General features: G+C 42.3%; 1 protein-coding gene and 3 long non-coding RNA genes across 6 annotated transcripts; 2 read left to right on the top strand and 2 right to left on the bottom strand.

The window, feature by feature from the left end:
- Positions 1-62,897: 62,897 nt before the first annotated feature.
- LOC110341186 lies at positions 62,898-65,786 on the bottom strand. The gene is made up of 2 exons (XR_002383049.2): positions 65,658-65,786; positions 62,898-63,569 (listed from the first exon to the last, which is right to left on the bottom strand). It is a non-coding gene; the product is annotated as an uncharacterized LOC110341186 (long non-coding RNA).
- Positions 65,787-65,803: 17 nt separating this feature from the next.
- On the top strand, positions 65,804-202,257 carry Prkcq (protein kinase C theta). Of its 3 annotated transcripts, none has more exons than XM_005071722.4 (18): positions 65,804-65,974; positions 117,872-117,998; positions 122,313-122,512; positions 124,827-124,887; positions 131,981-132,143; positions 133,616-133,647; positions 133,739-133,824; positions 134,955-135,084; positions 139,422-139,531; positions 140,555-140,672; positions 142,268-142,428; positions 146,379-146,552; positions 172,973-173,064; positions 178,285-178,347; positions 184,056-184,194; positions 192,605-192,793; positions 200,412-200,540; positions 201,061-202,257. In XM_005071722.4, the coding sequence occupies exons 2-18, from the start codon at positions 117,881-117,883 to the stop codon at positions 201,217-201,219; spliced, it is 2,124 nt and encodes a 707-aa protein (XP_005071779.1). In that variant the 5' UTR covers positions 65,804-65,974; positions 117,872-117,880; the 3' UTR covers positions 201,220-202,257. The 3 variants fall into 3 exon arrangements, with proteins under 3 accessions (XP_005071779.1, XP_040611470.1, XP_012970071.1); XM_040755536.1 differs by lacking the exon at positions 65,804-65,974 and adding an exon at positions 91,925-91,943; XM_013114617.3 differs by lacking the exons at positions 65,804-65,974; positions 117,872-117,998 and having other exon boundaries at positions 122,339-122,512; positions 124,831-124,887.
- Positions 202,258-241,019: 38,762 nt separating this feature from the next.
- Positions 241,020-242,478, bottom strand: LOC121143778. The gene is made up of 2 exons (XR_005881102.1): positions 242,031-242,478; positions 241,020-241,265 (listed from the first exon to the last, which is right to left on the bottom strand). It is a non-coding gene; the product is annotated as an uncharacterized LOC121143778 (long non-coding RNA).
- A 23,378-nt stretch (positions 242,479-265,856) lies between these two features.
- On the top strand, positions 265,857-270,611 carry LOC121143439. The gene is made up of 3 exons (XR_005880624.1): positions 265,857-265,981; positions 267,090-267,216; positions 269,942-270,611. It is a non-coding gene; the product is annotated as an uncharacterized LOC121143439 (long non-coding RNA).
- Positions 270,612-288,358: the final 17,747 nt, after the last annotated feature.

Here is a 288,358-nt window from a genome sequence, read left to right on the forward strand (position 1 = left end):
TTCAGGCAATGAAAGAAAGAGTAAATAAATTACACTTCACCAAAACTGAGATAGTTGTGTTTTAAAGGACTGCCTCAAGAAAGAATAAAAATAATCCACAGAACAAGAATAAATATTGGCAAGTCATAGATTGACGAGGAACTTGTCTCTAGAATATGTGAAGAATTCCCAAATACCAACAACAGAAAGACAAGCAGACCATTTTAACAGCCAAAGTTTAAACACATTCTTCTGTTTCTACAGAGAAGCGCAAATGCATATGGTATATTAGTTACTTTTTAGAGCTGTGATAAAATAGATGGCCAGAAACAATTTATGGAAGAAAGGGTTTAGTTCGGTTTATGGTTTCAGAGAGAAATGAGCCCATCACAGCAGATTCATAGCGGCAAGCAGCAGGCCTGTCAGCACAAACAGGAAGCTGAGTGGTCATCTTTCTAATACACACAAAGAAACAGAGTGAGAGACTGCTGGTGTGATGAGGCTATACACTCTCAAAGCTTGTCCCGTATACAGCTCCACCTTCTAAAGGTTCTATAACCTCCCTAAACAGCATACCAGCTGAGGACCCAGTGCTCAAATAACTGAGCCTCTAAGGGGACTCTTCTCGTTCAAATCACCACCCATACTGAAGCCAAAAACACCTGAGCTACAGAGTGAGGACCTGTTTAGGAAGGGAGTGGGGGAGGGAGGGGCAAGATGGAGGGAGAAGGGAAGAGGGGATAAAGGGAGGGAGGGAAAGAGGGGGAGGAGGGAAGAAGGGATGGAAAGAGGGAAGGAGGTAAGGAGGGAGGGAGGGAGGGAGGGAGGGAAGGAGGGAGGAAGGGAGGAAGGGGAGGGAGGGAGGGAGGGAGGAAGGGGGAGAAAGGGAAGGGAGGGAGGGAGGAAGGGAGAGAGGGAGAGTATAGAGAGGGAGGGAGGGGGGAAGAAGGGATGGAGGAAGGGAGAGAGGAAGAGTATAGAGAGGGAGGGAGGGAGGGAGGGAGGAAGGGAGGGAGGGAGGGTATTGAGAGGGAGGGAGGGAGGGAGGGAGGAAGGGAGGGAGGGAGGGAGGGAGGGAGGGAGGGAGGGAGGGAGGGAGGGAGGGAGGGAGGGAGGGAGAGGTTTGCTAATGTTTTGGAATTTCCTTGGGATTGACAAGCCAGTTGTGGAATCGTGCAGTGGTGATAGAGCACACTTGCAAGTGTACTGCGAATCATCAAATGGCATAGTGGATGACATATGAAGTTAACAGTTATTACTATCTTTATTTTACAGATGAAAAAAAGAAGGCACTAAAGATTAAGCAATTATCCCGTCACACAATTAGAATGTGGTAAAATGGGGATTTAAATGCAGCCCCTCCTGCTCCTGAATCCAAGTGATGCATCCTGTGGAATCCCTGTAAGTTCTCCTTGCTGCTAAGAGTTCAGCTAATAAACTAAACAGGTGCCCTTCTGTTTCTGCCCAGCTGGGGACAGTGATACAAACGGGGATATCTGTGCCATTCTTATAAATGGTGTAGTAAATCCAGATATCCTGTTAGAGTGCAATGACATGTAATGAAAGCTGGAAATACCTTTACAGAAATTGCCTCTTAGTGGGTCATTTTCAAACCCTTTCCACCGTTACACATAGAGAAACCTCTCCCATAATGACAGAGGAACAAGACTTTTGCCTGTAGAAATGTCATTATTGCAGATGTGTCATTCTCTGTTTTATAATGGTGCCCAACCCATCAGTTTCGGTTTCTTTGTAACAGAGAAGCAGTATCCTGCACCTTTAAAGGCTGTGTACTTCAAAATGAAGTCAGTCTCATGAAAACGGGTCATGTGTAAATTTTAACTGTCAAAGTAGTAAATGTTGTGTCCTCGATGATCCCATAAACTAATCATCACTTTCCCCATAATTCTTTTTAAAATAATCAACAGCAAAAAAATCACATTTAAATGAAAGTGCAGCCAACACTCACAGACTTACACAACTGAAACATAAGCTCTAATGGCTCACGGGCATGCGGAGGGGGCATTAAATCAGGAACCAGCAAAATGAAGTCCGGAGACTGGAGCACAGGCTAAACTGGCAGATGTTTTTCTCAAGTAAGAGAAATGGGAAATGGTTATTATAACATTATTCACAGCAGCTAAGTCTCGAAGCCAATTTAGGTGTCTATTGATAAAGGGATAAAGGAACTGTGGTTTACATTGTATGTGGAATTTCTTCAGCCATGAATAAGAATGAAGTTATGAAGGAAACTGGATGCAACTGAAGATAACCACAGCTCATCAGGTTAGACACTATCAGAAAGACAATGGTATTGTCTCTCATCTAGACATTATAGACACATATTATGTATGTACTGGTGACATCAAAGTAGAAACAAAATTGTCAAGGGAATGAAAGGAACTAATTAGAGTGGGAGGGGAGGCAGGGAGGAGCATGTTTGGAGAGGATAATCTGAAAGCACATTATACACTGACCTGTGTAACCTTATAAAATTAAAAAAAATCATTTCCTGTATTCTTCCAAAAAAAGAAAAGAGAGCAACATCAGAAAGGAGAGAAACTAGAAACAGTGGAAATTTCAGAGTAGCATGGTTAGGCAGAAAAAGTCACTTCCTCCGTAAGATCCACAAACTCAAACACCCACACACATGCACACACCCTCACACATACCCATGAACAAAGCCCCCAAACACACACACACACACACACACACACACACACACACACACACACACACACACATCGGAATGTTTGGATCTGGCAACAGAAACGAAGTCTGTCTCATTTCCCTCCCTCTCCTACCTTCGCTGAGACTCCTGCTTGTCTCCCCTGAGAAGCTTGAGAGCTTGCTCTTTTCCAAAGAAGCAGACTGAAGATGCTGCTTGGGGAACCTGCAAGAGTGGAGCATCAGTCACGTGGACCCTCCACCTTCACTAGCTCTGCAGAACAGTCACCTTCTAGTTCACCTTTAAACACATCTCCTCTCAAGTGGTGGAATTGTGATTTTTGTCCCTCCTTTTTCCTTCCTTTTTTAATTAAATGCATAAAAATTACTGAAAAAGTAGGTCAAATCTAAAACCCACATCTAAATCCCTTAAAAGCTGGCCATTAACTTGGGAAGATCTTAGGGACAATGATTCAATATATACACTCTGTACAATTAAAATACTCCCAGTACTAAAAAATTCAGTGTAGAAGATCTGGTCGATGCCATGACTTTGGATTCTTCTTCTCCCTCATTTTTGCATACAATTTGAGGATTTGGATTATTGCATGTCCTCCAATATTTCCCATATATTTATCTCCTGTTTTGTTGTTGCTGTATTTGTTTTGTTTGTTTGGTTTTGGTCATGTTCCTTGCTTATTTGGTTTAGAGTCTCTTCTTAATCTTTGAGCCGTGATATTATCTTCTCCTTGATTGATTCTTCTTGTAAAGCTTTCCACTGAGTTTTCTAGCTGGGCAGTTGAATTTCTCCATTCCATTTCATTCAGCTTGGGTCCTCTTCAATGTTTCTATCTCATTGCTGAATTCCACTCTCAAATCCTGACTTCTCTTCTTCACTTCCATCAGCCTTATGTTTGTGTTTGGCCATCACTCCGGCGTTTACTCTCCTTAAGTTCTTTCTCCTTGAGCCCTTTGTATTTTTTATGTACAACTTAAAATCAACTCTCTTTTTTTTAAGAAAAAAATTTATTACATTTTTCTAGAAAAGAGCTTGCTTCACATGTCAATCCCAGCTCCCTCTCCCTCCCCAGCCTCCCACCCCATTCCCACCACCCTCCACACTGGGGATTTCCAGAGTCTGTCACCTCGCTCAGGGCAGGGTCCAGGCACTCCCCCAAGAGTCCAGGCTGAGAGAGCATCCCTCCCCGTGCCATGGACACACGAAGTCCATCTGTATGCCAGGGACAAACACTGATCATTCTTTGATTAAGTTAATGACTGTTCTTTTAAATTCTGTATCCTGGGGATCATCTATGTCATTCTCACTGGCAACCATTTCTACGGGATTGATAGGTTTTAGAGAGAATATATTGGTTTGATCTTTTGTATTCGAATTTTTGTGATGACTTCTGGGCATGTTAACTTATTTTGTATGATATGGATAGAGCAAGCTGAGGTAGAAGACAGGATGTAGATTGGACCTAGGAGTGAAATAAAGACAAAAGAGACTGAGATGCTGTATTGGATGTGACTGCTGGTTCAAGCCTGGACTGTGGGGGTATATTTGGCTGGGTTACAGATCACAGTAATAAAAGCAATATGGTGCTGGCACAAAAACAGACAAGCAGACCAGTGGAACAAAATCAAAGACTCAAACATGAGCATATATAACTTTGGCTATTTAATATTTGACAAAGATGCCAAAAATATCAGCTGAAAAAAGAGCACATTCAACAAATGGTGCTAATAATAAAAACAGACTTGTATCTGTCACATTGCACAAAAAGGAATCGCAAATGGATCAATGGCCTAACACTGAAACTGCTAGAGTAAAACATTAGGCAGTACCCTACATGATTCAGGTATACAAAAAGCCCTTCTAAATAGGACTCAATTTACTCAAGAATTAAGACCAGTATTGGTCAAGTTGGATCTCATAAAACTATAAAGTTTCTACATACCTTACGAAACAGTCAGCCAGGTAAAGGAAAAGCCATAGACTGAAAGCTATACATCTAACAGAGGGTTAATATCCAGAATATATATTTTAAAAACTGAAAAAAAACCTCGAATAAATGAGACCAGGTATCTGAATAATGAGTTCTCAAAAGAAAAAAATTAATGACTAAAAAATATCCAAAAATGTTCATCAACCCTAGAAATTATGGAAGCGCAGGTTAAAACAACTTTGAGGTTTCATCTCACCCCAGTCAGAATATAAATATCAGCAAACAGCAAATGCTAGAAAGTTTAAGAAAATGGAACCCTTATTCATTCACTGTTAGTGGAATACTAATTGACCCTGCCACTATGGAAATCAGTGTGAAGAATTCTCAAAAAAAAAAAACCTAAAAATAAGTCTACCATATTACCCTGCTATATCACTCCTTAGCATATGCCCAAAGGACTCAATAGCTTACTGCACTGACCCTTGTTCAGCCATGCTATTCAATTCACAATATCTCAGAAATGAGAAAAAAAGAAATCTAAATGTCCTTCAGTTGACAAACGGATAATGAAAATATGGTACATATATACAATACTATTCGGTTGTTGGGAAAAAATAAAATCATGAAATTTGTAGGTAAATGGGTGATACTAGAAAAGATCACATTGAATGAAATTTTCCAGACTCCAGAAATATTAACATTACATTTCTTTTATTGGAGGCTCCTCACTCCAAATCTTCAAATGTGAATACATATCCTGGAGTAACCTCATGTATCAGAAAAATAAAAAAGGACATTGCCAATGTAGGGAAATGGAGGAGAATAGAGAGAGGAATAACAAGGTACAAATGACCTGATGGGAAAATAAAGAAGGAGGACTCTAGTTAGGGAAGAGAAGAGAGGGAGATACAGAAGGAGAGAGAAAGGTAAAATAATAGACTGTCTGAAAAAGTCAAAAAGAATCATTCTATTAACCACCTACCTAAAAAAAAAACTACAATACACACAAGTCCGTGTATAAATATACATGCATAGTTTTAATGAACTTCTCTTATCAAGGCTGAGAATGCTACCCCCAACGCAGAACCAAAGACTATGTAAGAAAAACCACACTCCAAGCATTAGAAGCACTCTTTTGAGTTGTTGGTTAAGGTTTTCAACTCCCAAAACATTATAGCCTATTGCTATTGCTGTTGGTTGACCCCCAGATGATAAGGCAAATCCTTACTGCTAAAGATGCCATGAACTCCCGATGCCCCTGGAATGGAGCTGACCTGAATGCCTGCTTTTGAGGACTAGCTTCCATGGTACCAGAAGGTGTTATGCAAGCTTCCAAAGGAGGGAAGTAACCAACAGTCCTACCCAGCTATGGCACATGATCCACAACAGTGACCAAGATGACATAACCCTAGGGGTGCAGTAGAGCCATGTATCCTTGGCAATAACAAACAACTCTCTAACTGAACTTAACACCCATTTAGTAAAAGGAAAAATGTGCCTACTACTGGGAACCTAGGCAACTACCCAAAGCTAGTGAAGTCATGCATCTTGGAGGAGAACCTACAGCTATTTTACTAAACCAATGCAATCCCTCACTAAGTTCTAAATGTTTGTCCTTATACCCAGAGATAAGTGTAGTAGTCATCCCTCCTCAAGAAAACTTCTTTTTGCAATAGTCAGAAACCATAATAGAAAAAACTACAACCAATCAAAATGCAGAGTTGTGGAGCCTAGTCCTAATGGACACATCTCCAAAACACCCTTGCACCTAAAGCTCAGGGAGCATTGCAGAAGAGGGGGCAGAAAGATTGTAAGAGGATCAGGAACATGGCTGTGAGATTGTGTCTCCTAGTAAAGTCAGAAGCTATGCTATAAAGTTTCAAAATCATGACTATCATAGACATGCCAAAGTGGACAAGGAAAGGCCATAAAGAGTCAACACAAAGAGTCAACATCTAAAGAATGCTGAGAAATAGTCTTCCCCAGGGAAGAATACACCAATTAGTTATCAAATGCCTAGTGCTCAGACTTGAAGATGTAAATACAAGTAATATCCTACAACCCTACAACCAAGCAGGGTACATTTAGGAATAAATATGCATGTTAATGAAAGATGAGGCCATGAATTTGAAAGAGGGCATGAAGAGATATGAGGAGGGAGGAAAGGGGAAAATGATGTAGTTATAATCTCAAAAACAAATAATAAAAAGAAATTCAGTGCAGAGATGACTCAGCAGTTAAGAGTACTGGCTGTTCTTCCAGAGGACCTGGGTTTAGTTCCCATTACCCACAAAGTGGCTAACTCCAGTTCCAGGGGATCAAACACCCTCTTCTGGCCTTCTTGGACTCAGCACCCATATGGTGAACAAATATGCTTGCAGACAAATCATTCAAACACACAAAGTAATTTGAAAAACACTTTTAAAAGTTCAGTGGAACAAACAAATTCTGCGGTTCACAGGTTGTGCTTAAAGTATGACCCAACTTTCTCTTCCTGAGATCTAGAATTTAAATGTATAGAAAGGGTTTTTTATTGTCACTTGGTCTACATTCTAAGTTTAATAGAAGTATGCAACTATCTACTCCAATACTTTGCTTGAAATAGAATTTGTATTACTTTGCAAGCTGTAAGGAAGATAAGCAATGCTCTACAGATGAAAACTTACATATACAAGTCTATAACGAATAAAATACAAGAAAGGTTATTTATGCTCCATCAACTTTCTCCAGCTAAGGGATTAGTCTTGTCACTTAAAATACAGAATTATTTTATTTATTTCACTTGCTTAGTAAGCATAAATATTGCAGCTCCACATCTGCATATAGATATGTGAGTGTGTATGTGTATAAGTGTGTGTGACTCTGTGTGTGTATATATTCATATCTAAAGAAAGATTATCATGAGACATTGCCACAGTGATTCAACACAATCTTCTATATTTCTGAGCCATTTCTTACAGTCAGTTGAAGAACATTCTAGTTTGCATATGATATATTGGTCATGGATGTCCATGGATCTTTAAGATGAAGCCAATAACAGTGAGTTTCTGAGAAACTATTTCTGCGAAGAGTGTTTCTGAATATCTTCAGAGCTCTTTGTTACAGATGATTTTCAAATGTCATTTTGGACTCAACAGCCTTTGGTGATAAACACTGTACCTCCCTTCTGAGACAAAGGTGGGCTACTTCCAAAGATCCAGTCCCCTAAAATCAGGATTCCTCCCCCCAGAACAACCCATTTCATGAGGAACAACCCATGAAATACTTGTTAACTGAAGTGCTACCATATGTGATGATTAGTTCTAATTGTCAATTTGACACAACCTAGAATCTGCTGGGAAGAGAGTCTCAGTGCAGGGTTGTCTACAGCAATTTGGCTTGTGAGTATGTCTGTAGTACACTGTCTTGATTGACTTAACTGATGTGAAAAGACCCAGACTGAAAGTTGGCAGTGACACGCCATGCTTTGGGGTCCTGGGCTCTATGAGAGTAGAGTAAGCTAGCTGAGCATTAAGCATTCACTCAGTCCTTTCCCTTGCTCTTAAATGGGGAAGTGACGTCACTAGCTGTGTTAAATCCCTGCCACTTTGACTTCCCTGCTATGATGGACTGTGACCTTGAATGAGCTAAAATAAACCCTTTCTCCCTTAAGTGTCTTTTCTTTGGGATATTATGTTACCACACCAACAGAAACAAGGCTAAGACACCATACATAATAGCACAATTCTTAGACTTTCCTGTTACCTGACACATATACTGAAACTTTAGTGTGCAACAGTTAAAGCATTGATAAGTTATTAAAGCTCAATTCTTGTATGTCATAAAAGGCTCTATCTGATCCTAACCCTGCTACCACCCCATTGTTTCACCATGCCATTGTCCCTCTCCTTCACGATCATGATTCCCTACATACATACATTGATTCACTACATACATACATTGATCACTACTTAACTGACGTCATTTCCTTGAGGAAACCATATCACTCTGTTATTTATTCTTAACCACTACCTCAATGGGGCTCAATCACTTCATCTATAGCATCAATGTTTGAAAAAACCCAACCCTCTGACCACATCTAAGTAGATGAATTTTCCATTCCAGACCTCATAGTCCCTACATTTGTCTCTTTTTTTTTCAAAGGCACACTCTTCCTCATTCTCAATTACTCTCTTTGTCAATAGACCACAGGAATGAGAAAATCAGAGCTTCTTCTGCTACTGATTGTAAGCGTAGGTTATGATTATGTGCCACATGATGTAGTGTTTTGTGCATGCCCAAGCATGAAATGAGACATAGATAGGTTTAATTTCATATTAATATGTAGTAGGAATATAAATTTGTGTGTGCTCCTTCACTGTCTTGATCAGCAAATAACATTTTACTACAGCCATCTAATCCCTCCAACTCTTACTATCTTTCTGCTTCCTCTGCCATGATGACCTTTGAGCCGTTGGAGGAGGAGTGTGATATGGACACCCCTTTAGGGCTAAGCACTCCACAGCTCTGATCTTGTGCATGCTAGCCAGTTGTGGATATCTGTATTAATCACCACCTACTGAAGAAAAAAGAAGCTTCTTTTACAGGAGCAGAGAGATTCACTAAACTATGGGTATTCTGAATCTTTAGATATCTGTGTTCAAATGAGTAATTTGATATCATATACACAAATCCACAGTCATACTTTGTTGCTAAAGCAGATCCAATAGAGTTGACTTAATGTAATTTTGCTTTAAACGGTACATCTTCTATTCCTTTGTATTTCTACTAGTCATCAACATAGTGCAGCTTTTGGATTTATATTTAAATAAAATAGAGTGAGTAATATATTGGTTTTTACAGGAATTTTATTTGCAAATAGCACTTAAACTAGTCAGGTGAATTAATATTATGATGTGTAAGGATATTTTTCCTGCAGACACAGCACTAGAAGAAATAAAGTGTTTATCCAAGATACAGGATCAATTTCACTTAATAGAAAGTCCCACGTTTTCAAAAGAAGGAAGTAGAGCTTGGGTTTAATGAGGAAAAGTCAAAGACTATGGACAGGAAGTCTGTTATCCTATGTTGGTCTGCAAAACGTCCGTGGAGATAATCAAATGAAATGGGAGAGCTGTTTCCTTGACTTGTTTTTTTCTCTCATTTTAGTAAGGACCTAAAACATTTGCTTTGTGGGGGTTGGGTTCAGAGAAAGAATTGATGAATACACTTTTGCTCTCCTTTTCCTCTTGAAGGCCTAACACAGGGGACTCTGATTCTGCAACAGGAATTCCCAGGAAGAAGAGGGACAATCAGAGTGAAGAAATGGCTGAAGAATAGAAATCCTGCCTTCCAAAATGCCTCGACATAACACAGGATAATACAGCAGAAAAAAAAAAGAGGAGGGTAAGAGGGTCTCCAAGCAGAAGCTTTATGTTTGAGTAGAAGAGTTTAAGATAATTAAAATGTTAGCTAAGGGCCAGAAACATGCTTGTCATGCAATGATGGTGACCTGAGTCCAATCCCCAGTATCTATGTAAAAGCAGGAGAGAACCCACCCCACTAAGCTGTTCTCCGATCTCCACATGTGCACAGTGGCATGTGCATGTACACAAATGTATCATACAATTGCACATGCAATCACGAGTATTTTCTTAATGAATGATAAACTAAATAGGAAGGCCCCAGTGAGAAATTTTAAATGAAAAGGCAATGTGTCTTGATCTCATTTGATTACATTTGCAGGATTTTAGCTAACTAAAATTAACTAAGGTTATCTATTTGTTTATACATTTGAGGCTATTAAATTCCTGTTTATAAGCCTGAATTCCTCAAATATGAACATGAACAGTTCTCAAAGGATTCTAAAAGAAATGATATAGAAGAAGTGTTCTTCCACATGGGGGAGGGCTTAGGCCCTACCCTGAATGAAATGACAGAATCTGGAGATCCCCCATGGAGGGCTTCACCCTCCCTGGGGAGCAGAGTGGGGATTGGTGGGAGGCTGGGGAGGTTATGGGGGGGCGGGGGAGGAGAGGGAGAGGGAGCTGGGATTGACATGTGAAGCAAGCTTGTGTCTAATTTAAATTTTTAAAAAGATTAAAAAACTGAAAAAATGGTTCTTCAACTGATACACATGGTAAAGGAGCTAGCATCTTACACTTAGATTCTACTCGTAAATGTCTTTGTCAAGGCATACTTTCCAAACACAGAGCTAATCCTAGGACATTGTCTCTAGAATTGTTGCTGAAGTTGAGCAGAGTCACACTACACATCAGTTCTTATTCTGTTTCCAAATGCTTCCCCCCCCATCCAAAAGCCCAAGAATCAAGTCTATGGAACCCCTTAAAGCTTATCACTATTGAAGACCTTTATCAATAAACCCTAGCAACTGTGCTAAGTAAAATCCCCAAAGATGACCTGCATAAAATGTAGGTTTGAAGTAGATGGGCTTAATTAAATGTCTGCAATTACATTTCTGGACATGCCATCAAGGGTTCTAATCTACCCCAACCCAGTTCCTGACTATAGTGTTTTACATGGTAACAAGTTTCTGCGAAAATATTGATAGATATACTTTGTAGATCATCAGCTTGAGGTGTTTTCTGTTCATTTTATTACATTACATTATCACTGTCTTCACAGGATATTTATACCTCTACTACCTGGTGAAAGCATGGCACAATGGAGGGCAATTGTACATTTCTTTCTAACTCTGTTTCAGTGACCTCATGTTGATAAACTGGATAAGGCTTTAGGAGAGGGTTTCCACCAAGGAAGTCATCAAATACTATAAGTCTGGGCTTGATTAGCTATTTTAATAGAGCAACTGATCAAATTTTAATGATGTAGGCTATACTTCAGTGAGTTGCATTTATGTAACCATGATTTTTGTAAATAGCATATATGTTAGGTAACATCCTTCTAGAATTGGGAACTGTCACTGAGTGCAGCAAAGGGATTATTCATGTTTCTCATGGGTAAGTGAGGCTCCAACTGTGTGTGTTTGCAGTTTATGTTTTGTTTTGTTATTGTGAATAAAAACATCAAACAACAGTTGTATCAGAACTACATCCATTCTTCATCTGAAATGGTAGTAGCTGTAACAATTCACCAAAATCAAGGACTAAATGGGATTGGCAGTAAAGAGTTCCATGGGTGTTTTATTATTTGTTCATTGTGTCTTGTATTTCCTTTCAATTAACAAAAGTTGTAGATGAATCTCTGTACAAATAACTTTGGAGGGTTGGGGGGATAGCTCTATTGGTGAAGTCTTTGTCTTGCAAGCATAATCATCTGAGTTCCATCCACAGTATCCACATAAAAATTTCAGGCATGGTATATGTATGTAAAACCAGAACTGAGGAGATGAAAACAGACATGCCTGTTGAACTCTCTGGCCAGCTAGTATAGCTTATTTGGTGAGTTCCAGGCCAGTGAAAGAACGTGTGTGTGTGTGTGTGTGTGTGTGTGTGTGTGTGTGTGTGTGTACATATATATGTATATATGTACATATATATACAAGGTTAACAACATGTAAGAAATAATACCCAATGCTGTACTATAGTTTCACACACAAACACATGCACACACACTTAAAAAAGCAGGTAATTAATTTCCTGATACATGTATACTTACATGCACATAATGAACCAAGAATTAGAGTTGATTGTTAAGGTCTTGCTTACACAATGTGGTTCATTATCTAGTATGAAAGAGAAAACTGGAAAATAACCAATAACAAAGGAAATAATGAAAGAATCAAAGTCTTAACACATATACAAACAATGTGTTCATCACTCTGTGAAGGAGGCATGAAAAAGCAAATGAAAGCTAAGACAGATGGAAAGAAATGCTCAGTTCACTTGGCTAGCTAGAAAAATCAATCAGAAGCCACGCGAAGTAACTAGTCTCCGCTGCCTGCCCAAATGACAGACTCCTTTCCTCACTCTGCTTTGCTTTGACTGCTGACCATTAGTGTAGACAAGGTTCTCTTAGTGTGGGGATAGCTAAAAGACTCTTAGTGGTCTTCTTAATGAGCCATGAACCAAGAAGAGACTTCTGTCCAGATTACTTCCCAGTGCGTTCCCATGCATCTCACAGTCTTCCCAGTGTGAATTATTTCACCACTGCAGACCTGAGGAATAAAGGCAAGACTTGAACTCAGGTTCAGCATGTGTGAAGAGGCATCCTAAAGATACACAGGAGACACCAGCCAGAAGACCAGGTAAGTCACCTGCCTGTCCACAGACCTCTCCCATTCTGTTCAGTTCCCAAAGACCCGATCTGATGCTACCTCTATCCACACCCATTGCAGTACCCTGCCAAGCTCATTGCAATGCCCTGTCACCCCCAATTCAGATGACATTCCCTGAACAGGTGCCAGCCAAAAGAACAGGTAGGCAAACTCAGACAGACTCACTGCTGAACCAGAGGCCAGACCAGCCACCAGAACTCCAGATAGGCTGCTGGCCCTCAAACCTCCTCCACTCTCCTGATGTCCCCATTTATCCCCAATTCCCCCTTACCTCCTTATTACGATGTCCCAGCCTCCAGCTTGAGCAGAGGTTGGGAAGGCTGCCAAAACTCCAGGTCAGAAAGACCAGAAGACCAAAGAAGAAACAGAAACCAAGAAACAAAACACTATCCAACAAAGATAAACTCAGAAATCAGCACCGAGATCTATAATAGTCACAAACCCAGATGCCTGCATGCAGTGTAAGAACACAATCAAAATAGTCAAGGCAGTATGTCACCACCAGTACCCAGCTATCCTAGTACAGCGAGCCCTGACTATCACAAAACAGCTGAAGCACAAGAAGACAATCTTAAAACTTATGAAGATGGGAGTGAGATGGTGTCTCAGAGTTGTTTTGATTTCATTTCCCTGATGACTAAGGATGTTGAGCACTTACTCAAGTGTCTCTGCCATTTTAGACTCCTCTATTGAGAATTCTCTATTAGGTCCTGTACCCCACTTTTTAATTGAATCCTTTGGTGTTTTGGAGGCTTGCTTCTTGAGTTCATTGTAAATTTTGGAGATCAGGCCTCTATCAGATGTGGGGTTGGTGAATATCTTTTCCCATTCTGTGGTCTGTCGTTTTGTCTTATTGACTATGTCCTTTGTCCTGCAGAAGCTTCTCATTTTCAGGAGGTCCCATTTATTAATTGCTGATCTCAGTGTATGTGCTACTAGTGTTATGTTCAGGAAGTGGTCTCCTGTACCAATTCGTTCAAGGGTACTTCCCACTTTCTCTTCTAAGAGGTTCAGTGTGGCTGGATTTATGTTGAGGTCTTTGATTCATGTGGACTTAAGTTTTATGCATGGTGATAGATATGGATCTTTTACATGCCAGCATCCAGTTACTCCAGTACCATTTGTTGAAGATACTTTCTTTTTTCCATTGTACAGTTTTAGCTTATTTGTCAAAGATCAGGTGTTCAAATGTGTATGGGTTGATATCAGGGTCTTTGATTCAATTCAGTTGGTCTACCTGTCTGTTTTTGTGCCAATACCAAGCTGTTTTCAGGACTATAGCTCAAAATGGTCAAAATAAAAAACACTAATGACAGTTTATGCTGGAAAGGATGCAGAGAAAGGGGAACACTCCTCCACTGCTGGTGGGAATGCCAATTTGTGCAGCCACTTTGGAGATCAGTATGGAGATTCCTCAGGAAAATGGAAATCAGCCTACCACAAGATCCAGCAATGCCACTCTTAGGCATATACCCAAAAGATGTACACTCATACAATAAGGACATCTGCTCAACTATGTTCAGAGCAGCATTATTTGTAATAGCCAGAACCTGGAAGTAACCTAGATACCCCTCAACTGAAGAGTGGATAGAGAAAATGTGGTACACAATGAAGTACTATTCAGCAGAAAAAAAATGGAATCTTGAAATTTGCAGGCAATTGGATGGCACTAGAAGAAACCATCCTGAGTGAGGTAACCCAGTCACAAAATGACAAACATGGTATGTACTCACTCATATATGGATTTTAGACATGGAGCAGGGCATTGCCAGCCTACAATCCCACTGCCAGAGGGTATGGGAAACAGGGAGGACCCTAAGAGAGATATGCATGGTAACCCAGAGAAGTGTTAAGGGAGGAGATTTCCTAATTGGATTAGGAGCAGGGGGGAGGGGAGGGGAGGGGGAGATGGGAGAAAGAGAGGGGGAGAGGAGAACATGGGGGAGCAGGGCAAGAATAGAGGAGAAAAGGATGAGAGATACCATAATAAAGGGAGCCATTAAAAGTTGGAAGAAAGATCTGGCACTGGTGAGATCTTCACAGATCTACAAAAATGACACAAACTGACATTAAGGCTACCTTAAATGTCCTCCCCTGATAATGATATTGATGACTACCCTATATGCCATCTTAGAACCATCATCCAGTGACTGACAGAAGCAGAGGCAGACACCCACAGCTGAAAACCAAACTGAACTCCTGGAACCCAGTTGCAAAGAGGAATGATGTGCAAAGGAATCAAGACCAGGCTGGCAAACCCATAGAGGCAGCTGACCTAAACAAGGGGGAACACATAGACCCCAGACAGATGACTGAGAGACCAGCATGGGACTGATCCAGACACCCCCCTCCCTCCGCAACCTGGGTGTCAGAGAAGAGGCCTTGGCAATTTATGGGACCTTGGAGAGTAGATCAGTATTTATTCCTGGCATACAAATGGACTCTGGGAGCCCATTCCATATGGAGGGATGCTCTCTCAGCCTGGACACATGGGGGAGGAACTAGGCCCTGCCAGGAATTATATGACAGACTCTAAAAATCCCTCATGGAAAGTCTTACCCTCCCTGGGGAGCAGAGGAGAGATGGAGTGAGATAGGGGGTTGGGAGGAATGGGAGGCCTGGGGAGGAGAGGAGGGAGAAGGAACTGAGAGCAACATGTTTAAAAAGTTAAATTAAAAAATACAACAAGGAAAAAAAACTTAGGAAGATGATGGAGGTTCTTAAAAAAGGAAATGAATAAATTCCTTAACGAAAGCCAACAAACCCAAGGAAAAAACAAACAGTTGAAGGAAATTAATAAAATTGTTCAATACCTGAAAATAGAAATAGAAGCAATAAAGAAAACACAAACTGGGGGAATTCTCGAAATGGAAAATCTAGGTAAGTCAACAGGAACTATAGATTCAAGCATCACCAACAGAATACAAGAGATGTAAGAGAGAATAGAAGAAATAGATACATCAGTCAAAGAAAATGTTAAACCTAAAAATTTCCCGACACAAAGCATTCAGGAAATCTGGGTTACTTGGAAAAGACCAAATCTAAGAATAAAAGGAATGGAAGAAATAGAAGAATCCCAGGTCAAAGGCCCAGAAAATATTTTTGATGAAATAATAGAAGATTTTCCTAACCTAAAGAAGAAAATATCTATAATTGTGCAAGAGGAATACAGACAACCAAATAGACTGGACCAGAAAATTCCCCCTCAACACATAATAATCAAAACACTAAACATGAAGAACAAAGAAATAATATTAAAGGCTGCAAGGGAAAAGATCAAGTAACATATAAAGGTCATTAAAACACATAAAGACCTACACCCATGAAAACACAGGAAATAAACAATCTCACACCAGCAAAACCCAAAGAAGGGAAACATACATACATACATACATATACACACACACACACACACACACACACACACACACACACACACACACACACTGAATCCAAGAACACATCAGAAAGTAATCATGACCAAGTAGGTTTCATCCCAGAGATGCAGAGATGGTTCAAAATACAAAAATCACTCAATGTAATACACCATACAAACAAACTGAAAGAAAAAAATAACCACATGATCATCTCACTAGATGCCAAAAAAGCCTTTGACAAAACCCAGCACCCTTTCATGATAAAAATCTTGGAATGATCAGGGATTCAAGGAACATACTTAAACAGAATAAAGGCAATTTACAGCAAACCTATAGCCAACATCAAATTAAATAGAGAGAAACTCAAAGCAATTTCACTAAAATCAGGAAAAAGACGAGGCTGTCCACTCTCTCCATATCTATTCAATATAGTTGAGTATACATATATAGAACTTCAATATAGAACTTGAAGTTCTAACTAGAGCAATAAGACAATTGAGAGTGATCAAGAGGATGTAAATTGGAAAAGAAGACAAGGCATCACTATTTGCAGGTTATATGATAGTATACATAAATAACCCCAAAAAACTCTATCAGGAAACTCCTACAGTTGATAAACAACTTTAGTGAAGTAGCGGGATACAAGATTAACTCAAAAAATCAGTAGTCCTCCTACATAAAAATGACAAACAGGCTGGGAAAGAAATCAGGGAAACAAAATTCTTCACAATAGCAATAAATAATATGAAATATCTTGGGGTAACCTTAACCAAGGAAGTGAAAAACTTGTATGATAAAACCTCAAGTCTTTGAGTAAAGAAATTGAAGAAGATATCAGAAGATGAAAAGATACCCCATGCTCATTGATTGGTAGGATTAACATAGTAAAATGGTTTTCTTACCAAAAGCAATCTACAAATTCAATACAATCCTCATCAAAATTCCAACACAATTATTTACAGATCTTGAAAGGACAATACTTAACTTCATACAGGAAAGCAAAAAACCCAGGATAGCTGAAACAATTCTGTATAATAAAAGAACTTCTGGAGGTATCACCATCCCTGATTCATAATAGTAATAAAAATCACGTGTGTTAGTCTAAACACAGACAGGTTAATTAATGGTATTGAATCAAAGACACAGATGTAAATCCAAAAACCTATAGATGTCTTTTTTTGACAAAGAAGCAGAAATACACAGTGGAAAAAAGAAAGCATCTTCAATAAATGGTGCTGGTCTAACTGGATGTCTTTATGTACAAGAATACAAATAGATTCATATCTATCACCCTTAACAAAACTCTAGTCCAGTTAGATCAAAGACTTCAACATAAATCCATATAAACTGAACCTGGTAGATGAGAAAGTAGGGAATAGCCTTAAATGCATTGGCAGAGGAGACAACTTTTTGAACAGAACAACAGAGCAAGTACTAGGATCAACAATTAGTATACGGGACCTCATGAAACTGAAAAGCTTCTGCAAGGCAAAGGATACCATCAATAGGATAAAACAGCAGCCTACAGAACGTGAAATAGTTTTCCCCAATTCCACACCTGACAGAGGACTAATACCACAAACATATAAAGAACTCAAGAAACTAAACATCAACAAACCAAATTAAAAATGGTTACAGATCTAAACAAAGAGTTGATGCGGGGTGCCCCTCTGTATGCCGTGAATGTTTTATTACCAGTGGTTAATAAAAAAGCTGATTCAGTCAATGGCCAGGCAAACTATAGCTAGGCAGGAAATCCAAGCAGAGAGAAAGAAGGTGAACTCAAGGAGACACCATGTAGCTACTGGAAGAGTAAGATGTCAGAACATTACTGAACAATGACCACATGTGATACACAGATTAGTAGATTAATTGGGAGAGTCCATCAATAATATGCCTGAGTCATTGGCTAAACAACTATCATTAATACTAAGCCTCAGAGTGATTATTTTATAAGCAACTGCAGGACTGGATGGAACATATAAAAGCTTCAAACTACAGAGAATTCTCAAAGGAGGAATTTCAAATGACTGAGAAACACTTAAAGAAATGTTCAGCATCCATGGCCATCAGGAAAATGCAAATCAAAACTGCTTTGAGATTCCATACACCTGTCAGAATGGCTAAGATATACAACACAAGTGACAGCTCATGCAGGCAAGGACTTGGAGCAAGAGGAACACTCTCCATTGCTGGTGGGAGTGCAAACATGTAAAGACACTATGGAAATCAATACGGCAGTTCCTCATAAAACTGGGAATCTCAAGACCCAGCTACAGCACTCTTGGGTATATATCCAAAGGACACTCTATCCTACCACAGGTACACTTGCTCAACTATGTTCATAGCAGCTTTATTCATAATAGACCGAAACTGAAAACAACCTAGATATCCCTCAACCAAAGAATAGATAAAGGAAATGTGGTATATTCAGACAATGGAGTATTACTCAGATGTTAGAAAAATGACAACATGAAATTTTCAGGTAAATGGATGGAACTAGAAAAGATCATCCTGAGTGAGGTAACCCAGGACCAGAAATACAAACATAGTATGTAATCACTTATAAATGAATATTAGCTAAGGTTGCCCTCTAGGCTCTACAATGCATACAGGGGCACACTTACTTGTGCCCAAACACACACATGTATATCCACACACAAACATAAACACACAACACAGATACAGACATACATAGCACACAAGCCTAATTTGAGCCTAATTAATGCAGATGGTAGCATATTTGCCGCATCCTTAACCCTTCTCTGCTGAAATGGAATCTGTAACTTGGATGAAATGGGGATAATCATAAAACAAAAGACTATTTGGAAATTACCTCTAACAAAGTCTCTTCTGTTCTCTGAAAGAGCCATGATCCATAGGTAGAGTGGAAAAGTAACTGGGGAATTGGTTAATCCTGCCTTTACGAGCCAAAAGACATGGGCCTTCATTTCTTTCACCTATAAAATCATGGCATCGAATAGAATAGTCTTCACATTCCTTCTCAGTGCTACCATTATTTGACCAGCAGTAACAGCACAACAGAGATCTCTCTATAGAGACATTTGACCGACGAGAGTCAACGCCCTGAATGCCTGTTTCTACAATTCAAACTCACTCAGTCATGGCTGGTGATTTGGGACTAGCTAAAAATCAGAAAAGGCAAAGCAATGTGTGCAGCCTTCACCACACGCTGTGCTTTGTCCTTCCCTATAACCAGCAGCCAGCAGCTTCATGCAGACTCCAGCCCTGCTGAAAGCAGCCGGACACGAAAGAATCCTGCCACGCTGCAGACATTAAGGACTCGAATGCACCTCAAGGCATCTCTCTCAGAGAGAACATACCAGAAGTGCAGAGTTCCAGGCCCAACTGACTCAGAAGCCTCATCAAAACACCCCTGAGCTCCTTGTTTGCACTTTGGGGTCTAAGCTTTGGTGTCCTCATGATCCATTCACCACACTCATCTCAATGTTCCAACTGAGTCTTCCTGAGCTTCTTTTGCTAAGCCATCTGTGGTGTTTCTTTTGCTTTGATTTCAAGCTTTTGCTTGAAGCTGTGCTTTTAACTGTGCTGCTATTCTTACAAGGATTGTTGGTATTTTTAGGAGCAATCAACTTTGTACAGGCTAGGAGTCAACCACCGACCCCAACATTGGTTTCACTTAGACTTGCTGTGTGTCGGTACCTGATTTTGCAGACTAAAGATTTTTAATGAAGTATCCATCACTTTACAATAGAAATGTGGAAGGAGGATCGGGGACATGGCTCAGTGGGTAAGTGCATTGGTTGCAGGCCTGACAATCTGAGGTCAACCCTGAACCCACACTGGAAGGTGGAAGGAGAGAAGCAACTTAGACCTCCACAGACACACTGTAGAGCATGCCCACCCACACTCACATCATACAAATACACATGCAACATTAACATTATTTAAAGAAAGCAATGCCAATATATTGCTTCAGTTTTGTTTGGTTTTATGTTCATTTGTTCAGTGTGAGACAGGATCTCACTATGCAGCCTGGACTCTTCAGCCTCTGGCCACAATTCCTGAATGCTGGCATGTGCTACCGTAGTCAGCTTCAGTTCTGTATTTACTAAAAATAAGTTGCTGGAAACCAAATGTGTCCCTTTACAAAAGCTAGTATGTACTCTTCATGTAAAAAGAAAAGTCGTGTTTTCCTTTATTCTTCATAAGTCCAACCTCATGAGATTGGCATTCCTGGCATTTGTCCCCCAAATACAGAGGGGGTGCAGGGAGAGAGGAGGAGAGATAGGGAGGAGAAAGAGGGGAGAAGACAGAAGGGCTGAAACAAAATCTTTATGCAAAGGAGACAAGGCTCTTGTATGGCAACCAATGAATAAAAATTACTGACGATGAAAATATTTTGATCTGATATTGAAAACTCTATGATGCCCTCACTCCTGAAGACCTTTGTACATTTGTAAAAAATATGTGCCTGGCTAGTTTTATATCAACGTGACACAGCCGGAGCCCTCTGAAAGGAGGGAACCTCAACTGAGAAAATGGCTCTATAAGACCCAACTGCAGGGAATTTTCTTAATTAGTGATTGATATGGGAGAACCTGGCCCATTTTGGGTGGTGCCATCCCCGTTCTGGTGGCCCTGGGTTCTGTAAGAAGGAAAGCCACGATGATGAGCAAGTCGGTAAGCAGCAGCCCTCCATGGCATCAGCTCCCGCCTCCAGGTCCTTGTCCTGCTTGAGTTCCCACCCTCGCTGCTTTTCGTGATGAACTGTTATGTGGAACTGTGAGTGAAATAAGCCCTTTCCTTCCCAAGTTGCCCTCTGCAAAAGTGTTTCACCACAGCAATAGTAAGCCTAACTAAGACAATGTATTATATTCTTTTGCCTAAGACTGTTTCTTTTTGAGTTTTGGATGTAGTTCCATATCTTACCACCGGGGGGCACTGTGCCAAACCCACAGAACAGGGTGTCTATTAGCTATAGCCTTGCCTTCCTGCCTTTGGAGGAGTCTCTGGGCCAGTAAAAAAAGACAGTAAAAAGCTCCCGTTGGGTTTTCTAACAAGAAAAAGGTAAAGGAACCATGTTTTCTTCTTCAGATCCAGAAAGAACGCACTGATGGGACTCTCACCAGATCCTGTGCTAGAAGTTATGGTCCAGTTCAGCTGGCACTGCTGTGAGACCGGCCAGCGAAACGGCGCCCAGCCACCAGCCGCCCCTTGGGAGTCTCTGAAAACTCTCCAGTACAGATGGGCTATCTTTTGATCTGAGTGACTGTTCTCCACTCCCAAACCACCCTCTCTCAAAATTAGGTTAGCCCAATGGCAAAGGAAATACCGAGGGGCAGGAGGAGAAAAAGGAAGAACTTCTTTATTAATTGATACAAGTAAACACGCTCACTGAAAAATTACTGAACATTTTTGTAGCAAACTTCAGATGACTGCTTCAAGGAAATACTGGGGGCCCTTCTTATAGCATTGCCAATGCCTGGTGCAGGCCTGGGCACTACAAAGATCAGTCAGTCTCTGGGGGTTCTCAATGATCAGTAATTGGGAGCTAGTTGACGGGACCCAGGAAAGTAGTGCTGACACTCCTGCCTCAAGTTTCCATGCTGTTTTTTCCAAAAATGTCCTGGTCAGACTGAAAAACGGTCTGAGAGTCACCCACACAGGTAGTTAGAAGTGTTGACTCCAGGCCCCCTTACTCCAGAGTGAGATAGTGTGAGTTTGTGTTGGATTCTGCATTTTTCAAAACAACTGTTAATTACCATTTTGTTTGTAGAGTCTCTCTAGCCCAAGCTAGCTTCCAATTCACTGTGTTGTGGTGATATATTGTTTATGATTTATTAAAGCCACTGGAGATCAAAATAGCAAAGCAACCATACTAGTTATCCACAGAAGCCAGGCAGTGGTGGAACACACCTTTAATCCCAGGACTCAGGAGACAAAGACAGATGGATCTCTCTGAGTTCAAGGCCACCCAGGGCTACACAAGATTGATCAGTCTAAAAGAGTGGCAAAGCTTATGCCTTTAACACTTGGGCTCATGATAGGTGTTTAAGACAGATACAGGGTCTCCAACCACATTAAAGATAGGCAGGCATTCATTCTCCAGCCACACTAAGGAGAGGCAGCAGTCTGGGGCTTGGTGGGAGAGCTCGTGGAGACAGGATCAGCCCTTTCAGCCTGAGGTAGAGGTAAGAGCTAGTGGCTTGGCTTTTCTGATCTTCAGCTTGAAGTCTGAACCTCAATATGGGTCTCTGGGTCTTTCAGTGTTACACTGTGTAGCTGAGGATCACCTTGAACTCTGACCTCCTGCGTCCACCTTCTAAAATCTGGGTTTACATAGCTGCACCAGAATGCCCGGTTTATGTGACTTGGGATCAAACTCAACTCAGGGCCTGGTCATGCTAGCCCTGAGCATTAAAGCCAAATATGACTTTAATACATGCAAGCTCTGAAGCCCATGAGACAGATATTAGCCCATGTTGAAATAATTATGCTGATAAATCAACATGTGTAGGCAGACTAATATGAACGAATATAGTATTTAGCAACATTTTCCACCAACACTATTAAAACGTTTTGCTATCTATATTATGTCAGAAACCCTTTAAATTCATCTTATTAAATTACTAGCACATTGGCCTTATTAGGCATAAAAATGAATCTATGCTGTTACATTTCATTTTATGTAAGAATAAAAAGGAAATCTTACATGATTCTATTAGTCATTGGCTCAGCATTAAGACTCATGATTATAGATAATGGATGTGCTATTATAGACAATCAGAGAATAATGAAGTTTGTAAGGGCTTGTATCTGTTCCCATTTAACCAGGAAATTGAATGTGTGTGTGTGTGTGTGTGTGTGTGTGTGTGTGTCCTGTATGCCTGTGTGTGCACGAGTATGTCTGTGTGTGTGCTTTTAGATGCATGCTTGTAGATGTGCATGTGTATGTAAATCTGAGAACAACCTCAATGGCTATTCCTTCAGTATTGTCATCTTGTTTTCTGAGACACGTCTCTTCCTGTCCTGGAACTCACCAAGTAGGGTAGCTACCTGGTCAGTGAGCCTGAGGGAACCACCTTCTCCACCTCCCCAGCACTGGGAGTACAAGGCACACCACCTTGCCTGGCTTTACTGTATGTGCATGTGTGTGCGTGCTCGTGTGTGTGTGTGTGTGTGTGTGTGTGTGTGTGTGTGTGTGTGTGTGTGAATTCATGGGTGGGGAGCAGTAAATCATCAGTGCTTATTGACTGTTCAGCTTCAATGAGCCTCGGGTTTAGTGAAGAGACCTGGTCTCAAAAAGTGAGGTGGAAAGTGACTGATAACCAGTGTTGACCTCTGATGGGGTGAGGAGCAGAAAATACTCCACATTAAAAAAATAAATAAATAAATAAAAATAAAAAAAGAAAAAATGAGTCTAATTAATTAAAAAAAAAGGAGTGTGGTCCAACACACAAGATTAAGCACCCCAAAGATGCACCAAAGGGCCGCCTCAGAAGAATTAGCCCCCAAGACTGAAATTTAACACACAATTTAAAGCCCTGTTTTCTGGAGCTGGAGAGACAGGACGGCTGCTAAGAACACTGTTGCTCTTCCAGAGGACAGGGCTTTGATTCCCAGCACCCACGTGGCAGCTCACAAGTCACTGTAACTCCAGTTCCAGAGGGCCCAACGCCCTCTTCTGAGCTCCACAAGCAGCAGGCACCCACACGTTGTACACACACACACACACACACACACACACACACACACACACACACAGGCAAAGCACACAAAACAAAAATAAATCTTAAAATACAAATCCATTTCTCAGCTGAACTACAGCACTGAGGTCTGTTAAGAGGCCAATTTTACCTGTCTTCTCCCATATTTAAAAAGCATGTCTACAATAGTTAATCTATGTCTGCCCTGCCATTGCACGCTGGCAGGAAGTGGTTTGTAGTTTTAGTTTCATATATCCCCAATGAAAAGACATTGCGCCACAGCAGCTCTATCAGTGGATTTCACCTGGCAGCTATATGACCACCTGGTGTGGATGTATGTTTTGAACTTACAAATTTTGATGAGATTTTTTTTGAGCCTTAAAAAACTTGGACAAAGTAACCATAGTCTGCGTGTGACAAGGACATAAATCCTTGATAGCCAAAAGCTAGAATTTTCCATGGAAATTGAATGTGATTTGTATTTCCCACGGAGATGTGGTAATAATCAATATGGTAAATAGTTTTGATGGGCCGCTTGGTTGAAAGCACAGACATTCCCTCACTCTGAGGCAATGCATATTCCTAAGCTCTCAAACTTCAGGGTATAACCGGGGTTGTGAATGTGGGGATGACAAAAGAGAACAATATGAAAAATTTCCCCAAATACATTCTCGGGCAGCGTTTTTAGGGGAAAAGACTTCATGAATGCCAAATTCAGAGTCTGGAAAGTGACTTTTAATCCTGTTTTACATGTGCTGCCAAAGCCTGCTAAAAGCTCAGCACACTCACTCCATTCTGTGAACTTTAAATCGAGACATCCCTGGATAAGCTATCTAGCTGCAAAAACACCAAAAGTAGGATGCTCCAGTTTCCTTTCTGTTGCTGTGATAAGACACTCTGACCAAAAGTGACTTAAGGGCAGGAGGAATTTATTTGGCTCAGACTTCCAGGACACAGTCCATCATTAAGGGAAGTCAACGCAGGAAGAGAAACAGAAGCCATGGAGGACCGCTGCTTATACTTCAACCAAGCTCACATTTAGTCAATTTGACCTGGAAAATTCTTCAACTCAGGTCTCCTCTCAGGTGACTCGGTGTAAACTTGAGATTGGAGCTGACTAACCTGTGGGCCTAGGACAGAACAAGTCTCCTTCAGTTGTCTTGGCTTGAAAGAGACATTTTAAATGGATGAACTTGGAATTGACTACCTCCAACCTTAATTCAAAACACCCAAGCTCTTTACTTTCATCTTGGCCGTGCTCCAGAAAACCGAGTGTTTGGTGTGTCTGGTGGGTGTGTCTGTATGTGTTCAGTGTGTGTCTGTGTGTGTATTCCTTCTGAATGTAGAAGGAATCTGCCGCTTGAGTTGAACTGGTAACACACTTTTGAATATTTTTACATTAAATAAGTTTTGTCCAATATGGTAGCTACATTGGTGCATATGGATCAAAAGACAAAATCTTCAAGATGGTACTTGCTCAAAATGCCCCATTGTCCCATAGGGACAATGTCGGCATGAGACTTAACATTGTTGTTAACCAAAATACAGTCATTCCAAAGAGCAAACTGAGGAGTTGACTTCTGTTTTGGTAAGATTTTTTTAAGTAACAACGCCTTTGTCACCTTCATTGTTCTCTCACGCCTATAGCATGATGAAAACCACATTGTAGTCGATGGCAGTAGGAAAGTACCATTTCCAGGACCTAGGGTGGTACCATCGTCTCCTCTTGGCTGTGATGTAGATGGAGAGAAGTATTGCAGAGTGTCATTGCACACCAACTGGGTGAGCAGTTCATTATTCATCAAGCAGCTGCTGTTTATTGCATTTAAAGACAAAGAAAATCATGACCTAATGCATTTTGTGGACAGCTAAAGTAATGAAGACAGGTCAATAAATGTTTTCTAGATTCTACACATAAAATTTCAGTTCTTCAATAGAAGTAGAGTAAAATTCATCCCAGAATAACCTTTATGCCTTATTATATATCTTCCCTGCTTTTCAGCTTGCACCAAGGCAACCTAGTTTCTGATCAGTAATTTATGGGTCTGTGTAATTTAGAAAGAGTCTTGGCCAAGAATTCTCGGAGAAAATTTCACAAGTCATATTGAGGACTGGAATCTAACCCTGGATTTGGAAGGTGTTTATCGGCAGGGTTTTCTTAGAGTCCATTTCTATCCACAAGCAGCTACCATGTACCGGCTGTATACTTCACATTACAGCAGCAATAACATCTTCCCCATCTAGCTGTTTCTTCTGCAGTGAGAATTTGGTTTAATGTGAATAGCTCTATGCCATTCACACACTAACACTGAGACAGTGACCAGTTTTGTAGCCTCATTTTATATACAGAAAGATGAGAAGGAAGACTGGGTTATAAAAAGTTCCCAAAGCATATAACTTTTTTTAAAAGTTGATTTTAATTTATGTGTGAGTGTGTGTACCTGTGTAAGTGTGTTGCACCATCTGCATACAGGTGCCCATTATCTGATCCCATGGAACTGGAGTTACAGACAGTTGTGAGGCAGCGGATGTGGATGCTGGAAACCAAACACAGGTCCTCTGAAAGAGCAATAAGTGCTTTTAGCTGCTGGAACCATCTCTCCATCTGCCCACTCCTCATATGCATGGTTCTGGGCCCTGTTAGCTTCACATTGAAAACAATTCCATTTTCAATAAAGTACATTTTAATGTTGGGTGTCATAGTAATGCTCCTAATGTCATTAATTTTAGTTCTCATTTAAAATAATTTCTGTGTTCAGATGCTATGTGTGTGCAGGAATGGGTGCAAATGCGTGTGGAGGACAGAGAACATCTAATGTATTCTTCATTTGCTCTCTGCCTTATAATTTTGAGACAGTGCCTCTCGAATGAACCCAGGCCTCGCCAACTTGTCTAGACCATCAAACCTTGGGGGTCCTCCTGTCTCAGTCTCCAGTGTTCTGTGATTACAGACACATGTGACCAGACCCAGTCTTTTGTATGGGTGCTGGGATTCAAACTTGGTCATCATACTTGTGTAGCAAGCACTTTATTGACTGAGGCATCTCCTCAAAACTTTATTTACAAAACTTAAGTTTCATGTTTAGGAATTATAAAGACTAGGACTTTTATCTTATTTATAGTTAAATATGATTAAATAACTTAAGAAATTAATATAAGTCAGTAATAAGGCCTGTACAGCGTGCTGTATTTTCTTCTAAGGGATATTCATATACTCAATTTATGAGGCATTGAAGAATGTTTTCATGTTGAAATTGAATTGACTTGGGCTCAGACTGTAGCTTTAATGCAACAATATTTGTCAATCATGCATGAGATCCTGGCTTTTATTCCCAGCACTGCACCAAAGAAAGAGGTGTGGAACTTTAAAAAATGTTTGGGCTGTAAGGGTTCATGTCATTGTGAAATAGTGTTCGGGAATAGGAAGATAATTCAGTATGTCAAGTGCTAGAAATACAATTAGTAGACAAATAAGAGCATGCACACACACACACACACACACACACACACACACACACAATCAGTGGATACAAGCACAAAGACCTGCATTCAGGTCCCCGGAATCTGCATAAAAACCTGGACACAACAGTCCTGAGTACCTGTAATCCCAGCACTGGAGAGGTAGAGACATGGGGATCTTTAAGACTTGCTGGTTAGCCAGAATAGCCCACTGTTCCAGGTTCTGTCTAAAAAAATAATAATAATGTGGAGATCAATAAATGAAGACACACTAGGTTGAACACACTGGTGTTCACACTTGTACATGCATGAGCATACATAGACAATACAACAGCACACACAAGGCAGAGGTGAAATCAGCTCTTCTTATGTCTTTCTTTCCTGTCTTCTTCTGTCATGTTATAATGCAGCAGCAAAGGTCTCACCAGACACTGGCACCTTGATTTCCTACTTCCTACCTTCCCAAAAAAAGATACCTTGGTAGATTTCTTTTCGTTGAAAATTATGTAGTCACTGGCAAAGCAGCATCATATGGACTAAGACAATTTGGTAGCTACAAGAAGATGAAAGCCAGGTGGTGCTAAGCCTGAAGGAGAGAACACCGAAATTGTAGGTAAAGGGATAATGAAACATAACTTCAGAGCTTTCCTCTGTTCAGAATGTTAATGCCAACTTGAAGCATTTAACTTCATTGCCCCCAAGTGCTAGCATCACAATTAGTGAGGAAAAAACCTGTGTATACACTTAAACACATATACACACAATCTGAATGTAACAAGTTGCAAATAGATGCTCTGGGTGAAAACTGAATTTTTTCTCTATTGTGGGCATTCAATACAAAATCGCACAACCATTTTTGGGTTTTGGGTGACCTTCAGAGCAGTAAATCAAGGCTCGTTCAAACATACTCCATACTAAGATCCTCTGACTCCCAAGAGAAGGGTCTAGAAGCTAGAGAAACAAAAGACTGACTTCAAAATATACTGTCTCTTCTACCAAAACTGTTTAGTTTATGTTGAAATCTGAAAAACAGGCAGTAGTTTGGAGATGCAGAGGCACCAACCAGGAAAAAGTAAGCTTGTGTTGTTATCCTCAAGAAAACCTAACAACCAACTTGAATCACGCTGATGACATATCAATGGACAAGTAGCTGTCTCCCTCCCAACTTGCAGAAAATCTCCCAAGTTCACTCCCCTAGACTTTCTTTCCATAGCCCACCCCATTCCTGTCAAAAAATGAAAATGAAAAAAGATAATCGGTTCATTCATTCCTCACTTCAGAAAAGTCTTAACAGAAAAAAAAAAAGAAGACTCTCTGTTGGCCAAATAAAACCAATGAATGTACAAAAGGAAAGAGCGCATCGCTGCCTAACAAGAACTAGGAATAGACACAGGAAGTCACTGAGAGGTGAATAAGCCCAGGCCATGAGTGCTACAGAGACTGAGACAGTCTGACAGTGGCGGAGTCCAGTATCTGTGCTTGAAAAGACAAAGTGACATTAACAACCCCAACCTCACGTTTCCCTGGCTTAATAGATTGCCAAAGAAAGAAGAGAACAAAATGTCACCTGAATGGTCATGTAGCTCCTTCACCTTTTTGTGAAGGTCACCGTCTTCCCATGAGGTCACCGTCTTCCCGTGCTTGCAGCACCCTCTATCACTGAGAATGATACTATCAATAGTCCGTCTCTCACACAGGTGGTTCCCTTTACCTCTGTCTGCTTTTTCTTTTTTTCCATTATTGCCTTCACACACAAATGGATATGTGTGAGAGAGAGAGGTCATGTATGTTTGGATGCACATGCATATGTATGCACAGAGGTCAACCTCAGAGTCATTCCTTGGGTGCTATTCACTTGGTTTTTTGAGGCAGAGTCTCCCATGAGGGCCTTGAGCTCACTGATCAGGCTGGCTGGACAGGCCAGGTCCCAGAAGCCGCTTGTGTCTGCCTCTCTAGCACCAGGATTATAACAACACACCACCATGTGTGGCTTTTTAACAGGGGTTCTGGGGTTCAAATTCAGGGCCCCATGCTTACACCTCAAGCACTTTGCTGACTAAGCCATCTCTCCCGTCCCCGTGTTTTTTATTTTGTTTACTGTTTATCGTCTGTCCCTTTGATGAAATAAAGATATATTAGGTATATATTTACTAATCAGTCTCACATTCATAGCAAAGCCCGGCCCTTATCAGGACCCTCTCTGTGTTTGTTGGCTGAATAAATGCCATTTGTCTCTTTCTTATTTGTCCTATACAATAGTAGATTCTTTAAGCATAAGAATCACTTTTGGTGTGTATTCATATCCTAGCACACGATGACTATTTCATAAAGTAGGATGAATTGAGAATGGAGAAAAGACCACAGTCCTTGGCTTTCAGAAGTTGGCCTGGAATCTCAGCTAGGATTCGCTAGTTCTTTTGTTAGACATAAACTGTCTTAGAGTAGACAAGCCTCAGAGACAATTACTCTGAAGCCTTTGTGAAGTGACACAAAGCAGGCCCACTTTCTAATGTCATCTAAGCATAGGCAAAAATAATAATAAAGTCACTGAGTTGCCCACAAATATCAAACACCCCTTCTCAGCCCAAGTGAGTGACAGTTGCTCCTTTACAGGACACAGTGATTTCTACCAGCCTCCTTTCCCTCTACACTCTTACTGGTTTCACAGCCTTCATTTATCAAGAACAAATTTGCATCCTTACACTCTTTTCCAATTACAACTCAAAGCCCATGTCCTTTTATTGGAGCCTTTTAAACTCTCTGACCATGCCTTCATACTTTCTCCATAGTGTGTATTTTCCCTCACTGCAATAACTAATTACCCTGTCCTTTCTAACGACAGGAGTATTTTGAGTGGCCTCTGGCTGAAGACCACTGACAGAACACATAATTTAATTAATGTGAGTATTTCATGAATTAGCGGCCTAAGGATCCCTAGAGTCTCTTGGATGTTTTAACTCCCCAAAGTCATTAGAAAAGAGATTCATATTCTCATTGTTTCTCCATCTGAAGAGACAGATCCTCCTACCTCCAGGAAATTCTCAGGAGACTGATCTCAATGTGATTTAGTCACCTAAAATAAACTCATACATCAGGGACAAGGAAGGAGAAGACTTTACTGGTAACTTTAACTTATCAAGCCAGTTATGGTATACATATGTATGTATATTCAGTCATGACCACGAAGTCAAGCTTGTAGGAAACAAATTTAAGTTATATCTCTGATTTGGAAGCATTGTGGGGTCAATGTGAAAACCTAGTGCAGTGGAAACTCCCTAGAACCTATGAGGGAGACCTTAATGAGGATTCCTAGTAATGAAGGATATGGGGCCTGAATTGGCCACCCTTTGTAGCTGGGACTTCAACCAAGTCTCAAAACCTTTAACCTGTAATCTGTCCTGCCTGTAAGATGTGGTGGGGCAATGGAGGCACAGAGCTTGTAGGAGTGGTCAACCAATGACTGGTCTAATTTGAGGTCCACACCACAAGAGGGAGCCCAAGCCTGACACTCCCTGGATGACCAGGAAACAGAGGACTGGATAGCTCAGAGACCTGGAATAGGAAAAAAATTTCAATAAAATTATTCCTAATGATATCATGTTATATTCATAGATTCATGCCTAACCCAAATCATCATGAGAGAGGCTTCTTCCGACAGCTGATGGGAGCAGATGCAGAGACCTACAGCCAAACATTAGACAGAGAGAGAACCCAAGTTGGAGTTCTCTACTGGGTACCTCCCCTTGGAACTGTTGGAACTCCACAGAAGACAGGGAGAAAGAAGAATTGTAGGAGTCATAGTGAAAAGGACACCAGAAGAACATGGCCCAAAGACATAATCAAATAAGCAGAGCTCATAGGAGCTCTACAGAAGCTGAAGAGCAATCATGGAGCCTATATGGGTCTGTACTAGGTCCCCTGCATGTATGTTATGGTTGTTAGGTTGGTGTTTTGTGTAACTGCTAATAGTGAGAGTGGACTCTGACTCTTTTGCCTGTTCTTGGGACCCTTTTCTTCCCACTGGGTTGCCTCACCCTGCCTTGATATGAAAGTTTGTGCCTAGTCTTTTTGTATCTTGTTATGCCATGTTTAGTTGATGTCCCTGGGAGGCCTGCTTTTTCTGAAGGGAAATGGAGGAGAGGTGGATCTGGGGTAGAGGGGAGGTGGGGGACTGAGAGAAGTAGAGGGGGGGGGAAACTATGATCAGGATGTACTGAAAACAAAACAAAAATGTTTAATTAAAAATTAAATAAAAAATGAATGAACTTTCCTGTTACTTTGCAGTGAAAAGCATCCAAGCTTAAACATGACATTTATTTATTCGTTTCTTTGTTTATCTATTTATGCAGTGTGCATGACATGGCAAGCTTGTGACAACCAGAGAAGAACAACTTTTGACAGTTGGTTCTCACCTTCCATTTTGTTGAGGCAGTATCTCTCTTATCTCTGTGCACTGAGTACTGCAAGCTTGCTGGCCCACAGGAGTCCAGGCAGTTCTCCTATCTCCAGCCGCTCTTTCATCTTAGGAGTGCTAGGACTACAGATTGCGCTTCAGCTTTTGCATATGGGTTTTGGGTGTGGAATTTAGGTCATGAGGCATTGGGAAGCACATTTGCTGACCCAGCAATGTAAGTTTTAATATGGTCTTCTTGGGGAGAAGTAACTAGTACAGACACAATCAAAAGAACTGCAATTAGAAATGATCAAATGGGGTTGTTTTGCTTAATGCAAAAGATGCTTAATGCTTAAAAGATGAAATATCTTTCTAAACATATGACCCCATAGAAAGATGGTGGGTAAGTGAAGACCTAGGCAGTATTATAAAACATCATCTTTGTATCCATCCAGTGAATTTCTTCATCTGGGTACCTTTTATAATTGCCAGCAGTACTGTTTACTCCTCAGTATGTGCTAAAATAAAATAGTTAGTGAATAATGACCCCTTGTAAATTCATATGCCAAAATGATGTCAATTATTTGAATAGTTAGCTTAGAAAGCATTGTACCATGCTGGGTATAAACACACTGACATGGCAGTGTCTTTTCTAACCTCTGTCCTCTACACACACATCCATTTTCTCCTAGTTAGAAAACAAAGGGTCTTTGGAAATGCCCCAGTTAGACATCATTACCAAGCATTTTTGCCAGCATCACTAGATTAATGTGAAATTAATACAGCCTTCAACAATGAGTGGGGACTGGTCCACAAATTCCTTTGTAAATTGCTTTAAGTCAAAGCCAGTTCAACCCTCAGTGATAGACTGTTACTTTACATTAGATTTACATGAGAGCAGTTGTCTTTTCTTCTTGGCCCCTGAGGGCTCTAAAAGGAGAAGATGACTCACAATTCCTGGGAATTGAGTTTCTGAGGCAGCATAAGATCCATTTTCAGCATCAGAGTCATGAACACTGAGGCTGACACAGGATACACATGGTACAGATAAGAAGGGGGGTAGGAATCTGAAGAAAAAATAAGTTCCTGAAGCACAATAAGCACGGTGGGGAACCACACTCGCCAAAAGAAAAGAGAGCAAAATGATCTGAGTGTGTGGGCACAAAGTGCATACACGCATGTCTGAGGACAGACTTGGCTTATCAGTGCTTGCCTTCTAGACCTTGCTTGTGAAAACATCTCTTTTGCTGTTGCCACTGATATCTGGTACAATAGCTTTTGGCGGTTTTCCTGCCTCTGTCTCCCATATCACCTCAGGCACATGGGATTACAGGCATAGGTTCAGGACCCAGTTTTATAAAGGTCCTGGGCATTCAAACTCAGCTTCCCATATCTGTGCAGCAAGCACTTTACCCACTTTACCTCCCTAGCCCTATGCCATCTTTTCAAAACTCATTTTCCCAGTCTATGAAACAGAAACGGGAACATAACTCATGAATACTCACTGCCAACAAAAGTACTCAGCCCAATGCACACAAATGCTCAACGACTGTTAGCATATGGTTTTGTGAAAAGGATTATGGCAATCTGTTAGAAAAATGAAACTAATGTAAATAAGCTTATTCTTTCATTTATCCTTACTACAGCCTTAGTACTGTTAAAAAGGCAAAATTATAACAAATTTAGTTAAAGATCTGATTGGTTTTTATTTGAGATTCCTGAATTAGAGCAGAATGGAAGCTCCACCGGCATCGGTTGGGTATCCTGAGAACTATGCAACAGGAAACACTAATTGGTTAGCATCCACTATGGTTTTTGATAAGGGTTAAGGGAGAAGAGACTTTTATGATGATGACTCTAATAAACCCACATTTGTGGATCTACCCACTTCTGTAAATTTATGTGACATTAGCATGAGTGACTCCATTTTGTTTGTATGGTCTGCTGGGCCATAGTGAAGGAGTTAAGTCAGAAAACAATTACACTCACCCCCTGCCTTTTCTTTAATTGCACTATCTCAAAGTAAAGGTTCAGGATACTTCTGGGTTAAATTCTGGCTTAAAGTCCTCTGTCTGTCTGTCTGTCTGTCTGTCTGTCTGTCTGACTCTCTCTCTCTCTCTCTCTCTCTCTCTCTCTCTCTCTCTCTCTCTCTCTGTGGAAGGGTGCATACAGGTAAGTTTGGGTGTGCAAGTATGCAAGTTTATGGAGGCCAGAGATCAACTTTGGGCATCTTTCCTAAGTAGCCATCTATCTTGTCTTTTGAGAATACGTGTCTCACTGACCTGGAACTCACCAGTTTAGACTAGACTAGCTGGGCAGTGGACCTCAGGTATCCTCCTGTCTCCACCTCCGAAACACTAGGATTACAACCATGTGCCACCATGCCCAGTTTCTTTATGTGGGCTCTGGACCTCTAACTCAGATCCTCACGCTTGTATGATAAATTCTTTCCCAGTTGAGCTGTTTCCCTAGCTCTAAGGTAGGTCTTTTAGTATGAGAGTTTAATTAGGAATGAATGAAGGTAAAGACAAAATAATCTAGGGTTAGTAGATTCAGCAACACAAACATTTCCAGGCTAGGAGTCAAAATAGTCTTAGGATGTGAATGACTATTTGCTGTTTCCAGATGGGCCCTTCAAGTCTTGAAATGAGAAAAAGGGTTATTTGAAAATCCAAAGGTTTTATTTCCCATGCAAGAGGTTCCCAGAATAGCAAAATCACATTAATGAGCACATGAAACAATGAAGTTACATTGATGTGTACATTTCTGGTCTCGGTGCAGAGCAGAGGTTCACCCAAAAGGCAGCTCTGCAGAGAACTTGCTAGGACTAATTTCAACAGCAAACCTCTATTGCAAATGCTATTTTGTAGTAAGTACTATGAGATTTTATATTCATTGAGTACTTTCCATCCAATCATACAAGAAAATGAACCATGAAGAACAAAATGGAGGCTTACATTAAAACTTCTCTTCAGAGAATCCATGTTTTCAAAATCAAGAAGCAAGTCACTACCATGAATAATAAAGAATTATGCCATGAAGTTGTCATTTATTTGGGTTGACTTTCTGGTTTAATTTAGGGCACACTGCTAAAACGCTTTTTTAGAGGAGACTAGGAAAAATACTAAAGAGAGCACAGTGATGATTTTTTTTATCAACCACTGGATTCCACTGTGCTTTCTCAGCGTTGAACTATCACATAGATTTGCAACCCTCCAAATTCAGATCATATCTGCAGATGTGCAACCTCCCCCATTGCCAGTACTTCAAATCACTTACCTCTTTCTGCCTACGTGCTCCTTACATTGCAAGATGTCATCCACAGATGAACCCATCTGTGGAGAACAGGAGGCCTTGCTACCTTGAACCTTCTTACCTTACTACCTTTGACCACACAGAATCCTTAGTTATTTTTGACAGATAACCATAATACAGAAAGTATGAAGTGGGTAACAGTTCACTTCCTTCCCACAGGACAACCATGTTTATCATAATAAAACCAAGCCACAGAACAAATGTTGTCACACTTGTAGACCTTTGTAGGTCACCAGTGAACAGATGTGGAAGGTTCTGAAAGATTGAGATCTGGTGACATCTGGCCTGAGACATCCATCGAAGGGACACATAGAATTTCAAAAACAAGATTCACTTACCAGAACACTTGCCAATGGGCCACCAGAAAGTCTCAGACTTATGTCTAGACACAAGCTATATAGGGATATACTTTGCTCTCATAAATGAAAGTAAAGTCTACATAATTTTTTAGGCCACCCAAATACCTTGACTATTATTGACTTCACTACTAAAGCCCAAGTCCAATAATCATGTCAAATTATGAGCCTCTAATTTTATAAGTTAAAATACATCCTTAACATTTTTATGTGCTAATTAGTTAAAAAGTCTGGGCTTGATCAGGTTAAAGGGAGTCAAACTTCTTGTGACAAATACCCATGGAGTATGGCCAACCTGACTCTCCTGAAGGTTGGCAAATGGTTGTTCCTGAGTCCAGGCTTCCTCAGTCCTTCCAATCTAAAGGAACCCTTTGAATGATTCTCAGGATACAAAATTTAAAGCTGTATGGATAAAACAACATTGTGGTACATACCTGTGATCCCAGGACTTGGAAGATAAAGTCAAAAGGAGCATGATTCAAGGCCAGCCTTGGCCTCACAGTGAGTTCAAGAAAAACTTGTTCTATATTATACCTTATTCAAAAGTAAAGTACAGTAATGCTGTATAATCCATGTATCACTATCACATGGTACACCTAAGTAGATCTTTATCTTATATAACATAGATAGTAAATCTTTACTTGGTCAATAATAAACAAAAATGTTACAATGACAAGTAAGTTTAATTTCTCAAATCAGGTGCTTGCTTTCATTTTCAAAAAAAGATTTAAGCATAAAACAAACAATGAATTTGTATTTTTTAATGACTTGATAAGCGGAGAATCTGGCTCTGTAGTACAGAACCTACCTAGCATGCACAAAGCCCTGAGCTGGATCCCCAGCTTTTCATAAGGCACAGTGGTGACCATCTGTAATCCTATCTATTGGTTGATGCTTACCTTTGGAGAGATCCCTGGTCCAGTTTAGACAGAACAATTCAACTATAGTTAAAGTTGTTCCCCATCCTTCCAGATAGTTCCCAAGAGGACCCAGTTTCAGAGAAACGCTCCAGCTCTTGCTCATGCGTCTAAAAAGGAAGAAAGTACAATTTGGTTTAATTATGTAACTTTTTCAATAAAAAGAGCAAGACTTTGGGGCTGAGTTGGTTCTGTCAATAAAGTACTGGTCTTTCTTGTGTGTGGACCCAAGTTTGATCCTAAGAGCCTATTAAACAGAAAACAAAAACACAGTCATGACGGTACATGCTTGGTGAGCTCCTGTTAGCAAAAAGAAAAAGTGTCTAGGACTCTATTTCACACAGTACCCCCCATCCTCTGGTTCTCATAAATAGCCCCACCTCCTCTTCCACAGTGTCCCCTGAGGCTGGGTAGTAGAGGAAAGGTGGGAGAAAGGGGAAGTGATACAGATGTCTCATTTAGGGCTGAGTACTCTAGAGTCACTTAGTCTCTGTGTTTGGCCATTTGTGACTCTCTGTATTCTATGCTCTACTGGCTGCTTTTGTGTTTCAACTTGATACAAACTAAAGTCATCAGATGAAGGAGTCTCAGTTGAAGAACTGCCTTCCTGAGATCCAGCTGTAAGGCATTTTGCCATTTAGTGGTCAATGGGGGAAGGCCCAGCCCATGGGGGATGTTGCCATCCCTGGGCTACTGGTCCTAGGATCTATAAAAAGGTGGGCTTAGCAAGCTGTGGGAAGCAAGACAGTAATCAACACCCCTTCATAGACTCTGCATCAGCTCCTGTCTCCCAAGATCCTGCCCTGTTTGAGTTCTTGTCCTGAATTCCTTCAGTGATGAACAACAATGCTGAAGTGTAAGCAAATAAGCCCTTTCCTCTTCAACTTGCTTTTTGGTCATAGTGTTTCCCTGAAACAATAGAAGCCTTAACCAAGATACATGGGTACAGAAACACATATTTGGAGGAAAATTTACCATTTAGTAAACGAGTTATAGTAGGTTCCCTGTGAACCAAAGGTTTTTGGCCAGATGTTCAGTAACAAGAGTGAGTTTCTTCTTGGGGAGCAGGCCTTAGGTCCAATCAGAAAGAAACTGGTTACCACAAAAAAACTTCACACCACTATCGCACCTGTGGCCATGTCTTGCCAAGCCAGTTATTACTGTATCTCACAAGGTTTATATCTGACAAGGCTGCTAATGACTTCTGTCCCCTTACAGACTGTGTAGCACCTCCCAGTGCTGCAAAAGCTGTCCAGCAAAAGGAGTTTCCAGGCTAGTACCTGCTTCATTCCTCCTAGCCCTGTGACTGAAGTGTGTTCCATCTTCAAGAATAGAGTCTTCCCATCACGTTCTGGACTGGCAATCAAGAAAGAACAAATAGCTCTTGAGTTTTATCACAATAACCTTACTGCATTTGTCACTCTTCTTGTTGCTGTAACAAAACACCTAACAAAAGTGACATGGAAAAAGGAGTGTATTTTGGGTAGTTTAAGGATGCAGTCCATCACAGTGTGGAATGTGTGGTAGGTCACATGCCAGCTGCAGTCACGATGCAGAGGGAGATACAAACTTCTTTTCAGCAGGGGTCCTCCTTTATATTCAATGGGGACCTCACCCCATAAGATGATGTCACTCACATTTAGGATGGGTCTTCCCCATTCAGTTAACTCAGTCTAGAAACTCGCTCACAGATGCACCCAGAGACTTATCTCCTAGATAATTCTAGATCCTATCAAGTTGAGAGTTAATATTAATCATCACCTTTACAAATGACATAAAGTTTGTTAAGCTAGATGAGGAAGCAACCAAATCAGTTTATTACAGCATCAATATGTTAACATATACTACTTGAGAGTGGAACATTTAATAACTTTTTGTGTGACTTCTCTTCAGAGCTGGTGAGTTTTACTACTAGATGTTAACCAGATTCAAGAAACAGTTCTCTAAAAAAGACTCTTTGTAGCAAATGCTTTGTACTACTTTTAGAGCCCAATAATAGTTGAAATTAGCACATTGATTTGTCTTATTTTGAGGCACAGTGCCTTTTCCACTTTCAAAAACTATTGCTGCACCCGTAAGTACTTTTCAAGGGAGGATACAAAATGGAGTAACCCACCCTCGATAACCCATGCAATCCATTGGTGAGCAGTTTCCATTGTAAATGTGAGCACACAGATTTCTTTCTTGTGAGCCCTTTGTTGTACTGATACAATGGAATGACTCACATGATTCTAATTGCTCATCATGTCACTAATTTATCAGAAATGCCTATGGTCTAGACACTGGGGTTTCCTCTTCCTTCTCACATCTTATTGTTAAAAGTCACCACTTGAACCCCCAAACACGTTTGCAAATGTAAATTTTAATAAATTAAAATACAGAATGCAAAATGAACAACAGAACAGAAATTGTAAAACTATATGAAAATGTCAGCATGAAATCTGGCATCCTGTCAGCCACCATGTAGAACTCTAACTTTTGCCTAGGTTACCCAATGCTTCATCTGATCCCATGGAACTCTGAGACAACACAAAGATAAAGCAATCAGTAAAACGTAAGAGAACTCAGCCAGCTATCTGCCTTCAAGGAAAGACAGGAACCCCAAGCTAGGGCTCCACACCATGAGCTAGCCCCGCCTCCCCATCTGAGACTCAGATCCAGGTCAAGCTTTTCTTTGACCCTCATGCACCATAGCCACTTGAAATAATGTCCATCTACAGTGCACCCCCACTTCTTCATGCCCAGAGGACGTCCATCCCTCTGCCTCATTGGATCTGGCTCTTCTCAAAGGGACTGCTCTCATGTGACTATCCTAATTAATGTCATCCCTTCATGATAGCATATAAATCCCAGCATGCCTGTCTTTCATTATTTTTTGAAAGAATATTTACTTTGAATTGTAACTAATTTGTTGAAATGTAGTATTTATCCTGAGATTAATTCATTTGAAAGTACAATTTAACAATTTTCCACATGTTCTGTTTTATGCAATCATCACCCTATTAATTTTAGAATATTTATCACTCCCAAATAAGCCATGTCTCCATTCCCTTCTAAGTACCCCCAGCCCTCCTTCCATTTTCTTAGACAATCAATAATCTACTTTTTTATGGGTATAACTATTGCAGACATTTTGTGTCAATGGAGTGGCGCAGTAAGGATCATCAGTATCATTATTGATTCTACCTTTATTCATAAAGACTCACACCGAAACCCCCAAGGTTTTCTATTCAAAGAATTTGCTTATTCTTCAAGTATTTACACATAGCTAGTACTATTTGATCAGCACCACAGGACTAAGGGAAGCAGGCCAGCTTCAGAATCCCATGCAGTGACAGCACCGAGGGAAGATCATGGGAGACAGTCACATCAAAGTCAAACCTTGTCTAGACGGCTTCCTTTGCTGTAAAATGAAGCTTTACAGAGATTATCACCGTGTTGTAAAATTCCAGGTACACTTTCTAGCCTGTCGTAGATATTCCACAAGTGGGAGCTTCTGTTGCTGCAACTGATGTGCTATACCAAGGAAACAAGACAGACATGATCCTAATTAAAGTCTTGTCAACCCACTACTGTCACTGCAAGACACACCTGTCCCCCCAGCAGTTCCCACAATGCATTGTGTTCTCTCAAAGCCCTTTGATCTTCCACCCATCATCATTGATTCTGTCCCTTTTTCATCTGGTAGACTTCCACTTATCCTTTAGACTGACCGTCTGTGGAGAGGATCAGAAGGAGTAAGGAGACAAGACAGAGTAATGGGGGTGAATATGAACAAAGGGCATTATATACATATCGCAACAAACCCATTGTTGTGCATAATTAATATATTAATTAAAACATCATGAAGCGGGGCATTCGTGGTGCACGCCTTTAATCCCAGCACTCGTGGGGCAGAGGCAGGTGGATCTCTATGAGTTCGAGGCTAGCCTGGTCTACAGAGCGAGTTCCAGGACAGCCTCCAAAACAATACAGAGAAACCCTGTCTTGAAAAGCAAAAAATAAAATAAAATAAAATAACCATTATGAAAATACTTACCTTCTGTGATTGTAGGCTCCAAAGGACGCTGTAACGATAAGCGACACACAATTACTAAAAGTAAAACTAAGTATTTATTGTAGAAATTACTCACAAGATAACAAACAAGTAACCCAGATGAGCCAAGCAGTCCCCCCCCCCCTCCCATTCTACATCAAGAGACCCTTCCTTAGGCTCCATCTCCTTCTTATTGGTCCAATGCTATGCTATATCCTAGTATCTCTCCTCTTTTTCCTGCTCTTACCCTTAGAGCATGATGTGCAGCATTAGTCTCTTCTTTTTCAGTCTCCAATTAGATGCTCAACAAATATTTGCTTCTTAAAAGAATGAATACATGACTGAATAAAAGAAAGCAGTCTCAGCCTTCAGGAGGCAGAGCAGTAATCTCTGTGAGTTTCAGGCCAACCTTGTCTGCCTTGAGAGTTCCAGGCTATCCAGTGCTACACGGTGACCTTCTCAAAGAGAAAGAATGAGGGAGGAAGATGAAGGGGGGGGGGGGGATTGACTATGTTGATCTTTTGTATTTTTGACAGCAAAGCTGAGATGCAGCCCAGTCTATCTGAAAACTCCCAGCAGTAAACCAGCACTCCCTTTGGGAGCTGAAAGTGGAGTGACAATAATTCTCCAAAGAAAAGGGATCCTGAGTTTCCATTAGTCTGGCCAGAGGATACAGGTATAAGAATAGCAGTATGCTTGGTCTGGATTGGGGGAAGGAACAGATTGGGGAAAAGACCAGTTTTGTTGGCACCAGTCAAAGAAGAGGAGAAGAGGATAGAGACATCTGCAGGCCCCAATGACATCACTTTGCCCTGCCTTTCACAATGGGGGTGGAGGACATCAGGGCAAATCTCCAGTTTATCTAGACATAGCTGGGCCAAGGCCAAGTTTCTCCACACATCTCCCCACTGTCACTGAGTTCTTATAATCTCCTGAGTTCTTTTCACCCTTATTCTACCTCCGGTCAAGACCCCTGGCTTCTCCTAGCCCTTTTATGTGGGCTGCTGCTTCCCAGAATCCAAGTTCTAGGTGATACTCTGGGTAAGGGTTCAAAACCATTCTCTGTCCAGCTAGCACACCAGATTCTGGGATCTCAGGGGAGGGCTAGCGACTTTCGATGTCCCTTTCTTCCTGGTCTCAGACCTGCAGAACCCACTAGCACCCAAAGTTCCCTTGCCTCTACTGGTGCCCTGGTAAGATTTTGCCATCCATTAGCTTGCAAGCATTTTACTCTCAGGTTGGACTTTCTGTATTCCCACTGAAACCTGTTGGGATATGCCTCCACACTGAAACCTGTTGGGGTATGCCTCCACACTGAAACCTGTTGGGGTATGCCTCCACACTGAAACCTGTTGGGGTATGCCTCCACTGTTTCCTAGAATAGCACAGTCGTGTATCTGGAGGCAATGAGAGAATGGTTGTCTGAGAAGATTTGTGATGCAGTGAGTGACCACCCATGAGAGACCTTTACACGCAGCTGCTTCCATTCACTGGTAGGGAAGCTCCTGGGACAGGCATCTGCCTGTGCTGGCCTTCTTCATTCAATCGTCTCCTCCCAAGAACTATCCCATTTCTGATGATAATCTAGACGTCAGTTCAGTAACACCCAGCACATCTGTGTCTAATTCATTTATGCCAGCCCTGTGGCTAGGACCTGGTTTTGTTTTTATTTTGTGTTTATAAGGGCATCTGCAGAAATGTCTGGCCCTCGGATTGTTTCTTTTGTATATGTGTGTATGTGGGGATGTGCTTCCACGTGGTTTTTGCATGTATGTGCTGTCTGTGTGTGTAAAGATGCGTTCATCTATGAACATGCACAAAGTTTGAGTCCAGATGTCGTCCTCTAACCACATCACTCTCCACTTTAGGCTCCGAGACAAGGCCTTTCACTGAAGCTAGAACTTCTGTTTTCACTGCAAAGGGCAACCAGTGACCCCAAGGGATTCCCATGTCCCTGAACCCCTGCACTGGGGTCTAAAGTGTGTGCTGTCATACCTGGTTTTTAACATAGGCACAGAGGATCCAAACTGAGTGTTCTCAAACTTCCACAGCAAGCACTTCAGTCACCAGGCCATGTCCCTAACCCTTCTGATTGTTTCTTAATAAGAAACATTGAATTCTGAGTTTATTAGGTTTGATGTTGGATTATTTCTGTTGTTATTTTTAGTATGAAGCTTTCTGACACAATTGAAAATTGCAAGTTTTATTTTGAAGGTAAAACATCCATGTGGCTTCCAAGTGCAATCACACAGGGGTTTATTCATGAACCCCCCTCTTTGTTTAGAATTTGTGGAACAGTTAGTATTGAGAAACAGTTCACAGGGAGATGAGTATGCTTTCGATCAGGTAGTCCTTTGGCTTTCATTACAGGCAATCAAACACTGAGTTTTAGACTCATCAAGAAGGCCAAAGGAATGAACTCTAGTGTGTATGTCTAAGAACAACTTTGAAATTGTACTGCCTCTCAAGACAGTGATCTTCTGCTATACACTTGCTGGTTCCAGATCTTCTACCAAGATTCATCCTCACATGAAGGAGCCTCATTCTCTCCCCAGATTCAGACCTCATGCCAATGGTTCTTCTCAGCAGAGTCTAAATTCAGAGCCAAGATCCTAACTGCCAGAGAACATAGGCATAAATCTTAACATTCCAGTGTCTGTATCAGAAAGTCAACTCACATGGTTGGCTCAGCTCCCTCAAGGATTCCTGAATGAAATACCACCAGAGAACCATCTGGAAAACTGCAGTGAGAGGATTCAGAGTAAAAGGCTGCACTGATGAGCCCAGGACACACTAGGGTTCTTCTTGGCAGGTGAGTCTGCAGTGATGAGAAGTGGGACCAGTCCCTGTCTCGCAAGCTAGTAAGGCAGTTCAGCCTCAGCGGAGACATCGCCTGGATCAACAAGTTGAAGGACTGGGCATGGGGAGCTCAGTGAAAAAGTGTGTCTTCAGTGTGTACACAGCCCCACACCAAAACCTTTTCAAACCCTTACTTAATCTTCAGATTTCTTCCTGGTTACCTTTATCTTACTTCTATAACTGCTCGGATTTTATCTGAGAAGGACAAAGATTGCCACCCTGTACCCAAGATTTGCAAGCACTAGAAAGTGAGAAGTGTTTCTTCCACAGAATTCCCTCTGCAGGGTTCTCATTTGAAGTTGATGTTGAAGTTGGCAAGTGGGAGCCATATATGTACTGTTTTCCTTGTGGAATTTGTATACATACAATTAGCAAAGTAGAACTTAAGTGGCTATGCAAATGCTAATTGTTTACTTCTCATTTAAATAACAACAATTAAGACATTGTTTGAGCTGTCCAGGTTTGCATATGCAAATTATGTTTGTCTCAATGACTGGAAAGCCACTGATCACAGCTGCATGAAAAATGGGGAGTTTATGAAATTTCCATTAGTCTTCACAGGGCAATGCTTAATTATGCAAAATTAATTCGCATTTGCAAATTAGACGATGGTGCTTTCATTCGTGTCTACCTTTAACTTCTAGGACTGTACAATTAATCCCTGAGAGAACTTGTGAAAGATAATCATTTAACTTGAAATCGAATCATAAAACATTTAAATTGGGCTGCACATATGTGGTGGAGTTGGGGAACGAGAATGCTCCTGGCAAGCATTGGAAGCCTTTTGATTGACAGAAGGGCAGTGATCACTGAGAAGCCCCAAGTAGTTGTATTGGCAAGGCTCTCTCCCTTGACTAAGCCCACTCTTGTCTACTCCATGATTTTTCACTTTCTGAAGCATTTTAAAACTGCAGTGCTGGTTTTTACACTGAAATCATCAGACTGTCTCTGAATTTTAAAATAAGCAAAGAAAGCCATTACTTAGTGTCAGCAGTTACAAACACGAGCTGTTTTGATGCCTTCCCCTCATCCCCTTGTTACCAGGAACTATTTGCCCCCTCTTTCTACGGGTGTGTTTTGCTTTGCTTCCTTTTTCCTGAGCTCACAGTAAGAAATACTTGTGTTGTCTCACCTCTGTGGACATATATTGGGAGTTTATGGGTGTTAGAAAATATACAGAGACTGAAGAGATAGCTCAGTTGGAAAAGTGCTTGCCTTGAAAATCTGTGAACCTGAGTTAAATCCCCAGAATCCAGGGAGAGACAGGTAGATACCTGGGGTGTACTAACCTACTTCAAGAGTTCCAGACCAATGAGAGACCCTGTCTCAAAAAGAAGGTGTACTACACCTGAGTTTGATTTCCTGTACCGAAGCTGACAACTGTCTGTACCTCTCTTGCTTTGAAGTACCTGACACCCTCTTCTGGCTTCTGTGGGTTCCTGCACCTTCATATGCCCATACACACATACATATAATTAAAAATAAAATAAATCTTTAAAAATATTTTAAAACTGAACTGGATTCTGTAGGCAGATAATGAAACAGATATAAATTTCATAAGTTAGAAAATTTGTAATATCCAATAATAAGTTGACATTCGATGCTTCTATTGAATAAAATGATGAGAAGAAGTTAAGAAAATATTTAAGAGTGACATTACCAGATGTCACTTTTTATATTGATAAGAATAAAAACAAACTACAGAAATGATCCTTGAAGGTATAGTCTTGATAAGAATAAAAACAAACACACCATAAATGTAACAATTATAGTTTCAACTTTTATTTATGCTTAAAGACAAAAATCTACCATATTTCCCCATAATCAGCATGTCTCCATCAATTAGAAGGCAGCACAAAGGTGCACAGTGAGGTATGATTTCTAGCCATAGCTTGGGGCATCCAACAAAAATATTTTGACCTCACAATGTCTCCTTCAAAGACTGTTGTACAAGCAAGTATTTTCCTCATAAAAGGCAAAAACCAGTCACTGTTCAAAGCCAATATGGCTGGATTGGAAATATCAGCAACATGTGTGAATCCCTCTGTGAACCCATCAGCAGGAATAGCGGCAATTTAACAAACAAATAAGCGAAGTTAATGACTCCAGAGAGAGCCCCTTTGGGTAGAACAGGCTACCAGGGTAGTTCACTAGTATTATTCAGACGATGCTCCCAAGGTTGCAGCTTTCTTCTAATGTGCATTCAGCTGCCTACTGTGGCTGCTACTGTAACCCCATGTCTCCCACATCCCATCTGCTACTCTACTCAAAGAGATGGCCTCCACGCTTTCCGTGAACATTAGGAACTTTCTTTCGCAGCTCTTTGTCTTTGCTCCTGCTGTTACTTCTCCCTAAAATGGTTTGTTCATATTTCTCCCCTGGGAGAAAGCCTACTCATTCTTCCAGATCCTGTTTGCTCCTTGCTTCCTTTGGAACATTTCTCTAGACATCCACCCTGCCTCTCTCAAGGAACCAGAGTATACAGCCAGCCACTGACCTTTTGTTACCAGCTAAATTGTGGCTCCCCTGTCCCAGCCCCCAAACCTTCATATGTTGGAGTCTTTTTTAATTTAGCGTGTTTGTGTGTGTGTGTGTGTGTGTGTGTGTGTGTGATGTATACATCTACCTGTGCATGCCTGGAAGCCAGAGGAGTTTTTCAGATGTCCTACTCTATCATACTCCATTTACCTCAGACTAGGCCGCCTGCAAACATCAGCAATCCTCTTATCTCCGAACCTCTACTGCACTGGATGCAGGCACAGGCATGCCCATATTTTATGTGAGTGCTAAGTATTCAAATTCATGGCCTAATACTTGCACAACAAGCATTAGTATGTACTGAGCCACATTGAAGAATGTACATTTAAGTTTTAACACTGGATAACACAGAAGGTGATTATGTGCTGTGTTAGAGTCCTTAAAGAAGCATCAAATGCTAAATAAACTTCAATCCAGTAGACCTGTTGTTCCTAATAAAAGATTAGGATCCATACTTTGAGAGAAGACACCATGCAGATGTAAAGAGAAGATGGCCATCTACAGCCCAGAAGGAACCACCACTACAGATGCACAGATCTAAAAAGTTTTGCCTCCCAAATAGAGAAAATCTGTCTCTGTTGTTTAAAGTACTTGGTCTCTTGTATTTTCTTACAGCAATCCAAGCTGATGAATAAATACATAATTTTTCTTCCTCTTTAGACTAAGATTGTGGGGACACCAGACCTTGAGCAGAAACCCACTTCCCCTCCGGCCTGAGAGCAGGCAGCTGTGTAATGTTTACTGAAAACAACTCAGTGCTATAAAGCTCTTGATAGGGCTCAGATAAGGGCTCACTAAGATACCATGACTTTCACACTCCCTACGGCTAGATGCCTCTTCCTGTTCCCCTGCTGTGTCCCCCCCCCCCATTCGCCAGAGATTAAACCAGAGATTAAACTACCAGCCAGGAGGGTGAGAAGTCTGGAAAGAATTGTATGTAGATGGATGACAGAAGCCCTTAAAAAGGGAAGCTCTTTTTTCTTGGAGAGACTTCTCTCTCCTAAGCAGACTTGGAATCTCCTCCTAAAGCTGACTTGGGAAGCATAAAGTTTTTCTTAAAGCAACCGACCGGTCTCTGTGTCATCTATCCCGACCACCTCGCTACATTCTCGGATGCAGGCCGCACAGCAGGTGCGACATAAGATCAAGGCATGCATACTTGAGTCTTGCAATATTTCCCAAATAATTATTTATTGAGTGAATAAAGTTGAAACTGGAGGGAGAAGAGAGAAATAAAGTTAAGTCAGCGTGTGTTAAAAGTACTACTGCAGCTAAAAAATAGAAGTAGCCTAATATATTTTACTAATTATGAATTTGATTTTTCTTATTTTAAATTTTATTTTTATTCTAACCATAGTCCTCCCTCCCACACCTCTCCCTCAGCCCACCCCCAGTCCATTCCTCCTCAAGGGTAAGGGATCCTATAAGTAGTCAATATAGTCTAGCACAATAGGTTGAGGCACATCTCTCCCATGCATTAAAGGCTGAACATGGCATCCCACTTAGGAATGGGCTCCAACAAGCTAGCTCATGCACCAGGTTTGTATCATCATCCTACTGCCAGGGCCCCTCAGCTAGTCCCAAGCTTCACAACTGTCTCCCACATACAAAGGGTCTAGTTGGTCCTCTGGAATCTCCACAGTTGAAAGTCTAGGGTTCATGAGTTCCCTGAAGTTTGGTTCAGCTGTCTCTATAGATTTCTCCATTATGGTCTTGACCTATCTTGCTCACATATTCCTTCCTCCCTCTCTTCATTCAGATTCCCAGAGCTTGACCGGGTTCTTGGTTGTGGACCACTGCATCTGGTTCCGTCAATTACTGGATGAAGGCTCTATGATAGTAGTTGGGGTATTCACAAATCTGATTACATGGGTTTACCAGTTCAGGTGTACTCTCCACTATTGCTAGGAGTCTTAGCTGGGTCATCCTTGTGGATTCTTGGGCGTTACCCTAGCACCAGCTTTCTCCCTAAGCCCACAGTGGCTCTCTCTGTTAAGATATCTCTTTCATTGCTCTTCCACTATTCCTCCTCCCCTCAACTATGCCGTTCCCTCAAGTTCTCATTCCCCCCTCCCTCTTACCACTCCCTGCCCCTGAATTTGAGTTTTCAATAGAAATATTAAGATGTTGTGAAGAAGGAGGAGGAGGAGGAGGAGGAGGAGGAGGAGGAGAAGAAGAAGAAGAAGAAGAAGAAGAAGAAGAAGAAGAAGAAGAAGAAGAAGAAGAAGAAGAAGAAGAAGAATCATACCAGTCCTCTAGATGGATTAGGAAAACCCTAAAATAAATTCCTAAGTCCTCTATTTTAGAATCTATACTCTTTTTTTGTAATGATTATTCTGACTTCATAAAATCATCACTTATGTGTAAAATCTATTGCCAATTACTGAGAACTTATTATACTCATGTCATGGAGCTGGGTGTTAGCTCTCTCTGTCTCTGTCTCTGTCTCCCTCTCTCTCTCTCTCTCTACACACACACACACACACACACACACACACACACACACACAAACACACACCTACCTTACTGTCTGATAGCTGTGTTCTTACCAAGATACTCATTAATGACTTTCCCACCATATTTTTCTGATTTTTTTCAATTAACTTCTTAAAATTTAAATTAGAAGCAAGTTTATTTTACATGTCAATCCAGTTCCCTTTCCCTTCCCTCCTCCCCTGCCCCCCACCAGCCCCCTATTCTGTCCCCTTTCTGCTCCCCAGGGAGGGTTAGGCCTTACATGGGGGGGCCTTCAAAGTCTGTCATATCATTTGGAGCAAGACCTAGGCCCTTTCCTGTGTGTCTAGGCTGAGAGAGTATCCCTCTATGTGGAATGGGCTCCCAAAGTCCATTTGTATACTAGGGATAAATACTGATCCACTGCCAGAGGCCCCATAGATTGCCCAGGCCTCCTAATTGACACTCACATTCAAAGGTTCTGGATCAGACCTATGCTGGCCTCTCAGCCATCAGTCTGGGGTCCATGAGCTCCCCCTTGTTCAGGTCAGCTGTTTCTGTGGGTTTCACCAGTCTGGTCTTGACCACTTTGCTCATCACTCCTCCTCTCTGCAACTGGATTCCAGGAATTCAGCTCAGTGTTTAGCTGTAGGTTTCTGCTTCTGCTTCCATCAGCTACTGGATGAAGGCTCTAGGATGGAATATAAGGTAGTCATCAATCTGATTATCAGGGAAGGGCATGTAAGGTAGCCTCTCCACTATTGCTTAGATTGTTAGTTGGGGTCAACCTTGTAGATCTCTGGACACTTCCCTAGTGCCAGATTTCTCTTGAAACCTATAATGGCTCCCTCTATTATGGCATCTTTTTTCTTGCTCTCCTCTCTTCCACTGATTCAATCTTTCTACAGGAAGATTTTTCTGATTCTTATAGGAAGCCATAAAACCTAGCTCTATGACATGGTGACATGGATATATTTAGTTCTCAGTAATTGGTAATATATTTTACACATAAGTCAAGATTTTTGTGAAGCCAGAATAATCATTCCAAAAAAAGTATAGACTCTAAAATAGAGGACTTAGGAATTTATTTTAGGGTTTTCCTAATCCATCTGGAGGACTGGTATGGTTATTTCTTCTTCTTCTTCCTCTTCCTCTTCTTCCTCTTCCTCTTCCTCTTCTTCTTCTTCCTCTTCTTCTTCTTCTTCTTCACAACATCTTAATATTTCAATTGAAAACTCAAATTCAGGGGCAGGGGGTGATAAGAGGGAGGAGGAATGAGAACTTGAACTTGAGGGAATGGCATAGTTGAGGGGAGGAGGAATACAGTGGAAGAGCAATGAAAGAGATATCTTGATAGAGAAAGCCACTGTGGGATTAGGGAGAAAGCTGGTGCTAGGGTAACGCCCAAGAATCCACAAGGATGACCCAGCTAAGACTCTTAGCAATAGTGGAGAGTATACCTGAACTGGTAAACCCCTGTAATCAGATTGATGAATACCCCAACTACCATCATAGAGCCTTCATCAAGTGCTCAGGGTCTTATGAAAGAAACATATATGACTGTGGCCAAGTTAATGGTCCATCTTTCAACCTGGAACCAACTGCTTTGCTTAGGTAGCTTATTAACTTCTCTGCACCTTTGTGTTAGAATCCCTGATGAAACCACTCAATGCTGAAAGGATGTATTTGGCTCACAGTTTCTGGTGTGTGTTAGTCCATCATGGTGCAGAAGGCATAGTGGAATTGCTATTGTCAGGCATGGTTGGGGTATGAGGCTGTGACTTCTCACAATGGCAGATGAGGAAGCTGAGACAGACTAAAGAAAGAGCTGGCTATATCCTTCAAAGGCCTCTCCTAATTATATGCTTCTACCAGACAGGCCCTACCTGCCCCATAGCCTCTTCAAACAGTCCCAACCAATAGAAAATGACATTCAACACATGAGCGCATGAGGAAAATATTTCAGACTCAAACCATAGCAGGTAGTAAGTCAATCTCTGAAATTTGGGTTTGTTGAAAAATGATTTTGTCGATACTAAAAGCCAAAACTGCTAGACCTGGATCAGAACTCTATACTGTCATTTAGCAGTTATACTGTATCAAGGTTTCTTTGTAACTGGAAAACCAGGCATGTAAATAACAAAAGGAATCACATTGTGGCAATATTAGTAATAAACAATTACATATACATACAAAGAAAAAATTGCTTGTGTTTTGATTAGGGAGAAGGACATTGGATAAAAGATGATATTTGAACCATGTTCAAATGCATTTTATAGATGTTCCAGGTATGTAACTCCCAAATTGAGTAAACACCACAGATGATGTGGTAGAAATGTTATAAGAGCCAGAGGCTGAGGAGGACAAGAGGGAATAGTGTCTCCTAAACATGGCAGACTACTGCATTCTTGAACTACAAGGTACCATGGTTTCCTGCACAAGACCTACACAAGATAAAGCCAGTCAACATTCTAACATGGAAGGGGTGAAGAGGGAAGGGTAGTTCCACTCATAGCTGAGGAGCAATTGACAGCTGGTGGCTGCTGAAGGAGAGAGACAGCTTTCTGTAGGGTTGTGGCACTAGGTAGGTCAACCATGCTAGGAAATGATCCCATACTCATGTGCGTATATTGGCAGCACTAATTAGATTCAATGGGTTATAAAAAGAAAATGCAAAAAACAGAAAGGACATGAAGTTGTGAGGTAGGGAGAGCTAGAAGTTGGGGGAGGATAATTAACACATCCACAAAAAAGTATGGAAAATACATTTTAAAGTATTTTTGTTAAAAGACGAATAAGTAAATAAAACAAATATAAGAAATCAGCATTTTTGTTCACGTGCTTCTCTTTTCTAGAATATGCTTTCTTTACCTGGATACTGAAGAATGGAGAATGCTTTTGAAGAACACAGAGGGAAAGCGCCTTCCTAAGGGATGAGAGCATAAGCCAAGCAAAGGTGAAGAAGCACAGATTATCATTTCTGAGGTATCGGTCATTTCAGTAAGAGTGCATAGACAAAGACAGAAGAAAGGACGTTTGATCTCTTCTGAAGAGGAGTGAGGGCTGCTCAAGGCACTGTAAATGAATAGGAAAAGAAGCAATGAGTCTCGGACACCAAGGGTAAATGGAAAAGAGCACCGAACCTGGTATGACAAGGAGTCAGCTTGAAGACCCCACATTTTAGGGTCAAAACTGAAAAGACAAACTGTGGCCTGAGAAAAGCTGAGGAAACCCAGCATGCATGCTCAGCACCCTGGGAGCCAGGTGACAAGATATCCAAAGAGTCAGGCACTAATGGCCCATTGTTTCCAATATTTTGAACTTTGGTATGCTGGGCAGTTTCATGTCAACTTACACAAACTAAAGACATCTGAGAGGAAGGAACCCCAACTAAGAAAATGCCTCCATAAGACTGGATTGTAAGCCGGCCTGTCAGGCATTTTCTTAATGAGTGATTGGTGGGGGAGGGCCCAGCTCATTGTGGTGGTGCCATCCCTAGACTGGTGGTCCTGGGTTCTATAAGAAAGCAAGCTGAGAAAGTTCTGAGAAATAAGCCAGTGAGCAACACCCCTCTGTGGCCTCTACATCAGCTCCCGACTCCAGGTTCCTGCCCCGTTTGGGTTCTTGTCCTGACTTCCTTAGATGATAAACAGAAATGTGGAAATGTGAGCCAAATAAACTCTTTCCTTCCCAACTTGCTTTTTAATCAAGATGTTTTGCTGCAGTAATAGAAACCCTAAGACACCTGGGAACCAGTAATCACCGAACCTTAGTGGTTCAAACCTTGGGTGGCTCGCTTAACCAAACTTCATTTCTCTCTTATGACAGCTTTTGGTCACAGATAATCTGAATATGTGCTGGGTACTTGTGCATGGACTTTTCTGTCCCATTAGCCAGCTCTCAAGTAACCATAAGGAAACTTCTTATTAATTATGAAGACTCGACCAGTAGCTTAGGCTTGTTTCAAACTAGCTCTTATAACTTAAATTAAACCATTTCTATTAATTGACTTTCTACCTTGTGAATTTATTACCTTACTTTGCCCATTCTGGTTTCCTGCTTCCTCCATGTCTGGTTTGCAACTCTACCTTATTTTTCCCAGCATCCTGTCTGCCACCAAAATTCTGCCTAGCTATTGGCAATTCAGCTTTTTATTAAAACAATCAGTGATATATCTTTAGACAGTATAACCAAATATCTCACAAAAGGTATTGGCCTAATTTCAGAAACCAGTCTGAAGGAACAACCCTCCTCCTCTGGGACATACTAATCTCATGGTCAAGGAATAAAAAAACCTATATACTCTGTGTGTGTGTGTGTGTGTGTGTGTGTGTGTGTGTGTGTGTGTGTGTGTGTAGATGCACTGCACATGAACATTTGTGCATATATGTGAAAACCAGAGGCCAGCTGTAAGTCTCATTTCTCAGCATGCCACCTACTTCATCCATTCATTTATTTTGAGACAGGGTCTCTCACTTTTCTGAAGCTTGTCAATTATACTAGGTGGCCTGGCCAGGAAGCCCCAAGGGTCTCAGGTCTCCACCTCTCTGAGCATGCACCCCCACACTGGCATTTTCATGTGGGTTCTGGAGATCAAACTCAGGTCCCTATGCTCATAAGATGAGTACTTTACCAACTGAACTGTGTCCCTGAGCCCAGGACCTACATGATTTGCTCAAACTTGTGTTTTGAATTGAATTCCTGGTACCGATTACTTCTGTTTACTTAGACATATGGTCAAACCTAACATAAACGACTTTGTGGTTCGTATCTAACTGTACGCCTAGAAGGAGCAGAAGATTAACTAGAACTTGCCAGTGTCAGCCTCTCCCCTCCCTCGTCTACCATATAGTGGCATGGGTAGGGGAGATGACCTCTCCTACACCTGAGGCAGGTGGGAGAGCCGGTCCTGACCCTCACCAGCTGCAGCACCTGGGAAAGTGGCCCCTATATCTTGCCTGGGCAACACAGTAGAGCTGGCCCTGAGGGTGTAGGTGTGGGAGTGCTGACCCTGAGGGTGTGAGAGCAGGGGAACTTGCCCACCCCTTGCTCATCACTCTGTAAAGTTCACTCTGGCATTGAAGACAGGGGAGAGCTGGCAGGCTGACCAACCCAGCAACTACGCAAGCCCAGAACCAGAGTTATGAGTTGGCCCACCCCAACATCCACCCCATCTCTGATCTGCTGGAGCACGTGAAGGGGCCAGTTCTGCAGATCCAAAGCTGCAGGATCTCCACTACACAGGGCAACAGCAGGATATCCAAGAGGAATCCCAGTGAGTGGCCAGAATTAATAGTGTAGCAGAAGCCAGAGGCCTCGACCAGATCAATGACTGTTTTCAACGAACACTTGCAAGTAAAGATATATGGATAACAGGGTTCACTGTATGGCTCGGTGTGTCACACTACAGTCTACACGATGAGATTGTTTTTCTCTTAAATTTTATTTCATTTTATTTGGAGGGTGGGAGGTTGCAAGGGCAGACATGCAGGGATGGGAAATGAATGGGATCGAGATGCATGGTGTGAAAGACACAGTGAATAGATAAAAGTTAAAAAGATATTTAAAAAAGAATTTGCCAGTCTCTATTACAACTACAATATTGTTTTAATGACCACCTTGTGGCTATGATGGGAGTACTGGCATTGTATTAACATTATTGACTTTTATGCTGATTTTTATTTAAAAAGAAAAACCTTCCCAAACTTCTGGTCTTAATATATTTGTAAATTGTTTTTAGTCTTTACATGCCTACATTGCATCCACAACTCATGCCAGATTGGATTTGCTTAACCATTCCTTGTACATATATTTCTTCCCCTGCCCTGCTTGTGGCTAAAGATTGCCAGTAGAATGTTGATGACTATTAAAAGTATTTTCACTATGTTCCTGGTGCCACTAGTGAACTCTTAAGGTCTCTTGGTTTTTCTAGATACTATTTATCAAATTTAAAGAAGTATCTTTCTAGAAGTAAGCTGTTTTGTCAAGATCGATGTCCTATTTCTTTGAGTCTCCTGAAATGAGTAAATACTTTTTCTCCCAGTTATGATAATGACTTTCATGGATTGATTACTAATGTTAAAATAATCTTGCAAATTTTAGGTAAATCTAATAAGTCATGACATATTTTAAAAATAGTATTGGGATTATAGTAGGTTTCTTGCAATATAGTTCAGCGGTTGAGTGTTTGCCTACCATGCCTGGAGTCTTGGATTCAATTCCTAGCAATATAATCAATCAGGCTTTTGAGGTAGCAGCTGTGTTCCAAAATAGTAGTAAAAACATCACTGAGGAATTAAGGAGGTCAGGGACTGAAGGCGGCCTTCTACAAATGTCTCGGGCTACGATTTGTTAGGCATGCTAGGGAGTGAGGTGGTTCACATGACCCAAGCAGAGTGAGGAAGATGAGTGGGAACAGATCTGGGGAGCAGGTGCTAGGGTACTAGGCCACCTAGGGAGAAGGGAGCTCTAGAGACCCCGATAGAGGTTTGCATGGGGTTGCTCTGACTGTTGTACTGAGGTCCGACTTCAATGGGAAGAAATAGGAGAACACTCCCATTCCACTCAGTGATGCTAAAAACGCATTTTTTACAGAGCTCAACTGTGCACAGGTGTTTACCACATCCATGCTGATGAGACCTCGCTGCTTGCCTAGATAAGAGCTTGAGAGAGGCAGACAGGCCCACTCCAGCTTCCTCTATGCTTTGGGGGCCAATCTCTCTGAGCTGAGCTCACATCACTGGCAGCAATCCTCTCCATACATTACCTAACATCACTCACCATACCCTTACCTTACGGTAGCCAGCAAGACAGCAGAAGAAAGAGAATCAAGTCACCTCGTGTTACGATGCTATTGGCCAATTCTTCTTTGGCAGGTCAGCCAGGTAGCTTCTTGGAAAAGTGCATGAGACTTAGTTGAGGGTGTTACCCCTGTACTGTTAGACACCCAAACTATCTGTGAAAAGTACTTCCAAAGATAACTTACAAAGAGAATTTCCACAAAACTCACTCCGTTTCATGAGTTATTTGATAATTGCATTTCAAACAGAAACTTAAATGACATTTTTCATCCATGACCAAATTCTAGTTGACTATGAAATTCCAACTTGTCATACTTTAAGTTCAGCTGACAGACTGTAAATATTTATTGAACAATTCATTTCACCTATAAAATGAACTCCACAGGTCAGACGCAGAGGAACAGGAACGGGTATTGAAAATAGCTGTGAAGGTCAGATTTACCAGAGGAAGAGCCATTTTCACAGGCCAACTTGCTTCAAGTGGGAGCTGGTAAGACATACTTAGAGTAGATGGGAAGTGGGGAGTGTCAGCCAAAAAGATGCCATCCTCTGATTTCCCAGAATTCAAATTAGAAGCAAAATTTAAAAAATGGAATAAAAAAAATGGAAAGGACCTTGAAGCCACACCGGTTCTCCAGTCATGAGTTTATGTGATCGTAGTTCCAGATGCCATAAGGCCTCGTTCCCAAAAGCTTCCGAAAACTGACGCTATCCACAGCATTGTTCTCAAGAGAGGAATTTTTCTTGCGTGGGTTTTCACGTTAAGCAGAAAGGGTCTCCCCACAGCGCTGGTTCTGAGCTGCTCTCTGTCTATTCTCTAGTGGAAAGTTCAACCACAGGCTGGCATGTTTTCTTTCCTGTGTCTGAAAACCACATGCATTTCGGTGAAAACTTTAAAGCAAATAGTGAAATGGAAGACTCGAAGCTACAAAGGTGCCTGTCACTGCAAGTGGAAACAACTTCCTTTCTGCTGCTGGGAGGGTGACTGGGGGAAGATGTCGTTTCTTGTGTGTGTGTATTTTTTAAGCCAGTCAGTCTCAACTGAACACAAATCACATTTCATTATCCAGAGTGAAAAAAAAAGGCCACAAATATGTGTCAGTGTTCCATTACTTGGGATTTTAAGGATTTTTCTCTCTCTGTCTCTGTCTCTTTCTCTGTGTATGTGTGTGTGTGTGTACGTGTGCATGCTGCATGCTGGCACACGTGCTCGCAGGTGCATGTGACTTTGTGCACATGTGGAGACCAGAGTTCATATATTGGGTATCTTCCTCAGTCATTCGCCACTTTATTTTTTGTGACAGACTCTTACTGATCCTGGAGGCCACTTGATTGGCTAGGCTGGCCGGCCAGTGTAACCCAGGGATTCTCCCAACTCTGCTTGATTACCAATGGGCGCCACCGTGCCAGACTTTATGTGGGTGCTAGAGATCCAAACTCAAGTCCTTGTGCATGCATGGGAAGCACTCCACCAGCTGAGTCATCTCTTCAGCCCTGGCTCTGTTCTTGTAGAGCACAGAGCATCAGAAGAATTGGGAGAGGAGTAAGATTTACTTAGGAGCATCTGTCTGTTTTGCTAAAATTGGTTCTCACCCATGAGGTTAGCAATGGAACCAGGCAAGTATTATACCACTTTGGGTGCTTCTCCTCAGCACAGCAAACACTGCTTGTGTGGATGCAGGCGTTTCTTCATACAGATGTATGGTATGGCCTCTGGCGGTGATGAAGAAGGTAATGGTGACTCTTCAGAGATGAGAAACTAAACAAATTCGTTTTGTGTTTTTTTCTAAAAGCACACCCTGGAAACTCCCTCCATGCCCCTATCTTATTTAGCATCATCACATGTTTTCTCAGCACCGTGGTGTACAGTGATGGCCAGCCCACTCTACTAAAGCATGTGCACCTCAGAATTCACGCGTGGAAGCAAGAGAGGCTGAAGGTGCAGCCAGGTGGTGGAGTGAGGTCTGACAATACAGAGGAGCATCTTGGGTGGCTGCTACACAAAGATTCCTTTTGTGTGTGGCAAGGGGCGGGTACATGTGTGTATTCAAGTATGGATCATATATTTGTGTATGTGTGGGTGTGAATGTTCACATGTGTACATGTGTGTGGAGGCCAAAGTATGACCTGCAGTATCATTTCTCAAAGGCCACCCACCCTGTGTTTTGAGACTCAGTCCCTCACTGGGAATAGGGCTCACCATTCTGCTAGTCTAGCTAGCCAGTGTGAGCCCCAGGGATGCTCCCATCTCTACAGGGATGACAAGGGAATGGCACTGTGCTTGGCCTTTGCAAGTGGATGCTATGGATCAAACTCAGGTCCTCATGAGTCCATGGCTAGCACTTTATTGATGGAGGCTTCTCCCATGTCCTACTTCTTGGAAGATTTTTATTATAGCAGCTGACCCTGGAGTTGGCAGTTTGAGAAATTCTGTTTTGTTTGAGTAGACTGTCATCTATCACAGAAGGCCTGCCTTACCAGATAGGTGGCACTCATTAGTCACAAAAGGAACTAAACTGGTGATGAAATGGTTCTTGGTGAGAAGAAAATGCAATAAAAAAAATAAGCAGACAAAAAGCAAAAGCTATTTATACCATGCTGAGGGAGGGGATCAAACCTTCTGCAGCTTTGCAACACTTTCAACTCCTTCCAAAAAGAAATGCAATCAAGTCAGTGAGCATTCCCCACCTGGAGCATCAGCGGCTCAGTGCCCTCACCCTAGGTGAGAAGCTATTGACAGTTGATAGCTGTTGGCGGTGCCAGTTTTCTTTAGGGGGATGTGGTTCCTGGCAGACCTACCCACTGCAGAAGACAGCCCCATTCCATGCCTTATATGGAAAGCACTAATTGAACTCAATGGGTTATAATCAAAACTAAACAAAAGGTCGTGAAGTTTCGGGAACGTTAGTGGTGAGGCAGATCCCAGAGGAGTTACAGGGAGGATCTGGGGTAGATATGATCAAAATACATTTTACTCATGTATCAAAATGTAAAGTTATAAAAATATTATATTTTTAAAAAGGAAGTACAAGAAAGAGCAACGGAAGGATTTTGGACACAAGCTGGCAAACCCTAGCCATCCAATTCTTCATTAAAATAACTTTATCTTTGAGACTCATTTCCCTAAAATCTCTCTACCCAGTACATTGAATTTTCCTGAGTGGCCTTTTCTACTTTATTCTTTGTGTCATAGCCATAGAAAGGACCTCTCCAGGTGATGATACTGAGAGACCACTGAGCCCATTTTGTCCTTTGTGCATTTTTTGTGTTTTGTTCCAATTGGAAGCTGACATGAGAGACCTTTAGCCCAAGTTGAAATAAGCCCCCCCCCCGCCGCTTTTTTATTCTTTGAGGCATTTTTTCCACTGACTCTAATGTGGAATTCAAAATATCCTGAACTTTCTTTGGCATTGGGCAATTTTGCGTTTTTATTAAACGCTGGATACAAGGCACAGTGCTAGGACAAAGGGAAAGGCTGATAACACAAGAATAAACGGGGGTGGGGAGGAAGGCACAGAGGGCGAGGGATTCGGAAGGCCTTACAGATCTGCCAGAGGCTTAAGTATCTAGCACCCTAGCAGTGAGGGTCAGAATGAGCCAGAGGCAGCATCATGCAGAACTCTCTACCCACCAGATTAAAACTATACTTAACGTTTCAGTAATTTACTGAGATCCTACTGTGGCTAAGCTTGCTTTGTTAGCATTATGAATAGCACAGAGAAAGAAGAATTAACATGTTTCTCTCTGTCTGTCTATCTGTCTGTCTGTCTGTCTGTCTGTCTGTCTCTCTCTCCCTCTCCCTCTCTCTCTCACATGAACTACCCATGACTGGAGAATGCAAGCTCCTTGCTACCAAAATCTATTTTTAAATTCCAAGTATTGTAATCCACTTACAAATTCTTTCTCTGTCTCTGTCTCCATCTCTCTCTCTCCCTCCCTCTCTCTCTCTCTGTGTGTCTCTCTCTCACTCACTCTCACACACGTAGTGTATGCATTTGGACTCCTTTATGTGTGTGTGAGAACGTACATATATGCACATGAGTATGTGAAGGCCAAAGGTACAACAGCAGGTGGCCTTCTGTTGCCCTCCATCATTCTTTTCGTGACAGGGTGTTTCCACTAAGCCTAGACATCACCTATTGGCTAGACTGGTTGGTCAGTGAACTCCTGGGGTCTTCCTGCTTTCAGCATACCTCGCTCCACTCCTGATGCTGGGGTTACAGATGCATGGGGCCACACACAGTTCTTTACCTGGATGCTAGCGATACTAATGCAAGACTTCATGCTTATGCGGCAAGCATCGCTCTCACTGAACCATCTCCCTAGCCTCTAGAAAGTCTGTTTATTGAATAGGCATACACAGAAAAGTACATCAATCACAAACTCACAAACGGACATCTAGATGAACTTTTACAAAGTAACATCCTCTGTGACAAGTACAAAAAAAGTCACTATAAGCATATAGTTTCTTTCCTTGGTCCTCCACTTCCCATCTCCTCAAATGTAATAACTACTGTTATGACCTCACGGTGTGAATGTATCCAACTTGTTTTTGAACTCGAAGTAAATGAACCCACATAGACTGCATCCTTGCTGACCTTGCTTTTCATTATATTTGCAGGCTCTTTTCAGGCTGTGGCCTCCAGCAGTTCTTCGTTAATGTCAACTTCTGCAGTTTTAGTTGATCAGCATCCCACAGTTTTATGATGCACTCGCGTTGCTTCCAGTTGGGGTGACTCTGAACAGTGCTGTACTGAACATGCCACACACGCCTTACAATACATATGGACACACTGCTATGCTTTGTATACCCACAACATCCCTGGGTCACTGGCTAATCTTATGTTCTGCGTTAGTGGATATTGTGAAAACATTTTTGCAAGTTTCACCAATTTGCACGAGAATTCCACTTTCTCTACACCCTCCACATAGTGTACATAATGCACCCACTGTGTCCAGGGGGTTGCAAAATAGAGCATGAAATTTCTGGAATTTTCTCGTGTAGCTCAGAAATATGTGGGATAATTTAAGTGTAGAACCATGAAAGAGACCTACATTCTATCCAAACGCGATGGCAAGGAAGAAAGAAAGCACTTCTGCAAAAAGGAGTGATGGCAGAGAAGTTTGGGGAAACAAATATACACAAAGTAATTTTCTTAAAATTCTTTTAATACATTGCCACTCTATGGAGCATGCAGAAGGCCAAAAAACTCAAGACCGGCTTCGGGTTTCAGTTCATTACGTGTGTTTATTAGTTGATTGGTTGGTTGGTTAGCTTTTAGTTCATGTTTTGCATCAGTTCAATGTGTGTGTGTGTGCGTGTGTGTGGGTGTGTGTGGGTGTGTGTGTCTTTGTTTTTAGCTCAGGTTCTGACTACATTCCTGAGGGGAACAGGTAAGTTTGGTAGCCCAGCTGTAGGGGTCCTGACTTGGTGTACCTTACTCATTTTACCCAGTGGCCCTTTTGATAAAATTGTAAGTGTATGTTCAAGCCCCCTGGGCAGGTCACATCACATGATGCAAAGGTTCTCAAAGAACCTTGACTTCTGTTTTGAGAGAAATGTTGTTAGTGTAAGATTTAATCCCCATCTTCACAGCTCTTCCAAATTCTTGCTATCCCCGAACTCACTTCACATGGTAGGTCAGTATGGACTGCTCTTCTATCCTTACCTTCTAGCTGAAAGCACTTGAGCCAGTCTTCTTTCTGCTGAAGTGGAAGCTGCTTAAAACAAGCTACAGTTGTGGGGCTGGAGCAGTTAAACCAGCAAGTCTCAACCTGTGGGTCAAGACCCCTGGGTGGAGGATCGCACAACCCTGTCACACGGGTCACCGGAAAACACAGTTACTTACATTATGATTCATAACAGCAGCAAAATTATAGTTATGAGGTAGCAACAAAAATAATGTTAGGGGGTCACCACAACATGAGGAACTATATTAAAGGGTTGCAGCATTAGGAAGGTTGAAAAACATTGCTTTATGGGTTTTTGACTGTTTCATCATTCTTCTAAAATCCTGATTTTACATATATATATATATATATATATATATATATATATATATGTAAAACTGACTTTAAAGCAAACCCATGAAAGGGGGATTTGGGCATTAATAGGTGGCATTTGAATTCTATTTAGAAAAATAAGTATCTCTTCTGGTTTCTGGTATCTTTGATCTTCAAGCATCAGATCTGCATTGAGTTCTCATGACATACAAAAGGACTGTCCATCTGCTTTTCATTGTTTTTAAGGTTGCATAAGTGTACAAATATGAGATGCTAATATGATTGCTTACACATTTCACATTCTTTCCTCTATTATCTCAGAATGTTTGTGTGCTAGGAAATGCAGAATTGGCTTTTAAATTTTCATCATCATCATTTTGAGAGTCCTGGCTATCCTGCAATGTACTGTATAGACCAGGCTGGCCTCAGATTCACAGAGAACCACTTGCCTCTACCTCCCAAGTGCTGGGATTAAGAGCATGTGCCAGCATACTTGATGGGCTTATGATTTTATGAGTAAATGGAGATAAAAACCTTTCCTCTCTGATTCACAGGTTCACATAGGACATTCTCTCTCCTGTCTATAGTCAATGTATAGTGACAGGCAGAGGGGCAAAGGCAAGAAAATTCAATTTGAAATTAGCAACCATTCATGAGGTTTGCCACTGGTGCACAAAACAGACCATTTTGAGAGTGGGAACTAAACTGTGGCCAGGAACAGAGAGCATCTCCCACTGATCCACAGTATAGAACACAGCCAATGTGGTTGGCTACATCAGTACCCTGACTCACCAACTCAGACATTCATGTTACAACTAACACAAAATGCCAAGATCATGGCTTCATAATTCCTCCATTTTCTAAAAAAAAAATCATTTCGCTGTGTTTAGCTTCAACCTTTTTTTGTAACATGCTAACTGATGTCCAGGGAAAAAATACCACTCTCTAGACATTTTGCACTGTTGACAATGACTCTGTTTCATTTTCTACAGTTTCATTAACTGATCGGTGTGATACATGATAATTCATAGATGGCCCATCTATGTGTAGATGTTTTTATTTTGTTTTTACAGTGTCCTATTCATTGGAATATGGTTCTTTTAGTGAGTCAAGCCTGGATGTAATTTCAACACTTGTCTTGTTTCTGCAGGTATGATGAGTTTTTCATGAATTTGAGGGTCAAGTTGACCAGATCTATCTTATAAATTACTGACTCTATAAACTTGGGGAGTTATTTGTTTAAACTCCACAGATGCACTGTATTATATGTAAAACAGAGAGGGCATTACAAGACCCTATGCCCTGACAAGTATAGGAAAGGCACTGTCAGCACTAGTTAGTAGTTCCTCATCACCACCATCTTTATCTTAAATGAAGAAAGAATACCTACCTGCCTTACCTTGCCCATGGTTATAAAGTCCTTCAACATCACTAAGCATGTAGATTGAAAGCATATCCAAATAATGGAACTTTAGAAAATATAACCACTTTTTAAAACTATCGTAGATTGAGTTACCTTCATCTTTCACTGTTCCAACTCACAGTCTGCAAAGCTGACAGCAACCTCGCTATCAACAGCAACTGGAGATGCAAGCTTGGGATTTGCAGGCAGAAGGATTAGAAGTTCAAGGTCATCCTCAGCTATGTAATGAGTCTGAGGCCAGTCAGGGCCTCATGAACCCTGTCTCAAGAATCAAACAGAATTAAGCAAACAAATAAACCCCAGCAACTGAAGTTTAGTTCAATTTTTGCCTCCAGGTTTAAAGATCTCTTTTGGTAAGTAAGTAAATAAATAAATAAACAATAAATACAGTTGCAGTGCATACTATACAGTAAGATTAAAAAGAAAACAGCACTTGGCCATGCTATGAGTTTAAAATGCCCAATTTTGTTTATTCCTCTGTCGCTTTTACCTATCTGTAACTTTCACACAATCTGAATAAATTTACACTAGCTTTCAGATGTTATTTGAGTCTTTGGTTAAAGTAGTTCATAGTCTTCTAATTTTTTCAGGGGACTATGGTAGGCCACTTTGCAATCAGTCTCTGCCAGGCTTTGACAAAAGGATGTCTGGATGCCAAGGTCCTTTCAAAATCATCCAAATTGATGTCCTTCACATGGTGCTTTTCTGTAGAGAGAAATGTCCTTGTCTCATGGTACTGTCCTCAATTTGTCTGTGTTTGCCACAGCCTACTTCTCGAAATACCATTGCTCTCCAAATTGAGGCTCAGACTAAGGCTTGTTCTTTGTACTCTTTATTCTGAATCCCTTGTGAAAGGCTAATCCCAAAGAGAGTGCAAGAGGTGGTTTCCATAGGAGATGAAGCCTCTGTCATCAACTAAATCCAAGAGAAGAGTGAAGTGATGCCTGGGTTCTTTTCCAAGTTCCAAGTTGCAGCAGGTCCAGGAAGAATTCCCTCCAGAAACCCTCATTCCTTAGCTCTCAGGGTCCAGGGTCAGAACTGCGTCTTTCCCGGCAGGAATGATGCAACTTGCTTCATTCTGTACTCAGTGCAATTCTGGGAAACTTTAGGGCAGACACTGAAGGAGAAAAGAAACATGCAACTGAAAGTTGGGTGTTTTTAACACAATGGGTAGAATCTAGCCACCCACACACTATCCTCTCCCGGAAATGCCATTTCCTCTTCCAGGAAACAAAGGTGTGGAGAATTCTGAGCATCAGCTGTGTGTTCTGAATCAAGGGAGACAATGTTTTACAGAGGAAAAAAAAAAGCTCTGCAGCCTGGGGAAACAGAGTTGATTCTGTGGCATATAGAAGTCAAACAGTCTGCACCTTCCCTCCCCACCTGACATAGACCAAGATGCTTTTGTCTTAAATACACTTTTAAGGCCAAAACATAATCATTCTTTTCCTGAGATATATGAGAGAATATTATTTCAGAAGATCCAGCTTTCAGGGTAATGAACTGTTGTTGATGAACTCTATGGTTATAGGTCATTAGAATATCACAGTCCTTTTCAAACCCTTATGTTCTGCAGAGATGGAAGCCAAATACTAAAATCAGTATTGTAGGGATGGAGGTAGTATTTGGCCATGTTTAGGATGGATGCTAAAGATTGCTCAAGGTTTGAATCCTGATTCTGATCCACTCTAAATTGTGTAATCCTGAGTATACTATATAATATTTCAAAACATCATTATTTTCATGTTACGTAGAAATGACAATGTTGCTGGTGATGCTGATTACTTTATTAGATTATGAATATAAAATGAGCAATGCATCTAAATCTGCCCTCCATGGTACCCACTAGATGTAAATATTTACTATGTTGTCAACATCATAATCCTCTGTCACCTTCAAAAGCAACTAAACTCTGGTGTATAGAACAGGCTGGGCTCAGTGGTAGGGTGTTTGTATGGCATGAGGGAGTCTCTGAGTCTAACCCTCAGCAGTGTAAGTGTTTTAAAATTAGTGACAGGATATAAGAACTTCCCTGAGGCCCTCCATTTATTTAATCTCCTAAAGTGTTCAGTGAAAAGCATAGTCATGGAGAATCAGATATTTTCTGTCTTCTAGGCACTCTGTGTGACCACTCTGCCATTTCCCCCACAACCCAATAGGTTTCCCTTGAAGGCTGGCTGGAGAAAGCAAGCATGTTGCCTTTGAACAAGGGAATCCTCAGCTGTCACAGACACAGACACAGGCAGAAGGGGGGACTATCCTTCCAGCTCTGTGACCTTGTTCAGAGGCCTGACATGTTTTTCTGCCGAATGTAGTGAAGTCGTATGTGCCAGACTCTAATGATGTCCTGAGGAGACATTGTACCTCAGAGCTGACAGTGCAACCTCTGTATTATAAGATCCTGACTTGCAGGCCAGCTTAGTGCTTAGGTATCAACAAATGGCAAAGTGGGTTAATTTTGACCAGATTGTTTTGTGTCCTTTAAAAATGTATGCATATGAGACCTCTTAACACAGGCCTGGGTATTGCCTGATCAAGTCACAAAGCACCTTACAGGTCTCAGTGTTTCGCTTGTAGATTAGAAGTTGAAACCATCAGTATCTTGGGGTCATTTAAAGATGGTGTTCTGTATGTCAGTAGTCAGAATCCTGCTGCCTGGGGAGAAGGGGGGTGGGGGACGACGACGACGACACAACTTGGGACGGGACAGATTTAATTTCTCATACTAACCTGGTCTTCCTCTACTACAGCAATAAGAATGCAATTCTATTGAGTATGGGGAAATCCACCACTCCTTATTATCTTTATGATCATCGTGAATATTAGCAACATGGAGTAAAAACCCCTTTAAAAAACCGGAAACACTGTAGTGACACAAAATTGCTGCTGGAGAGCTGTGAAGTTTACAGCAGTCCAAAACATCAAAATCAGAGATGAGACATAATCACAATCAAGAAGCCTCTATCCCCAGACAAAGTTATGCCTGAACAGGCTCTGTGGATAATTAAAACGCAAACCAAAACAAAAGCAACGCTTGCCAGTCCTTTGTGATGTAAAAGGGATGAAATAAAACACTTCTTTCTACCAATGACCTTAGCCCTTCCCACAGGCGGCCCGTTTACGGTTTTTCAGTGCAGTGAGAAGAGAGTGCTCTCTCGTGCCCCCCCTTCCTGGCACTGGGGCTACTGAGGCTGTAGCTTACGACCTGTTTCGTGCTGCTTGCAGCGTTTTTCCCTGCCCGGGACTGTATCATCCAGGTCTCCCGTAGCCTCCAGGTCCCAGTCGCTGCGGAGCGACAAGTGGCCAGTGAGGCATGAGGATGGAGGGTGGGGACAGGATCAGCAGGAGAAAGGCAGAGAGCGCTCGCAGAACGCAACCAGGCGCGTGTCCCTGAGCCGGCGTGGAGAGCGCCCTCTGGCCGGTGCCGCCCGCCCGGGAGCACCCTGGGGTCGCCAGGCCGGCGCCAACCCCCGCCATCGGAGCAACAGAGGCGCTGTGCTGGGACCACGGCCGTGACTCCAGGTAGGACCCGGGGCCCCATGTCACCACCCAGGAGAAAGCTGGCTGGAGGTGACAAGGGCTGGGACCCGAAAGAGTCACTCGAGTGTCCCTTGAACTGTTCCAGGAAAGGGCAGAGGGCTGTCGGGGTAAAACAGGGGTGAGAACGAAATCGAAAAAAAAACAAACTTTGGGGCTCCCCCATCCTAGTGTTTTTTGGAGTGCTGATAACCTTGACCAGGAGAAGACAGGGGTCAGGGATGGAGGGGCACTTCCTTCTTCTTTCTGCTTTTCCTTAGCGCCTGAGGAAAGGCAGGCAAGGAAAAGCGGAACAGTGGTAACTTTATGTATTCTCTGAAAAAGAAATTACATATTTTTGTAAGAAGAGTATTCTGGAGCTAGCTACCCATCCAAAGAGAACACCTTGCTTTCTGGAAATTTGTTGAAGCGCTAGATTAGTTTTGTTTTTGTTTGTTTCAGGGGCCAGGGGTAGGTTTATGGTGTTCGTTTGTTTTTTAAAAGTTGGGATATTCACTCCTATAACCTTGAAAAAGAGGTTGATTTCCAACCTCCGGGGCCACATGTTAACAAAATATAGTTTGTTACATGTAACCTCTTTATTCCACTGGAGTCTGAAAAGCCAAAATTATCAGAGTATTACGGGTGACTTTAGTGGTTCTCTGTGGGCATAAAGAGAGGCTGAACCTTGGTGAGTCTGGTGTTTCTGTGCAAGGGGAGCGTCACAGGGCTGCCCTGTCCGTTGGACTGTCCTGCAGCTATGTGGGCTGGACGTGGTGCTAATAAAAGATTATTCAGTGGTGGTACAACTGTGCGTGTGTGGAAACCGGAGGGTGGAGAGAACGAGACTGGGCACTCTGACTGGCAGTGGGAAAAATGGATCGTTTGTGCCCAAGCCCCAGTCCTTCAAGCTGCAGGTGCCTTTGCAGAACACAGACCGAGGCGGTGGAATTGTGTGATGGACCTCAGACAAGTTCTGGAGAGTCTGTCTTGGCCTTCTCCGCTTCTACTCCTTTGACCCTTTCATTTAGCAAAGAGAATTTAAAGTCTCAGGACCAGAGAGCATCAAGAAAGAAAGACCTTGGTGGCTCCACACACCTTCCTTTCCTTTCTTTTGTTTCCCTGAGAAGCCATGGCCACCACTGTCTTTCCTCTCCAGGGGTTGTTTGATTGCCAGAGAAGACCTATTCCTACTGCAGTGCCCTCACCCCCCTCCACACCTACCTTGTAAATCACCATCTTCACCCCACACACACACACTTATCTTTGATAATGTGCAAAATGGTAGGCCTACTGCGGATGCTTCCTCTCTTTAAAAAAATGCTGTGTCTTGTGGGAAGAAGGGTGACATTTACTAATTTGGTTGCAAATTACTTTTGAAGTTTATGCACAGCTGTTTAAAATCCCTCAGAGATCAGTGCCATTGTTTGATGCAGGTGTCTACCACAGAAAGATCTCGTTAGGCTGTTTCTTTTGCTGATTGAATGAACGTATATTTGACGATGTAGCCTAGGAAGATCTGAAACCTGCACAGTTCCCTGCAAGTTAAACGATTCAATCTAAATGAAGGGGTTTTGTTTTAGGTTTTATCGCTGTTGTTTTGTCTGTTTGTTTGTTTTTGTTTTTTTGTTGTTGTTGTTGTTTTCTTTTTCCTCTTAGCAATTCTTACTGCCTGTCCCAAGGGTAACCTTTCTAGCATCAGTAGTTTTTAATTCCAAGTCTCATGATTGTCATCTACGATTTAAAAATGCAAACTTCTTGGGAAGATCCCTATTGCTGAATGTTTTCTCTGGTTCACTCACCTATTGCCTTATGCTATGGTGGCTGAGAAAGGCCCTGACTCCTGGGCAAACTCCCAACACCTACTCTTCCACCAGGACTACCTCCTCCAGCAGGGCCTCTCTATACACTACATATGTGACCTCAGAGTGCAGTCTCTATACACTACATATGTGACCTCAGAGTGCAGTCTCTATATACACTGTATATGTAATCACACAGTGCAGTCTCTCTGTACACTATATATGTGATCACACAGTGCAGTCTCTATACACTATATATGTGACCTCACAGTGCAGTCTCTATGCACTATATATGTAATCACACAGTGCAGTCTCTATACACTATATATGTAATCACACAGTGCAGTCTCTATATAATATATATGTAATCACACAGTGCAGTCTCTATATACTATATATGTGACCACACAGTGCAGTCTCTCTATACACTATATATGTAATCACACAGTGCAGTCTCTCTATACACTATATATGTGACCTCACAGTGCAGTCTCTCTACACTATATATGTAATCACACAGTGCAGTCTCTCTGTACCCTGTATATGTAGCCACACAGTGCAGCCTCTGTGCCTGTTGTGTCCTCTCTTCCAAGGCTTCAAGGATGCTGTTCACTAATGCAAACCTAGCTTTTATAGAATCTCAAAGATCTTTCTCGACACTCCTCTGCTTTTCTCATTCACATTAGGCCTTGGATGCTTTCTGAAATGGAGAGCTTTGGCCTTTGCTCATTTCTATAGAGATGTCTCATTCTAGTATGACATAATCCCTTCTCTCATCTGTGGAAAAGACCAGAGTTCTGGATAATGATGTCCCTGGGGTCAGGACCCAGGATTTTCTTTCACGAATATAGGCTTCTGGTCTAAGTCTATCATTTCAGTAAACTCCCTTCTAATGCAGTATTAATTAAGAAGTATTTGCCTTTCTTTGAGGCAGAAATCAGAATTAATTAGAACCCCTATTTTTAATGTGTTTAATGACGTATAGTTTTGATTATATTGTTTGCCTCATGAATGTTGCTCAAGTATTAACCAATTGTGACAGCTAGCTAATAAATCCGTGTTTGACTTCAGGTGATTTCCTTTTTATAGGGCTAAATATTTAAGTTTCAAAAATAATTCCTTCTAAATCAGTTGAAATGTGAGACATTGTTTTGGTTTTGGTTTGAGACAGGGTCTCATGTAGCCCAGGTCAGCTTCAAACTCACTATGCAACAACCTTGAACACTCAATCCTCTTGCCCAAAAGTGCTGGCATTCCAGGTGAACACCACAACTCCTGACCTTAAGTGGTATTTTTATTACACAGTGAAACATGTCTATGACATGGAACATAAGTGAGAAGTGAGCACATACACACACATACACACACCAAATTAAATTTGTAATTAAAAGTAGCATGATCAGTTATAGGATAGCATTAAATTCATCCCGTCTTTCTAATATACTGCTTTGTTAGTTCTTTGAGAATTTCACATTTTTACAATGTATTCTGATCATATTTGCCCCTGCTCCTCCCCAGCCACTCCCAGACTAATCCCCCAGTCCCCTCAACTTCATGTGCTCCTTTTGGTTTTATTTTTGAGATTATAATATAATTAATGTATTTCTCCCTCCATTTCCTTCACCCAAATCTGCTCATATATCTCTCTCCACTCTCCTTCAAATCCATGGTCTCATTTTTCATTAATTGTTATTGCATATATATACGTACACACAGACAGACACACACTTATACATATACCTGTTCAATCTGTCTTTTTAAAAAATAACTTACTAAGGACCACACTTTAAAGAAGACTGGTCCTCATCACATGCCTCCCCCATAATTAACTGCCAATAGCTCCTTAGATAGAGGCAGGGGCTGGTGACTTCTTCCTTGCTGAGTGTCCTACACTGACTTCACCTTGTACAGATCTTGTCATCTGTGAGGTTTTTAAAGTGGCAATTCTGTTATGTTCCAAAGACTACTTTTGTCCTGGTTGTCATATCCTGTGGTTCCTACAGTCTTTCTGCCTCCCTGTCCCGTGATGGCCCCCAAACCTTGTGGGGAGAAGGTGTGATATAGGTATCCCATTTATGACGGAAGTGCACTCTTCCTGACCCCAGTTACTATTTTAAGACTTCAAGCATCTCATTTCTAAGTACCCTTGCACCCAGTCTAGCCTGTTCAAATCTATTCCAGTAATTAATACAGAAGTTGTGGTTTTAAGAGATTTACAGAAACACATGATGTAGAGCCAGAAAAGTGAATTACAAGCTATTTCTTGGCAAAATTAGAGACTTTCATCTTAACATGCCAGACATTTTCACACAGTCAGATTGTGATTACTGTATCATCTCAACATATTCTTGGGGGTGGGGATTGAAAAGCCAAGGTCTCAAAGTTGGAACTATCTCATCTGAGTCCAGAATCATAGATTTCTGCTCTGGAACTATATTGCCATTTAATTAAAGTCCTTGTGTTGGCAGCACATCCTTCTATAGGTTTCTAGAATGTGTTAGCTTTTGAATCATAACCAGAACAAACAAAAGCAACAAAGTTTAGGCTGAGAATGTGGCTCAGTTGCTAACTACATAGCATGCAAGAAGCCCTGGGTCCATCCTAAGCACTGCATAAACCAGCCATGGTACTGCATGTCTATCAATCCCAGCACTCTGGAGGTGGAAGACAGAAGACCACAAATTCAAAGCTGTCCTTGGCTGCATAATGAGTTCAAGGCTATCCTGAGATACAAGACACCTCCTAGCTCAAACAAAACAAAAATAGCAACAAAGGGGCATTATCATTTACATGCTAATTATAAATAATATTATTTAACCTTCATAGAATCCGTTATAAATTAGGTATTCTTATTCTCACTTTTCAGAAGAGGAAACTGAGGCTCAGGAGGGCTGAGTCATGTGCCCAGGGTTCATAATTTGTAAGAGGTAGATTCCAGTTTGGCTGACCACTAAGCCCTGCTATAAACTACATGCCAGGCCACCTACCAATTGGAAAATGCACATAAGGCTGGCCATCTTACCCTTTTGAAAAGGATTTGTTGTATTTTGAGTATCTGAGTGTTTTGTCTGCATTCATATCTGTTTACTACACGCAGGCTAGAGTGGGTATCAGTTCACATGGGGCTGGAGTTACAGGTGGCGAGCTGCCAGGTAGGTGCTGGGACTGAAGTAGGGTCCTCTGGAAGATCAGTAAGTGCTCTTAACCACTGAAGCTTCCCACCAGCCCTCTTAATGACTTTAAGGTGTAAGATTCAACAGCATTGTGTGAGCGTCACTTTCCTCCATTAATCCCTTTTCTTTTTTGTGTATGGAATGTGCTTGCATGTGGTGTACACACACAACCATGGGCCCGTGAGCCCTTTCTCATGCATGTAGAAGCCAGAGCAAAACGTCAGGTGCTATTTGCAATCATTCCTCATGTTATTGCCTGTAAAGGGAAACCTTTTCCTTGAGAGAAGCTTTCTCACCAGCCTGGTTCTAGAGCCGCATCAGTCCCAAATAAACACACAGGAGGCTATATTAATTATGAAGCTGTTGGCCTTGTTTGTTTCTTACTGGCTAGCTCTGACTTAAGTATTTATCCCATTATTGCTAATCTAAGTATTTCTCTTACCGGAGAATAGTTCCGGGCTTCCTACCCCATGGCGTTACATCTTGACTCCTGTGTTTCTCCTACCCAGAGTCCTCCTCAACTCCTAGTCCCACCAATCTTGGTTCGCTATTGGCCAACAGTGCTTTATTGACAAATACACAGGACTTCCCCCATCAATTGCCTTGAGACGAGGTCTTTCACTGAACAAAAAGCTTAGTCTTTGCACAGTCTGGCGGGCCTTGTGGGTTGACAGAGTCTACGGGTCTCTACCCTCTGCCCCCAATGCTGGGGTTATAGGAGCATGGAGTTCTTCTGGGGATGGGAACTCAGGTCCTCACACTTGCAGAGGATGCTTCTTAACCACTGAACTGTCTCTTTAAACTGGCTCCATGGAGTGCTTGTCATCTTGCAAACTATGCACAAACCACTTAACTTCACATTCCCCACTTTGCAGCTCCTGGGAACCACAATTCCACTTGTCTTTTATTGACTGGCTGTTTTCACTTAGCTTATTTCACTCAATCTTCTCTGTTCACGTTATGGCAAATGTTAAACATTTCCTGTTTTTAAAGATTGAATGTTTGAGTGTGTGTCTATGCCACATTTGCTTAACGATTAATTGGCTGAGGGTCTGATCGCTTCCTTCCACCTTTGAATGTTGCAGACAGTGCTGCAAAAAGACAGGTGTATCAACCCTTTCTGGTTGCTATGACAAAGTACCTGTCAAAAGCAGTTTAAAGAAGGAAGGGTTTATTTTGGCTCATGGCTTGAAGATATGGTTCATCATGTCAGGAACCTGTGACAGCAGAGAATGAGGTGACTGGTCCTTTGCCTCCTCAGTCAGGGAGCAGAGAGTACTGAGTGAGGATACCTCACTCTCTTTCACATTTTTATTCGTTCTGGGATCCCACCAGGTTGGTGCTGCACACATTCAGAGTGAGTCTTCCCTCTTAAATTAGACATCTCTGGAAATGCCAGAGATTTGTCTTCTGGATGATTCTAAATTAGGTCAAATTGACAATCAAATGTAACATCAAGGTAGATGTGCAAGCATGTTTGAGATGATGCCTGTTACTTCCTTCGTATAATTTCTGAATCTTCCAGCATTTCCGTACGTACTTAAGCATTATAAAGAAATCACTGTAATGTAGTTATTGGACCACTTTGCATTCCCACCAATGGTGACACACTGTTTTACTCACTCTTCATCCCAGTCAACCATTGCTATTTTCAGCTTGATTGTAGTCATCCTAACAGGCCTGGTGTACTGACTAATCAGTTAACTTTAAATCAAATCATTAGCTGACTGCTTCCAGGGATCTGTGAGGCAGGGCTATCTCTCACTCCATTACTTCTCCTGCCTCATCTTGTATTTGCATGTCTTGTGCTAGCTCAAATTTACTGGAAGAACTACTATTCATAAAGCTCTGATAGTCCAGGAAATCATGACCAGGAAGGGCCTCCAAGGGCAAACTGAAGGCTCTTATCACAATCTTTGTGCAGGAATTTCTAATGCAGAAATGAATGCCATGAAGAATACAGCAGTGTGGTATCATTTCTCAGTGACTCTGAATGGAGACTTTATAGAAAAGTAATTAAGGGGCTGAACATCTATGTGAGGATGCAACTATATTCTTACCTGCCTACTTCCTTCCTGACCTCTCTATAGACTAGTGTTTTGTCCCAGAGGGATAACACAGGTTCCTAATAGATATTCATAGAATGACTATGCACATGTTCTATAGAGGGCTGCCCTATAAGAGCGCCAACACTTGGGATGTCTGCTATAGTATCCCAGAGTTGTCGGTGTTGGGTCAGCTGACACCTAAGGGGTAAGTGACCCTGAGCCGGTGCGAGTATTGCAGAAGATAGGAATAACATTTGTTGAGTGACCCTGCAGCCTACAGGCATCCTAGCACAGCACAGTGGGAGTCTAGCACACGAGGGGGTATGAGCAGGGTGAACCCGCTTCCCTTAAAAATTTAGGGAATTTAATTAACTTTTAGGAATGTCATTCTCCCTACTTGTGAAATGAGCCAATGGCAGTGACACGGTAAAAACGGATACATACTTCACTGGCCAGTTGAGTGTTATTTCTCAGAGTTAGAGCTGGAAAGGTTAACTATCGTAAGTGTCCAGCCTGGAGCACTTTTGAGAATGCACGGGGATAATATTAATAACTAAACTAGTAGAACAGCTATAAACCCAGCTTTCTTGGGAACACTGATCAGTAGAGTTACTTTACTTTGGGCGAGGGGTTGGTGTGCATAAATGTATGCATATTCATTGTGTGTGTGTGTGTGTAGCATATGAATGTATTTGTATGTGGAGGAGGGTGCATTTCTCGTATGGATGTCTGCATGTGTAAATGTAGGTGCATGTGCACATGTGTGTTTTCCAGAAACCAGAAGTCAACACTGGTTCTTCAATCATTCTCTCTACCTTGCTTATTAGGACAAGAGTCTTTCTGAGCCTAAAGCTCACAGAGTCCTTTAGCCTAGCTAGCCTGCCAGCTCCAAGGTTCCTCTTGTCCCTGCCTCTCCAGCACTAACCCTAACCCTAACCCTAACCCTAACCCTAACCCTAACCCTAACCCTAACCCTAACCCTAACCCTAACCCTAACCCTAACCCTAACCCTAACCCTAACCCTAACACACACTGCCAACAGAGTCCATTGAGCAGGGTGAACCCGCTTCCCTTAAAAATTTAGAGAATTTAATTAACTTTTAGGAATCTAATTACAGACACATACTGCCAACACCTAGTTTTCTTAAGTTGATCCTAAGGAATCAAGCGCAAACACTTTACCATCTCCTTTGTCCCTAGAGCCACCTCCCTTTAAGGCACACAAAGCTCTTGATACCTTTCTAAGCACAAGAAGATCGGTTAGTGCTTGGTTTCTCTGCCTGTGGCTATCAGTTCTATTTAGCTACCCCTGGCCTTGGGGAAGACCTTAATATCATGTACATTTGCTGTAGCAGTGGAAGAAAAGCAAGCTGTCATTTCATATTTCATGGAGGGGGGGCCATGGTTCTAGCTTTAGAAAAATCTCAGCTTGAGGAAGCTAAAGTGTAGACAAAAATGACATTTTCAAATGTATGATATATATATAAAACTAGCATCTGCTTTCCACTAACTATACTTCGTGTCACCAAGGTATGTTGGCATTAGATTAAGCAATTTGCTTTAGACCATTGGCTTTCAATCTGTGGATTGTAAACCTTTTTGGGGAGGGACAGCAAATGACCCTTTCACAGGGGTTGCATATCAGATATTTGCATTATGATTCATAGCAGTAGCAAAATTACAGTTATGAAATAGCAATGAAAATAATTTTATGACTGGGGTCACTACAATATGAGGAACAGTGTTAACGAGTCACAGCATTAGGAAGGCTGAGAACCACTGATTTAGACTAGGGAGAAACAGAAGCCAAGAAAGTATCATGAAATCAATCCACATTGTCACATAAGTTGAACTGGCCACTTAACCAAGGAAGCTTCCCTCTTAAAACTCCCGAGGTCTTGTTTTTTAGAGGTAAATGGGTCTTGGGACAGTTTCACCATTTTTCATGAGAACATAGACTTGAAGACTTGACATTTGAGTGCAAGGGTCAAATTTTAGACTTGCATTGGAACATGAACTCAGAGTGCCAGCTTGGTCCTCCAGAATGGAAAGCCATCCATGCCTTTCATGCTGTTTATGGAGAGCACGTGGTAAAATAATGAGAACCCAATACTATGGAAGCCAAGATCTTAAAGGGTCTTCAGAATGAAATCACAATTACTTGGAAGTTCAGAATAAAGAAGGGGAAAAATAAAGGAATAAATTCAAGAGTTTGGTTGATAGGTACATATCAAAGAAAAAATGAGTGAAATCACATACACACACCCTCCCTCAAACCCCCAGCTAACCTGGAGGAGTGAATAAGACAGTAGAAGCAAGACACTCTCAAAACACAGTGGAAGCAAGAACTGACTCCCAGAATTCCCCTGACCTCCATGTACAGGTTCTGTGGCAAGCATAGCTGCCCCATACACACACACACACACACACACACACACACACACACACACACACACACACACACACACACACAGAGGCACGCACGCACGCACACACGCACACAATTTTTTTAATGCTGTATAGGTGATTCAAAGGTAAAATAACCACAAACATGAAATGAGAAGAGGAAAACGGAAAAGTATTTCAAAGAAGATTAAAAATTAATCCTAGCAGTAATAAGGGAGCAGGGATAGGAGAGAAAGGGGGAAGGGAGGAGGGAGGGAAGGAAGGAGGCAGTTCCCTAGCAGGAGGGAAGGAGAGGGACAGAGGGAGAGGGACAAAAGAATACACTGTTCAAGAGTCTTAGTAACCACCAAGCTGAGCTGGAGCAATGTCAGTGCCAGATCTTCCTGGCATAAAAGGCTGGGACCATGGCACACGACGTGATGTGCCATAGATCTCTCCTGAGAAGTGCCTGCACAAGGTCACGTGAGGGCAAGCCACAGGACTCCCTCCTATTGGCCTGTAGAAGGAAGGGGACACTTCTTGCTGTGTAAGACACAGAGTTCTTTCTCATTTCAGCTACCTCAATCTAAAGGTTTTGTTGTGGGAGATAGGAAAGTATGGTGGCCCCTTAAATGCCAGCTGCATCCCCCACTGTGTTCGTGAAGTTCATCCATTTTTGCTCCCACTTACTTCAAAGACCTTCCCTATCCCTGTGTTGTCTTTCATGAGTCACCTCCAATTCATTCATCCTCCCTCTTCTGCTTCATGTGTCTCTGGAGACTCTGCAGCTTCTTCCCAGCTCGTTGCTAGAATTCCATAATGATGTTTTCTTTCGATTACTGATTCTTCCAGAAGCTGCCAAAGGGCATGTACCAAGTGTGTTCCTTCCTCACTTTAACTCTCATCTTCGTGAGCCGATGGTGTGATTTCAATGAAGAGGCTCATGAAGCCTGTGATGGTTAATGTTGCTAAACTGACGGGAACTAGGATCACCTGGTAGATGAATCACTGAATATGTATGTAAAGGACTTTCTCAACTTGGTCAACTGAAGTAGGAAGCCCAACCCAAGTGTGGTTGGCACCATTCAGTGTGCTGGGTCCCTGGATTGATAAAAACGCCATGCTGAACATTAACCCTCTACCACCTGACTGTGGACAGGTGTGATCACCTACCTCAGGCTCTATCCGATCATGAAGGGCTGTACACTTAAGGAAGTCACCAATACAAAGCCTCTGCAATGAAAGACTGTATTAGATTTTTCTCCAGTCACAAACATGGCGGTTTCTGAGCATACATACCACATTCATAACTAATAGTAAGACCTTTAAGCACTCCAGATTTCATCTGTATATAGTTTGGGGGCCAAGTCCATGGAAACCTCTGATGCACTGACTTCTGGTTGTTCACTGTGTGTTAGGAAATCTACTGCTCTCCCCCCAAGCTCTCTCCATTTCACTGCTGTTTAGTTTCCTCCCTTTAACTGGGGACATTAAATAACTGTCAGCCAAGGTTAGATCATCTGCTTTGGAAGACACTGAAAGGGAGGCTGCCATTGCTTGTTGTATCATTCATCTGCCTTGCTCCTGCTCAACTGTGGTGATATATTGATCATAGCATTAATGAGCCAGGTTAAGTGGCATGTCAGTTACTTTTCTCATTGCTGTGGTAAAATAAATAACTGACGAAAACAACATCAGAAAGGAAGGCTACTCAACCTCACACTTTGAAGGTACAGCCCATCATGGTAATAAAGCTTGGCAACAGGCACATGAGGCAGCTGGTCACACTAAATTCATACTCAGGAAGCAGACGAGGACTAGTATTGGCACATGGCTTACTTTATACTTTTTATGCAGTCTGGAGCCCCAGCCAAAGGGATAGAGCTGTCACACTCAGAGTGAGTCTTCCCTTCTTAGTTAAGTCTGGAAACTGTGATGGGCACACCCGGAAGTGTTCCTGAACCCATTCACCTTGACGATGATTATGAAACATTACAGCAAGATTTGAAATTCCTCCAAATCATAATACATTTAACACATACATAAACACACACACATACATACATACATACATGCACACAAAATTTATAATATTTAATGCTATGGTATAAGTACCTTCTACTGTGTTGGTAGTGATGGTAATACAAGAGTTGTTATAATAACCAAATTCTTCCAAAGAAATAAAAAGACAAGTTGATTTCCTCAATGAGTTCGTCTCTAGAAGAAATGATATTGAGGAACAGAAAGGAAAATACTAGTATTGAATAATTAAGAACAGGAATTCCTTACTTCTACAAAAGGAAACTAGCATACATATCACTCGGGACTTATTCAGGCTTTACAGTAGTATTCAGGACAGCCATTAATAAGCCCTTCATACAAAAACACTGAAGAACTCTACCACTTAAATAGAACTAATTTTATAAAAATTATTTTAATGTTTATGAAAATAGGTCAATGAGAATTAACTCTTGGAGTTCCAAGTTCTTAAGCAAGTGTAGCTGAAGTATTTGCCAAAGGCACAGCTCAGAGTCCTCTAACCTTCCTCAGTCATTCCAGTAAGAGCAAGGATCATACCTCTGAGACTTGATTCTAGCTTCTAGATATGGAGACTTGTTAATATTTATGGTGCACCTGATGTCTGTGACTAAAAGTACTCCAAGAATGTAAACCATCTGAAGGAGAAAAAAAGACATCATTTTTGCTTATTAAAATGAAATAAATGCAAATTGTGTGACCAAAATGGGCTGATGTGGCTAAGCTCGTTAGCACATCATTTTAGAAATTAATGAAGTAAGCCGGGCGGTGGTGGCGCACACCTTTAATCCCAGCACTCGGAAAGCAGAGGCAGGCAGATCTCTGTGAGTTCGAGGCCAGGCTGGACCGACAGCCTCCAAAACAATACAGAGAAACCCTGTCTCGTAAAAACAAACAAAAAAATTAATGAAGTAAAGCACATCCATTAACTTACACCTGGAGTATAAGTTAATGTATTAGTCCCTTATTCTTAGAGCTGCCAGAGAGAAATATCAACACAGTCCATTATTTTTAACTTAGTTATTTCAATAGAAAGGAAAGGTGAAAAGCAAAGCTCTTCTCCTCATAGAGCAAAAGCTGAAGAATTCAGAACAAAAGCGATGTCTGTCCATGGGAGTAGAAAACCAATTTTCTTCTGGAAAAAATGTTCTTGATATCTTCTTGTGAAAAACTGTGGATCTCTTGTATTTAACTGTTTAACATCAAGGGAGAGATTACACACTTTTGATTCAAGTGTGTGTGTGTGTGTGTGTGTGTGTGTGTGTGTGTGTGTGTGTCTATCTCAACATCCTTAATCATAGCTAAGAAGGGAAAATACAAAGAATCACCAAGCATTCTGCGAGTTCAAAAAGTGAAACATTTATTTGTTTGAACATTGGTCTTAAAGCAGCCAGAAGGGAAAGTCAATCCAAATTCCAGGGAGTTTTAGTCTGTGTGCCATGCACATTTTCTTAGTCTTTTGTGAGACGGACTCAAAGGATTGCATTTTCTAAGAACCCATTTCTAAGAAGCTTAAGCCCTAATCAGTTAAGTGTGACATAGGCTTGAAATGGGATTTGGTGTCAAGTAATTAAGAATGAAGTTCAGAGTGATATAAATTGACAGTGGGCTCACGGTATTGCTCTGGAATTGTTCAGGATGCAGTTTGTCGTTTCTTTGGAAAATGTTTACTTGACCCTGAGTATTGCTTTGGATATCAGTCTCTATGGGACAAATTGCCCAACCTTAGTGGCTAAAAGCATCTCTATTTTGATGGTCAAGAATTTGAGGGGGGTGGTTCTGGCATAGTGACTTTATAACTTGTCATATTTCTGGGGGCAGTCAGATCTGATCTCATGGGCTAGGCACATGTTTCCATAGTGTTTTCAACTAGACGGGTAGAACCATACCACTCCCCATGCTCCTTGCCAAGTGCCTACCTCGGGCTTCTTTTCATAGGATTCGATACTAAAAGTGAGGGATATGAATAATCAGAAGCAAAGGCCCCAGCTAGGAAGTCACACAGTATCATTTCTACAGACATCTGCTGGTCAAAACAGAACAAGCAGGATCTGGGAATAGAAGTATGGCGTGGCATCACAGGTGAGCATTGGGATGGGGCAGGCTGAGGCAGCCATTTTTCACTGTACCATCTAGCGCAAACATTTAGGCGGTTAGGTACAAGTACAAAGAACTGAGTTTGTTGCCCAGAACCCATGTGGAAATCTGGCTGTGGTGAATCAAGGTCTTTCCTGGGCCACCCACATGCAGATTCCATGGTCTTGCACATACTGTATTTCCAGGATGCTCCCTACATTGATACAGATCCATAAAGGATTTTAAACCTAGAATTTACCTTCTTCCACTGAGCCATTCGCTAACCATTGAGATTTTTACCCCCTTTGGCACTTCACACATAGTGTGTATCATACCTATGTGTATCTTGTACACATAGGTATCTGAGCAGACATGGCAGTCCTTAGCTCTGTCCCTACTGTGCTGGAGATCAGGATCTCTGTCTATTCCCCAATCTAGACCACCTTTAACAAAGAGTCCTAACTATAACAAGAGGTCAGGAAACATGTACTATCAGTTTGGTGTAGGTACATGACCAAGCAGCAGAGTAACTGGGAGAACCACCAGCAAACCATAAACAGGAAGAAGGTGGGTGTGATAAAGAGTCAGGGCTGTGGAGAGCTTGCAGAAGTAAGAGAGAGTCAAAGTTGGGATCTGAGTGGCACGATCAATGAAGAGAATGCTCAAAAAAAAAAAAAAAGGACACAGAGCAAGGACAGAAAGTAGAACAGAGCATGTGATTCAGCAGGAGAGATGCCAACCGTGGTAAAGGTTAAGAAAGAAGCAATGGAAGGATACAGGTGGCTCCACATCAGAGCTGATCGGGAGCATGGTAGGAATGAAGCAAGAAGCACCCGGGAGAGCGCCCTGGCTCCGAATCAAGAGGTAGAACACAGGAAACCCAAGCTGTCAGTCTAGTCCACTTGTCCAGATACCTTCATTGAGCCAAACAGACTGGATAGCTTCAAAGTGGAACTGTGTGCTCACATGCTGGTGGATACACACTTTCAACCTACCTTCTAGTTGACAAGGTACAGAGGATGTTGTCTCATTAGGGAACTGAGGAGAGGTGATGTGACAATGAAGAGCCAACTAAGAAAGATCTACCTGGAAGGAACTCTTAGTCTTCTTTGGGGGCTAGGGAGACAGACTATAAAGAAAGCGATCTCATTGAATGGGAAAAAGAGTTTCTGCTAAATACTGCAAAAACATGTGGTTGCCTGTTTGACTCTGCATCTGAACTGGTGTAATTCACAGGTACCTAGCTTTTCCTGTTAGCCAGGTACTGATGTTATCTCTTCACAGCTGTTGACTCATCTGGCCCTTGCAACTACTTTTGAGGTTGGTCCTATTGTTATCCTGAGTTTGCAGACAGGTAAACTGAGGTTAAATAACTTGCTCAAAGTCATGAGCTGCAAGTTGGAGCCAGGTGGTCTGACGCTGCCATCTATGCTTTTTGTTCTTGCGACTATTACTGGTACATACGTATTAATTACACAGAATACTGATTTCATTGTGACGTCATACATGCTCTTTTTATTCTCTCCCTTCCCCCTCCCCTTAACTGATCCATCCCTCTTCACTAATAGTTTCTATTTTGCTTTTGCCTCTTTCCCCCCTTTTTTTCTCCTTCTCCACAGTACTCTAGATAAAAAGTCTTGAGAAAAAAAATATGCAATGCTTGTCTTTCTAAATCTGGCTTATTTTGCTTAACATAATCTCCAGCTCCATACGTTTTCTTTAAAATGCTAAGATATTTTCTTGCTATTATTATTGTCTTGGAAACAGATTTCAAACTTGAAATCCTCCTGCCTCATCCTCCCCAGTCCCAGAAGCTATTTCTTCTTACTCATGTGTGTGAGTGTGAGAAAGAGAGAAAGATAGACAGAGACAGAGAGATAGAGACAAAGAGAGACTTTGTGAGTGAATACCACAGCTATGTGCTCCCAAGGAAGCCCCCAAAAGGCATTAGATTCCTGGAGCTGGAGTTACAGACCCCAGGGTGGGTGCTGGGAATTGAACCCTGGTCTCCTGAAAGATTAGTAGACCAGAATTCATTTCCAATACCCACGCAAGTGGCTGACAGTCACCTGTCAACTCAGAGGAGATCTGACTACCTCCTCTGGTCTCCATAGGCACCCTTATACACACACATGCACAAATGCATGCACACACACTCATCGATACACATAAATAAATAGAAATGGAACAGTAGAAATATTTTGGAAGCAGTGGCTTGGAGTAGTTAAAGAAGCTCCTCTTCTCTGCTTCCTTGGTAGTAGAGATCTACTTCAGTCCTGGCCTTTTATGCCCTACATATTTTCTTTTCCAGTATATCCAGAAACCAGATTTATTTCTCTATGTACGTCTTTCCTTCCAACTGTATTTCAAACTCCTAATTTTGTACATCAAGAATTTTTTAGGCAAATCAAAATAAAATAAACTATATTTTAGAATCTTTATCCATTTTTCTGGACTTACTCATCCCATTCTCAAAGTCTCACCAGCCCACATTGAACTTATACTTTGTATTTCTCCTTTCATTCACTCTTTTGTATTTTGAGTGTAATATTTAATAAATACCCTGACCAAATTTAAAATGTTGCAGTCTGTCTAGGGGTATGTGACTCAGTGACAGAGCATGTGCTGACTATGTGTTCAATATCTAGTGACACACATAAGCATACAAAACCAAATTCCCCCCCCCACAGGCATAGGCACACACACACACACACACACACACACACACACACAGGCACACACACATATACATACACACACAGATACTGATTACTGTGCCTTGCAGGGAGGTATTTGTTTTTCTAATTAAAATGAGAGAGAATGCAGCTTGATTAACATTCCTGAGCAACAACCATGCAGTTTGAACTTTATGGAAATATTTTGGGAATTTGAAAAATAATGTACCATGGGACATCTTGAAATTATTTTAGTTTGTGCCTGAAAGTGCTTTTTAATTTGCCCTTGAGGCAAGAGATTTCATATGTATATAAATCAGTAAATACGTATTAACTTTTCATGCTTCTGTGACGGTTGCTTATTATTTACCAGACTCCTGAAGCACTTGGTTTCAAAACAATGAAAAAGTCACCCTTGTTCAAATGATTTCTTTTGTCTTCAACTTCAAAAGCATCATTTAGAGATTAGAGATTAGAGATGCAGCTCAGTTGGTAGCATGTTCTCTAGCGTTCATAAAGCCTCGGGTTCAATCCTCATCATCCATTCAACGATGGCTCACATCCACCATATTCCAGAGAATCTTATGCTGGGGGATCTGACGCCCTCTTCAGGCCTCCACTGGTACCACTCAAAAGGATTGCATAAACAAAACACTATAAACATTATAGACAGATGGATAGATGATAGATGACAGATAGATAGATAGATAGATAGATAGATAGATAGATAGATAGACAGACAGACAGACCTTTAAAGGCATCGTAAAAATAAATCTTTTCTCAATGGAGTGTCACTGAGTAGATCAACAGGGAGGCCCCAATGCAGGAATCATTGACAAAATGAACTAATAGCATTTTTGTGAACTTTTTGTTTTGTTTCACTTCATTTTGGCATTTTTTAAATCTTATTTGTCTTTTGTCTATTTCTTTTGATTCTCATTTTTGTGGCTTTATGGGGTGGGGTTTCTTGCTTATTTTTGTTCCTTGTTTTTGTTAAGAGGAGAAAGAGAACATGAAGTTGGATATGTAAAAAAAAAGGTGGGGAGGATATGGGAGGAAGAGATAAAAAGCATCAATAAAATATATTGTATGAAAAAAAGCTAAGCTATAATAAAAATAATTAACTAGCTAAAAACAAGTGCATTACCAGAAACAAAAATCTTAACAATATTATGTTTTGTTTTTGATTGGTTACAAAACAAAACCAGAATTACAATGGAGTACTCACATTTGAGAAAATGAGCGATTTTCAAAAGCAAAACAATTAATTGGATGTAGATATTAGCCATGGGCCAGAGATATTCCGGTTTGGTAGAGTGCTTTAGGGGCATGGACGAAAGCCCAGTATCAGTCACCAGCCATGCTCTGATCATGGTAGTGCAAACCTGTAACTAGCCTGGGCTACACAAGACTTTGTCTCAAAAATAAATAAAAATAGATAGATAGATAGATAGATAGATAGATTATTAACGCACAATTATTAGTCCTGAAAATGAATTAGAATAAACAACTACCTAGGTAGAGAACCTTTATGACCTTCTCTCCAGAAAGCAGAGACCAAGTGTCTGGCAGTCACTAAGGCTTCCTTCACTTTAGGTTCGTCATACCGCCATATGCAGACTCACCACTGTTAGTGTGTTCTGTTTTGGTGTATGCAAAGAGGCATATGTCATGTATGTGGTCTTATGTATCTGCATACATCTTATGTATTCTACATGCCAATGCAGAAGATAGGGGAGGACACCGGTGTACTGCTCTCTTATTGCTGCGTTATTGCCTTGATACAGGGTCTCTCACTGAACTTGGAGCCACCTCCATAGATTGGCAGCCTAGGAGACCCCAGTGATCCTCAGGTCTCTGACTCCCACAATGCTGGAGTTATGGTCTAAGGGCTTGGTCACAGCCAGTAGGTGCTGGGGATTATGGAACTCAAGTCTTCATGCTTGTACTTCCCTTCCTCCACGGAGCTATCTCCCCAGCTCCCAGACAGTGCTTTCAGATAATGTATATATTCAGTTATAGAGGAAAGAAAGAGAGTATTAAAGGAAAACTAAACAATAAGTAAAACTGGACTAACTCTTTTGAACGTTGCTCCCTGTGAAATATTTTGGATAATTTTCACTACACTCTTTTCCAATGCCTGAAATTTTGCCAACTTTGGATTCTGAAGAATATAGATCCTCTTAAAAACTCAATGTTGCTAACATTTCCTCTACACCTTAGACTGGTATAGTCAATCAGGGAAGTGGGAACTTTTTCATTTAAACTTAAATTCATCTTATTGAGTTAAATATTTGTTGATCAGGCACCTCGCCACACTGGACATCATTTGCATACCCAGAGATAAAAAGAGAGGATGCTAGTCCTCAGGAGGCCTGCTTTCTTTTGGAGTAAGGGGACTAATAATGTGAACACCAGCTCCTTGAGAGAAGGCTGAGTAATGGCCAACTGCAGAAAGTGCAGACATGGGGTGGAGAGCTCAGGAGAACTTCCTTAATCTGGCCTGTTCTTAGATTGCTAAATGTATGACTCAGAAAAGAAACCTCTCATACATGTTCACTGCCACCAAATCATGGTTAAGAAAACCAAACCAAAACAAAACAAAACAAAAAACCAAGAAGGTGCAGATGAGTCATTAGGTAGAAACAGCATGCCCTCCCTCTGCTGGGCCCACACATCTTAGAGCTCCAGTCCTCTGTCCTCCAGGAGGGCTGAAGCCATGGGTGGCTTTTTCTACACTGCATTCTTTTGTTACTACGCAGGGCCTGGCTCTTAGTAGTGGGCATGGAATACTGGCTTCTAGGTGAATATTTTCATACCTGAGCGGACAGCTGTAATCCTTATGCACACGGTTTGTCTCTCGTTTTCATTTTCAATCCCTAACCTTTCATTGCCTATGGCTGACTTTTTTACAGCTAGGAAAATGAACAGAAGAAACCTCAAGAATGGCTTAGTTAATTCCCACTCATGAGGCTCAGACCAGAAAGCTTTCACTCCTGTTCCCCTTTGACCTTCTGCCTGTGTTACCCCCGAGGGTGTTTTGCCCTGCTTTGTGGTTGTGATCATTCAAGCCTACTCTGCTCTCTCCAAATATTTCCTGGGAAAGGAACCACCCTCATTCATTTCTTCGCAGAGGTATCCCTGGTCTCTTTTCTTAAACCCGGAAGATAGAATCCAGCTCTGAGAAATTCCTCAAGTCTTCACACACAAAGATAAAGGCAGCAAGATACAGAATTAAAGCCTGCACCTTCACTTAAAAAGCCTTGCTTTTCTTCCTGTATAAAGGTGAGAATTCTCCCACAGATACAAGTTAGGGCATTCTTCAAGGAGCAGTGGAGGTCTCCAGCATCTTGAAGTAAATCAGTTTCTCAGATCTTCACATCACACCCATAATGTTTACTGCTAAACCATTAGCTGTCATTGTTTACCCTGTATCTTCCATCTCAGTTTTCTGGTTGTAGTTTATCTAAATCATCTTCACTCTAGTTGAGCTAAGACTGTGTGGTTTTGCAAATTAAATCCGTTGTGGGTTTCTGCATGTGTCTCCTCCCTGTGTTTACTAAGCTTTTTTATTTTTAAAAAATATTGTATGTCTGTTTTCATTTTGACAGTTGTGTGAGGTGAGATCTGTTTGTCTCTGGATTCTTTTAAACAAATTTGAGGCTATTTAGAAGGACGTACTGTTAAGAACCAGAAGTAAACGGTGTAATGAAAGTGTATCTTTAATAATGATTGAATCCCCTTTAAAATTTAAGACTGTACATAAGAGAACATATAGTTCATGAGTCTAGACTTTGTATTTTGGTCAAAGAGATCTGTTTTGTTTTCCTAAAAAAGGAAGTAATTGTTGTTAATTTTATTTCCGATTTTTAAACTTTCACCTTTTTAATTTTTTTAAACTTTCTGTGGATGTGTGTGCAAATGATCTGTGTGGGAGTGTAGGTGCGTGTGCGTCATGGTGCAACTGTGAAGGTCAGAGGTCAACTTCATACCATTCACCTTTGTTTTGAAACAAAATCTGACTCGGTCTTGCTGTTGTGCTGCACACTCCAGGTCACATGACCCATAGGCTTCTCCTGTCTCCACCACCTGTCTCCACCACCTGTCTCCACCCCCAATCTCCACCTCCTGTCTCCACCACCTGTGTCCACCTCCTGTCTCCACCCCCAATCTCCACCTCCTGTCTCCACCCCCTGTCTCCACCTCCTGTCTCCACCACCTGTGTCCACCTCCTGTCTCCACCCCCAATCTCCACCTCCTGTCTCCACCCCCTGTCTCCACCTCCTGTCTCCACCACCTGTCTCCACCTCCTGTCTCCACCCCCAATCTCCACCTCCTGTCTCCACCCCCTGTCTCCACCCTCTGTCTCCACCCCCTGTCTCTCCTGTCTCATCTCACCTCAAAGAGCTCTGGGATTACAGGTGCATGCAACTGCATAGGGTTTTTTCAGATGAGTTTCCAGGATCCAAACTCATCAGGTTTGAATGGCAGGTGCTTTTACCTACTGAGCCATCTCTCTAGCTCCAAAAAAGAAATTTTCAAGGACTACAAGTCACATGGCCAATGTAGAAAAGGAGCAGGCCACATGAAAAGGCAATTTATTTAAGATCTGTCACTATGATGTAGGGAAAATATATGACATTCTCAAGCTAACAAATTGAAACTAGTAATTGTTGAATGCAACAGAAATAACAGGATGAAAAATGTGTGGAATCTGTAAGAGAGGTACGTGTGGGAGATGAGGACAAAGTGGGATTTGTGGATGGCTCTACTATTTTTGGCTTGGAAGACTTAGTAGGCAATAATTCCACTGCTAAAGACAAGAGATAGAAGAGAGACATAGGTATCTAAGGAAAAAGCAGAAATCATATTTGGGTTGGCTGTGCTTGTGAGATTGTTGAGCAACTTGAACAAGTCTGATGACACATACTTGAAATTTTGAAAATGAAAGAAATTAGTGTGTAGTCTAAGAAAACTGTGCTTGTCAAGGTTCAACTAACTACAAACAGAAGCAGGAGTCGGCTGCAAGGCCAGCGGGAGAGTCAGACAGCACTGGCAAGTGTGATTGACACTGAAGAAACAGGGAAAAGACCCTGCATCTGTCATTAGCAGCTAGTTGATCCTTTCAGAAAGCAAGATGGGCAAGTGTGGCAGAGGGTAGAGGTGTGACTGGAAGATAAAGAGATGGTCTGGGGAGCTTATTAGGAAAGGAAAGGGTAGGTCACTCTGTGGGAGAAACTGCCAGAAGTTAGTTGTTTGAAAATGGAAAACTTGCATCGTGCTTGCCATTGGGAGTAGAAGAGACCAAAATCACAAGAATGACAAGGGACACAGTGAAAGAATGACAATGAAGGGGTGCCCAGGGGAAGGAGCCCAAGTGTGGAATGCTCCACAGAGACAGGTAAAGACAGAGACCAAGAGAGAAGGAAGCTGAGCCAGTGTGTGTCTTGTGGCTTTCATTTTCTCTTCAAAATAGACAAACTCATCTACGGAGGGTGGAGAAGGAAGAGTGATGGTTTTGAAAACTAAAAAACAAAACAAAACAAAACAAAACAAAACAACTGAAATAGCCCATTTAGAAAACTAAAAGAGAAACAGACCAAGATGAGATTTTTAAAAAGAAAAATTAACATAGGTGAATCGAGTAAAAAAAATCAGATTCATAGATTATATAGTTGTTTTTGCAATTTTGGTAGAAAGTGATAGAACATTGCTACTTAGTTTTCTGTTTGCTTTTGTTTGTTTCAGGCAGGGTTTTGCATAACCCAGGATGACCTTGGACTTTCTAAGCAGCCAAGGCTGCCCTTGAACTCCTGATCCTTCTGCCTCTGCCTCCTGAGTGCTGGAATTACATGCATGTGCCACCACCCCAAGCTCACTTAACTATTTTTAGGTGTACAGTTCAATAACATTTCTAGAGTCATGATTCTCACCCTATTTTGTTGCCACCTGTTTTCATAATTGTCTCATCACCCAAATAGAAGCTTTGCATCCTGAGCGGATAGCTCCTGTTCTCCATCCCAATCTGATTTGTGGCCCTGAGAATATGCCTGTTCTAGGTAGGCACTATCATTTTTTTTTTTGCTTTTGAACTCTGATTCATAAAAATAATAAAAAAGAAGTGATAGAAGGTTATTATTTTTACAGAACTGTCCTATAAATTAATGCTCCATTTGTAATTTTAATTTTTCTTTGAGAATTTCACACATGTATACATGGCATATGACCATATCTACCTAGATCCTTCCCAAATCCCCTTATCATTTTCATGTCTCCTTCCTTCTTCCCTTCTTCCTTTTAAATAACAATCCACTAAATTTAGTTTTCATGGGTGTGGGGCCATATGCATACCAGTGGCCACACCCCAAAGAAGAATTATTCTCCTCCCCCAGCTCCTCCCCTGTTTATGCTTTGGTTTTGACTGATGTGATCTTCTGTACATGACTAGGCTGTTGCAATCAACGAGCCCACGGCAACTGTGGTTACCTGCACAAGAGCAATAGGTCTTTCTTAAGTCAACGCTCCTCAATCTACCACAAGTACGGATTAGAACTTATCTCTATCACTGTACATCAAGTAATCTGAACACCCCATGTATTCAAAATAGCTGCATCTTTTGAACCCTTCAACTACTTTGCACTAGTTCATTTATCACATAGGCACCCACAACAGTGGATATCTGTCCCCACAACATCCAAATCATTTATGCACTGGTGAACTTTTCCTATTCAGCAGTCGATTTCAGAAAACTATTTGATTAATTTGAATATGTGTTGCTAAAACAGAAGTTCCCTAAAAAATAAGTCATTTATGCATCGTTTAGGAAAATGAGATGTTATGCAAGCAAATAGCCTCTGCTGTTTGTCATAGCGGGTGATGGGAACAGGTCTCTAAAAGAGGCTCAGATGACTGACTCGAACATCAGACTCAGCTGATTTTTATGGAAATATTTTCTTGCTATGTGAAAGCAGTTTATAATAAGAAACCCACTGGAGGAAATGTCTGATGTTTTGGTCATCTCTGTGGAATCACATTTTCGTGTGTGTGTGTGTGTGTGTGTGTGTGTGTGTGTGTGTGTGTGTGTGTGTGTGTAGCCTCAACAAAAGATGATGAAATTCCTGAATTAGGAATGAATGACAAGGACCTCTTCTTGTGGGCCTATACACCTTTTAATTAGGCCTTCTCATCTTCTCATACACCTTTAAATTGATAGCTGCAGATGTAACTGCTGACAATCGCAGTGTCAGCTAGACGCCAAAACCCCACCACTACCCTCTAAATATTGCTAACCCAAGCTATCAAAAAGAGGAACTACTTTCCTATCTTCTCACTTCCTCAAACTTAGCTCCCCTAATCCAATCCTAGTTGGAAACAGTTATAAGATTATCTTGATGTCATTAGTAGATATGGGAATACCTGCCCACTGTGGGTGGCATAATCACCTGGATGGGACCCTGAACTGCATAAGTGGAAAAGAAATGAGCAGCTGTATGCATCCACTGCCCATTTCCTCTCCCTCCTCCTCCCCCTCCTTCTTCGTATTTGTTCGTGTGTGTGTGTGTGTGTGTGTGTGTGTGTGTGTGTGTTAGTATCATGGTCCTCTGTAGAGAACAGAATACAACTTTTCTCCAAGTAGTCAGGTTTGGCAGTAAACACCTTTACCTTCTGAGCCACCTAGCTGGCCCCTGCTGTTTTGATTTTGTAAGAATATTTTTTCACAGCAACAGCAAAAGCAACTAAGCACCCTAGGAGAGCAGATATGCTCATATTTCTATTTCAATGGGGTAAATAATTCTCACAGTCCAGCCCATGGAGCCCAGCAACCTCCAAACACCTCCAGAGATATGTGAAACTATTTTCACACTACTGCCAAGGTCTACTTTTCCTTTTCACTCTTACTTTGTACAGTGAAGCTTTCTAGAAGCTTCATGGTCTGATAGCAACAGAGTACAGAAATCCATATAAGAAGCTCACACCGTCTTCTTTAAAGTCAGACATTTAAAAGATTTGCAAAGGGTCTGGTGATATAGGCCACTTGCTTAACAAGCACAGAGCCCTGGGTTCAGTCCTCAGTACAGAGAGAGAAGGAAGGTGACAGAGAGAGAAAGTGTGTGCACCAAAATAAATAAGTTAAAATAAGAACACTTCTTTCAGCACTTTTTGGCTTTGGAAATATGATGATGTATCATGAAATACATTATTTATATTAATATCACATAATTGATTTATATTGTTTTTTTGAAAAAATAATTATTGTAACTTTTTTTTATTTTTCTAACATGGAAAATATCCTAGTCCACGTAATTGAGCTCTGTTTATCGAGTGAGCTGGGATGTAGCTCAGTTGGGAGAATGCTTGTCCAGTGAACAAAAAGCCCTGGGTTTAATCCCCATTGTGTCACAACTGGGTATGGAAGCATGAGGATCAGAAGTCCAAAATCGTCTTTGACTGCATAGAGAGTTCAGGGCCAACCTGGGCTACATGAGACCCTGGAAAGAAAGAAAGGAAGGAAGGAAGGAAGGAAGGAAGGAAGGAAGGAAGGAAGGAAGGAAGGAAGGAAAAAAGGGGGAGAGGGAGGGAGGGAGGGAGACATCTTGAGACGAAATGTGAGAATAAACTTCCGCGGAGCAGAAATGACAGATGGAGACAGGTGCTGGAGTGCGCTTCGCACACACTGTATAAAGATGTGGGAGAGCACAAGCAGCGTCTTGTTTTGATTTCAAAGCTTCTAAAGTATGCTATATGTAGAATACATATTTTAAGGATCACACACATGTATATCATGCCTAAAGTTTGGGAGATGATGAACTCCAAATTCAGCCTAGTAATTAACATTCATAGAGGATAGTTGAGGGTACAAAAGCAAAGGCATTAGAAATGTCAGATGTATCAATTATGTTTTCTTCTTGAGTTGGGATTAAAGGCATAATTGTTTATAAAGGAGTTTTAATGGTTTATATAACTGAATGGATTTATTGTGTAATATAAAACACATACTTGTATGTAACTCAAAAACAGAAATGCAAACTGATTTTTAAAATGGGCAAAGATCTTGAATAAACATTTCTTCAAAGAAGATATGTAAATAGCCAACAAACACACAAAAGATTCTCAGCCTCACTGATCATTAGAAACATGCAAATTGTAACCACTATGATCTCACACCCATTACCATGACTATTAGAAAATAATATATGGAAACCTGGTGATTTGGTGCACTGTTTTCAGGAATGTAAAATGGTATAGCTGATATGCAAAGCAGTTAGGCGGTTCGTCAAAACATTAAAAACAGAGTCCTGAGATGTAGCTCAGTAACAGGGTACCTGCCTAGCATGCATGAGGTCCAATCCCCAGCATGACACACACAAGTAATAAAAATATAATTTAAAAAAGAAGAGAAATAAAAATAGGTTAAAACCCGGGCACTTCTAATCAGATCATATACAGAGGAACTGAAAGCAGGAACCTGGAGAGATATTTGCATATTCATGCTCATCATCAGCATTATTTGCAGCAGCCAAGAGGTGGAGACAGCCCCAAAATCCTTAACAGATGAGTAAGACTAAGTATGTACACACAAGGGACTATTGCTGACTCCGAAAAAGGAAGGAATCCTTTCTAATGGCATCACAAACTATTGAGAACACTATGATGAGGGGGGAAAAATCACAAAATGACAGCGTTCGTATGATTACCCTTGTTTTGTTGTTTTGTTTTTAATCTCCCAGGTGTGGCACATGCCTGAAAGCTCAACAGTTAGACCCCGAGGATGGGGAGTTGTGAGTATCAAACATGAAGTTGTGGGCTTTATCGAAACATAAAATAGAATACTGGTAGCCAGGAGCTGGGAAAGAACTTGGAGTTTCATAGGTGTGGTTTCGAATTTTTCAGATGAAACAGTTTGGAAATGGGTCTATGGCAATATGGATACATATACTACTACTTCACTGTCGAGTGCAAATGATCTCAGTGAATTTTATGTTATGTGGAATTTTTTCCACAATTAAAAGGGAAATTGCATTAGCTATAATGAGATTTTGTGTGCCCTAGAATTTTCCTGATTCCCTTCAGCTACATAACTATCATAAAAATGAATTCGTTATCTAATTGAATATCTTGCCCAGGTTCTACACACCAGTCCAGTCCTTGATGTGATTTTATAGCAAGCATTCTGCACTTACAGACTATTGCACACTTTCTCTCCACCTGCATAAACTCTACTCCAAAGGGCACTGATGAGAGGTTATGGAGGTGGCTCCGAGGATAAAGTGCTTGTCATGGAAGCCTGAGTGCTGAAGTTCAGATCCCCAGCACCCACATAAAAACTGAGACCTCCTTCTAGTCCCAGAACGCTTAAGTGGGCAAGCTAGCGAGCTTAACCCGTTGAATCACGTAAGAAGGGTCAACTCCAGATGCATGCACAAGCACATACTTGTGACCATATGTACACAGGGGCATGTACACTGCAGGCATAAACACAGGCAATAAAAGCCAGTAATAAATGCCATTCTGGGCTTCTCACTCGCATACTGCTTTCTGTTTGATACAGTCAGGAATCCACTTAGACATGTTGGGCTTGCTCTTGCCTTGTGAAGCTAGGACACTATTCTGTGTAGAGCTTGATTGCATTGCTCATATCGCCCACCAGTGCTTCTTCACATCTCTGAGACTGAATGTGTGCCCAGCTTTTTATGTGCATTCTGAGCATCAAACTTGGGCTTGGAGCAAGGGCTTTACCGGCTAAGCCACACTATGTTAAACACTCTTTACGTGCACGACTTCATTCCCTAAAGACAACAACCTTGCTCAGCCACTCTGGCACTGTCCATCTCCAGAGGTGTTTCATCTTCCCAAACAGCAGCTCTGTACCCAGTAGGAAACAATCCTCATCTCCTCCTCTTGGCCTAGGCATTCTCTCTGTCCTCAGCATCTGAGCAGTCTAGTTCTCTGATGTAACCCTTTGTCACTGGGACTTAGTTCAATTAGCACAATGTTCTTAAGGTGCATCTGTGTTGTACTGTGTGACAAAACCTCCTTCTTCTTTATGTCTGAATATTATTGGTGCTGAGGTTCGGATCCCCAGTACCCACATAAAAGTTGTAACCCCCTTCTAGAACTCTTAGCAGTTAGGGACAGATTTTCCATGGACAAGCTGGCTAGCAAAACCAGTTGAATCAAAACAAAATGGTGAACTCAAGATTGAGGGAGAGAGCCTGCCTCAATAAATAAAAGAAGACATCTTAGGTCAACTTCCATGAGTGTGCGCACACACACACACACACACACACACACACGTGTGACCATATATACACACAGGAATATATGTGCATGTATTACTAACTGCAATATTCTACTTTACCCTTTTCAGCCTCACTTACCTCTTCTGCAGAACAAGACACGGCCATTTTTCAAATAGCACTGTTTAGTTAGTGAGAACACACATAGAGGAAAAGACACACACACAAAATAAGGCACAGGGCTCACACATTGGATGTGAATTCTATTCCCTTCCCTTCTTGTTCCATACCCCCTCATGTGTGTTCACATGTATATGTGAAGTCTGGTGACACCTTGACTGTCATTTCTAAATCACATCCATCTTGGTTTTTGAGGTGTGGTCTCTCTCTAGACTGGTGCTCAACAGGTAGGTGAGGCTGGCTTTACAGACATCCCCAGGGATCTGCCCATCTCCATTCCCCAGGGCTGGAACTACAAGCATGCTATCATGCCCAGCTTATTGTTGTTGTCGCCTTCACATTATTTCTAGACATTGTAGTAGGATCCGCGTGCTTGCAAGGCAAGTATTTTACTGACTGGGCTATCTCTCCGGCCCCATCCTTCCTTTCTTTTTCTACATTATAAGTTTCATGAGGAACAAGGTCAAACACACTATTCTCACTTCCCTAGTTCCTGAGGTCACACTTTAGTGAAGACTTTACAATTTCTGTCGTGCTTCATTGAAAGAATGGGAGGTCTTCATTGTTTAGCAAATTGGAACACAGTTCTAAGAGCACTAGCATTATAAAATTATTCAGCCTTCCCACACTTTCCTCCATGCCTACCCATTTAGACTGGTAACAGCGAAAACAACAGCAAAGCCCTGTCACTCAGAAAAAGAGTGTACTGAATGCATTGTGGTTGCCCTTTTACCGGGTAGCTTGGGTAAGAGAGAGGCTGACACGTCTTGGGCTACATTAAGGTACTGATGCCGGGCTAAATGAATCAGAGGAACATGTGAGGACCCAGTTTTCCATTACTTAATTTATTGTCCTTGGCCTAAGTTAATTAGAGTTAATCACTAGGGAGTTAATTATAGTACAACATAACATGCTGTTAACAGCACATTCTACCACCACTGCATTATTAGAATGGACAAGTTGGAACCTCAGCCGACTTAGGGAGTGATCTTTACAAATGCAAGCCTGCCTGATGAGGAACCCTGAGTGATGCTAATCTGGATGGAAATACAAAGCCTACTTTCCACAGTGGATGCCAAATGACAAATGACGGGAATTAAACTCAAAATGGTGACTCTGAGACAAATAGTTCACCTTGTTTCTGATTGAATGTCTCCACTGGTTAAAGTCTATGAAAAATGTATTGTGTATAACTTTTTTACTCGTTTTTGTATGTACAGGAGCACATGTGTACACATTCATGTAGAAACCAGATCTCAGATTCAAGTGTCTTTTCCAATTGTTCTCACCTTATTTTTTGAGACTTGATCTTGCAAGTTTGGCTAAGCTTACTGTTGTTGGAACCCAGAGGACCCCCTTGTCCCAGCCTCCCCAGCTCCGGGATGATAGACAAACCAAACGTTTTTATGGAGGAGCTGGGGCTCCAGCTCTGCTCCCCATGACTGTGCTACAAGCACTGCACCACTGAGCCACCTCCCAGTCTTGAACTTTTGATTCTTTATTCGTAGTTTCTCCCAATCTCCAGAATTCCCCAAAGATGGTAATTTTGCTGTCATGAACTCAATGATGTGATCAGTTGTCTTACTTGTGGGGGGGGGGAAGACAGTGGTACTGACTTTTAAGCTGTGTGCAAACTAAAGTGTAGCATTTAGCCCTGTGAGACAACCTAAATATATCTGCTATTTTTTTGTTTTGTTTTCTTGTTGTTTTAAGATAGATTTCTCTGTCTAGCGCTGGCTGTCCTAAAACTCGCTTTGTAAACCAGGCTGGTCTTGAACTCAGAGTTCTGCCTGCCTCTGCTGCCTCTCGAGTACTGGGATTATAGGCCACCACTATAATTCTGGCTTTGCTATTCTTTTCAATCTTGACAGTCTTGACAGAACACAAGCAAAACAAATTCACTGACAGTTCAACTGAGAACTGGGTAGTTGACAGAGCCAACACAGTGACAGAGCCAGATGTGTTGGTGAACGATTGTCATCCTGGCACTTAAGAGGCAGAGGCAGGTGTGTTTCAAGTTCAAGTCCAAGCTGGGATACAACATTGACTTCAAAATCATCCTGGGCTACACAGCAAGACTTTGTCTCAAAAAAAAAAAAAAAAGGAATAATCCGTGTGATGATCCGTTCCTGTAATTGCTGGGCTTGTGGGTGGGGTGGGGTGGGGATGGGGGGACTGAAGTAGGAGACCACAAGTTTGAGGTCAGCCTAGGCTAATTAGTAAGACCTGTCTTCAAAAAGAAAACCAACAACAACAACAAGTTCAGGACAGTGGTGAGAACTAGCTGAGCGGACTCTTGTGTTTCTGTTCCTGCTGGTGTTTCTTCCTGCCTAACATCTCGGCCCTGTTGAATTTGTATCTCTGGAGAACAGCTCCATGGGAAGCTAGTAACCTTGTCAGCAGGCCCACTTTGTTAGGAGGAAGCTCATTGGATGACAGTGGTTTCCGGGTGTGGAGGCGTGTGTTTGCTTTACTCCTGTAACCACAAAGAAGCGGTTAGTTTCTCTCTGAAAGATAAGAGTGACAGGACCCGATGGTGACTTGAAAATGCCGGTGAACTCTTATTTTGAGAATATACCCGGTGATTTAATCATGATGTTGGTAGCTAGTCAGGTAGGAGTTGGCTTGAAGGTCGTACCCCTTCCCTTACAATCAGCAGTTTATAAATCCAGGAACTGAATTACATAGCTCTGATCACGGACCCAGAGATTGCGGTCTTTGTTCTTCGCTGGCCCTAAGTGGAAACATTCTAAACCGTGCACATCACACGATGACTATCTAGCAGGAGGGCTTTCTGGTAAAGAACAAAGACCCATTGTCCCTTTCCTTAAGAATTCGCCCAAGTGGGCCTCTAACCACTTGGGCAGGAAACTGGCCCTCAGGAAAGCCACCCGTTCTAGGGGGCTTTAGAAATAGTGTAAAGCTCACCTAAAAATGGAAGCAAGCGCAAGGGTCTCTGGTCTCTGTGGACTCTCATGCTGCGGAAGTCCTTTTCTCTACACTGGTCTCTTGGCTGTTGTTCACCCCTCATCTTGTTCTAAGAGTTCTGCTCATCTTCAGTGCCGTGTTCTGTCTCCTCTGAACTCATTTGATGGAGATCACAGGGACCAGTGAGTCTGGGGAGGGCAGAGTGAGATTCTCATAGCAATGACAGAATTCCCATGTTTGCCTCTCCACCTTCCCGCAACACCCTGCTTGCCCATTTTGCTGTTTATTTTTTCTTCCACCTGATACGGAAGGAGCCTACATGGGACTCACAGACAAGGACGGATAGTTGAGTGTGTTGCTGTGCCACAGCTGAGTGTTTTCACATACCTGGGCTCCATCGGCGGGACGTTTTTCTTTCTTTCTTTTCAAAAGTACACACAGCAGGATGTGAGCTCACCAATTACCTAGCACACAGAAATACAGGAACTGTGGGGCTACTGAGAACAGTACTTCAAAGGGTGGTGGAGAAGTGCCCCTGTTTCCTGCCTGCTCTGAGAGCTACACTCTCCAAAGGAGTCCTAACTGGGGGTCCAGAGAAACTCACTTCCAACCCACAAATTGTCTGAGAGCCTTAAAAAAGGAAACTCATGCTGGTAAAGGACACTTAGGCAATAAAGTTTCCTTCAGGCTTTGGGAACCTTGGAACTCAAGTAGAAAAGGGTGTGTGTGTGTGTGTGTGTGTGTGTGTGTGTGTGTGTGTTGCTGGGGGATTGAACCCAGGGCTTCTGGCATGCTAGGCAAGAATTCTACCACTGAGCTGTATCCACAGCTCTGATTTTACATTTTTTTTCTTTTTAATTTTGAGACAAGGTCTTGTTCTGCATCCCAAGTAGAGACTTGTGCTAATTTTGTTTTGTTTTTGTCAACTTAACACAAACTAGAGTTGCTTGGGAAGAGGGAACTTCAATTGAAAAATTGGCCTGTCTATCAGTGGGACATATTTTTGATTAATGACTGATGTGGGGGTCCAGTCCACCGTAGGTGGTGCTTCCTCCTTCCCCTGCTCCTGGATTGCACAAGAAGCAAACTGAGCAAACCTTAGAAAACAAACCAGTAAGCAGCATCCCTCCATGTCACTAACTTCTGTTCCTGCCTTAACTTCCCTCATGGACCATGATTAGGACATATAAGCCAAATAAAGCCTTTATTCTCCAAATTTCTTTCGGTCAGTGTGATATTATAGCAATATAGCAATAGAAAGCAACTAGGGCTGTCTTGAACTTGTGACCCTCCTGCTTCAGCACCCTCTGCCAGCATCCCCTGCCCCAGTAGCCAAGGTTATAGTCCTGTGCCTTCTGACCTGCTAGGAATTACTTTGTTTTGTTTGGCAGAAACCTTCTGTGACCTGGAATTTGTATTGCTCATAGATTCTCTGTGTCCCTATTTGTATTCCTGAAAATACCTAGGGAAGGTATGACATAGATAACCATTATGAGCTTAGATTTCAATGAAAAAAGCAAGCAAATGACTTTGTCATATCAAATCCAATGTTCAGCTGATTTGACATCCCATGATTCCTCTCCAAGCTGTAATGTAGGACTAACATTTCAATAGGGATGTAGAAGTGAGCCCATAACTCAAAACCTGCTCACTCTTGTCTCAAGAAAGGTAGACACTCTGAGTTTGTAGATGTTATGTTGTCAATTCTTCAAATCTTCATGGTTTGTCTTGGAGATGTTGCATTTGTTTGTTTTAATTTCTTTACATTTATTGTGGTGTGTGTGTGTGTGTGTGTGTGTGTGTGTGTGTGTGTGTGTGTGTACAGAAGCCTATGCCATGATATGGTTTGAAAGTCAGAGGAGAATGCAAATTCTATCCTTCTACTTTGTGGGTTCTGGGGATCAAACTCAGGTTGCCAAGTTAGTTTTGTGTCACACATGTGACTTTGTCTACTGAGCCATCTTGCTAGCCCCTGTTTGTTTGTTTTGATTCCACTGAAATGAAAGTGCTTGGAGGATGACCTTCCTGTTTCCACCAGTGTTTCCCCATATTCCATACTCAGTGAATATCTGTAGTGTAAATGTTGTCACTGAACAGAATATTTCTAGAATGTTTCCAGAATTTAGAATTTGGTGATGTTTCTCCAAGATGCCAACTTTCTATCAGTATAATGGACAGCCCAGTGCCTGGAGGGTCAAAAATGAACTGGAGAGACTGATCTCTTGGTCATCATTTTATCATGAAGAAGCTGGGCCTCAGAGGTGAAGTGACTTTCCTCAATTCATCCAATTCCTCACTGAGGCTCTGCAGTGGCCTCTTCATCCTTTAAGAATGCATGAGCATGCTCTATAGTCAGAGCCAGCATGCAGCTGTGTAGCTTCGTGTAGCTCTACCTTGACAGTCAGGGATACCCTGGAAAAGTCTGTGGGTAGTTACTCTCCTTAATCATCATCTCTTCTCCCCTCCCCCCTCTCTCTCTGTACATAAGTGTGGATGTACATGTGAAGGCTAGAGGTCAATTTTAGACATCTTTCTTAGTGGCTATCCACATATATTTTTGAGACACAGTATCTCACTGAACCTGGAACTTGCCAAAAACAGCTAAGCTGTCCAGAAATCTACCTTACTCCATCGGTTCAGTGTGGGAATTAGAACTGTACACCAGAACAGAAGACCTCATGTTTGTCTAGCAAACACTACTGACTGAGCTATCTTCCCAGCCCATGATTTAAAACCTAATGGAGCAGAATTGCTTTGAGCTCAGCATTTTAATAAATTCGTATAGCAATGAGGTATGACCTAGAGAATGGAAAAAATCATTTGCAAGTTAAATATGAATATATTTTAGAGAATGTGCAAAGAGTAGATATTATTTCACTTAGAAAAGGAATGCTTGGAGGTGATTTTAATATGCAACACAAACATGAGAATAAATAAGAAGAGAATACCGGCTAACAGTGTCTACAGCTTCACCTAAAAGAGTAACAGTATGGAGTATACAGGAGAATTTTCATTTCTTTTTAAGAAATATGTAAATGGTAATAATGAGAAAGACTCAACCTAGATATACTAACATTCACCTTAGCCTCATCAGATTCTCATTTTTGTAGAATCACTGGATTAGTGAGCTCTTAAGTTAATGAAAGTCTACTTCCATTTCACTGTAATATTTACTAGAGTAGCTTACAGTGCTCCCAGTAGGAACGTGAGAATACATAGCTAGTACTTAGGAAGCAATGATCGAATTCCAAATCTAGGAAATAAGAGGTCTTCAGAGGCAAGACAAACTGAAGATGTGTTTTAATTATTCATTATGTCCCTGAGACAAACATCTGACGAAACCAACTCAAGGTAGAAAGGTTTCATTTGTGGGCATAATGTGAGACTACAGTCTATCACAACAAGGAAGTCACGGCAGCAGGAGACTGGGACCTCTTGAGTGCCAGCTTAACCCTGATTCCACAGGCAGAAGCACATAGAGATGAGTGCTGCTGGTGACCTCGCTCTCTCCCCTTTTGACTCTGTCTGGGACCTCAGCCCCTAAAATGGTACCTCCCACATTTAGGGTAGCTCTTTCCACCTCAACTAAACCAATCCAGGGGATTTTCCACAGGGTTGTTTCCATTGTGACTGTGAACCTCACCAAGCTGAAAAATCAACACTAACCCTCACAGTACTTGTTCCTGTTCTAGTCACTAACATTTGTATGAGTCTAGGCCTCCAATGAGGACTGAGAAATCAGGCCGAATTTACAGCTGACTACACAAAGCAAGATAGGTCAGTCAAATGTCAGAGCCAAATGGTGACACAGGCTGCCGGTAAACTAGGTGAAGGCCAAATTAAGATCTTGCTTGGGTACAAGGCTCTGTCCAGATTCAGCACTTCAAAAGGTCAAAGACAAAGTGGGACACATGTCTGGAGCCACCTGCAACTTCAGCTCCAGGGAAGCAGATACCCCTTCTGGACTCTGCCGACACTTGTACTCACATACACATATCCACACACCGACACACAAACACAATACATATAATTAAGAATAAGAGAAATCTTTACAGAAAACGAGCATGCTGGGGAAGTAGGACTTTAGATGCTACAATGGACAGAACACAGGAATTTTAGTCAGCTCCTATTTCCAGATAAGCTAATTTAGAGGAGATTGTTGAACGCAGCCTCCTCAAAAGTCCGTTTGTTCTTTGCCTGCACTGATGAACCTTTAGCGGGTTCTTCTCTAGCTTCTCTTCAAATAATATCTGAAGAACACTGGCACAAAGAAAAATGTCTGCCTTCATTGAGCCTTTGGGGACATAAAAATCAAAACAAGCGATACATCATGACTATTACAGCAACTGTTACCGAGAAGGAAGTAGGGAAGGGTGGATGCTGTACAAAATAGAACCCCATGCTTTGCTAACAGAAATATAAATGATACATTCACTGCAGAAAACAGTACAGTGGTTCCTCAGTCAAGCAGAATTACCACCTGATCCGGCTGTCCCATTATTAAGTGCATCCAAAAGAATTGAAATAAGGATGTGGATGCTTGTTCACCAGTCTTCACATCACCATCATTCATGGTATCCAAAAAAAATAGGAGCTGCTCATCAAGAGGAGAACAGACAGACAAATGGGGCATATCTGTAATGTGATATTATTCATCCTTTCAAAGGAGCAAGGGGCTTGGGAGACAGTTCTGTCAGTAAAGTGATTGCTGTGCTAGCATGACACCTGAGGTTAACCCCTGAAACCTATGTAAAAGGCCAAGCTTAGTGGTCCACACTTAATTCCACAGCTTTGGAGATGAAAATGACAGGTGAATCCCTCAGGCTTGCTGGCTGGCCAGCCTACCTGAATTGGTGAGTTCCGAGCTGGTAAGAGATCCTATCTCAAAAAGCAAGGTGGATAGTGCCCTGAGGAACAACTCAAGGTTTACCTTTGACTTCCACACACATGGAGCACACACACACACACACACACACACACAGTGTACTAAGCCAAGTCCATCAGGTCAGAAAGCAGCCACATGGAGTGCTGGTGTCTGCTTAGTGTTCAATAGTACAGAATTTGGACTTAGAATAATAAAAGTGTTCTGGAAAGTGGCAGCAGTGGTAATTGAGCAGTGATACAGACATGCTAGGGTTATTGAATTGTGTACTTCAAAAATTAGCATGGTAAAGTTTATGTTTAGTGTATGTCATCAACATAAAACCTATGAAGCACAAATGCACTACCCTGACAATAACTACTGCACAGAGAATTTTGGTCAAGCTTTTATGCCTGTGCAAAGGTGACCGCAATCAATGAGTCTGGACATCGAAGAAAGAAACGCTGACTAGAGGGGTTGGGGATGGAACAGCATGATAGCCCTTCATGAATTGAGAGGATTCATGGTGGCAGAGCCACTAACCTTGGCACCTTTTCAGCATAGCGTGGTGACAGAGCCAAGAGCAACGGGAGAAGTGATATATGGGGGAAATGATAGACATTTCAGAGTAGGAAAAACCTCTGACTTTCCATGGAGCCCATGAGTAGACAGTCAGAGGACCTTGGCAACATTAAGGATATGGAACAACAAAGCAAATTCTCCATTTTTAAATGATGATTGGATAGTCTGAGGACAGGCAAAGTAGTGCCAACATGCCCTGCTTTCACAGAGCTGTCCCCACTGTCCTTCCAGCCAAGCAGTGCTTCCAAAGATTGAATGGAGGATTTGGGTTTCACACTTCCCAATGGAAGTGTTTCTCCCAAAAGGCTAAATGTTTCCCTCTCCTAACAGGCTTCTCCAATGTCGATTGTACAGCCCAGTCTGTATGCAGCCTGGCTTCCCGAGCTCACCATCAGAGTTCCAGCAAGGAAATAACTGGATGCTGGAACAAATAGATTAGTATAGCACTCTAGTTCCTTCTAACTCTGCTACTGAGAGATCCCAACTCAACATTTTTAGACCCCTAGTGACTAGCCCATCACAGAGTGACTTGCCCTTCTGCCTTCTCCTGAGAAACCGGAGACCTCAAGATAAACTTAAAAGATAACCCTCCCTGATCCAGGAACTAACTCACCACATTCCTGCTCAATGTTTAACTGCACAATGCCCAAAGAATGCTTGCTTGAGATAACCTTCCTGTTAAGACATAAGCTATCATTTAACTTTACATCCTTTATGATGTTTCCTAAATCCCCAATTTGGTTTTTCCCTTTAAAAAACCCCCGACTGCAGTTACTAGAGGTCGATCTCCTCTGCCCCTGGGAGGGTCATGAGCTCAGCCCCAGTGCACTGGTTCCCCAAATCTCGTGTGCTTGCATCAAGAACGGTCTCTCTTGAATTATTGGGGCATCAGCTTATCCCGAGACTTGAGTGAGGGTCTCCCCATTCTGGGGTCTTTCACTATCTCCAGACTCAACCACAGGGGCTATCAGTGTTGCTCTCCCTGGAGTAACAAGAGGAAACTGGGAAAGAGGAGTTTCAGCCAGGTGCTGAAGACAAAGCCTGGAAAGTAGCAGGAGCTCCTGGGGGAAGCCAGCAAACTACTTTTACAGAGAATTTGCTTTCTGATTCCCCCCCCCCATTTTGCCTAAAGGCTAGACTTCCCATTTATACTGCGTGCCTTTTATTGCCACATCCCGGTGAGGAAGCTCTCAACTGCAGAAGCCTTTGGGGAAGAAGGAGTAAGGGGAAGGACAGAAGTTGAAGCAGAGGAAACAGTGTATGTTCTGCACTCCTTGAATGTTTGGGGCAACTATCTGAAGACAGGGGTGTGGCCTCACCACTGGGAGCAACTGAGGGGAAAGTGTCTTTGGAGAAGATGAGAGAAACATGAGATAAATAATCATCATGAAAGACAAAAGTCGTCTGTCGATCACCGCGCCTCTGCTGGGAGGAACAGCTGCCAAGCACACAGTGGGAGCCCGAAGAACCTGAGAAAGATCTCAACCCAGCTCCCTCAGTAGGATGTAATTAAAAATAATTAGTTATAGAATAGCACTTAGCTTACTGAAGATCACTTAATTGTGAGCTTCCAGAATAGACCCCGAGGGAGGGAGGGACATTTGCAGCATGGCGCCTGGGGGAGCTTCTGTGGCACTTGGGTCTCACTTCTCACTTGGATGGGACACTGCACAGAGCTGGGCAGACAGCTTCATCTCTCTCAGTCAAGGCCTCCATCTGTAAAACAGCACCAAGAGCGTCCCCTCACATGAGCCACCATGTGAGGCACTAAAGTGGAAGAAATGGAGACTTACTTTGACTAAGTCTTAGAATTTTTAGCTTCTACTGCCATAACTTTTTTTCTAAAAGTAAGTTGAGGTATACATTAATAAGAATTCCTTCTTCATTAGAAAAAGATGCAATTTCATTTTAAAAAGAAAAGAAGGGAGAAGCAAATGTCTGTGAGCGTCTGAGAGGGATTATCTTTACTATGTTTACTGCTCTGGGCTGCATTAGCATCCGGCCCTCAGATCCCGGCCCTGGACTGAATAAAGGGGAAAGTTGGCCCAGCACTAGTATGCATCAATCCATTGTTCTCTACTCTTGACTGCCAATGTAATGTGACCAGTTCTCACAACTCCCTTGCTGTGACTTTCCCACAATGACAGACCTTGAACTTGGAGCCAAACAAACCCTTTCTCCATTAGGTTCCTGCACTAATATAGCTGCCCTGCGATGGGGACCCTAAGCCAGTAGTGAAATGTGGGAGGATTTGCTAGGCACAGCAAAGTAAGTGCACCAAGAATGTTTTCATAGCACTATGCACTACTTTTAAAACTGACCGTATGTGAATCTAGCACGGTGGATGACATCACTGGAGGAAATATATGTTTGCTGATGTGCATAATTTGAAGTTGAGGATGATTTCGGTTCTCTGAAGAGTTTCCCAATGGGAGGCCTAGAGGATTCTTCTGTGGTTCTGACATCCAAGTGTTGCCTGAATCACTTTCTGCACATGGAACTCATGATGGATTGGTCTTAAATGGACCGGCAACCTACCAAATTACTCTTATCAAAACTGGAGATCTTAATGGATGCAACAAGTGAGCTGACACTGGATCAGCAGGTCTCACAAGGAAAACAGGCTAGAACTGGAATGAGAAGACTTGGGCCACTTCAACATGAGCAGAAGCTGTCACTTGAGAAGTCTTAACTTCTAAACACTTCATTTCCGTCTGCTTTCTTAATGGGAATGGTTCAGCCTACTTGATAAAAATGGTACGATGACTTCATGACTGAGGATGAAAAGAATTTTCCTTTTTGTTATAAACATGATTTAGTTATAACAATAATCACTTTTTCTAATGTTTTTTAAGTTAGCACACACAGTGATGAGTTTCGTGAGTGAATTTTCACATATAAATGAAATGGCTCTTCCTCTCCCTCATCCCTCCGCTCCACCATCCTCCCTGACTCTCTGCTCCCAAGGAGCCGCATGCCCTTCGCTTTCAGTCACATGAATTTCATTAGCCCTGTTTCTCCCTCCTCCCTCGCTTTAGATTTCTTCCTCATGCCTCATATCTCTTTCTACTTTCATTCCCTGTACAGACATATTTATTCTAACCATTTTTAAGAATTAGAATTGTGAACTCTAACAATAATCATTTAAAATCACCTAGAATCAAATTCACCCAAGACAACATTTTGGTCCAAACTTTCTCCTGCTAAAATTTATACACATATCTTAAAAAAAATAAGTACCTGTTATAAATACTATGGTTAATATGTCTCTGACATAACCATATTATATAAATATTTTTCTTTAATGAGTCATAATTAGTTCATTATAAAATATGCCATTGTAGTACAGACCATATTATTAAGCAATGCCATGTTTTTATATTAAGTTCATTCCAGTGTTATTGTTATGAAATAATCCTGCAATGGGCATGATGGTAGGTATGTCTCAATAAGTGTACCTCGTTTTTTATTTTTCTCCTTTTTAGAATATTTATTACTTTCATTGTGTGTGTGTGTGTGTGTGTGTGTGTTGTGTGGGTGCCCATCAAGGCCAGAAGAGGGTATCAGATCCCCTAGAGCTGGAGGTTCAGACAGCTGTGGACACCCCTTGTAGGTGCTAGGAACAGAACCCAGATCTTCTGTAAGAGCAGCACATGTGCTTAACAGATGAACCATCTCTCCTATCTCCATATTTCCTCTTATAGGACTGTACACATCCCTATGGCCAGATATTCTTCAGAATCCATGTATTTACAAGAATGATGAAATTGTATATTATATATTACCAATAAACTATACACAGGATCATACTAATCATTTGTCTCATGTATAATTTGCTTTAAATTTCATTTGCATTACAACATAAATATTTTTCCATTTTCAGAGCTTTATACATTTTGGAATTGTAGAGATGGGATTATGCACTTGGATAATTTACATATTGTGATTTCTAGTGAAATTGAACTCTTTGTGTTCTATCATTTTCCATATGTTGCTTGTGTTGGACTTGTTCTATCCGTCTTACAGTGTTTGTATTTTCCCTGATGGTTAAGAGGTTTCACATAGGAGTCAAGAGTATAGTCATATGTTTTGCAAAGACATGTCTGCCATTTAAAAAGCTTTGTTTGTGTTCTTCACAACTGGTTTTTATGTAAAATAGTGCTGACATGTTCTTCTTTATGGGACTTCTCTGTGGTGTCATATATGGGAAGTTCTTCCTAGTTCCAAAAGAATCTAATTATTAATCTACATTATCTGGTACTTTTACTGGTTGACTGGTTTCATTTGTACATATCTTCTATCCACCCAAATTTTAATTTGATGCTGGTTTTGATACAGGCTTCAATAAGAGGATACAGTCCCATTTACCAACAAATCTTCCCTTTCCCATTGACTTTAAGTATCATTTTTAACTATATACAAACTTAAATACACATGTATATGTATCTAAATCTCTTTCAGATCTTCTATTTTGCTCTGTTTTTCTGACCTCTTTTAATAACAATTCCACACCATTTCCATGATTATATATAATTTTCTCTATCTATAAGACTTGGTGGAGAGGGGAAATAATTAGCATTTTCAGGATAGTGGCAATGCTCCTCTGGATACTCTTGTGGGAACATGGCCTTATTTGTCTATCTAAACCCATAAGATGCACAACACCAAGAATTAACCTTATTGAAAACTGTATCTTCTGTGTGACGATGGGGATTGGAACAGATGTGCCACTCCAGTGGGGATATGGGTGATGGGGAAGCTAAGTGTGAGTGGAATGGTACTTGTGGGAACTCTCTGCATGTCTCTGCTCAGTCTGGCTGTAAACTTGTTCCATAAAGTATGCATTAAATGAAACAAATAGTAGACAATACTGGTGAAATAATGACTTTATTACAACGAGGAACAGAACAAGGCTAATAGAGCATCATCCAGATTGTGTTTTAGCAAGAATTATGATACAAATACTATGCTATTATAGAATAGTATTTATCAGACTCTGCGATGAAGGGCCAAGTTTTAAAAATCTCATTTTTATATGAATTCAGTTGTTTGCGTTTTCTTAGGAAATCAGTTTGTTACACATGGATTAGTTACATTTTCCATTGTAACAGAATGCCTGGTGTAAGCAACTTAAAGAAAGAAGTCTTAGTTTAACCCATGGTTTTGGGGATTTCAACCCATTGTAACTGGGAGGAACAAAGTTGAACAGATCCCATCATAACAGCCAGGAAGCAGAAAAAAAAAAGATGTGGAAAGAACCAGGCTTTCATAGTGTTGGCTGAGCTGGCTTTCAAGGTGAGAAGCTCTAACATCCAGGCAGGAGCAAAACCCATCACCCAGTCATCTTCATGGGTGAGCGATGTCACAACCCTAGGATTCAGGCAGTGGGAAAATGATGGACTCTTAGCTTCTGATCCCACCTCTATCACAGAGTAGACAGAGAGCATGGATATCTTGTGTTGGTTTCTATGAGTTTCAATTCTATTGTCTGCTAGGATGTTATATGAGAATTTAGACCAAATGGTTACTACAAACATTTTAATTTTCAAAATGGGAGTGAGATTAGGAAATCCCTATCTGATTTATTCATTCTTCTTATAATTTGAATCTGAAATGTCCCCAGTGTCATGTTTTGACACTGAGTGACCCCCCCAGCTGGTGTCTCAATTAGATTTAGCTATCAACTTGGCACAGCCTAGAGTCACCTGAGAAGAGAGTTTCATCTCATAGATTGCCTAGATCAGATTTGCCTGTGGGCATGTGGAGAACTGTCTTTTTTGATTGATGCCTACTAGGGGGCCCCAGCCTACTGTGGGTGTCACAATTCCCCAGGCTGGTGATCTATAAGAAAGAATGAATCTGTGAGCAAGTCAGGAAGCAGCATTCCTCCATGATTCCTGCTTTAAGCTCCTGCTCGAATTCTTCCCTTGACTTCCCCAAGTGATGGACTGTGACCTGAAAGTAAAAGCCAAATAAATCCTTTCTTCCCTTAAGTTGCTTTTTCTTGTGGTATTTGTCACAACAACGGAATGAGACTGGAACAATTGGTAATGTGAGATGGGAAGGCTGTGGAGCCTTAGGGGGCGGGCAGGTTGCTGACAGGTCCTTTAGACAACTGTCTGAAGGTTGTACCCCATCCTGGGTCCCATTGTCTGTATATCCTGATTTGCCATGATATGAATGGTCTTTGTCACATGCCTCCACTGACATACACGGAGCTGCTCTGTTCTCCCTTCTCCACCATGGTGGTTAGAACTCACTCAGACTGTAAGCCAACATGAATCCTTCACCTCTGGCTTCTGTCAAGTACTGTGGCCACAGGGAAACAAAAGGAACTAGTATATTTGCTGTATTATTCATTCGTTCATTATGAACGTAAGTCAATCCCTATGTTCTCCATGCACCTTAAATGAGATGGGAACAAGGGAAACAGAGAAAGACAGATTATGCTAATTCTCTGTCTTCCTTCTCACTGTGAACCCAGAAGTCACTGAACTTGATGTAGGGAGATGAGGAGCATGGGTCAGGGAGATGTTCTTACCGTCTGCACTTGAGTACACTGATTTAGAAAGAGGCTTCTCATCTTCAGCTATGCTGGCATATTTAACATGTAGCACCACCCTGAGCATTGTTGGTTGCTTGGGAATAGACCTGGCTTTTGCCTATAGCCGATAGCACCTATTCCCTCTGTTTGTGACAGCCAAGTCTCCTGTCTCTAAACTTGAGCACAGACTTGGAACCACCTAAGACACAGGCACTGTGCTAGATACTGTGCAAAGCAAAAGAGAAGAATGATGCAGGCCTTAAGTGTGGAGGATCTGTAGCTAAAGCTGGCATCAGGCACCCAGAGTCCTTGTTGAGACTGGGCTTGCTAAGCCCCACAGGTTTAACAGGGCAGGTTCAGAGGGTTAGGAGATTCGCTAGTTAGAGACGTTTCAAGTGATGCTGATGTTGGAGGACACCCCCCCGTGTTATCAAGATTCTGGTGACATCCTTTAGGGATATAGTACCTGCTGCAGTATGACTAAAAATACAGTAAAACTAATTCTTTGACTCACAACAGTTCATACTTTGTATGTTATAAATTAGGCCTTGGGGGTCAATGAGATGGCTCAGTAAGTAAACGGGCTTGCTGCCAAGCCTGACTATCTGAGTTTGGTCCCATGACCCACGCGGTGGAAGAAAACCATCTACTGCAAGTTATCTTCTGAACTCTATAGGCGTACTGTGGAACATGTGTCCACCCCAAGCCTGCATGTGCTCACATACACAAACAGAAAATTTAAATGCCATTCTAAAAAAGGCTAAAAAGAAATTAGGCCTCAAGTGAACTGGTTAGCCAACCCACAACTCATGAGATGTTAGAGGAAAAACAAGTAGAGAATCATGTAAGTTGAGCAGTAGCAGCAATGTGTTTGTATAATACATTAATCTTAGCCTTCTTCTAAGTTAGCAAGTCAGTAATAGCGAACAGGCTAACCCAGAAATGTGGCTGTTGCCTAATTTTATTTTTTACATGGAGTTGAGGCTCTAAACTTTGACACTAAGTTTTTACAATCTGTTCATTTGTAACTGGGGACATTTCAGTATATGAACAAAACATGGGCAATTCACATGGACCCAAGCATACGCATCTGTCCACATTTCTTTCCCTTCTGATCCCCTTCCCAGGGCTGTCATGTCTCTGTACCTACAGCCTCCTTATGTGACAGAAATGGCCCATATCAGCATTACCGGTCCACTCTAGTACATGGAGGACTCCACCCAATACTATTCTGTCAATACCATCAGTTCATCTAAGAAGAGCTATTTCCGCTCCCTGTGGTAATACCAGTGAACACTGTATTTTCTCTGAAAAGTGTCACACGCCCTCAGGAGGAAGTGGGGTGTGGTGTTAAGGCAGCAGTAAACACAGGAGTGCTTTGCCATTGGTGTGCCCTGCAGTGACAGCTCACTCTGCTGTTTCTCATCCTGTCTCTGACACACACCACGTCACAACTCTTTGTTTGGAGGATAAGATGGCAAAAAAGTGAAGGTCAGGGTCTCGGTGCTTCACTTCCTGATCCCCTCTAAGAGAAGAGGCCAACCCTAAACTGAGGTCTCACAGCTTATCTAGTCTTAAGTCCCTATCAGATTCATGTATCTGGTGCAGCACCTTACAACCCAGTTGGAGGTTTAGCAATGTTTATTGAATAAATGTTTGTGTCCCCTCATCTACTTGGTGAGTAGTTTAGGCCTACTCTAGCCTTAGGAAGTGATCCATGGTATGAGTTATTATACTTTTATTAGGAAGCACTTAGAAGAATATATGGGAAAATCTTACAGGATCATATCTGCCCCCCTGCCACTCATAAGCATTTTATGTGGATTAATTCCTTGAATATAAAGAACATGGACAGACCCAATCCCTCAGAGGTTCCTAGAAAGTAGGTCTACTATAAGCCTTGTTTTGAACATATGAGAACATAGTCACAGAATTTCAGACATTTACTTAAGATACGGAGTTGGAGTATGATAGAGTTGACTTCATACTGTGGTAGCGTCATTTGCAAACCTATGAGCACCTTCATGTTTTCACTCATCCCAAGGTCTCTGTGCCCTGTGACTTCAGCCTCAGCTTCTCGTCAAGGCACCCTCTGACTCAGGCCCCGGCTCAGATTTGGCTTACCTGTTCCACATGGTGCAGTCTTCTTCACAGAGCATCAGTTTAGGAAGAAGGAATAAACATCACACAGGTGCATCGGGAAGGTGGCAAAGCCACAGCATCTCAGAGCTAGCTTCAGGGCTGCTGACACAACAGCATCACAAGATCAACTTTTCAGGGTCAACTTGACACAAGGACCAGAACTTTAAATTATGTCTGCGCCTGTAAAATGCAACATCTTCATGCTTGCCTTTCCACAGACAGAATTGCTGACTTTCCATATGACCCTGTTTCAAGAGGAAAAGGCAAGAGAGGGATAGAGCAGGACACTGGACATCCTCTTTTGACCCCTGTCCAGGTACATAGTCATATGTACCCACATAAACACATGCTCATAAACCACACTCAGATATGCTCCCATACACAAGGCATGCACATTAAAGAAAACTTTGAGTAAGCATAAAATAAAATTTCTGGCAGCTAAGAAAGCAGTGGGTTCTAGTCTAATTGACAATGTTAGATTTTTGCCTCTAAAATAATAATGTTTGTTATACTTAGTGCTCAGTGTTTGGGAACATAGTCATGGTAGGGTATTAAAACAATCCACAAATTCTTTAAGAGTCTTCTAATTAGTAGAATTTACTTCCACCCTTGGAATCAAAGCTGCTCTGGAATTTTCTCTGACCAGTTATATGTGTGGGAAGTATGTTGACTGAGTTCCATGCCCAGCCTTGAAAGGCTCAGTAGTGTTCTTCCTTTTCACCTTCTTCTAGTGCCACTGCCATGCAGACAAGCCCAGGAGGATGAGGGACCTCATGGAGAGAGCTGTCATAGCTGTCCCCATTGAGCCAGCTCACATGCCATAAGATGTGAGCTGTCCAACTGAGCACATCTCTAATTGATGGCAATTAATTATGAGCAATAAATAAGCGGTTGGTATTTACTTGTTAAGGTCATGTGTTGTGCAATAAAAAATAACTCAAGCAGCAGGAACGATGGAAAGGCACAGTTGTCATCTTCATGGGACCTGAAGGAGGAATGTAAGCTCACAAACCCTTGTTTTGGTAAATATATTAAGTCTCCAGGTAAGAAACTAATGGTGTAGACCTGTAATGCTAGATACTCAGAGGAGATCCCAAGTTTTTAAGTCATGAAGGAATCCTTAGGTTCAACTTTAGAGCTATCAAAGAAAAAAGAGCCAAGCATATAATTTGGTTTTTGTCATGAGTAAGTTTGCAGGAATGAGGAAATGAAGTTTGGGCTGGGAAAGAAGTTTTACTGAACCAAGACATTAAGTGGGACCCTTGAAGGATGGAAGACTAGATAGAAGGATGGCCACTGTGCTGGGCATGAAAGGAAGAAGATGTGGAAACAGGAGCAGTGTAAACAGAGACCTAGAGATGGACTGGGGCTGTACTCAGCAAGCAGAGAGTTCCAGGTAGCTTCTCTATGGAAGAAAGGCATTAATTAAATCCAAAACATAAAGGCTTTGAAATGTCAGACTAAGGATTATGGTTTAACTCAATGAAGATTCACAGCAATTTCTTAGACATTCGGGTAATTTAATCAAAATGATGCTTTTGTGGCTCCATTCATGTAAGTAGGACTATGTAGAGGAGTTGTTGACACACATCTTGGAGTGTCAGTAAGCAAAGAACACAGGTCAGAACCAGGGGTGCATGTAACCTTAAGGGCCATCCCTAGTGACCCACTTTGGTCATCCAGGCCCTACCTTCAGAAGATTCTATGGACTTCAAAATAGTGCCATAATCTAAGCACTAAGGGTTCAAAATATAAGCCTGGTGGAGACATTGCAAAGTTATTATACCAATCATATTTGCTGAGCAATTGTAATTGGAAGTCAAATTCTTTGGTTTCTTCATCCCCAATTTTAATTCTAATTACAGTGCATTTTCTCGTCTGCATGTTAAACATTTTGAGGCAAGTGATAACTGGTCATGGTTTGTTTGTTTCGTTGGCTGGCTGGTTGGTTGATTGGTTGGTTAGTTGGTGATTTGATTGATCTGAGGATTTTGAAACAGGTCTTACTATTAAATAGCCCAGGTTGATCTCAAACTTATGATCCTGCGTCAGTCTTGGAAATATAGACAAATGCAACCATGTCTAACTAGGCTACTGCTTTTGTTGTTGTTGTTGTTTCTTTTAAAATTTTTCTCACTCTTCTTTAGCACTGAGAATTTCCAATTAAACTGTAGCAATGAAATATTGCTCACTTTTTAAATTTAAAAAATGTAAGTGCTAGGTAGTTGGCTCAGTCAGTAAAGTGTTTGTTATGCAAATTTGAGGACCGGAGTTCAGACCCCAAACACCTAGGTGAAACATCCAAGCATCTTATCTGTGTTTGTAATTCCAGTGCTGGGGAGATACAATAAGGAAGATTCCAGGGGTGTGCTGGCCCAGAAATCTAGCAAAATAGGTGAGTCCTTGGTTCAGTGAGAGATCCTGTCGCAAAAAATAAATAAATAAAAAATAAGGATAGAGCAATTGAAGAAGACAACCATCATCAACTTCTTGCCTACACACACACACACACACACACACACACACACACACACACACATACTCATACACTATACTCACACACACACACACACAAATACTCTCTCCCTCTCTCTCTCTCTCTCTCTCTCTCTCTCTCTCTCACACACACACACACACACACACACACACACACACACACACACACAAACACACACAGGGTGCAGGAGATCATGCCTTCCGTGAGAACATCCATATTCTGCCAGTGACAGACACTGGGAAGTTTCCTTTGCTGTCCACTCACTTCCTTTATAACTCTCTGTCATTCCATTTGAGCACCAAGTGTCTTTACAGGTAAGAGAAATACATGAGGTAAACACCAGTATCCCCAGTCTCTGTGATCTAGCTTACATCTACTGCCAATTATATCTGACTCAGTGTAGCATCAAATCTATAAGCCAAAGACAAATTTGATCATACCTAACATTGAAAACATTGAACTCGGAAAAGTGAAGATCCTTCAGAAATTTTGAGTATATGTAATGATAGTATTTTTCAGCTTTGATAGCAAAACCATGGAAGATTGCATGGGTGAACTACTATCTATCATGATAAGTACTAAAACAAGATTATTGTATCAGAGGGTAGTAAGTAGTATATGAGAGATATATGTAGGGTTTTATGAGGACATGCTAGCAAAGCACAGACACGGGTCACATAATTCAGCCAACATGTGCCCTAAAAGACTGTTTATCCCCTCCTCCTGCCCTATTTGATACAAATCAATAGAGGAGAGAGACTATTAGAAAATGTGTGCGAGTTTTAATACTAATAACTAACATTTATTGAGAGTTTACTGGGTGCCAATCCCATTCTCAGCACCTTTCAGGTGTTTGCCCATTTAATTCTCACAGCCCTTGAAGAGTGCTAATGGGAACAGCAGTGCTTTCAAATGAGCGAACAGGCTTAGAGAGGTGAAATAACTCCTGCAGTCCAGCTCAGGAGGACATCAGTCTTCTGCCTGGGACAAGGGCTGGGAAGCCTCCTTAGGAGTGCACTTCCTCTACAGCTGTCTGGGCTCAGTTGAAACACCAGATGTTTCTGCAGGTAAAAGAAATATGCAAGAAAAATAATGTGCAATGTTACTTTTGAGCAGTAACTTCTTTGTCAAAAAATGCATTGAATACCTATGATAGATGGGGCGGGGAATTAACTGTGGAAGCATATAGATGATTCAGTATGGTCCTTGCTCTCAGAATCTAGTCCTTGTAGGAAAGACATTCAGGATGTGTGTGTGTGTGTGTGTGTGTGTGTGTGTGTGTGTGTGCACTAATGCAGTGGGTGGGAGGCTATGACAGAGTATCACCCCAGAACTCCTTTCATTCTCCTTCAGGGACATTGTTACACAATTTCAGTTTGTACTCATGCAGAGGGAAACTTGGTAAATATTTTATACATCAGAGCATTGACATTTGTACTTGGATTTGAGCCTTTCTTTTGAGGCATCCTGAGATTAAGCAGGAGACAATCCGGTGTATTTCCACTGGAGATCGGTGTGTGGTGGCTAAGATCTGGAAACACAAGCATGGCCCACAAGCCTCGAGACTTACATGAGGATAGAATAGTTCGAGAAGAGAGAGGACCAGCAGGGAATGCCTGGTCACTGGATACCAGATAATAGTTTGAGACTCAGACTCTATTAGTGTCTGCAAGATGAAGAAATAGGGCAGTTACTGTCCAGCAATGTACCCAGGAGGCCGAGAGACCCTGAAGGGATGTGTAATTGGGAAGGTGATGGAGGAAAAGGGAAGAAACTGGGGACTGAGTGAGAACTTCAAGGATGGATAAGGTGGAAAAATGAAGAATGGGGTGAAATAGGAAGATATTCCAGGAACAAGGTACAATTTTATTCAAAGTCTATAACTGTGAAACAGCTGAGTTTTGTAGGATCCTAAGAGAGTTTGGACTGCAGCATGGAGATATCAGGGAACGGAAGTGACCAAGATCAGGTGGGTATGGGGATGTGATGTAGAGTTAGGCTATGAAGAAGGGGATGGAGGTGGGGCAGAGATCATGGACATAGGTGGTGGAGCTTCAGCAGCAAGGTAAAGTCAAATCAGAGAGCCAGGATGCATGCCACGACATTAGTCACTGAAGTGGAAAGTAAAAGAGGGGGCAAGATAGCTGGATGACAGTGGGGAAGGCCCTTAATCCCAGTATTTGGAGGCAGAGGCAGGACAGTCTCTGGGTTGTAGGCCAGCCAGGTTTACATAGTGAGTTCCAGTGAGACCCTGACTCAAAAATGTTTTTTAATTAAAAAAGGGGGTGGGGGGAATTTGAATGGGAAGATGGAGCATTTCAGATGGTGCTTGGTGGGTACATATGGGGATACATATGGAAATAAGAGAGAGTGTTGAGTGTAACTTTATTGCTCAGCTACATGTATAGGACTTGATCCCTGCCCTGTTAAAAGCAGCTTGGCCTATCAGTCATCTTGCATACATGTGTTGTTATTTGTAGGGCTTTTGTGGATGGTGAAGAAAGATGAAATTGATTGACATTTACAGTTCACCAAACAGAATTTTGCAAGTCCCATTCTTAGGCATCCTGTATCTCACATACATTTGTTTGTATACAAAAATTCTCCTTTCTATTTTAATAGCCAAGTAAAATTTCCCTCTTCTCTCCATGAGTTCTGAGCCCCCAAAAGTAATTTGCAGAACTTTTCTATGTTAATTTCATCCCTCAGTGTTTGTCATAGATCTTCATTATTCTTGACGTACATGTCCACATGATGTATGTTTTATCTTCTAGATGTCAACATGTATGTCTTATCATGATACTGTGGTCAGACCTTTGGAAAAGGAGCCCCTGCCTAGGCTGGAAAACAGACACTACTATTGAGTAAACTGTCAAAATGCTCTGGGTGAGGATGTGAGAATCAATATATCTGTGGAAAACACACAAATCTGCATCACTTATTAAATATGAAATCTCTGCTACCTATGTAAGACCTCCAGGAGGAGAAAAGGTTTCACTGCAGTTTCTTTCCATTCTGTAATAGACACCCTTCTGCACTGTAACATAAACCCTGGCAAACCTAGAGATTTCCATCTATTCCTAAAACGGATTCATTTTGAGCTGCTGCTGCCTAGTTAGGAGCCTAACCTGGAAATAGCCTGTGACTACTCACCAAAGGTCAGGGTGGTAGTAACTTGGGCTCTGTGAATCAAGGATCCTTCCAGATTCAAATCAAAATTACCTTGCTTACCTTTACTAGTACACTATGAACCAAAACAAGAAGAGAGGAAGCAAGGATGTTGCCTTGTTACTGAACACTAGGTGATAGTTTCAGACCTGTGTGAACTTAAGACAAAACAGGCAGAAAAGAAAAAGTAGAGCTGGGGATACAGTAGATAGATAAGGCACTTACCCCACAAGCACAAAGACAGGAGTTCAAATCAACCTACACAGAAGCTAGACAAGTGCGGCAGTTGCCTATAATTCCAACACTCAAGAGGCAGAGATAGGGACCCTGAGACAAGCTGGCTAGCTAGAGTTACAGGCATTCATGAGCTCTGGCTTGAGCCAGAGACCCTCCCTCAACAAAAAAAAATGTGTAGAGCTGTCAAGATAGATACTCCATTTCAATTCTAGGCCTCCACACGCACATGTACTCACAATTACATGTACCCACACACATGCGAACATGCATACACACATACATGCTCATCACTCACACACATATATACATGCAAGAAAAAAACTATAGAGAAAAAGGTGTTGGCAGAGCAAGCAGAGATAGAGCTGCCAATGAAGATTCAGACGAAGGTGCTCATGAGACAGCTCAGGGGTGGAGAGCATAAGCTGTTCTTGTGGAGGGAGGGCCAGAGGTGGATTCCCAGCACTCACATTGGAAGGCTCACAACTGCCCGTATCTCCAGCTCCAGGCATCCAGCTCTGGCTTCTGGCTTCGTTGGCTATATGTATGTATTCACACATACTCACAAACACACTGACACATACATAAATAAAAATAATAAATCTTTAAAAATTAAAAAGAAAGAATAACAGCAACTGTTGAAATGTGTAGCCAACACTGTGATAATTTCCATTTAAAGCTCTGAGAAAACATAGCAAGAAATCTGGCTGTTATGAAGTACTTTCACTTTAGGACGAGACACAATCAAACAGTGGTCAATGGTTTAGAGGTTTGTAAAGTGGTTCCTAACATTTAATAGCTTAATTGCTTGTGTCTGTTTGAGTGTGTGTTTGTCTCTGACAAGAGTAAACCATATTGAAAATATCCAAAATAAATAGGGATCAGCTGCTAACTGCTGAAAGCCAATTCCGTGACACACATAAATAGACTACGTAAGAATGTTGTGGTGTCATATTAACTGGTGTGACTAAAATAGACGGGTTACTGTGTTTGGGGCATCTACTTGAAGAAACAAAAAGTTTGAAAATGTTTGCCTTGCTGTACAGCTATCAAGCATGACTGTTAGACTGAGCAAGATTTACCCTTAGTTCTCACTGTGGAGGTTAGCCACAGACTTTCCAAAGAGCTCTTCCTCTGCAAGCCAGTCTGCAGTCCATGGAGGATCCAGCAATATGCTTGTCAGAGAAAGAAATAAACACTTTTCTTCAGATGGATAGCAGGCCCATTGGAAGTGCTGGCAGTCCAAGATAAAACACTAAGTGGAGATGGAACGCTAAAAATAATACATCTTAGGGCTCCTTAAATACAGCATTTGTCTTTTGTCATTTTTCTAGGGAACAACCATGTCGCCATTTCTTCGGATTGGTTTATCCAACTTCGACTGTGGTACCTGCCAGTCTTGTCAGGGCGAGGCCATGAACCCCTACTGCGCTGTGCTGGTCAAAGAGTATGTGGAATCTGGTAGGTTAATTGGGAACAGGGTTGGGGAGGAAGTGGAGGGAGAGGTGGCTTAGCTAGACATCATGTGGGAGACAAGACCCTCCATGACCTTTCAGGACAATTGACAGAACTGAATTTCACAGTTTAGGACACCGGTACCCAACAAAGACCAAATACTTTTTTAAGAACCCAGGTTTAGTTAACGGTTCTGACCAGATCTATTTCACTGTGCCATTTTTTCCACATAAACAAAGATAGGAGAATATTAAGTTGGGGAAATTAGATCAGGGGCTAAAGGAGAAGGAATCTAGGAGGTCGAGTATATTAAGTATTACTTGTACTAATAACTCACTGTTATCAATGACTACAGGTAAAGCCTGTCTAATCCTAGATCTTGGCATCAACTCCAAAGACTGCTTGCTGTATCATTGCCTCAACTGAGAGAGGAAGGAAGCAATCTATTAGCATCCCCATGAATAAAAGAAGATTTCTGTTTTATTAACTGTGACTATATATACAGGAAATTCACGATGAGGAGAAAATTTGGCTCCTGTACCCAAGACTGTTTTTGTTGGTTTAGATAGCTCTGTCAAAACAATCCCATTGGGTAAGGAATACCTAGGTGATCGTGCCCTCTAAGTTCCCTCTTGATTCATGCCTCTTAATTCCAATATTTTTAAGTCTCTTCCAAAGGAAAGATATGAAGCTATTTATTCCAAGACCTTCCCAGGCTCCCTGCCTTGCTCTATATTCCTGTATGCAGAAGGGTAGAGGTAAAGAATGTATCTCAGTTCAGTTACACACACACACACACACACACACACACACACACACACACGCACACACACACTTATGGAGAGCCACGATGAGGGCCCTGAGGCTTGAGCAGACGGAAAAACACACTAAAGTGTCTACAAAGTCTTCCTTCAGACTTTCTAGTCTCGCAGAGGAAAACAGATGATAAGCAAAGTTACAGTGTGCTGAGTAGCAGTGAGGTCTGAGAAGGAGAGCAAGAGGAGAAAGGACCAAGAGAAGTGAACATTAAGAGTGTCTGTCAGAGACTGGGAGCATTGGCGGATACAAGAGGAAACTGAGGCACGTATTGAGAGCCTCTAGCTAGGAGCTGGAGAATCTGAATTCTGCCATTCCATTTTATCATGCTGTGTCCCCCATGCCCATCTCCCTTCATGCTCGCTTCATCTCTCTAGCTGCTCTGAATGCATCAAAGCCTAGGAGACTGTCTGGATGCCCTTGGTTCTCTTCTACCCAGAGTTCTCTACTGTCTTAAAAGTGAAAATGCCGCCTGCTCCCACCTAAACCCTTCCAAATGTCACAGACATCTTTGAAGTGTAAAATGGCTGGGTTTTTTCAAAGCTGCTTTTGACTTAATGGGTTTTGTGGATCTGGTCCTCCTTCCAGATTCAGGTCTCACTGACGTTAGCCTCCTGCCAATCTTCCCCGCCCCCACTCCCTTACTTTCTTTCTTTTCCTTTTTTCCCCTTCCTCTTCTTTTGGCCTTGCTTTTTAACTTGATCTCATCAGCCACATAGATCAAGAGACCCTGTCAGAAAAGAACAAAACTATTTTTCCAACAGGTTGGTCTGTGACCTTTGATATTTTTTTTCAGGTTACAATCTAAAAGATTCCTTCTCCAGAATTTAAGCAAGTTTCCATATTTAGGGTGTGAGGTTGCATTTTTCATGATGAATTTGGGGAATGGGAGCAAATCAGAAACAGTGCTGTCAGCCTGGGACCCTTTGAAAACAACAGCTCTCAATGTTCACACACAGACAGGCATGCTGGTTAATTATAACTGTGAACTTGACACAGTCTAGAATCACCTGGGGAGAGCATCTAAATGAGGAGTTACCTAGATTGTCTTGGCCTGTGGGCAGTCTTTGGGGAATTATCTTGACTGTTAATTAATGTAGGAATACCTGGTCCATTTGGGTGTCACCATTCCCTAGGTAGGGGTTCACAAACTATAAGAGAGGAAAAAAATTAGTCAAAAGCAGGCAATCAAGCCAGTAGGCTTGCAAGAATGCAATGCTCCCTGCTGTCAATTGTGGTTGTTCTGTGACTAGTTACTTGAGTTCCTGGCTTGACATCCCCCTCAGTGAGACTGCAACCTGGGATTTCAACCCAAGTAAACCCTTTCTTGCTCAAGTCACTTTTTGTCAAGGCATTTTATCACAGCAACAAAAATGGAACTAGAACAATAGGATCCTGGTTCTGGTCTACTTTTTAGGCAAATTTTAACCAGTAACTGACTCTTGGATGCCTGCCCTTCTCTGAGCATGGAAAATGGTTGTAGTGAAAAGGAATAATTTAACAGGGAAGCTTAGAGACTATGATAAATAAGATCATCATTAATTTTCAAAGAACCCAATCTATCACTTGTTTTTTTAACCTAACCATAAAAATCTCTCCCTCCCTTCATAGGAGCTCATGAGTTCCCAACCCCAAATTGGGGAGCTATTGACAGTTGGTGGCTTCTGAGAGAGAGTGAGTTAGTTTTCCTTACAGCTGTGACTCCTGGTAGGTTGACCAGGATCCAGTGGATGTCTCCATACCAAAGTATATGGAGAACACAACAAAGTGGACTTGCTGGAGTATGGAGGAGGATGAAGGGGAGGAGGAGGAGGAGAAGACAATGACAAGGAGACTGCAAGTTGGGAGGGAGTAGAGAAGTGGAGGGTGGGTCAGAGGTGAATCTGGGAGGAATTATGAGGATAAATGAAGGTAGAAACTATCATAATACATTGCGTTATGTATGCATTTCTCAAAGAATTAATAAAATTTATATTAATTTTAATCACTTTCCTATTCAATCCTTAACAATCCATAGTTTATACCTCTACTGGCTAAGTTTCCCTAAAGTTTAAAATTTCAGCTTTTTCAACTCTTTGTATATCCTCAAGATAATAGCTACTGCTAAATGCTCGTTCTATTTAGCCTCCTGTGTTATAAAAGAATGTAAGAATGTCTACACATTTCCACTTTAAGCAGATTTTTTCTTTGCATTACCAATGTCTCTGAATTGCTAAATATGATATCTAATAGGCTTATAAACAATCAAATACTGCTGCAGTTCTCTGCTATTGAAACGATCAAAGACTATAAACCAGAGAAAAGCCATTGTGGGTAGATGTAACAAAATGACTTAATTCCATTTATAAAGTCTTGTCCCTGCCAGGCCGCTTCTGGGGCAGATCTCGTAAAGAAATCGGCCTGGTCACACAACTCCTGGTCCTGTGACCAGGATCCTGTCTTCACATGCAGGTCTGCTGTTGACGTTGCTGGTCCCTTTTCAGCACTTGCCAGCCTTTGCTTAGGGTGCATCGGTAGATCAAGTTAAAAAGCTAGGCCAAAAGAAGAGGAAGCTGAGTGCAGAGACACATGCTTGTGATCATAGCACTTGAGAGGCTAATGTAGGGAGATAGAGAACTCAAGGCCAGCATGAGCTGCACAGTGGGCTATCTAGTGACACGCTGTCTAAAGGAAAGAAGAGAGAGAGAGAGAGAGAGAGAGAGAGAGAGAGAGAGAGAGAGAGAGAGAGAGGAGGAAGTAAGGGTTCATTGTTTTAAAGACTGTTGCTACTGTGTTTGTTGCAAATAAAAAATCAAAAAAAAACTAAAGAATCATTCCTTATAAGTTTAACTTATGCCATTGTATCTTTCATATAAATATAGTAGTTTTAGTGGGACTTCATTTTCATCAGATGCCAGAACAAGTAACCAGTCATATAACCAAGTTATTATAGGATAAGAAAGGAAGGTTTTAAAAGACATAAAAGTTTGGAATTTTTTCTTGGTTAGTGTGTTAGGAGGAGATATGTGTGGTTGTGTTTCTTGGATTTTTTTGCTTGTTATTTTTCTGAGACATAGTCTTGCTACAAAGCACAGAGTGACTGTGAACTCTCCACCCTCCTATCTCATCCTCCTATGTCAAGTGTTCCAGGTATCCATCACCATGCCCAGCCATAAAGCATTTTTAAGGTTATTTCCTCAGATGCTCTCTGTCGAAGTAAAGCCAAAAAACAAAACCACAACAACAAAAACAAAACATTGACTGGGAAAGGAACATTTTCAGTTGAAGTGATTTTCAGATGGTTGTTACTTAAACTACCCAGATTGGATTTGTAAGATGCAATGTTTTACCTTGCATCTAAACATGGGCCTATCTTATTCTTCCCTAGATTGTCTCAGAGTGATTCTTTGCCTCAGAATAATTATGTATATGAGAGCAGTGGGAATGGCAGCCACTATCAAATGGAATTGAATTGTTCTCCAGAGTTTGCAGAAGAGTAATGAGACAGTATTTTTCTCTTCCTAGAAAATGGACAAATGTACATCCAGAAAAAGCCAACCATGTACCCACCCTGGGACAGCACCTTCGATGCCCACATTAACAAGGGAAGAGTGATGCAGATCATTGTGAAGGGCAAAAATGTGGACCTCATATCAGAAACAACGGTGGAGCTCTACTCCCTGGCGGAGAGATGCCGGAAGAACAATGGAAGGACAGAAATATGGGTAAGTATCAGAGCTGTGAACTGTATGTACCCTAATCTTGAACTTCTGATCCTCTTCCCTCACCTCCCAAGTGCTGGGTTTACAGGTATGTGCCACCACACTCAGCCAGTATGCACCATGACGCTAGCTGTTGAATAGCTTGAAATGTCCCTGTCATCCCAAAGGCATGAGGAGGACACTAGCTGTGGATAAGCAGACTGTCACATATTCCTTGGTGATTTGACAATTAAAATGATTAGTCGTGGACTGCAGAATGTATTGAAAACCTTGAATCTCTTGGATGCCTATGTATGGAGAGAAGGGTCTCAGGTTATAAATAACAGTTATTGATTTATTACTCTTAAGTACACCTGGAAATATCACTAATTCCCCTTCACTGGGATTCCAGGCATGCACTAAACACAAGTGTGCACTTGTAAGACTTCATTCTGCAGTCTAGGACTGTTGGATGTCAGTACATAGCAGCATTCACCACCTCATTTAGTTACCTAGCTTACTTTCTGTATTTTTTTTTCTTTTTTCTAATTTAAATTAGAAACAAGCTTGCTTCACATGTCAATCCAAGCTCCCTCTCCCCTCCTCCCCCACCCCCCACCAGCCCTCCCAGTCCCCCACCCACTCCCCACTCAGTTCCCCAGGGAGAGTGAGGTCCTCCATGGGGGATCTCCAGAGTCTGTCATTTCGTTCAGGGCATTTTTAAACCTTATTTTTTTAGGGTTATTTCTTGGTTTACTTTTATTTCAAGTGCCCCCAGATTATTTTGAATTTGTATTTTATCTTGTTTCTGTGGTTATCAGCTGTTTAAAATGGATTTCTTTATTTACCAAAATAAAAAAAAAAGATTTTCTCAAATTGCCATTCATATCCATGCTGGCTACAAAAGCCACACTGGTGTCCTTGTGTGCTTCCCATGGTTGCAAGTATTTGCAAGGTTTTCCCAGTCACTCCCCAGTGCTTTATAAAACATGACTTTGCAATAGCTTCCAGATTTAATTTCCTCTATCACCACCTCTTCCCGAATGTTGTTAATCCTGTGTGACCAAGTTTCAGAGTTTCCTTTGAAAATGGGCCTCAAATTCCCCTCATCTTGTTCTGGTTTTGCCTCCATTTTTACTATACCAGAAATTAGAAAATGGTGGTGTCCATTGTTATGATCTAAAGAATTCCTCTTTACACTAATCAGTTTGTATGAGAATTTATAGCTATTGTAAAAACATAGCTTTATTGCGTCATAAAGTCTGATAGCAAGGTACTACCAGTCTTTTAGAGTTCTTTGAAGACTTGGTGATTTGCACAGAGTCATGCAACCAAAAAATGGTCTGTCAATGATTTCAAATTTAACTCTGGATTCAACGGGACATTTCCTGCTGTCTCTCCCTTATTACAGGCAACCATTGCTAGATCTTGTCTTAATCTATTTATTCCACTAACGGCATAACATGATGATTTTACACTTATCATATGTGTACATGCATGTGTATACATACATATATTAAAACATATATTTACATAGGTATCTCTGAAAGAGTGACATCTGTGTCCTTTTTACTCTTTCATATGTCACATTACATGGTATCCTGCATAAGCCTTTAAAATAGCACATTGCTCTGGTATCTTCTACATGATACTGTCTATAAGTTTATAAATAGATGTATACATATATATATACATATAGTATCCATATAATTATAATATATAGAATATATAAATACTATGCATATGCTTATTCTAGAATATATACCAGATAATATAATTACTCATATATGCATATATATGTAACATATACAAAACTTTCAAGAACCACGTAATTAAAATTTTCTGTGGTCATTTTACAAATTCTTGTGATAGAAAAAGGATACTCCATGGAATATACCCAGATCTACCTAGATGCTGAGCCCACATAGTAAGCAAAAGAGAGCCCCTCAGAGCAGGATTTATCTTTACTACCTAAAACCTATTTTTCCCAAGAGAGCAAGGCTTGGCATGCAGGATTCTCTGTCATGAGTAGTATCTGGGGGTGTGCTCTTGTGCTCTTCACGTAAGCACCATAACAAGGAAACAGATTCTGTTTTTGAATTTTGTTCCTCATCAATCTTGACCCTCAAGCAAAATGAATGAATTGCCAAGGCATTCTGTACAAGGACAGTCACTGTCCCAGGTGCTGCTAATGATATCAGTGAACATGATGATGATAAACTCGTGTGGAGAAGAAAGATTGTTCACTAGTGGAACTCTGCCATCAGCCATGTAGCTAATTCCTAGAGCCCGGGTTGGTTTCACATCCTGACGGAGTTTCTCTCCTTCTCTTGCCCAGTTAGAGCTGAAACCTCAAGGCCGAATGCTAATGAATGCAAGATACTTTCTGGAAATGAGCGGCAAGTGATATTTCTTCTTCCTGTTTGGGGGTGAGGAGGGCATGGCTTATTCAGTGAAAGCTCATTTTGCTTCTGCAATATCCTAGAAAAGGATTAGGGGAAAAGAGAAATGCAAAGAATTCTATTAAAACTCTCAATGGTGCTCAGGCAGGAATGGAAATCAATTGTCCTGGCCACATAAACAGAACAAATATGAACTCATGAGCATGGTATAAATGCAAACATAAAATATTAACAGAGATGATCTCTAAATGATGTAAACTTACATGTCTGGTGCCTTTGTAGTCTCTCTATTTTAGTTTTGGGAATTTAATGGAAATAAAAAAGGGTGCTCCTGCATTGCTGTGTGCAAACACATTACCTATTTATAAATGATGTTCTATACTCAGCATTCCACTATCCTAGAATACAAAATAAGAAACTGAAAATATTTTCTATAAAACTAGTATCAAATGTGAAGGTCTAAAGTTAGCCACCTCCCATCCTTTTAGGAATAAGGAAGGAAAAACTGCATTGTCAAAGAGTTTCAGTTCCATGTCACACATAAACTTGGGTCCCAGAAGTTGAGCTTACAGGCACTATGTGTGAACTGGGTATCTGTGACAGCCAGTCACTACAGTCTCTGTGAATTAAATGCCACCATTTATAGAATCCTAAGCCACAGAATAAGCAAGTGAGTTCAATAATGATAAAATGTTTTTAGTTACTACTTTTTACTTCAGGTTCGGTATCCCTTATCCAAAAATGCTTAAGACCAGAAAGGTTTCAGATTTTGAATTATTTGGGGAGTTAGGGTATTTGTTATTTGGGGATTTGAATCCAAGTCTGGACAGAAAACTCTTTTATATTTCATATAAAAGTTACACACCAACCTGAAGATAATGTTATATGGTATTTTGAATAATTTTGTACATGAGGCAATGCTTTATGGTATAGAAATTTCTAGTTGTGAATCTTATCTGTGCTTAAAATATGTTTAGCATTTTTGGATTTTGGACTCAAACTGTACCAATAAGAAATGAGTTTTAGTTTAGAAATTTACAGTTTTTATTTAACCTATATGTCAGAATATGCCCACATTCAAATAGCATTGACAAGCAGAAAAAAAACTTGAACACTTACCAGGTGTTTAGAAATACTAAGGCATGGTTATTAGACTTTTTAGATCTGCTAATGAGGTTACAGCTGTGTGCTTTGTTTTTGTGTTCTGAAAAAAAGCAACGTAAGGAAGAAATCCTTTGGGCTCAAAATCAAAAAGATACAGTTGACCATGGGTGGGAGTAGGACCATGGCAGCAAAGACTCAAAGCTGATTAAGCCCAAGTCACACATCAATGTCACATTAAGGAAAGAAACAAAGCGCTTCCCCTTGAAGCCATTTAACCAAGTGCGAGTCCAGATTTGGATTCTCTACTCCATGCTCCCTGTGCCTTCCATCCTGTCTGTTGAATGAGTCTGAATCTGTGCCTGCCTGAAGTCTGTCTTATGAATCTGTTCCTGTGTGTGTGTGTGTGTGTTTGTGTGTGTGTGTGATGTGTCTCTATATGTGAATGGTATCTGCCTGAGTGATGTGACTGTCTGTCTCTAACACAGGGCCTCATTTTGTACTTATTGAACAGCATAGAAGTCGTCACATGGGGAAGGAATGGGATGTTTTACAGAAAACTTTTTTTAACTTCTTTATTGAAGCTTTGGGGGTTTCACAATATACATCCTAGCTCTGTTCACCTCCCAGTCCCATTATATTCCTCCCTCATGGTTTACAGAAATCCTTAACAGAGTTTTAGAAGCGATTAAATCACTGACTCTAACTCATCCCAACTAACCCAGACAGCAACCATCATTATTTACCAACCAGTATCCATTAATGGTTGCTTTCAGCCTTTATGGTAGATTTTAGGGAGTTGCTTTCAACTTCTACATTTTCTGCTTTCAGCATATGATACACATGCATTACTCGGGAAAGGAAGAGTAACTTTAAATTGTAGCTATGCTTTAGATTAAGTTGTAAAAGTTGATTTTCTGGGAAATCTGAGGCAGCGAAGTTTGATTGTTTGATTATTCTCTTAAAGGTAGGTTAAACAAAGAGGCTGTGTATACCTTAGGATATCAATCTTAAATGACCTCATGATGTGTCCAGATTTGAATTTTCTACTTCATGCTCCCTGTACCTTCCGTCCTGTCTGTTGAATGAGAAGTCCAGCCAAAAGTTCCAGTCTCTTTGTAAAGTAAGAGATATTTTCAGAATGTGGCATTATCGTACAAGGCAGCTGATCACTTCGGGTACTTGGTCAGGAAGCAGAGAGCCATGAATGCTAGCATTCAGTTGGAATGCTGGTGCTTAGCTTGCTTTTTATATTATTTTTTCTCTTTTATTTTTATCATTTTCCTATTTTTATTAGTCTGGAGCCCAGGCTATGAGGTGGTATAGTCCATATCTTCCCTCCTCAGTTAAACTTTTCCAGAAACACCTTCAGGGGTATTCTCAGAGGTGTGCCTCTTAGATAACTCCAAGTTTAGTAAAATTGACAGTGAAGGTCAACCAGAACAAGGTCACCCCATCAACTTAAGACCCAAACACATCACTTTAATCCAGAGCATTGCCCAAACCTCCCAAATGCCTGTAGCCATCTCATAACACACTTAGTTCATCTCAAAGAGCCCCCTAAGTCTTAACAGTTCTAATGTAGTTCAAAATCCCAAAGACCAAAATCTCTTCTGAAAATCAAAGCAATATCTATGAGCCAAACTCCTATAAAACCAAAAGGCAACTTATATACTTACAATATACAATGGCATAGAGTAAACATTCTCATTCTAAAAGATTTGTGACATAGCAAAGAAATAAGACTTAAACTCAACAAGTTATTTCTCCATGCGGCTCCATGTTTGGCATCTAAGGTTTTTAGTGACAGCATCTGGGCTCAAATAGGCTTGGATATCCTTCCCCTACTAATTCTGTTGATTGCACCTGTAACCTGTCTTGGACTGGTTCTATTCCACGCCTGTTGCTTTCCTTGGCAAACATCTCCAACATCCTGGAGTCTCCATTTCACCTTCATGAAATGGCCTGTCAGGGTTTCTTTTTGCAAGGAATCCAACCTTGTCATTGACTGTCAGTCCTTCATGGCTTTTGGAACCTTGGTGTAACACTCCATGACCACATAGCTTTTATACGCCTACAAAACTAGCACCAAGTCAATGACACTGACAAATTCTAATCTTTGAAATGTAGCCTGGCTCCTTCTACCCCAGCTCATATGGTCTCTGTATACCTTTTGCAGCCAAACCTGGTAAAACACATGCTTGGGTAGTTGTTTTCCAACAGGCAAACCCTTCATCAGCATTCTCTGTTCAAGTTCTTTTCTTTAAAATGAATTTAGATTCTCAAAAGTTGAAGCCATAAATGGATGGATAGGGTTTAGCTGGCCAGGGGCAGAAATATGTACCTTTCCATTCTTCCAGTATGAGCCCCAAAGCAGCATTGCTTGAACCACCTCTTACTTAACTTCATGACTAGATTATAAATTAGGCATATAAGCAGAAATGCATGATAATTAGATGGTTTGGTTGGACTCTTCTGGACATTCAGTAGTTTTCAGTTCCTTTTGGTTCCTAAATAATAGCTGTTCCAAAGGCCTACCTACCTTCTAACAGTTCTTGCTTTCTTGGGTATCTTACCCTTCTCCCCACCTTGAAGGTTGGACTTGGCAACTTCATAGACACTTCATCTTCTGCCTGTGTGCTTTCTGGATGCAGATGTTTTCTCTTCCTGTTCCTCTGTCTCAGAGAAAGTCCCTCCCTTTGTTGACCTCATATTTCATCCCTGGTAGCTCTGTCCCATCAATACACTTCCTCTCTAACATCAACTTTCCCTTTTCTCTGTGGTTTCCTCCTAATTTCTAGGCCATCCTATATTAAGCCTTCTTTTCTTATCTTGAAAAATACATACATTAACCTTTTGAATTCCTGGGTATTTCTTTTCTCTTTCCCTGATATGACATTTCTGTTTTATTCATTTTTTTCTTTCAGGCATGATCTCAGGTGTCCAGGCTGATATATAGTTGAGGATAATCTTTAACTCTTGATCTTCCTGCCTCTCCCTCCCAAGTGCTAGGATGGGATCAGAGGAGTACATCACTGCTCTGGTGTTATGCTATAGACAGAATTTAACCTAGGTCTTTGTGCATAAGGAGCAAGCACTCTACCAACTGAGATACATCCCCAGCCCTCCCTGGAAGTTCTTGAAGATATAGCTCATACATAGTCACTCTTTTATCATTGCTGTTTTGTTTTGAAAATAGATTATTTTTCTCACATAATATATGTTAATTATAGCTTCCCCTCTATCTACTCCTCCTAGATCCTCCCTCTACCTCCCCTCTCAACTATATCCACACTTTTATATCTCACTAGAAAACAAGCTTCTATGAGATGATTGTAAAACAAAGCAAAAGATAATAAAATATAATAAGATGAAGCAAAAACCAACACATCAATATTGGAAAAACAGAAGGAAATGAGCCCAAGAGAAGGCACACTCAAGACTCCCACAAAAATACTCAAGTAAAAGCCATAATATGTATGCAAAGGACCTGTAGAGTAAAAAGAGAAATATATATATATATATATATGTAAAAAATAATGAGATAATTTAAAAAAGGAAAGGTCTAATATGCCAATATGAGCCAAGGAACTTCCAGAGATGCCACTGAGTTTTCTGTGCTGGGCGTGCAGCCTCCTCTTAGAGCAGTTTGTTTTCCCAGTAAGACTCCCATTGAGGAAGTCTAAATTTTCATTTGGAAGTGATCAATTGGAGATTGCTTCTAGATTAGGGATGGGGCATGTATCCATCTCTTTTGATTCTTAAACCCTAACAGTCTGGCACATATCTTGATCAATCTGTTAGTGTGTCTTTCTCTGAGACATTGAACCTTCTGCCCAAGTTCCTAGTTTTCTCAGCCTTCAACTTCTTTGACGTTTGTTAATGCTGAGCCTTTTTTTAATCCAATATTTTTCCTTAAATTTTCAGCTTTCTCTATTTCCCCAAACCATTTGGATGTATTTTACACTATTTCACACTGCCTCTCAGGAGTAGCACTGTTGTCTGTCTGTTTTTCTGGCGTGGCTGTAGATGCTCAGTGGTTGGGAGTAACACCTCAGAATTCTGTAGAATGCTCAGCACAGAAATTTAGATGCTCAGGAAACATCAGTATTTGATTGACTGCAAACAAGTCAATTAAATAAAAGATCTGGAGCTTTTTGAACAAAAGAAATGGCCAAACAAGTCATTTCAGAAATAAACACTGCAAATACAAAAAGAAAGAAATTCTATGTTCTTGCATAATTATTCCCTTATAATAACTGAAAAGATTAGAGATTAAAGGAAGCTGCTAGAAGGAGTAAGAAAAAATTCATTTCTGGAATATCCTAATGTTTTTAAGTTTACTGTAGTTTAATGTACATAAGGCTAAATCATATATATATAAATTATATAGGTATAGATTTAAGTGATAGATATGTATATACATATTTATAATAATACAGTGAAGGCTCTAGAATATTTTATTCCACAAATTGCAAGTGTCTTATACTTTTACTTATTCCATTTCATTGCATCTGAAAATAGAAATGTCTGATTTTATTAAGAACTGACACATACAGGTCACTATTTATAGATTTATCTCTATAGTTATTCCATAAATCAAGGAAGAAAATGATTAACTTAGTGACAATCTCTCACTCACACTAGCCAAGCCTAGTTTATTCCCCTCCTAATTCCAAATGCAGTAACCTGACAAGTCCATCCTGAAAGTAGTGGGTAAAGCATTGTGGTCCAGCTGAAGAACTATGAGGAAAGTATGGGGAATTCCCTGCACATAGGAGCTTGTGACCTTTGCAAAATAGACCCAGCAATGGCTGCCTAGAAGATGTGAGTCCTAAACTCTATCATAAAACTCAGATGGATTCCTAGGGAAAGGCCTCTACATGCACAAAATCTCATTTGTCTAGCTATTGAGTTTCCAGCCAGCCTCTATTGACAATAGCAAAGTTAGGTTCCCTAGCAGATACACCCACATCAAGTGTATGGTGAGACCTCTCTGCTGAGCCATAATAGAAGCAATTTAGTTCCATATTGTTAATTCTTTATGCATCTGAAATATGATGAGCACTAATTCTAAATTTCCATTTTTGTAGATAAAAAGAAACAGCAAATGATCCAACAATCTACAACTTATTACAAATTATGATTCTAAGCATTATAATCATTATATTTATTATCCTTACTTCAGTGATAGGTCACAGTGTTCATTATTTCCTTATTATTCACCATGTTAATTCTTCTCCATTTGCTGAAGTGCTCTTGCACTACTTAGTGACTTACCATTTTGTGTTCCTTGTGAGTCTTGAGCATCAATATAGGTACTATAGGTTTTCTCAGGATTCTATCATCTTATATTCCTCCAACCCTTTGGGAAATTTTCGTCAGAGCATAAGATGCTTTGGACAGTGACTACCCACAAGCCCAGGGCTGATTTAATACATTCAAATTTGACAGCTTGAAGTAAATGACACAGGATGACATAGACATCTAAAAACTTACTGTTAATATTAATTTTCTGGCACTTTCCATAGCAGAGGCTGTAGCTCCTATAACTGATCACCGTAGCGTTCAGGAACCCCATAGTGCTTTGCCCTCATGAAAAGGGTTGGGCAGCTCCTTTCAATTTTTGGTACCCTGTCTAAGCACAACTCTACACAAAGCATCCTGGCACCAGAGTTCTCTCTCCATCTTGGGTGACTGTCAGTCACATTACACTGTGGAATTACAGACCTGAACTGTCAGAATTCTGGGCTAGCTGAACTAAAGAAGTAAACAATGGACCAATCCAGTCCTTTGGTAATGCTTCCTGCAGTGATTCCATCCTGCCAAGTTAATAGCAGAAGCCTAGTGTTATTCCCACCTTCACACGCCCTTGGAAGGTCCATGTGCGCTCGGGACTTACGGCTTCTGTTTCTGCTCAAGTCCCCACCCTCTCAGCCCAGCTGTGACTGTCACATTGCTTCACTGCACCCCCGTTCTCTCTCTACAGACACCAAGGACATGAGCGACTTTGAGAATGAAGGATTATTTGCCTTGCATCATCGCCGAGGAGCCATCAAACAGGCCAAAGTCCACCATGTGAAGTGCCACGAGTTCACAGCCACCTTTTTCCCTCAGCCCACGTTTTGCTCTGTCTGCCATGAATTTGTCTGGTACAATAACTTGGTAGTTTCCTCCCAAGCTTCAGGATATGCATGTTGTCACTGCCAGGCACTGTGTGCCCCACCATGAGGGAGTGTGAAGTACAGGCTGAGTATTGTAGAATGGTAGTCAGTGGGTTCACCAGAGTGATTCAACACAAGATTTTATAATATGGCTCTTGAAGAGGGAGATCCACTCCAGAAAGTGTCTTCTGTTAGCTTTCCCTGGCTATGACAAAATACCCATGGCTATCAATATTAAAGGAGAACAAGTTTATTTGGGCTCACAGCTTCAATAAAGGTTGCCTACCCATTGTATTTTAGACCTATGACAAGGCAAGACTTTGAGGTACTATGTAGCTGCTCAAGGCACCTTAAAACATCCAGGAAGAAAGAGAGGGGAGAGAAAACACCAGGGTCCCAGCATTCCTTCTAAGGGCATACTCCAGGGGCCTTAATTCCTTCTACCAGTTCCTACCTCCTGATGGTCCAAATATGATGACTGCCTGCTTCCAAAATATTAGCACATGGCTTTGGGGCATTTCAGATCCAAACCATAAGATTGCCCAATGGAATTTTGTTTCAGACTAAATGAGAGGCTGCTGGTATATGAGGGAAGGAACAGGTGAGGGAGTATTGTTATTGTAAGCAAAGCCATATCGTTTTATAGTCAACATCTTCATCATCCCAATAGCGCAACTGCTGCATTGCTGCACTCTGCACCCGGCAGTGCTAGCCCGCTGTAACAAATGGCTCAAATGAAGCTCTTGGGTGTCTTAGCCTTGGAGATCAGTGTAACCACCCAGCAAAAGCTACGGTAGAGTGGGAGTGAAATGATGCTTGTTTCTGCTCTCAACATCTGTGCCCGATAAGAGATGCCGGTCCCCTCAGGCTCCTGCAGAAACATTAATGCACAAGTTCCCACTTCATGGGAGTATCCTCAAGCCAGCAGATTAAAGTGAACCCTCACTAGCTGTTTTTCCTCTAGTCGCCCGCATCTCCTTTGTTTCCTTTGTTTCTAATCAACAGTGCAGTTCAGGAATCATCTTTATGTCAAGCTTTACGGGTAGTGGATATTCTCTGACTCTGAATGAGGAACTAAGATACTTCACAGATGAGTGCACTCATCTGTGTATAAACCAAGAGCGAGGCAGTGACTCACTCACTAATTAAACCAGACAGTGACTTCTTCAGGGAGGAAAATAGAAATTTATTGCTAGGAACTTGTGAGAGATTCTTCTTGGTCTGCTGTTGTAAGCAGTTTACTTGAAAATGCAAAGATGAGAAGAAACTTAATCTCACCTAATTGATTATAAAAATGTAAGTAAAGCAACGTAAACTTAAAATACCTTCTTGGTAAGTGACACACATGGGTTACTAATCAGAGGAAATCCTCTATGGTCTTAGGAGTATCTTGATCTCATTTACCTAAAGAATATTTCTGCTGCTAATGTCTACATAAATCTCACGTTGTTTTCTTACAGGGGGCTGAACAAACAGGGCTACCAATGCCGACGTAAGTACAAAGCAGTTCGATTGTATCCTCGGTGTTCTTTGAATGGAATTGTTCCTCCAGAAATTATTAATGGCCATTGTTTCTTTTTCAGAATGTAATGCCGCGATTCACAAGAAGTGTATCGATAAAGTGATAGCCAAGTGCACAGGGTCAGCTATCAATAGTCGAGAAACCATGGTACTGGCATATGTAGATTCCACTCTTTACTCTCTTCACTTTTCCCAGCAAATCAGACTGTCAGCCTCACTCTTAACCTCAGTAGATATCCAGAAACAGTGAGTTAAATGGGTACATGTTTTAGACAGTAATAGTTTGTTCTCTGGGTTATCTTTATTTCTTGCACATTCAAGGGGGCATTATCATCAGAGTTATGTTATTCATGTAAACCTGGAAATGTACTGTTCCATAGAAATAAAATGACAGCCATGTGTGTAATTTTAACCATTCAAGTAGCCACAGCAAAGAAGAAACAAACAGACAGGGTGTGATGCCATAGTACTGCAGTTCAGGGCACTGAGGCAGGAAAATTACAAGTTCAAGACCTGTTTGAGCTATAAAGTGAGTTCCAGGCCAGCCTGTGTGACTCAGTGAGACTCTGTATAAAAATAAAAAGTATAAAGCAGACTGGCAATATGGCTTAGTGGTAGTGTACTTGTCTAGCCTGTGAGAGGGCCTCACTTCGGTCCCCAGTGCTGCAAGAATAAAATCATCTAAAGACTAAACAAGTAAAATTCATTTTAATCATACATTTAATTGAACCAAGTCTAATGCTATTTCAATATGTAGTCAATATAAAATATTTTACTCTACTTTTCCTTACTGAGTTTCCTACTGTGTAATTTGCAAATGCTTCAATTCTAGCCCTCCATCCTACAGGTGTTCACTAACCCAGATCAAGAGTCTGAGTCCATTCTGCCACGTCTCAACATTCAGATGTCCCTAGATCCTGATCTAATGCTCATGATGGCACCATGCAATAGCAAATGAGTGTTTCCTTAGCTCCCACTTGAAAGAGGTGTTAGCATCCCCTCTTCCTGACATGGTCATCCCATCTGCCAAGACAGCTGTCTCAGACATCAGCTGTGGACTTCCTGGTCCTTGGCACATGCTTGGACACATACAGATGCCACAAGTGCCCCCACCTGGAAGAGCTGCAGGCTTCTTCACATCCCTCGGGAAGGTGGTAGGCAGTGTGTTGGTGCTATACGTGTTTTCATTACAATAGCTGTAAGTCACGCATCCAGGGGATTATCAGGAGTTGAGACCTAGGCACACATGTGCAGCCATGTCTTCTGTCATTCTTTCAGTTCCACAAGGAGAGATTCAAGATTGACATGCCACACCGATTCAAAGTCTACAACTACAAGAGCCCGGCCTTCTGTGAGCATTGTGGGACACTACTGTGGGGTCTGGCAAGGCAAGGACTCAAGTGTGATGGTGAGTGCAAAGGGGCCAGTGTGGGTCCTGTGCATCATGGAAGGAAGAGAGGCTCTAGAATGATGACCTCTGCATCCATCTTTATGTGCCCATGAAAATGGACACCACCTCCCTGGGACAATAGACTCACCCTGCCCCAACTCCATCTTCACATCCAAAGAGAGTGCACACTGCTGAGATTAAAGGTTTAGGTTTGATGGCTGATGGTCACAGTCAAGGTCCAATAGGTCATGGTTCAATAGGTCATGGTTCAGTAGGTCAAGGTCAAAGCTCAATATCTCAGAGTCAAGGTCAAAGATCCTGGCCCCACATTTCAATGTTATACTCAGTCCTGAAGTGAAAAGAAAGCATTCCTCTTTTGACTGGTCCTTCACTCTGACCCAATCTGCTATCTCCTTAGATTCTGGGCTTCACCATCTTAAGTCTAGTAGACTGAGTTGTATGGAGCCCCTGCCCTCCTCCTTAGTACCAGTTAATGATATTATTTCTGTTGCCCCATCAAGGATCAAACGTATGTATCCATTTGACTAGTGGATAGTAAGAGGAACTCTGGGACATTTGCTGCAGAACGCATCCTAAACTGTGGCTGTGAACTCCAAGTGCCCAGTAGAAACTGTGTCCAGGATCCTATCCCTTCCTCCGGTGTTTGGATTATAGCAGACCTAAGCTATAATTAGTATATATTATTTTATTTTTATTGTATTTCTATACATGCTACCATTCCCTGAAAGTGGAGTACTCAGACCTACACTGAAAAGAGAAACAAGGCATTCTTGATCTAAAACTCTTAAGTTTAAAAACTGAAATGCTTTAACTACAGAGTCATGAATGCCAAAATGTCTAACAGAGATTGACAAAGCACCTTGCCTTGCAGGTGGGAGAGAAGAAGGGGAGGCCTGGATGACTCACAAGACAATTTCTTATCACATAAAAAGACATTTCTGATGATGAACTATTAAATACATCAGCCTTTTATTTTACTCTTCAGCATTACTTATATTTTCTTCTCCTTTAAGATCTGGAGATGGCCTCCTAAAAGTGGAAGATCATCCTCTTCTGTCCCCCTTTCCTTACCTCAGTAGTGTTCATGTACATGGGGGCCTAAGAATGGCATCTTGGTGAAGGCAGGGAGAGTTGGGTTTACCCATTATTACCAGGGTAGTCACTGGCAGTCAGAGCTCACCTGAAGGATCCCTTGATGGGTCCCAAGGGCAACTTGTGTCCTTTTATACATATGCCTGTTTGAAAAAAACACTTTGGCATGCAAGATTTTGGAAACTATTATTAATTCGCATCCTAACCGTGTAAACAGAATAGCAAATGACAACACTCTCACTGCCTGCTGCTCCTGTGACCATCTCATAGTTGGGTTTCATCTCCCCGGAAGCTCGATGCCTACTTGCTAAGGCAGAGTTGATCTCCACAGCACAATTGCAAGCTTAGAATGTCCCTAAAGATTCCTTGGCATTATTTCACACTTCAGGCGCTTTGCTTTACTCTTTCTAACATTCTTTCCTTCCAATTCTATCCCCTCCCCCCTCCTACTGTCTGTATTTCATCCAGCTCCCTTCCCTCTTTTCTTTTATTCCTTCTCCTTTTTCCCCTTTCCCTCCCTTTTTTCCCTCCCCACTTGAACTTCCATTTTTGGTTTTTATATTCCCTAGCATTTTTGTTTTCTATATTCCCTAGCATTCCTGTTTCCTCCACCAAGCTTCATCCTCACTTCTTGACTCCTCCTCCTTTCCTCCAGTTATTGTTATCTCTCTCTCTTGGCCTCACTTTTACCTCCCTCCTCATTAGTCATCTTCTCTAGTGCCCTGCCTCCTAAGCCTCTACGCTGTCTTCCTTCTTTCTCCACAATAATTCCCATGAAAATAGTCATCAGAAGGGACTATTTGCGCTCACAGAGGTCAAGTGTCCACCTGATAGGTTAGTAAAAGACTCATGGTGTTACAATGGGAATAAAGGTCTTTCTTCCTGACTGAGCATCAGAGTCAAGCTTAGACCTGGCTACCATTTTAAGGAGCAAAGTAAAATAAAAATCCCCATGTACCTAATTCTCAACTGGTGTCTTACTTACATATCTATACTCCCATCACTTGGGAAATTGAGATAGGAGAATGTCCAGTTCAAAGCCAGCCTAGGCTACATAGCAAGACTCTGTCTCAACAGCAAAATAGAAGCCTTAAAACCTGTTAAACAAATCCAATGTAGTAATATCAACAATTGCAGAATTTTTACTGCCACTATTAAAGATTTTAAATATGCCTAAATGATTTTACTTTAAATGAATTTTTGTAGCAAATGAAACTTATTTATATGGATAATGTTTTATTTGTTTTATGATAAACTATCTAGAAAAATACAGACTATTGAAAAGGTGAAGGATATCAAAATTTAATCTTGATATTTTAAAGTTTACTTTTATCTTAAATTGTGTGTGTGTGTGTGTGTGTGTGCCTATGTCTGTGTCGGTGTCTGTGCATGTGAGTTCAAGTGTCAATGGAAGTGAAAGAAGGTATTGGGTCCCCTGGAGCTGGAGTCACAGGAGGCTGTGGGCTATAGGCAGGAGACTGTGAGCTATTTGACATAGGTGCTGAAAACTAAACGTGGATCCTTTACAAGAGCAGCAAGTGCTCTTAGCCACTGAGCCGCCTTCCAACCCCATCTAGATGTTTTAATATATGATGATGTAATAGATTATAATGATGAAAGAGAAGTTGTACTTGCTGAACTGAAGTCACTGTGTGAAACTCTTTGCATCTGACTGGCTAATAAGCAGTGAAGATTAAATTTGGGGTCTTAGCTGCCTAATTCTATTGGCGTGATGCTTAAGTACTTTGCTAGAAGCAAGTAGTTCCTGCAGTTAGAGCTGCATCTGCTGGAATGTGGAATCTTTATACTAGTTTTTGTTGACTGTAATGGTGATCTTTCAAAAGGAAATTTTTCTAAAAACTACTAGCATGATGCAATAGTGGTCTTTGCATAGACTCATGAGGACACACATACCCCTACAGACAAAAGGAGGAGCTCAAAGTCACAGGATGGTGTTTTATCAGAACTTGTGGATCATGGTGTTTGTAGCATCTAAGAGCTAGAAGCCTATGTAGACAGCATTTGGCCTGGAGAGAGAGAGAGAGAGAGAGAGAGAGAGAGAGAGAGAGAGAGAGAGAGAGAGAGAGAGAGAGAGAGAGAGAGAGAGAGAGAGAGAGAGAGAGAGAGAGAGTTGGAACTTTTTGTTCAAGTTCATGAAAGGGAGGTATGACCTGGAAGCACTATCCTCCCCACTCATGTACTGACCACTTTTCTTCCTTTTACTGTGGAAAACTAAAAACCACATCTGACAATACCTACAAAGATGAAGGTGTGCTTGCTCTCTTCCCTGAGCCTCCTTCTACTAACTATGCCACAGATGTAAAGTTAAGACATTAACTCATACATAAGAAACACCATTTTCTTCATGACCTTGATATTAGCTTAAGCACAATTCCTGTAATTAAGGTCTTCTGCCCTTCCTGTAATTGCATAATATCTGGAGTTGCATTGTTTGGGGGCTTGAAAACTGAGGTACAACCTCTATCCAGCTGTCTGGTTGATGTTGGATTCTCCATCTAAAACCCCAATGATGAAGTCTGTGACTTTCTTCTTATGCCTTATGTGGAAAGGTGTCTGATTTCATCAAATCTGAGGCCTATTGCCTAGGTCCAGGTCCTCTAGGGGAACTGCCCTAACTTCCCTGAGCACTGCAGTCCATCAAAAAGCTTCCTTCACCCCTGGGTCACAATTGTTTGATTGCCCTTCCAAAATGCCATCCAGTCTCTCGGTTCTGTTCACAGGAGACATCTGTTCCTGGATGTCCCCACTAGCCAGGGCTCAGTCTTGTGTTCTCATCCCATGGTCCCATCATCACCAGTCAGGAGGTTTATTAACAATGTCTATTCCTAAAGTGAGCCCATTTTCTCTGGGCCTCTTTCCTCCTGCCTACTCCTATCCCTTGATATGCACAAGCACCGCCTCATCCCTTATCTTTTTCCCTTCCTCAGGTTGAGGCAGCAGCTTGGGCTTCATCCCAAATAGTGGAGAAGCTTCGCCCAGTGCAACTAGGAAAGGGGATACTTAGTCTCCAGACTAGAATGGAAGGGCACCCTCTTCAAATATTTTCTAATCAATAGAACCATCAGTAGAACCAATATCAGCTTGGTGCTTCCATCCACGGCCCATCTCAGATGCAATACCAAGCACAGACTTTCTTCCCTAGAAGCGAGACTGTAATGCTTCCTCAAGAAGCATCCAGGGTTTCTTTCCCTGCTCCTCATAGACTGCTTTCTTCCTTTCAGCATGTGGCATGAACGTCCACCACCGATGCCAGACAAAGGTCGCCAATCTCTGTGGTATAAACCAGAAGCTAATGGCTGAAGCACTAGCAATGATTGAAAGCACCCAACAGGTGACACAGACAAGGGGCTGTTGAGTTCTCCCCGAGTCCACTCAACAAGGGCCACTCAAGTCCTTTGCTCTCTTACCCTGTCATCCCTACGCTACGGGAGGTCCCAGGTTGCCCTTCTGAATGCTTACCTCGATTTTTTTCAACCTCCTGCCCATATGGCCACCTTTGAGATGCATCTATGTGACTATAACATCTCAAACTTGTCATAGAATGAGCTGGTAGAGAAAAAGGGAATTCATTAAACTATTGGGAATTTACTGCCAGCTTTATATCCATATTTTAGGGCCATCTAAAAAGCTGGATGAAAAAAAACTGTTTACTAGAATCATCTACAGAATTGTCTCAGGACACTGAGTCTAGGTGACTTCTGCCTGGCTATTTACACCTTGTCATGGATTAAATTCCTCTCTCTCTCTCTCTCTCTCTCTCTCTCTCTCTCTCTCTCTCTCTCTCTCTCTCTCTCTCTCTCTCTCTCTGTGTGTGTGTGTGTGTGTCTCTATCTCTATCTCTATCTCTCTCTATCTCTCTCTCCTTTTGATTTTTCCAAGACAGGGTTTCTCTGTGTAGCTTTGTAGACCAGACTGGCCTCAAACTCAAAGAGATCCACCTGCCACTGCCTCACAAGTGCTGGGATTAAAGTTGAGCACCGCCACTACCTGGCTAACTCCCATCTCTTAAGAATGAATTCTCATTAAGGTTTGGCATTACCTTCTGTATAAGCTTGGTCATTGATCTTCCCTGCCCTTGCTTGTGATGGAATGGGGCTTGTATGGAAGATTCCAACTAGTCCTCTTGAGGTGTGCACGGGAGCTAAGCTCCTGCTGCTGATGCATTAAATGCTGCAGATGCTTGCAAGGCAAGGAGTCCTAAAAGCACTGAAGGGAAGAAAAGCTTTGACTGCCCTGCCCATTCAAAAGTCTTAACATGTCTTTTGTCCTCAAGGACTGTGCAGGATGCTTTCTGTGGGTGGGAGACGGTGGCAACAACCGATGGTTGGGTTGTCTGACGCTGTTTGTGTTCTAGGCTCGCTCCTTAAGAGATTCAGAACACATTTTCCGAGAAGGCCCAGTTGAAATTGGTCTCCCGTGCACCATCAAAGATGAAACCAGGCCACCATGTGCACTGACACCTGGGAAAAAAGGTAGCTATCACTGTGGTTGACTGTCAGGCAATGTCAGTCATTTGTCATGATCAACTTGACACTGTGTTCTCTAGATTTGAGTTCTTCATGTGCCTAGTCAGGTAGGCTTCCTTTTTCTCTATGTAAAGAGTACAGGTGCAACTACCAACTTTGAGGTCCCTGCCCTTTTTTTCCTTATTTTTTCTTTTTGAAAATACATTCATTTCTCACACAATATATCCTGATTACTGATTCTCCTCCTTCTACTCCTCTTTTTTAAGAGTAAAACCAAACTATGTCTAACTAAGAGTTCTTTGTGAGGGGGTTGCTGGTGGAAGGGTTCTAGAATGTTACTTCCTATTCATGTTAAGGGTTTTACAGACATTAATCTTCTGTAAAGCAAGATGAGGACAGAACCTCAGTGCTGTTGGTCTGCACCTTTGTGACTCTCCTGTGAGATTCAAGACAGGAAGGAAAAGAAACAGGTCCTAAGTCTTGACCTTTGTCATGTGCCTTCTGCTTGAATATAGTTCGATGGGAAATGCAGCTACATCATTCTAGGAACTGCATCATATCAGCAAACAGTATAAAATATGTTCTTTGGACTTAAAGAATATTAAATAATATTAAGGACTGGGGCAATAACTGCATTGGTATTGTAAGTACAAGGACCTGAGTTCAATGCCCCAAATTGACATTAAAAAAACAAAACTGTACATGGTGGTATTTATTTGTAATCCCAATAGTGGGCATAGGTGGAGACAAGTGGATCCCTGGGTTCCACTGCCAACCAGCCTTGCCTAATTGGCATGCTCTGTGCCAACGAAGAACCCTTTCACAAGAAATAAGGTAGATAGTGCCTGATGAATGGCAGTTGATGCTGACCTCTGGCTTCCATGTGTATGTACACACACACACACGCACACACACATACGTGTACCCACACATTTGTGTACCCCCTCATTTACACATGTGCCCACACACACAGCAAAAATATTAATGACAATATTTATAAGGGAGGGACTCCTAAAAACATTTTGCTTTGCTTCTTCTGGCATCATACAAGGACAAAACTGACATAAAAATTTTAAAGAGAGATGAAATTCCATCTTGAAAGGATTTGAAAGCAGCAAAGATCAGTCTCAGTGATGCTCAGTGAAGAGAGCATCTTGCCTTGAAGACCACAGTGTGTAATGTGGTTCAGATCTTTAACATCCTCTGCTAGATTCCATGTTCTCAGAGCTCACATTCTTGTTAATGGAAAGTGATGTCACTGTGTCTGGGAGCCACACAGACTGAAGAAATCCCTTTTCCTCAGATTAGTGAAAAGTCCTGTTTCCCCATGACCTGAAATTACTAAAAGTTCTCTCTCTTTCTCATACATAGCCTTTGATTGAGTCCAGCCTTTCTTAAGTTAGACCATGTCTCAAGCTATTGGCTAGATACAGAGACACAGTCCATACCCGAAATGCCAGATTTACAGAGAGGTGGAGAGGAGTTAAACTGAATTAGATGGAATCTCAGAATGAGACACGGAAGAAAGAAGGCAGGCGGGTGTCCCAGTAACTACAATAAACTTACCCATTCGCGTTTAACAACCGATTTGCCATTTGCAGAGCCCCAGGGAATTTCCTGGGAATCCCCTTTGGATGGGATGGATAAAACGGACCATCCTGCCGAACCTGCAGTGAACGTGCAAAGAGCCTCTCTGCAGCTGAAACTGAAGATTGATGATTTTGTCCTGCACAAGATGTTGGGGAAAGGAAGTTTTGGCAAGGTATGCTACCAAGGATTTCAGACTAACGCCCCCAGTAGGCGATAGTAAATTCCTAGAACCAGATGGTGTGGATGCATGCCGAGAGATCACCCCCAATGTGTTGTGAGAGAACAGAGAGCATCCAGCATTACTAGGGAGCAGAGTGACTGGATGGAAATAGCAGCCTCTGTGTCCTATGGACCTTTGGCCCCAGAGCCATTTGCTTTGATCCACACACATCACATGCTCTTGAGTTTGACGTCTTTGAACACTAAAGAGTCGGGGACGTGGCCATTTCCTGTTCACACTGGTTGTTTTGTTGTCAGGGTTTTTTTTCATTGCTTCTTCCCCATGCCTAGAGTATTGCCAGAGAGTGACCTCGGTTAACCTTAAATACCCATTTAAAGGCCCATCCCCGTATTCATACTCTAAAGTGCTAGAGCCAAGATTTCCCCTTGACCCAAAGAAGGGAAGCGGAGAGACAGTTCAGACACTACCACTGTAGTTCCAGAAAGTCTTAGAAGATGTACCTTGGAGAAAGCCCCCCTTCCCTATCCTTCCTGCCACTCACAGGCAGGGGTAGGGGAAAAGCTTGTCTCTGTCAGTCAGAGAGAACAAGTACAGAATGAGGAGAAGAAAAGGAAAAAACGAGAGAAAGGAGAGAGATGAAGAGAAAGCAGTTATCCTCAGGGTTGGGAGACAGCTGGTGAAGCACCTGAGATGCAAGCTGAAGGGCCTGGGTTCAGTTTCCAGAACCCACATAAAAAAGCCAGGTTTGTGGGCACGTGCTTGTCATCCAAGCACTGGAAAGAAAGAAACCAGAGGATGCCTTGGGCTCGCTGGCCAGCCACCCTAGCCAATTTAGTATGTCCCAAGGAAGCAAAAGACACTATCTCAAAAAAAAAAAAAAGACAACAACTCCAGAGGAACAGCATGAGACTGACCTCTAGCATGTGTGCATACACATGCACACACACACAAACACACTCCACAGCATGCATGCACACATGTGCACACACACATATCCCACAGCATGCATGTGCACACATTCAAACACTCGTACTCTCAAAGAAATTTCAACTGTCGTGACAACAGAAAATTTCCAAGTTAATGATTATAAATAGGGATGTTATAGAATATGGGCTTCCAGTATCTTAGACATTACAGCTATGTAATTTATTACCAGAGCTCCTAACTGTTTTTAAAGTTTAGATGGAACTCTTAGAAAATTTTTTATCAAAGGCCACTATTCCACTACTGTGGGAATCCAAAGACAGCTTACACGAAGTACCTGCTGACCAGACTTTGGCAGCAATGTCTACCCAGTTTATATAACAATTATCAGGTTCAAGTGCACCCGAGCCTCCACCATGGCTGAATAATACTGCATTCCAGTATGTTTGCATTTGAACACTAATGTATTTTCTTTTCATAAAACTTACTCTGCCCTGCAAATGGTCGATGGGATTCATGAATCCTTTTCAGTTCCCCAATAATACGAACCACAACAGCTCATTCGGTGTTAATCTGAGTGCAATAGGCAATTTTATAGCCAGACTTTATTATCATTTAGCAGCAATTAGCATGCAATTATAACCTGATATGAAAAATTGAAAGGGCATTATGTAGATGGCAATTGCCTTCTCGGCTCTTAGCTCATGTGTGGTTTTAGGATGCTTTACTAAAACAAACAACTAACTACCTATAGAGTACTTTAGTTAATGAAATGTTTGTCTTTCTTTGTTCCTATGGGAATTTCTACATTTGAACAAGGTTAATACGCTAAACATACATGGCTCGGCAAGTATCCCTCGAGACCTCCTGGGCTGTAGGTAGCGTCTCACTCTGTGCTAATGCATGGTACCCTTTTTACACTGAGATGCTGAGCCCTGCACATTGAGAAGGGGGAAACCCAGCTGACCCATTTCTCTTTCTCAGAGTACTAAGAGTTCTCAAGAACTTAGATTTCATCATTCTTTTGGCTCTGTGGAAAACATGGCTTCTAACCAAAATGGTAGTCTGCTATTGTTTTCAATCTGCTTTTAAGCCAATGCTAGCAAATTACTTTTTTTCTGGAGATAATGAACACCATTTGTGAGTCTGAGTTCTCATCCAAGCTCCAATCAATCTACCAAGTCAGCTATCAGAGGCAACTGTGTATCTCTTTTAAAACAAAACAAACAAACCCACAAGGTTTCGTGTGGTCCAGGCTGATCTCAAACTCACTGCACAGCAGAAGAACCACCTCCAACTCCTGATCTTTCTGCTTCCACCTACCCAAAACTGAGATTACAAGATTGCAGACCATGCCTCATTTATGTGGTGCTGAGTATTGAGCGCGTGGCTTTCTGCATGCTAAGCAATCATGCTACCAACTGATCTACATTCCCAGCACTGCATGAATAGTGCCATTTTAAACATAGACCCTTGCATTTTCAGTTTGGCACATTGATTTTGACATTTTCTAAAAGTCAATTAAAAAACAAATGATAAGGGTTTTTGTAGCTCTCAGGGCTAGGGAGATGGTTCTGTCCTTAAGAATATGTGTTGCTCTTACAAAGGACAGGAGTTCAATTCTTAGCACCCACATCTGGCAGCTCACTGCTGCCTTTAACTCCAGTCCCAGGGTATCTGACGCCCTCTTCTGTCCTCCTTGCACACTTGAAACACATGCCCATACTCACACACACACACACACACATATACAAACACACACACCACACATTAATATAAATTAAAACTAACATATAAACTATAAAATAATAAAACAGCTCTAATAACTCTCATTTAGAAAGCATTTTATAACTTATAAATCACTTTACTTCATCATGTCTCATTTGGAGGTCACCATAGTCCTGTAATCAGTGAATGAATAAGCCAAAGCCCAGGGAGGTCAATGGCTTTGCTCAAGTGCTCATAGCTATATAAATGTCATGTCCTTCCAACTGCCAAGAGTCCTCTCCTGTCTCCTTCACAAGTCTAAAGTTCTTTTAAGCCCTCCATTATATGTCATCTGGCGTCTGTTAAACGTATGAGACAGGAAATCAAATGGGAAAAACTCTGTGGTTAGATCCCCTGAATAATTCCATGAACTTGAGCAAGTTATACTATGAACTCAGGGATATTATTATCTTTATTATTATCATTAATAATAATGCAGTGTTCAGAACTGTGAATTCTGAGTTCTATTATGTAACACAGGACAGTCTCAAACTCACCATGCAGCCGAAGATGATCTTTAATTCTGATTTCTTCTTCCTTCTTTCACATAACATATTTGGAATGCCTAACATATTTGGTTCATAAGGTGCTGGGGACTTTCATGCATTAAGAATAACCTTCCAAAATGACTGGTGATGGTGCATGCCTTTAATCCTAGCACTTGGGAAGCAGAGGCAGGCAGATCTCTGAGTTCGAGGCCAGGCTGGTTTACAAAACTAGTTCCAGGAAAGCCAATGCTACACAAAGTAACCCTGTTTTAGAAGAAGAAGGAGAAGGAGAAGGAGAAGGAGAAGGAGAAGGAGAAGAAGGAGAAGGAGAAGGAGAAGAAGAAGAAGAAGAAGAAGAAGAAGAAGAAGAAGAAGAAGAAGAAGAAGAAGAAGAAGAAGAAGAAGAAGAAGAGGGTCTTCCAAATTAATAACAGTTTTGTGAAACCCTTAGAAAGGTAGAATAATCATAGGATGATGTGAAACTCCTAAGTGACATCCTAAACAGACACAATCCAGGACTGAAACTGAATATGCATTAATAATAACCTTTCAAATGCATGACACTTTTGTGAAACCCTTGGAAAGGTAACATGATCTGAAACTCTTAAGTGACAACCTAAACAGTGAGACATTATCCAGGACAGAAACCAAAGGCCATTCTTGTCCCACCCAGCCCAGATCTCTCCTAACCCTGCTCTGTTTCTTCTTTAATGCGTGGACATCCATATCCTGAAACCAAGTTGCTGTCTCTCTTCCTTTTAGGTCTTCCTAGCGGAGTTCAAGAGAACCAATCAGTTTTTCGCGATAAAGGCCCTAAAGAAGGATGTGGTGTTGATGGATGATGACGTTGAGTGTACCATGGTGGAGAAGAGAGTTCTATCCTTGGCGTGGGAGCATCCATTTCTAACACACATGTTCTGCACCTTCCAGACCAAGGTACGCTTTTGTTACACTCTAGGAGTCCTAATCCGGTTCCTTTTCTCTGCCAGTTAAAAAATTTAAAGACTCAAAAAGTCCGAAGAGCAACACATAGCAGCAGCAAAATTTCAAACCCAGCAGGCAGAAGAAAGGCTTTACCGGGGCTGGGAAAACAGGCATGTGCAGACACGCTGAGAAAAAGGCCCTCTGCAAAAAGCAGAAAGGGGACTGGGAAACCGAAACCCCAGACTCTTCTCAAGACTTGCAGTTTTTTAACTCTCCGAAGGGTTTTTCCTCCTCTGATTTAGGGTTAGTCAGTTCCTTGTGTAAACTGCTGTGTAAACATGTCCTGATCGAGTCTTGAACTTGTTGAGTCAGTCCATCAGCAGAGGACTTCAGGGGGAAAAGCCCACAGGACCTTTGTCTTAAGCGTCCAGGCTTTTGTCTCAGGTCAAGAAGTTGAAGAGGAGGCCAGCCACCTTGGAAATTCCTAGCCATGACTCCTCTCCCTGTCTGTCTGCCTCCCAGGGAGTCCTGTAATTCCTAGCCTCTCACTTTCTGCTCAGGCACACTTCCTCTCCCCTTAGACTTATCCCAAATGTTGCCCTCTAGTGGCACCCACATGCAGGGAAGTGGGATTGTTGTCTCCACATTTTTCTTACCTCTCAGCCTGTCCTCCATAGGTCCATCTCAAAATAGGCTAGAATTGTAAATGTGTGTTGGGAGAGACACTTGCTTCCAGATCTGTTTCAATGCACATCATTTATTGATTTAATTTGTACAGGAACGAGGCTCCTACACAGTATCCACTCTTTAGTCTACTGGACATGTATTTAAAGGGGCAGAAAAAAAAAAAGGGAAAACAGATAAAAATGTATGATCTCCATTACTGTCCCTTTAAAGGCTATCAGGAAAGGTGGGTGTTCTTATGAAGTTCGTGGGCAAGAAAGCTGAAATAAGTTGCACACAGGTCAGCATTGACACTAAATCCTGGCTCTCCCTTATGCTGATTTTCAACAGAAGCTGTTCCCATCCCCCAGGAGTTCTGCCCCTGTCACGTTTTCTCTTATGAACAGAAACTCGATTATTTTTTCTGACTCATATTGTTTTTAGAGAATTTGGGAGACTCTCAAAAATTTATAATCCTACCCTGGATAGACTCATCATGAGTACTCTGAAATCTATCATTCTAGATTTTCCCTCACTCCCCTGAGTTCCTTCAAATAAGTACCAATTCACTGTACATACCTGCCAATCGAAAATGTCCCATTTTCAACACTTTGTTGTATTCATTTTCTCAAATATGTGACTATTCCTCCACATAAACAGATTAAAACAAAGACTTCCTGAGCATATCCTATGTCTGAAGCACTAAACCAAAAACATTCCATACTTTACAAGGCAATACTGACACTGTTACCAGGAAAATTGGGCCTTCGTCTCATTAAAACAATTTTGCCGGGTGGTGGTGGCTCACACCTTTAATCCCAGCACTCGGGAGGCAGAGATGGGTGAATCTCTGTGAGTTCGAGACCAGCCTGATCTACAAGAAAGAGCTAGTTCCAGGAGAGCCTCCAAAGCCACAGAGAAACCCTGCCTCAAGAAAAAAAAAAATCAACAAAAAACAAAACAAAACAAAACAAAAAAAGAATTCTAAAATGCCTCAGAAAAAAGCACAAGGGCCAGTTTAACAGTCTTTGAAAGAAAAACAGCATGGCAGGCAAACTGTAAATTTTAGCAGTTGCCTATAGAAGGGAGATGGGGAAGAAGAGAGGAAGTCATGTGGGAACAAGAGATAGTTTATTCTGGAACCAAATTTGAGTGACCGTGGCCCAGGAAGCAAGGAGCCTGGTTAATGTTCCCAACAAAGAAACAAATTCATGAATCAAGGCATTTAAAAAAAAATACAGTGATGGAAACAACAGAGAGGTGGTTACAGCAAAAGGAGGGGTGTGTGGAATGTCTCCTGGAGGCCTCAAATGCTACCGGACAGCATTCCCTGCCCTTCCACTGGTGGAGAACAGAGTTTTGTGAAGTTAACACATTTGCAAAAGCTTGTATCTGTTTGTCAGCATGTTAAGTTCAATGCCAATGTGGATAAGCAAGATAGCCCCAAAGACATTTTAATTAGGCTATCAGCTCAACTACATGCCCAACTCTCCATAGTCACTGAAGTTCTCGTTGTTTGGTTATTAGTGATTTAACAATGAATGTCAGCAAGCATGGGCAGAAGGGGAATTTGGCTTCAGGGAATGAGAAATGCCTAGGGAAAGCATCAGGACAGTGTCTGAGAGAATATGAGGAGGGAGAAGGAAAATAAAGCCGGGCGTTGGTGGCGCACGCCTTTAATCCCAGCCCTGGGGAGGCAGAGGCAGGCGGATCTCTGTGAGTTCAAGACCAGCCTGGTCTACAGAGTGAGTTCGAGGAGAGTCTCCAAAAAACAATACAGAGAAACCCTGTCTCGGGGAAAAAAAAAAAAAGGAAAATAATGCTTTTCTGAATTGGGACTAAGGAAAGAGAGCAGGCTCAGCAGTGACACAGGCCAGAAGTCCTGCAGGCCACTGCATAGGAAGGGCCTTCTGAAAGGAAAAGTTGGTCACCTGTCCTCCCCACTTCCCAGCGTGGCTTCTTGATGAATCAGACTTCTGGGGTGGCAGGGCTCCTGACCAGGTGGCTGACAACAGACACAGCTGGATTAAGTCTCAAAAAGAAAACAGTATTCTGGCGATGTTTGGGGTAGTGAGAAGGTCAGCTCTCCACCTGGGGCCAGAGGTAGGAGTTAGATTCCATTTCTTTGACCAGGAAGAAACAGCTTTCCCTTAGTGAACCCCGCAAAGCCCACATGCCTCCACCTTTTCATATGGTGATCTAAAGCCTAAGGACGGTCTTCATTTTCTAGCATTACCAGGAAGACAGGAGGTGGGCTCCAAAGTCACGCACAAGGGGGGTCAGTCCTCAATTCCTCAAAGCCTGATAATGCCAACCTAGCTGCCTGGCAACAGCTCTAAGCTTATTGTATTCAGTCGGAATACAGACCTGAAGAGGCAGATCAGGAAGAAACTAGATATTAGAATTTGAAAGGCGGGGGGGTGCACGCCTTTAATCCCAGCACTCCAGAGGCAGAGTCTGGCAGGTCTCTGTGAGTTCGAGGCCAGCCTGGTCTACAAGAGTTAGTTCCAGGACAGCTTCCAAAACAATACAGAGAAACTCTGTCTCGAAATAACAAAACAAAAAACAAAAACAAAGAATTTGAAAGGCAGAAAGGACAGGAACTTGGGCATGGCAGGTATGGGGATGTGGATAGTTCTCATGTTGTGGTGACTCCCAATGATAAAGTTCTTTTGTTACTACTTCATCACTGTAATTGTGCTACTTTTATGAAACATAATGTAAATTTCTGATATGTGGGATATCTAATATGCAACTCCTGTGAAGGTGTCATTTGGGCCCCAAAGGGCTAAGAACTACTTGTCTAAGAGAAAGTAAGTTTGTTTGATGCAGCAAGGAGGGTGAGATTTCTGATAATGAATGTAGGAATTTTCTACTACGAGCATCTTCCTGTGTGTCTGGGTGATGTAGGTATGTTACCTGAAATCAGAGCCACAGACTCTGTCCCTCTCTCCCACAGTGAGCCCCAGATTGCTGTCTACCCTGGAAGTGTTGTCGGTGCACTTTTCCTTTTGGATTTTTCTGACAAGCTTTTTGGTTTTGGTTTTGGTTTGGCGTGTGTGGCATATACACATGTGTGTGGCTTATACTCATATATGTGTATGTGTGTGCAGGTGTGCATGCACATATGTACATGTGGAGGCCAGAGGAGGCTTTGTTTGGTGTCCTGCTCTTTTACTCTCTGCCCTGCTTCCTCAGAAGGGTCTCTCACTGAATCTGGCTCTAGGCTGTTAGCCAGCAAACCCCAACAATCCTCTGCCAATGACCACCACCCCTCCAGCAATGGCCTAGCTTTTTGCATAGGTGCTGGGGATTTGAACTCAAGTCCTCATGCTTGTGCAGCAAGCATTCTCGTCCACTGGACTGTTTCCTCAGCGCCTTAATTTCATTTCATACACCAAGAATGTATTTGTAGTAAATGAATGAAGCAAAAGTCGAGGCCACCCTATTTGAAAGGAGGTGGTCTGCATGCCTTGAGTAATTTGCTCCACATACTCACTTGTAGCAAACTGCCAGACACCCTCCAGACGGCCTTCAAAGAATGCTTGAGCCTTCAAGATTAATTTAGCATCTTTTATATGCATGTATATTATTCACATCAAGTACCCTGTGGGAACGCATGTGTATATCCAAGGGTGAATGGTGGCCTTTTTCACGAGGACACTATTTAGAATCTGACTTTGTCAGAGCCACAAGACAATATATTTCAGATTCTGCTAAGTTTTGATACTTTAGCAAGAAAAGTGAATACACCAGCATCTTCCTTGCCACAAGAGGTGGTGGGGGGCAAGAATTAGCACATCAAATGTAAATGTGACTGGTTCACTTGGGTTTAAAGACTTGAGTCCTGTTAGAAAGAGATAAAAGAAAGAAAAGAAGAGAAACTGTCATAATACTAGATGTCCCAGGACCCTGAGCTTTTGAGAGGCCCTGATATATTATTCAGGTTTTGCCATGTCAAACAAAGTAACTGACTAACTGCCAGTGTGAAGGGGAAGCAGCAAGAACTGTGTCCCCCTTTGGGAACATGGCAGGAAGGGCCTTTCTTCAGACCCAGGCATCAGGCTTGCATCCCCAGGGTTCATCTCCTGACCTGTCTTCCCAATCCAGGGTCCTTGGTTGTAACACACCATTAATGCAGGAACAGTAGTGCACCCCCACAATCTCAGAACACAGGAGGCTGAAGCAGGAAAATCACAAAGTTTAAAGCCAACCTGGGTTATAACAAGAGTCTGGGCAACTTTGTGAAACCTTGTCACAGGTAAAAAGTAAGAGGGCCACCTGACGGTGTGGCTTGGTGGGAGAGGTTTGCCTGGCAGGTACTTGGTCTAGTGGCCTATGTATTCCATCAAAACTAGACATAATATGAATTCACTGTTACTTTCCTAAGGAATTGGAAGTTTTTCTCCCCAGAAAGTTATTAGGTTGCCTCCTACTTTTAACCCCACAAATTGAGAATAAGACCACTACCACAGTTTAAAGTCAAATTTGAAGCAAGCTTTAATTAACTACTCTGGCCAGGTCCATACCAAGGTTCCTGGGAAATGGTCCAGAATTAAGTATGGCAAGGGCTTAAGAAGGAAAACCCATAATTCATTGCATTTCTCATCAGGTCCAATCAGGAGCAAGCACACATCCTGACATATTTCCTGCCTGTGTGATCAAGCACATTGGTAGAGATAGGTAAAACAACTTGTTTAAGGGAGTAGAAATCATGTGGCTTTTTATCTCCCATAAACAACAGCCTCCAGCATTTCAGGAACTTTCTGTCTTTGGGCAAGTGACTTGCCGATCAGAGGCATTTTTGTTTCATGGATTCCTTAGGCATAAGTAGTTAAAACTTAAAATGTAACTTTGATTCTCATATACCTCCAAAGAGTGCTCCTGTTGAAAATAAGAGAAGTTGACAGGTGTTGAGGTTCTCCAGTTATTTTTTACCAGGCACATGTGGAGCAGATCAATAAAGATGCTTACTATCAGGCTAGGATGATGGCTCAGTAAGTACATCATGCGGTCACCACAAAGCCTGTAAAAAGACAGGTGTGGAATACATGTGCATTTATCAAATCAGCACTGGGGAAGTGAGACAGGGAGGTTCCTGGGGCATCCTGATCAGCCAACTTCGCCAAACAAAATTGCAAACCAGTGAGAACTGTCTCAATGGGACAAGAAGGGCAGTATCCTGGGGAGCCACACCCAAGGTTGACCTCTGACCTTCACACCGATGCTCCTGTGCTTGCTCTCTGTCTCTCTGTCTCTGTCTCTGTCTGTCTCTCTCTCTCCCACATGTGCACACACACAATTGTATGAGAGTCTAGGTGGTGAAAATATGGTAGGAAAGAAAGGGAGACCTCTGTGAAAAGGACAAGGGCTTAGTCGCTGAAGTTTAGCTCAGCTCTAATGCTCTCTTACCTCCTTGCTCAGGATAAAAAGGAAACATCAGTGTGCGAAAGGACTGCAGGGTAGAAACGGTACCCCACAGAGGACTCCAAACCTGAGTCTGCAGGAAGCTCCAAAGAATGGTCCAGATTAATTTTCTTGATACTAGATCAAGATGACTTCACACTCCCTTCAATCTCTGACATAAGCCATTGGCCCCACAGTACAATAGTGAGATGAGGGTTATGCCTGTCAGAGATAAAGAAAAGAATGGCTTTTGTATTGTCTGATTTACTGTTTATTTACATTGCTGTATTTGTATTTTCATGCCTCATAATAGAAATCCACAAGGCTTAAAAACCTCCCAATCCCTTCTCAGTACGCTCTTTAATGTGTGAAAAACCTATGCTGAACTGGGTGGGTTAGTGTTAGAGCACTTGCCTGGCACACACAAGGCCCTGAGATCCATCTACAGCAGAAAGGGAAAAATAAAAAGAAAGGAAGACTAGAAAGAGGAAGGGATGGGGAAAAGAGAAAGGAAATGAGGGAGAGGATGCTATAATTTAAAACAAAAGCAGTGCACGAGAAAAAACTGCCATGTGACAGAGCTCTCAAGGAGGGGTTTTATTAGGGGAAAGAGAATGGGAAAAGGTGGGGGGGGGATGGCCTCTGGGGATGGGAGCAGCAGAAGAGAAATGGGAGGAGACATAGAGACAGGCAGAGTGAAGAGAGAGAGAAATGGGAAGTGGGCAGGGCTCTTTTAAAAGGGAACATAGTGAATGTGCACAGGAGGTGCTCTTCGTGGCTGCAGCTGAGGACATATCTATCCTGTCAGAACCCCAAGGGCAGACCAGTACAGATGCCTGAATACTATCAGAGGAGAAAAGAAGGAAGGAAAGAAAGAGAAAGGAGGAAAACAAGGAAAGGAGGAGGATCAATACCTACTTTTCATTATTAGTTTTTACAGTGTACAAGATACCAGCTGGAGAGATGGCTCAGCAGTTAAGAGTACTGGGTGCTCTTCCAGAGCACCTATGTGGCACTTATAACCACCCACAATTCCATTTCCAGGGGATCCATCCCCCTCCTCTGGCCTCTGCTGGCAATAGCACATAGTACACAGACATGCGTGCAGGCAAAACATCAATACATATACAATTTATTTTTATAAATTAATGTTTTTTAAAAAAGATGAGAAAAAATAAGAAAAACAATCTGCAAGAATAATTGCCATCAGTCTTTCAGCTGAATTCATTCACAAATGAATTAAGAATACTTGGGAAATGTTACACAGAATACTTTGAAACCCACAAGTGGATTAAAAACAACAGGAATAAATTAAACATGAACTTTGAGACTCTGCCTCACAAATTTCCTTCGAAAGTCCCTGTTAAAATAAATCACAAATGCTTCTCAGGGACCACTATCTGTGAGTTCTGTGTTTTTCCTCAAGAAGCAAAACTCAGCACTGTATGGGACTAAACTACAAAGCTTTACCTATTTTTACTTTTTTTCCCCTTTAATTAGTAAGAAGGGGGAAAGGGATCTACCTAATTTAGAAGAATAATATTCTGCTTCCCTGATTTTATTTTTAAATTGAAGTCTTGTTTAACTTTTATTTCATTTTCTTTTCTGGGGGCACAGTCATGCCAGGGTGAACATGTGACAATCAGGAACTTGCCTTTCTCTTGGTAAGCTAGGGTGTCTCCTGGTTGAGGCAGGATCTCTCCTGGTTGAGGCAGGATCTCTCCTGGTTGAGGCTAGGTCTTTCCTAGTTGAGGTAGAGTCTCTCCTGGTTGAGGCAGGGTCTCTCCTGGTTGAGGTAGGGTCTCTCTTGGTTGAGGCAGGGTCTCTCCTGGTTGAGGTAGGATCTCTCCTGGTTGAGGCAGGGTCTCTCCTGGTTGAGGTAGCATCTCTCCTAGTTGAGGCAGGGTCTCTCTTGGTTGAGGTAGGGTCTCTCTTGGTTGAGGCTAGGTCTTTCCTAGTTGAGGTAGAGTCTCTCCTGGTTGAGGTAGCATCTCTCCTGGTTGAGGCAGGGTCTCTCCTGGTTGAGGTAGCATCTCTCCTGTTTGAGGCAGGCTCTCTCCTGGTTGAGGTAGGGTCTCTCTTGGTTGAGGCAGGGTCTCTCCTGGTTGAGGTAGGATCTCTCCTGGTTGAGGCAGGGTCTCTCCTTGGTTGAGGTAGGGTCTCTCCTTCATTTCTGCTGTTTTGCACCCTCCTGTGACCTTCCAGGAATTATCCTGGCTTTGTCTCCCATCTCACCAGGAGCCCTGAGATTTCAGGTCACTGCATCTGGCTTTTTTATGTAGGTTCTAGACTTTAGCTCGGTCCTAAAGTTTATACATGCAATGCTTTTCCTGCTGAGCCACCCTTCAGACCCAAATTCCTTGAATTTGACATATTAATTAATGTAGGCTTGGTACCACACCCCTTTTAATCTCAAAACTCAGGAGGATCATCAAGCTCAAACCTACTGGTTTGTAGCATGAGTTCAAGGCCAGCCTGGACAACTTTGTGAGGCCCATCTCAAAATAAAAAGAAGAAAAGGGCAAACAGTGTGGCTTAGTGGTAGAGTGCTTACCTGGCATGCATGAGGCCCAAGGTTCCATACCTAGTGCCACAGATAACAATAATAACAACGATGAGCTACACACTCCAAGTTTTCCTGCTCTGTCTCCCATAAAACCTTTTCAAGCAGGATGATGTGGCTCCAAAACTACTTTGAAAAGATGCACCTAATACAATGACATCTTTGTTTTCTTTTGTTTTTTTAAAATTATTTTCATTAGACATTAAAGTGAATTATGATCTGCCTTTATTTAAGTCTCTTGTGAATTAAGGGAACATTAATTAATGAAAAGTCCATCAATAGTCAAATCTGCAATTGTACTTTGAGAAGTATTAACAGGATTTGAGAGATGTCTCTATGGTTAAGACTGCTTTTCTAGTGGACACAGGTTCAAATCCCAGCACCAACATGGAGGCTAACTGTTTCTAACTCCAGTTCCAATAGATCTGATACCCTCTTCTGGCCTCTTCAGGCACTGCACTCATGTGGTACACATAGTCACAGGCAACTCATTCATACACATAAAACAAAGAAGGCACAGACCACAAAGAGGCTTCTAATCCTCTAAGCACAGCTCTGGGTCCTTCCTAGGAGTGCATTTGAATGATAGGCACTGTGTTAGAGGTCTCCACGAAGATATGTCACCCCACTCCCCCATGACGAATGATGGTGCTCGCAAGTGTGCACTCATTCCTGGTTTGAGCTACTTCAACACTGTCAACACGATTCCTTTGAATTTCTCTTTCACAACAAATAATAGTAATAAAATTAGAGTAAAATGAAAAAAAAAGTTATGTTTCAGTTTCTGTTTTAGAATACACAGAGCTGTGCTTCCAGTTGCAGCTTTGAGGCAGGAGATGCCATCTTTTGAAAAGGCTTCAAACATGGCTTGGTAGCCTTGGTTTTCCTCCTTGCCTCCAAATGCACAAAGCTGAAAAAAAGAACACTGTAGAGATATTTGAATCTTCTGTGGGGAAAATACCATGTGATCTGCAAGATCATTTTTTGAAATAAGAGGAAAACATTTTCCCCCAAGTGTGTCATTCTGGCATGTCCATGATTTAAAAGCAAACTCAAACATTGTGGGTTAAATCCCCAGCTTCAGAAGCTGCCTCATCCGAAGCTGTTGAGAACACTTCAGTGTAGACACCTCTGGTTGTGTTGGGAGCCCTGGTGATGATCACAGTTTTATTGCAAAGAAAAGAATAATAAAAGATCCTATATACCACATCCTAAAAGAGACTTGTCCCTGCACTGGGCCAGAATGAACGCTGGCTGCTGCCTCGCTGAGCCTGACCAGGGAGCCTCTTTTTCTCACGTGCTAGGGTAGATGGTTTCAGAAATAGCAACTCAATAAGATGTTCATCAAAGAGCCCCACACGCTCCAGTGCCTGATGTCACAAAACTGATTCGGGAGATACACTAATAGTCAAATTTATCAAATTTGGTAGCTTTAAAGTTAATTTATGGTGAACTAATGTGCTTAGATGGTTTGCTTAAAGCATTTTGTACAATGTCACAGAGGATAATCGGGCAAATTAATGAACAAACATGCAGAAATTCTTTGGCACTTAAAAAAAACGAAAACCAGTGAGTGCTCTGGAAATGCCATAAGCTCCTTGCACCTTCTAAACCCACAGGTATTTTCTCACCTCCACGTGACTCTGTTTTATTTCTTTAGAGTTCAGTGTGCTCAACAATAATAAAAATGAATATGCATGCTCTAAGGCCCCGCCCAGTCAGGCTTAATTTTCTGTGGATTATTTCTTTGTTATTTGTATAGTTTGGCTTGGTTTTATTTTGGTGCATCTTTTAGATAGTGTTAGTAGTCCAGGCTTTGGTCTCAGTCTTGATCTTGATATTGGCCAAGGAACCTCAGTTCCTCCTGTCACCGCCTTCCAAAGGCTTAGATCCCCGTGCCTGGTTTGCATGATGCCAGAGATGGAATCCAGGACTTTGTGCAAACTGTGCGAGCACTCTACCAACTGAACTACATTCCAACCTGTTTCATAGGATACATGGATGTAGTAGCTTCCCTGTTTTCTGAGTGGAATTCCCAGCTCTATCCACTGGCTGTCATAGGCTATGCCCCAAAGTATCTGTTCTCCGATATCCATCTTTTTCTTCCATAATCCTGAAATTAGAACATTGTCATATGTTTAACTTACAATACTCTGAAAAGAATAAGGTCTATTTATATCTTATTTTGGGAAGTACTTTGGTCCTGATTTCTTTTCTTCTTCGCATATTGAAAAGAACATACATATATTCTGTTACATTATTCTTTGAAAATTTCATGCATCTAAACTGCATTCACCTCTTATTTCTACCTCCAGCTCTCCCCAGGACTCCCCATCACATCTCCTCCCAATTTCACGTCCTCCTTCTGCAAGTTTTAATTATCAAAGAGTAAATAAAATTGTATTAAAAAGACAAAAATAAAACAAGAAATTATTATGTGAGTTTACTAGCCTTTGAAGAAAAATTATACCTGGAAAAAAATAACTGTAATTATTCTTTGCTTTTTGTTCCCACCTTGCTTATCTGGTGAAAGGGCCTGTGTTCTCCATGTCATTTGTGTGACAGTTGTCATATTGTTTGAATTTTCAAAGTTAATTGTTCCTGCTTTGATAAAATCACTAGCTAATTTCTTTGATGCTGTGAAATTCTCGTTTATCACAAGCATTTGACAACTGTTACTCTGGCTGCATTTTCCATTCTCTTTTACTTGGAAAATGTAAGCATTGCAGGGAGAACATGGTATGCAAGCCAGAGCACATCAAACAGTCTTGGTGTCTACTTTTACAATCTCTGCAACACGAATAACAGATACCCAGAGACAGATATTGGGGTTCAAGCTGAAGATTAGAAAAACAAGGCAGCCAAGCCAGTAGCTCTTACCTCTACCAAACTGAAATGGGTGATGCTGTCTCCAAGAATCTTCTGAGACAATGCTCTCTCTGTCTGGAAACCAAATCTCACATGAGACCCTTTAATACCTCCCTAGGTCTGGGATTAAAGGTGTGAGCTCTGTTATTCTTTTAGACTGGTTCACTCTCATGTAACCATGGGTGGTCTTGAACTCACAGAGATCTATCTGCCTGTCTCCTGAGTCCTTGGATTAAAGGTGTGTGCCGCCACTGGTTGGCCTCTATGGCTAGCTAGTATGGCTGCTGGGATTAAAGGTGTGTAAGCATCACAGCCTGACTCTATGGCTGTGACTAGCTTTGCATTTTGATCCCCAGTGCCTTTATTAAATCATAAACAATATATCACCACAAATCTCCCTTTGGCTAATGTTAAAAGTTCACAGAATGCACTCTGCCTCCTCTAAGAGTGATTTTGTGTTTTATTTTTTATTATTTTAATTTTAAATAGCTTGTTTCACATGTCAATCCCAGTTCCCTCTCCCTCCCATCCTCCATTACCTCCCTACCATCCGCCCAGCCTCCCACCTTATCTCCATTTCCTTCCACATAGGGGATATCTAGAGTCTGTCATTTCACTCAGGGCAGGGTCCAGGCACTCCCCTAAGAGTCCAGGCTGAGAGAGCATCCCTCTTTGTGATATGGACACACGATGTCTGTTTGTATGCCAGGGATAAACACTGATCCACTGCCCAGGACCCCATAGGTTACCCAGGCCTCCTCACTGACTCTCACATTCAGGGGGTCTGGATCAGTCCCATGCTGGCCTCCCAGCTGTCGGTCTGGGGTCCAAGAGCTCTCCCCTGTTCAGATAAGCTGTCTCTGCTGGTTTTGCCAGCCCATTCTTTGCCAATTTGCTCATCACTCCTCGCTCTCTGTCACTGGGTTCCTTGGATTCAGTTCAGTGTTTAACTGTGGGTGTTTGCCTCTGCTTCCATCAGTTATTGGATGAAGGCTCCAGGATGGTTATAGACATCAAGTTTATTGTCAGGAATGGGCATTCGGGGTGGTCTCTCCACTATTGCTTAACTTGCCCGTTGGTGTCATCCCTTTAGATCACTAGAGGACACTCTGGTGCCTGATCTGTCTTCTAACCTATGATTCCCTCTTACCTCTATTCTACCCCCCACTCAACCTTCCTGTTCCCCCATGACCTACTCTCTCTTCCTCTTCTCCCCCTCTCTTCTTCCCAGCTCCCACTCCCCCCCACCCCTCGCCATGTTCCCCATCTGTTCAGAAGATCTTGCCTCATTCCTCTTCTCTGGGGTACCATGCATATCTCTTATGTTCTTTCCTGTTTCCCAGACTCTCTGTCAGTGGAAGTGCAGACTGGCACTATCTTTATCCATGTCTAAAATCCATATATGAGTGAGTACATACCATGTTTGTCTTTTTGTGACTGGGTTACCTCACTCAGGATGGTTTCTTCTAGTGCCATCCATTTACCTGTGGATTTCAAGATTCCATTGTTTTTTTCTGCTGAGTAATACTTCATTATGTAAATGTACCACAACTTCTATATCCACTCTTCAATTGAGGGGCATCTAGGTTGCTTCCAGGTTCTGGCTATTACAAATAATACTGCTATGAACATATGAACATAGTGGAGCAGATGCCCTTGTTGTATGAATTTGGCTCTTTTGGATATATGTCTAAGAGTGGAATTGCTGGGTCTGGTCGTAGATTGATTCCCATTTTCCTGAGGAATCTCCATACTGATTTCCAAAGTGGCTGTACGAGTTGGCACTCCCACGAGCAGTGGAGGAGTGTTCCCCTCTCTCCACATCCCCTCCAGCATAAATTGTCTTCGGTGTTTTTGATTTTAGCCATTCTGACAGGAGTAAGATGGTATCTCAAAGTAGTTTTGATTTGCATTCCCTGATTGCTAAGGATGTTGAGCACTTTTTTAAGTGTCTCTTGGCCATTTTATCCTCCTCTATTGAGAATTCTCTATTTAGTTCTGTACCCCACCTTTTAGTTGAATCCTTTGGTGTTTTCGAGACTTGCTTCTTGAGTTCTTTGTAAATTTTGGAGATCAGCCCTCTGTCAGATGTGAGATTAGTGAATATCTTTTCCCATTCTGTGGACTTCCTTTTTGTCTTGTTGACTGTGCCCTTTGCCTTACAGAAGCTTTTTAGTTTCATGAGGTCCCTTTGTAAATTGTCGATCTCAGTGTCTGTGCCACTGGTGTTATGTTCAGGAAGTGGTCTCCTGTACCAACTCATTGAAGAGGTTCTCCCACTCTCTCTTCTAAGAGTTTCAGTGTGGTTGGATTTATGTTGAGATCTTTGATCCATTAGGACTTAAGTTTTGTCCATTCTCTCCATATCTCTTCAATGTTGTACTTGAAGTTCTAGCTACGCAATAAGACAACAAAAGGAAATCATGGGGATATGAATAGGAAAAGAAGAAATCAAGCTTTCACTATTTGCAGATGATATGGTAGTTTACATAAGTGACCCGAAAAACTCCACAAGGGAACCCCTAGAGCTGATAAACACCTTCAGCCAAGTGGCAGGATACAAGGTTAACTCAAAAAAAAATCAGTGGCCCTATTAACAGATGATGAAGTGGCTGAGAAAGAAATCAGAGAAACATCACCTTTTACAATAGCCATAAACAGCATCAAATATCTGGGGATAATGTTAACCAAGGAAGTGAAAGACTTGTATATCAAGAACTTTGAGTCTTTAAAGAAAGAAATCAAAGAGGATACCAGAAAATGGAAAGATCTCCCATGCTCTTGGATTGGTAGGATCAACATAATAAAAATGGCAATCTTGCCAAAAGCAGTCTACAGATTCAATGCAATCCCTATCAAAATTACGGCACAATTCTTCACAGACCTTGAAAGAACAATAATCAACTTTATATGAAAAAAAAAGGCCCAGGATAGCCAAAACAACCCTATACAATAAAGGAACTTCGGGAGGCATCACCATACCTGACTTCAAGCTCTATTATAGAGCTATAGTCCTGAAAACAGCTTGGTATTGGCACAAAAACAGGCAGGTAGACCAATGGAGCCGAATTGAAAACCCTGATTTTAACCCACACACCTAAGAACACTTGAGTTTTGACAAAGAATATAAAACTATACAATGGAAAAAAAGAAAGCATCTTCAACAAATGGTGCTGGCATAACTGGATATTGGTATGCAGAAGACTGCAGATAGATCCAGGTTTATTGCCTTATACGAGACTTTGTGTTTTAAATACTGATATTTCCCCAAAGTTTCAAGCCCTGTACCTTCTCTAAATAATGTACATAAAATATCATGATTCTATGATATTTATGCAATGGATTTTATTAAATTAATCACTGCAATTGCTCTTTAATTATCTCTCCTTTGTGCTGTAAATTTAGATTTGCATTTTAATGATGTTTATCCTTTTAGACCGTTTGGGTCCTATTCATTTTGGAAGAAATGTTATATTTGTCTTTCATTGATTTAAAACAATTTTAAGCATTTTTAAACCCAACGTTTTATGTGTGTGACAGTCTCCTGTAGCCCAGGCTGGTCTCAAGCACTCTGTGTAGCTTAGGATGACTTTGAACTTATGTTTCTCCTGCCTCCATCTCCAAAGTACCATGATTATGTGTTTTCAGCACACATCTGGGTTATTCCTTGCTTGTTTTGAGCCTAGGCTTCATACACAAGAGGCAAACATTCAACCTCATCCTCAGTCCTCCAAATGTTTACAAATATATTTTGTTTTGTTTTACATCCAATAAATCAGATCACTCCACTATTCTGTATCTGGCCATATTTTCTTTTGTGCATCTTCAATGTAGTAAGACTATTGACTTAGATGCATTTCATGGATAGGATCTTACTGGCTTCAAACTCCAAGTCTGTTTCCCTGTCAGCTCTAGAAATGGCAGTAGTTAACATGAATTTATCAGCAAATCAACTTCATATTAAACCTTCTTCACTGACATTGACATTGGTTAGTGTGTAAGTCATGGTTAGTCAATGTTTTTGTAATTTCATATCAGTGATAATTTAATAACTTTAAATAGTCCACAAAAAGGGAAATTTTCAAATCAAACTCCTGTTTCAGGCAACTCACCTTTCATGCTAAAATCCAGCCTGTTCTTAGGACATTTGTTCTCAGTGAATATGTGAGGATTGTAGTTAATAACTATAGTTATAAATATGAAAACATCTGACATTTATAGAGGGCTGACCATATGTCATTCCATGTTCTGGACACATTATTTGAGTTCATTTACTCTTCCTAGCAGTCTATGAAGTAGACATTATCAACGTCCATATTTTACAGACAAGGGGATGGAGGCGCCCAGAGAGATAAGGGGTCCACTGAAGGTCAGATGACTGGGAAGCAGGGAGCCAGGCTGCTGCTTCACTGCCTCTCCTCAGAGACCAAACACACCAAGGAAACTCCTTAAAATTCATGAAACGGAGTTTTAGTTGCACTTTGATTGCAAAGGAAAATAATTGGTTAGTTAATGCAAGAAGACCCCATGGAACAATTAAGCCAGTAAATACAACTGAGCAAGCCCTGTTGCAAGGTACCAGCATCTTGAAATCAGGCCAGTTATTTCTGACTCACATTAATGAATCTACAAAGGTAGTGAATGTTACTAATTAAAGCTTATAGTCGAAATATAAACAGGACAGGACAAAAGAGTTTGCTAGTTTGTAGAGAGTCATGTATCCCTTCCATCTCTGACTCTCTTGAGTATGCAACACACACACACATACACACACACACACTGCACCTTTATATATCAAATTGCACAAAGGATTTTCTGTTGGGCCTTTTATGGTATATATTTATGAAAAGGAACTAAGCCTTGTTTTCTAGGGCATCTCAATTTGTCGTTAGGTAAATTAAAAATGAAAGAAAGAGCCTGATGAGGTGACACAGCCCAGTAATTCTGTCACTCGGGAAGCTGTGACAAGAAGATTGTGAGAAGCCAGCCTGGACCACATAACAAGACCTGTTTCAAAGAGCGAATGAATAAATTCAAATTGTTCCAATCTCCTAAAATACCAGAACACCTAAATATTGGTGTATTAATACCAATCCAGGGCTTAGAAGCACAGCAGAAACTTTGGAGTGAACCTCTGAAGACAGTGGTTCACAGTGGGGCCATAGCCGCACCCTGCCACCTCATCCCGCTCAACGTCAGGTTCCCTGCAGTGTGTGTCTGAGCAGCCCTTGGTCCACAGTGAAACACACCACCACAGAGGTGCGAATGTGGAAAAGGCAGTTGTCACATTCTCACCTTAAACATTTCTCTGCAAGATGATATCTAGAGTCCCCCTCTGTAAGGAGCCCTAACTAAGCCTTCAGTGTGGTGGTCCACAGCTGAAGGGAATCTTTAGCTCTTCTAACACCAATGGAACCTCACTGTACTGACAATGTAATTTTAAAAACAAAAAAGGATAAAACAAGAAAATAAAAGAGTGGGAGTCACAAAAGAAGACACTAAAGACCCTGAGTTAAAACTGGTTCAGAAAAGAGACAGCCCCTTTTTCTTACTGTTAGGAGTTCCACAAGACAGCCAAGCTACACAACTGTCACATATATGCAGAGGGCCCAGGTCAGTCCCATGCTGGCTCCCTGGTTGTCAGTTCAGTCTTTGTGAGCCCCGTGAGTCCAGGTTTGTTGATTCTGTGAGTTTTCTAGTGGTGTCCTTGAACCCTCTGACTCCTACAATCCTTTCTCCCCCTCTTCTGTGGGACTCCCCGAACACTGCCTATTGTTTGGCTGTGAGTCTCTGCATCTGTTTCCATCAATGCTGGATGCAGCCTCTGATGACAGTTGGCCTAGGCACCAATCTGGCCACAGGAGATGAAGAGTTCAGGCTATGTATCTCCTACTCCTAGGAGTCTTAGCTGGGGTCATCCTTGTAGATTCCTGGGAGAATCCTTTATGTCAACTTTTTACCTAACCCCAAATGTCCATGTACATTTTATTACTATAGTTTTGTAGTAGAGCTTGAAGTCAGGGATGGTGATACCTCTGGCTGTTCTTTTATTGTACAGGATTGCTTTAGCTTTCCTGGGTTTTTGTTTTTCCATACGAAGTTGAGTATTTTTTCAAGGTTTGTAAAGAATTGTGTTGGAATTTTAATGGGGATTTCTTTGAATCTGTAGATTGCTTTTGATATGATGGCCATTTTTACTATGGTAGTCCTACCGATTCATGAGCATAGGAGATCTTTCCATCTTCTGATATCTTCTTCAATTTCTTTTGTCAAAGATTTGAAGTTCTTGCCAGACAGGTCTTGGTTAGAGTTACACCAAGATATTTTATATTATTTGAGGCTATTGCAAAGGGTATTGATTCTCTGATTTCTTCCTCAGTCCATTTATTGTTTGTATATAGGAGAGCTACTGACTTTTTTGTATCCAGACACTTTACTAAAGAATTTTGGGGGTTGATTATGTATATACTATCATGTTATCTGCAAATATACTTTGACGTCTTCCTTTCTAATTTGTATCCTCTTGCTCTCCTTCAGTTGTCTTAGCTAAAACTTTAAGTACTATATTGAACAGGTATGGATAGAGCAGACAACATTGTCTTCTTCCTGGTTTTAGTGTAATTGTTTTGAGTCTCTCTCCATTTAATCTAATGTTGACAATTGACTTGCTATATATTGCTTTTATTATGTTTAGATATGTCCCTTGTATCTCTGATCTCTCCAAGACCTTTATCATGAAGGCTGTTTCAGCATCTAATCAGATGATCATGTGGGGTTTTTTTCTTTCATTTTGTTTATATGGTGGGTTACATTAACAGATTTTCATATGTTGAACCATCCCTGCATCTCTGGGATGAAGTCTACTTGATCATGGTGGATGATCTTTATTTTGTGTGTTCTTAGATTCTGTTTGCCAGTATTTTATTGAATATTTTTGCATCAGTGTTACCTGAAAGCTCTAGAACAAAAAAAAGGCTGACACACCTAAGAGGGGCAGACAACAAGAAATAATCAAACTGAGGGCTGAAACCAATAAAATAGAAACACAGAAAACAATAAAAAGAATCAATCATACAAAGAGTTGGTTCTTTGAGAAAAATAAATAAAATAGATAAACCCCTATCCAAATTAACTAAAAGGCAGAGAGAGAATACCCAGATCAGCAAAATGAAAAACAAAAATGGAAACATAACAACAGACACTGAAGAAATCCAGAAAATTATCAGGTCATACTTCAAAATTGGAAAATCTAAAAGAAATGGGCAAATTTCTTGATAGGTACCACTTACCAAATTTAAAATACTTAAATAGACCGATAACCCTTAAAAGTCTCCCAACCAAAAAAAAAAAAAAAATCCCAGGGCCAGACAGTTTTAACACAGAATTCTACCAGACTTTCAAAGAAGAGCTAATACCAATACTCCTCAAATTATTCCACAAAGTAGAAACAGAAGGAGCATTGTCAAATTCTTTCCCTGAGGTCACAATCACCCTGATGCCCAAACCACAAAAGAGAATTACAGACCATAAACACATTTTCAAGGCACCAAGAACTCAATCAAACACAAAGCCACAGAAACTAGAGAAATATTGGAGGCCCAGAGGTGTTCTATATCTTTAATTCTAGCACTTAAGAAGCAGAGGCAGGTGGATCTCTGTGAGTTCGAGGCCAGCCTGATCTACATAGCAAGTTCCAGGACAACCAGAGCTACATCATAGAAAGACTTTGTCTCAAATAAATAAAACAAAACAAACACACAAAGCACACACTGCCCTTACAGAGTACCTGTATTAGGTGTTCTAGTTACAGAACATCAGTGTTGATTATTGCCGCCAACTACTTGTCAGGAAATCACAGTAAAGCAAGAAGCACCATGACATTCTCAGTTTTTGGCCTTAACATTAAGGACTTCACGCAAATCATGGTTGTATTTACAAACTAGAAATTGGACAGTCAGTAAATGTCATTGAATGCCACATCAAACCCTCTCCTGTTAGCCAGGACCCCTCAGCATTAGTCAATAAATTCCTGCTTCTAAGACACTTCACTCTCAAATAGGATGACTCTTGCTTCACCCACAGGAAAACACAATATTGTCTTGTTGTGTTAATAAAATCAGTGAGCAGTGGAAGGACATTCAGGGGATGCATTCTTTAGAGTGTGACATTAGTAGAGCCCTATAGGAGTGCTCACTTTGCAAACTGGTGTTTAATCAGATACTAACAGTGGTGCTGAAGGCTGTACTGTGTTTCATGTGGGGAGAAAATTGAGCAAAGAGACGTGTGTGTGTGTGTGTGTGTGTGTGTGTGTGTGTGTGTGTGTGTGTGTACGGATGATACAGCATCTGTGAAGGTCCCAGGACAGCCCTTGGGAGTCAATGTGGGATCTGGGACCCAACTCAGGTCATCACTCTTTGGCAGCAAGTGCCTTGACTGGCTGAATCCATCAACTCCAAGATAGCTTTCTAATAGAGTGCACTCTTTCAAGGTGTTATGTTTTGCTACTTAGATTCTGAATGCTTACATTGAGGCCAGAGTCCCAGGGATTACGATTGTCTCCCTTGTTTCAGTCCTGTCTGCTGAGCACCTCAGAGATTTTTTTTCTCAAAGAAAGAGATCATATTTTAGAAACCAAGCAAAATGGCCAATCAAAATGGCCTTGCCCTGTTCCCTTCACTGTTCACTCTAAACAGCTAGGAAGCTAGCTATATGTCCCATCTCACTTGATGATGTCCAAAAGAAGATTCCTCTTTTAAATTATATACCAAATATGCATTATTTCTGGGCAGTCATCTCTCCTGGGAGTTTATTAGCTTGTCATCCTCTCACTAATATTTATTACCCAGAAGTGTTAGATAGATCTTAGTACATTGTGCTGAATGGGCACTGTTTATTAATTTCGTCTTTTCCCCCAAGAAAATGGAAAAATATAAAACTATGTAGTGTTTATTCAAGGTTCTGACAAATACATCTCACTGAAATCGTGGCAACCCACAATTTCATCACTGAACTGGTTAACAACAGACTGGGCTGAGTTCACATATTAGAACTTAACATTTAGTAAATGCTGCACCAGGAGTTTATGAGTTCTGAATGAGGGCAGGTTTGTAGTGTTCCATTCTCCATCCAATTAAAACTTCAGTTCCTGGGTACCTGAAAAGACCCCTTGTACCAACTAAGGTATCAGCAGACAAAGTGAGCCCAGCCCAAGCTCCTCTCTCTGAGCTCTTGTGTTTTCTCTCAGCTGGGGAGCAGAGCCAAGAGACCATTCTAGAAGAGGAACATTAATTCTGTTTTCTTTTTTCTTTCAAGAGCCACAGGGCTGTTCAGTCTTTGTCTGAAAAACATTTGTTTGGTTGTTAGTATTAACTAATTTCATTCATTTACTTGTTTTGGTTTGGGTTTTTTGTTTTGTTTTGTCTTGAGACAGGGATTCTCTGTGTAGCCCTGGCTGTCCTGTAACTCACTCTGTTTACCAGGCTGGCCTCGGACTCACAGAGATCCACCTGTCTCTGCCTCCTAACTGCTAGTATTAAAGGCTTGCACCATCACCACACAGCCATTCACTTTTTTTTATATAATGACTGCGCTACCAATTACTCAGTGCATGCAAGGTGCCAACTTTTTTTTTAAAGAATTCTTTATGTTAGATTCAATGTAATTTTACATAGACTCTCCTATAAGAACCAAAAAATCTTTACTATTTGGTCAGAGCTTAAGATGTTGTCATAGTTCATTATCTGAAATAAGAGAGAGTCAAAATAACTCATTTTAAGGCCATTCCTATCACCAACCACTAGCAATTTTGTTTCTGAAATATTTTGTGTGTAAAACAATATGTAGCTTTGCCTCTTTTTATTATTTAAGTGAAGCATAACATTTATTCAGCGTATGTTTCTTTAATTGATAATTTTCCAAAGATAAATATTTATATTTAAGTCCCTTTTACATTACCCATGTGATTTTCTTTTTTTTTTATTTTCCAATTTAAATTTAGATAAGAAACAAGGTTGCTTCACAAGTCAGTTCCAGGTCCCTCTCCCTTTCCCTCCCCTCCTCCCGTGCCCTCCCCCCAACGCCCCCCCCGTTATCCCCTCATTCCCCCAGGGAGGGTGAGGCCCTCCATGGGGGTGTCCATAGTCTGTCATTTCATATAGGGCAGGGCCTAGACCCTTTCCCAAGAGTTCAGGGTGAGAGTGCACCTCACATTGTTCTATGGGAGTCCAAAGTCCGTGTGTATACTTGGGATGGGTACTGATCTGCTGCCCAAGGCTCAATAGATTACCTAGGCCTCCTCACTGACACCCAGATTCAGGGGGTCTTGATCAGACCCATGCTGGATTCCCAGGCTGATGCCTGGGATTCAAGAGTTAACCTTTGTCTGGTCAGCTGTTTCTGGGGGTTAAGCCAGCCCAGTCTTAATCTCTTTGATCATCAGTCATCCCTCTCTGTTACTGGCTTTCTTGAGTTCAGCTCAGTACTTAACCAAGGGAGTCTGCCTCTTCTTCGATCAGCCACTAAATGAAGTTTCTGTTTCCCAGACTCTCTGGCCATAGGATTGTAGGCTGGCACTCCCCAGATCTATGTCTAAAATCCATATATGAGAGAGTACATGCCATGTTTCTCTTTTTGTGACTGGGTTACCTCACTCAGGATGGTTTCTTCTAGTGTCATCCATTTGCCTGCGAATCTCATGATTCCATTATTTTTTTTTCTGCTGAATAGTACTCCATTGTGTAGATGTACCACATTTTCTCTATCCACTCTTCGGTTGAGGGACATCTAGGTTGCTTCCACGTTCTGGCTATTACAAATAAAGCTGCTATGAACATAGTGGAACAGACATCTTTGTTGTATGAATGGGCATCTTTTGGATATATGCCTAAGAGTGGAGTTGCTGGGTCTTGTGGTAGGTTTATTCCCATTTTTCTGAGGAATCTCCATACTGATTTCCAAAGTGGCTGAACCAGTTGGCACTCCCACCAGCAATGGAGGAGTATCCCCCCTTTCACCACATCCTCTCCAGCATAAATTGTCATTGGTGTTTTTGATTTTAGCCATTCTGACAGGAGTGAGATGGTATCTCAGAGTTGTTTTTATTTGGATGGCTAAGGATGTTGAGCACTTTCTCAAGTGCCTCTCAGCCATTTTAGACTCCTCTATTGAAAACTCTCTATTTAGTTCTGCAGCCCACTTTTTAATTGGGTCTTTTGATGTTTTGGAGACTTGCTTCTTGAGTTCTTTGTAAATTTTGGAGATCAACCCTCTGTCAGATGTGGGATTAGTGAATATTTTTTCCCATTCTGTGGGCTGTGATAAAGGTCTTGGAGAGATCTGGGATAACAGGGACATACTTAAACATAATAAAAGCTACATACAGTATTGTAAGAACTTTGAATCTTTAAAGAAAGAAATTAAAGAAGCCCTCAGAAAATGGAAAGATCTCCCATGCTCTTGGATTGGTAGGATCAATGTAGTAAAAATGGCAATCCTGCCAAAAGCAATCTACAGATTCAATGCAATCCCCATTAAAATCCCAGCACAATTCTTCACGGACCTTGAAAGAACAATAATCAATTTTGTATGGAAAAACAAAAGACCCAGGATAGCCAAAACAACCTTGTTCAACAAGGCAACGTCCGGAGGCATCACCATCCCTGACCTCAAGCTCTATTATAGTATTGGTATTGGCACAAAAATAGACAGGTAGACCAATGGAATCGAATTGAAAATCCGGGTATTAACCCACACACGTACGAACATCTGATCTTTGACAAAGAAGCTAAAAATATACAATGGAATAAAGAAAGCATCTTCAACAAATGGTGCTGGCATAACTGGAGACTGGAATGTAGAAGAATGCGGATCGATCCATGTTTATCGCCATGTACAAAACTAAAGTCCAAATGGATCAAAGACCTCAACATAAATCCAGCCACACTGAACCTCTTAGAAGAGAAAGTGGGTGGTACCCTTGAACGAATTGGTACAGGAGACAGCTTCCTGAACATAACACCAGTAGCACAGACAGTGAGATCATCAATTAATAAATGGGACCTACTGAAACTGAGAAGCTTCTGTAAGGCAAAGGACACAGTCAGCAAGGTGCCAACTTTAAGTTCACTTTCTACAAATATCCTCTCATCTCATACTCAGGACAGTCCTTTGAGGCACAAATGTTAGCTAACATTCCTAGTTTCAGAAGCCAAATGAAGCCCAGGAGAGCTTAAGGAACTTGCCCTGTAAATAAAGGTGATCTGAAATCAGCTCGAAGAAAAGACAAAAGTAATGCTTTATCCATTACCCCCAATCTCCCCCTCTTAGTTCACTCTACCTAGCTCAGTCTGGACTTTTCCAGTTTGCAGAGTTTTGATAGCAACTCTAAGGGGATCCAAATCAGTCGGAAGTCACTTTCTGAGTCCTCCATCCCTGGCCACCAATGAGAGTTATTTGTACAGATGTTTCAGCAATGGGATTAAAGTTTTAAAGGGGCCATCTATGCTCAAAAATAGGATCCCCACACTCCAAATCCCATGTAGTACTAGGTAGCTCACTGACTTTGAACTCACTCTGTAACCCAGGCTGTTTTTGCAGTGATCCCCTGCCTCAGCCTCTTGAGTGCTAGAATTATAGGTCTGGGTCATCACCTAGGAGTCAGACCTGTCTTCAGAGGACTGATGGTAGTTCTACCATCTTATTGGAGAAAGACTAAAGCAGGTGACAAGAAGCACATAGCTAAGTGGCTTGACCAAACTAGTTTGGTGGGTCCTTCCTGAGATCTGGGAGTGTTGGGAGAGGTCGTGTTTACTTGTAGTAGGCAGTAAAGGCCATCCTCGACCACACAGCAAAACTAAAGAAGACTCAGAGACAGACCAGAGTAATAAAACAGAATTTTGCTCAGGACAAGTCAGGTGTGGCTGTCCTAGAGCCCTTCAGAGTTGCTATAAAAGCCCTGCCGAGTGGCAAAGTCCTTCCTGATCTAGGAAGAGTGAACCAAGAGAACAATGACTAAGGCCTCCTTTAAGCCCCCATCACAGGCAGGATGCGTGGAATATGTGGGATAGAGTTACATTTTTTTCCTCTAGTCTCCTTTGTCCACTTTTTCTAAGTCTAAATTGACAGTGTATAAACAGCGAAATCCAAACAAATGTTGCAGGGCCCCATTCATATCCAGCCACTATAACAGAACTGCCCTGCTTTGCCATTTTACTGATGGTCTTACCAACTGGTTTTATGTGTGACGGGTATGTACAGGTAAATGTGTACATTAGTGTGTATGGGTACATAAGTGTGCGCATCCGTGTGTAGGCTAGAAGTTTACCTTGTTTTTTGAGACGGGGCCTCTCACTAGGACCTGCAGGTTACTAAATAAGCTAGACTGGCTGGCCAGGGAACCCCAGCAATCCGCATGTCTCCACTTCCCTAGCACTGGGATTGCAAATGCATACCACCATGTCTGGCATTTTTACATGGGTGCTGGCATTTGAACTGAGGCCTGTGTGCTTGCAAGGCAAGGACTTTTGCCAACTGAGCCATCTCCCCAAGCTCCTGTCATGTGATTTTAATCATACATATGTAAGATGCCCGTGTCCTGACTTATTCAAGGCCAGTAGAGTTTTAAGTGAAAATGGTAAAGGCAGGAAGTAGTTTAAACACTAATCACAGGGGAGAAAGATGTGTCTCCAGATAAAAGAAATGATCACTCTCAGTCATGTTTGAAATGCCAGGGCTAAATTACAACCATTGAATTGACAATTCTAGCCTGTATGGAACAGACCAAAAAAAAGTGTGTGTGCGTGTGTGCGTGCGTGCGTGCGTGCGTGCGTGTGTGTGTGTGTGTGTGTGTGTGTGTGTTGCAGCCCAAGTAGTGGACTCGAGAAATTACATCTGGGTCAACTTTGGAAGAAGTGGGTGGATACTTAAATTCCCTTGAATTATGAAGATAATTGCAATGATATTTAGCTCTTCTTGTTCTGGGGAAATGTGGCCTCGGTACAAATGGCAGGCAATGAATGTCACCAAGAGGCCAGAACACTGAGCCATTGCCTTGTGTGCCTTAACACCCTATTAGTCTCAATTTCAGACATAAAGTTAATACTGTTTTGTATTGTTTTTTTTAAGTCACTGGGTTAAGGTTAAGTGCAAATTCCTGCACAAACACACTGTATCCACACTCCATGGCTTAGTGACTCTGTGACTCTTAACGTTTAAACATCCAGGTGTCCAAAGAGCTGTGATTGTTTTTCGTGAAGAAACAATGTCTCACGGTATTGGTGGAGATGATCTGGTTGGAATCTGGGACCTCTGATATCTGATACTGTCACCCATGACCTGAGGATTACCCAGGCTTTTCTGTTGATCACTGCTATGAGCATTGTATTTCTAATGCCAGGCAGAGTATCCTATGCTAGGAGCTACATGCTCTCATGCTCTAAAACTGTGGTTACCTCTGCCACGAGTGACGGGGACATGAGAGTAATATGCAAACTTGATAACAAGACTGAAGGACTCTTTGATGGACGACCTGGAATATCACCCACAGAACATGCTCATTGAGTGTTGGCCGAGCATTGCATAACATGGAGTCAGAGACTCAGACACCATCCTACACACTGTGTATTTGAGCAAGTGTATGATCCACACCCACTAAGTGTTCCACACTGTCCATTGGTCAGCAGACAAATACAATCAGGTTCTTAGTCCTTCTGTTTCCTGTACACAGCTGCTTAGTGTGTTACCCATCCTCCCACAGGAATCTCCCACATGTCTTGTGGTTCAAAAATATATTTCAGCTGAAGTATTTGGATGGTCTTTTCATAAGACATTTCATAATAGAATTGGTTCCTCTAAAATTGTCTAAACCCTTTGAAAACTCAACTTTCTTTTCTTTCTTTCAGTGCTAAAAATTGGTGTTTGGTTGTTTTTCCCCTAGGAAAACCTCTTTTTCGTGATGGAGTATCTCAATGGGGGAGACTTAATGTACCACATCCAAAGTTGCCACAAATTTGATCTTTCCAGAGCCACGTAAGAGCCCCACTTGGTATTTGGGACATTCTGTATTCTTGGTGGTTTGTGGTTTTTTTATTTTTTATTTTTTGTGATTGTGTGTGTGACTGTGTGTGTGATTGTGTGTGTGACTGTGTGTGATTGTGTGTGTGGGTGTGTGTGATTGTGTTTGTGACTGTGTGTGTGGCTGTGTGTGTGGCTGTGTTGTGATTGTGTGTATGGTTGTGTGTGACAGTGTGTATGACTCTGTGTGTGGCTGTGTGTGTGGCTGTGTTGTGATTGTGTGTGGTTGTGTGTGACAGTGTGTATGACTGTGTGTGTGACTGTGTGTGGCTGTGTGTGTGGCTGTGTTGTGATTGTGTGTGGTTGTGTGTGACAGTGTGTGTGACTGTGTGTGTGACTGTGTGTGTGGCTGTGTGTGTGGCTATGTTGTGATTGTGTGTGGTTGTGTGTGACAGTGTGTGTGACTGTGTGTGTGACTGTGTGTGATTGTGTGTGTGATTGTGTGTGTGATTGTGTTTGTGACTGTGTGTGTGGCTGTGTGTGGCTGTGTGTGTGGCTGTGTTGTGATTGTGTGTGGTTGTGTGTGACAGTGTGTGTGACTGTGTGTGTGACTGTGTTGTGATTGTGTGTGATTGTGTGTGTGGTTGTGTGTGACTGTGTGTGTGACTGTGTTGTGATTGTGTTGTGATTGTGTGTGGTTGTGTGTGACTGTGTGTGTGACTGTGTGTGGCTGTGTGTGTGGCTGTGTTGTGATTGTGTGTGATTGTGTGTGACAGTGTGTATGACTGTGTGTGTGACTGTGTGTGACTGTGTGTGTGACTGTGTGTGTGACTGTGTGTGTGACTGTGTTGTGATTGTGTGTGATTGTGTGTGTGGTTGTGTGTGACTGTGTGTGTGACTGTGTGTGATTGTGTTGTGATTGTGTGTGGTTGTGTGTGACTGTGTGTGTGGCTGTGTGTGGCTGTGTGTGTGGCTGTGTTGTGATTGTGTGTGGTTGTGTGTGACAGTGTGTGTGGCTGTGTGTGTAACTGTGTGTGATTGTGTGTGGTTGTGTGTGACAGTGTGTGTGACTGTGTGTGTGGCTGTGTTGTGATTGTGTGTGGTTGTGTGTGACAGTGTGTGTGACTGTGTGTGTGGCTGTGTTGTGATTGTGTGTGGTTGTGTGTGACAGTGTGTATGACTGTGTGTGTGGCTGTGTTGTGATTGTGTGTGATTGTGTGTGACAGTGTGTGTGACAGTGTGTGTGACAGTGTGTATGACTGTGTGTGTGGCTGTGTTGTGATTGTGTGTGATTGTGTGTGATTGTGTGTGGTTGTGTGTGACAGTGTGTGTGACTGTGTGTGTGACTGTGTGTGTGACTGTGTGTGTAACTGTGTGATTGTGTGTGTGGGTGTGTGTGATTGTGTTTGTGACTGTGTGTGTGGCTGTGTGTGGCTGTGTGTGTGGCTGTGTTGTGATTGTGTGTGGTTGTGTGTGACAGTGTGTGTGACTGTGTGTGTGACTGTGTTGTGATTGTGTGTGGTTGTGTGTGACTGTGTGTGTGACTGTGTGTGATTGTGTTGTGATTGTGTGTGGTTGTGTGTGACTGTGTGTGTGACTGTGTGTGTGTGCTGTGTTGTGATTGTGTGTGATTGTGTGTGACAGTGTGTATGACTGTGTGTGTGACTGTGTGTGACTGTGTGTGTGACTGTGTGTGTGACTGTGTGTGACTGTGTGTGTGACTGTGTTGTGATTGTGTGTGATTGTGTGTGTGGTTGTGTGTGACTGTGTGTGTGACTGTGTGTGATTGTGTTGTGATTGTGTGTGGTTGTGTGTGACTGTGTGTGTGGCTGTGTGTGGCTGTGTGTGTGGCTGTGTTGTGATTGTGTGTGGTTGTGTGTGACAGTGTGTGTGGCTGTGTGTGTAACTGTGTGTGATTGTGTGTGGTTGTGTGTGACAGTGTGTGTGACTGTGTGTGTGGCTGTGTTGTGATTGTGTGTGGTTGTGTGTGACAGTGTGTATGACTGTGTGTGGCTGTGTTGTGATTGTGTGTGGTTGTGTGTGACAGTGTGTGTGGCTGTGTTGTGATTGTGTGTGGTTGTGTGTGACAGTGTGTATGACTGTGTGTGTGGCTGTGTTGTGATTGTGTGTGGTTGTGTGTGACAGTGTGTGTGACAGTGTGTGTGACAGTGTGTGTGACTGTGTGTGTAACTGTGTGTGATTGTGTGTGTGGCTGTGTGTGGCTGTGTGTGGCTGTGTTGTGATTGTGTGTGGTTGTGTGTGACAGTGTGTATGACTGTGTGTGTGACTGTGTTGTGATTGTGTGTGATTGTGTGTGACAGTGTGTGTGACAGTGTGTGTGACAGTGTGTATGACTGTGTGTGGCTGTGTTGTGATTGTGTGTGATTGTGTGTGATTGTGTGTGGTTGTGTGTGGTTGTGTGTGGTTGTGTGTGACTGTGTGTGTGACTGTGTGTGTGACTGTGTTGTGATTGTGTGTGACTGTGTTGTGATTGTGTTGTGATTGTGTGTGGTTGTGTGTGGTTGTGTGTGACAGTGTGTATGACTGTGTGTGTGACTGTGCTGTGATTGTGTGTGGTTGTGTGTGACTGTGTGTGTGACTGTGTGTGTGACTGTGTGTGTAACTGTGTGTGATTGTGTGTGGTTGTGTGTGACAGTGTGTGTGACTGTGTGTGTAACTGTGTGTGTAACTGTGTGTGGCTGTGTGTGTGGCTGTGTTGTGATTGTGTGTGGTTGTGTGTGACTGTGTGTGTGACTGTGTGTGTGACTGTGTGTATGACTGTGTGTGTGACTGTGTTGTGATTGTGTGTGACTGTGTGTGTGACTGTGCGTGTGACTGTGTGTGTAACTGTGTGTGATTGTGTGTGGTTGTGTGTGACAGTGTGTGTGACTGTGTGTGTAACTGTGTGTGACTGTGTGTGTAACTGTGTTGTGATTGTGTGTGGTTGTGTGTGACTGTGTGTGTGACTGTGTGTGTGATTGTGTGTATGACTGTGTGTATGACTGTGTGTGTGACTGTGTGTGTAACTGTGTGTGATTGTGTGTGGTTGTGTGTGGTTGTGTGTGGTTGTGTGTGACAGTGTGTGTGACTGTGTGTGTGACAGTGTGTGTGACTGTGTGTGTGACTGTGTGTGTAACTGTGTGTGATTGTGTGTGGTTGTGTGTGGTTGTGTGTGGTTGTGTGTGACAGTGTGTGTGACTGTGTGTGTGACTGTGTGTGTGACTGTGTGTGTGACTGTGTGTGTAACTGTGTTGTGATTGTGTGTGATTGTGTGTGGTTGTGTGTGGTTGTGTGTGACTGTGCGTGTGACTGTGTGTGTGACTGTGTGTGATTGTGTATGTGCTTGAGCTTGTGTACTGGCACAGGTGCATTCAGTGCCCTTGGAATCTGGGAGAAGAAGCTCTAGAACAGGAGTTTCAGGCAGTTGCGAGTTGCCTGATGTGGGTGCTGGGATTTGAACGTGGGTCCTCTGAAAGAGTAACAAGTACTATTAACCACTGAGACATCTCTTCTCCAACCCCCTCAGATGTTATTTTTCTTACTATTTTTTTTTTTTTTTTTTTTTTTTTTGCTTCACATGCCTGAGTTCCAGTACAGGGTAAATCCTTGGTAATAGTGTCAAACAAGCCAACAATTTCCCATTTTTGTAAAACTGAAATCCACTCCTATCTTATTTCATGTTCAATATGATACAGACAATTAATTCATTTCATAGGAACCCTCTCCAGTCCATCAAGCTCTTAACTCATTGAGCACAGATACAAATACATATCCTTTAGACAGAACAGTGAAATGGAATACGGATACCCCAGGCAGTCCTGGGCGTGGCACTGAGTAGCAGCCTGTCATGGGTCAGCTCAGTGGGAAGTTACAAAGCATTCAGCCCTTCATGAAAATAAACCTCCCCCTCTCTGGCATCAAGCAGCCAGAGATGCAAGTGAAGCCAGCTGTCTCCCTGGTAGGACTGTGGCTGGGTCGCACAGCTAGCTGTCCTGCAGGTGTTGTTCTTCCCTTAGCCTTGGGTCCTGCTTCCCTCCTGATAAACCCACAATGACATGCAGAAAAAGTAAGCAGTGGAATTAGCATCATTTGCATATGATAGCTAGGGCTATCAAGATGGCTCAGTAGGTAAGGGTGCCTCATGACCTGAGTTCCATCCCAGGTTGTCCTCTGTTCTGCACACATATATCATGACACACAATAAATAAATAAATGAATAAACAGATGTGTCTTTTTAAAAGATAACTACATACTAGATTTTTCCCCTCCAAGTTCGGCCATCTATCATGTACCTCCTCATGACCACTTTGAGTGGTTTGGACTGAACTGGATTGAAAGATGGACTTGATCCACCAACTGCTACAAAACCGAACAACATGGCTCTTTTATCACCTCTAGATGGGAGCGCTGGGCCACTCCCATTGTCTTCAGGCATCTTCAGCCAAGCACCTATGATTATTTTATCAGATATCTGCAGCATTTGGCAGAAATCACTGGGCATTATGCACTCACACAAGTGTGTGTGTGTGTGTGTGTGTGTGTGTGTGTGTGTGTGTGTGTGTGTGTGGTTATAAATGATCTATTCTGTCCCTGAGGGTTCTATAAAACATGAAGTTAACTTAAACACCTACTGCCCTCTTATGTCCTAAATGTATTCTTCCCAGGACCCAGCAAATTTCACTTCCAGGAAGCTCTCCCCTATGTCTGGCTTAATCCCGCTAGAAATACATAAACTCATTTCCATTAAGCCCATCACCACTGACGTTGAGAACCAGCTTATCACTGGCTATCTTTTAATATCCTTTTTCCCTTCTCAGGTTATAGCTCTGGTCCATGCTCAACATCATCAATATGAAAATGTTCTAGCCAGACATGTTGGGAATGGCCTGGCATAGAGCTCCGTGGGCTCCAGGCAGAATTTTAAATAAAGAAACCTATTTTCTACTACACTGTATTATTTATTACATTTCATGTTTGCGTAGGTTTTTAAGGTAGTTTGGCATTGCAGTTTAAAAGAGCAAACAGCAGATTCACCAGCTCTTAAATTACCCTTTCTGGGCAGACACCGGTGAGCTAGAGCCCTTGTGTTAAGTACAGAGTGGATGACATCTTCTTTAATGGGATGAAGCAAAATTGTGTGTGTGCAGCTTAGTTAAACAGACATAAACTATCTTGGAGATTGTGCCCTACTCTGTTTCCTGTGCTCATGCTGTGTCTTGACTGTCTTTTTTACAGGTTTTATGCTGCTGAAATCATCCTTGGTCTACAGTTTCTTCATTCCAAAGGAATTGTCTACAGGTAAACCATGCTCTGTCTGCCTTGATTTCACAACCCAGTCCATTAAAGCTCTGCAGTTGAGTGATGTGAAAACATCATAGGAGAAAAGTCCCCACCCAGAACCGTCCCCACTATGGAGTTCCAACCCTGGAAGCCAGGGCTTCTGTCCTGTTTCATCCTTGCTCGTGGCCCTCACTCTTATGCTTTCCTGGGCTTTCCCTCTCCTCCTCCTGTCACTGCTTCAACTCTGACGCCTTATTTCTGCTTTGTCCATCACGTGCCCCCTTTGTACCTCTTGCTTTTATAGAAATGCTTGTGCAATGTTTCCTCTTGGGTGGGAGAAGGAAGCTCTTTCGACGTCTATGAAAAGTCACCACTACACACTACAGAAGCACACAGACCACCACCACTGTCCTCTTCTGTGAACTCAACATTTCTGTTTTGCGTGATATTATTTCACTCTCTGCTGCCAGAGCTCTTAGACAAACACTATATTACACTTCAGTCTTTTCTTCTCAAAACTCAATTGACACATATTTAACATAAGATCTTCCAAAGTTAGCTTTCAGATGTCTGGTTTCCAGACTCACTATAGATGAAGGGAAGGAGGAAAAGTAGCTGAGGAAGAATTGACTGAACTGCCAGAAACCAACACGGGAGCTTGATCTGGGACAGCCATGACTTGGAGTTTCCATTAAAACTTCCATTGTCCTACACTTGGCTGTCTAGAGCTTTGGTCAACACTGAAACCTTGATGTTTACAGAGTATGATCCTGCTATCAGAAAAACCAATCATAATAAGAACACTCCATTTCCAGATCTGTCCTGGTGAGGGTGCTCTGTGTAGCTTCTCAAAACTGAAGACCTAGGCATGTCTTGGGAAGCCAGTCACCTTAAGCACACTCTGCATATAAGCTTCTTTTAAGGTGTGTGTGTGTGTGTGTGTGTGTGTGTGTGTGTATCATGTTTGCATACCTACAGAGACTAGAGAAAGCTTCAGATTCTTTGGAGCTGGACTTAAAAGTGATTGCTTGATACCCGGCATGGATCCCAGGACTTGAATTCAGGTCCTCTGGATAAGCAGCAAGCACTATTAGTCACTGAACTATCTCTCTAGAATTTTTTCTAGCTATCCGAAAGGAGGTAGATTAAAGATGATGACTATCAAGAATCTCGTGCAACCTCATGAGCACATTAAACAAATGCATTATTCTTCCTTATTAGAACATAAGACAAGCTCATAACCTATATCATTAAACATGCCAACAGCCCTAAAATGAGCTCATTCTATCTCCATATTCACCTAAACATTATTTGAAAACCTTGGTCAAAATTCATGACTTTTCTTAATTTCATTATAATGCCCGAAATATATAAAACATGTTTGTACTTAATATTACATAGTTTACGTGTTGCTAAGTGGGCAGACTGATATACTAATGAATGGAGTAAATGAATATCTTGACTAATGGATGAGTGGATTGGTCAACAAATGCATGGATTTGTGAGTGAACTAGATGGGTGTGAGAAGGGGGAAAAGTCAGGAACTTGGAAAGAGAGAACTGGATATCACAGAGTTGAAAGGGACCTATGAAACTGAAATCCATATGCCCTGATGTATCTCTGCTCATTCAACATGGGCTTCCATCTTGGTATGCTGTTGGATGTGCAGAACAAAACAACCAGTAAGTGTCTTGGTATGACAAACAGCATACACACATTTCAGGGTTTTATCCACATATGTGAGTCTTGTTTTTAAGTTTTCTTATGTACCAATCCAGGAAGAGTATTTGGTTCATTGAATAAAGTCATAGTAGATCTTTCAGAGGTATCATAAGAAAATTAAAATTGAGACGAGGCCACCAACTCACCTCCATGCTGCTTGATGAAGACAGCAAGCTGCTGGTGGAAAAGGTCAACACCAAAATTCAGCTGCCAATGACACTGAACTTGGCCTCTTTTAAGAGACATTTCAAGTGCTCAGGTGTAACTTGACTTGTGTAAATTTTTAGTGTGGTGATTCAGTTGGCAGAGTCTATTCAGTTCCTCCTGTGAACCACATAGGATTATATTTGTTTGTTTACAAACTGTAGTTAGTCATTTTGAAGGGCTACATAAAAACATAATCCTGGTGGCACATTAAAAATGGAACATTATTCTGTCATAGTTCTAGAGACCAGAAGGATGAAATAAAACTATTGACAGGGCTATCCTTTCACCAAATGTTCTAGAGGAAGACCCTTCTTCAACCCACCCAGCTAGAGTGACTGCAGATATTTCTTGACTTATAGCTACATCACTCCAATCTCTGTCTCCACCAGGACCTTTTCTCCTGTGTGTGTCTCTCCTCTGTGTGGCATGAGAAGGCATGAAAAATTTAGTTTGCCTTCACTACACATAAAGTTCAGAATGAGTTCATCTTCATACCTTTACCTTAAATATCTTTCTTTAATGAGGTTACATTCCCAGCACTCTAGGGAGAAGGACATGGATTATATTTTTATTATTTAAAAATATATATGCAAAGCCAGACATGGTGGCACATGCCGGTGATCTTGGCAGCCAACAGGCTAAGGCAAGATGATTACAAGTCAAAGATAGTTTGGGTAACATAGTGAGTTCCTACATGTGCACATGCATGCCTCTGTGTGTGTGTGTGTGTGTGTGTATATATACAAATATGTATGGGGTAGGCACCATTTACTACTCATAAACGTCTATTAATTCATAGTCCCTGGCTGAAGATCATAATGGGCAGAAAATATGTAGAATTAGCAGTTTTAAGATATCTAAATCAAGCCACTTCCTAGATTTTCTTGGAGGGTATAATTATTTGAAAAGATAGAGGCAGTGCATTCTAAATAGTTCAAATAAATAGGATTCCAGTTTTAAATAGAGAGAAGAAAAGACCTTGTCAGAACTACTAGCACTCCAACAACAAAAACTAATTATCTTCTGGTAGTGTTTTGTTTTGTTTGTTTTGTTTAAGAGGAAGATGATTTTCTAATAAAGTGACTTCAGAGGAGTTCCCCTGCCACGCCACACACACACACACACACACACACACACACACACACACACACACACACCCATGAAGGAAGTCAAGCAGAAAGAGACAAACCAGTTAGCTCTTAGAGCTGCTTATGGCCCCATGTGTAACAAAACTAAATTCACCAGATCAGAGCCTGTGGTTGGAGATGGGGAGAAGCAAGCAGCTGCTCATCTTTCGGCACTGTCTAGTAGAACCTTCTCATGGAAACAGTAGCATGTTAAGAGATGCTGTAAGGCCAAGTTTCAATGTAATATAAAACCAAGGACACAGAACATAGACATGGGAAGGAAATCTATAGTCTTGGCTCTGAGAATATCAGACCTGAGAAGGAGTGACTGTACTTATGAATGGCAAACTAGACCTCACCTTCATATCTGAGGCCATTTCCAAATGCTCTCACGTGGCCTGTCTCAGTAAATGCCACAATAGATAAGCAAAAGGCATCATTGGCCTTGTATTGGTTAGTAACAAGAGGATCAACAAGGGCAAGTGACATAGCTGGGAAGATCCACCGTAAAGCCAGCTGTGACTTGGTTTCTGAATAGAAGATCGTCTCCAGCACTGACCACATGCCAAAAGATTCCACTTAATTTTCTGTTATACTTGATGCACATGTGCCACAAAGACAAACAGTGGACTTGGACTCTAAAGTGCTTCTCTTGAATTTTGATGTCCTATATCGAAGAGTAAGATGAAGGACTTTGCCTCAGAATGTTCTACAGAATCTCTAGTTGCTCCAAAGAACCTGGCTACTCTTCTGCCTCCATTCCTTTCTAGCTTTGAAAAAAGGCCTTCAGGACCTTTCCATTCCAACCTAGGTCTCTCAGAGCTTCTTTCCCACCATCCCAAAAACATCTGTACTGCCTTAAAAAATGGATTGGAAATTTGACATGAAGCATATTTTTCCTAGCCAGAGGAACAGAGAACATTTATTTTTAGAATCAGTTAAAATACATCCGTGTATAGTTTCATGAAGCCAATTTGATGAGAAAGACCAGGTTGTCTTGGTATAAAAGAATGTAAGATAGAGTAGGTTTGCATCCCAGCCACTTACTGGCTATGTGGTCTGGATAAATAACATCATCCATAAGAAACTTTTACCTTATCTTGAAAAAGAGAAAACTACATTTATAGTAACTTGATGATGTTGAGAAGATGGTTCAGTGGGTAGAAAGGACTGCTTACAACTCAAACTTACATATCTGAGTTCCAATCCCAACATCCCCACATGCACACACACACAAAAAAATCCAAGCATTACTGCATGCATTTGCAATCCCAGTGATGGACAGAGAGGAGACAGGAGGCTCTCTGGAGCTTGCTGGTTGACCGTGTAGCTCCAAGTCCAATAAGAAACCCTGTCTCAAGGGGGAAAAGATGGAGAATGATAGAACAGGATACCCACCATCTTTCTCTCTCCTTCACACATACACATACAAGTGTGAACACCCACCCACACATGCACCTGTATACCATAATACATACATCACATACACTCATACTGTAACACAAAATAATAATAATAGCTGTCTACTCTGAGAATCAAGGGATGAAATAGATGTGTGTGCAAGCAAAAGAACCCAATAAAAGCATTAGATGCTGTGGCCACCGTGCTGCTCTTCCCTAAAGCACCGCGGCTGGATATCTAGCTCTCTAGAGATGTCTCCCATCATCTTCAGCCACATTTTAGAACTATATAAACATATCTATAAATGACAAACTTAAAATGACACCAATATGGCATAGCATATGGATTAGCTAATAAGCCTGAATTGTTAGTGTATGAATTTAGATCAGCCTGTAATTGGACTGAACGAATAAACTTGGTAAGTTGTGTATTCAGTGCCAGTGAAAGATCAGAAGGCAGAAGACCAGCACTCTCCAATGAGAAGGATCAGACACAGCAGGCATCTTCTGTCTTGGCCGTGAACGTGGCAGGAACAGAGAGAAACAGGTGCTGTCGTGAATCTGAAACATGTCTAGGGATCCCCAGTCACACAGAAACTTGGTGACGTGTGGGAAGTAGAGATGACTAAACTAGGCCAAATGGAAGACATCAACTCCAGGGACATCTGTTAAGTCTCAGCTACAGCAGCATAGCTGGGGTCCACTCTTTCTCTAGTCAGCCTATTCTCACAGGAAGTGGAGCTAGCCATTAGAACAGATACTCAGGTGTGCTTCGCAGCTAATAGGCACTGTTTGGTTGTCAAGTGATTCTATAAATAATCTTGAGTGCTTAGCGTGTTGTCAGAACTGCCACTGGGACAATGACTCGGGACACTAATATACTCACACTCCAGCTGAGACGTCCACATGGGACATCGGTGTATGCATTCTCCTGCTGACACATCCACACAGGGAATATGGATTGAGCCCCTAACATGCAGCAAGTATTCAAGAAGGATGTGGAAGATACTACTATCTGGCCCAAGCTGGATGGCCAGGGCAGCAAGGGCCCTGAACATGAGCCACTGATATGGGGAGGTGGGACAAATGACAGCAGGCAATGAGCAACTGAGAACAGCCATGCCTGGTCCAGAGGAGCAGGTGGCAGCAAAGCCTCCGCTCATGCTGCCCCTCAGCTGCGATGACACAAGCTACCATAGCCCCATGAGAATTTCATTTTAACAAAACCATGTTTATTCAAGTGAGGTTTCCCTCTGCTTTTATTTTCCAGGGACCTGAAGCTAGATAATATCCTGTTAGACAGAGATGGACATATCAAAATAGCAGATTTTGGGATGTGCAAGGAGAACATGCTAGGAGATGCGAAGACAAATACTTTCTGTGGGACTCCCGACTACATCGCTCCGGAGGTAGGGACACACTACCTGGGTGGTCCTTTCCCAGCCCAGTGTGCTGAGTCCAAGTGGTTCCCCCCACAAGGTTAAGTATTTGGTTGGTCTGTGGAGTGTTTTGCAAATGGGTCCTTTGAGTTTTATAGAAAATGCTACTCATGCTAATGACATCTCTCCATGACTGGAGGTCTAGACTCACTCTGAGTTAAGGTCCTGAACCAATCCAGTCTTAATAATTATCTGTTCAGACCCATCTAAAGAAGCCTGGCATAGAGCTTGGTAGAAGCAGACATCCACTTAAATCAAGTTTAAACATGGGATCAGAGCACCGGACAGAAGGGGGAAGTGGAAGGGTTGTCAGCACCCCTCATACCCCATTTCTAAATGAGTGTAGATTCTACTCTGCAATGACTATAACTCTGTGTCATGATGTTAGTGTAAATGTTTAAGGGGGAGCATCTATGTGTCTGACAATTTCATAATAAAATCCATTATCATATATGATTATCTTTGCTTTTATAAAAACCGTACAAGAATAATGGAGCTCCTAAAAACTATGCCTCAATCTAGTCCCATGAAAATGGTAAGAGTAAGTAATTTCCCATGGTCTTATGCCAGCATTTTCTCAGGAGGTACCTGTCCTTTTCCCTAAACTCTCTTTCCCCTTTTGGAGAATTCTCCTTTAGCTGCCTAACCCAGGGAGATTTGAGACCACCTTACCACGTGGTCCTTGTCATAGCATGGAATATCTGGCGCCATTGCACTTATTTTATTTTTGTCTTTCAGTCTCCTGAGCAGCTGCTTGTTTGCTCTACAGTCTGGTACTGTTGCCCACTTTTAAGAAGCTTCTTACATTTTGAAATAATGATACCTTTGTAAGGCATTTCGAAGGCAGTACAGAAACACCTGTACCCTCTACCCAGCCTCCTCCATTGGTTAGAACTCAAATTGCTCAGGATCTGGTGAGATGGCACAATGGTTGAGACATCTTCAGCTGCAAGCATAAGGACCTGAGTTTAAATCTTCTAGTACCCACTTAAAAAGCCAGGCATGACCATGTACACCTATAACCTCAGAGCTTTGGAAGGCAGGGACAGGAGCATCACTAGAGTTTGCTAACCACATGCCTAGCTCCAAATTCAGTGAGAGACCCTGTCTAAAGGAATGAGGTAGAGAGTTAAATAGCAGGATACTCAAACTCTTACACCATCATGACTACACACACCTACATACATGCATTTGCATCTGCACACATACCACACACAAAAAGATACATATTAGTTCCTTTCCTACTGCTGTGATAAAACACCATGACCAAGGCAACTTATAGAAGGAAGGTTTTATTTGGGCTTACAGTTCCAGAGGGAGAAGAGTCCATCATCCTTACAGAGGGGGAGTATGGCAGCAGGCAGGCATGGTGGCTAGGGCAGCAGCTGAGAGCTCGCATCTTAAACTACGAGCAGGAAGCCCAGGGAGTGGTGAGAAACTTGGAAACCTCAAAACCTACCCTCAGTGACACACTTCCTCCAGCAAAGCCACACCTCCTAAGCCTCACCAAACAGTGCCACCAAAGTGTCCAAATGCTTGAGACTATAAAGGTCATCTCACCATTTCCCCTCATGGATAGATTTGTGCAGACTTCCCTTTACTCTGTGAGGAGACTAGCACAGTGAGGTGAGACAAATTAGCCTTTTTAAAGTGAATAAATGAATCAAAGAATTTGTAAATGAAGGATGATTGTCTAATAAGGACAGCCCTCTGATTTCCCTAGTAAAGCAATGTCAGGAGCAGATTCCCATAATTCCCCAATCACCCATGGCGGCTGGGGCTGAGAACTGTGTCCCCTGTGCTACCATGGTCTTAATTTTAATTTAACCTCATTGAAAGGTATGGATTGTCACTGTTCTTCAAGAAATTGTTTACATTTTAATTGCCCAGTTCCTTGCTGTGATATCTTTCTGATGTTAGAACCTGTGTATGAGCACAAATACTGACTGTGGATACAATAAACCAGTTTTAGTTTGAGGGGAAGCCAAAGCTAATTTTGGCACACTTATAGGGGACCTCTGAGTGGAGACTCTCTGCAGCACCGAACACCTTTGGTGATGACGACGCTAAACTTTGCTGACTCAGCTCAGATGTATGTTAGTCTCAGCTAAGGTCTCCTATGTCTTGTTCCTGCCCCACACCCACTCCCCCACTCCACGCAACCCACACCCTCACCCCTTGAGCTACCTCCAGTTCTTTTCCCCTTACCTTACTGTTACTGTTCTTGTCCATCCTTGTCTGCAAATTCTTAGGTTTTGTTCTTTCCCGAGCAGAGCTTCCCTTCCTGGCTATCTCCTTTCAAAGTTTCTAGAACTTAGCTTCAGTGACCTGCTGCTTTTTGTTTTGTTTTGTTTTAATGGTCAAATGTGATCATTTTACTTAGTAAAAAAAAACACTAAAAATAATTTTTCCCATTAAAAACAAACCTCTTTATATCAAAGAAAAGTAGGAAGCATTTAAGTTTATGCCAACATGTTATCAGACAATAATATAGTTTCCCTCTGTTTAGAATAACTAAAGCCCCATAAGATATCCAGGGACAGTATTGCCTAAATGTCAAATTAAAATTAATAGTTCAAGATGGCAAAGTCATTGTGTTCCCTTTCCCCAACCAGTTTTCCTGTTTTTGGAAAGTCATGCTTTTTTATAGTACCATGTTTTTGTTGTTGTTGTTTTGCTTTGTTTTGTTGTTTTTGGTTTTTTTGAGACAGGGTTTCTCTGTATTGTTTTGGAGGCTGTCCTGGAACATGCTCTGTAGACCAGGCTGGCCTCGAACTCACAGAGATCCGCCTGCCTCTGCCTCCCGAGTGCTGGGATTAAAGGTGTGTGCCACCAACGCCCAGCTAGTACCATGTTTTTTATGTATATAATTTTTATTTAAATTAGAAACAATCTTATTTTACATATCAATCTCAGTTCCCTCTCCTTCCCAACCCCCCACTGCCCCCCCCATCCCACTCCCCATCCACTCCCCAGGGAGGGTGAGGCTTTCCATGGGGCGATCATCAAAGTCTGTCACATCCTTTGGGGCAGAGTCTAGCACACTCCTCCAGCCCCCACCCCCGTGTATCTAGGCTGAAAGAGTAGTCTTCCTTGGGGAATGAGCTCCCACCAAAGTCCATTCGTACACTAGGGATAACACTGGTTCGACTGCCAGAGGCCCCATAGACTGCCCAGGCCTCCTAACTGACACCCACATTCAGGGGGCCTGGTTCGGTCCTATGCTGGTTCCCCAGCTGTCAGACTGGGGTCCATGAGTTCCCACTTGCTCAGGTCAGCTGTTTCTGTGGGTTTCCCCCAGCATGGTCTTGAGCCCTTTGCTCATCACTCCTCCCTCTCTACAACTGGATTCCGGGAGTTTGGCTCAGTGTTTAGCTGTGGGTCTCAGCTTCTGCTTCCATCAGCTACTGGGTGAAGGCTCTAGGATGGCATTTAAAGTAGTCATCAATCTCTTTATAGGGGAAGGGCAATTTAGATAGCCTCTCCACTACTGCTTAGATTCTTAGTTGGGGCCGTCCTTGTCAGTCTCTGGACATTTCCCTAGTGCCCTCTTTCTCCATGCCTGTCTCCTTGTGGCGCTGCTCTTGGTCCTCATCTCTTCTTACCGTATGTTATCTATCCATATATCTATCTGTCTGTCTATCTATCTATCCATCTATCTAATTAACACACTAACTTTACTTTTTAACTGTGTATACGTATATTCAGGGGAGGGGTATGTGAATGCATGTAGGGGTACCCAGAGAGGCAAAAAGAGAATGTGGGGTTCCCTGGAGCAGAACAACAGGTAGAGGGAGCTGCCCAACATGGGGACTGGGACTCAAACTCCAGTCCTTTGCAGGAGCAGTATTTCTTCTTAACTCCTGAGCCATCTCTCCAATCCCTTACTGTATATTCTCTATTGAGTAACTTTATCTATGGCTTTAGCTCAGAGTTAGCGTGGCCAGCACAAAAGTTGTCTTGCTTCAGACAGACCTATATACATCACAGGCTTAAGTACATCATGGGTCCTCCAAACATCATAACTCCCAAAGTCTCTCTGTTGAGCCTGCCTGATTTTTCTCTTTTCCTTACATCTTTCATGATTAACCACAGGCCATCTACCAGTTTCCTCAACAACAATGAAAAATTGAAATATAATATTCAAGTGTTCTCCTTCCTTCCCCCAAGCCAGTCAAATCTAAGGCATTCTGCAATGGGATCTCTCACTCCCTGATCCTGAGACTGAACCAAGACTTTGCCTTTTTCTTACTCTAACCTCAAAATGCATCCTTTTGAGTTGGTTCCCAAAGGATCTCCAGGTCTTCCCCATCCTTTCTGGGCATTTCCTACTCTAGAACATCTGTCACTTCTTGCCCTAAACCCAGGTATGGCACCCTTCTTCACAGCTTCTCTCCATCCTACATACCATCAGCCTCTACATGTTTTCAAACTTTTAAAACACATTTATTTGTTTATTTATCGATATAATCATCATTAATGTGTGTACACACATGATTGCCATATTGGCTTACATGGGGAGGTCAGAGGGCAACTTGCAGGAGTCAGCTCTCTCCCTCTATCATGTGAGTCTTGGGGATCAAACTCAGGTCATCAGACTTGGCAGCAAGCACCTTTACACACTGAGCCCTCTCAGTGGCCCCATATTCTCAGACTTTTTGATCAGTTAAACAAGCACTCTGAAGATATGTATGCATGTCTACATTACTTATGAATTTCATGCATTGCTACCAACTAGCACGGTCTATCTGTTAAAGAACTTGTCTAAAACATGTAAGATCAAATTAAATTAAGAATAAGATAAAAGCAAGTTTTTATCTTATTAAACTAAGTAGATTAATTTTTTCTGTCTTAATAGTAGAAAGCAAGTATATGTCATGAAAACTAGAAAATCAAATAACTTATTAAAATTATTTCTTTTCTTTTTGAGATTTACTATAATTCTCTTCCCTTTTCTCCCTTCAACCCTTCCCTGTATACCTCCTTGATCTTTCAAATTATGGCCAATTTTTCCATTAATTGGTGGTAGGGTATGTGTGCGTGCGTGCGTGTGTGTGTGTGTGTGTGTGTGTGTGTGTGTTCCTAAATAAATAAGTACAACCTGCTTGTCTTTATACTACCACTTGTGTGTATGTTTTCAGGGCTAACCATTTGGTATTAGACAGCCAGCTGCTCTGATCTTCCCTGGGTCAGACTATCTCTCCTGCTCTCAGCCTTCCCTGGTTGCCTGTAGTTCTTTGTCTAGGCTGAGTCTTCATGAGCTTCTGCCATCCCCTCTCACGTGGCTGTTGGTGTGGCCGTTGTCCAGCTAGTGTTTAGATAGTCATGTTTGTGAAACATTAGGGGTGTAGCTTCTGACACTCTGACATCCCACAGCAAACTCCCTGTCCTTCTGGATCGTTCTCCCCCTCTTTGGCACTCATCCCTGAGCCTCAGGTGTGGGAGTTGTGTTATAGAAGCATCCGTTGGGCCTGGGTTCCATACTCTGAATTTCAATCGTTTTTCTGTAATGGTCCCTCCATCTATCCCAAAGAGAAATTTCCTTGTTGAGAGTGAAGACTATACTTAGGAGATAATTCTTTTTATATGTCAGTTTAAGGATCCATGAGATGGCTCAGCAGGTAAAGGCACTTGTAACCAAGCCTGACAACCTGAGTGCCATCCCTATGACCCACACGATAGAAGGAGCAGACCCCTAACAAGTTGTCCTCCGACCTAAACACATGTGCCATGGGAAGCACATGCCTTTCCATACTAAATAAATGTAATTTTAAAAAAATGTTTTTTAAAAAAATCTTGGTTTGGATGGGTGGTGGTGGCACACACCTTTAATCCCAGCACTTAGGAGGCCAAGGCAAGTGGATCTCTGTGAGTTCAAGACCAACCTGGTCTACAAAAGTCAGTTCCAGGACAGGCTCCAAAGCTACACAGAAAAAACCCATCTCGAAACAACAACAACAACAAAAATCTTGGTTTAACACTTTAAAGCTCTGTTATTGAGAGGTCTGATGTAGTTCTTCAAATTTTTGATTCGCATACTATCATGACTGGTGAAGACTTCTACCAAGTACAATATGAAACAATTCATAATCCATATTTAGCAAGGACTGTCACTAACGATAATAGATGCAAGTCCATTATCCAAAACATTGTCTTTAAGTTTTTTTTTAAACCAAGTTTATTTTTGGACCAAAGAATAGTCAATAAGGCCACTGGTTTATCTGACAAACAAGCTGTCTACACGAGACGATGTCACCACCATTTCTTACTTCCTGCATATATTCCTATCATTTGTTTAAACTCTACCTCTAGCCCAAATGTCCTGTTTGCTACTAGATCCTTGTGTTCTCTAGTGGGGCACATGTCATCAAGAAGCTAGTCATCATCATCTCAGGAGTGTGCACACCTGAACACACAGCTCCAAGGACCTGTTACTGTCACCCATTACAAGAGACAAAGAGGGCCTGTGTCAGAAAGTGACAGAGCCATTGTTATTATTATTTGGCTAGTTTCTCCAGTTTGAAGTTGTGAGTCTCAGTCCCTGCAGTAAGGCTGACTTAGAAAGGGGACAGACCCTCCACCCAGTACAGATCCACTGCCCTCTCAATCACAGAACAGCAAGCAACGGACCCTGCAAGAAGAGATAAAAACCAGGAGACAGTGTTAACATGAACTGATATCCTCAGAGGCTAGACTTCAGGACCCACCCCTCAACTCACTATGAGACTTAATATAAGAAACACAGCCTCCCAAGCCCAGTCATTATCCTCCAGGGATAATAGCAGAGGTCCCGGGTGTTCTTAGAAACGAAGACACAATGTACAAAAACAAACAAACAAAAAGCACCTGGTGGATGATAACATTCCTTCTCGAACAGCCTGTTCCCTTTCTGAAGTTGCATTCTGCTCCTCCCTCCTAGTGTAAGACTGCATTTACTTTAAGTAACATCACCTAGCCTCGAAATTCTAATTTCTGTGACAGCTGTCTTCTGGCCTCCAACTTTCTTTTCATTTGTTCCTCCAAAATGAAGTTGTTTACAGAGTTGTTGTTCAGAACCAGTTCTGGTTGCTTTGGCACCACCTTGTGGCTTGTCTTGGAAATTGTGTGTGAGCCCAGTACCTAATACCCTTTGTGTATAGGGCGGAACCAAATGATTGTACAAACTGATGGTGCATCTTTTCTTCCTGGTCAATCTGTCTGGGTCGACTTTTACATTGTTCCTTAGAGTAAATGTAGTTGAATTTTTGTTTGTCAACTTTAAAATGATCTTTTATATTTCCATATTGAATTTCAGCTATCAGGTAGCAGTTTATAACGGTTTGCTAAATGATCCTTATTTTCATACATAGGGATAAATTTAATCCAAATAGCTGTTCAACATTGCACTTACAGCAATTTCCAGGTTCTACGTTTTGTGGGACCCTTAGAGCCACCCTGTACTAAGGCAGTCAAGTATAAACACCCTTTCTAACAAGGAAGGTTCTGGAGGGGTAAGGAGTCTCCCTCAAGCTGTGCAATGAGAGGCAGCTCTTGCAGAACCTGCGGACTTCAGACAGCCATCAGAACTGTTGGGTTGTATAACATTGCATCATGCCCCTAAGTCTCACTCCACTCATACAAGTGAATTCATGCAGTGTTTGTCTTTGCATCCGGCTTATTTCACTTAACATGAAGTGCTCTAGGTTCATATATGTTTGTAAGGTTGAACAGCATTCTGCTGTGTCTACATGTCACAATTTCTTTGTGCATTCATCCCACTGATGGGATCTTTGGCTGATTCCCTATCTTAGTTACCATAAACAGTGTTATATTAAACATAGTGTCCATCTCTCTCTCTCTCTCTCTCTCTCTCTCTCTCTCTCTCTCTCTCTCTCTCTCTCTCTCGGTTTTCTAGACAGGGTTTTTCTGTGGCTTTGGAGGCTGTTCTGGAATTAACTCTTGTAGACCAGGCTGGTCTACAAACTCACAGAGATCCACCTGCCTCTGCCTCCCAAGTGCTGGGATTAAAGGCATGCGCCACCAATGCCCGGCTCAGAGTATCCACATCTCTTAAGCTCATTGACTTTGTTGATTTTGTTAGTACACTCACGACCATGCAGTCGTGGATCCCACTATGCTCTAAGGCCTGTTGGTGTTGGGGTGATGTGCAATGACACAGTGGCATTCCAACAGCAGAAGACAAGGCTGAAAGTCAAGGGACAACATCTTTATTGCTACAAGAAGAAAACTGATGAAAGAATAGGTCTATTGTTTTAAGTTAGGTAGAATTTCTGCTTTTACATCTCCCTCCCTGGAAGACGGATCAAAAGCCCCAGACTTGGATGTGTTATCAGTCATCAGACCTGTGTATTGATGATGCTTCTGCCCATTGGTCATGCAGATCTTGCTGGGCCAGAAATACAACCATTCCGTTGACTGGTGGTCCTTCGGGGTCCTCCTTTATGAGATGTTGATTGGCCAGTCGCCTTTCCACGGGCAGGATGAAGAGGAGCTTTTCCACTCCATCCGCATGGACAATCCCTTTTACCCTAGGTGGCTGGAGAAGGATGCCAAGGATCTTTTAGTGAAGGTAAGAAATGGGGTCAAAGCCTGGGGGTCATACACTGAGAGAGTGCTCACCTCAAATGTGCAAAATCCTGTTTGACCCCTAGCACTGAAGAAACAAAAAAGAAAAATCAGTGAAAAGAAACAAGGAAAAGTAAATGATGCTAAGAAAGGGTTCATAAAATCAGTACTAGATTCCGCTCAGTAGTTCTATTTTCTCCCAGGTTCTGACTCGGACGTGGCCCAACATTAAAGAATGTAGTGAATGGCTTAATGGGATGTCACTGTCTCTATTTCAACTGAAGCACTGATGCTATGGGTTCTGGTTTCAAAGTCAGAGGATCAATACAGGGGGATGGGGAAGGAAAAACATGTGTCTCATGTTGTTTCTCATAGGCAGACTCCAGATGTATGTGTGTGTGCGTGTGTGTCTGTCCTGATGAGTCCATTATACTTTATTAACCAAAAGCCATTTCTCCAACCCTTATTAATTAGTTTTAAACCCAAAATTTGAAAGTGTTTCCATGGATGGGAACAGCTCAGTGACGGGTTTTCTAAGCATACAAAGGTTCTAGGTTTCTCTCCCAGTACCAAAAGAAGGAAAGAGAGAGGAAAGAAAGAAAAGAGAGAGGAAGGATGGAATGAGAGAGAGCACGTGTAAGAGAAAGGGAAGGCAGAGAGGTAAAGACAGAGAACATTCCATTTCCAAGCTCACCTTTTCACTAGTCTGCTTTTTTCTCTTGAAGAACTATTTAGGATTAAATCTAAAGTGCTTTGTACTTCCACGTCCCTAAGGCAAGTGACAGCTTGTCTGAGGCATTAGAAATATTGAGACTACTCCAGAGCTCTCCCTGGGAATCGGGATCTTGAACCTGAGAGGTGTTGACAAAGCCTCACAGGAAACTCAGCCTGAGGTTAACAGAAGTAGGTATTAAAACCGGTACCTGTTCTATACAGCTCCCACCTTCTGACTATGAGCCAAGCAAGCACCAAGCTCAGAAAACTCCCCAAATGACCAATTAAGTTCACTTCTAATGAGCAAACAAAACACATGGAGGATGAAAGCTAATTTAAAAATTAGCTAGGTGAAAAAGAAATGGCAGCAGCAAAAAGAAGCTAGTGGAATTCCAATGCAAAGTCTCACCTATGTAAAGGCAAATTCAGATTTCATGACAATCTGGACATTTATTTTACACTTGGCTGTATGAAGAGCTCAATGAGAATTGAACATGTCAGCTCCAGCTGCCATAACAAAATGTACCCAGACTAACCAGACAACATTTCTCTCTCACTGTTTCTTAACTGCTTGGCATACTGTCAGAGGCAGTATTTAAATCCCCTGCCCACAGCAAGCCCTTCTTATTGCACACTGGAATACAGATGCATGTCCGACAGCATGTCTTACAATTCCAGAGGTTAGACATCCAAGATCAAGGCTCATCAGGGCAGTCTTGGTGCTGGCTCTTTTCAGAGGAAGTATGTAGGCACCTTGCTGGATCTGAGAGAAGAGGTTGGTCAGAAAAATACTCTGTATCTCTTATTTTTAAAGACACCAACCCTATGAGATTAGGGTTTCATCCCTGCGACCTCATCTAGCCTTCATCACTTCCATAAAGTTCCTCTCTACAGTCACAATGGAGATAGGACTACATTAGAGTTTTATTTAAGGGGTCGGTCACTTGGTCTTAACATGACAACTGGATGGAGGCATCAGGACCAACAACTCCCGGGGAAAAGAGAAATGAGGAAGAGCCTTGTTCTTCCCATCATCAGATTTAGTCACCTTCAAGTCAGGAGCCTATCTGTCAGACAAGTCATCAGACAGAGGCCTTAGAGTTAGTTGCAACCCAACACATGTAGATGCTCCATAGCTAAGCTTCCCATTGTGCCTTCCAAATGCTGAGTCCCCACTCAGCATCAGGACATCTTCAGGCAACTATGACAGGTGAAGTAGGGACAGGCAGGCAGAACCAGAAGTAACTTTTGCAGGAAAGTGAAGAGGGCTAGTTGCCAAGGTAAGAAAGATTGAGTAAGATGAAGGATTATTCCTATTGGGACAGGAAGTGGAGAATGTCCAACATCCACATCTCAATGAAAAGAGCAAAATATCCATACCTCATGCAAGCTGAGTGGATCCCAAAGGCAAAGAGTCAACCTCTGCAACGTCCCTAAAGTGATGGAATCATGCTGGCCAGTCAGGGGAAGGAGCAGGTATCAGGGCAGGCACATGGCAGTGACTACGTAAGATAGCAAGAGGAACGGAACCTGCCATCATTTCAAACAACACAAAACTTGAAACCAGCCAGGTGAGGCAGGACACGCTTGGAACCCCAGAGCTGGGGTGGTGAAAACAGGTTGTTCCCTGGGGCTTACTATCCAGCCTGGCTGGACTGATGAGCACTAGGTCAAGTGAAATGCCCTGTCTCAGAAATGAAGGTAGAAAGACTGGAGAGATGCTTAAGGGTTAAGAACACCTGCCCTTCTTGCAGAGGACCTGGGATTCAGTTTCCAGCACCACATGGTAACTCAAAATTGTTTTTAGCTCTAGTTCCAGGGACCTGACACCCTCTTCTGACCTCCACAGGCACCAGGCACACACATAGTGCACAGACATACGTGCAGACCAAACAACAAGACATGTAAAATAAAAATTAATGATAAAAAGATTTTTTAAATAAATAAAGAAAGAAGAAGACACCTGAAGCACACCCAAGACTAGCCACTGGCCTCACATAGATACATATATATACCTGTACAAAGAGAGAGAGACAGACAGAGAGAGAGAGACAGAGAGAGAGAGGCACAGAGAGAGATACACAGAGAGAGACAGAGAGAAAGACACAGAGAGAGACAGACAGAGAGAGAGAGAGAGAGAGACAGAGAGACAGAGAGACAGAGAGAGAGAGAAGTAGGATCGACATGGCTCAGCAGATAGAGGCACTGGCCCCAAAGCCTGATGACCTGAGACTGATTACCAGGGAATCACATGATAGGAGGAGAAAATCAACACAAACACACACACACACATAAATAAATGCAATAAATTTTACAAAAACAAAAGTAAATGTATGACTGAATGCCACTCAACTACCAAAAATATAAAGTATTCACATATGCAGATGATCTGCAGCAGAAGAAAAGTGTGTTATGAAAATAGGCAAAAACTTGTTGAATAGATCAAAGCTTCAGGCAATTAAGGATAAAAATGGAGGAGGACTATAGACAAAAGAGACTTTAAACCACTTGGAAGCCTTTGTTATTTTTGACATGAATTAAAAATTCCTGCCCTTCCTCTTGCACACATTGCAGCAATTCGGCTGATAAAAATTTATTTCTTTTGTGCAATTTGCTGCCAATAAGACTTGTTTGCAGTTTTATCTTTCCCCCTGGATTGCTTTAAAGTTTAATCCAACAGCCTTCACAACCTTTGCCCCCCCCTCATATGCAAAAGCCCAAAGAATTCCCTCCAGGGACTTTTCCACACGCTGTAAAACCAGGAAGTCCCTAGTTCTTTGGAAAGGCTAAACAAGACTGTGCTGTGTGGCACTCATTAGAGCCCTGGTACCAGACTGTCCCCTTGAGCTCTCATAGGACGGGGCACACGAAGCCCTCTGAACAACTACACGTCGGGAAAAGCTGTGCTCCATCAACAGTTATTGTGGAGATGCTGCTCTCCAGTTGCCTAGTGACAAAATAAAAAGCAAGCACCCTTTCTCCCCCATTCATTTATCCAGGATGTCCGGTCCTTGTGTTTGGAAATGATGGGAAAGTAACGATCTTAAACAGAAATCCATCTCCCTTTTCACAGAACCATTTTCTGAGGAGGGACATGGGAGGGAGGGTGGGATCCAGGTACAACCTGTCACGGCTGCTGGTGGCTACAAATTGCTTCCTAGCCAGGCTGTCAAATAAATTTAAACAAACTCCAACTGTATCCCAGCCTTTTATGTAAGAGTAAGCTGTTTCCTATAAATATAGAAAGCTTTTACTGGCAAAAGCAATACTTTCTTCATGCCCTTGGTGTATGTGTCTTTCCTGCCGCAGAGCTCTTGACCTTTGTGTCCTTAGGACCTGGCTCACCCTCAGGACATTAAGTGAATCTGTTTGCTCATGGGAGAAAAGATAAGGATAGAAAGAATATTGAACTTTGGGGCTGGAGAACAGATTATCTTCTCATTCTCCATTTTGCTTTTTAAAAGACATTATTTTATTTCACAGGTGTCTAAGCCAAGCTCAGATGACTCTTCGTGAGGATTTTCTTGGTCCAAATGTCACATGTTGGCTAAGAATATGTAATGGAAAACTGAGTGTGGCTCACAGTTGACCTAAGGCAGTGACTCCTAACTTAATTCCCTAAAACATTTCATTATACCAATGTCAGCTAGATTTGGGTCCATTCTTAAGACACTGAAGTTTCCCATCTCATCTTGTTTCATAAAAATATCCTTAAGAGGCAGAGATCAGTCACTTGTGATCATCTCTGAAGTGGGATGGGGGGACAGATGTTTATTTCCTCTGTTTTAAAAATAATTAATCAGGGCTGAAGAGTTGGCACAGCATTTAAGAGCACTTGCTGCTCTTTGAGAGAACCAGAGTTCAGTTCCCAGCACCCATTGTATTGTGGGCAATTCACAAGCTCCAGTAACTCCAGCTCAAAGAGGTTGGAAGCCCCTGAACTCATGTGCACACCCACACATTGACACACAGACACAGAGACAGACACACATACACACATAAAAATAAAATTAATCTTTTTTTGAAGAACCATTGTGCTTTTCCATCTGTCTTCTCTCTGGTTGTTGAGTCCACAGAGAAAAGAATCTTACTGCAGACTTGGTGCCTTTTCTATGCGCTGGAAACAAGAGGCTGAGCGACAGCAAGGACAGAGGATGTGTGGTCAGCAGATAACCTGGAAATACAGCATCTCCAGTTATCTGACATTTACTCAGCAGCATTATAGTGCCAGGGATGCTGCTAGATTCTGTGGGTAATGGGAACACAAGTGGTGCCTGTCCCCAGTACCGGGGATACTGCTAGACTCTGTGGGTAATGGAAATGAACACAAGTGGTACCTGACCCCAGAGCTTACAGTCACAGGACAGAATGAATGGTATAGCCAATCTTTTTACACAGACAAGCTAACTTTAGCCTTCAGAACAAATTCAAAGCAGGCTGGTTGCCCCTAGAGACAATATCTGGTTTCCCTAGAGACAAATACATGAAATAATTTTCCCGTATTGTTTGTTGCTGAATTCAAGAGTCAGAATAGAAGCAACTTGGTTAGACATAACTTTCTCAGTAATTGACTTTTTGCACGTAGCCCCAGTCTCAGATTCAAGATGTAGCCAACTGTTTACTTAGTGTCTAGGAACCTTCAGCAACTTGAGCAAAGCCATGATTATTTACGGTCGGTCATTGTGACATTCCTAGCCTGTGAGAAACTGCATGACTTATCTTGGGTTTTGAGAAGGGGTGGGTCCCTAAAAATGTAACTTACAATTTGGTTGCAGGGAAGCAGAGAAAGAAGAGCAGAGAGCAGCGATATAAAGTGTAGAGACCAGCTTCTTGCCTGCGTGTTCTGATTCATCTCAGGCCCAAAAGGCATGAAGTCAACTGACCATGGGGTGAAACTTCTGAAACCATGTGCCAGCATAAAAGTTTCCTATTTAAAATTGATTATCTCGGGTAATTTGTTACAGTGATGGAAAAATGGCTAAATAGGAAATAAAGATTCAGAAAGCTTGCCCAAGGCTACTGGAGCCCTAAGTCAGACAAACAGATTAATCACTCCTTCCATGATGTGAATGTGCTTGATCTCTTACATGATCGCCTCAGGTTGCTCCCACTGTGTAGTACTCTTATAAAGCACTTTGGATCCTCAGGATCTCAGTAAGACTCCTCCATGGCCACCAGATGGTGATGCTGAGAGAAGCATCAGGACCATACTGAGGACCCAATGGATGTGCAATGGTTGCATAAACTTTATTCTTGGCACTTGTTTTGTTTGTTTGTTTTGTTTTGTTTTGGGGCTTTTTATTTTGGTTTTTTTTTGTTTGTTTTGTTTTTTGTTTTTCGAGACAGGGTTTCTCTGTGTAACTTTGTAAACCAGGTGGGCCTCGAACTCACAAAGATTCTCCTGCCTCTACCTCACAGGTTTTGGGATTACAGGTGTGTGCCACCATACCTGACTGCACTTGGAACTTTAAAAAAGACACTCTTATTTAATAATCAATTAATAAGAGAAAATCTCCAGTTTTCTTTTGCAGTTTTCTGCAGCATGCCTTTGTGATTTGGGGAGAGCAGAGGCTCTGAAGGTTTTCAAGTTATAAGATAACATCATTAAAAGTGGTTTTCAGTAGCCATACCCTGGTATTCTTAGAAATGGTAAAAGCAAGAAATGGGGTTGAAACCCTTGTGGGAGACACTTGGAAAAATCCCTACAGTGTGCCACATTTTCTATCTTAAAGGCCATAGTCTCCTTAAAACACCTGAGCTGTGACTTTATAGACAAATGTTTTACTGGTGCAGAAATAAGAAGACACCTGGGGAACCTGTTTCTTTCTGACTCTCCTGCTGCATAGGCCTGGGCAAGCTAAAGTTTACAGAGTTTCTGGGTTGCTCTACCGTTCTTCTGACATCCATTGTGACTATTAGGTGAAGTGACAGGAGAGAGGGTAGTAAAAGGAGAAGGTACCCAACACTGGCTGAGAGGCTGGAGAGATGAGCACCGTGCTGAATAGTATTTGTCACCAAGCCTGTGGAGCAGCTGATGACTGTCGGTACCCAGAGGCCTCAGAGGCCTTGCGGAGACATCAGCTAACTGTCAAGGACTAGCTGACATGACACACAGTCCCCACAATGCTGGACTCGGATAGGGCTCCTTCATAAGAAATTCCCATTTGGATGGGCAGTTAAATCAGACAAATAAGTTAATCACTCATTCTGTCCAGCTGAGGTTCTTTTTTCCCCCTTGGGGTTTTTTCAAACACCACCTCACTGGAAAGTCCAGGCTGACATCATCTAGACTGGACCACACTGGCGTCCAACTCATGATCCTCCTTCCCTCTTGAGTAATGAATTTTCAGATGCATACCACTGTGCCTGGCTTACGCGGTCAGGAATTTCAGACCAGAGCTTACAGTGAACAAATATGTGTGGAGGTGGGGTTGCAATATGTGTTTATGTTACATATATGCTTAGCCATGCACAAAGGCATGCATGTGTGTGCACATGCTTAAGTCCACATCCATGTGATTGTATACGTGTTTGCATGCCTCTCTATGTAATATGTATGTGCAATATGTACATGTGTATGTCTGTATGCGTATATATGTGTACATTACTGTTTTATTCAATCCTAAGGACGTCCCTGTGATACAGACACTTGGTATATGTTCTAGTTTCTCTTCTGTTGCTCTGATAAACACTATGAACAAAAGCAACCTGGGGAGGGAAACGTTTATTTCAGCGTAAAGGTGACAGTCCATTATTGAGGGAAATTGGGACAGGTACTCGCATAAGAACTGCAGCAGAAGCCATGGAGGAATGCTGCTTCCTGGCTTGCTCCCTGACTCATGCTTAACCACCTGACCCAGTGCCTCGTTGCAGGAGATGGGAACTACTCTCTTTCTGCTTCCTTGCAGCTTTTTGTGAGAGAACCTGAAAAGAGGCTGGGTGTGCAAGGAGACATCCGCCAGCATCCTTTGTTCCGAGAGATCAACTGGGAAGAACTTGAGAGGAAAGAGATTGACCCGCCTTTCAGGCCAAAAGTGGTAAGGTCTCCCCGACTGGGCAGACTGGCTTCAGCCCTTCTCCTTTTGTCACAGGCTGTCACCCTAATCAAGTAACAGCAGTTCCTGAAGCCTGCCCCAACCCCACCCTTGGGGGTGGGGGGACATGCTTCTTCAATCCACACCATTTAGCTAAAGGAGAGGTTGGGGGGTGTTCCTGTTGCCTGCCAGATTTAAACCGTGTCATCAAAATTCACCTATGGGAGGAATAAATGGCAGAACAATCCCAAGTTGAACATCTGTTTCCGAGAGGGACTGTCGAGAGGTGGGGTTTTGCACGCAGTACTTTTATTCTTCATGGTCACAGTCTGGGTGACTGAAACCTGTACAATGGAATTCTTTCATGTGAAATGAATTATTCTAATAAAAGAACTGATGACTCAGGCTTAGGACCCACTGGTTCTGCACACACTACAGCCTACATAAGCAAAGTTAAGATAATGAACTTGGCAGCTAATTTTCTTCCCTTTTTTTTTTCTATCCTCCTTAAACTGTGACCAAGAAATCACCATACGACTGCAGCAATTTCGACAAAGAATTCCTAAGTGAGAAACCCCGGCTGTCATTCGCCGACAGAGCGCTCATCAACAGCATGGACCAGAACATGTTCAGAAACTTTTCCTTCATTAACCCAGGAATGGAGACTTTTGTTTGCTCCTGAACCTCATCCCTCCCCAGACCGGAAGGGATTTGAGTAACACTTCCAGGGGTCTCCTTTTCAAGTTGGAAAAGAAAAGAAACACTCAACAGCAAAGGTGAGGAGACTTTGGTCTCCTCACTTGACCTGTTACCTGTAGCCGAAGCCAAGTCTACTTCACTAATGACGTCATCCCGTTATATCTCCTGGTATCTTTCACAGCAGCCCTCGAAGTTAGATCGTTATTAACTCTAGTCATTTACTTGAAAGATGGTTCCTGATACTGTGAAAGATTCGAAACGTAACTCTTCTCTTGCCCTAGCAGCAGTTGCTGGTTGGTGATGAACCAAGGTGCAAATGTGAACACATTTCTCAAGACTGGAACAGCAGAATGCCTCTTACAAAAGTGGATCCCACTCCGCCACGGAGAATGAGTGCCTAACCCATGTTGTTCTGTGCGTGTCTGTGGAAATGTAAATGGCAGAAGGGAAGGAAAGGGGGAAGCCCTGAGTGGGTTGTGATGGGATTCTCTCCAATAAACGTAGCTTGGAACTTAAGATTTACAAATCTGTTCATTCTGGCTAGCCCTGACATTCACAGAGCAGAGGAAAGTAAGTGGCGATGAGCAGAGCTCATGTCACCAACAAGGAGGGGCATGTTGCCTGTGTGGAGCATCTTGTTCACACAGAAGTAAATATAACCGACAAAGACGGGATGGTTTGCCCAGCAAACGTTTACCTTCCATCTGTTCTCTTCATGAATGTAGCCATTCATTGCCATCTCCTCATCACACAAGAAATGAGGTGCATGATTCTTCTTCTGCGATAAAGAAAACCAATCCCTTATCATGCTGTTCCTGGTGATTTGATGACAGATAATTCCCTCTGGGTGTGCTGCAAGACAAACCACCCATGCATGCTATTTGCAGCAGTCAGTCCTGTTGGGTTAGAGTACTAACTATACCCTTAAAGTATTCGTGCTGTTTGTATATTTTGGTGAGATGTTGTGACGATAACGAAGAGGTGGATATGTGAAGTGAAATAAAAGAAGAAAAAAAGGAAAGACGCCTCTTAATAGTTTGATTCTCTTCCTCTTTCCCCCGAAGACACACTTCCATCACCGTGGCCGACAAAACCTAGCCAGTGTTGGGTTTGTTTTAAAACTGAGGAATTAAGAAAAAAAGTTGCTCATATGGGTGAGACATTCAGGTAAATAAAGCATCATTGCCAATATGTTCCTCTTGCCTCTCGCCTGAAAGATTTCTTGATGGAAGGATCCACACAGGCCGCCTTCAGACCATACCTGGCCTTAGTTCCTCCAATGGCGACTTCTTCTAGCCCTGGTGAAATGTTCTCCTTCCTCATTCACCTTCCTGTCACATGTTATATAGGAACAAAGCTCCTGTCCAGCCTGCCTTCTGGAATTTTCTGATGACATTTTCCTGCACACTCTCTTGCCCCTCTGTTGACTTCTCGTCCTTCCTTCCACCCTCAGAAAGCCCCTGCCTGCCCTCGCCTTTGCTGGCCCTGGTAGTTTTCCACTTCTGGCATGTAAGCAAGCACCACTCCATGCAGACAGTCACAAGTCTACATCGCCAGCTGTAGTCCCTCTGCTAGCAGACTATAGTAACCCAACGTGCCCAGAATGCGTTTGTTCCATTGTTAGGAAATAGTTCTGCCTTGTATTTCCTATTTCTACTAAAGGCCCCACCACATCCTCCATTACCCAGACCCAGAACCAGAATTATCATTAGCAATCCCTTCTCTCCTTCCAACTTCTTGATCTTTATTTTTATGCCAAATCCTATGATTATCATCCTTTGTATAGTGTGATGGTTATCGATAACTGTCTAGATGGGTTTAGTATTACCATGGAAACAAACCTCCACGTGCCTCTGAGAGATTCTAGAGTTCAGGTTAACCTGTGAGACATTTTCTTGATTTGGTGGAGGTGGAAAAAGACACAGCATTTACTAGGTTGGGATCTTGGACTCTATGAAAAGGAGAGAGATCAGAAACAAACATCTGGTTCCTTTCTCCAAATGAAAACTGACATCATGAGGCAAACACACATGTTGAAAAATCCATGTAATGTTCCCTAAGTAAAACCCCCATGGACAAGTTCCTGGACTTCCTCTTTGCCTTGAGTCCAGTTGCAACATCTGAGTTTCTCAGCATGGTGCAGACACAGGAATGAGTTCTCACCTCTGTGTCTCCCTGATACGATTTTATTTGCCTCCGATGCACCATTCCCACCTATCCAAATCCCCTTTGTCTCGCAGATCAAGTGACTGGCCCACCATGTCACATCCTCTGCCTCAGCTCCCCTATCACCAGATGCTTCCTTAGGCGCATTCATCCTTTTTTCTGGTGAGCTATAAACCCCCAGTGGGAAGGATCTCTGTCCAATTTATCTCTGTATGTTCCATAGCCACTTTTCTCATTAGTGATTAAAGAGCTGTCAAGTGAAGGGATAAATAAACACATATGTTGGTGGCTCTACTGTATATGTGTACCACGTTTCCCCCATCCACTCATCCATTGATGAGCATCTAGGCTCTATACTTGACTACTGTGAATACTGCCACATTAAAGATGGGTGTTCAAATATCTCTACTGTATATTAACAGTGTCTCATTTGGCTATATTATAGCCTCCCACTTCCCACAGGACAGAAGTCCCAACTCCAAAGCAAGCAGTGACTTGCATGTTCTGGACTTGTCATCCCTGTCTGGCTTCATCTTCCACCCTTTGTCCACTCACTGCCTAATTTTCAGAAACTGAAATTCTTGTCCTTTCGGCATCTTAGTTTTTGTTTTGTTTTGTTTGTAGAGTTGAGGGTTGCATCCAACACCATGCATATGCTAAGTGTCTTAGTGAGGGTGACTACTGCTGTAATGAAACTCCATAACCAAAACAACTTAGGGAGGAAAGGGTTTATTTCCTTACACTTCCACATCACAGTTCATCGTCAAAGAAAGTCAGGACAGGAACTCAAACATGGCAGGATTCTAGAGGCAAGAGCTGATGCAGAGGCCATGGAGCTGCTTACTGGCTTGCTCCCCATGGCTTGCTCAGCCTGCTTTCTTATAGAACCTTAGACCAGCAGTCCAGAGATGCCCCCCACAGTATGCTGGTTCCTCCCAAATCAATCACTAATTAAGAAAATACCCTACACCATCGTGACATCTGGCCCAAGTTTCCACCAACAGCCATGTCTGGGTTGGTGGTCCTGCAGCCCAGCTCTATGATGATGTCCATAGTCAATATTAGCACAGGGGGTCACTAGAATCATACCGTGCTAAGCCAGTCCCACCCTTCACTGGCCCTGGAATAACTGGCCTTGCCCCTTGCTGGATACTTCAACAGGAGAGCTGGACCTACCCCTCAGGGGAAAGCTAGTCACTGCATTAGGGAATGATGGCCCCATCCCTCACCACAGGCATGGACCTCACCTGGGCAACATACTAGGACTGATCCTGTCGTCAGGGACACAGGTGAGCTGGCCTTGAGAACATGAGAGCAGCAGTGCTGACCATGCACCTTACCTGGGAAAGACAGTGGAGCCGGCCCTGAGTGTGGGTGAGCAGGATATGCGGGCCTGAGAAGGGAGGGCTGGCTCTGCTCCTTGCTACAGGCTACATTGGATGAGCTAACCAAGGCAGTGCTGGAGAGCTTGCCCAGGTAGTGATGATGAGGGAGAGCTGGCAGAGTGACCAATCCGGCTGCCACCCAGGCCCAAAACCAGGGTTGTGAGTTAGCCCACCCTCATCTATGAACTGCTGGAGCATGTGAAGGGAACAGATCTGCATATCCAAAGCTGCAGGGTCTCCACAGCACAAGATAACAGCAGAATAGCTAAGAGAAGCCCCGGTCAGTGGTGGAGCAGAAGCAGAAGCCTTGACCCAGACCAATGACTTGTGGCAATGAACACTTGCAAGAAAGATGGACTAAACTGTGTGACACTATAGCTTTCACTACAGAATTCTTCTTCCTTTTTGTTTATTTTTGTTTTTGTTTTGTTTTGCTTTGCTTGTTATGTTTGGTCTTTGGTTTTTCTTTTAAATTTTGTTTGGGGAGGAAGTTTGCAAGGGCAGAGGGAGGATTCGAGTAGATGGAGACATAAGTGGGATCAGAATGCATGATGTAAAAATTCACAAAGAATCAATACAAGTTAAAAGAATTTAAAAAGAGGAAAGGAGGGAGGGAGGAAGAAAGAATGTCCCTACAGCCTTGCCTATAGCCTAATTTTCCTCAACTGATTCCCCTTCTTTCCAATGACTCTAGCTTGAGTCAAGTTGACATAAAACTAGCCAGCATACTAAGCGAACTCTTCCCCACTGGGCTGCATTCCTAGCCTCACCTGATTACTAAACATGAGACTCAGTATGCCTTGAATGGTTTTGTTACTCTAAACCCAGCCAATTCTTAGTCACAGTTCTGTTGCTATAAAGAGACACCATAGCCATGGCTACTCTTATAAAGGAAAACGTTTAACTGGGTGGTTTATAGTTTCAGAGATTTAGTCCATTATCACCATGGCGGGACATGGTGGCAGGCAGGCAGACATGGTGCTGGAGAAGTAGCTGAGAGCTCTACATCTAGATCCATAGTCAGAAAGAAGAAAGAGTCACTGGGCCTGGTTTGGGTTTTTGAACACCTCTAAGCCTACCCCCAGAGACACACTGCCTCCCACAAAGCCACACCTCTGAATCCTTTCAATCAAGTAGTACCACTCCTCAGTGACCAAACATTCAATATATGAGTCTATGAGGGCCATTCTTATTCAAACCACCACAGACTCTCAGTCCAAATTTGCCTTGTGGGGAATGCATTTCCTGGCCCAAATTAGATAGCTCTTCCCATGACACTTCTTTCTCTGAGCTGCATATCTGGTTCTATGCTGTGAGCTCTTTGAGGACTAAGACCTTTGTCCCTGCATGCCCAACACATCTTAGGTAGTCATAAATGATGGTAAGCGTATATATTAAACATTAAACAGAAGTACCATGAGATGTCATTTCTCATCTTTTTCTCCAAAAGACCAATTATCAATCAATAATCAATGGTGGTGTGAAGATAAGAGGGCCAATTTAACTAGACTGCCCATATGATTAAAAGTTTCCTTTAAACTTAGAATCCTCTCATCCCAGACAATGGAAAGAGGGAGGAAATGGAAGAAGAGGGGGAGAAGGAGGGAAGGAAGGAAAGGAGAGGAAAAGGAAGAAAAAATGCTAGAAAGGATGTAGGAAAATGCAACTTTATACATTGTTAATGGGGATGAAAATTAGTCTAGCAACTGTGGAAAATGTCATAGGGATTCCTTAAAAACTAAAATTAGAATGACCTTGGTATATTATTCCTGGGTATACATCCCACGAAGTTAATATCCATAGAGATACTTGAGCATGTGTGCTAATCGCTGAATCATGTCATTTGTGAAGAAATATATGGAGCCATCTTGCTCCTGTCAGAATGGCTAAAATCAAAACCGCCAATGACAGTTTATGCTGGAGAGGATGTGGAGAAAGGGGCACACTCCTCTACTGCTGGTGGGAGTGCCAACTTGTACAGTCACTTTGGAAATCAGTATGGTGGTTCCTCAAGAAAATAGGAATCAGTCTACTACAAGATCCAGCAATTCCACTCTTAGGCATATACCCAAAATATGCACATTCATACAACAAGGACATCTGTTCAACCATGTTCATAGCAGCATTATTTGTAATAGCCAGAACCTGGAAGCAACCTAGATGCCCCTCAACTGAAGAATGGATGGAGAGAAAATATGGTACATTTACACAATGGAGTACTACTCAGCCGGAGGGTGAACAAATGGAATCTTGAAATTTACAGGCAAATGGATGGATCTAGAAGAAACCATCCTGAGTGAGGTAACCCAGTCACAAAAAGACAAACGTGGTATATACTCACTCATATATGGATTTTAGACATAGAGAAAAGGAGTACCAGCCTATAATCCACACCACCAGAGAAGCTAGGAAACAAGGAGGACCCTAAGAGAGACATACATTGTCTCCCCCCCCCCAGATAAGGGGAAAGGGACAAGATCTCCTGAGCTAATTGGGAGCATGGGTGTGGAAGGGGAATTAGGAGAAAGAGAAGGGGAGAAGAGGAAGGGAGGAGAGGACATGAGAGAGCAAGAAGATCTAGTCAGGGGAAGAATAGAAGAGAACAAGAAAAGAGATATCATAAAAGAGGGAGCCATTATAGGTTTAAAGAGAAATCTGGCACTAGGGAAATGACCAGAGATCTAACCCCGGCTAACAATCTAAGCAATAGTCGAGAGGCTACCTTAAATGTTCTTCTCCGATAATGAGATTGATGACTACCTTATATGCCATCCTAGAGTCTTCATCCAGTAGCTGATAGAAGCAGAGGCAGACACCCCCAGCTCAACACTGAGCAGAACTCTGGAATCCAGTTGCAGAGAGGGAGGAATGATGAGCAAAGGGGTCAAGACCAGGATGGAGAAACCCACAGAAACAGCTGACCTAAACAAGGGGGAGCTCATGGACCCCAGACTGATTGCTGGGAAACCAGCATAGGACTGTCTCAGACCCCCTGATCACGGATGTCAGTTTGGAGGTCTGGTTAATCTATGGGACCTCTAGTAGTGGATCAGTAATTATCCTTAAGTACATGAATGGACTTTGGGGGTCCACCCCACATTGAGGGTTACTCTCTCAGCCTAGATACACAGGGGAGAGTCTAGGCCCTGCTCCAAATGACATGACAGTCTTTGAAAATCCCCCATGGAAGACCTCACTCTCCCTAGGGAGCAAAAAGGGGATGGAATAAGGGGTCAATGAGGGGCAGGGGAAGAGGGGAGGGAGAGGGAACTGGGATTGACATGTAAAACAAGCTTGTTTCTAATTTAAATAAAAAAACTATGTAAAAGAAAGACATATATATGTATGTATGTATATATGTACATATACATATAAGATAGAAAGAAATATATGGACCTTCAGGCCATCCTGTTACACAGACTAGGTATGAGGTAGATAAGCAAGTATATCATACGCTTAAAAGTCATATACGAAGATTTTTTTAAAAACTTGATTTAATTAGGGATGAGAAAAGAAACCAGAGTCAGGGAGGAAAAAGGTAGCAGAGGGTAACTGGGAAATAAATACAATGAAAACACACTACCTGAATGTGTAGAACTGCAGCCTGTTGCTATGTATAACTAGTGGGCATTAATAATTATAGTAATAAATAAAATTCCCTTTCAACCATTTGCTTTGATCTTTTTGCCTGTCAACCTTTTTCCAGGAGCTTATGGCTAGTGCTATCTAGACTGAGCCTCCTGAGCTGCCTCATAGACTGTGATGGAGATGACCCCTAGAAGAAGAAAAAGCAAGCAGTGAATTCAGGATCAGGAAAGTTGTCTTTTGCTTTGCTATTTTTTCTGAATGAAGAAAGGCCCATTGACTTGATTAAAGATGTCAGTCAACATGGTGAAATATTAACCAAGTCAAAAATCTCTGTTCTGAGATTTGTAACATACTGGAAATGCCAATAGACTCCATGAATCCATAGACACGTTTACTCATGGGAACAATTAGCCTTCATGAGAGCAATAGAGCAGCCTTTGCAATTGGCTCACTATTCATCACTTCAGGGGAAATGGATTGTAACAGGAATAAAGATGAAGTGGCCTGAGAGGGATAACAATAAGAAAACCATAAAGCAGCAAAGGGCAGCAATCATTTGGCTACATTTGTAGAAAGTCAGATCCAGAAAATTCAATAGACTTATTTTCCTTTAATGTAAACATAAGAGATTAGAAAAAAGTCGGTTTGCTTCCAAACAATTAGAAGAACAAACAGAACAAAAGGAGAAATGTAAAACCAACCACAAGCAGGCATGCTTTTATACATGCCATTAATCAGTATGTCAATGAGTTAAATCTCTTTAGTAAATGACAGTCTCCTGTTGATGTTTTTAATTTTGTGCTATTTAACAGCAGACACAAATTAGGTGACAAGATTTTTTGGCAATAAATGGCTAAGAAAAGATACTGGATGAGGTGGTGTCTGTGGCCCCGGGAGCAAGATGAGATCAGTGAATGGAGAATCCCTGAGTGGTGTTAAAGGGTAAAGGGAGAACCAAACAAGATTCCTGAGTGGGGGTGACAAGCCTCACCCGAGGGATGCTGAGCAATGAAGAATTTGATCAGATATCAAAGGTGGCAGATTCTGGCGAAACTAACCGGATATGTTTCTTGCTAAAATCAAACACTGAGAAAATGAACACAAGTCCAAATGTTGTGAACTAGCTGGCAAAAAAAAATTCAGAGACAAAACCCCTGACAGGAGTTTGGCGAGGGGAGAGTCTTCATCAAGACACAGGGAAGAGATGAAAAGAAAAATCTCAGTTTAAGTAATATCAATGCTGGGCAGAACATAGTTAAAATTTTAAAAATATATAACTTGAATAAAAATATCCAGAATACATAAAAATGTAGAGGCTGATAAAAATGCAAAACAGATAACTATATCATCATAGTGAAAGGCATTAAAATACCACCTCAAAAATCAAAACATTAGGCAAAAAAAAAAGAACGCTGGAAACCTGAAAAAAAGTTTAATAAGCATAAGCTAACAGAAAATTCAAGTCAGTAAACACTAAATACAAACCCCGAGGAAAAACCAATCAGGACTTAATAAAGTTTAATGAGTTAAAATATGGAAAATATATCTGGTATGTGGTCAAGAAAGGAAACTGTGGGGAACATTTTTATTCTCAAAATCTAAACAAAACCACCAACACACCTTCAGCAAGCTGTAAGTTAAAAGACTCCAGTCTTTCACAAGAGAAGATTAACAACAGAAGGTCTGGCAACAAACTTCCATCTAGCAAGTGAAAGCTCACTCATAAATAAATACCTCAACATTAGAGAGCAAATAAAACACAATGCACAAGCTACTTAAAAACAAATAACAACAGGAACAGCATAGATTACTGAAACAGTTCATCTTCGCTGTAGCAGGATTTAAAATCACCTAGGAGACATTGTCACGTCTGAGGCTGTTTCTAGGGAGGCTAGATTGAGGAGGGAAGACACCCTAAATGTGGTAACTGAATGAAAGGGGGTGGGGTAAGCAAGCTAAGCACCAACATCCGTTTCTGTTTGCTTCCTGATTGCGGATGCCATGTGACCAGCTGTCTGCCCTGTCAAAACACTAGCCAGGCCAGACAGCTGGTCATATGGCATCCGCAATCAGGAAGCAAACAGAAATGGATTAGAAGGTGTAACCTTGTGAGAGGAGCTGTGTCACTGGGGGTGGTGGGCTCTGAGGTTTCTAAAGCCCCTGCCAGGCCCTGCCTCACTGTCTCTCTGCCGCCTGCTTGTGGATCAGATGTAAGCTCTCAGCTATGGCTCCAAGGCTATGCATTCCTGCCTACTGTTACAGTGTTCCCCATCATAATGACCATAGATTTAATCTCTGAAACTGTAAGCAAGTCCCCGGTTATAGAGCACCTTGGTCATGGTGTCTCTTCACAGAGATAAAATAGTATTTAAGACACCCTTCAGAAGTGAGACAAATAAACCTTTACTTTCTTGTACTGCTATTTTAAAGTTTGGTCATAGCAACAACAATGAAAGCGATGAATACAAAAACAAACAAACAAACAACAACAAAAACTGGTGTTGAGAAGTGGGCTGTTGCTAGGATGGCCTGACCATGTGGCTTGTGACTTTGGAGATGATTTTCAGGAGGAACGTGAAGAGCTAAAGACTGGAGAAAATCAAGAGTTTTGTGGGTCTCCCCAGTGGGAATTTGGACAACTGGAATCCTAACACAAATGCAAGCAGGAAGGGTTGGGTTCCAGGTAATCCTCTCAGGAAACACTCCCACAGACGTGTCCCAAGGTGTGCCTCCTAGGGCATTCCAAAACTTCAAGTTCAAAATGAAGAGGTAGTGGCTAGAGAGATGACTCAGTGACTAAGAATGTTTGCTGCTCTTTCAAAGGACTGGAATTGGGTTCCCAACACCACATTGGGCTTTAATGGCCATCTGTAACTCCAGCTTCAGGGGACCCAATGCCTTCTTCTGACCTGTAAATATACATACACACACTTACATGCAGAAAGGAAGGAGGGAGGACAGTTTGAAAAGTTAAGAAATTTGTCCCATTTTCAGTAATAGGAAAATGAAGAAATGACCAGGCCTGGCTATACGTGTACTTTTAAGATACATTTCAAAGAAACGTTCCTTTGTCAACATTTTTTTTCTCTCCATGTCTATATTTTATTATGCTCTAGGTCCCCGAATAAGATAGCTTTCTTTTGACCAGAAATAAACATTACTGATGACTTTATTGTCTTATGATGCATAAATGAGTAAGCAGACTGTTAATACATTTTTTGTGACAGATGTACCTTTGTCAACATTTTAAAAAATATTAATCGTGATTATATTTCCTATTAGACGCAAAGCTTTTGCAGACAGCCCATGTTCACTGGCACTGCCCTGTGTCCGGGTGCAAATGGTAACTCAACCTCCCCCGAATATGATTAGTCCAGACACACCACCATCCCATTAACCATGCAGTGAAAAACTAGCTTAGCTACTCTCTAGGGGTTTGCAAGGAAAAAGGCATCCATTTCTGAGCTATCCTATTTCTTTTCATGCCAAGTTCAACACAGAGTTTAGAGGCTTGTTTATTCCATAGCTTTAATGCTTTTTCCCAGGTTTCAACTCCTTTCACTGTGTTAGCTAATCTCTTTCAAAATTTTCAGTTAAAAGGGATTTGCGTGGGGGGAGGGTGGAGCACTTACTGACGTTTATTTCACAGGTTTGAGGAGAGATTTGAGAGAGTTGCCCAGGGACCTTTTTCTTCTGCACTACTTCGAATCAAAACAAGTGGTCCCAGATGACCAGACAAGTCAGAGGACTGTGTGGGCCTGGATTCTTAGAGGAAAAAAGAACAATGCCTTTCTTCATTGACAGGTGTGGTCCTTTCCCCATGGATGCCTTAATCTGTGTCCAGAGATGGGTTTCATCTCAGATGTCAGGAAAGGAAAGTGCAAGGAAGCCATGTTACCCACAGCCATCCTAACACACACACACACACACACACAAGGGTAACCAGTTGTTCTTCTATGACATTCATAGAATAATTGACTGCAAACATTTAACAGGCTGTGGGGGTGGGGGGGGACTGTCTTGGGTCAAGACACCAAGAATGTCAATGAGGTAATGAGCCATTGGAGTGAAACCCTCCAGAGGCAGGACTCATCAATACTCCTCCTACCATGTCCTCTAAGGCTAGGTCTGCTGTGTTTATTTACAGCTACAGTGTTTGCATTCCCACAGATGGCTTTGGGCACCAACTGGTTCTACATAGCCCATATCCATTCTCCTCTCTCTTGTATGTTTTTAGGTCAAGCATACTCACCATGTGGGTCTGATTTTCAGTGGGTACACACAGTATGTCTGTCCACATTGTTTATGAACTTGTATCAAGTCTGTTGGCTAGTGACTATGAGGGTATAATGGGAATGTAAATATAAATCCTGAATGCCCATAAATGATGTGGAGCAATAATATCTACTAGACAAAAAGGATTGTTAGTTTCCTGTCTTCTAACATTAATATCCTGAGCCTAGCAAACCATATAAGGACAGTTTCATGGTACAAAGATCTTTTGTCCTCTTTTGGATGATTCAGGCCAGATTACCTACCTTTCTCCCTCTAGGATGACCAGCTGTGATATACATCAAGGAGCAACTTGACCTTGAGTTTCCTGCACTCTGGAATGTTTTTCAAAAACAATAGATCTTCAAGGAAGAAACTGTGTTGTCTCACATCTACTCTATCATTCTTTTCCAACACCAGTACTTTGAAACTCAAGGAGCCCCTCCTCCCAATCCAGATACCCTCCTCACATAAGACAGTCACATCAGAAAGATAGCACACTTGTGGAGCTTTGAATTAGAATGTCCCCCATAGGCTCATCATCAGGAAGTGTTGTCATTAGGGGATGTAGCCTTGTTAAAGTAAATTTGGTCTTGATGGTGTAGTTGTGGCCTTGTTGGAGTAGCTATGGCCTTGTTGGAAGAAGTGTGTCACTGGTTTTGAGGTTTCAAAAGCCCAAGCCAGGCCCAGTGTCTCTCCCTACTGCTTGCAGATCTGGATATAGAACTCTCAACTACTTCTCCAGCAAATGTCTCCTTATGTGCTGCCATGCTCCCTGCTGTTATGATAATGGACTAAACCTATGAAACTGTAAGCTAGTTCCAGTTAAATGCTTGCCTTTATAAGAGTTGCCCTGGTCATGGTGACTCTTCACAGCAATAGAACAATGACTAAGACAATACTTAACCAAGATCCTGCTGGAGTATTCAACAATATGAGAAGAAGTGTTTGTCATTACTTAGGTTGCAGCAAGAGTGTGTTACATTAGTCTGTCCCATACTTTTGAAGCAATGCAATGATTTGAAAAATACATACTGTTAGTGACTGATTGAAGCATGGAGTTGAAGACTAGAGAAAGCTCAAGGGGTAAAGAGTTTACTGTGCAAACCGGTGACCTGAGTTTAAATCCCTAGGATCCATGTAAAAACTGGACACTGTGGTACACATCTACAGTCCCAGTCCTGGGATGAGAGGAGATAGGTAGATTCCCTTGGCTTGCTGGCCAAGTCAGTGAGCTCCAGATACAATGAAGGACTGTGTTTCAAACAATATGGTGGAGAGCAGTAGAAAGAGAGCTGACTTTTACCTCTGATTTCTGCAAGCACACACACGCATACATGCACTCATATAGTGACCTAATTCACACACAGACACACACATACACTCACACACTGACCTGTGTGTATACAGAGAGAGATAGACAGACACACACACACACACACACACACACAGAGTACAGAGGAGGAACCTATTTATTGCTTTCACTCTTATTTTGTACTTATAACCAGATGCACACATTCCTTCAGATTTCTCACTATATTTCTATTCAGTTTTAGCAATCAAGTCTATAGTCTTTATTCCCTGCCACACAAAACAAATCCCCTACAAATATGCCCACAGGCCAACCTGATCTATATAATTCTTCAGTTGAGACTTCACTCAAATGACTCCAGGCTGTGTCAAGTTGACCATCAAGGCTAAGTAGGACACTAAATCTCTGACTGTGTATGAAAACAAGCATTTGTGTTTGCCTTGCTCCAGATGAAAATGTTCACAGATATTGACCAAATCCACCCACACAGGAGAGAAAGCGAATCCATATCCTGGAGTGGGCAGCCTGTGGGGAGGAATGGCCTTTGTTCTTGAGTTTGCTGTGCAATCTTGAGCAAGTCATTTCATCCCAATTAATAGGGTCAGCATGGGAACAGCAGAGGTTCCTTCTAACCTGAATGTTTTCTGGTTCAAATATGAATCAAAATCCTAAGAAGCTAAAATGTCAGTGAGCAATTCTTTCCACACACAGGTCCCCACTGATACCACTCTCCAGATGTGGGCCAATCCCAGTCCTCTCGGTTCCTTTCAGCTCTCTTCTTCCTCACAAGCCCTGCCCAACCTCCTCCAGCTGCCACACAGAGACCCCACCAGGCCCCCACCAGAGTCAGACAAGTATATGAAGACTGTTAGCCCTTAGGCATAATAACCTATCCACTTCTATTCCCTCTCTACTGAAAACAGTGCCTCATTTCCCCTTGCTTTAATAACGAATATTTCCTGTGTGGTTTGTTGGACAATTAACAACGTTAATATTTGCTTCATATTTTAGACTATAAATAGTTCTCACATATGTCTTCTTATTCTTACAGAAAACTCTGGAATCATTTATTAATATATCCACCTGAAAAGCAAAAGAACTGTGGTGGCAGGTGACAGCCACTAACCTCCAATCACACCAGAATGTTGACAATGGAAACTTGAGCCTCTTGATGTGAGGTTCTACTCCATTATGATATACAGGCTTCCAGCTGCATCTTGCCACCAGTGACCATTGACTACGACTGACTAGAGAGTTACAAATGGGCTCTCCCAGTTTTGGGTCACAGCTGGTTCCACATCTAGGAAAAAGACTCAGCGATGGTCTGCCACATGTGTGGTAGAGTTCTTAGAACTCCAAGTCCCTGTCCCCATTGTGCTTACCCCCAGACCCCATCTTGCCAACAGAGATGAGGACTATTCCTTGGACCCCAGCCAAAGGTCTTGGAAAGAGAGATACACTTACTTCTTTTGAAGGGTTAAAGAATTTTTTCTTTATTTTCCTTCATTCTTTTGGCCATAAGTTTAGCACATTTGGCAGCCTCCTAGTTTTTTCTTGGTGTGTCCTTTCTTCAGAGCAGTGCATGGGCATTTGTGTAGCATACAGTTGGAGTAACAAGATGGTTACAAACTTTAGCCCTCAGCTTCTCTCTATCTTTGCTGTTTAAAGGCTTTCTGACAACATGGTTGACAGACATCACCTTCTTTGGAGAGATTTGAAAAGCTTGCAGATTTCTCAAGCTCTTTTGGGGCCCTAACCACCAAGGCACAGTAGTACCTGTCAGTCAAGAAATATCCCTTCTTTCCTTTTGTTTTAAATAACCTGAGTTAGAATACTCAGTTGGACACCCACAGTACATCCTGAACAGATTTGCACTTCCTCTACCCAGTTCCCCTTGGTCTATAAAAAGAATGCCCCTTACTCGACAACAGGCACACTTTGCTTTGGATCAAGACATCTTGTTTCACAGAGAAACTTGGTCTGTTATTCCCACACTTATTTAGACCACACAACCCTTCTCCTCTTCATCCAGAGCATCAGCAGCAACTTCTGCGGCCACGAGTTCCTCAAAGAAAGTACAAAGTTTGTGTCAACCTCCACTGCATTGAGTTTCTGACAGCAGTGACTGGCAAGGAGCTATTCAGCTTTATCTTGACACAGCTAAAAGGGAACAGGAATGTGGCTGTCCTTACAGAGCCTGGGCTACTTCTGTGCATTCAGACAAAGGTCATGGGCACTTGTGTAGACAAGTTATGGATTATTGAGAGACCACTGTCCGGGATGTGCTCATCTTTCAGTTAGCAAGAGGAAGAACTCATAACTCTCAGTCATTACAGAAGAGATGTTTTTGTCCACAGCAAGAACAAAGCTAGGAGGTCTCTCGTTCTACATGGACCCATACAGGACACCATGATGAGTGAGCACCAGCTTGAATCACCTACCAGACCCAGAAATGCCAGGATCCATTCACAACAGTTCAAATCCAGAAAGATCTCTCCCACAACCTCTTCCTTCTTTATTTTGCCTTCCCCATCCTGGGGGGAGGGGCAGATGTCCAGAGGAACAGAAGCTATGGATATCTATTTATTAAAGGAGAAGGATGACTACGAGGAATAAAAAGGCAGAAGGAAGCTAACTGCAAGCATCCAAAATGAAGCCCGCTAAACAAGAAGAGGAGAGAATATTTAACTGAAATGATTCCAGGGTCCTATTCCTATACTAACACATTTATGTTGGTGAAACAAGAGTGGAGGAAGAAATAGAGGTGTGTGTGTGTGTGTGTGTGTGTGTGTGTGTGTGTGTGTGTGTGTAGATACAGAGAGATCAACTAAATGATTACAAAATATAGCACACAGCTATCTATGTCATGCTGGTTGACTCATTACTCCCTATCACACAATGTCTCAATGTGTACATTCCTATCCCAGAACCTTGACTCATTCTTTCCTACCTGCCCAGAAGCCCCGTGAGTCTTGTAAACAACCCTAAAGATAGCCCACTCCCAAAGCCCAGCTGAAGCCTTTAGTGACCACACCAAGTGATGGTGACCAAGAACAGCTCTTTCTTCAGGTTTCCTCTACAGTGGAATTCAGGAGCAGGGCCAAATTCCTGGAGCCAGAGGGCTATGTGTGCTAAGTGTGTTTTAAAGTGGAATAGTCCTCCAGCTTTAAGTTACCTAAGGGAATAAACAAACACAATACCTTGGTGCAAAATCAGGGACAAGGTATTCATTTAATTCCTTCCCAACTTCATCTATGTTTTGAAAAGAAAGTTACATTGTTTAAAAGGACAAAGAAAAAAAGAGAGAACACAGGTAAGATATTAGCAAAGTTTCTGGAGATCAAAAGAAGTCGAGAAAAACTTGGCACAGTAAAGAGAGAAATCCTAAGCCACTGAGTCACAGATTTCAGAAAGGAACAGAACTGTGGATTGTAGAGAAGGTGGTCATAACACATTAAGTAGATTCCTCTAAGTAATAGCCTTGTGTAAATAATTACATAAATTTAATCAAGCAGAATCAGAAGGATATAGAAGGCTTCTGTATGAAGGAGTAGATACAATATATCCTCATCCTGCTTAGCAGGAAGTCAAAGAGCATCTCAAACTCTGGAACCCAAGAAAGAGAGCACGAAGGACATGTCTCTGAAGAGCTTTTGAATTGTGTGCATTCATGACTATAGCATATAGTATATAGATGCACGCACACACATATGCAAAGAAAAGGCATGCTACAAATGTGGGCAGGAGAGTCATTTGACAAGATATTGCTGGACCTCAGCCGCCAATGAGGCCATGCTGTCTGCTGACAGCCTGGACACTGGAAATCAGAATGCCCTGTGCGGGCTCATCCTCTATGCCACGCCACAGAGGTCCAGCCTCACTAACACCCACAGCTGAGATTGTGCCAGCCTTCAAATGACTCAGCCTGGTAGAGGACTGACGCAGCCCAGACTTGGTGACCCCATCGCCCTCTCCCAGCCTAGGGTAACACGGCAGGTATCTGGTAAGTCCATTACTCTTCTTGTGGACACGGCAGCTACCGATTCTGTTTTGACCTCCCACTCAGGTTCCTCTCCAGTTCCTGTCATGGAGATGGGTGGAACTGTCTCCTTCCCATTTCAGTAAAACCTGGGACTGCTTTAGCTGAAAAAGCTGTCTCACTTCTGCTCATCTACTGATCCCTCTCAGATCTGGTGTTGTTTGATGACTAGGGCACTGAGAGCTCATTAGTTCATTAAGTCTCTTGCTAAAAGTACAGACAGGTGTGCCCCTTCACAGGTTTCATAGTCAGGGATTAACAGGTTTCAGATGTATCTTCAGGGTTTTAAATTTCCTCTGGTTTTCTAAAAATGTTTATGCCTCTTAACCTAAAGCCATAGCCTTTTGCTAGGACACCAAGATGTAAATCTGTTCCGACTGTCTTACAGATACCTGCAATTTCCTGGGAGAAGTTCTTCTATATCAAGAAATCTGGTCTGATAAAGACAGTCTCCAGAACCCATTTTCACCCCACCCATTCTCCAGCATATCTTGCAGGTTCACTCCTCCTGCCTGGGCCATGGTCAATCCACAGAGGGTCCTCCAGATAACGCCAGCACCTGCGCCAGCTCCCGGGGCTTCACCATTGGTACCACCTCCAGACTTAAGTGGGCACCTCTTTAGATTCCTTGTTCTGTCCAGAGCTGGGGCCCTCCACCCTTCGGTTTTCCAAGACGCCCCAATGAAGGACACGTCTGCTCTCCTGTCTCACTCATTCACCCTTGCCTCTTCTGTACTACCAGGACGCTTCTCCATTCCCTTCGTTCTTCCCATGACTAACTCCTTCATAGGGCCAAGGATAACAATCCATGTTTTCTCCTAGCAGCCTGCCTCCTCTGCCTCCTCAAGGAACAGAATGGCAGCTAAGGGAATGCTTCTTCAGTCACACCACCCACTAAGTGTGATCCCACTGATTCCTGACTCTCCCCATTCCCCATATCATCCCCTGTCAGCAGGAAGAAGCCAGACATGAACCGGCATCCATATACCCAAAGAGTCCCGGATGTTATAGTGGAAGCTTCACCCCAGCCCCTGGCATCCATATACCCAAAGAGTCTGGGGTGTTATGGTGAAGTTCCACCCAAGGCTCCCCCCATCTCTCTCCAAACCCTGCTGCGTCTCAGAAAGTGCAGCAAGTGATGAACCCTCCCCCAGAGATGCTCAAGACCACTCCCACAGCGTATTTAAGCTGTCCCCCCAGAAAACAGACTCAGGATTTTCCCAGTTTCTTTCTTGTCTCCTGGGGGGATGGAAGGCCACCCAGGAGCATTGTATCCTTTAAACATGGACTTTTTCTAATTAGGTTTGATTTGGTCTGATTTGGATTGCTGCATCAGCAGAGAGGTTTATCAGGGTGTAGACTCTTGAGCAACCACTACATATTATATCTTTGTTGGATTTTGCTTTGTGTGTGTGTGTTTCCAGTGCTTCGGGCTGTGAGAAGGTTTGGATGTTCAACCAAAGATAAAAATCTGAAAACCAAGTGGAAACTCTAAGTCCCCGGGTATTTACCTAGATTTCAAGCCGATATTTCAAAACACCCGCAGGTGACAGCCACCCTCAGAAACTAGAAACTACTCACCTTTCCTCTCAAGCTGTAGTTTTTCTCCAAAGCCCACTCCCTTCCCAGATGGTATCAGAACAAGACACCATCATTGTCCTGGAAGAGGCTGTTGTTTCACTGACAGGCATGTGTCTTATGGTACAGTGGTGACCTCTAGCGTCCACAAGTTGTATTTCCTCCAAGAAAGAATTGGACGCTAGTCAAAGATTTCGGGGAATATGTTTCCTACAGAAAAATAAGACTTGAGGACCAAAACTAAGCACAAGATTAGTTTAGAAGTCAAGAAATTAACAAAAGGCTGTAGATATATAGTTTATCTGGTAAATTTTTTCCCTCAAGAGCATATAAGAACCCCAGGTCTTGTGCATGCTCACAAGGAAAGTAGTTGGGGTGCTTAAAAGGATTGTGTGTGATAGTGTGTACATGAACTCCCAGCTCTGGAAGGGCAGAGACAGATGAATCCCTGGGGCTCACTGGCCAGCCAGCCAGCACAGCGTACTCAGTGAGTTCTAGACCAGTGAGAGACGTGTGTCAAAGATGGATGGCACCTAAGGACCAATACCGGACTCTGTCTCTGGACCCCCGCATATGTGCACATATACACACACATATGCACCAGACTACACACACACACACACACACGCACACACACACACACGCACACACACACACACACACGCACGCATGCACGCACGCACGCACACACCAATGATTGACCAAAGAGGAGTCAAGGAAGGCCAGAAGGAGCGTGCCATACCAGCAGAGTGAAGACAGAATGCTTCACTGCAGAGAGCCATTGGGATAAACGTTGAAAGGTGGCAGCTCTCTGGAGACCCTGAGATTATTGGACACTGACCACAGATGTTTTATTCTTGGTGATGGAGATAGAAGCCAAACTGCACTCCGTCAAAGAGTAAGGACGCAGGGGAGTAAAGTTTGAATGGACCGGAGCTTCAAAATGCTTGAAGTATCAGGCCAACGTAGGTTCCATAGAAAGAAACCATTTGACAAGAAGACCCTGGGATGAGGAGATTGCTCAGGAGGTAAAGTGCTTGCCACACAAGCAAAAGGATCTCTCAGTTCAACCACCAGGATCCACAGTTTTAAAAAACCAGGAAGGGAGGCACACATTTGTAGATCCAGCACTGGGGAGGTGAAGCCGCAGAGATTCCTGGGACTCACTGCTGCACAGTCTGGCTTCAGTCTGTGAGCTCCAGGGTCACTGACACACTCTGACTCAAAATGAAAGGTGGAGAGTAATTGAGGAAGACACTCACTCAACACTGACTCCTGCCTACACACACACACACACACACACACTCACGCATGCACGCACCCACGCACGCATGCTCACACTCTCATACACACACTCACACAATCACACTCACACACCCACATTCAACACACTCATACAGTCACACACTCACACTCACATTCACATTCTCACACATTCACACACTCACACAACAAACTCTTACACACTCAATCTCACACCCACACTCAATCTCATACACACGTGATGCCTGGGGCTCCCTTTGTTTGCCAGTCATGAAACTGCTCTCTGCTCATGCGTGCATTTCTCAGTTCCTCATGGGAATCTCTCCAAGTCGTCTGCTAAATATCTTAATTTGTTTATTTTCATGGCTGGCTAGCCTACAGTAAATAATTACAGCTTTGCAGTCATTCTCTCACTAATGGGTATTCAGGTTTTTTTCCCATTCCTGCCTGCTGCTAACAATGTAATAATAAATAGCCTCATATATTTGCTTTAGTTTGCAGGAGAGGAAGTTCTGGGCTGACTATATGGCCATTTGCTTGCCAGGAAAGCTCTTTGCAATTCAAAGGAGGAGGATGAAGAGAATGTCCCTGCAAGCTGTCAGTCGCTTTTCATTTTTGCTGGTCTGATGGGGAGAACATGATAGTTCAGTGTTGCTGGTACAGTTTGCATTTTGCTAATGGCTTGTAAGCTATGACATTTTCATGCATTTTATGCCCATTTGGATTTGGTCTTCTATGATATATTCCCATTAATATCATTTATCTCATTTTCTATTGGCTCATATTATGTATTCTGTTTTACTTTGTTTCTGAAGTTTGCAAAGTTCAATTTTATACTCAAATGTCAGTGTGTGTGTGTGTGTGTGTGTGTGTGTGTGTGTGTGTGTTCACATTGGGACACATCTACAAATGAGATTAAAAGTAATTGAACCCCTCCATGATTGTCTTAGGCAGATCTCTTTACTTTTCAAGTAGATTCCATCAAACTAGAGTAGAAGACAATTGTAGGCACATGCTATGTTTTGGCCATGATCTTTGAGCCCTTGTCAAATTGGAAATATGGCAGATTTCTCTGCTGCAAGTGTTTGTTATATTTATGTGGATATTTATTAATTGGTAAATCAATATCTGTATGGAATTTTTGTATTCTTAATCTATTTTATGGATTATAACCCTTTCAATCATCAACTTTGTCTGCAAAGAGTCCATTTCTGTCCCCCCAGTGACTGCCTAGCCAGTTGTATCGGCCTCTCCAGACTGCTTTTTCTTGTACACACAAATATGTGATCAATTTTTATCTAAAAATTAGGAATGTGGAGACAGAGATGGCTCAGTGGGTAAAAGTGCTTGCTCTGCAAGTACAAGAATACATGGTTTTAAAAAATCATAACAAAAAACCACACATGCCCCCAAAAAGGCAAACATGGTGATGCATGCCTGTAACCTCTACATCAGAGATGGAGACAGGTGGATCCCATAAACTTCCTGGACAGCTGGACTAACATAAACGATGAGCTTCTAACTCAGTGAGAGACCCTTCTCAAGGCAGTAAGGCAGAGAGGGTACAGGAAAGCATCCTGATCTGGCCTTCATGCACTAGAACACATGCAGAAGTGCATACACATGAGCGCACACACACCATAGGCGCGGTAAGAAATTAAAAGAGTCACTTACTAGAGAACTTAGTGACGCGAACATATCGTTTCTTTCCTTTCTGCTTAAAGGAAGCACCTTGCAGATTCTTTGGCATATCATTTGGTTAGAGTTAGTGGCTAGTGGTTAGGGTTAGGTTTATGGCTTAGGGTTAGGGTTATGGGCTAGAGTTAGGGTTAGGGCCAGGGCATAGGGTTAGGGTGCAGGGTTAGGTTAGGGTGCAGGGTTAGGGTGCAGAGTTAGGGCATCAGGCTAAGCTAGACTAAATTAACATCATCATTACTTTTGAGCCTTTGGATCACTATTGACTAAGTACGAGTTAGGGGAACACAATAAGCACTTCCAAACTATAACTGAAATGACAGCTGAAGTGACTACTGAGTGACTAATGGGAAGGCAGTGTTCACACTGCATATACCCTGGTCAAAGAATGACTCATGTTCCAGGAAAGAAATGAAAAGGTTTTATCTGTGTCTGTAAAACCTAGACTATTTTATTTCTGGGAATTTCCACTAAATATTTTCTTGTCATGTTGACCACAAAAACTAAAACTCTGGAACATGTAGGTAAGTGGGGTTACTGTGCTCACACACATACACACCCACACTCATACACACTCACCTGTTCAGCAAACACACTCTGCCATGCCACTAGCCCACAGTACTCAAATTCTACACTCCCATTCATGCTGACACATAGCACATGCAATATCACACACACATATACTTAGTCTGAAAAATGCAATTCTGACAGCAATAAAATGCAAATTTTCTTTTTGATGTGTATGTATGCACATGCATGCATGCATGTGAGTGTGTGTGAGTGTGTGTGTGTGTGTGTGTGTGTGTGTGTTGAGGGTACATGTTCATGTGGGTGCTACTGTGTACCTGTACTTGTGGAGACCAGAAGTCAATCTGGGGTGTTATTCCCTCGGAACACTTCACCTTGCTTTTTGAGACAGGGTTACCTGTTGGAGTGGACCTCACTGGTTGGCTGGCTGGCCAGAGAGCCAGAGACCTGTCCATCTCTCCCTCTGAAGCACTAGGATTACAGGCACTACCATTACCATTACCACCTGTAAAGACTCAGGCATTACTCTGGCCTGCCTCTGTCACCTGGCAGAATGCACTCAGGCCTAGCAACTCTACTTAGCACAAAACAATTGTGTGTGAGAGAGAAGAAAGTATTGCTGAGGCCAGTAATTATTAGTGCTTGCTTTTGAGGGGGCTGTGGCTATAGCTCAGACTTGAGCTCACTTTGTAACCCAAGCTAATCTGAAAGCTCCAGCCTTCCTGCTCATCCTGGAGTGCTGGGATTACAGGTCTACACCACCATGCCCAACTCATTCCTTCTTTTCTTTATACGTTCGTGAAATGAGGAAGTATTGGTCCCCAACCATGTCCAAAGTGTTGGTAAAAGAAAAATCAATTAGCTGCTTCTACTCTAGCAGGAGAAGTAAAGACTTTCACACGGGCACAAGAAAGAATAAGGTGTGCCTAGATTAGAGCTGTCTGTGACAGTGTGTCAGAACACCCTAGATCCTCCAGGCTACTGTCATAGTACACAGAGTTATTTCTGTGGTTATCAGTAAGCTCATGTGATGTCTAACAAGGTCAGCAGCAACCTGGGAGTGAACGAGAGACTCATGATCCAGAACAGCAGTGACAGAGCCCTGAACACCGCACTGGACTCCACAGTAATCAGCAGATCAAATGGAGTAACGTGGACCTTTGCACGAGACCATGCAGAGCCCTTCGTCTGTCCCAGGTCCAAACAGGGCCTTGTTTTGACTAGGATGCTCTTCACAAATCCCTTAGTGTCATTGAGAAGTCTGACTCCCACTCCACACTACCTCTGAGTGTTTACTGCCATAGATTGCTAGAAGCTGGATGTTGTGGCCCAGAGGGGACAATCTCTCCAAGCATGGGAGCAAACCACAGGACAGACTGGGAGCCGTTCAGTCTGCGTCTGGCATCCTTCCCCAGCATTCTGGGGGACAGAAGAATAGAATATAAAGTGAAAGAGGACTTGTGGAGGAATAGAAGAAGGGGAGAGACTAAAATATTTAGGATTCAGTGTGCATATGCTGCTCTAAAAGCAGTTGATTTCCTGGACTGTCTCAGGATCACAGAGTTTAACCTGGTACTAAAGAGACAGCGGTAGCAAGAGCAGCGGCTGCCACTCTCCTGCAATCTTCTCTGCTTTTTTGATGCGAAGAGAAATCAAAACATTCTAGATAAGGAAATGCAGCATCAAACTTTTATCTCCACATCCTTGATACTGAATATGGTGCTTCACACACATCGGATGTGAGGGAGGGAAGGGAGGGAGGGAAGGAGAGAGGGAAGGAGGCGGGGAGAAAGGGAGGGAGGGGAAGAGTCTATAAAGCTCAGCTTCATTGTAGCTTCTGAATGCTTTAAGTAATTAACAGCAGCAATGCAGCACACATGCTTTCTATTTTATATATATAATATATATTATGAAAATATATATGCATGTACATACAGATTGGATTAGTTACTTGTGCCACTGCTGAGAAAATACCTGTGGAAAGCATCCTAAGGAGGGAAGGGCTGGTTTTGGCACTCAGTTCCAGGGGACACATTCCACCGAGGTGGGAAATACAGCCACAAGTATGTGAGGGCTCTGGTCACATGGCATCTGCATTCAGGAAGCAGAGTGATGAATGCTGCGCTTGGCTCATTTTCTCCTCTGTTCAGTCCGGGACTCCAGCCCAGGCCATGGTACCATTCACACCATTCCCATTTAGTATGGGTCCTACTTCAGTTAATATAACCTAGGTAATCCTTCACAAACAAGCCCGGGTATTTCTTTCCATTCTGATTTTAAATACTATCAGGTTGCCAATAAGATTAGCAATCACACACAACGCATACATACATACACACACCACACACATGCCATGTACATACACACACCACACACATATCATACATACACCATGTACATACACACACTCCACATACATACACACCACACATATATCATGTACATACACACATCACATGCATACCATACATACACAAACACATACATACACACACATACATGACCATACACACACATACTATACATACATAAGCACCATACACAAACACACTCCAAAATATACACATCACACACTATACACACTATACACCACACACACACACACACACACACACATACACACACACACACCGTAATTTGAGGCTAGATCACCACTAGAGGGAAGCAAAGGAACATGACAAGAAATGCAACCGTCCTGGACTAGACAAAATTAGAAGCGAATATGAGTCTTCAGCCTTCCCTCCCTCCCTCTCTCCCTCCCTCCCTCCCTCCCTCCCTCCCTTCCTCCCTCCTTTCCTTCCTTGCTTGCTCTCTTCCTTCCTTTCCTCGCAGTGGGTATCCTCCAGGGGAAGCATGAGGGGCATCAGCAAGAATAATGGGGAAGACGAATATGATCAAACTATGGTATGATGCAAGTTAAAACTGCCACAATGAATCCCATTGTTATTTTGTAAAATTAATGCATACTAATGAATGAGATATATTGTAGGAAATAATGAGAAAAGTCTGCTTATCATAAAGCAATATAGAACTTTGAGTTAAAGCCAGACAGGGAGCCTCCCAGGTCATGTGATCAAAGGCTCTCAGCAGACAAGTATCTTTGCAGAGGTATCTGTCCTCCTGAGCCTAGTCTCTTCATCAGCAAAAGGGTTATGTTGATTCTATTCATTGGGCAAACACTCGGGTCACATAGACTGACCAGTGAAAATATCCACAAGAGAGCAAAGGACCTTGCAGATAACTATGCAAGTACTGTTGCTGACTGTGCATTTGGGTCACAAGCTTGTTTACTTATTTCTATTCTTACAGTTCCCCAATAGGAGAATGTTCTAGAGAAGAGAGAACTAATGGTCATTGCTTTTAGCATCAAAGATGTTTGGCAACCAGGATATAACTGTTGCTGAGTTTCTTAGATGATGAGTAAAATGCTCACATGCAGGAAAGTTGTAAACTTACCAACTAAAATGAGCTCCCCTCTTGTCATTTACCAGGAACAGGTGAGGAGTGGCATTGTTCATGGCCGTCTGAGACAGGGTCATTCTCCTGAGGTCATACTCACCCTCCTATGTTATAATGCAAGCTGTCTCCAACCCCACATCCTTTCCTCTTCCCAACAATTCCCTGTCATTTATCAGCACCACCAGTTCCTTAGTAGCCACCTGCTGTGTGTCTTCTAGAAACAACCATCACACAATAGAGGTTTCTTCCCCCTAATACCTGGGAGTGAGGAAGGTAGACAGTAGACAGTAAACATAATGAATAAGCTATGTGCACAATACACAAAAAGGTAATAGTGTTGGAAATTAAGGAAAGCCAAGGTGTGGAGATTTGAGTGGTGAATAAGAAAACTAAGGTGACAGTTAAGAGAGGCACTGTCAGCATCTCCCTGTGGTCACCAGCACAGCCTCAAATCTAACCCAACAGCCTAACCCTAGTTCCTCCGGTTGACCTGGTAGCTTCAATGCTGCTTTCTCTTTCGATTCCCATGTGTACTTAACTAGATATGCATTCAAATTTATTTACTCCATAATAGTTTCTCTCTCTCATACACACACACACACACACACACACACACACAACTTCCAACACTTCTCCTGTGATCTCTACTCAGTGGAGTCCCCTCTGTGCCAGGCAGTTTTCACAGTGGCAACTTCATTGGAACTGGAGTTTAAGTTCACACCAGGTGCTGGTCCCTAGACTCACTTGACTCCATGGTTGGAATGGCCACACCCCTCTAGAAAGCTACTTGCTCATGAGCTTGGGGAAGTGACCAAACAAGCCCACCAGACTGTACTAAACAAATGACTGAGGGGAAAGGCCAGGCTTCCCGAAAGTCTAAAGGGCTTGAACTAATTCTGGCATTTAATCATGTTGAACCATCTACACCACATGATGGCAAACTTCCTCTGGAAACCTCCCCGGCTGCTTTTTTTTTTTTTTCCTCATCTCATGACTCTGGCAAAACTTCAGGCTGCTTATTCAACCTGTGGTAAGACACACTCTGTGCCAAAGTGACAGAATGAAAGGCCCCGTGCAGGCTCCAGGGCACTGGCTTCTGGGCTAGGCAAGGATGATGCAGCCCAAGCCCCCATCAATAGCTGGAGGCAGGCAACACAAGCATCCTCTAAACTCAAAGTCTACACTGAAAAAAAAAAGATCGAGCTTATTCTTTATATTATGATTCTGTACACCCATAGTCAAAGGTTCCAGCTACTTACTTTCATGCCATCTTATAAATAGGTTTTTGTTGAGGGCCTACTATGCACAAGATACTGTATTCGAAGTCCTTTTTCTTGTGTGGACACTATAGAATACATAATGACTCTTATGACTCAGCAAGAAAAAAACAAAAGTCCAAGCTAAAAATAGAGCAATTGAATAGATATTTCTCTAAAAATATGTGCAAATGTCTGTAAGAACATGAAAAGATGTTCAACATCAATAGTCATTACACTGCAGATACTATTGTAAAATTATGCAGTGTGTTTTTAAAAAATGGTCTGGCAGTTAAATATTAAAAATACACTTCCCAATGAGCTACCGTTACTCTTATAGTTATTTACTCAAAAAATGAAAACGTGTCTGCACAAAAAGGTATACACAAAGCTTCATTGCAACTTTATTCATTAGAGTCAAAAAGGAAACATCAATGGCATCAACTGATAGGCAGATATGGTATGCCCATACAATAGGATGCTATTCAGCAATAAAAAGAAATGAAGTGCTAACACATGGTACAATAAAAATAGGTCTCATAAATACCAACCTATGGGGAAGAAAGGCACAGAAGAGTACACAGCATAGGATTCCATTTACATGGAATGTCCAGTACAACACAACACAAGAAATACGTTAGCAATTTCTAGATCTGGGCATGGGGGAAATGAATGCTAATGAACACAGACACTATGGGAGGAGTGATCAGAACGTTCTGAAATCAGATTATGGTGATAATTATACAACCCTGAAAACATATGGAGAACAGTAAATTATGTACTTTAAGAATGATTGCTTTATGAGAATTACAACTCAATAAAACTTGTTTATAAAAACATATCAGCTCCTTGCTGGCCAAGGAGGTTCCTGAAGCCTCCAAAACAACGCAGTACATTGCTGCTGCTATGGGCTTGCCACCAGAATGGGTAATAAGACACTAGTGCTGAACCATGTGCTTTTGTTTTAGGATTTGGAGAAATAAGGCTGAGACTGCGCAGAAAGCTTTCCTCCTTATTGACTGGTTTTCATAGCTGCTGTGTAGCTTTCTTGAAGAGTTGTCTTACTTGGCTGTGATCCCCATGTGTGACAACATGTGCATGACTGTCATGGTAGCAACCAACTGCTTTCATGTTGGATTTAAGACCATTGGAATGTTTTAATATCTGCTAATTTTTCCCTTGAGCTGGGAGTTCTTAGCATTTAAGGATTACATTGTGTCTACCTATGTCTCATTGTGACAGCTTAAAAGTATGGGAGCAGGAGATGCCATGGGGATATTTCTGAAAGCAAGGATAACCTGATGCATTAAGAGAGGGTCTCCCTGAGGTGAATATTAGCAACATCTGTACTATCCTAACATGTAGGAAATCTTCCAAAATGTTCATGGAAAGAATTAGAATCAGTGGACAGTGATTAACAAAAAAATCACAACTGGTCAAAGAGTAGAAAATAAGCACAGTTGTGGAGTGCTCAGACACAAGTGGGACATCTATGACACATGCACCATCACCCCCAAATCTGAAGAACCACCACAGAAGAAGAGGGGATGACCAGAGAGAGTTAAACAGTGTCTTCTGGACATGTCAAGACCGTTGCACTCACGAATTCATAGTTCCTGTGATGGTCTCCACAAGATCAAGCCAGTCAACATTTTGGTATAAAGTTGGGAGGGGCTCATGCGCTCCACCCCTAGCTGAGGAGCTATGGACAGTTGGTAGCTTCCAGGGGAAGAACATTCAATTTAAAAAAGAAAAAGAAAAAAAGGAGAAAGAGCAGAAGACTATTTGGAACAAAGAACACAACTCTATGCCTCCCAACCATACTTATTCCAACACAGTCAGCATTTGGTTTTGAGCAAATAGCTTTTAAAATCACCCTGCTTTCTTGCCGATGTATGGTTTTTGACTTCTATTTCTGAGTTTGCAACTGCAACACTTGTCCTCATCACTTGTTCCTGTGTTTATCCAATTCCACAGATGGTTCTGTGCGCATTCCTGTCCCAGCACTTGGGTGCATGTATTTACCATGTGCGTCTGAGCAAACAGACTCCCCTGGCACACACCACTGCTAGGCCCCATGTTGTGTCACAGTCAGAAGGAATTAAAGTGCTGCTGGTTGAAGCTGACAATCAGAAAGCTGATTATTAAAAGGGAAGGGGGACTTTCCCACATTAAACAAAAAAAGCGTTTAATTCTTCTCCTATATTTTAGGGGAGTCTGGAAGAGTAGAAAAATGACTGATCTAGGTCAAGGATTCACACCATCCATGGGACGATGCACTTTCCATGAATCAGCCAGTCAACATGCAAACCACAGAAACACAGTCCAGCCTCACAGCACAGACCAGCCTTCCACCCTGCAGACAATGGAAGCTTAGAGCACCACAGAGTGACATAGAGACTCAGGCTAAACCTCAGTTGTCAGCAAAGATAAGAGATAGGCTAAAAGAGGGCCATAGACATGCTAATCAGAACCTACCAGCTACCACTACAGAACTAGAATGGGGTTTCTTCTCATCTGTGTCCTTACAAACCATCTCTCCCCACAACTTCATGTACTCATTAACTGATGTGTATTGATTATCTCCATTACACTGGTGTGCTGAGAAAGTTTCAGAGACGGGCAAAGCATAGGCTCTTCCCAAGTTCTACAATGTGAGAGGGAGACTTGAACACAAGTAGATAGGGTGAGATCAGATGTCTGATGCAAGTTGAATATGCAGGAAATAGGTGCTCCCCCAGACAGCTCCTAGACTTCTCATTGTGGGGCACTTCCCTGGTGCAACCAATTCAAGACCTGCACCCACTACTTCATCTTTACATAAATGGATTGTTTTACTGTTTTAAAAAATATTACATTTATTTAGTGTGTGATGTGTGTATCTATGTGTGCATGTGTGTCTGTGTGCATCTGCATTTGTGCCTCTGTGTGTGTTTGCATGTGTATGTGTGTGTGTGTCACTGTGTGTGCTTGTATGTCTGGGTGTGTGTCTGTAGTGCATGTGTATTTCTGTGTGTGTTTGAATGTTTGTATGTGTATGTGTGTGTGTCACTGTGTATGTATGTATGTCTGGGTGTGTGTCTGCAATGCATGTATGTTTCTGTGTATATCTGCATGTATGTCTCTGTGTGTGTTTGCATGTTTCTGTCTCTGTGTGTGTGTGTGTGTGTGTGTGTGTGTGTGTGTGTATTCTGTGTGTATATACCTGACATAGTGCTACTGTGATGGTCAGAGGACAACTTTCAGGAATCAGCCACCTCTTCCACCACATGGATCCCAGGGATCGAACCCAAGTTGTCAGGCTTCTCTGTAGGTGCCTTTACCCCCTGAGCCATAGCACTCTACCATAGATTGTTTTTCTAGGAAATATCTCCAAAATCAGGAATCAACAAATTGTAGCCCACTACTTGTTTTTATATATAACGTTTCATTAAAACACAGACACTTTCATTCATGTAGGTATTGCCCATGGCTGACTTTACACTACAGCAAAAGAGTTCAGTATATTGTATGTCCACAAAGGGGAAAATCTTGACAATATAGCCCATTTCAGAAAAAAACAGTGCAAAAATTATACTAAGAATAGAAATTTAGTCAGGTGTGGTGGCACATGTCACTAGCAAAGGTTAGGTAAAGATGGTGGATTTAGCCTATGCATCTATCTTCATTCCTTCCCCTACCCTAATAAAGAAAATGCATTCTGGCTCAGAATGGCTTGAGTTTGATCCCTGTTCATTGTCCTGGGGGAAGGATGGAAACAGTGGTGGTGGAAGTAATGGAAAGGAATTCTGTCAATGGGTGCAAGTCTTTAAAGCAGATATTGGGCCTCCCTTGCCTTTTGTTTCCTGGTCTCCCTGAAATGACTTGAACAGCTTCGCTCCATTACATATTTCCACCATGACATTCAGCCCCACCACAGTGGCAAAGGGCCAAGCAGCTAAAAGCTGAAGCTTCTGAAACCATGAGCTGAAATAAGCCTTTCCTCCCTTTAAACTGTCTCAGATATGGGAAGCTGGGAGGGGGGCTGTCCTTGCCAATTTCCTTTCTAATGAAGTAGGGAGTTCTATGGTCAATGCCAGGTACACAGATGCCACCTGTTTCAAACTGGGTAAACTAGTGGACCCCAAAACTGGGCAGACTTTCCACTGCAGAGGCCCGGACCATGCCACAGTAGGTGAGGCTAAAAGAGAAGGCAGCAGGAATGGGCTTAGTCAAGAAGTCCACTTCAGCTATTCTGGGGGACATAGCTGTGTCAGTGTCAAACCCCCTGAGGCTAACACCAGTCAGATCCAGGCTAATGACCAGAAAGTTCAGAGAAGAAGCCAGGGCTGGAGCCAATAGATATCCAATTCAGCACAGGCAGTAGCAAGCTTAATGGAAGCTCAATGGACAAAAAATGTCACTCAATAAACACAGAAAACAGCATGAGGGAGAGAGAGCAGTGAAGGGGAAGGGGGAGGCATAGAGTGACTTCTTCTTCGGGTAGCATTGTGGACCTAAGCCAGGACAAGGACACTCTCCACAGTCTGACAGGCAAATTCCTGTAGCTCTGGGTCCTTGGGTGCCAGGAACTGATGAGTTTTTTCTCTGACAGTTACAAACACCAAACAAAAAAAGAAATGTTTAATTTCAGAGAGCCACAAGGGACCTTAGAAGTTCTCCATGTAGCCAAAGGCTTTCAAGTGGTATGATTCATGTCTTCCAGCTTTCGGAGCACAGTGACTTATCTGATTCTACTTGTCCATTGAAGCCCAGCACCTCACAAAGTGCCTGGAGCATATCAGGTCCCAGTAATAACACAGGATGCATGAAAAAAAGGGAGAATCTTAGCTAGATTTTTGAGGAGTGTGTGTGTGTGTAAGGGTGTGTGCAATATGTGTGTGCATCTGTGTACAGGTTTGATCAGCCATATGTGTACATGTAGAAGCCAGAAGTAGCCACATGATGTCCATGATGCCTGCCTCTATCACTCTCCACTTTACTTTGAGGCAAGATCTCTCAGTGAACCTGGAACTTGTTCTTTCATGTAAGAACAGTAAGCCCCTATAATTTGCCTATCCCTGCCCTATTTCAATGCTGGGGTTGCAAACACATTGAACCTGGATTTCTTGTGGGTACTAGTGGCTTTGAACTCAAGTCCTTATGATTATATAACATCAATAAAAAGCTAGGCATGGCTACACCTGCCTGTAATCCCAGCATTAGGATTCCAAGTGAGAGAGTTTCTGGGAGCTTGGTGGCCAACCAGCCTATGAAAATGGTAAGCTTCCCTCTCAGGATCCTGTCTCAAGGGAACAGGTGGATAGCAGTAGAGGAAGACACATGGCATCATCTGCCATGTTTCTGTATGCACTTGGTCTCACACATTTATGTACATGCCCACACACAACACACACACACACACCATTTATAACTTCTCCACAAAATGCAGTCCAACCCTCATTAATACCAGAGCTGGCATCATCACCCTCACAGCTAATGTAATAATTAACCATGACCAGTGAAAATGAATGAATGTGCATACCCTAAAATAGCACCACAATTTAAACTACTGCTTATTAAAAATCGCACACACACACGACAAAATCAGACACTTGTTGGAACATGCACTTCTTTTCACATATTCTTCCCAACTCTGTGGGGAAGACTATTCTCTTGGCCCAGTGGTACCTTTTATCTCCCCCTTAGAATCACTCAAAATTCACCTATTTATTTAGAATACAGCTTTCTTTCCAGATCTGCATCATTCTGGAGATACAGTACATTAAACTATATAATGCAAGCTACATTTTAAAGGGTAAAGAATAAAATTAATTTAATAATATGTTACCCCAATAGATCCAAAATTAGTTCAATATGTAGTTGATATTACAATCATTGAGATACCGTATTTGTGTGTGTGGGGGAGAGAGAGAGAGAGAGAGAGAGAGAGAGAGAGAGAGAGAGAGAGAGAGAGAGAGAGAGAGAGAGAGAGAGAGTAAACCTGTAAAAGCTAGTGTCTCTTTTATGCTTTCAGTTTGCCTCAGTAAGGACAGCTCATGAATCAAGTGTCACATGCTTATCAGTAACTAGTGGCAATGAGGGTACAAATCTAAGAGCCTGTAAACAGTACTGGCTTAGTTGGGGTCTCTATTGCTATGAAGAGACACCATGGCCAAGGCAACTCTTATAAATGAAAACATTTCATTGAGGGGTCCGGTTACACTTTCAGAGGTTCAATTCGTTATCACCATGGCAGAGAGCATAGCGGTGAGCAGGCAGACATGGTGCTGGATGAATAGCTGAGAGTTCTACATCTTGCAGGCCACAGGAAATCCACTGAGACACTGGGTGGTATTCTGAGCACAGGAAACATCAAAGTCTGCCTCCACAGTGACACACTTCCTCCAACAAGGCCATACCCTGAATCGTTAATCTAATTAATCTTAATCAAAGTCCCGGGAGTCAGACATCGGGATGAGAACGTGGAAGATCAGAGAAGCAGGAGCAGTTGCCAGTTGCTTCCTACCTGTCCTTCCTCCATCCAAAAAGGCTATGATCCTCTCTCTGCCCCACCTTATCACTTCCTGTTTCCTCTCTTTACAGTCCTCCAGACATCAATGGTTAACTGGTGGCTAGTTCTGTCCTCTCACTCCAAGCAAGCTTTCTTTGTCAACATTCAAACGAAATATCACACAACAATACCCACTACATCAAAGCCATACTTCCTACTAGTGCCACTCCCTACGGGATTACGGGGGTCAATTACACCCAAACTGCCACAACAAGCACCTTGTCCTGTTCACTGTTGTCAACTCAGGGCATCACTCTTTCTAAAACATACTATACAAAAGAAGCTCAGCAGGTATGTTAGATGGTTAGATGATAGAAAATGGTGGAGGGTATGTGGGAAGGTAGATAATTGGTGGATGAATGGATGGTTAGTTGGATATACAGGGGATGGATGGATGGATGGGTGATGGCTAGGTGGTTGGATGGGTGAATAAATTGATTGATGGGTGAGTAACAGATGAATAGGTGATGGATAGATAAATGAATGGATTTCCAAGTACATAGTTAATATTAATCTTTTAAACTCCGATGATGTTTGTGAAACTGGTCTGTGAGGCTCATTCACAGTGACCTATCCAGGGAACAGGCTATTGTGGCATTATGCTGTTACTATGTCTTGGACATCTTTCAGAAAGGTCACAGGCTTCAGCACCAACAGTAAGCTGTTTATTAAAAGCATATTCTACGTTGACCTAATCATTCTTTTCCCCATAGACAGAGTGTTCTGCGGTTGAAAATTTGGTAGGAAAGGAGCTGAGGAAAAACAAGAGAAGGTAGACAGTGGTGCTGTTTAATCCACCCAGAACCTGGATTCTTGTGATCTCTGTCTCTGTCATCTGGGGCTCATGGTGCCCCCCCCACATCTTTTCCCCATCTGAATCTGTTTTCTTGTCTTGCAGCCTTTTCTTTAAGGGAAGGCTTCTGTACAATAGAAACAAATAGTTGTAGGAACAGCTCCAGGGTCTGGAGCCTCTGCAGCACAGGGCACCACACTTCTTAGCACTATATGAAGTTTCCTCTCCCACTGAATCAGTAGAATTCAGTCATAGACGGCCCACCCTCTCCTCCAATGAACTCTGTGGGACCCTGCCTCTTTGCACTGTTGAGTGGGAGCTCCTTAAAGCAGGGCTGTGGTGGATGGAGATTGACCTCTCCTTGAAGCACAGCAGTGGCCAAAGCAGCCAAAACCCCCACCACACCACTGAGCAGAGAAGGGAATTAGGCAATAAAGCTTCCATGGGTCCCACGGCTGAACCACAGTACGGATGGCAGGTAGGTCGAACCAAGCAACAGTGAGGAGCACAGGTCTGATTGGGCCCAATATGGCCTGTTCTGTTGCTGTTGGTGTTGCTTTCTGTTTGTTTGTTTGTTTGTTTGTTTGTTTGTTGTTTAGACAGGGCCTCACTAGGAAGTCTCTGTTAGAACTCACGACACTCCTGTCTCAGCTCTAGAGTGCTGGGATTGCAGATGTGTGTTACACTCAGTCAATACGCATTATCTCTAGCTAAGTCATCTCACTTACATGTGTGTGTAAAAACATTTTTAAGCTAAATGCAAAAGACGCTCTTTCAATGTAAGGAATAAAGTTGCACTTGTAGTAATAAATATCTCTTTTCCTGTTCTCGAAGTAACATAAAGCCAACTCAAAATTTATACTGAGATCTCCTCACTCTCAACTTCCAGTGCCAGATAAAAGCGCTTCCAAAGCTAGCTCCCATCACAGCTATTTCACTTCCCACATTCTGCCTGAGTCATTTTGCTACAGCGTCCTCTATAAGCCATGTGCACATCCTTCGGTTCAGCATTTCCATATCCAAACACTATATTCCGTTCAGAGGCAATGGATTCTCAGGCATGCACCCAATAATGTAAAATGTGTTCACTGTCTTCCTAAGACCAGTGCATGTCTCTGAAGCAGGTGATTCCTAGGCTTGTCATCAAAGTCTTACAACCTGCTGGGGAAATGCTATGGATGCCATCTGGAAGGGACTTACTCTCTAGCCCATGACTCCTCCTACAGTAGGCATAATAGGACGTGGAGAGACTTCTCTGCTATAGATACCACAGAACCTGCTGAGAGGTTTTAGGTCACTGAGAGAGCACCCTTGAAGGGATTGCAGAACTATCTCTCTGTCTCTGTCTCTGTCTCTGTCTCTGTCTGTCTCCCTCTCCCTCTCCCTCTCCCTCTGTCTCTTTTAGCCGTGAGAAATCTTCCTCCACCAGAGCTCATACCATGATATGGTACTTTATCTACAGCAACTAACCTTCAAAACTGTAAGACAGCTTTTCTCTTCCTAAACTAGCAGTCTCCTGACTTGTTACGTCACCAGAAGGCCAAGTAACACAGGCATGTTTACAAAACTTCATTATGCTTTTTTTCTTTGAATATCTCAGTGTTTATAGATCAGGACATGAGATGCAAGGTTCATTGTGCTTTCTGACTGACATGAGGCTGCATGAGGCTTTGGATTAAGGGAAGTGGTGCATGATGGGTAATTTGGTAAAACTGGCTTCCAGAGTCTGCTTGGGCAGTAGTTATTAGTTATATCAAGGGCAGCAGTCAACCTCCAAGAGGCCTTAGTAACCTCCAGAAAATGAAGGCTGGATCCCTGAAATGCCTTCGGTCTGCAATTCTATGTCATCCTGAGTAGGCAGAAGAAAGCTCTCTACTTTCAAAGGTTATCACTCCATCTTTCCAAATTCCCAGGATCTGTGGAATTCAAAACTGAGAACCCTAAGAGTACACAGGCATGCACAGGAGTCATGGCAAGACTTGGGATCTCATTAGAAAATGTTAATATCTCAAGGAAACATAGACATGCTAAGCGTGTGTGTGTGTGTGTGTGTGTGAGAGAGAGAGAGAGAGAGAGAGAGAGAGAGAGAGAGAGAGAGAGAGGGAGAGAGAGATTGTTACCATATCTTTTTGCTGGTAGAGAGTAGACCACGGATGGCTGGCTCATCACAACCATAGCAAGCTTCCCAGTTTCTTGTAATTCAATGGCTCATGAGGCCCTGTGATAAGTAGTTGGAAATTGGCCACCTGGGTGATGCCCCAGCGGCCTCCCTCTGGGAATCAAGCTGTCAGTGCACAGGCTGTCAGTGCACAGGCTGTCAGTGCACAGGCTGAGCAACACCTCTTGTTAGTGCCCCAACAGCAGATGCACTGTATCTATAGACAACATTTTCTTTATGCATCTCCCCATAGGATGATCATGGCTCTTGTGAATGGTACTGTGTTCTGGGTGTTTCCTTTTGTTTTGTCACTTCAACACACATACCGTCATCTGGGAAGAGGGAGCCTCAGTTGAGAAAATGCCTCCATCATATTAGCCTACAATACTAGTGCATATTTCTGGGAAGGTCTAGTCCATTGCAGGTGGTCCTGGGCTGTATGAAAAAGTTAAACTAAGCAAGGTGTGACAAGCAAGCCATGCCTTCTCTGTGACCTCTGCTTCAGTTCCGACTGCCAGGTTCCTGCTTGAGTTCTTGCCTTGGCTTCCATTCACCATAGTTTATAACTGTAAAATGAAATAAACTTTCTTCTACAAGTTGCTTTTGGTCATGGTGTGTATCTCAGTGACAGAAAAGCAAACTGGGATAAACTGCAATAAACTGGGGGAGGGGGTCAGGTACCCTTTTGCCTTATAGATTTCATTCCTTGTTGTGGAAGTGCTATTCCTAGCTGGTTTATTTTTATGCATGAATCTTGTCATTTGTCACAGCATGGTGGATATTTAGAGTTTTATTGTCCTGGTTAGTTTTTATGTCAATTTGACACAAGCTAGAGTCATCTAAGAGGAGGGAACCTCAATTGAGAGAATGCTTCACTAAGATTGGGCTGTAGACACGCAAGCCTACAGGGCATGTTTTAATTTTGATCTTAAAAGGGCCATCAGATTCCAGAGCCATGTTGGAGCATTTGCTATGTACACAGACAAGAAGGTCATCTCAACTACTTGGGGCAAGAGCTTCTGGAGAGGGTTAGCAGGCTAAATCTGAGACATGCAAACCCATCTCAGCCTCCTGAAGCCCATCTGGGACATACAGTGTGGGAGGCTGAGTGAATACAATGTTATTTGTTTCCATGTAACATTATGCTCATTTTAGCAAATACTTAATATAGTGTTAGCTGTGAATGACTCACCCAAACTTGAATAAAAGAGATAGCAACATTGAATGGCACCTACTATTTTCTAGCAGGAAGTGCTGAATGAATTTCTTTCTATTGTCTATAGGTATTTAAAACAAAAGAAACTCATCAGATGTCTCTATAGCTGACTGAAATCATGAAATCCCTGTTATAAACTGACTGGATCACAGCAAGAACTGGGATCTCATTAGAAACTGCCCAATTCTCAATGGGTTCAGAGATGCAGAGCTTGTACTATTCTTGCAGATGACCCAAGATGGGCATGGGTTACCAACACCCACATACAATGGCTTACAGTTGTCTGCAACTCCAGCTCCAGGGGGTCCTGAGGTAGGGGATATTTCCCAAGTCACTGACTCATAGCCTTTTTATAACTGGTGCAATACAACAAGGAGAAGTAGCCAACTCCAGCTTCACTGTGGCCAGAGATCATTTGGGGATTGGCTGGACAGAAACCTCAGGCTTCCACAAGCATGCCCACACATGCACGTGTACCTCCAAGGGACCCCTCACATTCACTTGTACATACACGCACACAGGCATACACAAATACATGCAAATAAAAGTAACTTGGGTGTTCTTTTACTTTTCTTACTATAGCATATGTATTCTGTTAAAAGCCTATTAAGGGGTATGGGAAGAGGGTAAAGTACCTGCTGTATAAGCATGAAGAGCTCAGTTTGTGTCCCCAAAACCCACATGGAAAAAACCAGTCAAGGTGGCAACCATCTGTAATCCCAGCACACACTGGGGCTTGCTGAACAGCCAGCCTAGGCAAATTGACGAGTGCCAAAATCAGAGAGAAACTCTGTCACAAATAGATAGATATATAGATAGATAGATAGATAGATAGATAGATAGATAGATAGATAGAGTGAAGAGAGATTGAGGAATATATCTAACACCAACCTCAGAATTCCACAAGCATGCCTACATGTACACACATGTACACGGACATGCACACATGCATGAACACACACACATGCATGCATTTCAAAAAGAGCCATCACAGCAAGGCTAAGGGAAATATGCCCTCCCATGACCTACCCCCTGCATCAGGCAGGAGAGCCAACCTTGAGGACATGAAAACGGAAGATCTGGCCCTGCCCCTCATTGAGTGCAGCAATCCAGAGAGTGGGCCCTGCACCTCACCTGGATAAAACAGTAGAGCTGGCCCTGGCCCTAGGGACTTGAGGTTGAGCTGGACGCAGGGGGATGAGAACAGGAGAATTGGTCCCGCCCCTTGCTGTCTGTTACATGGAGTGAGCTATCTAGGAACACTGCTCAAGAGCTCACCTAGGTGGCGACAAAGAGGGAAAGATGGCAGGCTGACCAAGGCAACTACCACCTGGGCACAGAATCAGGACTACAAGGTAGCCCACCCCAACACCCACCTCGTCTATGAGCACATGAAGGAAGGGGCCAGACCTGCAGACCCCAAACTGCAGGATCTCCATGACACAAGACAATAACAGGATATCCAAGAGGAGTCCCAGTACTGAGGGTATAGCGGAAACCAGAGGCCTCAAATCAAACCAATGACTCATTGCAATGAACACTTACAAGTAACGATGTATATGAACTGAAGGGACACTGTGTGACTCACTGGGCCACACTACAGCTTGTATGCTGAGATTTTTTTGATTGTTTGGGGGAGGTTTTTTGTTTTTGTTTTTTTTGTTTTTGTTTTTCTTTTAAATTTTGTTTTCAAGAGAGGTTGCAAAGGCAGAGAGTGGAAGCTAGGGATGGGGAAATGAGTGGGGTCAGGATGCATGGTGTGAAATCCACAAAGAATCGACAAAGAGTTCATTCAAAACAAGAGCCATTGGGTAGCTGAGTGATTGCTTAACTATAGGCATATTCTAAGCACTTCCTTTTATTTTGTTTGTCATAGGTAAGATCCTAGGGTGGGGGATCTTTCCAGAGTTTCTGATTCATACCTTTTTAACTACTAGTGCAAAGACGATAAGGAACAGTAGCTAACGGCCAGTTTCAATAGAGCCAGAGATCATTCAGGGATTGGTCAGACACCAAAATGACTTCATGTTTGAAGTGGATTGAGGCATGAAGATTGGCATTTGAAAGGCAGAGTAGTATTTGACAGGGTAAAAGCGTCACTGGTTTGGAGGTCCAAGGTCAGAGTCTTGTATTGACCGTTTCCCTCGAGGAGACCCACTCCTGTTTTCTTACCCTGAAAATAAGGGACTAGACCCTGAATTCTTGGTTCCCTTTCAGCTCAGGAATTCTAGAAGCTCACTTGTAATCCCAGCACTTAGGAGGCTGGGCAGCAGGACCACTGAGAGTTTGAGACCATCCAGAGCAACACAGTAAGCTGGAGGCCAACTTGGGCTGTGTAGCAGAACCCTGACTCAAACATTTAAAGAGAAAAAGCACTCCCAAATCACGTGGACTTCCCTGAACACAAACTGACATTCATTTGAGTAGCATAGCAGCTCAGGTCTGTAATGCCCACATTTGGGAGTCATCTCATGTTCCTGTTCCCATGCCCTCCCAACTGTAATGGACTGTCACCCCCAAACTGTGAGCCCTTTTCCGTTTATTTGGACACAGGAGCAGGAAAAGTAACTTATATACATCCATGAGACAAACACTGTGGCTGCTTGGTCATTTCCTGTGTGAAGAGGAGAGTCCTGGAGGCAGGACCCCAGGCACAGTCTCCTGAGCTTGTAATCCCAGTGCTGGGGAGGCAGAGACGGACACATCTGTAGGGCTCACTCAGTGGGCCAACGCAGGCTACTTGGCAAGTTCCAGGCCAGTACAACACCCTGTCAAAGAAATAAGGTGGATATATTGTATCTAAGGAACCATACCAGTGCAACCACACACACACACACACACACACACACACACACACACATACACGCATGCATGCACACCCATTCACTCACGCACACATGCACACACACACACATCCCTTGCCTGCATGGCCATGTTACCAGGTAGGACACTCCTGTGCAGCATCAGTGAACATCCGATGCACCATACCCCACAATCCAGGCGTTCCCGCCACCCCCACCCCATCCTAAGGCTTCTCACAGCCTTGCACTCTAGCACGAGTGTCCTCCATGCTCTAACTATGCCTTAGCTCCTCCTTTCATGGGTGTTTAAAATGATAAATTTGTTTCTTCGAAGATACACATGGTCACAAATAGATTTTCTCTGACGCCTGGAGCAGTCATGGGCCTTAACTAAAGGGAAAATTCATGTAGAAGCATCTGATAGGTTCCCAAACAGTTATCTAAGGAAAGAGGACAGCCACCTCAAGCCAAAGGGACATGGAGCTAAAAGCTCCACTGCTCCAAAGCATCTTCCTCCCTAGGCCAGGCGCATGTGACAGTTGTATCACTCCATACACAGCTATGATCAAAACATGATGCTATGGTATCACTTTTTTAAAGCTGTGCTGTTTGCAGATAACTCACTTTGGTGCTTGCCTTGCATACATACAGACCTGAGCTTTATCCCCAGGATCCACATTTTTTATAAAGGGGGGGGCTAGAGAGAGTGGCTTAGTGTTTAAGAGCACATACCTGAATTCAGTTCTTAGCACATATATCAGGCAGTTCACAACTGCCTGTATCTCCAGCTTCAAGGGATTTGATGACCTCTTCTGGTTTCTATAGGCACCTGCTCTCACCTGTACAGACACACATCTATACATGATTAAAAATTAAAAAAGAATAAACAGCTAATCATGGTGGAGTGTTCTTCTAATTCCAAGACTGGGGAGGCAGAGGCGGTTGGAGCCCTGAGACTCATTGAACCCAGCCTGGCCTATTGGTGAGCCCCAAGCAGGTGAGAGACTCAGGCTCAAAACAAAACAAAGTGTATGGCTCCTGGGGAATGACACCTCAGGTTGAACTCTGGCCTCCGCATGCACACTGGCACATGTAAAACTGCACATGCAAGAGCTATACAAAACAGGTGTCATTTGATCAGCTGACAAAATAGCACATTTCTGTGTAACTTTTCAATTTACAATAACACTTTGCAGCTCAGAACAGGTTCCAAGGCCACAGCACACAAGAGTAGATGGGCTGTTGACGGCCATCTTCCCCACACTGCTGTGATGGTATTAGAAACAGTAGGACAGCACTGGATAGCTGGAAGGACTGGAGGAGCCCTCAACGCTGGCCTCAAGAGGAACAAGAGCAAACTTTGAAAACTGACCACTGTCCGCATGTTCCTAGCCTTGCATCTAACTCCCCCACAGTGGACGGGTGAGATCCTGGAGGATGAATGGACTTCGTCTGGCTTTTCTGAGCTGCGTCCTAATTCAAGTGCTTTTGCCTGGGTGAGTCAGAGGCAGGACGGCCTCCAGTTCCACACCAGCTAGTACTTTTCCATGCCTTCCCCTGAATTATATAACATGGCACATTTTTAGAAACTTGGTTTAAGTTGCAGAGACTCCTTCTGAGCTGAAGTTTCAGCTTTCCAGTTCTACACCGTCAAATTTTCAAAAGATGAGATGCCCGTGTGTTTGAACTATGCAGGAGTGAGAGAACGACATACTATTATTCAGCAAAATGAAATAGTTTCATGCAATTGTCTTGAAATACCTCCTTCTTGCACCTGTGTTTGTATTGGGACGGATGGCTCAAGATGAACGTGCCTTAGTTTTATTCTGTTGCCTCTGGAAGAGTTCCTCTGCTGGGTTACTTCAAGTGTAAGCATCACAGATTTAGGTACAATAACACTCAAGTGACTGTCTTAGTTGCTTTTTCTCACTGTTGTGATAAAATGCCTAACAAGAGCAACTTAAGGAAGGAAGGGTACGCTTGCTGTTCAGGCCCACACTGTGAGGGTGATTCTAGAGCTTCTCCAGTGGACAGTTAAAATTAACCACCATGACGGCTGACACAATATCCAGAGAAGCTTGTATAGGAAGGATGTTTGATGAGGTCATCTTGAGCTAACTGGTCTCTGGAAATATGAAGAGGTAGAACAAGAGAGAGATTTGTTCATAAAAAATCTTCAGGGTTCAGCTAGAGGGAAAACTTACTGACCTTCAAGTTCATGTTACAAGATGACTAGTAAGAACCAAAGTCTTTTGTTTCTACCTCACTTCCTAGAACGTCTAGGGTCACCCTTTTGGAACTATGTATCCAAAACAGCCAATTGTCAGGAGTGACAAACTTTACCCAGTCTTCTTCCATGTGTGCCTCAGAAACAAAAGTGCAGCCATTGGATGCCAACATGTCTTCCTCAGAAGGCCTTCAGTAAAGCCACCTGCAGACTTGCTTTTGAAGTCTAGTTATCTGGCAATAATCATGAAACTTGCTTAGTATAGGCCCAAAACATTGTGCCAGAGCCAAACAGGAATTGAAACCCATAAAAGCAGAGCAGGATGGAGTGAACTTCAGCCAGTTGCCCTCTGCTAGACTCATGTCTGGTTTTCTTCCCCTGCCCACAGCACTGACATGGTATGTGCATGCCATCCCCAAGACCTCACATCAAACCTTCACTTCTTTTAGCCACTCTTCACAGTCATAGTGTCATAAAATATGGCAACAGCTACAGCTTAACTCAGGCCTGTGAAGTTTTTAGGCACAAGATGATCGCAGTAAGTAGCCAACCTATCTCTATACCAATGACACCTCCTGAGGCACATTCTCCATTATAGATGCATTTTATTTGACTACTAGTCTTATATCTTTATTAGTCAAAACTCACTATAAACAAAGAAAAGATAGAATGAATATATATCATGAAAAGGAACTTCTTAGATGGGCTCACACGATATGAGTTGTGTCCAAAAATAGCTGTCTGCATCCCATCATGCTCAAATTATGAGGCTAGACTCCTCAGCAGCACTGAAGGTCTAGAGGATTCCTGGAGAGCTGCTGGGTTTTAGTCCATATTAGAAGACTGAAGAAGCTTGGTTCTGACAGCAGAAGGTTACCATAGCAGCAGTAATAGAGTAGATGCACTCATGAACAAGAAGTGAAGACAGACAGGCAAAGTCATCAGTTGTCTGTCAGACCTCCTTATATATGAGATACCACTGGAAATGTGATTCCCCCAGTTTATCCTTCCTAGAAATACCATCACAGACCCACCTACATGGGGTATGTATCTTAGTTTATTCCAGATCCAATAAAGTGGACAACCATCACATACCCCAAGAATCAAACCAGTGGAAGAGTGGAGGGGTGTTGATATAGAAGTCCTTGGGACCCTATCCCTGTTCCCAGAATAAAGAAAGTGTATGTGCTTGTTCTGTATCTAACTGGGTAGTCTGACTTCTCTTGGGGCCAGGGGCTCTGTACTTTACAATTGTTAAAGGACATTTTCAGGTATGCACCTCCAAAGAGCCCACTAAACTGGTCCAGAGAGAGATGAGTAATCTCCCAAAAACCAACACTATAGATACTATAAAGCAAATATCATGGCTATATGACAAACATAGGGCTAGGTAGGTACCTATCACCAGCAATGATAAGACAGGCTCCCTGACTCCCTTTCCTGATGCTTGTACAGTCTGCATGAAAGCTACACCATAAGACTAGTCTGTAGCCGGAGCATTCTCTCCACCCACCAGCTCCCAAATAACCACTCAGAGGCTTAATATTAATTACAAATGGTTTGGTCTATTATTGCAGGCTTACTATTAACTAGATCTTACAACTAAATTAACCCATTTCTATAAGTCTATATTTTACCATGAGGCTCATGGCTTGTTACTTCAAATCCTGCTTTCGGGGGGTGCTGGCAACTCTCAGACTCCACCTTCTCTTTTCCCTGTGTCTTTGCTTGGATTTCCTGCCTGGTTCAATTCTGCCTGGCTATTGGCCAAAACAGCTTCTTTATTAACCAATGGTAATAAAACATATTCACAGCATACCGAAGGACATCCCACATCACCAGACTACCCATTCCAGTGATATGCTGGAGCTAACTGGACTTGCTCTTAAGAACTGACATTAAACGTCTTTTCCCAGACCCAAGGAATACATAGTATAAAAATTGGCAGACACTATAAATCAGGGAGTGATTACAATTTTGTTGGCTTTTTCTCTTTCTCCTTCCTTCCTTCCTTCTTTTTTCTTTCCTTTATCCTTTCTTCTTTTTTTCCTTCCCTGGTATCCCAGGACCATTGTCTACAGTGGTAAAAATCACAACTAATGTGCTGTAACAAAGAATATATATATATAGTTTTTACATAAGAGCTTTTTACCAGTCAAGGAACCAAAAGGGAAACCAATACAAGCTGTTGTACTGCCCAGGGAAGGCTAATTCAGGTGTAAAAGGTAAATGAGATTTTGGCCGTTGGATTGGGGTGGGACAGGGTTCTACAAGGGTAGAGCGCCAATTGTCATTTGAATGAACAATATGCATCAGGCTGTCCAGCTTCACATAGGCCGAGGAAATTGGCCTGTCAAAGGCAGTGTCCTCTGTCTTCTCTTTTCCCATGATAGGTTCTGCCTGTAGAGTGAGACACTGACCAAGAATGGCCCTAGTGCTTGTGGTGGTACAGGTGGAGACAAAGGGGCCACTGAGGCCTGCTGACCAGCAGGCCTTACAGAATCAGCAAGTTCCAGGTTCAGTGAGAGATTGTGCCTGAAAAAAAATGGGGAGACTAATAAAGGAAGACACTGAGGTTGACCTTTGGCCTTCACATGAACATATACCTTCACACACATTGGCTCACACACACATGAACACATATAGCTACATATACCACACACTGAAATATTGATGGTCACTGCACACCTACTTGGATAGCTAAAATCAAGGGTGAAGGCAAAACCAAACACAAATCAGAGTAGTAAGTAACAAGAACCCGCCCCTCAGAGGGTGGGACACAAACTCCACAGTCATTTCAGCATCTTACCTTTAAGAGGCTAAGCACATTCTCCGCATATGTTCTAGCCCTCTGTTCTTGGTGTTTACTCAAATGAGTTGAAAACATATGTCCACCTAAAAACCTGTTCTACCCAGATTCTTGCAGCATCTTTACTCATTACTATCAAAATGTGGAAGCAGCCAAGACGTTCTTCTGTAGGCGAGCATAAATAAACTGCAGAACATGCAGAAAATGGAATAGGAATTGGCACTAAACATGAGTGTACAGTAAACAGCTGTACAATGCAGGATGTTGGTGATGGGGAGGCTTAGCATGTCTGGGGGCAGATGTGATTTGACAACTCTGCTTATTGTGTAGTTACTTCCATTTAATTAAAATGGTCTTGGGCTGGACATACAGTTCAGCAGCTAAGAGCACTTCCCAACACCTGCATCTGTAACGCCAGCTCCACCTGGCATAGGTGCTGGAAACTGACCTCAGGTCACCTGTAACAGCAGCCAAGAAGCTTGGCTTGATTTTCTTGTTAGAACTGCATCTGCTTATAGCAAGAAATAGAAGTCATGATTATCTTTTAAAAGAGCACATGGTTGATACAACTGCTCTTTAGCTAGAACTAGATCAGTGCCAGGAACCACTGAGGCACAGACTCCTTCCTCTGGCTGTTGTGTACACCACATGACCTCTTCCTCAAGAACTTATTCCTATCTGACTACACCATTTCTCTATTGTCTCTTTATTCAGTTCAAGCTTCCCCACAGTTCCAATTGGCATAGCTTCTTCATAGCCATTCAGATACCTTCCATATTAGGACCTTAGCAGTGCCAATGCCCCTTTTTAATACATATTCCTAAATAATGGAATCTGATTGGCCAAACTTTTGGATCAAAGGTTGTAGACAAAGTGTCAGATTCACTGTGACTAGGTCAGATGACCACCACAGCTCAATGAACTACCACAGGAAAATAGAGTCAAAAGATACCCACAAGGCATGTCCAACTTGTAACCTATGGTAAGCCTGTGCTCCAAGATAGCTATGAATGAGGCTGAACACAAAACAGTAGACTTACTTAAAATATTATGAGATTTTTAGTGTGTGTGTGGTGCAGGGGGATTACATGGTGCTTGAGCATGAAATTTGTAGATGACAACATTGTGTCAAAACAGCAGAAGGTTAGTGGCTCCTGCTGGAGCTGGAGCTAGGCCATTCACATAGGAGGTGTGAGTAAAACAGAAAATAATCAGTATACCTCCACAGCTGTCTCACCACCCAGGACATTTAAGTCAAACCACTTAAGCCTCAGCTACAGTTTCCTCAACTGTGACGTAAGGAGTTGTGCAGCAGAGCTAAAGCTTCTTTCTTCCAGTACTATATAGTGGGGAAAAGCAGTATTTACTTAGTTATTAGGCAATGTAGAAGAACGAACAGAACCAGGCGTGCGTATGGTGGGTACAGGAGATGATACAAACCCCAAATTCACAGGCAGCAACGACCAGGAGCAAAGGGTGTTTGCAAGCCTCCTGAGGAAACCTGATTCTAGAAGGACTGTGTTTCAGGGTATTTATCCACCTAGGTCTACAGAGTTTTTGAACAAGACGGTTTTCTCGCAACAGTGGTTTGCGTAGCTACAGAAATGATGGCAGTAACTGAAGACCCTAGCTTCTCATTTACACATTCCTCCCTACCCTGCCATCTTCCCTCATAGATTCCATTATGCAAGACTCCAGCATCTTGCCTGCATTGAAAGAGCTTGTGGTTAAAATACCACTTTTGTTTGTTTGTTTGTTTGTGGGACTTTTTTTGTTCAGATAAAGGTAGCTCAGACTCGTCTTGAACCCACTATGTGACTAAGGATAACCTTGAATTTCTGATCCCCTTGCCATTGCCTCCTGATTGCTGGGATGACAGGCATGTGCCACCACACCTAGTTTACAGGCCCAGGCCTTGAACCCAGGATTTTACTCATAGTTGGCCTGCATTCTAGCTACGTGGCTACCTTCCCAGCCCCGAATGTCACATTTCACAAGTTGCTGCTTTCAGTCTTTGAATATCCCAACACCTCATTCTCCTATTCAGCTAGTGATCAGAAGAAAAGGAATGTGAAGCATCTATACTTCAGTGTGAACTCAAATCACTTCGACACCTCCCTCCAGGAAGTAGCATTTAGCCATACCACGAAAAGCAATGTGTTATTTTTAGGCTGGTGGGCAAAAAGAAAAATTCTCTCCTCCTCTTCCCTCCTTCCTTATTTAACTTTTTATTTGCTGAGAAGGGCCTTCTTGATGGCATTACATACAAAAGAAGATCTGTACTAAGAGGGTGATGGAAGGGCCAGCGATGTCCCCAAAATATGCGTTGGAGGCACATGGATAATTTTAAACTAAAGGCAACTGGAGCATTTTACTTTCCCCTGACTTCCTAAAACTGGAGAGTAAGAAGTTCCCCCTCTGTAAAGGCATTTTTAATGCTACAGTTGCAATGGAAATTTCCACTTTTGAAGATGATTTTGGAGGAGGAGGAGGAGAGCTGCAATCTAAGAAAATGCCCACTGTTTGCTGCAGGCACACGGCAGCTCCTGTTGACTCTCCCACTCAAAAGCCCATAACTCCCCGCTCCTGTTTAGCCTAAGATGGTTTATAGGCCCCATTCTGAGCCTATAAATGAATGAATTCCTTTATATATGTACAAAATCAAAGCTTTTGTTCCCTCTTGTTAATTTTGCAGTTTGATCATGACCCCCAAAGTTTGAACCTAGGAGGGAATCAAAGGACCAGCAGTCCCAGAGCAGCAACAGCTCCAGATACCGGTTTGTCCATTGCAGAGAGATGATGCAGGTAGTCTTAGAAACAATCCAAAGCCGTTCTGGGTAGAACAACACAGGATCTGAGACAGAAGTTTCTTTCCCTCTCTGAAGGGGTGACCTAAATAAGGACCCCCTAGAACCCCCATCTGGCTTTGTTCAGGCTCATGATTGGTCAAATCGAGTGACCTTCTGATCACCACTGTGAAACCCAGGGTTGTCTCCCTAAGCTCCTGAGATAGTTAACCGTTTGTCTTTAGCATCAAACTCCTAAAACAATTTTAAATACCCAAGTCAGAATTTCCTCAGAACTTCAGTGCCTGAAAAACTGGCCAGCGGGTGTGCATCAGACTCCAAAGCAAAGCCACGGATGAGTGCATCAGGCCCTCTGCTCGGGGCAACACATGCATCACAGCAGAAGAAACTGGCAGACTTCCTCCTCGATACCTTAAAGATTAGCAGCATAATGTACCCAGATTATGGAGGTCAGAGGAGGGGGGGAGGGAGGGGGTGGCATGGATATCAGACAGGAAGTTTCTTTCACAGCACACACAGGGTAACATATACACCCCAGTCAGCTTAGCCCTCTCTCCAGGGGGATCCTGCTTCTTTTTTGTTTTTTGTCCTTTTTTTTAAGCATAATATTGCATGAGGTGAAGAAATACAAGCACGAAGCCGGGCGGTGGTGGCGCACGCCTTTAATCCCAGCACTCGGGAGGCAGAGGCAGGCGGATCTCTGTGAGTTTGAGGCCAGGCTGGACGGATAGCCTCCAAAACAATACAGAGAAACCCTGTCTCGTAAAAACCAAAAAAGAAAAAAGAAAAAAAAGAAATACAAGCAGGAAAGGGATGTGCTCCTGTGAAAATTAAGCTGAATGCTTTATGAAGGTTCAGTTAGATTAATTATTTTACCATGAAAAACAGCTTGGGATTTTTAACCCTTCATTCCAGTCCTGTGGTGTGTGTGTGTGTGTGTGTGTGTGTGTGTGTGTGTGTGTGTGTGTGTGTGTGTGTGTTCCGGCACGCAGGCATGCAGAGATCAGGGGACAACTTTTAGAACCCAGTTCTCTCCCTCCTTGTTGAGGTCACCTCATTTCTGCCCTGCTGTGTGCTCCAGGCTCCCTGGCCTGGAACCTTGCCAAGCAGGCTAAACTATTAAATGGCCAGCAAGCTTCCAAGGCTCTCCGTTTCTGGATTATAAGTATCTAGCCTCTTATATGGGTTCTGGGGATCTAGACTCATGTCCTTCAAGTTTACAAGTTTACAAGACAAGCACTTTGTCTCACACCCTCTCATTCTGTTACATCAAATCCAAAGTGGAAAATGAAAGCATTGTGACCATCATTTATGAAGAATTCTAATCAGTGGAGAAAAATCACTGGAGAATGTTCATTGATGAAACTCTCCTCAGAATGCCATTTATATGGGCCAGCGACATTGCTCGGTAGAGAAAGACACTTGCTTTCAAGCCTACCAGTCTGAGTTCAGTACCTGACCCTCACGTGGTGTGAGAGCACTGACCCTGCAGCTGCTCTCTGACCTCCACACACACACGGCACCGTGGCATACGCACCACGTGCTCACACACTCACTCAACGTAATAAAAAGTCTTTGAAAGCCTGGCTCCGAAGACTCAAACATGGCTGCTCCCTACGTCTCAAGCGAGAATGCCATGGTGCGTTGGTGTCATTCTTTGATTTCCACCTCTGACTGCCTCCTTAATTATTCAGCCAATCACTGACGCCAATCAGGGTAGATAAGGGAGGCTGCACAGATTCCATTCCACCTGGATGGGCCTGAAGTAAGTTTCCACCCGGAAAGTGGAGAGGAAAGTAACAACCTGGGTAGGGGGAGGGGGGTGGGGCAGGGTCACAGAAGCGTGAGTGAACATGACACGTTAGGGAATTGGCGTATTATCCACTGTGACAGGGACACGGGGCTGGTAGAGTATCTGAGGCAAAAGTGACAGAAAGGCCTTGAAAATCAGGCAAAGTCAGTTAGCCCTAACCCTTGTGTATCACCAAGGCCTTCCTAGGGTTCTAATACAAGCCTGGAGTTACAGATAGCCTCCAAACTGAAGGAAGGGGTGCTCAGGCTCAGGTGGTTTCAGCAAAAGCCTGTGCTAAGAGACAACAATGTTCTGGCAAATAGTGGAAATAAAAAAAAAAAAAAGAGGAAATGTGAGAACGGGCCTACCAGACATTTTGCAAGTAAATTTGGCATCTATGAACATAGAGTTTTGTTTGTTTTGAGGAGTGGGAAACTTTTTCTAGGCATGTATCATTTTAACAGGGGCAAATGAACACTGGTTAACTGCCACATATAGCATAGAGACTGTTCCTTTGAGCAGAAAGTAAGAGCAGGGCTTGAGGTGAGAAAATTCTAGACCCTTCTAGTTCCAAGTGAACCGAAAACAGAAAGGAGAGCAATGGAAGCCTGAACCCTCCCAGAATCAGTTGCAGGCCAGATGGAGTGGAGACATTGTCTCTGTCACTGTTGTGTTCCATGTTTTCACGCCAATATAATAGACCCTGTACCAAAACACTAGAACTCAAAAATCCTCTTCTTAAAACTGCCCTTGCATATAACAAAACTATTTATTTGAAGTCAGTTAAATGGTGCTGATCAAATGCCCCAAGACAAACTTTAATTCTTCCAAATCTAGAAAAATCCTTGGAGATGTTTCCAGCAGAATTCAAGCTTTAAGCTCTTTTCTAGGACTCAGGAGATTCAACAGTATTTATCCAAACACAGATCTAAGCAGGTTTACCTACAGGCTACACCTTTTGTGCCTCTGCTAGTTGATTACAAGGATTCCCACTGTCATTTGAAAACTATGATCGTGTGGGTCTTGCCTGTGTGCTGCTTAGACTTTAGCGAGAAAAACTGATTCATAAATAATTACAAATGTTCTAGTTTCATTTCTGCGGCTGTGATCATCTATCCTTACAAAAAGCAACTTAGGGAAGAAAGGGGTTTATTTCAACTTACAATTCCAGGCTGTGGGAAAATCAAAGCTGGAACTTCAAATAATGAGTCATATCACATCTGCAGTCAAGAGAAGAGAGAAATGAAGATGTATGTGTTTGTGCTAAGCTTCATGTCTCCCCTTTTATGCAGTTCAGGACCCACTTCCTATGTACTGGTGCTACCCACATTGGGCTGAATCTTAAGACAATCCCTTACAGACACACCCAAGGGACAACTCAATGTAGACATAAACTGACTTTCTTTCCAGGTGATTCAAGGTTGTGTCAAGTTGAAAATGAAAGCTAACGTCATAAGAAAAATAAATGTCACGTGGTGGAAAGAGGTTAAACCAGTCATTAAGAGAAGCTAAAATTTAACAGCTGATGCTTATGGAAGTATTCTCGGTGTCCTTTTTCTTCATTTCTTATTTGTCTGATTCTACTCCCTGGTCCTGCCCACTATTTATTTCCTACATAGGCTTTGTGACTTGTCGAGACTCTTCTGTTCATTCCTGCCAGCCTGAGACTGGCCGTCCCTGAGGTCTCAGAGTGTGTGTAAACTAAATCTGGATAAGCTTACTCCGGAAGACAAAGCCAGGCTGAGTAAAGCCCATCTTAGATTTTTATCGGAGCTGACCTATCTGCTCCCAGGTGTTAACTTCCTGAAAGTGGCTAACAGGAATGGTCTCCGGGAAAACCCAGGAGCAGACAGAATGACAGCAACACCAGGTCTGTCTGTGAGCATCCAGAGGAGCCTTGCAGGGAAGTGTTGATCTGTTTGCCCTGAGGCAATTCACTCTGGTTTCCTCTGGACAATGATGTCATGTTCCTTCCTGATTGCTTGCATTAGAAATATCTCTGTTCACAGCCCGTGAGAGGATTCAGGAACTAAAACAAGAGCAGTCAATTAAGTTCTAGCTCAGGACAAAGTCTAAAAATGGACTTCTGCTCTGTGTTCTAGATTAGTTTAGATTTTTGCCTCAGATCAGACCCTCTTCTGGCTCTGATATTCTGTAATCTACCCTCCCTGAGGAAAAAAAAGCTGCAAGTGAATGTATTATTCATTGCTGTGGCAAAATACCTAACAAAAGCAGCTTAGGAAAGGCAGCAGGCTCCTAACTTGAGGGTGCGGTCATCATGGTGGGACAGCATAGGAGCTAGAACTCTAGGCAGCTGGTCACAAGTGCCCACAATCAGGAAACAGAAGGATGTAGGTGCTCAGCTCCCTTTCTCCTTTTTCTTCAGCCTGGGACCCTGCCCCACCTGTAGTGTAACCCACATTCAGCGTGAGTCTTCTCTCTTCAGTTCAACATTTCTGGAAACATTCTCACAGACACGCCTAAAGGTGTTTCTGTTGTGGAATAATATTTTATGATGTGTTACATTTGTTTATGCTGTAGAAAATTTGTTTAATGATGCAAAGATGTGTTGCATTCCTTTATGTTGCATTTTGTTTAACTCTGTGAAGCTGTGTTACTTTGCCTGTCTAAAACACCTGATTGGTCTAACAAAGAGCTGAAGGCCAATAGCCAGGCAGGAGCAAGGCTAGGTGGGGCTGGCATGCAGAGAGAATAAATAGAAGGAGAAAAGGAGCAAGAAAACAAGGAGAGGGGGATGCTAGGAGTCAGCCACCCAGCCAATCATGGAGTAAAAAAGAAAGAAAGATACACAGAAATAGAAAAAGGTAAAAGTCCAAAGGCAAAAGATAGATAGGATAATTTAAGAAAAACTGGCTAGAAGCAAGCCAAGCTAAGGCCTGATATTCATATATAATGAGTAAGACTCTGTATTTATTTGGGAGCTGGGTGGTGCCCCCCCAAGAGTAAAGAGTAAAAACCAACAAAATGTTTCCATAATGATTCCAGGTCCAACCAAATTGACAATGAAGATTAACAAACATAATTAAGAAAAGGGTAATTTGTGCCAGGCGTTAGTGGCACATGCCTTTAATCCCAGCACTCGGGAGGCAGAGGCAGGCGGATCTCTGTAAGTTCGAGACCAGCCTGGACTACCAAGCGAGTTCCAGGACAGCCTCCAAAACCACAGAGAAACCCTGTCTCGAAAAACCAAAAAAAAAAAAAAAAAGAAAGAAAAGAAAAGAAAAGGGTAATTTGTACTACCATCTTTACAGACAGCTTATTTTGACCCAGTGAGAGGTTAGTCATAACCTCATTTTAGAGTAGAGAATCTAAGACAGAGTGAAGTGAAGTCACTTGGTGGAAGTCACACCATGTGAAAGTGACATATCTGAGCCTAACATGATACAAAATTCTTTGTATATCTATCCGCCAGCTCAGTTCTCAGTTCCAGCAAGTGCAGCTCTGTGACAATGTTCTAGCTACTTTCTGTTGCTGAGATTAAGCAACTTTGGGAAGAAAGGGTTCGTTTGCCTTACTTATGTTTTGTACTGACAAGTTTTAGGTCAACCTGACACAAGCTAAAGTCATCTGAGAGGAGGGAACCGCAAGTGAAAATTTGTCCCCATAACATGAGGCTGTAGACAGATGGTAAGGCATTTTCTTAGTGATTGATAATGGAAGGCCCATCCCATTGTGGGTGGGGCCACCCCTGGACCTGGGTTCTGTAAGAAAGATGATTCAACCAGACACATGGGTTGAGCCGATAAGCAGCTCCCCTCCGGGGCCTCTACATCAACTCCTACCCTGTTTGAGTCCCTGCCCTGACTTCCTTCAGTGATGATGTGAAATTGTAAGCAAAGTAAACCCTTTCTTCCCCTACTTGCATTTATTTGGTCATGGGATTTATCACAGCAATAGTAACACTGAGACAAACCTCTAGGTCACAGTCTGCCACTGAGGAAAGTGGGGTAGGACCTCAGACAGGAAGTGAAGCAGAAAGCGTGAAGAAACGCTGGTGACTGGCTTGCTATCTCTGCTTCTGTTCAGAAAGCTTTATTACATAGCCCAGGACCTCAGGTGTAGGCGTACAGTCTACAGTGTACTGGTCCTCCTACATCAATTAACAGTAAAGAAAGTGCACCCCCCCCAGACACGCACAGCAGCCAGTCTGATGGAGGCAGTTTTTAACTGAGGGTCCCTGTTTGCAGGTGTGTCACGTTGACAATTAAATAGCTAACTAGAACAAGTAGTGACCCCTCTCCATCCTTTAGTTGTGGGCTTTTCCTACACACCGACCTTGTCTTCTCAACCCCGTCTGTGTGGCTTAGTCTTAACAATCAATAAATTCAGGAACATTTATGTGCACATGTTCATATGTGTGCATGCAAGTGTTTGCATGCGGAGACCAGGCATCAGGGGCAGATGTCTTCCTCAATCTTCCCCTGGTTTTTTGAGATAAGGAAAACAGTTCTACTGACTGGCCAGTGGATCCCAGGGTTCCTGTGTCTCTCCTTGCAAGGCCCGGGATTACAGGCATGTCTGGCTTTCTTAAATGGCCGCTGGGGATGGAACCCGGGTCTTCATGCTTGCATGACAAGCACTTTGCTGGTGGAGCCATCTCCCAGTCCCATATCCAAGTTTAGTCATCACATTTATCCAATGCTACATCATCCCTCCAAGGTAAGGATGAAAACGACCCAGAGGGGAAAGAAGGGGGGGCGGTAAGGGGAATGGGAGGAGAGGGATCTTCAGAAAAGCTTCTCAATGCATATGCATACACACTTTCACAACTGGGTTTTGTTTCTCTTAATCCCCCTAACACACACCCTTAAAGGACCAGCCTAGGCCTTATCTGCTCTTAATACTGTTTCTCATGAAAACTGAAACAACTGACCACATTTTACTCTGTTTGCTTGTTTGCAGACCTTCTCAGTATAAACTCAATTATGCAAATGGTGTCTCATAAGTCCCCTATATTCAGAACACAATCTAGAATGAGTGAGTGAGTGGTTGAGTGAGCAAGTGAATGAATGAATGAACTGCACATTTACGGTGCTCAGAAAAGTCCTTAGAAGCAGTTTTTTCTTACCTCTTTTTTTTTTTTGTTCTTCACTGGGTCTTTTGTGTTGTTGTTGTTTAGATTTATTTATTTATTGTGTATACAGTAAATGTATGCCTGCAGGCCAGAAGAGGACACCAGATCTCATTATGGATGATTGTGAGCCACCATGTGGTTGCTGGGAATTGAACTCAGGACCACTTGAAGAGCAGCCACTGCTCTTAATCTCTGAGTCATCTCTCCTGCCTCCCTGGGTCTTTTAACTGGGTCCCAAGTAACCTAAGCTGACTTGAACTCATTGTGTAGCTGAGGATGATCATGAATTCCTGATTCTCATGCCTCAGCTACTCAGGGGCTATGATTGCATCACCACACCTGGCTTTTTAGCTCTATTTGGCTGATGTGGAAACCAGGGCTTGAGAAATAAGCGCTCAGCATTACACTGTTTTTTCCACCATCTGAATGTTTCCACTGGGCCAGATTGCCTCCCCAAAATGGCTATACCTAAGAGGTTTTTTTTGAACTTTACTTTTTATCCCCCACATGAATTTGACATGTCTTGCTATCTAAAGATGATGGCTTGGTCAGTCAGAGAAGTATCATGATTTGTGTTAGTTTTCAAAGCTGATCCCTAAATGTCACTGATTTAAAGACTGTGGATTTTTTTTCAATTAGGTTATATTCCACATTGTAAGACTAGAGAAAAGGCATAGAAATCTGTAATTTAAAAATGGTGTGTGTGTGTGTGTGTGTGTGTGTGTGTGTGTGTGTGTGTAGTTGATAAGAAATAGGATATACTGGTTTTGTCTTGATTGTTAATTGACATAGAGATACCCAGTCCACTGTGGGCAGCACTATCCCCTAGGCAGGGGTCCCTGAACTGTGTAACAATGAAAGGAGCTAGCTGAGAAGCACATCATGGGATGTGTTTATTTCTCTTTGCTCTTGACTATAAATGTGGTGTGACTAGCTGCTTTGACTTCCCCACAACGATGAACTATATTTTGAAACTGTAAGCCAAGGAGACTCTTTCTTCCCTAACTTGGTTTTGGCTGGGATATTTTATCACAGAAACAGAAATTAAACTATAACACCAGTCTGAGTCCCTGTGCTTCATAAGCATAGGTGGGAACCAGTTTATATATAGGACTCAAGGCTCTGGGCAAATGCAATGCTTATCTCCATAATGACCATCAGCATCAACTGTCAAATTTAGTAGCAGACCTTCCAACAGAATCTCTTCATAGCTTTCAAGTGGTTTGGATTCATCAGAGAGGAAAAAAGAAAAACAGCTAAAATTATGTGTCATGCAACATTTTCCTTTCCTTTGGCATTTTTAAATTTCCATGTATTCAAGTGTAATTCAATACACGCAGATTAAACTTGTCAAAAAATGAAGGCGGTAAGAGGCACCAGTTATTTTCAAGACTTATTGCTAAAATCTTCCTTTCTCTTCTCCAGAGAGGCAGAACTGAAGTACCTGTTGATACTCGACACTTGATAAGCTCGGCATCTATTTTCAATGAATTATTGTGCCATAAAGCCCAAAATGAAAGGCTGTGGAACACAACTCTATTCTAACACTAAAGGACATGAAATAAGAAACATGGGCCATACATAGCAGCATAATGAAATTATTACAAATCGATATGCTTCAAATCCATTGAAGTTACTTTTCTCAGGAATGCTCAAAGGAGACTCACTAACCATCTTTCTTCTTCTCCAGTTGTCCTTGGTGGTTTCCTTGATAGTTAAACTACATTCTCCTTGTAAATTCCTAACTTCATTCTGTGCCCGTTTTTTTCTTCCTCAATTGTCTCATTGGATATACATGTTTTATTACCTATGGTTTCAACTCCCCCTAGACTCCATCACATTCCAACCAGGGATGATGTCTAGGTAAGAGCATTTAGTGTACAAGCATCAAGTCTTGAGTTCAAATCCCCATCATCTGCATCAAAAATAAAAATAAAAAACATTGTTTTGTATGAAATGATCAAAAAGGCCAAAGATAAAAGGTTTCATGTATGTGTATCTTCAAAGTTGCTGTTTTATTTCATTTATTTTACTTTATTTTGGCCTGTTTGATACATATGTGAAACAATATCCAACAATAAACCAGAATTTTATTTTTCTGAGTTGTTCTAAAACAACATAAAATAAAAATAAAATTCCAGTCATCATCATGTACTGACACATGTAACCCCAGAACTGTGGGAAACAGGGTCATCAAAGTTTGTAATGACTGGCCTAAACCTGGGTTCATTAACAGACCTTATCTCAAAGGAGTAGGTAGAAAATGATAGGACAGGCCACCAGTGTCATGTGGACTATGTGTAACATGTATGCAAAGCATATATGCACAGAGACACACATACACAAAGAAAAGAAAGAAAAGACAGACAGACAAACTCCAAACTGTTTTCCTCCTGTACAACAGGCCTGCACATTTAACAGATTCTGGGCACCATCATCTGTATATACACAGGACACATCCTAAGTTCAATTGTTTTGCACAAAAACACATCATTTCTCCCCAAAACTTGGTCTTTACCCTCTGTGGGTGCTCGAACATGGAATCAAAAGACAGCCAGACTGTTAGAAACATCTGAACTCTAGCCACACCATCATGAAAAGCCTTCTGTGTGCTTGGTCTGGCTGGACCATCCTTCCACCAGGACAGTATGATGCTCGGCCTTCCAGCATCTTTGGAACTGTTGAGGGCTCTGAAGTAGCTGCCCAGCCACAACCCTCCTTATGAAAGGCCCTGTGAGGAAGCTCCCCCTGGAGACACTGGCAAAGAAAATGGTTTTCTGAAGTATGAGGCTGGGCCTGCTCATACTTTAACACTGTTCCTGGACAAAGAAGCTGGAGAAAGATGAGAGTCCTCTCTGGGAAAACTGACCATTGAAAGGAAGCAGTTCCCCGGATGGAGCAGAAGGCACTCGGAAGGTTAACACTTTCTAGGCAGGGACAGTAGAGTCACAGTCTAAAAGTGAGGGAGGTTGTGCAAAACAGAGCAGAGGGTTGACAACACTCTGACTGCATGGGACACTATGGGAGATGGCCGTCCACCATCCAGACAACTCAGGGATGAGTGGGAGAGAATGGACATCTCACCGAGAAGTTCCAGGAACCCTTGCAGCACGGACTAGCACACTGTGGTGAACCTGAACTCTCTTGAGACAGGATCCCGGGGCACACCAGACACAAAAGCAACCCTCTCCTTCTGTTGCTGAAGGCCCTGCTCTCGGCATTTGCTTTCCTAGGTGCACCCTATCAATGACTACATGTGCTCATTCTAACTGCCCAGTGTCTTGAAATCCCTGTTTCTCCCCTGCAGTTGGGTTATCTTCTTTGCAGAGTTGCTTTCCTGGATAACTTCATGCCCCCTACCGCCCAACCCCCTCTCCCCACTCCAGCCCCCCCTGATTCTCTGATCTTAGCTTCCTGCCTCTTCCAGCTCTCTGCTGTTATGAACTACTCCAAACATAAAAAACAAACTTGTGTGTGTGTGTCTGTCTGTCTGTCTGTCTGGCACCTGTGTATGGGTTCCTGAGAAGGCCAAAAAAGGGCATCAAATCCCTTGGAGCTGGAGTTGTGGGTAGCTGTAAGTCACCTAACCCTAACATGGATGCTGGGAGCTGAACTCCATCCAGTCCTCTGGCAGAGCAACAGGGGCTCTTAACCACCTAGCCATCTCTCCAGCCCTTACAAACATTTATTTGCTCCCCCAAATATAAATATCAAAAGTAAAACTCTGCACTCAGCTTCAAATATGTTTTAAAATATTTTCAAAATGCCCTCCATGAGACAAAAATTACATAAATTTTAGAAAACACACAAAAGAAAATGAGTAAAGTAAGCAAACAGATTTAGTAATGCTTTCTATTCGATCGTTTCAGCAACTTCACCTGAAGCCCACAAAATTACTTAAGGATGCTTGAACCGAGTACAATACTGAGGTTTTATTTAGACCAGTCAGAACTACTTAACTCTTACAGGAAGCCTTTCTTTTTGTTTTTTTATTTGTTTGTTTGTTTTTTGTTTTGTTTTGTTTTTTTGAGACAGGGTTTCTCTGTATTGTTTTGGAGGCTGTCCTGGAACTCGCTCTGTAGACCAGGCTGGCCTCGAACTCACATAGATCCACCTGCCTCTGCCTCCCCGAGTACTGGAATTAAAGGCCTGTGTCACCAAATAAAGGTTATGCTTAGGAGTGAAAATAAGGGGAAAATAGAATCTGTCCAGAATGCTATCTTTGACTACAGAAATAGAAACAAACACATTTACTTCCTAGTTGAATCTACTTTATGTGCTCCGTGCACATTGCCACACTGTATCTCTCTGTCTGGGTTTTCCATTTCCAGACCTGGCTAAAACACAGACTGGATGATCACACGATCAATGGGTGCTGCTTAGAAGGTGACTCTTTAAATCAAATATGAGCATCAGAAGTACAGAACCGATAGCAGACGTGTTTGTCCTTGTGGCAGAGACCCTGCTGCACACTCATGCCCATTACTGTTGAATGGCAGAGATGGTATGTACCGTTGTAAGTTCTTGCAGATCACAAGCGTGGGGGTCAATATTGAGAATTGCTGAAGAGACAGGCCTCTGGGGATGTCTGTGTTGGGTGGGCTCCAGATTACGCTGTTTGAAGTGGGAAGGCCTACTCTAAATGTTGACTGCATTGTTCTATGATGAATTGGACTACATAAAACAGAGAAACATGGCTGTGTACATCATCACTGTCTGCATCCTGACTGTGGATGCACTGTGACCAGATGGATACTCTGGCCACTCTGACTGTAAGCCAGAACAAATACTTCCGGTCTTCAGGTGCTTTGGTCATAGCAATGAGAAAAGTAACTAATCCAAAAACAGCTCCTAAAAGAAATCAACTTTCATCAGGATCCTGTGGCATAGATTTTTAATCCCAGACACTCAGCAGGTTAAGGCACAGAGTTCAAAGTCTACCTGAGCTGTAGAATGTATGCGAGGCCAGTCTGGGCAACTCAGTGAGACTGCCTCAACTAGTTTTTTTAAAAACAGTTGGCACTATACCTTAGCAGTACACATCTTACCTAATATCCCCAGTACCAAAAACAACTACTACAACACAACCTTCAATCTGTGTGGTAGGTCATGCCTACAACCCCAGCAGCTGGAAAGTGAAGACAGAAAGGTTACAGATTCAAAACCAGCTTTGAGTTATCTAGTGAAACTCAACTCTCTCCCTAAAATAAATCAATAAGCAATTTTTAAAAGAAAAAAGGTTATTCTCGAGACTACTTGTGAAATGAGTCCAGCAAGTTGGTTTAAGACGCTTGATTCCTTTCTCCTATCAAAGCAAATTAGCCTTAGAAATAGCAGTTCACAGGGCCAAAGGTTAGAAAAGTTATTCTGTAGATGCCTCAAATTCTTCATCGTCTCTGAGTAGAGTTCCTTAGGGAAGTGAGTGGGGAGGGAGGGAGCTCACAGCTTAAAGGGCTAAACAGAGTACAGTGGACTCCTCAACACCATACCCACTCCCCACCCCCTACACCCCCTACCCCTGCTCTGCAGCACCCCTTGGAATAAATTGGTTGTAGTGGAGTGTTTTTTGTAGTTGGTGGCGACAGTGGTTTTGTTTTTTGTTTTTGTTTCATTTCTGTTTGCTTTGTGAGTCTCTTATGGGCAGGCACTGAAGCCGCTTATTTGCATATGGCTTATTTGCATATGGCTTGCAGAGCCAGGGTGAGCTGAGGACACAGGCCCTGTCTGGCTTGGCAGAAACAGGAAGTCGGCTACAAGAAGCCACTGCCACTCTGTCCTGAGAGAGGCCTTCTCTCTCTCTCTCTCTCTCTCTCTCTCTCTCTCTCTCTCTCTCTCTCTCTCTCTCTCTCTCTCTCTCTCTCTTGTCATTCGTTTTTCGAGAAAAAAAGAAAGTTTACTTTTCAAGCAGAACACAACAACTTAGAATGAGGTAAAAGAAAAACCAAAGACCCTGTGCCCTTCCCCTTATCTACAGATTCTTGAGTCATAAACTGGAAAGGAAATACAGGCCAGTTGCAAAGGGCGGGTCAGGAGAGGATGGTTGAGAGGACTAACAGAAACAGACAGCGCCGCCAACACACTTTTCCACACAGGCAAACTCGCAGTAGGGTATAGGAGCCTCTGCAGCCACCTGGCACACAACGAAACCCTATTACTTTATTTTGTTGTTCTTCTACCTAGAGTGGCCTGACATCTGTATCATTCCTGCGCTAGGTGACTCTAAGCCTACACCCACAGGAATGCCTCTTCTGTGGGAGTGGTACTTTCTCACAGGTGTGAGTTGTTCCAATTATTTCCTCCAGATTAGAAACTCTGTCTTTGGTAACTGCCTTTGTCCAGCTGGCTAGGTAGACTGCAGCTTGCTGCTGGGCACCTGAGACTCTGTGTAAGATGTGTCCAGACAGAAGGGATGGGTGACTTTGCTCTGCTGTTGGTAGCAGAGGCAGCAAAGAAAACTGTTCCATCGAGTGGCTTCTGGCCAAGATTCATGTCACCTGTGCCAGATGAAACAACAACATCAACAAAAATGCTTCAAGAGAAGCAGCACATGTACCTAACAAGGAGCATTTCTATTCTGCCTTCCGAGAAACAAAACCTTCTGGGAAATTACAACAGCAATAAAGCATGTGATGACATTCCAGTACGCATATCAACTTCACGTTTATGAGGATCTTTCATCACTTTTACAATCATCTTGATTTTTGTCCCATATCCAGGCACAATGGACCTTGGGCACTGGGAAACCATCTCTTCCCAAATGAGAAGACAACCTTAAAGGATTGGATAATGATTTCATAGGTTCACAGTTCTTCCCACAGTCACGGGACCATAGACTCACGTTTCTTATAAATACCCATATCTGACAATGTAATTATATTTTCTAATTTCATTAACATTTCTCCCTTACCAAACTGATTGCCTGTCTTAAAAAACAGATAAATATTTCAACCACCGATGAGCTCTCTAGTTCTAACTCCCATCCCCCTGTTAGCTAAATGTCTCATTTGAAATGTCAGTTGGACAGAGCAAATACAGTGTGCCATGGCATGTAATTCGAAGTTGTACCTGTACAAAATTAAATGGTTACACATTATGAAATGCAGGGGTTATTTGAAGGTCAGTATCAAGATACTGCTTCCATTGAAGAGTCAAGAGTACCTGCTCAGTTAGACAGCTATGATAGTTCAACATGAGAGAGAGAGAGAGAGAGAGAGAGAGAGAGAGAGAGAGAGAGAGTGATAGCTCATCATCATGGCTAACTTAGTCAGATTTAGAATAACCTAGGACAGTGGTTCTCAACCTTCCTATTGTTGCAACCCTTTAATACAATTCCTCATGTTATGGTGACCCCCCTCCAACCATAAAATTACTTTTGTTGCTACTTCATAACTGTAATTTTGTTACAGTTGCAAATCCTAATGTAAATATCTGATATGCAGGATACCTGATATGTTGAGAACCACTGACCTAGGAGACAGGCCTTTGGGAGCAGTTATGAGGACTTTTCCAGGGAGGTTTAGCCTAGGTCAGAATCCTCCCTGAATATGAGTAGTACTGCCCCATGGGATAGGGTCCCAGACCAGATAAAAAAGAGAGAGTGAGCTGAGAACCAACATTCACCTCTCTGCTTAATGACTGTCAGTGCTGCAAAACCAGGCCCCTCCTGTTCCTGGCATGCTGTGATGGACTGCATCCTTGGTGGACCCAAGTGAACTGACCCTTCCTGAGGTCGCTCTGCCACACATTTTGCCACAGCAATGAGAAAAACAACTAACATAGTAGAAGAATGACTTTATAACTTGTTGGGCCTAAAAAGGTTCAGATGTGAAGCCCAGTGTAAGCCCCTGAGCCTGGCTAGAGTTTGGCAACCCGTCTCTGGCCTGTAACCTCCACATGGGGGTGACTCAGCCAGCCCTGCCTAGCTACCTGCCTGCTTGGTGGAATATTATTGGCCCTTACTCCTCATATAACCTTACCCCATCCTAAAATTCCCATCCCTACCTCAGTCCTATATAAGCTCCTGCCTATTGGAATAAATTGAGATCCTGCTTCGACAAGTCTCCCGACTCAGTGTGTAGTTCTCCCCAGTAACTGGGAAGGGGAGCAGTGTGAGCTGTCAACACTTACCATCCCGCTCAGCCCCGGGAAGAGACAGGTGGACCAGCCCTTCCCCAGCCCTACCTGAGGAGGACCTGGCAATAACCTAGCTGTCTGGAAGACCATCCTAGAAGACATTGCTCATCTGGCCTTTGTCTGTGTAACTGTAAGAACTGGGGAAGATGTGATTGGTCAAGAATATGTATTTGAGCAACTAGGGTAAGCCTCTAGCAAGGTTTCTCACAGCCATGGAAATTTACTCCATGCCTTTTTTTTCTGGGTTTTTAAAGCAAAATTTAGAGGCCAGAGTAAACCACAACAGGACAACAGATTGTGCCCATAGCCCTTTACATCAAAGAAGACTGTCAAATGAACATTTTCACAAAATCTGCTTTGTGTCTGGACATTTGAGATGCACTGGCTGGAACAAATTCTGAATTTGCTTGTCTCAGGACATAAAAGCCATTATAAAGCCAGCCTAGTTACACAGTCTGGTATATAGATTGCTTTGGAGCCATGCAGGCACATCCAAATCTTGTTCTTCATTCATCTCTGGGACTTTAGGTAAATCTCCTAACTAATTTTTTTCTTTCCTCCATTCCTTCCTTCCTTTTTTCCTTCCTCCCTCCTCCTCCTCCTCTTCCTCCTTTATTCTTCTTTAATGTGTAGGTGTTTTGGCCAGCACATATGTCTGTATCACTTTTGTGCCTGGTGCCTATGGAGGCCAGAAAAGGGCATCAGATCTCCTAAGATTGGAGTTATGAGGCACCATAGGTGCTGATAGTTGAAAACAGCTCCTCTAAATGAGCAGCCATGCTCTCAACTGCTAAACCAGCTCTCCAGCCCCTTAATCTCATTTCTTAATTCATAAACAATATTTGCCAATTGTTATGAAGATTGCCTATTTAAATCACAGTGTCTTTTAAAAATGGATAGAGGTGGGAGGAGAAAATATATAGATTCCCAGTTCTGCCCATAATCATGTGTTTATAGACTCATGGTTCATATAAACTATCCCCATCCAACAATGTAATTATCTTTTCTAATTCCATTAATATTTTCTCTCATACCAAGCTGCTTACCTGGTTCTAAAGATAAATATTTTATCTTTTTAAATTGAAGGATGATGGTGAGGAAGGGAAATAGAAGAAAGGACTGAAAAGATAGAAGAGTGACAGATTGATAGACAGACAGATAGATAGACAGAGAGACAGAGAGATAGAGAGAGAGAGATTAGATTAGAGAGCTATCTCTTACCCATGTGGATACATCTTGGACCATATCATCATTATGTAAACATCATAGAATATACTTACACAAATACAGATTGTATATGTCAGTCCCTCAGTGTGGCCCTCTCAGTGCAGTAATAAACATGAATCATATGAGGCTGCTGCTGTATAACATAGCTCACTGTTTACAGGAAACTTACATAAGTACAATGAGTACCCTATAAAAGAATGGCTAAAGTACAGAGAAAGCTGGGTGTAGCCCAGCTCTTAGAAAGCGAGACAAGAAGCCTGCCTGGATTACACAGTGATCTGGAGCCACTTAGGGGAACCATATCAGAGGAGGAACAGGAGGAGGTGGGGGGAGGAGGAGGAGCAAGAAGAAGAAAGAGGAAAGGAAACAGGAGGAGTGGGAGGAGGAAGAGGAGGAGGAGGAGGGAGAAGAAGTAGGAGGGTGAAGAGGAGAAAGGGCCTGTAAGGGCATTTCTAGGAAGGAGGTATTTGAGGAGAGAAAATACCCTCAAAGAGTGGACTGCGCCTTCCCGAAGCAGCCTAATTATAAGTAGATCTGAGGACTAAGCAGACTTGCCCACTTGCATGTCTTCTCGTCTTGCTGGTGAGTTGCTGGTGAGTGCATCTACCCTGATGGTGATTTGTAGCCCTTTGTAGAGAGTCTTGCTTCTCCAGACTTCCAATGTGGACTAAAGACTACAGACTTTACAAGAAACTTCCTGGTCTTCATCACCAGTATGTTACTGCAGAGGCACCTAGCTTTGTAGACTCAGACTCTCCAGCATAGTTTGACTTCCAGCTCATATCAGTTTTAAATCAGTCTAACAAACCCCCTTTAAAATATATATATATATATATATATATATATATATGTGTGTGTATATATATGTATGCACACACACATCCACTGGTTCTACTCCTCTAGAGAATTCTGCCTAATATAATCAATAATATTGTGATTAATTATCAAGTATTAGTGCTATTCATAATTTCACATGCTGGGAAACACAGAGAGCTTGTCACACCACTTTCACATAAATAACTGAGTGGTAAATTTTGCTATAATGTTACAGTGCCGCTGCACACTAGGAATTTCACAGTTCCATATCACGGAAGTACCATTTTGTTCATGTAGTCTATCACTGACTGAAATATCATGTTGTAACTCATATCTGCAGGTAGATAGAGAGATAAAAAATAAATAAATGAGTGAACACGCAAATGAATAGATAGATAAGATAGGATAATAAAGATAAATGGACAATTGATAGATACAAGTATATACATAAGTAAATAAATACATGGAAACTTGGATATTCAGATATGCTGGGAGAAAATGTGGATTTGTCTATTACAAGCTCATCTATAGAACAAATTATCCAGTTATCTAAAAAATCAAGGTCTCGAGGCTAGAGAGATAGTTAGTGGTTAAGACCACTTGCTGCTTTTCAGAGGACCCAGATTCCACTCGAGTACCCACACTAGGCAGCTAACAACCACCTATAATTCCAGACCCCCTCTTCTGGCCCCTAGGCATATCCACTCACTTGTGACATTCACTCACATAGATCACACACACACACAATTTAAAAAACACATTTAAGAAAACCAAGTCTCAGTATTTTGCACTATAAATCATTATGCACCACCAGATCCAACTTGATCACATTTATTTTAAGTAAGAAACCCACTCATCATTTTTTCTTATTGTTCTTTACCATAGCTTGTCCTGCCCGCAATTCAGTATTCTTTTAGGACGTATTTGGAGAACACATTACATTTTATTCCTCCATTTGCTGCCCAGCTTCACCATGTTACTGACTGAACTAACCCAAACTCATTGAGCAATGGTAAGTAATATTTGTCTAACTCACTGGGACAGTGGTATAGGTAGTTTTTGGACAAAGCTGTGGGCTCCTTCAAATTGTTTTGTTTTATGACATGACTGTTATCAATTAACCTTCAGCACATTACATGGCTTGTTCAAGCCTGTCATCTCCTATTCCTGCCTTGGATCTACCTGGCCAGTCAATCTATTCTAATTAGTAAACTTCAAGCTTATGAGAAACGCTGGGTCAAAGACAGTGGATGGCCTTCCTGACAATAACATCTGATATTGTCCTTTGGCCTTCGAGCATACACACCTATGTGCTTGTGTACCTACACACATACAGAGGAACACACACATTAATTAAGTGACTATGTGTTGGAGAGATAGCTGTCAGTAAAGTACACATGTCTCAACAGACTCCAGATCCCTAGCTTTATGCCAACAGAAATCATAGTAACCCCATCCTAGTCCAAGAACGTGGGTGGTTAATTCTTCCAAACCCAAATGCCAATTTTTAGGAGTTTGCTAAGCGTGTAGGAAGTTCTTACATGTTCAGAAAAAACTTGATTATTCTCAGACTAATTCCTCATCTCTTTACCTGTCTGGGTCAACTAGAGTATGTCCAGAAAATAAAAGCTAACTATAACTTTCAAAGTGTATTACAAGAAAGAGAGGGAGAAATGGAAGAATAAGGAGAGACAGTAAACCAGGACAAAGATGGGAAGGAAGAGGTGGGAGAGGGAGGAAGGAAGAAGAGAATGAATCTGGTCTGATATATGTGTATATGCGCACGGTAGCTGACACCTTTTACCACTAGAATCTTGCGCTGATTTTTCATATCTCTCTCTCTCTCTCTCTCTCTCTCTCTCTCTCTCTCTCTCTCTCTCTCTCTCTCTCTCTCTCTCTCTCTCTCTCTCTCTCTCTCTCCCTCTCCTTCTCCCTCTCCCTCTCCCTCTCTCTCTCTCTCTCTTCTAAGCAGTCACATTTATTTAATTGTTTCTCAATATATGTTTTTATTTAAATTAGAAACATGCATGCTTCACATGTCAATCCCAGCTCCCTCTCCCACCCCACCTCCCTTGTCCCTCCACCAGCCCCCCTCCAGCCCCTCGCCCAATCCCCACATCATTCCCCAGGGAGGGTGAGGCCCTCCCTGGGGGGATCTCCAGAGTCTGCCATTTCATTCAGGGCAGGACCTAGGCCCTTCCCCATGTGTCCAGGCTGAGAGAGCATCCCTCCACGTGGAATGGGCTCCCAAAGTTCATTTGTACGCCATGGTGAACACTAATCTACTACCCAAAGCCCCAGAGATTTCTGAGGCCTCCTCACTGACACTCCATTCCTAGAGTCTGGATCAGTCCCCTGTTGGCCTCTTAGCCATCAGTCTGGGCTTCAAGAGCTCCCCTTCATATCTCTTTTTATTGCTTGAAAATTTTGCACATGTCTACCATGTGTTTTGGCCAAGGCCACCTCCCATTTTCTCTGTTCCAAACCCTCCCCCAACCCTACCACTAGTGTCTCCCAAATTATAAACCAATTTATCTAATGATCACATACACAAAGATTCTCAACAAAATACTTGTAAACTGAATTCAAGAACACATCAAAAAGCTTCTTCACCTCGATCAAGTTGGCTTTACCCAGAGGCACAGGGATGGTCCAACATACATAAGTCAATAAATGTAATCCACCACTTAGACTCTGGAGCAGAGATTACAGGATCATCTCAGTAGATGCAAAAGGGGCCTTCAACAAAATCCACTATCCATCCATGATAAAACTTCTGGAGAACCTAGGAACACGGAGACATATCTCAACATAATAAAGGCAATATGCATCAAGGCCACAGCCAACATCATTTTAAAAGGAGAAAAACTCAAAACATTTTCACTAAAATCATGGACAAGACGAGACGTCTACTCTCTCCTGCAACCCCACCTTAGCTAAAGCAACCCCTGCCCTAGCTAAAGCAACAAAACGGGTGAAGGTAATAAAGGGGATACAAATAGGAAAGTAAGAAGTCAGAGTGTTTTTATTTGCAGACAGTATAATTTTTATACATAAAAGTCTCTGATGACTCCACTAAAAAAAAAACCCTACAGCTGGTAGATGCACATTCAGCAAAGCTGTAGAATAGAGTACAAAATTAACACACAAAAATCAGTAGCCTTCCCATAAACCAACAACAAACATACGGAGAAAGAAAACAAGGAAACAATTCTATTTATGTCAGCCTAAAATAAAACAAATAACATGAAATAAATCTAACCAATTTGTACTGTAAACAGAACAAATTGAAGGCAGCAGACGATGGAAAAGCTTCTTATGCTCATCTCTCTTAAGGGGATTTTAGTTCATGCTGTTACTTGCTGCCATCAAATCCTCAGTCAGACTGTCTGAAGAAAAAGGGAGACTACCATGTAAACTCAAAGCAAAGGGGAATACGGACAGCCTTTGTAGTTCAAGGTGGACTGTGGGCTCCCTGTGCTGATCGTCTGCATTCTGTAACTGGAAGAGACAGGTCGGGTCCCTGTGACTGCTGGAACTGTGGTCTTCAATGTCTGTCCTGTGTTCTTGGTCTCCTGAAGATATTTATATTTAGGCACCAACATCATTCAGAGTGCCCACAGCTTTGGTTAAGGAGGAAAAACAAGCTAATTTGCTGGAATTGAAGGCTGACCTGGCAGATCTGGTGTGGGCTTGTCTCATTTCTTAGACTATTTTTTGTTGTTTTTCTTCACTAGTGTACGCCCTCCACTTGAGTAATCTCACATGTTCCTGTGACTTCGATAACGCCATTCTGTCATCTCACATCCCCTCCCTGGAATGTCCTTCTAAATTCTAGACTTGTATCTACAACGTCCCATTTGACATGTGTCCTTGAATCCATTGCAATCATCTCAAAAGCACTGTGTCTCAGCTTGAACATTTGAACTCTGCGGCTTGCTTCTCCCAATTCCCAGCACTCGCCATGGCAATTAGTGGCAATTTTATTTTTATGCATATATGTATTTATACAGGGGCTGATAGATCTGAGGCTGGCCTCAAACTCACAATGACCTGAAACTCCTGGTCCTCCGGCTGCCACCTCCCTAACACTGGGCTTACAGGTATGCTGCCACACCCAGTATATATGGTTCTTGAGAATCAAGCTCTGGACCTCATCCATATTAGGCAAACACCATACCATTAGGGCTACAACCTGGTCCACTCAGTGGTAGTTTCCTTTCTCTTCTTGCTCACAGAGTCCAAAGTTCAACTCTTTCTTTCTTGTTTCTTCTTCTGGTCCATCATTAAGCCATCTCAAAAAGAGTGGAAGACACAGCCGGCCGTTGGTGGCGCACGCCTTTAATCCCAGCACTCGGGAGGCAGAGGCAGGCGGATCTCTGTGAGTTTGAGGCCAGCCTGGTCTACCAGAGCTAGTTCCAGGACAGCCTCCAAAGCTACAGAGAAACCCTGTCTCGAAAAACCAAAAAAAAAAAAAAAAAAAAAAAAAAAAAAAGAATGGAAGACACACTTGCTTCTACTCATGACGGTATCTTCCACTTAAACCAGCCTAGGCTCTTCCTAGGGCTATGAGAAAAACCAGAGAGCTGGTGACCCTCTCATTTAGCTTCTGGTTCTACTCCCCACCCTCTTCTCTCCATCCCAATATACTTTTTGTTTTACTGTGGTAAAATATACGCTGTTTAATATTCACTTAAAAGAGAAAAAGAATTTTGTGTACATATGCATGTCACAGGTCAACCTCAGGTGTCATTCCTCAGGTGCAGTACACCTTGGTTTTTTGAAACAAGCTCAGTACACCTTGATTTTTTGAAATAAGCTTTCTCTGCAGCCCAGACTCACGCAGTAGGCTAGGCTGGATGGCCAGTGAGCCTCAGGGACCTGCCATCCCCATCTGTCCAGCCTGGTATTCCAAGCGTGGGTCACTACACAAGATTTTACAGTTACAGTTTGTAAGTATATAGCTGAGTGGTCCTGAATACATCCATGTTGTGTGACCATCATCACCATCCATTTTCAGAACTTTCTCATCTTACAAAACTGAATTTCTGTACCTGCTAAACAGTAACTCCTTATTCTCTTCCCTTTGGCTCCCCAAAATTGCCTCATATCAGTGAAGTTATGGAATGTCTGTCCTTTTCGGGGGGTGTATTTCACTTAGCATGATGTCCTCAAGGTTTACTCATGCTGTAACCCGGGTCAGTATCTCCTTTCCTTTGTTCAAGCTGAATAATATTCTCTTATACATGTGCACCACGTTTTCTTTGTTAATCTGCCATTGAACTCCTGTCAATAGACATTTTGTCTACTGCTGCTATGAGCCGTAGGTATGAAAATATCTGAGTGTGCCCCTACTTTTCATCCTTTAAGATATATTCTCAGTGTGTATACCCTGGATCATATGGCAATTCCATGTTTAAGATTTCGGGAGAGCATGCCACAATATGGGAGGCTCTCTCAGCCGGGACTCTTGGGGGAGGGCCTAGGCCCTGCCCTGGAGGAAATGACAGTACTGGAGATCCACCATGGAGGGCTGCACCCTCCCTGGAGATCTGAGTGGAGATGGGTGGGAGACTGGGGGACCTGGTTGGGAGGGCGGGGGAGGAGGGGAGGAGAGGGAGCAGAGATTGACATGTGAAACAAGATTGTTTCTAACCAAAATAAAAAATAATACTATTTTTAAAAAACAACAACAAAAAAAAAAGATTTTGGGAGAGCATGGTGATCTCCCAGCAGATAAGTGGGTAGTGGGATGCAGACAGATCCTCCCTCACTTTCCTGCATTCCCCTTACTCGATCAGCTCCTTCCAGCGGTGCCAACCTCCTCCCCAGCATCAAAACAAAGCTCTTTCCTGCTTCAATGCCTTCATACATTATAGGCATTGCCTACAGCTGGGAACTCCCTTTCTCCTCCTTTCTACTCTCTTCCATGTCTGTTTGAAATATCACATCCCAGAAAAGCCTTGCCTAACTCTACCTGCTTCTAACTCGGATGTCCTGAAATAGTCTTCCATTCCTACCGACTGGGACCCTTCTGGATGGATCCTCTCACTCTCACCCACACATGGTAGAATGACTACAGAACTCTGCTAAGCGATAAGTGGTGACTGCTGTTCTTGTTGCGTGGGAGGTGGTATGGACACATTTTGCTTTTTCACCAGTGGTTGCTAACTCATGTGGCTGCAGCCATCCAGCCCAGGTCTGTCCTCCCTACAGTAGATCCCTGGAGGAGCAGCTCCCCCTTTCAACAGGCTGCAATGCTCATGAACCATTGCACTCTTCACTAGTCAGGTTCCTAGGAAGGAATATTCAAGGACAAGGTCAGAGGACCAACTCTATTGGCTCCAGTCAAAATATTCTTGGCCATAATTAAAACAGAAATGAAAAAAGATCCAAATAAAGAGACCTTTACTTTCCATTTGATCCAAGGGACCAAACTTTCCATTCTGTAACCCTTGTAACCTGTTATAAGGCCAAAGAATCAAATGAGGTCAAGAGAATTTTTCTATTCCGTTGCATGTGACTTAACATTGACATAACTTCCTGCTTTAGGAAGGGTACTGAATGTAAGCAAAGGTGCACTGTATACTCTACAGTCACCTCAGCTCTCTATACCTGTGCAGCTGTCTTATGGCTATGTAGGCTCAACATGAAATACCTGACGTTGTAGCCTACAATCTTGAACGACTAAGTTACCATGCCTAGCCCCCAGTATCCTTTTTCATACTCATGCCATCACTGTAAAAATTGCCTCAGAATAGGGTTGGAGATCAATATCAGGTTGGAGAGATGGCTCAGTGGTTAAATGCCCTTCAAGCAGCTCACAACTTCAATTCCAGGAATCCAATGCTCTCTGGCCTCCTTGAGTACTGGGATGCATATAAACCTATGCAAGTACATACATGTAAATTATGAATATAATATGCAAAATCACCTTTTACAGGGGTTTTATTGTTATTTTGAGGCAGGGTTGACCTTGAACTCCTAATCCTTCTACCTCTTCTCAAAGCTGAGCCTACAGACATGCACCACTACACCTAACTTACACAGTATGGGAGCATTGAACCCAGGGCATCTTATACACTAGGCAAGCATTCTACCAACTGAGCTATAGCTCCAGACCAGGTTATAGTGTTTTAATGACTGTTAACAACTACGTTTGTAAGTCTCACTGAAAACAGACCTTTAAGAGACTTCCATCATACGAGCAAAAAGAAATGTGGGGTTGGAGGTAACTTCTCAGGTCCTTGAAGCCTCACAAATGGGCAATTTCTCTAGCTGGGTGCACAGCTGCATTGATCTCTCTAAGATCAGAGAGGAAGGAGGGGGCAGGAATAGAGTGAAATAGAGGAAGTAAACATAGAAGAAACAGGGGTTCCCTGGTTTTTGTGCTGCTATGATTCAACAAGCCAGCACACAGAGCCGGCACTCGGAGCCAGCACATGACCATAGCACCTGAAACATAAGAATCCCTGCCCTACAGAGAGCTAGCTTTGAGGAGTTTCAATACGAGCCGGCATCTGGATATCTAGATGATTGTTCTGTGAATGCTTCTTCTCCTGGTGACTGTTTATAACATTTGGGAAGCCAGAAAAAAAAAACATTCATCTTCCATAATGCCTTTGCAGAAAAGTTGGGAGTGAAGTGAAATTTTCCTAGTGTCTCATATTTCAGTCTGGAGTAAGATAAACCATCATATTGTATCTGTGGGGGTTTTAGGCACATAAAAGTTATTAACTGAACTTTTTTTTAACCTTGAGGTACTTAATAGTGTTTAACAACATGAATGCATACAGTCACTTACATTTTCCATATATGAAGCTGTAAAGCCTGCTCTGCTTGAATCTTAATTAATGCAACCCCAAAAATAAAGGCAAAAAAGATTATCTAATTTTACCAGTTACCTCTCTATTGCTTTGGAAGTATTTTTCCTAGGAATGTACACACACACACACACACACACACACACACACACACACACACACACTTCTTTTTTCTATTTTTCATGCACCTGTGGTTGGTTTTAGCCAAAGGTAACAGGCATGTGGGAATGTCTGTAAAGCTTCTGCCCAGCATGGAGGTCTTTGTCTGGCCCCCTGGCATGAGGGAGCACAGGCAGCGCGTTTTTGGTGAAAAGCCCCTTTCACACAGAGAGTGCATTCAAGGAGAAAATCGAGCTTGAATCGCTGTTGTCTAAGGGCAAGTTTGAAAGACAAATGGAAGGACTAGATTCCATGGGAAAGGAAAGGGGGAAAGAAAGAGTCCGGTGACTTGCCAGAGGAGGGCTGGCTGTGGCGGGAGAGTCCTTTCAGTGCTGCCCGGAACCTTGTGAGTCATACACTTCTCTCCCCGGGAAAGACCCTGGGCAAAAACGACAGCGCAATGACCGGAAATGCTTTTCTCCACTGGGGGCCCACCAAGAAAGCATTCAAAGGCTTGACGGAAAGCCCTTTTCTGCTTAGGGAAGCGACTGTAAGGCCAGGGAAAAGACGCACCAAAAGCTTAGACACAGATGCTCTTGACCTGAAATCTCTGAACTTCCACGAGACCTCTGAATGAGCTCTTGGGGACCAGCCAGCACCCCAACTAACACTGAAGCTGAGTTTCAGCCTCATTCAGAGAGCTGTTATAGCACAGGCTTCGTCATAGTTAGAAAACATCTCATTTAATAACCATTGTTCTGTGTGTACTTCATATTCTTCACTAATGCAGACCCAGCTGAAGATACCCAGTACATTTTTGAGATACTAATTCTTTCTTGATATTTGGGACACTTAGTCTTTCTTGCTGTTTGGAAATGCCTGGTCTATGCTAAAACTGGATGTAGTGCCAAGTCTTGTGTCACACCCCTTTAATCCCAGAACTCTGGAAGCAGAGGCAGGCAGATCTCTGTGAGTTTGAGGCCAGCCTACTCTACATAGAAAGTTCTGAAGCAGAAGGAAGGAAGGAAGGAAGGAAGGAAGGAAGGAAGGAAGGAAGGAAGGAAGGAAGGAAGGAAGGAAGGAAGGAAGGAAGGACAGATGTGTAAGGCAACATACTGTTTAAGCATCTTTTTGCTCAAATTCAGACGGAATCTTGCCCTTTGGACACGGAGAGGCCTTGCTGCCCCTTTGGGCCAGGTATGGTGCATTTGTGCTCTGCTTTGTGGCAAAGATTATAGTGAGCTGAAATCAGTCCAAATAAAATAGGCCTGCCCTTTCCCCCACTTTTCTCTGCATAGAATGGGTAGACAAGACCTTATACAGTTCCTGACTGAGAACTCTGGTCTTTCCAGATAATTACATGTGTACAATGTGGGTTTAAAATCAGAGCACATATGATCCCAGCACTTGAGAAGCTAGGACAGGAGGATTGCAAGTTTGAGGACAGTCTGGGCCTATCTCAAAAAGCCAGTAGCAAAAAGAGCAAAGAATGCCAAATAAAGCATCCTCATTTGAGTTTTACTTTGGTTTTTGTTGGTGCTGTTATGAATGCGTTCAAAGGGTAATCTCTAGAGAATGGGATGGTTAAACTTGTGATCTTAGGGTAGTGAGGTTCGGTAAGAAAGGCTGTATTCCCATACGTTGCTAGACAAAATGCAAAGTCCTTGATCATTGTTTCGCATTGGCATTTTAGCTAAAACTAATGTCTGTGTAAAGTGGGAGATGACTCATCAGGTAAAGTGCTTACGTTGCAAACATAATGACCTCAGTTTTATTGCCAAAATGCATTAAGAAGGGAAGAAAAGGAAGGAAGGAAGGAAGGAAGGAAGGAAGGAAGGAAGGAAGGAAGGAAGGAAGGTGTAATGGCGAACTCTTCCAGATTCAGTGCTAGGGAGACAGAGACAGGCAGGCAGGTCCTGGGCTTGGCTGGATGGGCAAGCGCCAGGTAAGAGTAGAAGATCCTACCTCAGAAAGTGAGTATGACTGGGAAGGACACCTGAGATTGAACTCTGGACACAGACACACACACACACACACACACACACACACACACAGAGTAAAACAACCCCTTTATAGATGTTCTTTCATTGGTTTGCAGGAATGCGGCCTTCTGAAAATGACATTCACTGTCCTACTCTCAGATAGGCTCCCTCCTTGGGATGATGGAGGAATAAGAAGAGGAAGTGGGCAGGAGGTTCCCTGTTAAGCATCTCCCTACCTGGAAGACTGTCTTAGATTACAGCCATAGTTCTATATCTAGTGTTTAGTGTCTATGTTTGTTGTAGACAATGTCCATTCTTCATTGTACCATAGTAAGTTTTCACAGGGACCTGGAGATAACAGTGACAAAGGTGGACTAATTTACCTGTTTGACTGAGGTAAATTAGTCCACCTTTGTCATAATGAACAGAAAACCAACATGATGGATGTGGTATCATTTAGCCATCTCTGAACAGTGGACTTCAGGACTGTTCCTGAATGGTCATTGTGTCCGTGGTGAATAACTAAGGGTTCAGGGAAGGAACTATGCAAATTTGCTCATATTTTACATTTAAATCTCTACTGGGAGATATGCATTTTCCACAGCACAAGATGAGGGGTCAGAGAACAACATTCACAAGTTGGTTCTCTGCTTTTTCCCTGAGTAGTCCAGGTAGTAAGTGCAGATTCCGTTTATCCACTGAGCTGTCTTGCCAGTCCTCATATTCACATGTCAACAGTAACCACTGATATGTGTGTACATTTATTGTTTATTTGTATGTGGAAGGGATTCTGGTTCTGTTTCTCTGGATAACCCTGATTAATCCATGTGCTAAATGAAGAAGGGACAGGAAGGTCAAAGAGAAGTTTACACCAGGGTTCAAAGAACCATGAGATCACAATGTATGCTCCATGTGGAGTTTTATATTCACTAAACTATTTTTCTTGATAGGTGTCTATTGAGTATCTACTGTCTGCTAGACTCTTAAGTCCAGGGAACCTAGCAATAAACATGACTGACCTGGTCTGTTCCTTAGGAATCTATAATCTAGTTGTAAAAACCATCTGTTAACCAGCAAATAATCACACTGATAGTGGATTCCTTTAGGGAGGTGAATAAGTGGGATTTAGATCTGGTGTTACAGAATGAGTCCCATCCTGTCTCTCTTCTTGTGGCTTGGGGACCTGGAATCAACAGCAGTGGTCAGACTCATTTAACAGTATCTCATCCTCACAAACAGTGATTCCTCAGACATAGGCCCAAAGCTAGCCATTCAGATAGGCACAGAGATTTTTCTGGAGTCCTCTAGAAATCTGGTTCCTGACTCTAAAGACCACAGAAAGCCAACCTCTCTCTCCTACATGAAAAAAGGGGGGATTTGTAGTTCCCATAGCTACCAGCACCCATTCCATAACTCTAGCTAGAGTCGGCCATATTTCAATACATATAACAGTGTGAACAAGAGAGATAAAACTGCTTTTGCTTTTCCTCGTTCTCTTTCTCTTTTTTTAAAGTAGCATCTAAGATAGTCCAGGCTGCCCCTCAAACTTGCTGTGTAGCCAAGGATGATCCTGAACTGTTCATCCTCCTGTCTCTAGCTCCTGAGTGTGAGGATTACAAGTGTGTGCCACTCACACCCAGTTTGTGCAATGCTGAGGATGGAAACCAAGAGATTGATGAATGCTGAGAATATACTCTACCCACTGAGCTACAGCCTTGCTCTACATGTTCCTACTCTGAATATCAGACTAACCTCTGAGTTTTCTCTCCTGTTACCCAATATATTTTAAGGACACTTGAGTTTGAGGCAGAATGAGGTTAATTCTGATGATGTCTAGCTCTGTTGAGCCATCGAGGGTAGCTCAGGAATCAGCTCCTGTTTATGCAAGGGGGAATGATGATAAGAATAGTGTTGACAAAACTTCAGAGAACTGCAAACCATCAACCCCAGGTTTAAGTCTAAAGCTTAGGAAGTACCTTTCTTAGACCACAGGGAATTAAATAAAAGAATTAAGTAATAAGCAAAGCACTTAATGAAAGCACAAGGTCCCATCATGGAAGACCTTTCTGCTGTACTGAGAAATTGATTTTCATTGTGAAGGAAGTAGTGGAGACCCACCGAAACATTTTGAGCAGAGACGTGTCCAGGTCAGATCTTCTGTTTAGAAAGATTATACTACCAACAATGATAGGCTGAGGTAGGGCCTCACTGGAAGCAAAAGAAATCAGTGAGGATTGTATTGGGAGAGAAAAATAATTGATGAAGAAAGGGGCTGAAGTCAGTAAGAACTGGAACATAGAAAACTATAGATTTGGGAGACAGAAATTTGGTAACTATTAAGATGGCAGCTGGTGGGGGTGGGTAGACAGAGAGAAGTAAGACAGACCAGAAATTCTAGAGAAGAACTAGCAAATATACCTGCTTAAAAACTACCTCTGTTCCAGCTGGGCGGTGGTGGCGCACACCTTTAATCCCAGCACTCTGAAAGCAGAGGCAGGTGGATCTCTGTGAGTTTGAGGCCAGGCTGAACCGACAGCCTCCAAAACAATATAGAGAAACCCTGTCTCGTAAAAAACAAAAACAAAAAAAAAAACTACCTCTGTTCCTGAGAATGTACCTTCCCTCATGGAAAAGAGACTTAGACCATTCTTTCTGCCTGCTTCCTGCTGACCCAACCCATGCCCCCATTCTACGAGCTATGAACTTCCCAGAAACTAGAGCTCTGTCTCATTCACCATTAACCCAACACATCTCTGAAAGACAGACTTCTTTAAAATATTTTTAAGCTGACACACCAAGTAATGAGTTTTATAGAATATGGAATCTTAACATGTTCATTGGTCTCAATAGGGATGGGCAAGATATTTTGTCCTTATTTCTTGAAGATAAGAAAACCAAACTGACTGATGCAAACAGAAACTGTATAAAGTGTGCCAGAGAGAAAGCAAAAATATCAAGAAATGTGTCATTTATCAGGAATCACCAGAGCATTAAACTGTCTTTCACATCATTACTGACTGAATTGCCCAGCATCTATAATGTATATGGGGCCTGCATTCGTTATTTTTCTTGTTGCTATAACAAAATGGTGATGAGAGATGATTTAAGGAATAAGGAATTTATTGTGGCTTAGAGTTTAAGAGCAGACAGTCCACGGAGGCAGGGAAGGCCCAGTGGCAAGAGTAGGAAGCTGGCTGGTCACACTGCACCCACAGACAGAAAGAGGGAGAAATGGATGCTGGTGCTCAACTTGCTTTCTCCTTTTCATTCAGCCTAGGACCACAGCCCATGGAAGGGCATCACCCACACTTGGAGTGCATCTTCTCTCCAAAATTAACCCTATTCTAGACCCTCTCTCATGGTTGTGCCTAGAGATGCGCTTCCATGGTGATTCTGAATCTTATCAAGCTAACAGTCAAAATCAACTCTCACAGGGATTAAAAATATCTAAGGAAAGATCTTCCGTCCATGGATGTTTTTCATTCGGTAAAATGAAATACTTAGTATTAAACATTAGACATTAAAAACACTTAGTATTTACTGAGTGTCTAGTGTCACTCTAGGCACTGTTTCAGTATATGAGAAAATGGGTCTTGGGGCTGGCAAGATGACTTAGCAGGTAACGGTTTGCTGTCAAGCTTGATAATCTGAGTCCTATCCTGGGAGTCCACATGTTGGAAAGAGAGAAATGACTCCCAACAGTTGTCCTCTGATCCCCATGCACATGCCATGGCAAGTGCACACATGCAAAATAAATACATGGAAGCATAATAAAAAAGAAAACAGAGTGTGTTCTCCAGCAGCAAATAGTCAGACTGTGGGTCAGAGCACGAGGGCGAAAAGCAGGCACCAGGCAGTTTAGGAAAGTCTTACTCGGTCCCCAGACTTTCCCAGTCTAGGCTGTGAAATTAAGTATGCATTCCCGTTCTGTGAGGAAAGAGCTCCTGCAGTGGCCCGAGGTCACTGTCCTAAGGATGGACTGTCTGCCGGGAACAATGTCCTTTCCACTTATACAAATTGCCAGAAGGCTCCCACCAGTTTTGTTAGTTTTGTTTTGGTTTTGGTTTTGGTGCTTCATCACTGAGGCCCCTGGCACTTATCACAGTGGATGAAATGACACCATGCTCTGGGAAGCTACAGCAGACAAATGTTAGTGATCAGGCATAAGCATTAAAGGAGCATCACTGTGTCAAGTCAAAACAGGGTGGGAATGGGGCCAGCTGTGGCCCGCAGATTGAAGCCAGAGCCACCTCAGAGTATGGCAGAGCCCTCCACGAGGAAGGAAACCGTGAGCCCTGACTTCATACCCATCCATGCCTGGGATTTCAAGAGACAAAATCGGAATGTCCTGGAAGCTCAAGGCCGTGGTGGCACACCTACCAACGAGAGACAGCCAGTGCTGCCGTGCACAACTCCCTGCGGCCTTCATTCTAACCCACCACTTATCCCATTCTCTTTCCTGAGCTTGCCATCACAGCGCAGTGTGAACACACCTGAGCACGCCGTCACAGGGCAGTGTGAACACACCTGAGCACACCGTCAGTCACAGCGCAGTGTGAACACACCTGAGAACACACCTGAGCACACCATCACAGCGCAGTGTGAACACACCTGAGCACACCGTCACAGCGCAGTGTGAACACACCTGAGAACACACCTGAGCACACCATCACAGCGTAGTGTGAACACACCTGAGCACACCGTCAGTCACAGCGCAGTGTGAACACACCTGAGCACACCGTCAGTCACAGCGCAGTGTGAACACACCTGAGCACACCGTCAGTCACAGCGCAGTGTGAACACACCTGAGCACACCGTCAGTCACAGCACAGTGTGAACACACCTGTGAACACACCTGAGCACACCATCACAGCGCAGTGTGAACACACCTGAGCACACCGTCACAGCGCAGTGTGAACACACCTGAGAACACACCTGAGCACACCATCACAGCGCAGTGTGAACACACCTGAGCACACCGTCAGTCACAGCGCAGTGTGAACACACCTGAGCACACCGTCAGTCACAGCGCAGTGTGAACACACCTGAGCACGCCGTCACAGGGCAGTGTGAACACACCTGAGCACACAGTTAGTCACAGCGCAGTGTGAACACACCTGAGCACACAGTCACAGCACAGTGTGAACACACCTGAGCACACCGTCAGTCACAGCACAGTGTGAACACACCTGAGCACACCGTCAGTCACAGCGCAGTGTGAACACACCTGAGCACACCGTCAGTCACAGCGCAGTGTGAACACACCTGAGCACACCGTCAGTCACAGCGCAGTGTGAACACACCTGAGCATGCCGTCACAGGGCAGTGTGAACACACCTGAGCACACCGTCAGTCATAGCACGGTGTGAACACACCTGAGCACACCGTCAGTCACAGCGCAGTGTGAACACACCTGAGCACACCGTCAGTCACAGCGCAGTGTGAACACACCTGAGCACACCGTCAGTCACAGCGCAGTGTGAACACACCTGAGCATGCCGTCACAGGGCAGTGTGAACACACCTGAGCACACCGTCAGTCATAGCACGGTGTGAACACACCTGAGCACACCGTCAGTCACAGCGCAGTGTGAACACACCTGAGCACACCGTCAGTCACAGCGCAGTGTGAACACACCTGAGCACACCGTCAGTCACAGCGCAGTGTGAACACACCTGAGCATGCCATCACAGGGCAGTGTGAACACACCTGAGCACACCGTCAGTCATAGCACGGTGTGAACACACCTGAGCACACCGTCACAGTGTGGTGTGAACACAGCTGAGCACACCGTCACAGGGCAGTGTGAACACAGCCGGCAAACACTGCCTGAAGCACCTCAGCTTAGATTCTGATCCCTGTATGAGACAAATGGTAGTGATTTTCTGTACACCTAAGGTTTCCTATTTTTATAAAAAATATAATGGTTTAATTGTGGAACATAAAGACTAAACAGTTTCCTACTGTCAATCTTTGCCATTTAAGTACCGAATTATTATATCTGGGGAATGTATTGAACTAAAGTGTTTATTTTCTATTTCATTAAAGACTTATTTTAAGTATGTGCCTATGTGAGTCGGGCTGTGTGCATGTTGGGATACAGTGCCTGAAGAGGCCATGAGGGTGTTAGCTCTCCTGTAGCTGGAGTTATAGGAAGCTGTAAGCTCTCTGACTTAGATTCTTGGAACTGAACTCTGTTTCTGCTCAGATGCTCTTAACCACTGAGCCATCTCTAAAGGGCCCAGATATTGATTTTCAAAATTACTATTTGAATTTCTGACTTGAGTGTTTAGATTTTTTAATCAATAAATGAATTTGGCCTGGTATTGGGACAGATTTTCCAACAATTTCTAAATGATACTAAATACACTCTGCCATCTTGAACTATACATCTGTGAAAAGTGACTTTCTCAGTATCAGTGCTTGTAAAATCAAGATACCCACTAAAAATTAAAAATTAAAAAAAGTAAAAGGTCAGGCATGGTGGTATACAACTGTAATTGCAGAACTTGAGAGGCAGACACAGGTGGATCTCTGTGAGTTCTAGGACAGCCAGAATTACATAATAAAGAGACCATATCTCTGGAGCAGGGTATTACCAGCCCACAATCCCACCACCAGAGAGTCTGGGGTGCAGGAAGGATCCTAAGAGATATATGCATGGTAACCTGGAGAACAGTTAGGGGACGTGATCTCCTAATTGGATGGTGGGGGGCAGAAGTGGAGGGTAGAAGGAGATGGGAGAAAGAGAGGGAGAAAAGAGGAGGGGAGAGGAGGACATGGGAGAGCAGGAAGGTTGAGCCAGGGTAAGAATAGAGGAGAAAAGGATGGGAGATACCATAAAAGAGGGAGTCAGTATAAGTTGGAGGAGAGATCTGGCACTAGTGAGATCTACACAGATCTACAAAATGATACCAACTGGCATAAAGGCTACCTTAAATGCCCTCCCATGATAATGAGAATGATGACTACCTTATATGCTATCCTAGAACCCTCATCCAATAGCTGATGGAGGCAGAGGCAGACACCCACAGCTGTGAATCGAATTGAACTCCTGGAACCCAGTTGCAAAGAAGAGTGATGACCAAAGGAATCAAAATGAAGAGTGATGACCAAAGGAATCAAGATCAGGCTGGCGAAACCCACAGAGGCAGCTGACCTAAACAAGGGGAACACATGGACCCCAGACTGATGACTGAGGGGCCAGCATGGGACTGATCCAGATACTCCCCCACTGAACCTGGGTGACAGAGAGGAGGCCTTGGCAATCTGTGGGACCTGGGAGAGTGGAGCAGTATTTATACCTGGCGTACAGAAGGACTCTGGGAACCCATACCATGTGAAGGGATGCTCTCTCAGCCTGGACACATGGGGAAGAACCTGGGCCTTTCCCGGGATGATGTGACAGACTCTGAAAATCCCTCATAGAAGCCCTTGCCCTCCCTGGGGAGCAGAGGGGGGTGGAGTGGGGGTAAGGGGTTGGAAGGATTGGGGGTGGGGGAGGAGGGGCGGGAGAGGGAACTGAAAGTGACATGTGTAAAAAGTTAAAAAAAAAAAGAGTAAGGGCAGAACGGAGGACATAACGCGGTGGTATAGCAGTGATTCAAACTGTGGCAAAAAAAAAAAAAGGAAGAAAGGAAACAGAGAGAGAAAAGAAAAACAAACAAAAGAGACCATGTCTCAAAAAAATACCCATTAACTCTGAAAATGCTGATGCTATATCCTACAGTATTCAATATTCAGTGAAGATTCAGTGTTCCATGAAGACTAAGCAAACATATCCATACTGTTAGTATTCAGTCACATTTGCCTTTAATAAATGGTGAAATTACACATATAGCAAAAAAAACTGTTTTAAAATAAACTTCTTTGTGATTTATTATCAGAAAATCAGTTTAGCCAGTATATCATATATATACACATATGTACATATATTTGATGTGATATACATGTATAAATACATGTGGTATGTGCACACATATATATGTACTCACACACATACATAAAAATGTAAAATGAAGACAGTTAAATTGCTTTTCAACTTGTTAGTGTGTTTGGTAAATACAAATATTGTAGGTCAGGCTTTGGGCAGACAACTGTGTAAATAAATAGCTGTAGAGAAAATGACTTACTGACTCAGGAATGCTCGGAACCTTGCAAAAACTCAAGGGTGAGTCCTTCAGCTATGCTCTCGAGCATTTCTTCAAGGGGTGTCTAAGAATGTTAGGAAACACCTACAGCATGTCTAGTGTCTATGAGACCCTGAGGATAACCAGTCAATAAAAACCTTTGAGGAACTTTAGAGTCTGGATTTCCTTCATATGCTCTAACAAAAACTTCCTGTTAGTGACCAACAGGCTATTCCCTCTGTTTAAAGAATTTGGTCTGATCCAGGTGGTCCAACTCCCACTTCCTCTTCCGGCGATGAATCATGGGGAAAGGAAGTCAGAACAAATCTATCTCAGTCACTGTTTAATCTAAAAACAGACCAACAGTTAGGATTGTCCAAAGCCACTGAAGAGGGCACTGTTGTGAGATATTTGTAGTCTCCTCCTCCTTAATGACAGGGCAAAAAAGACTCTTGTCTCTGCCCCTTTCCTTCCTGCTTGGTCTCCCATCTGATTCCATGATGCCTGGAATTACAGCACCTGTCATTACCTGTGACAGATGAAATAGCCAATGCACTCAACATGACAGAGAAGAAAGAAGAGGACATCATTGGGCTTGGGCTCCTGGAAGCTCCCTGGTTCCAGAACAGTGTTTATTATAGGGTGGTAACTAACATGAATGAACTTTCCCATCAGACTCTAATGGGCATGCTGTCACTTCTACACTTTGACCCAGCCAGCAGTCACTTCCAGACATTTGTAATAAGGACACAGCTAAACATTTGCTCAATGACTCAGTTGTGGTTATAAGTAACATTGGTGGTGTTCTCAAAAGTCAAGATGAATTCTAAACCAACTCAAGTATCCAATAGTAGAATGTAGGTTAAATTACACAATTGCCCAGAATACAAGTCATCTATTAACATAACATTTATTAACATTAACAGTATATAATGCTATGGAATGAAGCCAAACATGCATTATTAGGTATACAAATCACAAAAAATACACATTATAGTCCCTTGCACACAAAGAAAGAGATAAGGAAAAATATGTATGCACAAAATCCTAATAGCAATTATCAGTGGATGATGGAACTAAATAAACTTTTTGTATTTTATTTGCAAATATTTACATATTCTCATTTTTCTGCGTGTGCTTCCTTCTGCAAACCTTAGAATAGTGCTGGACCCAGGTCAATATTAAACTAATCCAGAGTTAGTAAGATGGGGATACAAGAGAGATCATCTTGGCCTTTATGCTTGCAGGTAACTCTTACCCTGGAGGGTTTGGGAAATGAGGATATTCCACTCACAAACAACTTGATTCATCGCTTGTTGTTTCTTTCAAAACACAATTGCTGTCGGCCAATGAGATAACCATTTAGTAAAGGTGTTTGCCGCCAAGCCTAAAGACCTGAGATCAAAATCCAGAACCTACATACATAGTGAATGAAGGAATCAACTCCCACAAGTTGTTCTCTGACTTCTACATAGTAAACATGACACTGAGTACACACAAGTGTGCGTGCACACACACACACACACACACACACACATGCCTTACCCAGATTTTTTTTCTTTTTAGGTTTTGAGATTTTTAAATTAATTAGATTTATTCATTTATTTTACATCCTGACTGTTGTTTCCCTTCCCTCCTCTCCTCTCATCCCCTCTGCCTCCAGTCCTCTGTTTCTGTTCAGAAGCCTTACCCGGATTTTCAAAACACACACTAGAAGTCTGGGTTGGGCTGGAGAGATGGCTCAGCAGTTAAGAACACTGACTGCCCTTCCAGAGGACCAGGTTTGATTCCTAGCACCCACAAACTCCAGGTCCAGGAAGTTGGTGTCCTCTTCTGGTCTTTGTGGGTATTGAATGCATGTGATCCCACAAACATGCAAGCCAGTAAAACATCTATAAATAAATAAATAAATAAATAATAAATCCTTCAAAAAAATAAAAAGTAGAAGTCTAGGTTGTAGAACCCACATTCATCCACCTCTGCCCCTGCCCACGTCATCTGTCATCACCTTGGCAAAGCTGTGTTTGTTGGTGTCCAGAAGCAGCAAGGGAAAAGGAAGGGGCAGAGCCAAGCAGGGAACTTTGTTACTAATGATACAAGGGCATAGGAAGAAAGTTGACTAAGGAATAGTCTTCAATCCAAGCACAATTTAGGAGCAACAGAATCCATATCACTCTTCCTCCAGTTCAAGAGTGATGATTTAGGGACTCAGGGAATGGTTCAGCACTTTGTTCTCTTCTAGAGAACCTGAATTCAACTGCCAGCACCAGTGTCTAGCAGCTTACAACCTTCTGTAACTCCAGCTCCAGAGAATCGGGTTCCTTCTTCTGGACTCCGCAGATACCTGCACTCATGTGCACAAATACACACACACACACACACACACACACACACACACACACACACACACGAAGTTGGGCAGGTAGAGAAGGGTTAGATGTGGGAGGAGTTGCAAGAGGGGGTGAATGCTATCAAAGTATACTGTATGAAATTCTAAAAGAAAATCACTTTAAAAAGAAAATCCTTTAAAGAATGAAAACTTTCATTTACACACATTTTCAGTAAAAATTCATAGGTGGTTAAATCTGCTCTTTCGGAAGATATTTATTATGACTCCTACTACACATAGTTTCACTGTTTAAAGTTCAAACACAACCTCTAACCTCCAGGCTGTCACATAGAAAGACAAAGTAGCTTAGTTCCAGTATGTTTCTCCACCTTTACCCTTACCATTATTATTTAAACATAGAAACACAAAGTACCAGCGTAATGTACCATGTCGCAGGAAAGTTAGAAGCATTCTGATGAAATTTACTCTTGAAACAAAGGCAGTATGTTTCTCCACCTTTACCCTTACCATTATTGTTTAAACATAGTAACACAAAGTACCAACGTAACGTACTGTGTGCCAGGAAAGTTAGAAGCATTTTGATGAAATTTACTCTTGAAACAAAGGCAGCAGCTAAATCTATGGTAAGAATGGAAGTTCTCAGAAGTAACTTCCAGATATAAAACATGTCTCATCAAGCCAGGTATGGTGACACAGGCCTGTCATCTTAGAACTTGTGTGATGGGGGAAGGGAAACAGAAGTTCAAGGCTACCCTCTGTTGCACAGCAAGTTCCAAGCCAGCAAGAACTACTAGATATTCTGCCTCAAAAGTAGGGGCCAGCCAGATGGTTTAGTATGGAAAAGCACTTGCAACACAAGCCTGATGATCTGAGTTCAATCCCCATATCCCACAAAGAACCAGATTTGGTGCCTGGAACTAATCTCAGCATCCCTGGGAGATGGAGATGGTGATAGGAGGAACAGCTTGAGGCTCACAGGCCAGCTTGCTTGGAGAAGTCCACAGAGTGGCACACAAGGGAGACCCTGCCCCCTCAAGGGGGAAGCAGAGAACCAGTTCCTGAAAAGATGCCTCAGTAGTCCCACAGCACATGTATGCCTGCGTGTGTGTGCATGCGTGTGCGCACTAGCACACAGACACACACACACACACACACACAAAGAAACAGCCCAAATAACAAAAACTAGCAATAAAAATGTGCCCAATTGAAACCTACCTGTGTTGTCTAGGATTTATGCCAATAAAAGAGTTTTGTTTCTTTCCTAGCACAAGTACTCCTTTGCTAACATTGCTTAGAATGTCAGGGTGATAATTTTAAAAAGACCCAACTTTAGCCTACGTTGTTGTTTCTCAATTCTCTGCACACCATGTGCCTGCATCTGTTTGAACTCACATCAGGAGGCTCTGCCTCATTCTGGGTATGCTAATCTCAGCATCTCCTCAAGGTTCAGATAAGATATGAGCTGAGATAAGGCCTTGGTGAGAGATGAGGGCAGGTACACAGGGTCTCAGTGAAAATGACTTGGAAGGAATTCATATTTTATTTTATCAAGAGATAAGGATCCTTCAACTCCATCTCCTGTTCTTACAGAAAAGTTCAGCCTGCCTCCTGGTCCAGGAAAACTCTGGCCTTTCCATTAAACCAAGCTCACCAAGTTCTCTCCCAGGGTTTGACAAAAAGCACACAGGCACAGAGGCCAAGGCAGAGCAGGCCCAGCTTGCTACAGGCAACACCGGTCCACCTGAGCCTTCCTGGAACCTGCCTTTCAGTT

This window comes from Mesocricetus auratus, unplaced genomic scaffold (genome assembly GCF_017639785.1).
Source record: "Mesocricetus auratus isolate SY011 unplaced genomic scaffold, BCM_Maur_2.0 Super-Scaffold_100013, whole genome shotgun sequence".
NCBI classification, from domain to species: domain Eukaryota; kingdom Metazoa; phylum Chordata; class Mammalia; order Rodentia; family Cricetidae; genus Mesocricetus; species Mesocricetus auratus.

What these genes read in the sequence shown, in the direction of transcription:
- Prkcq (XM_005071722.4), top strand. Translation starts at nt 117,881, where the DNA reads ATGTCGCCATTTCTTCGGATTGGTTTATCCAACTTCGACTGTGGTACC. An exon ending in GCAAGGACTCAAGTGTGATG is followed by an intron (nt 135,085 to 139,421) that starts GTGAGTGCAAAG and finishes TCTTCCTTTCAG; the next exon opens with CATGTGGCATGAACGTCCAC. An exon ending in TGATTGAAAGCACCCAACAG is followed by an intron (nt 139,532 to 140,554) that starts GTGACACAGACA and finishes TTTGTGTTCTAG; the next exon opens with GCTCGCTCCTTAAGAGATTC.